At 41.2% G+C, this 288,358-nt stretch overlaps 3 protein-coding genes and 1 long non-coding RNA gene across 10 annotated transcripts; 2 read left to right on the top strand and 2 right to left on the bottom strand.

Annotated features, from left to right (window-relative positions):
• Positions 1-67,570: 67,570 nt before the first annotated feature.
• LOC148147492 (uncharacterized) lies at positions 67,571-78,523 on the top strand. Its single transcript, XM_087995037.1, has 4 exons — positions 67,571-67,703; positions 68,201-68,239; positions 77,696-77,836; positions 77,925-78,523. The coding sequence occupies exons 1-4, from the start codon at positions 67,587-67,589 to the stop codon at positions 78,054-78,056; spliced, it is 429 nt and encodes a 142-aa protein (XP_087851163.1). The 5' UTR covers positions 67,571-67,586; the 3' UTR covers positions 78,057-78,523.
• Positions 78,524-114,221: 35,698 nt separating this feature from the next.
• LOC122556499 (uncharacterized) lies at positions 114,222-139,405 on the top strand. The gene is made up of 6 exons (XR_006313548.2): positions 114,222-114,284; positions 114,531-114,608; positions 118,508-118,594; positions 119,316-119,441; positions 120,168-120,339; positions 137,740-139,405. It is a non-coding gene; the product is annotated as an uncharacterized LOC122556499 (long non-coding RNA).
• LOC122556498 (exocyst complex component 1-like) lies at positions 134,663-176,225 on the bottom strand. The gene is made up of 4 exons (XM_043703197.2): positions 176,099-176,225; positions 159,539-159,755; positions 159,218-159,348; positions 134,663-135,368 (listed from the first exon to the last, which is right to left on the bottom strand). The coding sequence occupies exons 2-4, from the start codon at positions 159,633-159,635 to the stop codon at positions 135,114-135,116; spliced, it is 483 nt and encodes a 160-aa protein (XP_043559132.1). The 5' UTR covers positions 159,636-159,755; positions 176,099-176,225; the 3' UTR covers positions 134,663-135,113.
• A 17,876-nt stretch (positions 176,226-194,101) lies between these two features.
• On the bottom strand, positions 194,102-286,133 carry LOC122556496 (prolyl 4-hydroxylase subunit alpha-2-like). Of its 7 annotated transcripts, none has more exons than XM_043703189.2 (16): positions 286,027-286,133; positions 252,549-252,649; positions 243,565-243,661; positions 242,758-242,909; positions 239,796-239,933; positions 237,827-238,066; positions 232,896-233,092; positions 231,219-231,395; positions 226,053-226,123; positions 220,910-221,009; positions 218,884-218,937; positions 212,011-212,070; positions 211,871-211,936; positions 202,533-202,601; positions 200,966-201,062; positions 194,102-196,889 (listed from the first exon to the last, which is right to left on the bottom strand). In XM_043703189.2, the coding sequence occupies exons 2-16, from the start codon at positions 252,625-252,627 to the stop codon at positions 196,819-196,821; spliced, it is 1,668 nt and encodes a 555-aa protein (XP_043559124.1). In that variant the 5' UTR covers positions 252,628-252,649; positions 286,027-286,133; the 3' UTR covers positions 194,102-196,818. The 7 variants fall into 7 exon arrangements, with proteins under 7 accessions (XP_043559124.1, XP_087851306.1, XP_043559125.1 ...); XM_087995180.1 differs by lacking the exons at positions 226,053-226,123; positions 286,027-286,133 and adding exons at positions 226,324-226,394; positions 285,732-285,887; XM_043703190.2 differs by lacking the exon at positions 286,027-286,133 and adding an exon at positions 285,732-285,887.
• Positions 286,134-288,358: the final 2,225 nt, after the last annotated feature.

The raw sequence follows: 288,358 nt of genomic DNA, 5'->3' as shown, positions 1-288,358 counted from the left end.
AAAGAGATTCCAATAATCCAAAAATGTGAATCATTCTCCCCTGCACCAGCTCCTCAGCCATGCATTCATCTGCGCTATCCTCCTATTCCCATCCTCACCAACTCGTAGCACTGGAAGTAATCCAGATATTAGTACCCTTAAGGACCTCCTTTTTAAATTCCTGCCTAACTTTCTAAATTCTCCTTCAGAATCTCATTCTTTTCCCTTCCTATATTGTGAGTTCCAATGTGTACAATGACCTCTTGCTGGTCACTTTCCCCTTTGTCAACATTCTGCACCCTCTTGATCTTGAGATATCCTTGATCCCGGCAACAGGGAGGCAACACGCCATTCTGGTTTTTTTGCTGCTGGCCACAGAAACGTCTGTCTGTGCCTCTGACTAAAGAGTCTCCTAACACAATTGATTGCTTGGAACCTGATGTACCCCTCATTACATAAGAGCCACTCTCGATACCAGAAATGTGGCTGATCATGCTGCATTCCCTGGGAGTCCATCACACCCTATATTTTCCAAAACAGCATCCTTGTTTGAAATGGGGACAACCACAGAAGACTCCTGCACTACCTGCCTGCCCCTCCTACCTTTCCTAGAGTTAACCCATCTCCCTGACAGTATCTGCGGATTTTCTCCTTTCCTATAACTGCCATCCATCACACCTCTTAGCTCTTGTAAATTCCTCATTGTCTCTAACTGCCACACCAACTGATCCATTCAATCTGATAGGATTCACAATCAAAGATATTTCCTGCAGACATAATATTCAGTAACATGGAAACTCTCCTTAAACTCCCACATCTGACAACAAGAGCTACTTTGCTCCTTCACCATCTACAGACACAGAAAATAGCACTGGCTTATTGCTCTAAAAAAACAATGCTCCAGGCTAATTCAGTACTTATGGTTTATATTTTTTAATTTAATCAGGAGACAGATCTCAATAAAACATATAAACAAGAAAGAACCCATTCTACTCACTACTGTTGACTTACAGCAAGATTATATGTAAAAACTATGTACTTATTTGTTCCTGTGCTGTGAGTTCTCCCACACAGGTTGCTCCAAGGTCAGCTGTGAATTTCGCTGTTTGTTAATTTTTCCTAGACGCACACCTATGTCCAGAGGTACATGAACTCAAACAGCAAAAGCAGTAACTGTGCAGATTCACAGCTGTGTCAATTAGCAATGTAAGTTTCTTTCTCTGTCTCCCTCACTGACCATATGGTCACTACCTTTTGTCTGTTTTCCTCCTTTTAAAAGTGCTATTGTTTTGATCTTTTTTCTCCAAAGTTCCATGGCAATGTAACAGCATATAAAACAGTAATTGCTGCTCCTGGAATTCAAAGAAATTATCTTTAGTGCCTCAAATACCTCAAAAAAGGAGCAGCTTTTGCAGCCACAATATTTTCCCTTCCTCCATCTTGGATTATGAATTTCTGAACTGCTTCTGTGTGACCATAGAACATAGAACAATACAGTGCATTACAGGACCTTTGGCCCTCGACATTGTGCTGACCTGGGAAACAGTCTAAAGCCCATTTCACCTACACTATTCCATTATCATCCATATGTTTATCCAATGACCATTTAAATGCCCTTAAATTTGGCGAAGTTACCACTGTTGCAGGCATGGCATTCCATGCCCTTCCTACTCTCTGAGTAAAGTACCTTCCTCTGACATCTGTCCTATATCTATCACCCCTCAATTTAAAGCTATGTCCCCTCATGCTAGCCATCACCATCCAAGGAAAAAGGCTTTCATTGACCATTGTTATGAAGATGTGGGTATGCCATACCTTTAGAGAGTAAAAGTTAGCAGTGACGGCACCAAGTGTTCTCAATAAGACACAATGTAACATGTGCTCCAGCTACTGGGGTAGCTGGTTGCCTAGAAATGACAAAACAGATTCAAATTCAGCCAATCAGTTAAAATTATAACCTGAAAAATACCAAATTCCAATCAAGATTCAATTGAGAATATTGACAATCTTAAAAGCCAATGACACAATCCGATACTTTGGGGTATAAGACCAGGGAAAATTGAACAGTTGGGAGGAGAACTGCCACCAGGCCAACAGCTGTAGACTACTAGCCAGAACTCTCTGAGAGGTACTTGTCTAGAGAAGGAGCTTGCACAGAGAAAAACATCAACACTGACCTGGAGAGCCAATCTATCAATGAAGATAAAGAGAAGATTGGCTGGTTTTAAAATTTGAATTTTCCTGTAAATCTTAATTGGGAGTTTTATTGGACTAGTATTATAAAAGGGAAGGTAAAGATAGGTTAGAGAAAGGAGGTGTAAATAGTTGTGAGTTAATTATTCTCTGTTATACTTTAAGAAATAAAGTTGTTAATTTTTACTTTAAATAGTTCTTGGGCTCTCCAGTTTTCACAGATCACTGCACGGGATAAATCTTTTCTGTGTTGCTGGTTTAAAGTAAGCAGGAGAGTTTACCCTGTGTTGTAACACCACCCCATCTAATCCTCTGACCATCTTGTATCCCTCTGTTAAGTCACCTCCCGACCTTCTTCTCTCTAATGAAAACAACCTCAAGTCCTTCAGCCTTCTCTCATAAGACTTTCCCTTCATACCATGCACCATCCTGGTAAATCTCCTCTACACCCGTTCGAATGCTTCCATATCCTTCCTATAATGTGCCAATCGGAACTGTGTGCAATACTCCAAGTGCGGCTGCACCAGAGTTTTGTACAGCTGCAACATGACCTCATGGCTCCGAAACTCAATCCCTCTACCAATAAAGGTTAATACACCAAATGCCTTCTTAACAATCCTATCAACTTGGGTGGCAACTTGCAGGGAACTATGCACATAGACACTCTTTGCTCATCCACACTGCCGAGCATCTTACCATTAGCCCAATACTCTATTCCTGTTAATCTTTCCAAGTGAATTACCTCACACTATTCCACATCAAACTCCATTTGCCACCTCTGAGTCCAACTCTGCAGCTTACCTATGTTCATCTGTAACCTTCCGCACTGTCCACAACTCCACCAACCTTTGTGTCATCTGCAAATTTACTCACCTATCTTTCTACACCGTCATCCAGGTCATTTATAAAAATGACAAACAACAATGGCCCCAAACATTTCCTTGCAGTACACCACTAGTAACTGAATTCCAGGTTGAATATTTCCCATCAACCACCAAGCTCTGTCTCCTTCCAGCTTGCCAATTTCTGATCCAAACCACTAAATCACCCTCAATCCCATGCGTCTGTACTTTCTGCAATGGCCTATTATGGGGAAACTTACCAAACACTTCACTGAAATCCATATAGACCACATCAACCCCTGTACTCTCATTCACCTGTTTGGTCCCCTTCTCAAAGAAGACCAACCCTATCAATTGCCTTTGAAAAATTTGTGATAATAATAGTTTGTTCAGAGTTTATCAGCATTTTTACTTTAATCCCAAATCAGACAGTAATGGTTCGGAAGGAGTTAATGTTTATGATGTATTGGCTCCACCCATTATTCTGTTTCTTGTAATCCATGTGTGGAGATGACGAGTTTGATCTAAGCTTTATCTGTACCATATCTGTACCAGGTATATCTGTATCAGCTCTGTCAGGGTCTAGTTAAGGCCCTTTCACAGCCTGCCCAGCCCTTAAGCCCCCAGCTCTGCCCTCCACCTCAGCTCCCTATCCAAAGCACAACAAGCCCACAAGAACTCCAGGCTCTGATTATGAGGCCCCGCTGTAACCTCTGACATGAGCCTTAGGCCTTATAATTATGCCTGACCAATTGTAATCATGCTTATTCCTATCCTGCAATAAGCATTTTCATTGTCTAAGAACAACACTGCTTTCAAGATAGTGTGCAATATTATTTTCAGAAAGAAAAATCATTTGTGGGGCGTGAGTATGATTGGCTGGTCCAGCATTTCCCTTCCTTAATTGCCCTTGAAAAGGTGGTGGTGAACTTCCCTTTTCAAAACTGCTGCAGTCCATTAGATGTAGCTGGAGCCACAATGGTGTTAGGACCAGAGTTCCAAGGTTTTGACCAAGGAACACTGAAGGCAGAGTGACATGTTTCCAAATCAGGAAGGTGAGTGGCTGGAGGCGAACGGTGTACAGGTGGTATCCTATGAATGAAGATTGATGTGAACAGAATGTTGTTTCAAAGCAGAAGGAGACCATTCGGCTGGCCTTGTCTGTACCAGCTTTCTGAAGGTGCAATTTACCTTGCGCTTTTCCCCCACTTGTAGCTTTGAATTCTCTTCCTTTTGAGATACCAATCCAATACCCCCTTGATTCCTTGATTCACCCTGACTCTCATACAGCTCCTAACTTCGTCCCAGATCCTAACCTTTCACTGTGGGACAGGTTTTTCCTCATGTTGTCATTTATTCTTTTGCCAATTAGCTTAATTCCTTGGATACATGTTCTCGATGCCTCAACTAATGCGAACATTCTTCTGTCAAGCATTTCATTATCATGAATACCTCTGGCATATCTCCTCACAACCTTAACTTTTTTAGGTGAGCAGTTCCAACTTTTCCAGTTTATTGAAAGAACTGAAGTACTGGGAGCATGCTCATGAACTGTTCCTGCACTCTCTCAAGTGTGTTCCATGTTTTTTAGATTAGATTACATTACAGTGTGGAAACAGGCCCTTCGGCCCAACAAGTCCACACCGACCCGCCGAAGCAAAACCCACCCATACCCCTACATTTACCCCTTACCTAACACTACGGGCAATTTAGTATAGCCAATTCACCTGGCCCTGCACATCTTTGGACTGTGGGAGGAAACCGGACTACCCGGAGGAAACCCACGCAGACACGGGGAGAACGTGCAAACTCCACACAGTCCGTCGCCTGAGGCGGGAATTGAACCCGGGTCTCTGGCGCTGTGAGGCAGCAGTGCTAACCACTGTGCCACCGTGCCGCCGCACGTGTACTAGGTTTTTTCAGGTGTGGTGCCACAAATATCCTGTTGGAGATGAACTAACATTTTCTCCAATTGTGACATAACATCATTGCCTTTACCTTCTATGTTCTGAGCAATAATGTCCCCAGCATTTGTCATGCTTTATTAACTACTCTCTCAGCCTACCGTCCACCTTGAATGATTTATGCACGTGTACTAGGTCCCTCTGTCTGTGCACCCACTTTGGAAGTGTAACCTTTACTTTATTGTGTCCCGCTGTATCCTTCCAACCAAAATAAACCACATCACGCTTCCTTTCAACTGCCCTCCTCACATTCAGAATTCTTCCAGGTTTTGTATCATCTGCAAGTTTTGACATTGTGCTTTAACATCAAAGTCGCTAATACATATTAGGAGGAACAATTGCCGCAACATTGACTTCTGGTGGCCTCCGCTACAAGGTTTCCAAGACCTCAAAACATCCATTCACCATTACCCTCTGTTTCCTGTCACTCAGGCAATTTTGCCTCCATATTGTTACTGCTCCTATTGCTCCTCAAGCTATAACTTTTCCCACAGGTCTGTAGTGTGCTACTTTATCAAAAGCTGATGGCACATTCATGTACACCACTTCAAAAGCATTCCTCTTGTCAAACTTCTCTGTTACCTCTGCAAAAAGATCCAGCAAGGTAATTACACAAAATTTGCCCAGAAGAAATCTGTGTTTGAATTACTTTATTAATTCACATTTGCCTAACTGACAATAAATTATGTTTGGAATTATTGTTTCATAGAATAGAATCCCTAAAGCATGGAAGCAGGCCATTCGACTCATCAAGTCCATGCCAACCTTCTGAAGGTCAACCCATACAGACCCTATCCCTGTAACCCCACATGTCCCATGGATAATCCACCTAGCCTGCACCTCCCTAGACACTATGGGCAATTTAACATAGGAGAAAGTGAGGACTACAGATGCTGGGGATCAGAGCTTAAAAATGTGTTGCTGGAAAAGCGCAGCAGGTCAGGCAGCATCAAAGGAGAAGGAGAATCGACGTTTCGGGCATAAGCCCTTCTTCAGGAATGAGGAGGGTGTGCCAAGCAGGCTAAGATAAAAGGTAGGGAGGAGGGACTTGGGGAGGGGCATTGGGAATGCGAAAGGTGGAAGGACGTTAAGGTGAGGGTGATAGGCCGGAGAGGGGGTGGGGGTGGAGAGGTCGGGAAAAAGATTGCAGATTAAGAAGGCAGTGCTGAGTCTGAGGGTTGGGACTGAGAAAAGGTGGGGAGAGGGGGAATGAGGAAGCTGGAGAAATCTGCATTCATCCCTTGTGGTTGGAGGGTTCCTAGGCGGAAGATGAGGCGCTCTTCCTCCAGGCGTTGTGTTGCCATGGTCTAGCGATGGAGGAGGCCAAGGACCTGCATGTCCTTGGCGGAGTGGGAGGGGGAGTTAAAGTGTTCAGCCACGGGGATGTTGGGTTGGTTTGTGCGGGTGTCCCAGAGATGTTCTCTGAAACATTCCGCAAGTAGGCGGCCTGTCTCCCCAATGTATAGGAGGCCACATCGGGTGCAGCGGATGCAGTAAATGATGTGTGTGGAGGTGGAGGTGAATTTCTGATGGATATTGAAGGATCCCTTGGGGACTTGGAGGGAAGTGAAGGGGGAGGTGTGAACGCAAGTTTTGCATTTTTTCCGGTTGCAGAGGAAGGTGCCAGGAGTGGAGGTTGGGTTGGTGAGGGGTGTGGATCTGACAAGGGAGTCATGGAGGGAGTGGTCTTTCCGGAAAGCTGATAGGGGTGGGGAGGGAAATATGTCCTTGGTGGTGGGGTCATCCACCTTACCCACACATCTGTGGACTGTGGGAGGAAACCCACACAGACATGTGGGGAATGTGCAAACGCCACACAGACAAGTCACTCGAGGTTGAAATCAAACCCGGGTCCCTGCCGCTGCGAGGCAGCAGTACGAAACACTGAGCCACTATGCCACTCTAGAGGCTTCTAGATGTTTACCCACCAGTAAGGTAAAACTGACTAGAATGTAATTTCTGGGTTTATCTTTCCATTCTCTTCTGAATTGGGGTTCAACATTTCTCATTCTCTGATCTTCTGGTATCTTCCCTGAGTCTAAGGAAGACCGCAAACTTATGGCTGGTGCTGTCACAATTTCACTCTTATTCCCCTCAGTATCTGTGATACTTCCCATCTGATCCTCATGCTTGTTGACTCTAAGTACAGACAGTGTACCCTTCCAGTGTCTGAATTACCCCCTTTTTCAGCCTGAGCTAGGCAACATCTTCATCCTTAGTGAAGAAAGGTGCAATGTATTTTTTTAATACCTCACCTGTGATCCTGGCCTCAGTATGTAAATCCCTGTTTTGGTTCCTAATTGATCCCATTCCTCCGTTTTGTTTCCCAATTTTTAACCTGTGTATCTGTCCAGTCTCATTTCATACTCTCCCTTTGCTTCTCTTTATGCAATTCCCTTTGGAATCTACAGTTAAATGTGTTTTCCATTACCTTTACAGAAAGTACATTCCAAATCTTAGTAACATTTAAGGGTTGCAAAATGTCCTCAAGTAAGGTTGGCAGTTGGGAATATCAGAAAACTGTTATCAAGAGGACACATTCATTATACCTTCTTTGTAAAGGGGACACCGGTTATTTTTAGATACATTGTTCATCCTAGGTTTATCTCATATTTGTTGAAGAGCCAATACTACCGCAAACTAGGTTTCTGTCCACGTGATTGAAATCCCGTAAGCTGAGATATGCTCTTTTCAGATGGTGCAGTTGAATTTTGTCAACAGTCTTTATGAAGTTCTCAGTTAATTCTCCTGACTTGGAAATACATCACCATTCCTCAATGTTATTGTTCAAAATCTGTCCCTAAGGACATTGTGGGTCAACCTACAACATGTGAACTGCAGTGGTTCAAGAAGGTAGCTCACCACAACTTTCTCAAGAGCAATCAGGGCTGGGCAATAAATACCGGCTAGTCAGTGACACCAACATCCCAGGAGTGAATGAAAATTCCAATGTCTTATTGTAATTAGGCAGTTCGATACAACACTAATATTAGTTTCTCAGATATCTTTGTGAAGATGATATAGGGATGTTTAGATTCTGGTGCACCCCATGACCCTATGTCCTGGGAGCAGCGATCAGAGACTCGATCATTAAAGATACAGTAGCACAATTGAATTGCAAAGTTACTCTGACCTATTTGACTGCTTGGCACGCAAACCTTTCAGGTTGTTATGTGGAACTCTCATTGAAGTCATTCTGTTCTTTGAGTTCCAGCACATACACTACAGACAACTGCCTTAAACAAATGACAAAACAATCCTGATTGATGATAATATCTTGATCAGAACTTTATCTACACGTATAAGAATTCCTCTTGCTTCTGATGTCATCATCTATTTCCTTTGATTGAAGGCAAACAAAATTCCCCACCCCCAGTATTTGAAGCAGTAATTACATAAATGACTAAACCTCTGTTGCTACTGTTACTGCTAATGTAATCTCTGATCATTTCCTTGTATTGCTCTAAATCTGTATTTCCTTCCAAGTTACATTTCACTTTGTGTTTTCCCCTGTGTTGTTCCTCAAGTCACTTATCATTGCATTCTCTCACACTCATCTAGCTAGCCTTTGGATGAACGACATCAATGTTCATCATCAAGAGTGAGTCTATGGCACCATACATGGCTAAAGTTACTGAGTCCTGTTGGTATATCTACCAGACAAGACCTCTTGTAGATGGGGAGGAATTATTTGACCTCATTGATCTGGTTACGTTAAGGACCTCTGTTCATTGGAGTTTTCTGGGCATCCTGTTGTAGGAAGGATGTTATTGACTTCAGATCCCACTAATGTCATGGCTTCAGGTTAATTATGGGCAAGGAAACCTTGTGCTGATCACCATGTACCGTCCTCCCTCAGCTGATGAATTGTAACTCCTCTATGGTGAACAACACTCGGAATATAGAATATCCTTTTATTGTCATCCATACTCCATTGTCGCGGTGCAGTGAAAAGCTTTTTCAATGTCTGTCTTCTTATGGTGACATTTGAGGTACAAATAGCTAGATACAATTCTTGGATACAGCAAAGGAATAAAAGGAGTTGCATTACTTACAGAGTTGAATAATAAGTTTAAAACAGGATATCATTAAAGAGTTGACATTACAGTAAGGTAGGAAACTTCAAATAGACATTACATTGTAGCAGCTCAGTGCAGGGACTGACTGCCTATGCCAGACCCCGGTACACCAAGCATCCCTGTTTCACTCCAAGCCTCAGTCCACTGCACACCGACACTCCACTGCTCCAAGGTAAGTTCCAGGATTGCCTCCCCCACTCCAGTCTCTGCCTGCGATTCACTGACTGCACGTTGCTCCGAGACTCCTTCCCCGCGCTGTTCCAGGGCTCGCAGTCCACGTGATGCTCTGCTCACTGCCCAGGAAGCACTGAGGGTAGCAAGGGTGCAAAATGTACTCTGACTCAGGGATTTCAATGTCCACCACAAAGAGTGGCTCAGTGGCAGCACTACTGATCGAGCTGGTTTGGTCTGAAAGTATATAGCTGCTAGACAGAGTTTGCAGCAGGTGGTGAGGGAAACATCAAGGGGGGGAAGCACACTTGACCTCATCCTTACCAACCTGCCAGCTGCACATGCCTCTGTTCACAACAATATTGGTAAGAGTGATGCTGCACCGTTCTTGAGGAGACAAAAAGTCCTGCCTTCACATTGAGAATAACTTCCAATGTGCTGTTTGGCACCATCATTGTACTAAATGGCTCAGGCTTCAAACAGATCTAGCAAATCCTGATGGGCATCCATTCAATGCTGTGGGCTGAAAGCAGCAGCAGAATTGTATTCTGGAACAATCTGTAACCTCATGGCTCAGCATATCCCCCACTTAACCATTAACATCATGCCATGGGATCAATTCTGGTTCAATGGAGAGTGCAGGAGGGCATGCCAGGAGCAGCACCAGACATACCTAACAACCTAACGGGACTACTTGCATGCCAAATGGCATAAGCAGCAAAAATGATAGACATAGTTAGATGATGCCACATTCAATGGATCAGATCTAAGTTCTGCTGTCCTGCTACATCCAATCATGAATGGTGGGAGACAATTAAACAACTCACTGGAGGAGGAGGCTCCACAAGTATCCCCACCCTCAATGATGGAAGAGCCCAACACATTAGTGTAAGTGATGAGGTTGAAGCATTCACAACAATTTTCAGTCATTAATACCAAGTGGATGATACATCTTGGCCTCTTTCAGTGGTCCCCAACATCATTGAGACCAGTCTTCAGCCATTTTGATTCACTCCATGTGATATCAAGAAACAATTAGACACTGGATACTGCAAAGACTATGGGCCTTGACAACATTTCAGCAATAGTATTGCTATGGACCAGGCCAGACCCCCTCTAAAAATTTCAAGAAGGTAGTCCAGACCCTAACTTTTCTAGTTGTTTCGAGCAGGTGTAACATGGATATTCAAGGAGTGATGCAGCTGGTCAAAACCCCTTGGTTTTAAACAAAACAGAATTTATTTACAGTGTACCAAATGAAATACAAACAAAAGAGAACAGAACACAGAATAGCTTAACCGATCTGAAAACCCAACACACTATCCCAGCTTAATGATGCTGTTCCAAATTCCTACAACAATCTCCATAAACACCTCTTGGCAAAAAAAGTAAAATCAAAAACAGGGTTTTACAGGTGAGGAAGATGTCAGAGAGATTCAGCATGGAATGGAACGCCTTCTTCCAGTGAACTGCTTTCTTTGGATTCCCAGCTAACAACTGACCAGCAGCTCTGAACAGCCAGACTGCAAAAACCAAAACAAACCCAGGGTATATCTGAGCTGGGAGAACTGGCCACTCCTCTCATTGTACAAGCGTTTCTTTTAAAAAAACTTAAAAGCTTTTTCAAGTAGCTGAATGCAGACAAAACGGAACTCCTGTTTTTACGACCCCTCTGATAAAACGCAAGGACAATATTGTCACAGTACTAAAGACTTGTTCTCCAGAACTTACTGCTGTCCTAACAAAGTCCTTCCAGTACAGTTACAACACTGGCATCTGTCCAATAACGTGGAAAATTGCCAGGTATGTCCTGTACATAAACAGCAGAATAAGTCCAACTTGACCAATTACTGCCCCATCTGTCTACTTTCAATCATAAGTAAAATGAAGGAAGGTGCCATCAGCAATGCTATCCAGCTGTGCTAATTCAGTAATCACCTGCTCTTGACCTCATTATGACCTTGGTTCAAACATGGAGAAAAGAGCTTACTTCCAGAGGTGATATCAAGGCTGCATTTGACTGACAGTGGAATCAAGGAGCTCTAGTAAAACTACAATCAATGGGTATCTGACGGCGAACTCTCCACTGGTTGGACACATACCTGGCACAAAGGAAGATGGTTGTAGTTATAGGAAGTCAGTCATCCCAGCTCCGGAACATCTCTGCTGGAGTTCCTCAAGATAGTGTCCTAGGCCCATCAATCTTCAGCTGCTTCATTAATGACATTCCCTTCATCATAAGGTCAGAAATGGGGATGTTCACCAATGATTATACAATATTCAGCACCATTTGCAACTCCTCAGTTTCTGAAGAAGTCCATGTTCAAATGCAAAAAGATCTGGACAATACCCAGCCTTGGGACAAATGGCAAGTAACATTTGTAGCAGACAAATGCCAGGCAATGACCATCTCCAATAAGGGACAATCTAACCACCACCCCTTGACATTCAATAGTGTTACGATAACTAAATCCTCTACTATCAAAATTCTTGGGATTACCATTGACCATAAGCTCAGCTGGACTTGCCATATAAAAATGGTGACTATAAGAGCAGGCTAGAGGCAAAGAATACTGTGGCGAGTAACTCACCTCCTGACTGCCGAAAGTCTATCCACCATCTACAAGACACAAGTCAGAAGAGTAATGGAATACTCCCCACTTTCCTGGATGGATACAGTTCCAATAATACCCAAGAAACTTGACCCCATCCAGGATAAAACAGCCGTTTATTGGCATCACATCCACAAGTATCCTCTCCCACCATCACCATGACGCTCAGTGGCAGCAGGGTGTACTGTGTACAAGATGCACTGCAGAAATTCACCAAAGCTCCTCAGACAGCACCTTCCAAACCCATGACCATTTCCATCTAGGACAAGGGGAACAGATACGTGGGAACATTACCACCTGCAAATTCATGTCAAAGTCACTCATTATCCTGACTTAGAAATATATTGTCATTTCTTCACTGTTGCTGGGTCAAAATTCTGGAATTCCCTCTCTAAAGGTATTGTGGGTCTACCTACAACATGTGAACTGCAGTGGTTTAAGAAAGTTGCTCAGCAGCACCTTCTAAAAGGCATCTAGGAACGGGTAATAAATGCTGGACAGACAGCGACACCCACATCCCACAACTGAATAAGAAGATTGAGCGTAATGTCTTTTCCAAGAATTGAAGTAATTGTGATTGCCTTTAATACTAAGACAAATTACAACCAAATGTGGCATCAAGAAGTCTTGGGAAAATTTGAAGCCAATGAAAAGAAGTGGGAAAACCATCCATTGCCTAATCACAAAGGAAAATGGTTGTGAGTTTTGAAGGTTAGCCATCTCAATCCTGGGATATCGTTAAGGAGTTCTTTAGAATAGTGTCCTAATCTTATCCATCTTCAGCAATGATGTTTCTTCCCTTCCGAGGTCACAAGTGGAGATATTCTCTGATAATTCACTGAATATAAAAGCACCATTGTGCTACTGAGAGTTTATAAAGCTCTGGTTAGGCCCCATTTGGAGTACTGTGTCCAGTTTTAGTCCCCACACCTCAGGAAGGACATACTGGTACTGGAGAATGTCCAGCGGAGATTCACATGGATGATCCCTGGAACGGTAGGTCTAACATACGAGGAACAGCTGAGGATCCTGGGATTATATTCATTGGGATCATACATGGCTTGGAAAGGGTGGACGCTCGGAAATTGTTTCCGTTAGGCGAGGGAGACTAGGACCCGTGGACACAGCCTTAGAATTAGAGGGGGTAAATTCAGAACAGAAATGCGGACACATTTCTTCAGCCAGAGAGTGGTGGGCCTGTGGAATTCATTGCTGCAGAATGCAGTGGACGCTAAATGTCTTCAAGGCAGAGATTGATAAATTCTTGATGTCACAAGGAATTAAGGGCTACGGGGAGAATGCGGGTAAGTGGAGTTGAAATGCCCATCAGCCATGATTGAATGGCGGAGTGGACTCGATGGGCCGAATGGCCTTACTTTCACTCCTATGTCTTATGGTCTTATGGTCTTAATTACATAAAATGCAGAAGAATTAGAAATTCCAGAGATGGAGGTGCTGTCTGTTACAATATCCAGCAAGAATTGGACTGTATTTGAGTTTGGGCAAGTAATATACATTTCACACTAGTTCAACCAAGAGAGAAGCTGTCTATTACCTCTTGACATTCACTAGCAACATCCTGAAGGTTATCATTGACCAGAAATTGAACTTGATCAGCCAGTCAGGGTTAGACAGCTTGAGCTATATGGACAGGCTGAAGAAGCTGAGGCTTTTTTTCCCTGGAGCGTCGGTGGCTGAAGGGTGACCTTATAGAGGTTTATAACAACATGAGGGGCATAGATAGGGTGAATAGCCAAAATCTTAATCCCAGGGTAGATGATTCCAAAACAAGGGGGCATAGGTTTAAGTTGAGAGTGAGAAGACTTCAAAGGGACCTGAGGGACAACGCTTTCACACAGAGGGTGGATCATGTATGAAATGTGCTGCCAGAGGAGGTTGTAGAAGCTGGTACAATTGCAGCATTTCAAAGGCATCTGGATGTGATCACTTCACATGAACAGGTCATCTGTCTCCTAGGCTCCAAGGTCTGGAATGCTGCAAACCCACAGTTTAGGAGGAATGTTGGTGTGACCAGCCTTTTCTAATTTCTGTTTGGCAAGAACATCTCTGGTCCAGATTTCTAGACTGAATAAGCTGCTGATAATGCAGTGAAATGCTATAAATTAAGTATCAACACACCTTGACAATTTTAACAGTTACAATTTACATTTCTTTCAGGTTTTGACAAGTTCTGTGCACGTTATATTAGTTATTCATGTAAAAAAATCTCCTTTGACTTAATTTTCCAAAACTGGGACTTCTAACACCCAGAACAGAGTGGGGATCAGGAGCGCATGTGAGTTGATATTTTGGGGTAACAAGTCTGAAGGCAGTAAAGCACAGTGTGTGGAGCTTATAAGAACTCCTACAGCATAAATAGACAGGACCGTCATTTATACAGGACCCCTCCTTGGTCTGGACGGTCTCCTCCTTGCCAACACCTCTTTCCCAATCTTCTCTCTGTTCTCACATAATGATCACGATAACTTTCCAGCCTCAAAATGGGGTCACAGTCAGAAAATGTTTGAGTAAGAAGTAAGAAGGATTCTGGGTAATCCAAGATGGAGGATGGGAAAAATTTCTGGTTGTAACAGGCTGCTCCTTTTTTAAGATATTTTAGGTGTTGGAGGTGATTTCCTTGAATTCCAGGAGCAGCAGTTACAGTATTATATGCTGTTGCATTGTTTTGGAACTTTGGAGAAGTTTTAAAAGGGAGAGGAAGAGACAAAAGAGCAGGTGCTGAGGTCAGTGCAGGAGAGAGGGAGAGAGAAAGAAAACCATACTGCTCCCTGACACAGAAGTGAATCTGCCTTTGCTGTTTAATTCATGTATCACTGGACACTGGAGTGCGTCTGGGAAAATTAACAAACAATAAAATTCACAACTGATCATGGAGAAACCTGTTTGGGAAAGGTCACAGCATAGAAACAGATAAGCGAATAGTTTTAAGTGTGGCCTTGGGGTCTAGCTGTAGTAGTGAACAGAGTGGAATCATTTTTGATTGTATATTTTATTGAGATTAAACTTAAAAATAAGGGCTTTTGTCCGAAACGTCGATTTCGTTGCTCTTTGGATGCTGCCTGAACTGCTGTGCTCTTCCTGCACCACTAATCCAGAATCTGGTTTCCAGCATCTGCAGTCATTGTTTTTACCTACCTTAAAAAATATAAGCCCTAAGTATTAAGTTAGCCTGGAACAGTTTTTGTAGAGGCATATGACAGGGCTATTCTCTGCGTCTGCAGATTGGAAGAAGTAAAAATGGCCTTCAGTACAGTGATATGCTCTTCTTGTCGGATATGGGAGTTTAGGGAGAGTTTACGATTACTGAGGATTATACTTGAAATAAACACCGTTGGTTGTGAATCCTATCAGATCAAATGGAACGGTTGGAGTGACAGTTAGAGGCAATGAGGAATTTACAAGATCAAGGAGGTGTGATGGATGGCAGTATTAGGAAGGGATAAAAGTCACAGATACAGTCACATAGATGGGTTAAATCCAGGAAAAGTAAGAGGTAGGCAGAGTTTTTTTGTGGCTATCCCCATTTCAAATAAGTTTGCTGTTTTGGAAAATGTAGGGGGCGATGGATTCTCGGGGGAATGTAGCGCAGGTAACCAAGCTTCTGATATTGAGACTGGCTCTGATGCAATGAGGGGTATGTTGGGTTCCAAGACATTGTGTTAGAGGACTGTCTAGTCCGAGGCACAGACAGACATTTCTGTGGCCAGCAGCAAAAAATCAGAATTGTGTGTTGCCTCTTGGTTGTCTCAGGAGGGTCAAAGATGTCTCAGAGAGGATGCAGAATGTTCTCAAGGTGGAGAGGGACCTGCTGAAGGACATTGTACACATTGGAACAAACAACATAGAAAGGGAAAAGGTTGAGATTCTGAAGGGAGATTACAGAGCGTTAGGCAGAAATTTAAAAAGGAGGTCCTCAAGAGTAGTAATATCTGGATTACTCCCCAAGCTGTGAGCTCGTGAGGGTAGGAATAGGAGAATAGAGCAGATTAATGCATGGCTGACGAGCTGGTATATGGGAGAAGGTTTCACATTTTTGGATCATTGGACTCTCTTCTGGGGTAGAAGTAACCTATACAAGAAGGATGGATTGCATCTGAATTGGAAGGGAACTAATATACTGGCAGGGAGATTTGCTAGAGCTGCTTGGGAGAATTTAAACTAGTAAGGTGGGGGGGAGGTGGGACCCAGGGAGATAATGAGGAAATAAATCATCTGAGACTGGTACAGTTGAGAAAAGGAGAGACCCAAACAGGCAGGCAGGGACAAAGCAGAGAACAAGGTAGGAGTGATAAATGAAACTGCATTTATTTCAATGCAAGAGGCCGAACAGGGAAGGCAGAAGAATTCAGGGCATGGTTAGGAACATGGGAATTGGATATCATAGCAATTACAGAAACATGGCTCAGGGATGGACAGGACTGGCAGCTCAATGTTCCAGGATACAAATACTACAGGAAGGATAGAAAGGGAGGCAAGAGAGGAGGGGGAGTGGTATTTTTGATAAGAGTAGCATTACAGCTGAACTGAGGGAGGATATTCCCGGAGATACATCCAGAGAAGTTATTTGGGTGGAACTGAGAAATAAGAAAGGGATGAAAACCTGATTGGGATTGTATTATAGACCCCCCAATAGTCAGAGGGAAATTGAGAAACAAAGTTTGAAGGAAATCTCAGTTATGGTAGGGGATTTTAACTTTCCAAACATAGACTGGAACTGCCATAGTGTCAAGGGTTTAAATGGAGAGGAATTTGTTAAGCATGTGCAAGACAATTTTCTGATTCAGTATGTGTATGTACCAACTAGAGAAGGTGCAAAACTTGACCTTGGGAAATAAGGCAGTGCAGGTGCCTGAGGTGTCAGTGGGGGTGCACTTCAGGGCCAGCGATCATAATTCCATTAGTTTTAAAATAGTGATGCAAAAAGATAGACCAGATCTAAAAATTGAAATTGTAAATTGAGGAAAGGTCGATTCCAATGGTATTAGGTAAGAACTTTCAAAAGTTGACTGGGGACGGCTAGAAAATGGGAAGCCTTCAGAAATGAGATAACAAGAGTGCAGAGACAGTATATTCCAGTTAGGGTGAAAGGAAAGGCTGGCAGGTTTAGAGAATGCTGGATGACTAAAGAAATTGAGGGCTTGGTTAAGAAACGTAGAAAGCATATGTCAGGTATAGACAGGATAGATCAAGTGAATCCTGAGAAGAGTATAAAGGAAGTAGAAGTATACTTGAGAGGGAAATCAGGAGGGCAAAAAGGGAACATGAGATAGCTTTGGCAAATAGACTTAAGGAGACTCCAAAGGGCTTTTACAAACATATTAAGGACAAAAGAGTAACTAGGGAGAGAATAGGGCCCCTCAAAGATCAGCAAAGCAACCTTTGTGTGGAGCCGCAGGAGATGGGGGAGATACTAAACAAGTATTTTGCATCAGTGTTTACTGTGGAAAAGGACATGGAACATATAGAATGTAGGGAAATAGATGGTGACATCTTGAAAAATGTCCTTATTACAGAGGAGGAAATGCTGATTGTCTTGAAATGCATAAAATCAGATAAATCCTGAGGACCTGATCAGGTGTACCCTAGAACTCTGTGGAAAGCTCGGGAAGTGATTGCTGAGCCTCTTGCAGAGATATTTGTATCATCGATAGTCACAGGTGAGGTGCCGGAAGACTGGAGGTTGGCTAACGTGGTGTCACTATTTAAGAAAGGTAGTAAAATAAACCAGGGAACTATAGATCAGTGAGCCTGACGTCAGTGGCGGGCAAGTTGTTGGAGGGAATCCTGAGGGACAAGACATACATGTATTTGGAAAGGCAAGGACTGATTAGGGATAGTCAACATGGCTTTGTGCGTGGGAAACCATATCTCACAAACTTGATTGAGTTTTTTGAAGAAGTAACAAAGGGGATTGATGAGGGTAGAACAGTAGAGGTGATCTATATGGACTTCAGTAAGGCGTTCAACAAGGTTCCCTAGGGAGATTGGTTAGCAAGGTTAGATCTCGTGGAATATAGGGAGAACTAGCCATTTGGATACAGAACTGAATCGAAGGTAGAAGACAGCGAGTGGTGGTGGAGGGTTGTTTTTCAGACTGAAGGCCTGTGACCAGTGGAGTGTCACAAGGATTGGTGCTGGGTCCACTGTTTTTTGTCATTTATATAAATGATTTGGATGTGAGCTTAAGAGTAATATTTAGTAGGTTTGCAGATGATACCACAATTGGAGGTGTAGTGGACAGTGAAGAAGGTTACCTAAGATTACAATGGGCTGATTAGATGAGCCAATGGGCTGAAGAGTGGCAGATGGAGTTTAATTTAGACAACTGGAAGGTGCTGCATTTTGGGAAAGCAAATCTTAGCAGGACACACACACTTAATGGCAAGATCCTAGGGAGTGCAGTTTCATAGCTCCTTGTAAATAGAGTTGCAGGTAGATAGGATAGTGAAGAAGGCGTTTGGTATGCTTTCCTTTATTGGTCAGAGTATTGAGTACAGGAGTTGGGAGATCATGTTGTGGCTATACAGGACATTGGTGAAGCCACTGTTGGAATATTGCATGCAATTCTGGTCTCCTTCCTATTGTAAGGATGTTGCGAAATTTGAAAGGGTTCAGAAAAGATTTACAAGGATGTTGCCAGGCTTGGAGGATTTGAGCTATAGAGAGAGGTTGAATAGATTGGGACTGTTTTCCTTGGAGCATCAGAGGCTGAGGGGTGACCTTATAGAGATTTATAAAATCATGAGGGGCATGAATAGGGTACATAGACAAGTCTTTTTCCTGGAGTGGGGGAGTACAGAACTAGAGGGCGTAGGTTTATGGTGAGAGGGGAAAGATATAAAAGAGATCTAAGGAGAAACTTTTTCACACAGAGGGTGGTACGTGTATGGAATGAGCTGCCAGAGGAAGTGGTATCTGGATGGGTATATGAATAGGAAGGGTTTAGAGGGATATGGGCTGAGTGCTGGCAGGTGGGACTAGATTGGGTTGGGATATCATGGATGAGTTGAACCAGAGGGTCTGTTTCCGTGCTGTCCATCTCTATGACTCTCAGAAGAACAAGGGCAGCAGATACTTGGAAACACCAGCACACATTTCCTGCTGAGCGGATCTATATTGATGTTTCTGTGTCCTTGCATCAAATTCCTAGAATGCCCTGTCTTACAGCAATTGGGGGTGCCTGTAAAACCACAAGGAAGGTGACAGCTCAAGTCGGCAGCTCACTCTCACCTTTTCATGGACAGTTAGGGATGGGTAATGAATATTGGCCCGGCCAGCAACACCTATATCCCATAAATTAATATTTTTAAGGCTTCTGATTTGACATTATGGAAATTACAATTAAATTCCAATCAATGTGGATGATTCAAACACTGTCACAGACTATTGACATCTTCCACAGATAAGAGCATCCTGTCTCACTGAGATGACTGATTTTTACCAAGCTATTGAAATCAACAGAATAAGAAGTACTGCCACAGAATGTATCAAAATAACAGCAGATTTAATCATGTTCATCACTTTTAGTTGTTAAAATTTCAATAGCATGTGGTGAGGAATAGATGCCCCACGAACTGTAAGTAACCACAAGTTACTGGATGATATGCATCCTTCACTCTATGTCGTGCAGATTAAGCAATTCAAATACCACATGGGTTTTGTGAAATTATTGCAGTTACTTTTCATACTGGTGTGATTTTAATCAGTAATGGTGATAAACATCATTCAACCTGCTGTCAACTTTTATACATACATTCTAGGGCATTATTCTGAGGGATTTCAATGGATTGGTAAATTCCACAATCTCACTGAGTCAGGATGTTATCTGTGGAAGATGTCAGATTTCTTACCCAATCACATGCACTGGAATTAAATGTTAATCTCTAATTGTGTCAAACCACAGGATGATTAATTCGTGGGACACTGCAATTGATAATTACTTGCCAATTAAATTGGTTGCCGAACTTTTGGACTGGTAGTAGACAGATATTTTCGAATTAATGTATCTGGAGCTATTATTACACACCTTGCAAGCAGGTGGAACTTGCACCCAGGGCTCTGGGTGCAGAGCTGACATGAAGGTTCAGCTCTGATGAAGAGTAATCTAGACTTGAAACATAAGCTTGCTCTCTCGCCATACATGCTGCCTGACCTGCTGTGATTTCCAGCACATTTTATCCACTGTACCACATATTAATGTATTGACCAGAGACAGGGAGAGTGAGATTGAGAGAGAGAGAGAGAGAGACAGACAGACAGAGACAGAGAGCAAATAGGATTTAGAACCCACACCTCCTGACTGAGAGGCAGGGACACTACCGTCATACCACAACAGCTTATATTAAAGTACAGATCAGAGGCAGAGACAGAGAGCCCAGATAGTATTTGAAACAGTATCTCCTGGCTGAGAAGTAGGGATATGATCAGTACACCTTAGGAGCACCTAGTAAGTTTCTGAAATGTTGCTCAATCTCCCTGGTTCAGAAAGGGAACAACTAAAACAATGGAGTGTCAATTCTGTTGACATTAATTTGCTATTACAAATACTTTAAATTTCAAACTTAAAGTTTTAAATGATTTCTTACTTTTCCTTTCTGCCTGCTTTCTCCTTTTCCTCTTCATCTGATCTTTTCTACCCCATTTTGAACTTTGCTTTCTCTGTCTAATTTGACCTTGTTCACTCAATTTTCGTCTCTGTCAACCCTCTTTTTAACCACTAAATCTTGTTGGTTAGGGTCATCCAAACAATTTCTGAGTGTCCCATGGCACTCACTGGATGTTGTCAGGCCATTCTTTGTGCACAGCACAATTTTTTTCCAGCAAATGTTAAGAAAGAAATTTAATGAACAGAATAAAAATGCCTTGCTCCAGCAAACCAGAACCAGAATTAAGGTATGAAAAGATAATTTTCAATTCATGCTTAATTAAGTGGATGTGATGGTTCAAACTGTTGATTGATATCTGACAAAGTCAAGCATAAATTTTAAGAACAGAGGAATGCTTAATATAACTTGAAGATTAGGAGTTATTCTCGATGAATTGTAGTGATGTACTAATTTTGTCAAATGCTGCCTTGTGATAAAATGGGGGATGAATCCTCACTGTTGCAGGAAGTCTGCTTACAATGGTCTACTTCCTTATTGTCAGCACATTAAACCATAATAGTTAATGCAAACAATAAACTTCTGCTGACAATAAACCCAACTGGTGTTTCATCAGCAACTGCACCAGAGATAGGAATCAACTTCAGGGAGATCTGAGACACTGCATTCCTATGTGTGTGGTACTTCAAAAGACAGACACTCATTATTATAGAAATCTTCTGTTGTATTTTTGATTGCACTTCAGCCCCACACTCCTGATGTTTGGGCACCTGGTGCGGAGGGGTGTAGACAGATCGGTGGATCACCCTGACGGCCTGGCCAGGGTGGCAGCAGGCTGTGGAGGGGGTCATCTCTGTCTACGGTCTGTCCCTCTTCCACAGTTACATACATGCACAAGGTGTCTTTGGAGAAGGAGCATGCAGTTTCCAATAGTCTTGATGGCTTTAGAGAAAGGTGGGCACCAGGGGAGATACAGTGCGTATTTTCCCCTCCAACTCCATTCCAATTTAACCTCTTCCCTCTCTTCCTACATCCTGCTCTCATTTAATAGTTTACATCGCTCTTAATGGGCTTGACATGTAAATTCTATTGGCTACACAGTTGTTTTACTGGTCAGTGTGACGATGCTGCTCATTTAACAAGGTTATATAATCCTTGGCTTTTTATTCAGAGGTCGTAAAAGAAGTGATTCTGAAAAGTCTGGCTTGGATGGGTTTTAGGGCTAATTTGATTATAGCTAACCCATACTACCTCAGGCAAAAGGCTTTAAAGTAAAAAAAAACACTTGTACAATGCAAGGGGTGTAGTCAGTTCTCCCATCTCAGCTTTTTTCTGGTTTGCTTTGGTTTAAGCGCAGCAGAGGTTTGAGGCCAAGAAACAGCAACATGGAAATAGATGTTCCATGCTGCCACCTCTTTCTCTGACATCTTTCCTGTAAGACCAATGTCTGAATTTACCTTTTCTGCCAATGGGTATTTATGGGGACTATTGCAAATATTGAGAACAGCATCATTAAATTGGGATAATTTGTTGGATTTTCGGATTGGTTAAGTTATTCAGTATTCTGTTCTCTTTTGTGTTTCATTTGGTAATCTTGTATATAAATGCTGCTTTGTTTAACACTAAGTGGTTTGACCAGCTCTCCTGGCCTCCTACCTTAAGAAAAATGAACCATCAATATCCAAACATGGCTTCATTTTAAAACCCCTTAATCTGAAACTGTGCAATCTCTTCAACACACATATACAGTACATTGACAATAATCATGCAAACATGTACTACTACATTTTGTTTCACTCTGTTTTACTCCTGCCACCGAACGTCTCAGTTTCGCATTCAAGTCTCGACACTGTCAGCAATCATGTTTTCTCATCCTGCCACATGCACAATTTCCAAGTTGAATGACTACAACAATAAGCACCATCTAACCAGTCTGGCACTTTTTGTGCTTAAATTTCTCCACAAACTTCAATGTGTTATGATCAGTGTATATGATTGTCTCAGATACATTACTGATAACATAAGTATTGAAATATCGTAACGCCAACATTAAGCTCAAAGTCTCCTTCTCAATTGTCGAATATTTCTGTTGATGAATGTTCATTTTCCTGGAGAAATACCTGACAGGTCTTTCAATCATCTTGTCGTCTTTTTGCAAGAGCACCGCACCAACACCCACATCACTTGCATAGATAGCTACCTTGAATGGCTTTGCATAAGTGGATGTGGTTAATACTGGGGGTATAGTTAACACAGTTTTTAGGCTGTCAAATGCATTCTGATAGTTCACTGTCCACTGAAATTTCTTGCCTGTCTTTACCAATTCAGTGAGTGGAGCAGACACACTACTAAAATCTAGTACAAATTTTTGATAAAATCCATTTGATCTCAGGAATCGTAATACTGCTCTTTTTGTCGATGGTGTGGGAAACTCCTCAATTATCTTTGTTTTTGCATTCCATGGGGCCATTTCTCCATGTCCAATAACATGGCCCAGGAAGGTGACTTGGGTTTTGATAAATTCACTTTTTATATTAGATTAGATTACATTAGATTAGATTAGATTACATTACAGTGTGGAAACAGGCCCTTCGGCCCAACAAGTCCACACCGACCTGCCGAAGCGAAACCCACCCATACCCCTACATTTACCCATTACCTAACACTACGGGCAATTTAGCATGGCCAATTCACCTGACCCTGCACATCTTTTGGACTGTGGGAGGAAACCGGAGCACCCGGAGGAAACCCACGCAGACACGGGGAGAACGTGCAAACTCCACACAGTCAGTTGCCTGAGGCGGGAATTGAACCCGGGTCTCAGGCGCTGCGAGGCAGCAGTGCTAACCACTGTGCCACCGTGCCGCCCACAACCAGGTTTATCGCCAAGCCTGCCTTAGAAGTCGATCGAACAATCTGATAAATGTTGCAAATGTTCCTTCCATGTGTGACTAAAAACCACCAGGTCACCAATATATATAACACAATTGGGTAATCCAGAAATGACATTATTAGTTAGTCTCTGAAATGTGGCTGGCACATTTTTTTGTACCAAACTGATACAGTCCATTTGGCATTATGAAAGTCGAAACTGCCTTTGCTCTTTCTGAAAAAGGTATTTGCCTGTATCCTTTGAGCAAGTCCAACTTAGAAATATAAGTTGTCTGTCTCACCTTTTCAACACAGTCTTCCAAATGCGGAATTGAATTGCATCAGTCTTTGTAACTGCATTGACTTTGCGATAGTCTACACATAACCGTTGGGTACCATCTGGCTTTGGCACCATGACTATGGGTGAGCTCCAGTCACTGTAATTCATTCAATTATGTCGTCTTGGAGCATGTGTTCAATCTCCTTTTGAAGCTGCATCAACTTTAGAGGGTTATGACTATAAGTACATTAATCGGAACAGCATCTCATATCTATATCATGGGTAATTAGGTTACTACTTCCTAGCTTATTTCCACAAATCCCCCCATATGATAGTAATAACTCTTTCAGGCCATTTCAATTTTCCTCTGGAAGGTAGCTCAATAATTTATCCCAATTTTTGACAACTTCATCATTGTCCAATTTAATTTGAGGAATGTCCAATTCAGAATCCTCTGAATGTGGTTCTTCTTTCTGTGTTGTAACCAGTAACACAGCCTCCTTTGGCTTTCCTTCCCTGTCAAAATACCTTTTGAGCATATTCACATGACACACTCAGATTTCATTCTGTCCGGAGTCCCTCTCATCTTGTTCACCTTATTTAATTTTCTTTTGACTTGATAAGGTGCACTAAACCTTGCTTTTAAAGGTTCATCTATCACTGGATATAACACTAACACCTTATCCCGGATAACAAAATTGCAAGTTTTTGATTTCTTGTCTGCTGCCTGTTTCATTGCAATACTTTTAAATGCTGTCTAGTGAACTCTCCCACTCTATTTAACCGTTCCTGAAAATTTGACACGTAGTCCAAATATGTGGTCACTGAATTCTGATGCACCAATTTCTCTTTAATCAATTTTACTGGTCCTCTCACTTCATGTCCAAAAACTAATTCAAATGGACGGAATTTGGTTGATTCATTTGGTGCATCACTGATTGCAAAAAACACAACTGGAATTCTCTTATCCCAATCATCCAGATAAGCTTGACTACAAGCCCTCAACATGGTCTTTAATGTCTGATGCCACCTTTCTAACGGTCCCTGGGATTCTGGATGGTGTGCAGTAAATTTGAATGGTTTTATTCCTAAGCTATCCATAACTCCCTTGAATAATTTTGATGTGAAGTTTGACCCTTGATCTGATTGTATCTCTGTAGGTAGTCCGTATCTAGTGAAAATTTTGAGTAATTCCTCTGCAATCCTTTTAGCTGTGATATTGCATAATGGAACGGCCTCTGGAAATCTAGTGGGCACATCCATTATTGTTAACAAATACTGATACCCACTTTTTGTTTGATGTAGGTGTCCTATGCAATCAATTAAGACTCTGATGAAAGGTTCCTCAAATGCAGGAATAGGTATGAAAGGTGCAGGTTTTATTACTGCCTGTGGCTTTCCAATTACCTGACATGTATGACATGTCTGGCAAAATACAACTACATCCTTGTGTGGTACAGGCCAGTAAAAATGTTCTTCTATTTTAGCTTGAATTTTTCTCACTCCTAAATGACCCCTGTGGGGTAATTCGTGCGCTACCTGCAATGCCTCCTTTGTATAACACACTGGCAATATGACTTGATGAACTTTTGCCCATTTCTCATCTGCCTGAATATGTGATGGTCTTGATTTTCTCATTAAGACACCATTTTTAAGATAAGAAAATTCAGGAATCCATTTGGATTTCTTTTCTACGTATGCCTTTTGATTCAATTGCTTTAAATCTTCACCTTTCTGCTGCAACTCAGTTAACTTATCTGAGCTAAAGGTGTCTGCATTGTCATCCATCTGCTTCTGGTTTGTGTCAATCATCTGATCAAACAGGTCTCTGCTAATTTCATTTCAATTTTCTTATCTGCACTCTTTAATCTCCCCTGATGACTTTGTGATCTTGTAACCACTCAATCAGGAAATATCCCAGGATATGTGTCCCTGCAAAAGTTCAGTTGGCTGAGTTTCCACTGGCATTTCAACCACAGTAGGCAGCATACCTACCTGTGAACCAGCTATATCATTTACAAGGACAAGTTGTATTCCTGGAGCTGAGAGTTTGTCCAGTACTGCTACCACTCTTCTCCACTCTTCACTGGACACTCTAACTTCACCTTACATAATTTAGTGTTTCTTATCTCACTGTCAATTCCTGTTACTAGCACCTTTTCCAGCAATAGTCCTTCAAAGGTACATATCCCCTCATCTTTCAACATCACAGATTGAGAGGATCCTGTATCTCTTATTATTGTAACCTCTTTACCTGCTGCTCCTGGCCTATGCAAGTAAACTTTACCTTTGCAGGTATATGGTTTAAGAAGATCTGACACTTCCTCCTTAACCAAGTTCCAACCAGATTGTAGGTTCTGGTGCAGCTTTTTAGCCTCCACTGTGCTTTTCATTACCACTCCAGCAGAATTCACTGGCCTTATCCTGTTTTCGTATATCTGGCTTCCCAGTGCTTCTCCTAACCCACCAACACTGTGATTTCATGTGGCCTACTTTATTGTAGGAAAAACATAGGAGCTTTTTAACTTCTTTTTCTCCTTCAAGGGTTTCCTTTTTACCCTGTGGTAAGTTATCCTTATGATCTTCACCGAGATTTACCATTCCCTTTCCATGTGAGGATTTCTCTTTTCCACAGTTTCTATCCCTCACGAATTGAAATTGATTTTGGAAGCCAAACGTTGATTTATGGACCAACTCGTAACCATCAGCCACTTCAGCTGCTAATCTTACCATTTTAACTCTCTGCTCTTCCACACGAGTTCTCATTACTTGAGAAAGTGAATCTTTGATCTTCTGTCTAAGTGCCAATTTCTGAAGTTCAAACTCCCTCTCTTCCTTTCCTCTCTCTTTTTCTCTCTTCTCTCTCTCTCATTCTCTTTTTCTTTTTGTTCTACTAAAGCGATTCTTGCTTTTTCTCTTTCCTCTACCTTTAATTGTAATTCAAACTGTTTCATTTCTGTTGCCCTTTCCTTGTCTTTTGCTTCTAACTCAAGCTGCTTCATTTTTAATTGAATTTTAACCATCTCCAAAAATTCTGATGCTGTTTTATCTCTCCTTTCCTCATGGATGGAGGCAGCTCCAGCTCCAGGTTGTCTGCAAATTCAAGCAGCTTGGCCTTAACCACCTTTTGCAAAACTCCCAAAAACACTTCTTCCAACCCCAGAAAACTCATGGTGACTGAAGGAGCACTGTTTAAACCAACTGAATTCAACACCTGGAACAAAAGACTCTAACACCAACCACTCGGTGCCTTCGAGTCCAACAATCCTAATCCCAATTTGGAACTATAGAACAAATCCCACAAAGACACCACCCCCCCCTGCCCCCCACCCCGACAATCTGTTATGGACCAGCTGCATCCCTCCTGGAATATCTGCACTACATCTGCTTAAAACAACTATCAAAGTTAGGGTCTAGGCTACTTTCTTGAAATGTTGAGAGGTTCTGGCCTGGTCCAGTGAGTTTGCTGGTTTTACTGGTATTGGTTGCTAGTTTTAAAAAAGCAAACGAAAAGTCACAGTGAGTTGGTAGTGAGAAGATGTTCAGCTCTGCGTGATAACACTCTGGGTAGAAGATAAAATAATAAAGAAAGATAGACATTTCCAGCATCTAAGGTAGTGGTGCCCCTTAACCTGAGCACTATCATCCCCACACAGGGTAAAGGGCAAGCTCACGCTACACTCAGAGTTTGGGATTTCAGTGTTAAATGTCAATTTAGAGTAGTTTCATCACAGGATTCTGTCTTTTCCCAGGCTCCCAACAAGATAAACATGCAGCAGATCTGCGTGGATCAACAAGCAAGAAGTGGTTAAATTTTCTGCGATTTGGCAGCTGTTCCTTTGACGATAAGCTGTTCACGTTTCACTTCAGTGGATGTGTTCTGAGATTTTGTTGCTTTTAAAGGGGATTGTCAAGGAAGCTGAGGTCTCTCTCTCTCTCTCTCTTAATCGCGTAGTTTCCTGCCTTTTGGCCTGACCTCTGTGGCTTTTAGCCTTAGCTACACTGCAACAGCAACAGTAGCAGCAGCAGCAGCATCTGCAGCCCCGTTAGCAGGAACATCAGCCAGTGGGAATGAACTGCTCAGTTAATTGGAAGCCGTTGGGCCATTGACACACTGAATCTGAACCTTTGGTGGCCAAAGTAGGGGCAGGAAGGTTGACCATGGACCTTCCCATCTTGAACTTTGTTCTAGTGAGTGTGGCAAGAGGTAGGGTTGGTGTTCACCATAATCCAGCCTACTGATGTACTCTCAGCTCACCATCTCTGACTGGGCCATTAAGCGACCAATAGTGGAGGGGTCCAACTTCCATCATATGCCTTAACTCCTCACAAAAAAAACCCAAAGAATTGTGGATGCTGGAAATCAGAAACAAAAGCAGACATTGTTGGGAAATCTCAGCACATCCGGCAGCATATGTGGAGAGAGTGCAGAGTTTCAGGTCCGATGACCCCTCTTCACAACTGGTTTTAAACATTGCCTCTGCTTTCTCTCCACAGATGCAGCCGGACCTGCCGAGTTTCTCCAACAATTTCGGTTTTTGTTGTCTTTTCTTCCTCTTCCCTCTCATGGTCCATCTGCTCATCCCCTCTAACCAGGAGCTGGACTTCAAAGATATCCTGATTGGCAAAGGTGAGGATGCATTTAGCTGTCTGACACCTCATGCAAGGGCGACCACTCTTTCCAATGATTGATATACCCTGTGGGAAGGTCTGAGATATTATAGATACTCATATTAGTGACAGACTCCTTCAGGTTCACCCTAGTCTTGTACAAAATGTCTGCAAATGCTGAGAGGACCTCACACAAATTCTGTTATTGCTCCAAATTGGCCACTGGTGGTACCCAAAGCCCTGCCCTCCCCCACCCCGGTTTGTATGAACAAAGCTTTAAGAGTCCTGTGCACTCTGAAGATGTCTCCCACATCTACAGCACTTGTGAAGTGTGCACCAACATTTGACAATCTGATATATGCCTCTTTCAACTGGTCGAGTGTGTCTGAGCCATGACCTCTTGTAGGGAGATTTCCCCCCCTTCTTTAGAACCAGCTCCTGAAGGATACTTGAATGGACTGAGGAGGTGATATCTTTGAGGAGAAAGTGAGGTCTGCAGATGCTGGAGATCAGAGCTGAAAATGTGTTGCTGGAAAAGCGCAGCAGGTCAGGCAGCATCCAGGGAACAGGAGAATCGACGTTTCGGGCATAAGCCCTTCTTCAGGAATGAGGAAAGTTTGTCCAGCAGGCTAAGATAAAAGGCAGGGAGGAGAGACTTGGGGGAGGGGCGTCGGAAATGTGATAGGTGGAAAGAGGTCAAGGTGAGGGTGATAGGTCAGACTGGGGTGGGGGCGGAGAGGTCAGGAAGAAGATTGCAGGTTAGGAAGGCGGTGCTGAATTCAATGGATTTGACTGAGACAAGGTGGGGGGAGGGGAAATGAGGAAACTGGTGAAATCCAAGTTCATCCCTTGTGGTTGGAGGGTTCCTAGGCGGAAGATGAGGCGCTCTTCCTCCAACCGTCGTGTTGTTGTGGTCTGCGATGGAGGAGTCCAAAGACCTGCATATCCTTGGTGGAGTGGGAGGGGGAATTGAAATGTTGAGCCACAGGGTGGTTGGGTTGGTTGGTCCGGGTGTCCCAGAGGTGTTCTCTGAAACGCTCCGCAAGTAGCCGGCCTGTCTCCCCAATATAGAGGAGGCCACATCGGATGCAGAGGATGCAATAGATGATGTGTGTGGAGGTGCAGGTGAATCTGTGGCGGATATGGAAGTTTCCTTTGGGGCCTTGGAGGGAGGTGAGGGGGGAGGTGTGGGCGTAAGTCTTGCACCTCCTGCGGTTGCAGGGGAAGGTGCCGGGAGTGGAGTTGGGTTGGTGGGGGGTGTGGATCTGACGAGGGAGGGATCTGAGGAGGTGATAGACATGCATTAGAACAACATACTGATATGTTGACCATATTTTAGTCACTGCTGGTATCATGGCTAAATGAATGTTTGATGTCTGTCATGTAACTGATGATGATTAATTCAGTCGCTGGTAACCCCCTAACTCTCTATCTGTGATGGCTGTGCACTTTCGATCACTGCTTATCCATAATGGGGGTTACTTCACAGCTGTGAGGCTGGAGATGACTGAGGAACAGGCTCCAGCTCTCTATGTTTCTTCTCCTGTGCAAAGAGACAGAAGGGGCTTAGGAGAATGAGGTGTTGAATGTTTTGAGAGCACGGAACAACAATGTTTGTGAAAACTTCCAGTGTGGGATGAGTGTGACACTGCTGCAAGCTGAGGTTGGTATCAGTGGCGGCTTGTCAGATGGCGATGTGAGCAAGTGCCTCTGTTCTTGCCTGCAAACTTTCTTGGTGTGAAGAGCGATGTTTAGGAGAATGTTAAGGAAGGCAGAATGAGGATTTTTGTATCAGATTGGGTACAATACTCAGTGACACATCAGAAAAGGGACGTGCTGCCTTTGTCCCTCCATCTCTCAAGTTGAGGTTTTGTTCCAACAGTGACTTGGACAATGTTGCTGTTGTGACATTTTAAAAATCACACAACACCAGGTTATAGTCCAACAGGTTTAATTGGAAGCACACTAGCTTTCGGAGTGACGCTCCTTCATCAGGACTATAACCTGGTGTTGTGTGATTTTTAACTTTGTACACCCCAGTCCAACACCGGCATCTCCAAATCGTGACATTTTAGGGTCACTTTAAAAAGGGGAACAGACTGCAACCACTTGTCATAATGGCCGCTCTGTCAGGAAACATTCGAGACAAAGACAACTGCCCTGGCTGAGTGAAAAAGACACTGAAAAAGGCACACCTGAAACTTCTGGGCCCCCATTGTGTTGCTGGCCTGCCCTCATTAAATTAGTCAAATCCATGACTTTATTTTGAAACAAACATCAGGAACATCACCTTTATAAAAATTAAGACTTGAGACCCAGATTGAAATGATTTGTGTGCCACTAATTTGAAACATATACAGTTTCTTAGACTTCATTTTTGTGCTGAGTATCCTGCCACATGAAATTGGACATATTTTTGTGCTGGCTAAAGATTTAATATTGGACCAACAGGGGGAGCAGAGAGCTGATTATGAGTTCACAGCATCAGAATGTACAACATGAGTGACCGTAAGGGAAAAGGTGAACAAAGGAGTTTTAATAGTGAGTCATGGCCTGTTGGGTAGTTTTGGAATTTCTCAGTGGAGGAGTGTATAAAATTACACGGAGGAATTAAAGCCGCGCTGAGTCAAGAAAACATTTTCCTTTTGCTGATGAAATCCTCTGTCTGGGAGATTAATCTTGTCAGACAAGCCGATTCAATGATGTCATAATTTGGTGGCCATCCCTAGCTCATTTCCCAGTGATAATATACGTCGGAACATGGAAAGATTTACAATGAAGAATAAATTCTTCCATAATCCTTCCAGATGTAGGGCTGCTCCCTCATTAGGAGGAGAAAGTGAGGTCTGCAGATGCTGGAGATCAAAGTTGAAACTTTATTGCTGGAACAGCACAGCAGGTCAGGCAGCATCCAGGGAACAGGAGATTCGACGTTTCGGGCACAGGCCCTTCTTCAGGAGAAGGGCCTGTGCCCGAAATGTCGAATCTCCTGTTCCCTGGATGCTGCCTGACCTGCTGTGCTGTTCCAGCAATAAAGTTTCAACTGTTCCCTCATTAGAGAGAGACAACTGATGCTGGCTTAACCTGAGGGTCACCCATACCTCAGGTAGAGAGAGAGGTTGAGAAAGAGAGTCTTTTGTGGTAACCTCAGCTGGCCCAGGAATTGAACTCACACTGTCTGTGTTACTCTGTATTGTAAACCAGCCATCCAGTCAAGTGAACTAACCAACTCCTGTAGAGTAAAGCCAATTGGTGCATCATATCCATGGAGTTTGATTAATATGTGTGACGAAGAATAGAGGCATAGTCTATTTTCTAAACTTTGAAAGGCTTCAGAAATCCAAAGCATAAAGGAACTTAGGAGTCCTATTTTAGGATTCCCCTAAGGTTAACAAGCAGATTCGGTTGGCAGAAAGACAAATGCAATGTTAGTGCTCATTTTGAGAGGGCTGGAATACAAGAGTGGAGATGTATTGCTGAAGCTGTATAAGTCTCTGATCAGACCATGTTTGGAGTACTGTGAGCAGCTTTAGGACCTGTATATAAGGAAGGATATGCTAGAGTGAAGAGGGAGTCAAGAAAATATTTACAAGCGTGATCCTGGGAAGAAAGGCCTTGTCATTTGAGGAGCAGTTGAGAACTCTGGCCGTGTATTGATGCAAGTTTAAAAGGGGATATCTCGTCTAAATCTACATAATACTGAGAAACCTTGATAGAGTGGACATGGAGAAGATGCTTCCACTAGTAGGAGAGACAAGGACCCAGAGGCACAGCTTCAGAGTGAAGGGATGAACCTTTAGAACTGATGTAACAAGGAATTTCTTCAGCCAGAGGGAGATTAATCTGTCTAATTCATTACCTCAGAAGTCTTTGAAGTCCAAGTTATTGAGTATATTTAAGACAGAGGCTCCTAATTAACAAGGAGATCAAGGATTATGAGGACAAAGCAGGAGAATGGAGTTGTGAAACATATCAGTCATGATTTAATGGTGGAGCAGACTCAGTGGGTTAAATGGCCTAATTCTGCTATGATATCTAGTAGTCTTTTGATAAGATAACAAGAAATAGGAACAGGATTGGGCATTCAACTCCTCGAGACTGCCTCCACCATTCAATAGGATCGTAGATGACTCTCCTCAATGTTCACTTTCCTGCCATATTCCATTGACCTTTGATTCCCCAGCTGAATGAGAATCTATCTACTTCAGCCTCAATTATATGCAAGCTCTCTGTGACATGGAGTTCCAAAGGCTCCCACTCCTTGGAGAGAAGAAATTCTCTCCTCATCGCAGTCTTATTTTGGTTTTCCTTTATTCTAAGACTATGCCCTCTGGTCTTAGATTCTCTGATGAAGACAAACATCCTCTCAATATTGATCCTGTCAAGCCCCTTAAGAATCCTATATGTCTCAATGAGGTTTTCTCTCATTTTTCTAATCTACAGTGTGTAGAGTCCCAATCTGTTTATTATTTGCTCGTAAAACAATAGCTCCATATCGGAATAGTGAACCTTCTATGAACTGTCTCCAATGAAATAATATCTTTCCTTAAATAAGGAAGCCAAAATTGCTCAAAGTGCTTCAGATGTGGTCTCACTAGCACCTTGTACAATTGCAGTAAGACTTCCTTACTCTTGTTCATAACCTCCTTGATGCAATTTTGATATTTATAAATTAGGTGGTTAGAATTTTTTTTTCTCAAATGAAGACAGTTTAAGGCATAATTGCAACAAATGTTGAATATTGCAGAGATAACACCATCCTGACTATCTGAGATAAGATATTTTGCAGATTATTTGTTATCATCAAGAATAGAGTCCAGCATTAGGACATAAAAATATAACTGTCCGCCTGATTTTAAATGTTTTTCAACATTTCTCAAAATGTAAAACTCAACTCTCATAACAAGAATAGACTGGTTGAAATTGAGAATGATCTCTGTATATTGTATAATCAGTGCATGTTGCAATTTTCTGGCTGTTAAGTGCCCTAATGTTTGCACAACACTATGATATAGATTAAGGTTTGATCATCTATTAATCAAATAACATGCAGACATGGCGAGAGATAGCTTTACTTTGCTGCTTGAAGATGCACTTCATTTTAATAATTAATGGTGGAAAACTGTTTGATTGCTTGTTGCATTCATTGCACAATGCTTTAATAAAGGTTCACCAAAGACTACAGATACGTTCAAACTGGCACAGTGTGTGAAAGGAACATAAATTTGGATCTTGTCAATCTTAGCAGGTGCAGTAACACAGATCACTATCATGTCCAACAGGGTGAGAGACTGCAAAATTCAAAAAGAAGCTTACAGATGCAAAACTTAATGCTTCAATTGTAACACCTTACACTATGCTTCACTTTCCCTTCCCATCTGTTGCCTGGGAGAATCACAAACCAGAAGTGGGAATAAGGGGAAAGTGGATGGTAGGCAGTTACAAAAAAGATGAATTTACACTTAATTTACATGCTTTGATTTGACCACATTCGATTTTTGCATTGTTCAAGTTGGCAGGATCATTTTAAATCTGCAGATTGCCCTTCGGTAATGCCATCAGGCCTTGATTTTGCAATTATAATTGCTGAGAGCTGAGTAATGTATTGTGTGGAAGCTCATGACACTATATAGACTGCTGAAATGTTGATAGTTGTAGCCACCATTCTCTTTAAATGTAAGAATCTACAGGACCAGCTTGGTCTAGTGAAGAGGTTGAACAGTTCATCAACTTCAACATCACCTTTCACCCTGGCCTCAAGTTCACCTTGACCATCTCAGACACCTCACTCCCCTTCCTGGTCTTCGCCATCTCCATATCCGGTGACCGGAACACAGAGAGCCACTACAAACCCATCAACTTCCAAAGCTACCTGGACTACACCTCCTCCCACCTTGGCTCCTGTAAAAACGCTATCCCTTATTCCCAATTCCCCTGCCTCCACTGCACCTGCTCACAGGAGGACCAATTCCACCGTAGACCATCCAGATGGCCTCCTTCGTCAAAGACTGCAATTTTCCTCCCACGTGGTCAACGATGCCGTCCAACACATCTTATCCACTTCCTACACCTCCGCCCTTGAACCTAACCCCTCCAACAACAACAAGGATAGAACCTCCCTGGTCCACACATTCCACTCCAGTCTCCAATACACTGCATCATACTCTGCTATTTCTGCCACCTACAAACAGACCTCACCACCAGAGATATATTTCCCTCCCCACCCCTATCTGCATTTTGGAGAGACCATTCCCTCCACAACTCTCTTGTCAGGTCCATATCCCCGAGTAACCTGCACTCCCCTCCTGGCAACTTCCCCGTTCACTGCAGGAAGTGCAAACCTTGCCCACACCTCCCCCCTCACATCGGTCCAAGGCCCCAAACAATCCTTCCACATCTGACAGAAATTTACCTGTACTTCCACACATGTCATCTACTGCTTCAGTTGCACTCAATGTGGTCTCTTCTATATTGGGGAGATAGGACACCAACCTGCAAATCATTTCAGAGTACATCTCTAGGACATCCGCACCAAGCAATCACACTGCCCTGTAGCTGAACAGTCTAACTCCCCCTCCCATTCTGTCAAGGATATGCAGGTCCTGTGCCTCCTCCATCACCAAACCCTAATCACCTGACGCCTGGAGGAACAATGTCTCATCTTCCATCTTGGGACACTTCAACCACATGGGATCAATGTGAATTTCATGAGTTTCCTCATTTCCCCTAACCCCACCTTATTCCAGTCCCAGCCTCCCAACTCAGCACTGCCTTCTTGAATGGTCCTGCCTATCCATCTTCTGTCCCGCCTATCTGCTCTACCCTCCTCTCTGACCTATCACTTTCACCCCATCTTCATCTATTTATCGCATTCCCAGTTACATTACCCCCAGCCCCAGCCCCATCCCATTTATCTCTCAGCCCGGTTGGCCCACAAGCCTCATTCATGATAAAGGGCTAATACCCGAAACGTCGACTCTCCTGCTGCTCAGATGCTCCCTGTCCGGCATCCCTGACTTTGATGTCATGGATTCATACACATTCCAGCGACATAAATATCAAACTTCAGGAATTTTCCAAGGGAACACAATGTGGTTAAACATGCTGTCATTCAGGTGAGATGTTAAACCAAGCCTTTCTGCCTCCTCAGGTGCACTTAAAAGATGCCAGGGCCACTATTTCTCAGAAGAATAGGGACAGTTCTCAACAACAGTCTTGGTTACTAAAACAGACGACTACCCCAATATTTTCAGGATGTTGCTAAGTCATTCTGACAACAATTAGGAGTTCAGTATGAAAGGTATGATCAATGATACACAGGCAGGTACACGCAAACAAAATCACCAATACGACAATATGACGATCTGGTTTACGGATGACATTTGTAATACAGATATGGTTTTTATCATCTCAGCAGAAAGAGAAACCCCTTAGAAAAGATAAAATGATCATCTTACTCACAGATTCCATGATAAAGAATTTCGAGTTATTTCCCAGTGAGTTCCAAACTTGAATATGTAAATTACGAACATGTATAAAAGGACTCAAACATGAAAACTTGGTTATGTAAAAACCGACAGACAGAGTGCAAGCAAATCTCCTCCAATACTTCAGAAAAATGCTCTCCATCTGCATCGTCTTGTTCAGCTGCTTTGCCATCCAATGTCGAGCTGGTAACTTGGTTTTGGAGACTTTAAAGGAAATTACAACTCATGAGAAGGGAATTTTAGAAGTAAGTTTTATTTTCATTGACTCTTAATCTGAAACAAAGTCTTACCAATGCAGATGACATTCTATGAAATTTGGTATTAGTTTTTCAAAGATAACACCTGAGAAAATTGATAACCTACATTCAGGAAAGGATGCTAAAGCTGGTTGTCTTTGATCTTGTGATTAGATCATGGTTGAGGAGGCTGTTTGCAACTTCTAAAATTATGAAATGCTTTGATAGGGTAGAAATGAAGAGAATTCTTTCATTCGTAGGAAAAGTCATACCCAGAAGCCATCAATTTAACATCAGTGTGTAAACTTCCAACATACTTTATTAATGTACTTATAAAATTAGACCGGTCGATGCAGGTAAAACAGATTCCCCTGTTGGAAATTTAGAATCAGCAGATACAAATTAAAATTAAATGGGGTGTCACTCTGAGATGAGAAGAATTATTTTTCTCAAGGTTGTGAATCTTTGGAATTCTCTGCTTAGACAGCTAAAAGTGCTTAATCTTTGACTATATATAAAGTAGTGATTGATAGTGCTCTGATTACCAATGGTGTAAACGCTTGTGGGGTAGTGTGGATAAAAAACCTTAAAGTGTTCAATCAGACTTATTCCTTAATTCACTCAAATGAGGTAGGCATCGCTGGCTAGGCCAGCATTTATTGCTTGACCCTAATAGCCCAGAGGACAGTTTAGAGTCAGTCATATTGCTGTGTGTCTGGAATCACATGTCGGCCAGACCAGGTAAGGATGACAGATTTCCTTCCCTAATGGACATTGGTGAACCAGATGGGTTTTTGCAATAATTAACAATGTTTCATAGGCATCATTAGACCCCTACTTCAAGCTTCCTTGTTGAATTCAAATTCCATCATCATCTATGGTAGACTTTGAACCTGGGCCTCCAGAACATGAGCTGTGTTTCTGGATTAATAGACTAGCAATAATACCACTAGGCTATAGATCATCTTAAACTGTGGAGTAGGCTTACTGAGCTGAAAGGCTTATTCCTGTTCCGATGTTTGTATTGACTATAAAGAGCTTGAATACCTTTGGCAGTTACAGTTAAAACTTTCTGGCTGTAAATCTTTTTCTTTTGAGCGAAATCAATAGGTAGCTCAGAGTGGTGAGAATATGGAATTTACTACAGTTAAGCCATTGAAGCAAATAGCGTTGATGCACTTAGAGGAAGACTACATGGCGGAGAATGAAATTCTGAATAAGAATCATAACTGAGTTCAAACAATCTTTCTCTCTCTCCAAAGACCAGCTGAGTTTCCCCAGCACTTTCCATTATTGTTTAAGAACTGATTCATATTTAAATTTTTAAAGGGTCCTTTGACATTTGAAGATTGGATGCATCTTTTTTGGAAAATTGTGTTTTTTTAAATTTAGAATAGTGCTGATTGTTTTAGATTTTTGCGAATTGTCTCACCTCCTGCAATAGAATTTGTCACAGTTGTCTAAATATGGAGAATTTTCTGAACAGGTAGTCAGCTAATGATTGGTCTGAAGTGTCCTCAATGCACTGGGAACTCTTAATAAATTAATTTAGTTTTTCAGATAAAATAAAACAGAGAACCACAGATGTTGGAAATCTGAAACAAAACCAGAGATTATGGAGAAACTCAGCAAGTCAGGCAGTATCTGGGGAGAAAGGCTCCAGTGACCCTTATTCAGAACTTCTTCAGTACAGTTCTGAAGGAGGGTCTCTGGATGTGAAATATTGAATGTTTTCAAGAAGGAGATAGATATCTTTCTTCAAACTAAAGGGATCAAATGGAATGGAGAGAAAGCAGGAACAGGGTATTGAATTGAATGATCATCTATGATCATATTGAATGATAGAGCAGGCTCAAAGGACTAAAGGGCCTACTCCAATATTTTATGATTCTATGCCAACTACGGAGTGCCCTCTTTGCTTATTGTAAATATATTTGTCTATTTTTAGGTCCTGAACACTTCTCTTGCCTCACCGGATATACATGTAAGTCTTTTTCTTAAAACATACAAAGCTAATTGTTTTTTTTTCAAAATATAAACATTGATTTTTCAAATTAGACCATACTCAGGGTTACTGATTCTGTTAAATCAAAAATAAACAAGTGGTGAATGGAATTCATTCAGCATGCTCAACTTCTAAATCTGTGCCATTTATTTGCAAAGCTTTAACTGTTGCTCAGATGTACCAGACATTTTCAAGTCATGTTGTCCTGAATTGAATCAGGAAACCTGTAGCTATTGCTAATGTTGAAAATACAAATGCTGAAACTCCTGTCTTGCATGACTCTGTTTATCTATGTAACAACTTGATGTAACATTTATGCAAAATCAACCATATTGTGTGGGATGGGAATCTCATGTAGACTGGACTGTTTATGATGGTAATCTGATTTCTTCTGGACATCAGTAATGCAGTTGGGTTTTCACTGACAATCGGACAACTCCATAATCCCTTTTGATCCCAATTTGTATGTTCACCCCTTCCTTGAATTTAACTGTGAGATTTGAATTTTTATTCAAATTATGGGTGCAGATAAACATGCTTTTCAAGCTTTATGCAAATCTGTGTATTTTGGACTCGATGTAGACTGTCCTGGATCAGTTAGGTCATAGAACCAGCATTATATTCGTTCAAGATTTTCTATCTTAACAATTTTTAGATTAGATTAGATTACTTACAGTGTGGAAACAGGCCATTTGGCCCAACAAGTCCACACCGTCCCGCCGAAGCGCAACCCACCCATACCCCTACATTTACCCCTTACCCAACACTACGGGCAATTTAGCATGGCCAATTCACCTGACCTGCACATCTTTGGACTGTGGGAGGAAACCGGAGCACCCGGAGGAAACCCACGCAGACACGGGGAGAACGTGCAAACTCCACACAGTCAGTCGCCTGAGGCGGGAATTGAACCCGGGTCTCTGGCACTGTGAGGCAGCAGTGCTAATCACTGTGCCACCGTGCCGCCCATCATTTTCTGCCTAATCAAACTATTATGACTAAAGTGAAATGTTACAAAGTTCCAGAAATCGCAACATAAACTAAAAATATTTTTGCAATAACACGATGACTAATGGAATATTGTATCTAAATCAGATTTGGAACAAGACCTATCAAACAAATTTCTTCATAAGCACACTTATTAGTTTACTGTCTAAGCAAAAGCATTTTAATAAAGATACAATAATTGGTTAACATATATGGTCACCAATATAGATGTGTAAATGCTTATCCCTCTAAACAAAAATAATTAAACATTTACAAGAAATTTAAGAGTCAAAAAAACAGTGCGCGGAAAACAAATGAAATGATTAGTACAAGTAAGGAAACCAATGAAATTCCAGTCTTCTTGAATGATAGGTACCGAAACTGAACTTTGGTAAAGCAAAAACAGAAATTTGTGGCAAAACTCAAGAGATCTGGCAACATCTTTGGGAACAAAGCAGCTTTGATGTTTCGAGTCTGGTGACTCTTCATCAGGACTGAGAGTTTCAATGAAGAGCCACCTGAGTTGAAATATTAACGCTGCGTTCTCTCCATAGATGCTGCCCAACCTGTTAAGTTTCAACAGCAAATCATATTCTTGTTTCAGATCGCCTGCATCCACAGTTCTTTGTTTTATTTAGATGAATCACTTCCTCTAACTAAAGGAACCTTCATTGATGTTATATGATAATTAAAAAATACTTTTCTCCAACTTCTCAGGATCACAAATGCATGAATAATGCAATCGATGTGTTTGCCAATGGACTGGAAAGAATAAAGCCAAATCAAACATTTTCAAAAGCTTTGGAACGCATAGTTTCAAATTTGAAAACAATGAAGGATCCAAAGGTAAGTGTCTGAAACAAAAAGCTAATTTTTAATCTTGTCATGGAAGGAAATGTTAGCTGACTCATTCTTATTATTTCATATCATTGTACTTTTAGGCAAAAGATTCAGACTGCCCTCCCAGCCATCTAAAATTTGCTCAACGGTTTGTGAAGGACCTTAAGATGTTCTTGCAGAGACTTAATCGTTCCAAACGGGTGGCAAAAAAGAATGAGAAATAAAGATTTTGAATTTTCTTTCCAAAGGAATAACACACTAGGTATCGACATCAGAATATGTTATGGGAGAAAATCGATAACTGCAGCCTTACAATGTAAAAACAAAATATGATATCAATCAGGAGTTACAATTAAGATGAGAAGTTGCTTTTTATTTCAAAACCAGTTGATGATTTGAATCATTTAACAGTTGTAACCGTTTTATACAAATATTGTTTGCAATTTAGGCTTGTTTTTACATTATGTTTAAGAATTGAGAGATATTTGTTTTACTTATATATTTAAATATTTATTGAAATATTTTATTTGAGCACATATTTATTAAATTTATAATAATAAATAACTTGACTCTGTGTATTTTGGACTCGATGTAGACTGTCCTGGATCAGTTAGGCCACAGAACCAGTATTCAAGTTTTTCTATCTTAACAATTTTCTGCCTAATCAAACTATTATGACTAAACTGAAATGTCACAAAGTTCCAGAGTTTGCAACATAAACTGAAGGCACTTTTGCAGTTAACAAGATGACCTAAATCAGATTTCAAAGAAGACATATCAAACAAATTTCTTGATAAGCACATTTATTAGTTTGCTCTCTAAGCAAAACCATTTCAATAATGATACAATAATTGTTTGACATATATAGACAGTAATATAGATGTGTAAATGCTTATCTCTCTAAACATATCCAAAACATCACTCACAACACACACACACACTCTCTCTCTCGCTCTATCTTTGTCTCACTCTCACTCTCTTCAGGAAAAAGAATTTTAAAAATAAAATCTCAGCTGGGACTGGCTTTCTGCTAAAGATGCATACTTTGAACAATTTTAAAATGACATTAGAAAGAATGTTCCAACTCAATTGCAGTAACATTCCAGTGTTTGTGATCAAGTTACTAAACAGGCATAGTGTCCTCTAAAGTCTTGCAGACACAATTTACTCAACAAATACAATGTGCGATGTTTATTAAATCATTCAAAAGAACAAATATGGTTCACCATGAATTCAACAGTGCATTTCCTTTTCAGAACTGAGAAAGACTTGCTGGGAAGCTTGTTCTTAGCAGGATTTCTACTAACTCAGTTTGTTCTTAGTGAGCCTGCTATATAAAAGTAGTTCTCCAATCAGGTCACTTTTTAAAACAGAGTGTTGTGCTGGAAAAACACAGCAGGTCAGGCAGCATCTGAGGAGCAGGAGAATCGAGGTTTTGGGCATAAGTTCTTCATCAGGAATGAGGCTTGCTGGTTGTGGCTGAGAGATAATGTGAGATGGGGTGGAGTTGGGGGGAGGCACCTGGGAAAGTGGTAGATGGATGAAGGTGAGAGAGAAGGTGATAGGTCAGAGGGGGCAGTGATGGACAGGTCGAGAAGGCGGTGCCGAGTTGAAGGCTTGGGACTGGGATAATGTCGGGGAGGGGAAATGAAAAAACTGTTGCAATGTACATTTATCCAGTGGGGTCGCAGGGTGCCAAAGCGGAATATGAGGCATTCCTTTACCAGATGTCGGGTGGTAACGGTTTGGCAGTGGATGAGGCCCAGGACTTGCATATCCTTGACGGAGTGGAAGGGGGAGTTGAAGTGTTCAGCTACCAGGCAGTGGGAATGGTGGGTGCCGGTGTCCCAGAGAAGTTCTCTGAAATGATCCGCAAGAAAGTGTCCTGTCTCCCCGTTGGTGAGGAGACACACCAGGTGCAATGGATGCAGTAGATGGCATTGGTAGAGGTACAGGCAAATTTCTGACAGATGTGGAAGGATCCCTTGGGGCCTTGTGCAGAAGGTAGGGGAGTATTGTGGGTTGAAACTTTATTGCTGGAACAGCACGGCAGGTCAGGCAGCCTCCAGGGAACAGGAGATTCGACGTTTCGGGCACAGGCCCTTCTTCAGGAATCATGATTCCTGAAGAAGGGCCTGTGCCCGAAACGTCGAATCTCCTGTTCCCTGGATGCTGCCTGACCTGCTGTGCTGTTCCAGCAATAAAGTTTCAACTTTGATCTCCAGCATCTGCAGACCTCACTTTCTCCTCGAGTATTGTGGGCACAGATATTGCACATCCTGCGGGGCAGGGGAAGTTGGCAGGAGTTGGCTGTGGGTTGGTGGGATGTGTGGACCTGATGAGAGAGTTGCAGAGGGAATGGTCTTTTTGGAACACTAATGGGGTGAGGAGGGAAATGTTTCTCTGTGGTGGGGTCCGTTTGGATGTGGTGGAAGTGGCGAAGGATGATGCATTGTATGCGGAGGTTGGAGAGGACCAGGCGCCAACTTGCAGACATCTCCTCTTACTGCCCCCTCGACCACGATCTCACCTCCCATTACCAACCCATCATCTCCCAGACCATCCACAACCTCATCATCATGGGAATCTCCCATCCACAGCCTCCAACCTCATTGTCAGTGAACCCCGCACTGCTCGAATCCACCTCCTTCCTAAGATTCACCAACCTGACAGTCCCAGTTGACCCATTGTCTCAGCCTGCACCTGTCCCACCAAACTCATCTCTTCTTACCTTGACACTGTCCTGTCCAGGAACTCCTCACCTATGTTCGCGACACCACCCATGCCCTTCAGCTCCTGCAAGATTTTTGTTTCTCTGGTCCACATCTTCACCATGGACATCCGTCCCTGTACACATGTGTCCGCCATGACGAAGGTCTCCAAGTCCTCCGTTTCTTCCTCTCACGCCGTCCCAACCAGTAACCTTCCACCAACACACTCATCCGCCTGGCTGAACTGATCGTCACCCTTAACAACTTCTCCTTCCAATACTCCCACTTCCTCCAAACCAAAGTGGTAGCCATGGGCACCTGCATGGGACCCAGCTATGGCTGTCTGTTTGTCGGATATGTAGAACAGTCCATCTTCCGCAGTTACATTGGCTCCACCCCCGACCTGTTCCTCCACTACATCTATGACTGTATCGGCGCCACCTCGTGTTCCCATGAGGGGGATGAACAGTTCATCAAGTTTACCAACACCTTCCACCCCAACTTCAAATTCATCTGGACCATCTCAGAAAACTCCCTCCCCTTCTTGGACCTCTCTATCACCGTCTCTGGCGACTGACTAACCACAAACATATATTACAAGTGCACCTACTCCCACTGCTACCTAGACCATACCTCCTCCCAACCTACCTCTTATAAAAATGCCATCTCTTATTCCCAATTCCTCCAACTCTGCCGCATGTTTCCAGGATGACCAATTCCATCAAGTACTCGTGAAGGACAGAGAAATTCTGTATAACCATGAACCTGTAAAATTATTTAAATCTCTGACCCTTTAAAACTGAAAATGCCTGCTAAGGTCAGTGAGAGTGAAAAAGAAATCTGTTCTAGCAATTGAAACTGTATGCAAATGAAGTCGACATGGAGTTTTACAGCTCAGAAAATGTCCATTCAACCCATTATACATTTACTGGACTTAGTTATGCACATTAATCTCCTCTTTATGTCAGATCACCTGTGAACAATTTCTCTTTCCTTCAGGTACAGACCAATGTATTCTACTACCAAGTTTCTTTCTTGCTTACTCTTGTGCAGACGTACTTCTGAAATATAATGTTATGAATTCATACATACTCCAGTGACAGAAACACAAAACATCAGGCATTTTCCAAGGGAACACAATGCTGTTCAACATGCTTTCTTTCAGGTGAGATGTTAAACCAAGCCTGCCTGTCTCCTCAGGTAGATGTAAAAGACCCTAGGACCACTATTTCTCAGAAGAATAGGGACAGTTCTCAACAACAGTCTTGGTTACTAAAACAGACGACTACCCCAATATTTTCAGGATGTTGCTAAGTCATTCTCACAACAATTAAGAGTTCAGTTTAAAAGGTATGACCAATGAAACACAGACAGGTACACACAAAAAAACATCACCAATACGACAATATGACGATCTGGTTTACGGATGACATTTGTAATACAGATATGGTTTTTTTCATCTCAGCGGAAAGTGAAACCCCTTAGAAAAGATAAAATGATCATCTTACTCACAGATTCCATGGCAAAGAATTTCCAGTTATTTCTCAGTGAGTTCCAAACTTGAATATGTAAATTATGAACATGTATAAAAGGACTCAAACATGAAAACTTGGTTATGTAAAGACCGACAGACAGATTGCAAGCAAATCTCCTCCAATACTTCAGAAAAATGCTCTCCATCTGCATCGTCTTGTTCAGCTGCTTTGTCATCCAATGTCGAGCTGGTAACTTGGTTTTGGAAACTTTAAAGGAAATTACAACTCATGAGAAGGAAATTTTAGAAGTAAGTTTTATTTTCATTGACTCTTAATCTGAAACAAAGTCTTTACCAATGCAGATGACATTCTATGAAATTTGGTATTAGTTTTTCAAAGATAACACCTGAGAAAATAGATTATCTACTTTCAGGAAAGGATGCTAAAGCTGGTTGTCTTTGGTCTTGTGATTAGATCATGGTTGAGGAGGCTGTTTGCAATTTCTAAAATTATGAAATGCTTTGACAAGGTAGAAATGAAGAGAATTCTTTCATTCATAGGAAAAATCATACCCAGAAGCCATCAATTTAACATCAGTGAGTAAACTTTCAATGCACTTTATTAATGTAATTAAAAGACTAGACAGGTAGATGTAGATAAAACAGATGCCCCTGTTGGAAATTTAGAATCAGCAGACATAAATTAAAAGTAAATGGGGTGGCATTCTGAGATGAGAAGAATTATTTTTTCTCAAGGTTGTGAATCTTTGGAATTCTCTGCTTAGACAGCTAAAAGTGCTTACTCTTTGACTATGTATAAAGTAGTGATTGATAGTTTTCCAATTACCAATGGTGTAAACGCTTGTGGGGTAGTGTGGATAAAAAAACCTTAAAGTGTTCAATCAGACTTATTCTTTACTTCACTCAAATGATGTGGGCATTGCTGGCTAGGCCAGCATTTATTGCTCATCCCTAATTGCCTAGAGGACGGTTTAGAGTCAGTCACATTGCTGTGCGTCTGGAATCACATGTCGGCCAGACCAGGTAAGGATGACAGATTTTTTTCCCTAAAGGAAATTGGTGAACCAGATGGGTTTTTCCAATAATCAACAATGTTTCATGGGCATCATTATACCACCCCACCAACCTCCATTTCCGCCACCTCCAAACAGGCTCCACCACCAAGGATATATTTCCCTCCCCACCCCTATCAGCGTTCCGGAAAGCCCACTTCCTCCGCGACTCCCTCATCAGATCCACACCCCCCACCAACCCAACCTCCACTCCCGGCACCTATCCCTGCAACCACAAGAAATGCAAAACTTGTGCCCACACCTCCCCCCTCACTTCCCTCCAAGGCCCCAAGGGATCCTTCCATATCTGTCAGAAATTCACCTGCACCTCCACACACATCATTTACTGCATCCGCTGCACCCGATGTGGCCTCCTATACATTGGGGAGGCAGGCCACCTACTTGCGGAACGTTTCAGAGAACACCTCTGGGACACCCGGACCAACCAACCCAACCGCCCCGTGGCTGAACACTTTTACTCCCCCTCCCACTCCGCCAAGGATGTGCAGGTCCTTGGCCTCCTCCATCGCCAGACCATGGCAACACGACGCCTGGAGGAAGAGCGCCTCATCTTCCGCCTAGGAACCCTCCAACCACAAGGGATGAATGCAGATTTCTCCAGCTTCCTCATTTCCACTCTCCCCACCTTATCTCAGTCCCAACCCTCAGACTCAGCACTGCCTCCTTGACCTGCAATCTTCTTCCCGACCTCTCCGCCCCCACCCCCTCTCCGGCCTATCACCCTCATCTTAACCTCCTTCCACCTATCGTATTCCCAACGCCCCTCCCCCAAGTCCCTCCTCCCTACCTTTTATCTTAGCCTGCTTGGCACACCCTCCTCATTCCTGAAGAAGGACGTATGCCCGAAATGTCGATTCTCCGGTTCCTTTGATGCTGCCTTACCTGCTGTTTATGATGGTAATCTGATTTCTTCTGGACATCAGTAATGCAGTTGGGTTTTCTCTGACAGTAGGATAGCTCCATGATCCCTTTTGATCCCAATATGTATGTTCACCCCATACTTGAGTTTAACTGTGAGATTTGAATTTTTATTCAAATTATGGGTGCAGATAAACATGCTTCTCAAGCTTTATGCAAATCTGTGTATTTTGGACTCGATGTAGACTGTCCTGGATCAGTTAGGTCACAGAATCAGCATTATATTCATTCAAGATTTTCTATCTTAACAATTTTCTGCCTTATCAAACTATTATGACTAAAGTGAAATGTTACAAAGTTCCAGAAATTACAACATAAACTAAAAATATTTTCGCAATTAACAAGATGACCAACGGAATATTGTATCTAAATCAGATTTGGAACAAGACCTATCAAACAAATTTCTTCATAAGCACATTTATTAGTTTACTGTCCAAGCAAAAGCATTTTAATAAAGATACGATAATTGGTTAACATATATGGTCACCAATGTAGATGTGTAAATGCTTATCCCTCTAAACAAAAATGATTAAACATTTTTAAAAATTGAAGAGGCAAATCGACAGTGTGAGGAAAACAAATAGACTGATTAGAACAAGTTAGCAAAACAATGAGATCCCTGTCTTATTGAATGATAAGTACTGAAACTGAACTTTGGTAAAGCAAAAACAGAAATTTGTGGCAAAACTCAAGAGGTCTGGCAGCATCTGTGGATAGAAAGCAGGGTGAAAGTTTTGAGTCTGGTGACTCTTCATCAGAATTAGGTCTTCCAATGAAGAGCCACCTGAGTTGAAATATTAACGCTGGGTTCTCTCCATAGATGCTGCCCAACCTGCTAAGTTTCACCAGCAAATCATATTCTTGTTTCAGATCGCCTGCATCCACAGTTCTTTGTTTTATTTAGATGAATCACTTCCTTTAACTTAAGGAACCTTCATTGATGTTACGTGATAATTAAAAAATACCTTTCTCCAACTTCTCAGGATCACAAATGCATGAATAATGCAATCGATGTGTTTGCCAATGGACTGGAAAGAATAACGCCAAATCAAACATTTTCAAAAGTTCTGGAATGCATAGATTCAAATTTGAAACACTGAAGGATCCAAAGGTAAGTGTCTGAAACAAAAAGCTAATTTTTAATCTTGTCATGGAAGGAAATGTTAGCTGACTCATTCTTATTATTTCATATCATTGTATTTTTAGGCAAAAGATTCAGACTGGCCTCCCACCCATCTAAAATTTGCTCAATGGTTTGTGAAGGACCTTAAGATGTTCTTGAAGAGACTTAATCGTTCCAAATGGGTGGCAAAAAAGAATGAGAAATAAAGATTTTGCATTTTCTTTCCAAAGGAATAACACACTAGGTATCGACATCAGAATATGTTATGTGAGAAAATCGATAACTGCAGCCTTACAATGTAAAAACAAAATACGACACCAATCAGGAGTTACAATTAAGATGAGAAGTTGCTTTCTATTTCAAAACCAGTTGATGATTTGAATAATTTAACAGTTGTAACAGTTTTATACAAATATCGTTTGCAATTTAGGCTTGTTTTTACATTATGATTAAGAATTGAGAGATATTTGTTTTATTTATATATTTAAATATTTATTGAAATATTTTATTTGAGCACATATTTATTAAATTTATAGTATTAAAAAACTTGACTCTGTGTATTTTGGACTCGATGTAGACTGCCCTGGATCAGTTAGGTCGCAGATCCAGCATTATATTCATTCAAGTTTTTCTATCTTAACAATCTTCTGCCTAATCAAACTATTATGACTAAACTGAAATGTTACAACGTTCCAGAAATTGCAACATAAACTAAAAATATTTTTGCAATTAACAAGATGATCAACGAAATATTGTATCAAAATGAGATTTCAAACAAGACCTATCAATCAAATTTCTTCATAAGCACACTTATTAGTTTACTGTCTAAGCAAAAGCATTTTAATAAAGATACAATAATTGGTTAACATATATGGTCACCAATATAGATGTGTAAATGCTTATCCCTCTAAATGTATCCGAAACATCACTCATACTACACAGACACACGCTCTCTTTCTCTCTCCCTTCAGGACAAAGAATTCTAAAAATAAATAAATCTCAGCTGGGATTGGCTTTCTACTAAAGATGCATACTTTGAACAATGGCAAAATTACAGTAGAAAGAATGTTCTAACTTGATTGCAGTAACAATCTCGTGTTTGTGATCAAGTCACTAAACAGGCATAGTGTCCTTTAAAGTCTTGCAAACACAATTTGCTCAACAAATACAATATGAGATGTTTTTTAAATCATTCAAAAGAACAAATATATTCACCATGAATTCACCAGTGCATTTTCTTTTCAGAAATGAGAAAGACTTTCTGGGCAGCTTGTTCTTAGCAGGATTTCTATTAACTCAGTTTGTTCTTAGCAAGCCTGCCATATAACAGAAGTACTTCGCCAATCAGTTTACTGTTTAAAACAGAGTGCAGTGCTGGAAAAGCATAGCAGGTCAGGCAGCATCAGAGGAGCAGGAGAATTGATGTTTCAGACATAAGCCCTTCCATCAGGAATGAGGCTTGTGGGTTGTGGCTGAGAGATAAGTGTGAGGTGGGTTGAGGTTGGGGGGAAGATAGCTGAGAAAATGAAGGTGATGGATAAGGTGATACATTTGAGGGGGCAGTGACGGATGGGTCCAGAGGGCAGTGCTGAGTTGGAGGCTTGGGACTGGGATAATGTGGGGAGAGGGGAAATGAGGAAGTTGTTGAAATCCACATTTGTCCCATGTGGTTGCAGTGTCCCAAGGCAAAATATGAGGCAATCCTCCTCCAGGCATTGGGTGATAACGGGTTGGTGGTGGAGGAGGCCCAGGACCTTCATGTCGTTGATGGAGTGGGAGGGAGAGTTGAAGTGCTCAGCCATGGGGCAGTGGGGTTGGTGGGTCAGGATGACCCAGAGATGTTCTCTGAAATGATTCGCAAGAAGACATCCTGTCTCTCTGACGTAGAGGAGACCACATCGGGTGCAACGGACACAGTAGGTGACATTGGTACAGGTACAGGTGAACTTCTGACAGATGTGGAAGGATCCCTTGGGATCTTGGATGGGGTTGAGGGGGGAGGTGTGGGCACAGGTTTTGCACTTCCTGCGGTGGCAGGGAAAGGTGCCAGGAGTAGGGAGTGGGCTGGTGGGGGGTGTGGACCTGATGAGGGAGATGCGGAGGAAATGGTCTTTTCAGAACACTGATAGAGGTAGTGAGGGAAATACATCTCTTGTGGTGAGGTCCGTTTGGAGGTGGCGGAAGTGGCAGAGGATGATGCGTTGTATGAGGAGGTTGGTGGGGTGGAAGGTGAGGACCAGGGAATTTCTGTCATATTTGCATTGGGACGGGTGGAGTTCAAGGGTGGTGGTGCGTGAAGTGGAGGAAGTGTGCTGGAGGGCATTGTCAACCACGTGGGAAGGGAAGTTGGGATCGTGGAAGAAGGGGGTCATCTGGGACTTTTGAATTGGTGATTCTGGGAACAGATGCAACAGAGGCAGAGGAATTGGGAATAAGGTATAGCGTTTTTATATGAGGTAGGGGGGAAGGAGGTGTAGTCTAGGTAACCGTGGGAGTCAGTGGGCTTGTAGTATATGTGTGTGGTTAGTTGGTTAGCAGAGACAATGATGGAGAGGACCAGGAAAGGGAGGCAGGTTTCTGAGATGGCCCGGGTGAATATGAAGTCAGGGTAGAAGGTGTTAGTAAAGTTGATGAACTGTTCAACCTCCTCTGGGAGCATGAGGTGGTGCATATACAGTCATCGATGTAGCAGAGGAACAGGCTGGGGGCTGGAGCCGATGTAACTGCGGAAGATGGACTGTTCCACATATCCGACAAACAGGCAGCCATAGCTATTTCCCATGTGGGTGCCCATGGCTACCACTTTGGTTTGGAGGAAGTGGGAGGATTGGAAGGAGAAGTTGTTGAGGGTGAGGACCAGTGCCGCCAGGTGGATGAGGGTAGTTGGTGGAAAGGTACTGGTTGGGATGGCGTGAGAGGAAGAAACGGAGGGTTTGGAGACCTTTGTCGTGGCGGATAGATGTGTACAGGGACTGAATGTCCATGGTGAAGATGAGGGGTTGGGGGCCAGGGAAATGAAAATCTTGCAGGAGGTGAAGGGCATGGGTGGTGTCACGAATATAGATGGGGACTTCCTGGATTAAGAGGGCAGGATGGTGTAGAGGGAGGAAGAGATGAGTTCGGTGGGACAGCTGCAGGCTAAGACAATGGGTTGATTGGGACTGTCAGGATTGTGAATCTTAGGAAGAAGGTGGAATCGGGCAGCGTGGGGTTCACGGACAATGACGTTGGAGGCTGTGGATAGGAGTTCCCCCAGAGGTGATGAGGTTGTGGATGGTCTGGGAGATGACAGTTTGGTGATAGGAGGTGAGGTCGTGATCGAGGGGGCAGGAAGAGGAGGTGTCTGTAAGTTGGTGTCCTCCCAACACAAGAAAAACAGAACCCCCCTGGTCCTCACCTTCCAACCCACCAACCTCCGCATGCAACGCATCATCCTCCGCCACCTCTGCCACCTCCAAACGGGCCCCACCACCAGAGATATTTTTTCCTCCCCACCCACTATCAGCGTTCCAAAAAGACCATACTCCCCACCAGCCCACACCCATCTCCTTGCACCTTTCCCTGTCACCGCAGGAAGTGCAAAACCTGTGTAACACCACTCTCCTCACATCCGTCCAAGGCCCCAAGGGATTTTTCCACATCTGTCATAAGTTCACCAGTATCTCTACCAATGTCTATTGCTGTATCTATTGCACCCGGTATGGTCTCCTCTACATCGGGTAGACAGGACGTCTTCTTGCAGATTGTTTCAGTTAACATCTCTAGGGCCACCAACCCCACCACCCCATCGCTGAACACTTCAACTCCACCTCCCACTCCGTCAAGGACATGCACCGCCAAACCGTTACTACCTGACGCCTGGAGGAGGAACGCCTCATATTCCGCTTTGGGACCCTGCAACCACAGAAGATAAATGTGGATTTCACCAGCTTCCTCATTTCCCCTCGCCCCACATTATCCCAATCCCAAGCCTCCAACTCATCACACCCCTCCGGACCTGTCCATCACTCCCCCCTCTGACCTCTCACCCTCTCCCCCACCTTCATCCACCTATTGCATTCTAAGTTACCTTCCTCCCAACCCCACCTCCCCCCTTCCATTTATGTCTCAGACCCCAGCCCACAGGCCTCATTCCTGATGAAGGGCGTATGCCCAAAATGTAGATTCTCCTGCTCCTTGGATGCTGCCTGACCTGCTGTGCTTTTCCAGCACTACATTCTTGACTCTGATCTCCAACATTTGCGGTCCTCACTTTCCATTGTTTAAAACAGCCCCAGCAGGGCCTACAGCAAAGCAAGTAATATTAAAAATTCCATCAAAAATCAGGAAGCCTCATTTTAAAAAAAATTACAAATGTTCACATTGAAACTTTAATCTCCTCTTTCAAAGAAACCACTTTGGCATTTGCACAAAGCTTGAAATCAATCCATTTTCAATAATCCTTCAAACTGTAAACCCTCCAAGCAATATCAAACATAAAGCTTATTTGTAAAAACACACCAGAAAGAAATTCATTCAATCATGCTGCAGAAAACAAACAAAAATCATTGCAGAGAAGCAGTATAAATGTGTTGCTGTACTAAAGTTCTCATGGACTGTAACAAAAGCCTTCTTTGAGATGTTGATGGATCTACAGTGTCTTGCTGAAATTTTCCAGCCTTGCAGGTTTTCTTCCTTGTCCAGAAAGTTCTGGAATTGATTATTTTTCCAATATTCCACAATTCCAAACCTAACGGCAGTACTGGAGCATGACCCCAAGTATAGCAATACATCAAGACGACGGATTCCCATTGCCAACTTACAAGACTTGCTCAGTACATGTTTAATGGCTTCTGCAAGGTTGAGACAGGTCGTAATCAAGGGGCAGCAGCTCATGTTAGGGCAAAATGAATTCAAATCACACCAGAGAGGTTGGTGGAAATTATATTCAATGAATGACATCTGGAAATGAAAGCTAGTCTTGGTAATACAACCACTGGTTAATTGAAAAAACACAATCTGCTTAATAAATGGAAAGGAAATCTTCCCTCTCTTGATTCGGCCGACTCATGACTACCAGTCCACAATAATGAGGTTGGCTTTTAACTGAAATGGATGAACAAGTCACTCAATTCAAGTGTAATTAGGAACAGGCAACAACTAAAGTTAATATATTGAAAAAGAAAATGAAAACCTACAACAAACTAATAGGTAGCTCTAAATATACCAGAGTAAAATATAGAGCTGAAAATGTGTTGCTGGAAAAGCGCAGCAGGTCAGGCAGCATCCAGGGAACAGGAGAATCGACGTTTCGGGCATAAGCCCTTCTTCAGGAATGAGGAAAGTTTGTCCAGCAGGCTAAGATAAAAGGTAGGGAGGAGGGACTTAGGGGAGGGGCGTCTGAAATGTGATAGGTGGAAAGAGGTCAAGGTGAGGGTGATAGGTCAGACTGGGGTGGGGGCGGAGAGGTCGGGAAGAAGATTGCAGGTTAGGAAGGCGGTGCTGAATTCGATGGATTTGACTGAGACAAGGTGGGGGGAGGGGAAATGAGGAAACTGGTGAAATCCGAGTTCATCCCTTGTGGTTGGAGGGTTCCTAGGCGGAAGATGAGGCGCTCTGCCTCCAACCGTCGTTTTGTTGTGGTCTGGCGATGGAGGAGTCCAAAGACCTGCATATCCTTGGTGGAGTGGGAAGAGGAATTGAAATGTTGAGCCACAGGGTGGTTGGGTTGGTTGGTCCGGGTGTCCCAGAGGTGTTCTCTGAGACGCTCCGCAAGTAGCCGGCCTGTCTCCCCAATATAGAGGAGGCCACATCGGATGCAGAGGATGCAATAGATGATGTGTGTGGAGGTGCAGGTGAATCTGTGGCGGATATGGAAGTTTCCTTTGGGGCCTTGGAGGGAGGTGAGGGGGGAGGTGTGGGCGCAAGTCTTGCACCTCCTGCGGTTGCAGGGGAAGGTGCCGGGAGTGGAGGTTGGGTTGGTGGGGGGGTGTGGATCTGACGAGGGAGTCACGGAGGGAGTGGTCTTTATGGAATGCTGATAGGGGAGGGGAGGGAAATATATCCTTGGTGGTGGGGTCCGTTTGGAGGTGGCGGAAATGACGGCGGATGATGCGCTGTACATGGAGATTGGTGGGGTGGTAGGTGAGGACCTGTCCTGGTGGCGGTTGGAAGGGCGGGGCTCAAGGGCGGAGGCGCGGGAAGTGGAATTTGGATCCAAACGGACCCCACCACCAAGGATATATTTCCCTCCCCTCCCCTATCAGCATTCCGTAAAACCACTCCCTCCGTGACTCCCTCGTCAGATCCACACCCCCCCACCAACCCAACCTCCACTCCCGGCACCTTCCCCTGCAACCGCAGGAGGTGCAAGACTTGCGCCCACACCTCCCCCCTCACCTCCCTCCAAGGCCCCAAAGGAAACTTCCATATCCGCCACAGATTCACCTGCAACTCCACACACATCATCTATTGCATCCTCTGCATCCGATGTGGCCTCCTCTATATTGGGGAGACAGGCCGGCTACTTGCGGAGCGTCTCAGAGAACACCTCTGGGACACCCGGACCAACCAACCCAACCACCCTGTGGCTCAACATTTCAATTCCTCTTCCCACTCCACCAAGGATATGCAGGTCTTTGGACTCCTCCATCGCCAGACCACAACAAAACGACGGTTGGAGGCAGAGCGCCTCATCTTCCGCCTAGGAACCCTCCAACCACAAGGGATGAACTCGGATTTCACCAGTTTCCTCATTTCCCCTCCCCCCACCTTGTCTCAGTCAAATCCATCGAATTCAGCACCGCCTTCCTAACCTGCAATCTTCTTCCCGACCTCTCCGCCCCCACCCCAGTCTGACCTATCACCCTCACCTTGACCTCTTTCCACCTATCACATTTCCGACGCCCCTCCCCCAAGTCCCTCCTCCCTACCTTTTATCTTAGCCTGCTGGACAAACTTTCCTCATTCCTGAAGAAGGGCTTATGCCCGAAACGTCGATTCTCCTGTTCCCTGGATGCTGCCTGACCTGCTGCGCTTTTCCAGCAACACATTTTCAGCTCTGATCTCCAGCATCTGCAGACCTCACTTTCTCCTCAGAGTAAAATATAGCCAAGTAGTTTTCCTTTCTTGACTGTAGTGTGCAGGCTCATACCTGAATCGTCAATTTTCCTGCTCCTCGGATGCGATCTGAGCTGCTGTGCTTTTCCATCAGCACTCTAGTCCTGACTGCAGTGTGCAGGAGCTTGTGCAAATTGAAACTTACCGACGCAAAGTCTCAATTTGGAATCACTATAGTTCCGAATGATTTTGTGAGTTGAAGAATGACTGACTTGTAATTGAAAGGGGGCAGTATCTGATTTGCTCCAGACTTCGATTATACCTTGCGGAGATGTAGGTTCAGAATAGGATTGCTGTAATGGATAATGTGCAGGGTAACTGACACCCAGGAGAAATAGCTTTTGAGGACATTCAAAAATTGAGTTGAGAAAGTGTTGCTGGAAAAGCACAGCAGGTCAGGCAGCATCTGAGGAAATGGAATATCGATGTTTCGGGCCAGAGCTCTTCATCAATTCAACAATTGAGCCTCCCTGACTGGCGTTGTTCCTGTTTGGGACAGTAAGGGTACAGATTGTAAGAAGGATAGTCAGAATATGGAGCACTGCACTTTGAACCTGGAGGTTGCCCAAAGGTGACAGGAAGAGGGAAAGTATAACATTATGGTTGTCGGTGGTTCGGTAACCAGGTGATTCGAGAACTAGGGATACAGATATCAAGAATCTCATGCAGTATGGGGGAGATGATGGCCTAATGGTATTATCACTGGACTATTAACCTCGAAATCCAGGTAATGTTCTGGGGACATGGTTTGAATTGCACTGTGGTGGAATTTGAGTTCAATAAAAAATAATCTGGAATGAAGCAGCTAATGGTGACTACGAATCCATTGTCAATTGTTGGAAAAAAACCATCTAGTTCTCCAATGTTCTTCAGAGAAGGAAATCTGCCCTCCTTACCTCGTCTGGTCTACATGTGACTCTGCCGGTGACAACCATGGCATGATTGACTGTTACCTGCCCTCTGGGCATTTAGGGATGAGCAATTAAATAGTGGCCAAGCCAGCGATGTCCTCATCCCATGAATCAATAAAAAAGTTTCCTACCTGATGCTAGATTAAGGGATGTGAACATGTCAACACCTGAACAGAAGGCGAACGGAGGGAAAGAAACTGTGCATGTACAATAAGTAGTGGGTCTAAATAAGGATTAGGAATAGGCACCAGATTGGTGGGCTGAAGGGCCTGCTTCTGTGCTGCTTTGAATTTTATTGGAGAACTGTCTTGAAAAGATATTGCAAAGTTTAGAGGAGGATGCAGCAGGAATAGTAAACAAAATTGAACATTTCCAGGGAATAGCAAATAAAAATCTCAAAAGTTACAATCGCTGGATTATTGCCACTTCCCACCCTGACCTCAAGTTCACCTCAACCATCTCAGACATCTCCTTCCCTTTCCTGGACCTCACCATCCATTTCTGGTGGCTGACACAACACAGACATCCACTACAAACCCACCATCTCCCACAGCTACATGGGCTATACCTCTACCACACCGTCTCCTGTAATAATGTTATCCCTTATTCCCAATTCCTCTGCCTCCACTGCATCTGCTCCCAGGAGGGCTAATTCCTCCATTGACCATCCCACGTGGCCTCCTTCTTCAAAGACCACAATTTTCCCTCCCACGTGGTCAATGATGTCCTCCAACACATCTCATCCACTTCCCACCCCGCCACCCTTGAACCAAACCCCTCCAATCGCAACAAGGACAGAGTCCCCCCGGCCCTCACTCCCTATCCCACCAAGCGTTAATACATCACATCATCTTTCTTCTGTCATCCAGAAACAGACATCACCGGCAAAGATATCTTTCCTCCCCACGCCTATCTGCATTTTGGAGAGACTACTCCCTCCATGACCTCCTTGTCAGGTCCACACCCGCCCCCCCCGCAGATGTTTAGAAATGGGGGTGGAGGAGGGTGACCGGATATGAAATTCCTGCTCCAATTTCCAACAAGTTCTATTTTCGCTGGTTGGGAAAACTGTTATTGCTGCAAGGTTCATAAACAAGGGAAACCTAAACTTAGGAGGGCCAATTGAAGTTTGAGCTTTACAGTAACAAGCATTGTTACCGGCAGTGTGGACATTTTGAATTTTTAAAGTAGATGTAAGCACTCGTGAAGGACAGAGGAAGTCTGTATAACTGTGAAAGTGTAAAATTCTTTAAATTCCTGACTCTTTAAAACTGAAAATGCCTGCTAAGGTCATTGAGAGTGAAAAAGAAATATGTTCTAGCAATTGGGACTGCAGGTAAAGGAAGTCTATATGGAGTTTTACAGCTCAGAAAAAGGCCATTCAACCCATCATATATATCCTGGATTTGGTTGACGCACATTAATCTCCTCCCACCTTATATCAGTTCATCTGTGAACAATTTCTCTTTCCTTCAGGTACAGACCAATGTACTCTATGACCAGATTTCTTTCTTGCTTCCTCTTGTATTTGTGTATTTCTGAAATATAATGTCATGGATTCATACACAGTCCAGTGACAATAACACAAAACTTCAGGAATTTTCCAAGGGAACACAATGCTGTTCAACATGCTTTCTTCCAAGTGAGATGTTAAACCAAGCCTTTCTGACTCCTCAGGTAGATATAAAAGACCCCAGGACCACTATTTCTCAGAAGAATGGGGACAGTTCTCAACAACAATCTGGGTTACTGAATCAGATGACTACCCCAATATTTTCAGGATGTTGCTAAGCCATTCTGACAACAAATAGGAGTTCAGTATGAAAGGTATGACCAATGATACACAGGCAGGTACACACAAAAAAAATCACCAATACGACAATATGACGATCTGGTTTACGGATGACATTTGTAATACAGATATGGTTTTTATCATCTCAGCAGAAAGAGAAACCCCTTAGAAAAGATAAAATGATCATCTTACTCACAGATTCCATGATAAAGAATTTCGAGTTATTTCCCAGTGAGTTCCAAACTTGAATATGTAAATTATGAACATGTATAAAAGGACTCAAACATGAAAACTTGGTTATGTAAAGACCGACAGACAGAGTGCAAGCAAATCTCTCCAATACTTCAGAAAAATGCTCTCCGTCTGCATCGTCTTGTTCAGCTGCTTTGCCATCCAATGTCGAGCTGGTAACTTGGTTTTGGAGACTTTAAAGGAAATTACAACTCATGAGAAGGAAATTTTAGAAGTAAGTTTTATTTTCATTGACTCTTAATCTGAAAAAAAGTCTTACCAATGCAGATGACATTCTATGAAATTTGGTATTAGTTTTTCAAAGATAACACCTGAGAAAATTGATAACCTACATTCAGGAAAGGATGCTAAAGCTGGTTGTCTTTGATCTTGTGATTAGATCATGGTTGAGGAGGCTGTTTGCAATTTCTAAAATTATGAAATGCTTTGATAGGGTAGAAATGAAGAGAATTCTTTCATTCATAGGAAATATCATACCCAGAAGCCATCAATTTAACATCAGTGAGTAAACTTCCAACCTACTTTATTAATGTACTTATAAAATTAGACCGGTCGATGCAGGTAAAACAGATTCCCCTGTTGGAAATTTAGAATCAGCAGATACAAATTAAAATTAAATGGGGTGTCACTCTGAGATGAGAAGAATTATTTTTCTCAAGGTTGTGAATCTTTGGAATTCTCTGCTTAGACAGCTAAAAGTGCTTAATCTTTGACTATATATAAAGTAGTGATTGATAGTTTTCTGATTACCAATGGTGTAAACGCTTGTGGGGTAGTGTGGATAAAAAACCTTAAAGTGTTCAATCAGACTTATTCCTTAATTCACTCAAATGAGGTAGGCATCGCTGGCTAGGCCAGCATTTATTGCTCGACTCTAATTGCCCAGAGGACAGTTTAGAGTCAGTCATATTGCTGTGTGTCTGGAATCACATGTCGGCCAGACCAGGTAAGGATGACAGATTTCCTTCCCTAAAGGACATTGGTGAACCAGATGGGTTTTTGCAATAATTAACAATGTTTCATGGGCATCATTAGACCCCTACTTCAAGCTTCCTTGTTGAATTCAAATTCCATCATCATCTATGGTAGACTTTGAACCTGGGCCTCCAGAACATGAGCTGTGTTTCTGGATTAATAGACTAGCAATAATACCACTAGGCTATAGATCATCTTAAACTGTGGAGTAGGCTTACTGAGTTGAAAGCTGAAAATGTGTTGCTGGAAAAGCGCAGCAGGTCAGGCAGCATCCAGGGAACAGGAGAATCGACGTTTCGGGCATAAGCCCTTCTTCAGGAAGCTTATGCCCGAAACGTCGATTCTCCTGTTCCCTGGATGCTGCCTGACCTGCTGCGCTTTTCCAGCAACACATTTTCAGCTCTGATCTCCAGCATCTGCAGACCTCACTTTCTCCTTACTGAGTTGAAAGGCTTATTCCTGTTCCGATGTTTGTATTGACTATAAAGAGCTTGAAGACCTTTGGCGGTTACAGTTAAAACTTTCTGGCTGTAAATCTTTTTCTTTTGAGCGAAATCAATAGGTAGCTCAGAGTGGTGAGAATATGGAATTTACTACAGTTAAGCTACTGAAGCAAATAGCATTGATGCACTTAGAGGAAGACTACATGGCGGAGAATGAAATTCTGATGAAGGGTCATAATTGAGTTGAAACATTCTTTCTCTCTCTCCATAGACCAGCTGAGTTTCCCCAGCACTTTTCATTATTGTTTAAGAACTGATTCATATTTAAATTTTTAAAGGGTCCTTTGACATTTGAAGATTGGATGAATCTTTTTTGGAAAATTGTGTTTTTTTTAATTTAGAATAGTGCTGATTGTTTTAGACTGTTGCGAATTGTCTCACCTCCTGCAATAGAATTTGTCACAGTTGTCTAAATGTGGACAATTTTCTGAACAGGTAGTCAGCTGTGGATTGGTCTGAAGTGTCCTCAATGCACTGGGAACTCTTAGTAAATTAATTTAGCTTTTCAGATAAAATAAAACAGAGAACCACAGATGTTGGAAATCTGAAACAAAACCAGAGATTATGGAGAAACTCAGTAAGTCAGGCAGTATCTGGGGAGAGAAGGCTCCAGTGACCCTTATTCAGAACTTCTTTAGTACAGTTCTGAAGGAGGGTCTCTGGATGTGAAATATTGAATGTTTTCAAGAAGGAGATAGATATCTTTCTTCAAACTAAAGGGATCAAATGGAATGGAGAGAAAGCAGGAACAGGGTATTGAATTGGATGATCATTTATGATCATATTGAATGATAGTGCAGGTTCAAAGGACTAACTGGCCTACTCCAATATTTTATGTTTCTATGCCAACTACTGAGTGCCCTCTTTACTTACTCTAAATATATTTGTCTACTTTAAGGTCCTGAAGACTTCTCTAGCCACACCTGATATACATGTGAGTCTTTTTCTTAAAACGTACAATGCTAACTTTTTTTTAGTATAAACATTGAATTTTCAAATTATATCATGTTCAGGGCTACTGATTTTGTTAAATCAAAAATAAACAACTGATGAATGTAATTCATTCAGCTTGCTCAACTTCTAAAGCTATGCCATTTATTTGGAATGCTTTATGGGTTACTTATTGCTCAGATGTGCCAGACATTTTCAAATCATGTTGTCTTGAATTGAATCAGGAAACCTGAAGCTATTGCTAATGTTGAAAATACGAATTCTGAAATTCCTGTCTTGTGTGACTCTGTTTATCTATGTAAAATTTGATGTAACAATGTGGCATTTATGTAAAATCAACCATATTGTGTGGGATGGGAATCACATGTAGACTGGACTGTTTATGATGGCAATCTGATTTCTTCTGGACATTAGTCATACAGTTGGGTTTTCACTGACAATCGAACAGCTCCATGATCCCTTTTGATCCAGGTTTATAAGTTCAGCCCATATTTGAATTTAACTGTGAGATCTGAATTGTTGTTCAAATTATGGGTGCAGATAAACAACCTTCTCAAGCTTTATGCAAGTTGGTACAAAAATAATTAAACATTTACAAGAAATTTAAGAGTCAAATCAACAGTGGGAGGAAAACAAATCCACCTATTAGAACAAGTAAGGAAACCAATGAGATTCCTGCCTTATTGAATGACAGGTACTGAAACTGAACTTTGGGAAAGCAAAAACAGAAATTTGTGGCAAAACTTAACAGGTCTGTGGGAAGAAAGCAGGGTTAATGTTTCGAGTCTGGTGACTCTTCATCAGCATTAGGTCTTCCAATGAAGAGCCACCTGAGTTGAAATATTAACGCTGGGTTCTCTCCATAGATGCTGCCCAATCTGCTCAGTTTCACCAGCAAATCATATTCTTGTTTCAGATCGCCTGCATCCACAGTTCTTTGTTTTATTTAGATGAATCACTTCCTCTAACTAAAGGAACCTTCATTGATCTTATGTGATAATTAAAAAATACCTTTCTCCAACTTCTCAGGATCACAAATGCATGAATAATGCAATCGATGTGTTTGCCAATGGACTGGAAAGAATAAAGCCAAATCAAACATTTTCAAAAGCTCTGGAACGCATAGTTTCAAATTTGAAAACAATGAAGGATCCAAAGGTAAGTGTCTGAAACAAAAAAGCTAATTTTTAATCTTGTCATGGAAGGAAATGTTAGCTGACTCATTCTTATTATTTCATATCATTGTACTTTTAGGCAAAAGATTCAGACTGCCCTCCCAGCCATCTAAAATTTGCTCAACGGTTTGTGAAGGACCTTAAGATGTTCTTGAAGAGACTTAATCGTTCCAAACGGGTGGCAAAAAAGAATGAGAAATAAAGATTTTGAATTTTCTTTCCAAAGGAATAACACACTAGGTATCGACATCAGAATATGTTATGTGAGAAAATCGATAACTGCAGCCTTACAATGTAAAAACAAAATACGATATCAATCAGGAGTTACAATTAAGATGAGAAGTTGCTCTCTATTTCAAAACCAGTTGATGATTTGAATCATTTAACAGTTGTAACAGTTTTATACAATATTGTTTGCAACGTATGCTTGGCTTTACATTATGTTTAAGAATTGAGAGATACTTGTTTTACTTATATATTTAAATATTTATTGAAATATTTTATTTGATCACATATTTATTAAATTTATAACATTAAAAATAACTTGACTCTGTATATTTTGGACTCGATGTAGACTGTCCTGGATCAGTTAGGTCACAGGACTAGTATTCAAGCTTTTCTTGCTTAAAATTTTCTGCCTAATAAAACTATTGTGGCCAAAGTGAAATGTTACAAAGTTCCAGAGTTTGCAACATAAACTAAACACATTTTTGCAGTTAACAAGATTACCAACAAAATATTGTATCTAAATCAGATTTCAAATAAGAACTATCAAACAAATTTCTTAATAAGCACACTTATTAGTTTACTGTTTAAGCAAAACCGTTTCAATAATGATACAATAGTTGGTTAATATATATAATCAGTAACATAGATGTGTAAATGCTTATCCCTCTAAACATATCCAAAACATCACTCACTCTCTCTTTCACTCACACACACTTTCTCGCACTCTCTCCCTTTCTTCAGCAAAAAGAATTTTAAAAAAAATCTCTGCTGAAGATTGGCTTTCTTCTAAGATGTGTACTTTGGACAATGGGAAAATGACATTAGAAAGAATGTTCCACTTCGTTTGCAGTAACATTCTAGTGTTTGCGATCAAGTCACTAAGGCATAATGCCCTCTAAAGTCTTGCAGACACAATTTGCTCAGGAAATACAATGTGAGATGTTTATTAAATCATTCAAAAGAACAAATATGGTTCACCATGAATTCAACAGTGCATTTTCTTTTCAGAAATGAGAAAGACTTTCTGGGCAGCTTGTTCTTAGCAGGATTTCTATGAACTCAGTTTGTTCTTAGCGAGCCTGCCATGTAAAAGAAGTATTTCTTCAATCAGGTCACTGTTTAAAACAGCCCCAGTGGGGTTTACTGCAAAGCAAGTAATATCAAGAGTCATGGAAATTGCAGGAAGCCTCTTTTTAAAGAAATTACAAATGTTCACATTGAAACTGTAATCTCCTCTTTTAAAGAAACCGCTTTGGCATTTGCACAAAGCTTGAAATCAATCCATTTTCAATAACCCTTCAAACTGTAAGCCCTCCAAGCAATACCAAACATAAAGCTTATTTGTAAAAACACACCAGAAAGAAATTCATTCAATCATGCTGCAGAAAACAAACAAAAATCATTGCAGAGAAGCAGTATAAATGTGTTGCTGTACCAAAGTTCTCATGGACTGTAACAAAAGCCTTCTTCAAGATGTTAATGGATCTACAGTGTCTTGCTAAAATTTTCCAGCCTTGCAGGTTTTCTTCCTTATCCAGAAAGTTCAGAAATTATTACTTTTCCAATATTCCACAATTCCAAACTTAACAGCAGTACTGGAACATGACCCCAATACAGCAATGCATCAAGACGATGGATTCCCATTGCCAACTTACAAGACTTGCTCAGTACATGTTTAATGGCTTCTGCAAGGTTGAGACAGGTCGTAATCAAGGGGCAGCAGCCAATGTTCTGGCAAAATGAAATCACACCAGAGCAATGAATGACCTTTGGAATTGAAAGCTAGTCTTGGTAATACAACCACTGATTGTTTTTTAAAAAACACAATCAGCTTGACTAACAGAAAGGAAATCTTCCCTCTCTTGAGTCGGCCGACTCATGATTACCAATCCACAACAATGAGATTGGCTTTTAACTGCCCTTTGAAATGGATGAGCAAGTCACTCAATTCAAGGGTAATTAGGAACAGGCAAAAACTAAAGTTAATATAAAGAAAAAGAAAATGAAAACTTACAATAAACTAACAGGTAGCTATAAATATATCAGAGTAAAATATGGCCAAGTAGTTTTCATGTCTTGATTGTAGTGTACGTGCTCCTGCCCAAAACGTCAATTTTCCTGCTCCTTGGATGCTGCCTGAGCTGCTGTTGTTTTCCAGCACCACTCTAGTCTTGACTGTAGTGTGCAGGAGTTTGTGCAAAGTGAAACCTACCTATATAAGGTGTCAATTTGGAATCACTACAGTTCCAAGTGATTTTGTGAGTTGGAGAAAGGCTGAAAGGGGGCAGTATCTGGTTTGGTTCAGACGTTGATTATACATTGTGGAGATGTAGGTTCAGAATAGGATTGTTGTAATGGATAACGTGCACAGCAAGTGGCACCCAGGTGAAATAGCGTATGAGGACTTTCAAAAATTGAGCCTCCCTGACAGGCATTGTTCCTGTTTGGGACACTAAGGGTACAGATTGTAAGAAGGATAGTCAGAATATGGAGCACTGCACATTGAACCTGGAGGTTACCCAAAGGTGGCAGGAAGAGGGAAAGTATAACATTATGGTTGTCGGTGGTTCTGTAACTAGGTGATTCGAGAACTAGGGATACAGATATCAAGAATCTCATGCAGTATGGGGGAGACGATGGCCTAATGGTATTATCACTGGACTATTAACCTCGAAATCCAGGTAATGTTCTGGGGACCTGGGTTTGAATTGCACTGTGGTGGAATTTGAGTTCAATAAAAATTAATCTGGGATGAAGAGGCTAATGGTGACTACAAATCCATTGTCAATTGTTGAAAAAAACCCATCTGGTTCTCCAATGTTCTTCAGAGAAGGAAATCTGCCATCCTTACCTTGTCTGGTCTACATGTGATTCTGCCTGTGACAACCATGGCATGATTGACTGTTACCTGCCCTCTGGGCAATTAGGAATGGCTAATAAATAGTGGCCTAACCAGTGATGTCCTCATCCCATGAATCAGTAAAAGAAATGTGGCCTACCTGACGCTAGGTTAAGGGATATGACCATGTCAACACATGAATAGGAGGCGAATGGAGGGATAGAATCCGTGCATGGACAATAAGTAGCGGCTCTAAATAAGGATTAGGAATAGGCACATGATTGGTGGGCTGAAGGGTGTCTGTGCTGCATCGAATTTTATTGTATGGTATCGTGTTGGGTGTAGAACTGTCTTGAAAAGATATTGCGAAGTGTAGAGGTGGGTGCAGCAGGAACTGTAGACAAAATTGAAGATTTCCAGGGAATAGGAGATAAAAATCTCAAAATTTTATAATCCCTGGATTAATACCAGCGCTATATGCAAGTTGGTATGAAGAAAATATAGCAGAGAGATAAAAATAGGTTGAAGGGGAAAGAAAGATTTCATTTCATGGGATGCTGACTCCGTGGAATGGGGTCTACCTGAACCAGGCCCTGGCTGAAACAGTTAATAGAGACATAAGAACTTCAAACTTACAAGTAGAGGGGAGTACGCTATTGGAATAGGTCACTTTAAGAATGGTTCAAAAGCAAACAAAGGGTAAGATTTGGAGTGATAGGTAGAAACTGAGTGGTCGGCAAAGCAGGTAAAGAAAATCTTAAATGATTGAACCAGGAGAGAGAAACAAGAAATATGAATAAATTGCATCCAGTTAGCTCAACTGGACTTCTTGGGGTAAAAAAAAACAAGGGCTAAAATTATATTTAAACATACATATATATGAATTAGAAGCAGAAGGATGCCATTAAACCCTCAACCCTAATCCTCCATTCAATAACATCATAGGCTGACCTGATCCTCAAATCACATTCCCACCACTCCTGGGAATTTTTCAACCCTTTGTTTAACAAATGCAATATGCCTCTGCCTTAAAAATATTCAAGAACTCTGCTTTCCAGGAAGAGAGTTCCAATCTTAGAACCTTTTAAGAGAAAAGATTTCATATTGTGTTTGCTTAAGTGGTTGACCCCTGATTTTTGAATAGAGACCCCTAGTTCAAGATTTTTCCATAAAAGGAAAGACTTTTTCCATTTTTTTTGTCATATTCATTCAGGAGCTTGAGAAATTGATGGTGAGCTATCTTCTGGAATTGTTGCAGTCCACGTGGTGCAGGTACCTCCAGCAATGGGTTTAGGGAGGGAGTTCTAGGATTTTGACCCAGCAATAGTGAAGGAGTGGTGATATATTTCAAAGTCAGGATGGCGAGTGGCTTGGAGAGGGACATGGAGATGGTAGTGTTCCCATTGTATCTCCTGCTGTTATCCTCTAGATGGTAGTGGTTGTGAGTTTGGAAGATGCTGTCAAAAAAGGTTTGTGAATCTTGGCAGTACATCTTGAATGCACTGATGCTATTCCACATCAGTGGTGGAAGATGTGAATGTTTGTGAATCTTGTGCCAATCAAACAGACTGCTTTATTCTGGATAGTATCAAATGTTTTGAGTGTTGTTCAAGCTACACTCAACCAGGCACATGAGAAGTATTCGATCGCACTGGTAACTTATGTTTTATAGATGGTAGATATGAATTGGGAATCGGGAGATGAGTTATTCATTGCAGGATTCCTGGCCTTTGGCCTGCTCTTATAGCCATAGCATTTATTTGACTAGTCCAGTTTTACTTCTAGGAGCAAATTATTGAAGGTGCTGGAATCTGTGCTGAAAACAACAAATGCTGGAGATCACAATGGGTCAGGCAGCATTCATAAAGAAAGGACGAGTAATGTTTTGAGTCTATTTCTGCTCAATGGTAAATTCTAGGATGTTGGTAGGGCGGGAGGTAGGGAGAGTCACTGGTAATTCCATTAAATGTGAAAGGCACATGGTTAGACTCTTTCTTATTAGATATGGTCAAAGTCTGTGTAACACAAATATTATTTGTTGCTTGTCAACCCAAGCCTAGATGTTGCCCAGGTCTTGCTGCATTTGGACAGGAGCTGCTTCAGTATCTGAGAAGTCATGAATTGTGTAATTGTTAGAATATAGAACATAGAACAATACAGCGCAGAACAGGCCCTTCAGCCCTCAATGTTGCACCGACCTGTGAACTATTCTCAGCTCGTCCCCCTACACTATCCCAAAATCATCCATGTGCTTATCTAAGGATCGTTTTGGTCTCCCTAATGTGGCTGAGTTGACTACCTTAGCAGGTAGGGCATTCCAAACTCTTACCACTCTCTGCGTAAAGAACTTGCCTCTGACAACTGTCTTAAATCTATTACCCCTCAATTTGTAGCTATGCCCTCTCGTACAAGCTGATGTCATCATCCTAGGAAAGAGTCTTTCTCTGTCTACCCTGCCTAATCCTCTGATCATCTTGTAAGTGATGATGTAGCAGCTGAAGATAGTTGGACCTTAGGCACTGCTCTTAGGAATGATGTCCTGGAGTTGACAAGGCAGACTGCAATCAGTGGGGAATTTATCTCCTGAGTCCCACTGAGTATCAGTTTGCTGGAGCACCTTGATAACTATAGATGGTAAAAATGCTGCCTTGAAGTCAAGGACAGTTAGTATCAGCTTGGCTCTGGAAATCAACTTCTTTGTCCATCTTTGGTGAGAGGCACTCATGAGATCAGGAGCTGAGTGGCCCTGATGAAATGCAAACTGTGTGTCAGATTATGCTAAGCAAGTGCCATTTGATAGCACCATTGATGTCCAGTTTTCATCATTGTACTGATGATAGAGAGTGGACTGATAAGGTGGTTAACTGCTAGGTCGGTTTTGTTCTGCTTTCTGAGTACAGGACATACCTGGGCAGTTATCCATGTTGTCAGATAGATACTAATGTTGTAGCTGTAATGGAGCAGCTTGTCTCAGGGCTAGGCAGGTTTTGGAACACAAGTCTTCATGTCTATTGTCAGGGCTGATAGTCTTTGCAGTATCCAGTGAATAACTCATTCAACAAATCAATACAGACATGATGGGCTGAATGGTCTTCCATGCTTTAACATTTTACTCTATTATGCTTGACATTTTTTTTGACAGTTGTTGGCCAATCACCTAAATTTTAACCAATGATGGTACATATGATAAATATTACACATACAAGCTAACAAATATGCTATACCAACTGAGACCTGGTGTGGCCTTTCCCCTGAGTTTCCCTGCATTTGCTGTGACAATGTGAAATAGCAGTCACAAGCTATCACTGAACTTTGTGGAAACTAGGAGCTGCAAATCCGTCCCCGTTCGGGGTGTTCTGTGGATAAAGACAGTGCAATGGCAGACTGAGTAACCAGCAGGGTGCAGCAGAGAGCTCACAGGGGAGTGCATGGTGGATATATCGAAACAGATGCCAATACCAGTGATAACCTTGGAAATGCTGCGAGAGCAGGAACTTCAGTCAACAAAATTAGGAACTACTCTGCATCAGAAAGTCCTTGGTTTCCCCAGAGTAAGCATTTTTCTTAAGAGGAAACAGAGAGCGCAAACAGGGTTACAATGTCTATGACAAATGAAAACACTTTATAACTGCAAATGCCATTCTCTGTTCCATACAATAACATCATTTTTGCCTTTAGTACATAAAAATCAGATTCAGATGTGCATATTAATTGTGACAACTGTATAAAGCAAGTGCGAATTCAGTATCTTTAATAACAAAATGATCTCTCTGTACATACTGATGTTGTTTGGTTACTGTAACTATGACAGCCATGCTTCTTCTGGGATTACAGAGATCCTACAGGACATTAGAACAAATGAAGATAGAATTTTAAAGGTAAGCTCAGTTTCTACTGTCTGTAAGTAACAACTTGCTTCTGCTTAAAATTTACCAAAGTTTATGACAGATTTATTTTCATGATTTATTTTATTGTTTTCACCCTTATTCTCCCAGTGTTGTAAAGCTGGGGGCAAGTAACTGAAGCCAGGCTGAATATGTTGTCCACAGACTTTCACATTTTTAGTCCAGTGCCAACTAGTAGAAAGTATGCGACTGCATGTCCCTCCTTCCTTGTTGTGGGGGAGTATCTGGTTTTCACTTCACATCTCTCCATAGATCTACAGTTCAGACCAGCAACTCCGCCTATGGACACCTCTTAAGCAGGAAACTTGCTTATCACAGTGACACTGCTCTTTGGAAGTCCAACCCAGCTTTTGTCTGCTCCTTCTGTTTTGTGGCGAGGTTTGAGAAGTGGCTTTAATATCTGTTGAACTTAAAAATCCATTCACTGTCTTTTGGAAGAAGTAAATGCACATAAATTTCATTTCTTTCAGGCTTTGCCCAGGAATATGGATACGCCAAAGATAAACCTGGTAAGGTATCTAATTTTGCTAGCAGAGATATTAAGTATTTACTTGTAGCAATATTGAGGAGGATTTTCCAGTAGACTTCAGAAAACCGAATTCATAATCAAATGGAGGCTCTGAGCCTGTACTTGATGGCAGTGAGATTAGCAAATGTCCTGATGGTGGCCTTGTTATTAGCCACCAGTATACTTGCCATGTTTAGTGAGCTCCTGGCTGGTATTGAGCCTGGACAGACTCACTGGAAGAGGTAGGTACTGTTGAAGCATGGAGGTCCCTTCAGAGGCATCACTGTAAATAAAAAGTTCAGAGCAGAACATCCAATAGGCCCTTAGAATGGATGGGACACCCAACTCGTGAAATTCTCTGGACTGCAGATCTTTCCAGTCTATGGCGCCCTCCTTCAGGGATGGAGTCTCCAGATACAATTGCATTTCAGCCTCCCAGAATAAGCTGGTAATCTCCACACTTGGTGAGGGGCTGCTCCATTGCTGGTAAAGGCAAGGCCTAAAACCTATTTCTATCATAATTGTCTGTCCACCCCAGCTTTTGAAAGGACAGTGATCTTCTTCCTGTGCTGCATGAGAACGTCCCCCTGTAACAGAAATGTGATGATGAATCATTCCAAAGCGGACTCCCTCCACTTCTCTCCTCCTCGATTCCCACCACTATGGGGCCAGGAAAATTTATCCCCAACGGCTTTATAACATACAAAACTTTGAAAAATCTGCATTGATTCTATTTTCTTAACTGTCCTGAGAAGGTTGTTGAGAGCTGTGCTTTTTCTTATGCCACCACAGCATGGAGCACTTGCTTTGACTGGAAAGTGGCAACCATAACAGGAGAACCAGTAACCAAAGAATGCCATTTTAAAATAAACATCAAAACACTAGAAGGGAGAGTAAGAACAATGATTTGCATTAGCAGTTAGCATGCACTGCCCAAATGGATGGTATGACCTAACCTATTAGTAACTTTCAAAATGCAATTGGATCAAAACTTTAGAAAAGAAGATTTTTCAGATGAAACTTTCCAATTGGGAAAGAGAGCGTTGAACTTTCAGAGAACTAGTGCAAATACAGCTGGCTGTCCACGTGTGCTGAACGATTCAGGGGGGTTGATGAAACAACCATGACATGCAGAATCAAGGTTATAGTCAGCCAACAATTCACGAAAGAATTAAATTTAAACTCTTTATTGAATCTGAAGACCAGTTTGAAGAGGTGATTTATTGCATGTTAGTCCAATACTGTACATGTTAGCACTCATGTCCTACAACATTAAGTTCTGACAACAGCAATTTACAATCTTTATCGACTCAAAGGTGGGTAATTGGGTTAGCAATTCATCTGCCACATCTGTCGCATCATCTGTCATTCAAACTGCTCATCTTTCCAGGTTCATTCTGGAACACACAGATAACCACGGGCTTGTGTTCTCTATGGAAAACAATCTTCTTAAAATGCTTCTGCTTTATCATGTTTCCAATCACCCCCAATAACCAGTACAAGGAGCCGTGGACTGCTTTGTTACTAAGTGATCTGATCAGCCACTTTTTTCCCTTCCATAGCCCACCAACCTAAACGTCTCTAAAGTTCCCATGTGGCTTTGCCATGAATTGACATCTTCCTCTGGGTCCTCTCTAATCTTACCTCAATCTCAGTCAGAGTTCTCCTGATCAATGTGACATAGCTCCTGCTCCTCAGTCATATTCCCATGGAATTATTCACTGCCCAAGGTTCCCTCCTGATCTGCACGTGACCCAATATAGTTAATGGTGCTATTCAGTCTGGTGGTTGCCCCTCTCTTATTTAAATTTGTTTTCATCAGCAATTGTGTCAAAAGATAAGATCATAAAGTAAGTAGGCCATTTCACCCATCAATTCTACTTTGCCATTAAATGAGATCACTGTTGACCTGACAATCCTCAATTTTGTAACATTTCCTAACACCATCCCTGACTCAGCTCAGCTGTTGCTGACACGCTCATCTATACCTTAGTCACCTCCATGTGCAACTATTCCCACAGACTCCTGGCAGGTCCCTCATGTTCCATCCTCCGTAGCCTTGAGACCAGCTCAACACTGCATTTCTTGACTTAATTTGCTCCAATTCACAAATTTACAATTAGACTTCAGATCCGTGTTTCCAAATTATGGCCTCACCCCTTCCTCTCTGTGTGAACTTCTGCATCCCCACAACCCTCCGAGGTGCATGGAACATAGAACATAGAACAGTACAACAGAGTACAGGCCCTTCAGCCCTCAATGTTGTGCAGCTCTTTTATCCTACTCTAAGATCAGACTCACATACGTACCCTTCATTGTACTAACTCCTATGAGCCTATCGAAGAATCCCTTAAATGTCCTTAATGTACCTGACTGCACTACCACTGCTGGCAATGCATTCCACGTACCGACCCCTCTCTGAGTAAAGCACCTATCTCTGACATCTCCCCAAAACCTTCCCCCAGTTATCTTAAAATTGTGCTCCCTCATGACAGACATTTCTGCCAAAGGAAAAGGTCTCTGGCTATCCACTCTATCTATACCTCTCAATGTCTTGTACACCTCTATCAAGTCACCTCACATCACCCCTGGCTCCCTCAACCTTCCTTCATAAGACATGCCCTCCAGTCCAGGCAGCATGCTAGTAAACCTCCTCTGCACCCTCTCTAAATCTTTCACATATTTTCTATAATGAGGAGACCAGAACTGAACACAATACTCCATAGACACTCCCCTTTTGAGCATCAGCAGTTTCAATTGCTCTATTAGTGAGGGCTCAGCCAAGCTGTTGGTTGCCTGAGCCCTCACCGTGTTTTTTCCTCCAAAAAGCGGCAGGGACAGGCCATTTTGTGCAATCCTTGCATGGGATTTTGTACACTACATTAGACAACGGAACGAGGACATGCCGCAACCCGAAGGACTAGCCACACTACCATACATCAAGAACATCTCTGAACTGACAGCCAGACTATTGCGACCACTAGACTTATAACAGCACACAAACCAGCAGCCACACTCAGACAACAACTCACCAGAACGAAGGACCCGATACCCAGCATGAGCAAAACTAATGTAGTGTACAAAATCCCATGCAAGGATTGCACAAAACACTATATAGGACAAACAGGAAGACAGCTAACAATCCGCATCCACAAACATCAACTAGCCACGAAACGACACGACCAGCTATCCTTAGTAGCCACACACATAGACGACAAGCAACATGAATTCGACTGGGACAACACTACCATTATAGGGCAAGCGAAACAAAGAACAGCCAGGGAATTCCTAGAAGCATGGCACTCATCCACAAACTCCATCAACAAACACATCGACCTGGACCCAATATACCGGCCACTACAGCGGACAGCTGAAACTGACAACCGGAAGCGGCAGGGACAGGCCATTATAAATGCCGGAGGAAACACCACAGAAGCGCTTCACAGGAGGCTCCCAAGCACTGAGGATGTCACCTAGACAGGGGACGAAACGTTTGCAACAAAAACTTCCAGCTCGGCGAACAGAACCACAGCAACGAGCACCCGAGCTACAAATCTTCTCACAAACTTTGAACTGAGTTTGTAAATAGCAATGGGGTAGGTTGGAGTGTGTGTGAGAGATTGTGAAAATATGTGATGGTGTTTCCCAACGTATCCACAGATGTATGAGGTTACAGGTGAAGCCTTGGAATCTGTCCACACTTGGCCTAATTAAAATGCCCAAATGGGTAATTATTGACCATTTTCCACTTTGGATGACCCTACTCCCTCGTCTCCAAAGTCAATCCCTCATGACCACTTTTTCTCCTCACAAATATCTCCACCAAGACTACTCTCCTTCTCTTCCATCCCCTCTTCACATCTTCAGACTTCATTCCTCTCCACCCTGATAAGTTCTTAGTGTGCTTTTCAACAGAAACAAATTCAAGGTGAGCAAAAAGCTTTTTCACACAGCAGGTAATTAGGGTCTGGATTGCACAGCCTGGAGGTGTGATGGTGAGATATTCAACCGGGTCATTCAAGAGGACATTAAGTGATTATTTGAACAGAAATAATGCACAGGATTACGCTGAAAAGGCAGGAGAATGTCCTTTCGTTTTGATGATTATTCAGAGTGTAGGTGCAGACATGATAGGCCAACTGGCCTGTTTCTGAATTGTAACAATTCCACCCCCACCATCCCCGCACTCCAGGACATTGGTTAATCCACTTTTGGAATATTGTGTGCCCTTTTGGTGTCCTTCCTATTGTAAAGATGTTGTGAAACTTGAAAGGGTTCAGAAAAGATTTACAAGGACGTTGCCAGGGTTGGAGGATTTGAGCTATAGGGAGAGGTTGAATAGGTTGGGGCTGTTTTTCCTGGAGCGTCAAAGGCTAAGGGGTGACCTTAGAGAGGTTTATAAAATCATGAGGGGCATGGATAGGATAAATAGACAAAGTCTCTTCCCTTGGGTGGGGGATTCTGGATTAGTGGTGCTGGAAGAGCACAGCTGTTCAAGCAGCATCCGAGGAGCAGTAAAATCGATGTTTCGGGCAAAAGCCCTCCATCAGGAATAAAGGCAGAGAGCCTGAAGGGTGGAGAGATAAGCTAGACGAGGGTGGGGGTGGGGAGAAAGTAGCATAGAGTACAAAAGGTGAGTAGGGGAGGGGATGAAGGTGATAGGTCAGGGAGGAGGGTGAAGTGGATAGGTGGAAAAGAAGATAGGCAGATAGGACAAGTCATGGGGACAGTGCTGAGCTGGAAGTTTGAAACTAGAGTGAGGTGGGGGAAGGGGAAATGAGGAAACTGTTGAAGTCCACATTGATGCCCTGGGGTTGAAGTGTTCCGAGGCGGAAGATGAGGCGTTCTTCCTCCAGGCGTCTGGTAGTGAGGGAGCGGCGGTGAAGGAGGCCCAGGACCTCCATGTCCTCGGCAGAGTGGGAGGGGGAGTTGAAATGTTGGGCCACAGGGCAGTGTGGTTGATTGGTGCGGGTGTCCCGGAGATGTTCCCTTAAAGCGCTCTGCTAGGGGGCGTCCAGTCTCCCCAATGTAGAGGAGACCGCATCGGGAGCAACGGATACAATAAATGATATTGGTGGATGTGCAGGTAAAACTTTGATGGATGTGGAAGGTTCCTTTAGGGCCTTGAATGGAGGTGAGGGAGGAGGTGTGGGCGCAGGCTTTACAATTCCTGCGGTGGCAGGGGAAGGTGCCAGGATGGGAGGGTGGGTTGTAGGGGGGGCGTGGACCTGACCAGGTAGTCACGGAGGGAACGGTCTTTGCGGAAGGCGGACAGGGGTGGGGAGGGAAATATATCCCTGGTGGTGGGGTCTTTTTTGGAGGTGGCGGAAATGTCGGCAGATGATTTGGTTTATGCGAAGGTTGGTAGGGTGGAAGGTGAGCGCCAGGGGCGTTCTGTCCTTGCTACGGTTGGAGGGGTGGGGTCTGAGGGCAGAGGTGCGGGATGTGGACGAGATGCATTGGAGGGCATCTTTAACCACGTGGGAAGGGAAATTGCAGTCTCTAAAGAAGGAGGCCATCTGATGTGTTCTGTGGTGGAACTGGTCCTCCTGGGAGCAGATACGGTGGAGGTGGAAGAATTCGGAATGCGGGATGGCATTTTTGCAAGAGGTAGGGTGGGAAGAGGTGTAATCCCACCCTACCTCTTGCAAAAATGCCATCCTGTATTCTCAATTCCTCCGCCTCCGCTATATCTGCTCCCAGGAGAACCAGTTCCACCACAGAACACACCAAATGGCCTCCTTCTTTAGAGACTGCAATTTCCCTTCCCACGTGGTTAAAGATGCCCTCTCATCCACATCCTGCACCTCCGCCCTCAGACCTCACCCCTCCAACCATAACACCCCTGGTGCTCACCTTCCACCCTACCAACCTTCGCATAAACCAAATCATCCGCCGACATTTCCGTCACCTCCAAAAAGACTCCACCACCAGGGATATATTTCCCTCCCCACCCCTTTCCGCCTTCCGCAAAGACCGTTCCCACCGTGACTACCTGGTCAGGTCCACGCCCCCCCTACAACCCACCCTCCCATCCTGGCACCTTCCCCTGCCACCACAGGAATTGTAAAACCTGCGGCCACACCTCCTCCCTCACATCCATCCAAGGCCCTAAAGGAGCCTTCCACATCCATCAAAGTTTTACCTGCACATCCACCAATATCATTTATTGTATCCGTTGCTCCCGATGTGGTCTCCTCTACATTGGGGAGACTGGACGCCTCCTAGCAGAGCACTTTAAGGGAACATCTCCGGGACACCCGCACCAATCAACCACACCGCCCTGTGGCCCAACATTTCAACTCCCCCTCCCACTCTGCCGAGGACATGGAGGTCCTGGGCCTCCTTCACCGCTGCTTCCTCACCACCAGACGCCTGGAGGAAGAACGCCTCATCTTCCGCCTCAGCACACTTCAACCCCAGGGCATCAATGTGGACTTCAACAGTTTCCTCATTTCCCCTTCCCCCACCTCACTCTAGTTCCAAACTTCCAGCTCAGCACAGTCCCCATGACTTGTCCTACCTGCCTATCTTCTTTTCCACCTATCCACTCCACCTCCTCCCTGACCTATCACCTTCATCCCCTCCCCCACTCTCCTTTTGTACTCTATGCTACTTTCTCCCCACCCCCACCCTCCTCTAGCTTATCTCTTCACCCTTCAGGCTCACTGCCTTTATTCCTTTTGCCCGAAACGTCGATTTCGAAGCTCCTTGGAAGCTGCCTGAACTGCTGTGCTCTTCCAGCACCACTAATCCAGAATCTGGTTTCCAGCATCTGCAGTCATTTTTTTTCCTTGGGTGGGGGAGTCCAGAATTAGAGGGCATATGTTTAGGGTGTGAGGGAAAAGATATAAAAGAGACCTAAGGGACAACGTTTTCAGTGGTACGTGTATAGAATGAGCTGCCAGAGGAAATGGTGGAGGCTAGTACAATTGCAACATTTAAAAGGCATCTGATGAGTATGTGAGTAGGAAGGGTTTGGAGGGATATGGGCTGGATGCTGGCAGGTGGGACTAGATTGGGTTGGGATATCTGGTCTGCATGGACTGAAGGGTTTGTTTCCGTGCTGTACATCTCTATGAGTCTATGACTCTATGACTTTGAACCTGAGAACTGCTCATAGCCCCACTCCTGTACATGGCTCCATCTTATATTGCTATGGCTGCAGAGGTATCAACCAAACAGATTAGCCAGCAAATGTCTGAGGCTAGATTGCTTCCTCAGCGAGGAGCTGAAACCTGACTCCAGCCAAACAACTTGAGATGTTAAAAAGAGTCACTGGGGCTCAGCAGAAATGCATTCCCCGCCAGCAAGTGGTGCGGTTGTAAATCCATTCATCTGGAAAATCTCACCCATTGTCTGGCTCCGTGTCAAATTTTGCTTTAATACACTCCATTAGATACTAGCTGCCATCCTGAAAAAGACTCTCTTATCCCCACTCTCTGCTTTCTGCCAGTCAGCCAATCCTCCATCCATGCTACTACCTTGCTCCTCACACCATGGGCTCTTATTTTATTCAGTAGCTTCCTGTGTGACACCTTGTCAAAGGCCTTCTGGAAATCCAAGTATATCATTTCTATTGGCTGTCCTGTGTCGAACTTGCTCATTACCTCCTCAAAGAATTCTAACAGATTTGTCAGGCATAGCGTCCCCTTGACGGAGAAGTGCTGACTCAGTGCTATTTTACCATGCACTTCCAAGTACTCCCCAGTCTCATCCTTAAACAAATGAAGTCACATGTAGGCCAGACCACGTAAGGATGATGTTAGCAAATCAGATGGATTTTTACAACAATTGACTTAGTTATATGATCAACAGTAGGCTAGCTTTTTATTGAACTTTGATTTCACTACCTTCTGTGGTCAGCTTTGAGCCCATGCTCCTTGAACATTAGGTTGGATTAATAGTCCAGGGCTGTCTCACAGACTTGTCAAGTGACAGTCTGACATAGTCATACTCATGGACAGAATCTTCCAAACTCACAGCCACTTCTATCTAGAAGGACAAATGCAGCAGATACATAGGAATACCACTACCTCCCTTCTAAGCCACTCACCATTTGGCATGCAAATATATCACTGTTTCTTCACTGCGCTGGGTCAAAATTCTGGAATTCTTCCCCAATGGCATTGTGGGTCAACCCACAGCAATTGGACTGCAGCAATTTAAGAAAGCAGCTCACCACCATCTTCTCAAGGGCAACAAGAGATGGGGCAATAAATGCTGCTCCAGCCAGTGATGCCCACATCCCATGAATGAATTAAAAAACAATTACCACAACACCACCACCTCAAGAATACCTAGTCTTTGCCAAAACATTAATGACTCATTCTCCAAAGCTGTATGTTCTAAATTTTTTTTTTTGTCCTTCTTAAAGTGATCCTTTTTGATCAAGTTCTTGGTTTCTCGCTTGCCTTTAGCCTAGTCTTCATTTACTAATAATGTCGCAATGTGATTTTCTATGTTAACCATAAATACAATGTATATACAACAATACTTTGCATTTACTTTGCACCTCCTGTGCTTTAAAGTTTCCAAAATCAGGAGGCTGTGGAGGGACTTGGACAGATTAGGATAGTGAGCAAAGAAATGGCAAATGGAACACAATGGGGGAAGTATGAGTTTATGCACTTCTGTCAGAAGAATAGTGGTGTAAACGATTTTCTAAATGGGGAAAAGATTTGGAAGCATAAAGGAACTTGGGAGTCCTAGTTCAGGATTCCCTGAAGGTTCAGTTGCCAATTTAACAAGGCAAGTGCAATGTCACCATTCAAGAGAGCCACTTTGGATTGATAATTTATCTCTTCTCAACAACTATTAATGTTCCTTTTGCCTTTTGTTCTACAACAATGACGATCTCTAATCTCCCTCACTCTTTACCCTATCCCAAACCTTCTTTCTGATCTACTCACACCTTTATTCCTCTCACCTTTTTCAATAGCACAAAACTTATAACAGCACCGCCTTCATTTCGGAAAAAGAGATTCAGAATGTTAGCTCAGTTTCTCCATCCATGGAAGCTGACAGACCTGCTGAGGTTCTCCAGTAATTTGTCTTATTTTAGATTTTTAGCATTTGCAGTATTTTGATTTTGCATTTGTCGTATATGTTGTATGAGCCACAATTGCTGTAGATACTTGAACGTATAAGTAATTCTACCTGTGAGACCCAGGGAGGAGAGGCACTGGAGACAAGTGTTTCAGCTGACTGTACTGTGGGAAGACAATTCAGAACATTGCAACAGCCACAAGAATGTTGTTTGTGAGTTTAATTCATACAATTTTGATGCTGTGATTGGTGCAGAAGGGATTATGGGAACTATTATACGAAAATGGCATTCACTTACAACCCTTGTTCCTTATAAGAGATTCTCATCAATACATGTGAAATATAAAGCAAACTTCCATATTGAAAGTACAGCATGCTAACACCATCTCTAATTTATTTTCTCCATTAGGACAATGGATGTAGAAATGAAATTATTGATAAATTCCATGAAGGGCTGAGGAAAGTCAATATGACTGCTAACAGTCAGGGTGAACTTCGAGTAATAATGGAACGTATCCTGTCAAACTTAGAAAGGGAAAAGGAGAACATGGTACGTTTCACTTATATTTGCATTTTAGAATTGCCTATAAAGTTTTGAACAAATACTCGACTAATGACATTTTTCAAATATATTTTAGTTGATAAGAGTAGATTGCCAACATCCTGAAGTGGCAAGAGTGACATCAAGAGAATTCCTGGAAAAGTTCATCAATCTCTTGCAAGGCATTAACAGAAATAGCCGCAGCAGAAGCCATATTAGTACGAAATAACGCTAGGGGTCAAACTGAAAATTATTTGCTTCAGCATGTGGTAAATAAATACATAATATATAAGTGAGTGTGTATATGTGTGTATGTGTGTATCTTTTTTTATATATATACATACACACATACATATATTTATATAGTACATTATAAATATATATGTGCTTAAAGCTATGCACATTCCAACCAATATAGTCAGTAAAGTATTTGTTTCAAATCAAGACAAAAATACACATATTTTCCAAATGATTGGCAAGATTAATTGAATGCCTTTTTATCTTCTCTTTTTAAAGAAATCTATGAATGTGATTGTATTTATTTATTTATTTTGTTTTTATTTTGTCACTGACCTTACTGTGACTCTTGTTGTAGGAAGTCACCAATGGTTTATGTTGTAAACATTAATGTGAAAAAATATTTATGCTGTGCATAGTAATAGATGTTACTATTGTTCATATTTATATCTGAATAAATTATTTTTTTGCCTAATTTCTGTTTTATGTAGCCATCACTTTATATGGGATATTGCAAAGACTTTGTTATTATGTTTATATAATTGTGTTAGAGTTCAAAAGCTGATTGTGGTATTGGTAAAATCACTAGACATGGCAGTGAAAGGATCCCAGTAACTCTAGAATTGAAATCAAGCCTCAGTAATGGTGACAGTGAAATTATTGTCAATTGTAGTAAAAAGCCATTTGGTTCACTGATGCCCAGAATAGAAGGAGATCTGCCATTCTTACCCAGTCTAGCCTAGAAGTGACTCCAGACCTGTATCAATGTGGTTAACTCTTAATTGCCCTCTGAAATTGGAATTCTCTCCCTCTTGGCGTATTGAGTCTACTTAAGCACATTGATTGGAGTCGTTCAAGACGGCAGCTCACCACTACCTTTTCAAGGCATGGACAATAAATGCTGGCCAGTCAATAATGCCCATGTCCCACAAGTGAATATGAGAAATAGGGCCTAGCAAGCATCTCAGTCCACGAGGAATTGCGGATGAGTAAGAAATGGTGGTGTGAGTAAAAGAAAAAAATGCACCTGTGGATTTCGTAGGGACTATCAGAGGTAAATTGCCAGCTTAGTCCAATGGTATTACTTTGACTCTGATGATTATGGTTTAAAAGCACAAATCAGACTCTCTGCTTGTAAATCTACTCTTATTTTTCAATGAGAAAAGTAGAAAATAAAATACCAGTTTGACTTCATTGAGTACCTTTCGTGACCCTCGGATTCCTCAAAGTTCTGCTGTGCAGCCAGTTTTTTGAAGGATAGCTGCTGCTGAAATATAGGAAATACAATTGCTTGAGGTACCATCTCTTAGTTGAGAACTTAAACGGAAAAGGTTATTCAGATTGGTGAAAACACTGCTGTGGCACTATCTAAATAAGAACATAGAAATATCTTGGACAACATCCATCCCTCTTCCACTACGTGGTTGTGGAACCTGGTTGTGTGCACATCTGCAAATGGTGAGAAAGACATGATGGATTAAACTTAACATGAAACAGGGTTAGATCAGGATGACAATATGGGATGCATGCCAAATCTGTTGCATCTGGGAGCTTGTTGAGTACAATGAAGTTCTAGACAATCTTATCTTTAGTAGGTGTTCACAGCTTGAATAAATTCAGCTCAGAGCTGAGAGCTGGAATCTAAGATGCAGCAATGGCAGCGCCTCAGACAAAGGGGGAATTACCTGGGAATTTTGACAGGTTAAGGAACTGTATGGTTCTGCTCAGTGATCGTGTGATGACAACTCAGGCACGTAAGGGAATTGCAGAGAGAGTAGTGAAGGAACTTCAGTTTTTGCCATTGTTCAACATGTATAAAATGTCTGCTACTAGTGTGGATGAGAACAAAGATTGGAAGGTCATTAAGTAAATGGGCTATGGCACTATGACAGAGGAGCTGAATCAAGTGGGTGTGTGTGAAAAGGAATGTGGTAACCATAGAGTACAGTATAAATGTGTATAATGAGGATAGATACCATTCAATTCAGCTGCAACTGTAGTGCGATATTGTGTGTTGTTTCTCCCCAGGCCAGTTTTAAAGCCATTTCCTCATGGTTTGGAGAAGAATATAGAAAAAGTGGGAAATGATCCACTTGTGGTCTATATAAGAACTAATGGCATAGATAAAACCAGGATTGAGGTTTTCCTGGTGATTTAAGAAGCTAAACTACAAACTAAAAAGGTTTCAATTTATCATCTCTGAATTATTGCCTGAGGCAAGTACAAATAGGCATTGTGACAAACAGCTTAGATGTTTAATTGTGTAGTTGGAGAGGCTGCCTTTCAACTGTTAGGGCATGCACACCAGGGCTGGAAAAGAGTTTGTTTTCATTTTGGAACGGACTATAGCTAAATTGGATTAAGGGCAGTGCCTTGGAAGTTGAATAAGGAGATTGATAACAAGGAGGAGGATGTGTTCAGGTAAAAGTAAATGTAAATGTCTGAAGAGAAAAATTAAAGTGAGTTTGGAAAAATTAAGTTGATTGAAGGAACAGAAATTTTAAGACCAGTAACAGCATTCACAACTTAGGCTATATCAGGGGTAAATAGCAAAACCTCAGAATTGAAGGCACTATTTCTGAGTACAGGAAGTGTCTGTGACCAAATAAATGAATTAATAGTACAGATAGAGATATGGGCTTGACATAGTCACCACTACAGAGGAGTATTTGCAGTTGGTCAAGATTGGAATCTAAATATTCAAGTAGACATGACTTTTAGAAAAAAATGGGTAAAAACAATGACTGCAGATGCTGGAAACCAGAGTTTAGATTAGAGTGGTGCTGGAAAAGCACAGCGGTTCAGGCAGCATCTGAGGAGCAGTAAAATCGATGTTTCGGGCAAAAGCCTTTCATCAGGAATACAGGCAGAGGGCCTGAAGGGTGGGGAGATAAATGAGAGGAGGGTGGGGGTGGGGAGAAAGTAGAATAGAGTACAATAGGTGAGTGGGGGAGGGGATGAAGGTGATAGGTCGGGGGAGGTGGAGTGGATAGGTGGAAAGGAAGATAGGCAGGTAAGACAAGTCATGGGGACAATGCTGAGCTGGAGGTTTGGAGCTGGGGTGAGGTGGGGGAAGGGGAAATGAGGAAACTGTTGAAGTCCACATTGATGCCCTGGGGTTGAAGTGTTCCGAGACGGAAGATGAGGCGTTCTTCCTCCAGGCGTCGGGTGGTGAGGGAGCGGTGGTGAAGGAGGCCCAGGACCTCCATGTCCTCGGCAGAGTGGGAGGGGGATTGAAATGTTGGGCCACAGGGCGGTGTGGTTGACTGGTGCGGGTGTCTTGGAGATGTTCCCTAAAGCGCTCTGCTAGGAGGCATCCAGTCTCCCCAATGTAGAGGAGACTGCATCGGGAGCAACGGATACAATAAATGATATTGGTGGATGTGCAGGTAAAACTTTGATGGATGTGGAAGGCTCCTTTGGGGGTTGGATGGAGGTGAGGGAGGAGGTGTGGGCGCAGGTTTTACAATTCCTGCGGTGGCAGGGGAAGGTGCCAGGATGGGAGGGTGAGTTGTAGGGGGGCGTGGACCTGACCAAGTAGTCACGAAGGGAACGGTCTTTGCGAAGGCGGAAAGGGGTGGGGAGGGAAATATATCCCTGGTGGTGGGGTCCATTTGGAGGTGGCGGAAATGTCGGCGGATGATATCCAGTCCCCCTACACCTCCATCCGCCCTGACCAGGGCCTCCAAGCCCTCCGTTTCTTCCTCTCCCAACATCCCCAACAGTACCCTTTCACCGACACTCTCATTCGTTTGGCCGAATTGGTCCTCACCCTTAACAGTTTTTCCTTCAAATCCTCCCACTTCCTCCAGACCAAAGGGGTAGCCATGGGCACCAGTGTGGGCCCCAGCTATGCCTGTCTCTTTGTTGGCTACGTAGAACAGTCCATCTTCCGTAATTACACCGGCACCACTCCCCACCTCTTCCTTCGCTACATTGATGACTGCATTGGCGCCACCTCGTGCTCCCACGAGGAGGTTGAGCAATTCATCAACTTCACCAACACATTCCGCCCTGACATTAAATTTACCTGGACCATCCCTGACACCTCCCTCCCCTTCCTGGACTTCTCCATCTCCATTAATGATGACCGACTTGACACCGACATTTTTTACAAACCCACCGACTCCCACAGCTACCTGGATTACACCTCTTCCCATCCTACCTCCTGCAAAAATGCCATCCCGTATCCCCAATTCCTCTGCCTCCACTGTATCTGCTCCCAGGAGGACCAGTTCCACCACAGAACACACCAGATGGCCTCCTTCTTTAGAGACCGCAATTTCCCTTCCCATGTGGTTAAAGATGCCCTCCAATGCATCTCGTCCACATCCCGCATCTCTGCCCTCAGACCCCACCCCTCCAACCGTAACAAGGACGGAACACCCCTGGTGCTCACCTTCCACCCTACCAACCTTCGCATAAGCCAAATCATTCGCCGACATTTCCGCCACCTCCAAACGGACCCCACCACCCCTTCCCACCTTCTGCAAAGAACGTTCCCTTCGTGACTACCTGGTCAGGTCCACGCCTCCCAACAACCCACCCTCCTGTCCTGGCACCTTACCCTGCCACTGCAGGAACTGCAAAACCTGCACCCACACCTCCTCCCTCACCTCCATTCAAGCCCCAAAGGAGCTTTCCACATCCATCAATGTTTTACCTGCACATCTACCAATATCATTTATTGTATCCATTGCTCCCGATGCGGTCTCCTCTACATTGGGGAGACTGGACTCCTCCTCCGCAGATGGCTTTAGGGAACATCTCTGGGACACCCGCACCAATCAACCACACTGCCCTGTGGCCCAACATTTCAACTCCCCCTCCCACTCAGCTGAGGACATGGAGGTCCTGGGCCTCATTCACTGCCGCTCCCTCACCACCCGACGCCTGGAGGAAGAACGCCTCATCTTCTGCCTCGGAACACTTCAACCCCAGGGCATCAATGTGGACTTCACCAGTTTCCTCATTTCCCCTTCCCCCACCTCACCTCAGGTCCAAACTTCCAGCTCAGCATTGTCCCCATGACTTGTCTTACCTGCCTATCTTCCTTTCCACCTATCCACTCCACCCTCCTCCCTGACCTATTACCTTAATCCCCTCCCCCACTCACCTATTGTACTCCATGCTACTTTCTCCCCACCCCCACCCTCCTCTCATTTATCTTTCCACACTTCAGGCACTCTGCCTGTATTCCTGACGAAGGGCTTTTGCCCGAAACGTCGATTTTACTGCTCCTCGGATGCTGCCTGAACTGCTGTGCTTTTCCAGCACCACTCTAATCTAAACTTTTGGGAAAATGACAAAGTGGAGAAGGAGATGGATAGCCCTGATAATAAAGTATGGGGCGAAGTAACAAAATTATGTTTAGCCCAGAAAATCAAGATATAATAGTAGAATAGATGGAGCTAAGGAATAATAAAGAGCAAATAAAACGTATGCCCTTTCAGATTTCTAAAATGTGTACTCAAGATAGATTATTTGAACAATATGTTGAGGCACCAGCTATGTAATGGGTTATTTCAGATGAAATATTGTATGATCAGACATAAAATAATTGATAATGATTATAAATTATAATTTAATTATAATTAATTTAATTTAATAATAATTAGAATGACAAATTAGAAATAATTAGTTATCTGTTTAGTTAAAGATCCTATTTGGAAGAGTGGTCATAATATGATAGTTGATTCCATATTATATTTGATAGTGATGTAGTTAAGTCTGAAACAAGATTCAGAAATTTAAACACTTTCAATTACAGAGGTATGAGATGTGATTTAGCTAAAGTAGATTGAGACATTAGATTTAAAAGTAGATTGGTAGATAAGGAATATATAATTTGTCAGTGAATGATTATACTTCACAATGATGAACATTCATTTAAGGGGAAAAAAAACCTCCACTGGCAACGGTGCCCAACTATGGCTAACTGGACACATTAAGATAGAATTACACAATGAGGACATGTCTACAATTTTGCAGCTAAGTAATAAGCCTGACATTTGAGCAGATAATAAAAGTTAAGAACTAAAGTAAAAAAAAGGATAAGAAAGGATCAGATAGAATAAGAAAGTAAATAGACTGTGATCGCAGACTAGTGAAACTATAACCTTTACACGTATTAAGAAATAGAGATTCACAATAATCTTGACAAATGACTTTGTGTCTGTCTGCGTGGCAGAAGAGACAAGGAGAAAAATTGAATTTTTGGAAAACAGCTTCTAAATTAATTATTGTCTATAAGCATACATATGAATCAACATATTTTGGATTTTAAGAAAACATATGATATTAGGGATCTGTGTTTTGATATCAGCTGCATAAATCTGTCTCACTGGTTTATTTAAGAAAAGCCCAAGTGTAGCATATTGAATTCTGCTGTTGATAAGAGTTGTTAGGAAGATGCAAAGGAATCTAGACCTATTAATTGAATTTGAAGGCTCAATATAAAGAATAATGTGGGGAAGTATGAAATCATTCACTTTTGTGAAAAGATTGAAAAAGCATAATAATTCTTAAAAAGTGAGAGATTCATACGTTGGTGTTGAGAGATTTGCCCACAGCTCACAGGAAGTTAACTCATGGGTTCAGCAGCAGTTCAAGTGACAACTCCTTTATTGAAAGGATTTTAAGCATGCAATGAAGGAAGTCCTTTATAATTAAATAAGGCTTTGGTGACAATACCCCAGGAGTATTATGTGCACTTACAGATCCCTTCCTAAGAGTTCAACCTGAGGGTCGTCACGCGTCAGGTGAGGTTGAGAAGGAGGAACATTCACTGTGACCTCAGCTGGAAAGGGAATTGAATCTGCATTGTCGGTATCTGTCTGCATTGCAAATCAGCCATCCAGTCAACTGCAGTTATATAGGGCGTTGGTAAGACCACACGTGGAGTATTGTGTGCAGTTTTTGCTTTCCAACAGAAGGTAAAATATGTTTTTGATAGAGAGGGTGCAACAAATGTCACTAGGCTGATACCTTTACCTGCTGCGCTTTTCCAGCAACACATTTTCAGCTCTGATCTCCAGCATCTGCAGTCCTCACTTTCTCCACCAGGAATGGAAGGTCAGTTGAAAGAGGAGAGATTGGTTAAATTGGGCCTGTATTGAGTAGAGTTTAGAAGGATGAGAGGGGATCTGATTGAGGTATATAAGATTCAAACAGAGCTGACAGATGCTGGGAGGATATTTCCCCTGTGGTTGGGGAGCCTAGAAGCAGGAGACAAAATGATATGGAGACTCATGATATGGAGTAGGGCATTTGGGACTAAGGTGAGGAAACATTTCTTCAACCAGATGGTGGTCAAACAGTGGAGTTAGTAATCACAGAAGGCTGTGGAGGCTGGGTCACTGAGCTTATTCAAGAAAGATAGACTTTTATATATTAAAATAACCAAGGGATATGGAGAAATAGCAGAAATATAGCATTGAAATACAAGAACAATCATGATCATATTGAATATTGAAGCAGGCTCAAAGGGCTGAATGGCCTACTCCTGCTCTTAGTTTCTAAGTTTCCAAATCTTAAAGTGGGTGCAATGAATATTCACTAGATGGATTCTTTTTCTATTCTGTCAGGAGAAATTGAGCAGGGGGGTGGGTGGGCGTGGGGTCTGGCATGGCTACACACCAAGTATGTCCTCAGAATGGTTCTTGAGCTCAAAATTTGTAGAAGCTTTTATGGATCTCCTTTTAGTTTTGAGTGTTTCAATTAAAAACATACTGCACAGCTTTCTGCTTTAGATGGGACAAAAGACTGGTTAGTCAGTTAATACAGAAAGTTACATAAGTAAAATGTGATAAGATTCTTAGCTAAAACTGAGATACAAAAATCTAATGTTGGTAAGCATAAAACTTGCATATAAAAATAAAAATTAGATAAGTTTCTACAACTGTTGCAGGCTGGCTTAAAATGAAAGTTCTCTTTTCAATGTGAAGGAGCTAAATTTGTGGTCAGAATCAGCAGCTGTGATGTCTCTGTTGGCAAATGTACTCACAACTGGACCGAACAGACCAGGTCCTGGGAGTGGGGTAAGACTTCCTGTGTTTCACTTTTGTGCCAATTTAGATTATGGCTTTTGGTAATCTGGTTCAGACCAGCAGTCCTGGAAAAGCCTATCTGTTCTGAAGTGACTACTTCAAGATATTACTCTCATATTCTCTTCATAAAATGTTTGCTCACACATAGACTTTTGCACAGTTCAAAGCTTAAAATGGCTGCTACCCAAAACTGTCAAATTGCGATTTGTTATTGAGTGAGTCTATGCCTGGTGCACAGGTTCATCCATTGTCATTTAGTCAAGGCAATTAAATTGTTAACTGTCGCACATCTTGGATGGTTTCCATTTCATTAAGCATTTGAGAGCTATTTACACACCCAGAGAAAACATTTTCAAGGATTTATTTTCTAACTTTAAGAATGTTTATTGAATTTCAAAAGGCCTCTTGTGGTTTATTTTTGAGGCTGACCTGCTCCCAGCAACAGCTGAACCTACAAGTAAAGTCATCTGACACTTGAAACCATTTTATAAGATTCACAATATCCACTTTATCCGGACAGCCTATCTGTTTGTTTTCCATCACTGATCTATAACTGTGGATCATAGCCTCAGAAGAGTCTGATTTTGATTGTGGGTAAATTGCTTGAGGTGATTATAAAAGATAGGATTTATGGACATTTAGAGAGGTAAAAATTGATTAGGGATAGTTAGCATGGTTTTGTGTGAGGAAAATTGTGTCTCACAAACTTGATTGAGCTTTTTGAATAAGTTACCAAAAAGATTGATGATAGCAGAGAAGTAGACATTGTTTATTTGTATTTTAGTAAAGACTTTGACAAGGTTCCGCATGATAGACTAGTTAGTAAAGTTAGGTGACATGGGATTCAGGGTGAGCTTGCCAAGTGGATACATAATTAGCTTAATGGCAGGAGACAGAGAATAATGGTGGAGGGTTGCTTTTTGGACTGCAGGGGTCAGTTCTGGGTCCTTTTTGTTTGTCATTTATACAATTGACTTGGATGAGAATATAGAAGGCATAGTTGTGGAATTCACCAAAACTGGTCGCATCGTAGACAGTGAAGAAGACTTTCTAAGATTACAAAGAGATCTTGATCAAATGGGTCATTGGGCTGAAAAATGACAGATGGAATGCAATCTGGACAAATGCGAGGCATTGCATTTTGGTGCAACAAACAAGGGTAAGGCTTATACATTACTGGTAGAGCTTTGGGTACTGTTGTAGAACAGATGAACCTAGGGGTGCAGGTACATAATTATTTGAAGTTTGCATCACATATAGACAGAATGATTAAAAAGGCACATGGCATGCTTGCTTTCATTGCTTAGTCCTTTGAGTACAGGAGTTGGGAAGTAATGTTGAAGTTGTACAGGATATTGGTGAGGTGTCTCCTGAAATGCTGTGTCTAGTTCTGGTCACCCAGTTATAGGAAGGATATTATCAAGCTGGAGAGGGTTTGGAAGAGATTTACTAGGACGTTGCTGTGTATGGAAGGATTGAGTCATAAAGAAAGGCTGGGACTTTTTCACTGGAGCGTAAGGGGTTGAAGGTGACCCGATAGAAGTTTGTAAAATAAAGAGAGGTATAGATAGAGTTAATGGTAGTTCTCTTTTTCTGAGGATGGGTGATTTCAAGGCTAGAAGCACATTTTTAAGGTGTGAGGAGAGAGATTTAAAAAAAATGAGAGGCAAAAGTTTACACAGGGGGCGATTCATGTGTGGAATGAACTTCCTGAGGAAGTGGTGAATGCAGGTACAATTACAACGTTTAAAAGACATTTGGCTAAGTGCATGAATAGGAAAGGTTTGGAGAGATATGGGCCAGTAGCAGGCAGGTGGGACTAGATTAGTTTGGGATTATGCACGACATGCACTGGTTGGACCGAAGGCTCTGTTTCTGTGCTGTCTGACTCTATGACTGTATGATTCTATGTCTAATAAGGAACTGTCCTTTTTGGACTGAGACGAGCAGAAACTCTTCACCCAGATGGTTGTGAATCATTGTGATTCTCTACATCAGAGATGAGATGCTTCAATTCAAAGAGTATAAAGACAGGATAGATAGATTTTTGGGATATAGAAATAGGATAGGAAAGGAAAATAGATGCCATGGTCTTATTGAATGGTGGAGAAGCTTCAATATGGTCTACTGGCCTACTCCTGCTTATATATCCCATCTTCTTTAGTTCTACTATGCTGCATTATAATATGATTCATGAAAAGTATTTCACTGACTTTAGGACATCTTGTGGATAGGACAGTATTTATGTGAATGTGCATTCTTCTGTTAATTGGTCTTTAGAAGACTTCAGTTCAAACTGTCTTCCTACCTTTTACGAATGACCCCTAAAATCAAATGGAAACAATGTCCTGTAAGGTAGGATCTTTATCTGTAATCTGAAGTTGACCTGTTTCTTTTCTCACTTCATAATATTTCTCACCCTCCCTCAACCTTTTCAAAGTCTCTAATCAGTCTGACACCTTTTCAAACAACCAGTTATAGATTAGCAGAAATTTCTCTCAACTAAATATTAGGACCGCCAAAGACACTATCTTTAGTCTCAGACATAAATTAAATTTCCTAGCTATCTACTCCATCATTCTACCTGCCAAATTTTGGAGGCAGAACCAAACTGTTCACAAACTATCTCTTGATCCTGGTGTGAGTTTCCTGCCAGACATTCTTGCCATCATCAAGATCACCTCCTTCTGCATCTGCAACATCTCAGCCCTATCTCAACTGATCTTCTGCTGATGCCCCTGATTCATGCCTTTGTTACCTCTGGACATTCCTATTCCAAGACTTTCCTAGCTAGCACCTATGTTCCTCCTTCCAAAAAGTTGAGCTCATCCAAAATTCTGCTTTATTTGTCGCAAGTCACACCAATTCTTGCTCAACCTTTACATCCGTGCTCTCTGGCCGACATTGTGAACAGTGAATAGTGAATAGTGTCTCCATTTTAAAATTCTCATTGTTTTTTTTACACAAGTCTTTCCATGACCTCACATCTCTCTATCTCAGAATTCTTATCAGGCTACAAACTTCTGACATATGTGTTCATCTAGTTTTAGCCTCTTGTGCATGACCGATGTAAACCACTCGATGTAAATCATGACCGATAGCATTTGTAGTTTCAGCTACCTCATCCCTAAGCTCTGGAATTGATAAAACTCCACAAGAGCTGGTATACAATCGGCAAGTCATCCTTTATTTACATGAGGAGTTTTCTTGACTCTGATCCAGCTTTCTCAGAGCCAGCTCTTGGAGTGATACTCTTGTTATATCTATCAGCTGGGGCTCCCTGATTGGAGCAGAACAACAGCCCAAATATTCCATGAGGTACGCCTGGCTGACCTCATTACAATCACTGCAGGAACTACTTTCCAAAATCTATCGACTTCTTTTTCTTTCTTTATTGTTTTTTTAAAAAATCTACCTTTCTGACCACACTATCCTGAATGTGACTAGTGTCAGTTTTGTCTGATAATGTTGGCATACTGTTTTACCATAGCAAAGACACCACATAAATGCAAGCTGTTGTTGTATGTTGTTGATTGAACGTTGCTTGTTTTTTTTTCAGAAATTCCATTTTTTTTTATACTTGGTGTATACTTACCAAACACATAATCAAACAAAGGATGAAAACTGTAGTTTTGAGGGAATGACTGCCTTTCCTAGAATTTATTTGTGAAATTTAATGCTCAATTTAAGTTTTTGAAAATATTAAAATGCTTAGCTAGTTTTATTTCTCATCCAAGTCTCATAACTAGAACTTGACTCATTTCCAAAGTTCAAGGGCTAGATTTCTTCTTGCTGAGACACTGAATTAGTTTACATTTATCAATTTTTGCATGTACCCAGACAGATTTCAGAATCTGATCAGACTATAGGTGACACATACCTCGTTGCTGAACTATCCCTTCTTTCAATTTCTACAGCTGCCTTCCATGTTAATTAGAATTACAAATGTTGGAAAATAGCAACTATTAATTACAGCAGTATAAATACTCAACTGTGAAAGAAGGAAAGAAAATGTTGCGTTTATATTGTGCCATTCATGACTTCATGACTCAGTGCTTTCAGAGATACCCTGTAAAGTACTTCTGAAGTGCAATCATCCATTGTAATGCAGGAAAATTTGTAAAACTCAGCCAAATCATGAACATCATTCAGATAGCGATCACAGATGTAAAAGCAACATATTGTGGAAATCACAAATAAAAAACAGTAAGAGCTAAGAATACTTTGCAGGTCATGCAGCTTCTGAGGAATAAATCACGGATAATCTGTCCTCGTTGTCCTGGTTGTTGGTGCAAAGTTTCTGAGGTGAAGTCAGTTTTGGCAATTGTCTTAAGTCAGTTAGTTAAGAGTCTGGGCATATGACATCAAGCTGGATAACCAAAGGTGTCACAATGGATTCTGGATGGCGTTCTAGGATTCAGAGCCTCACACATGTACTAATAAGAATAAAAGCAACTTTAGTCTGAATCGAATTCTGTCATAGCTAACTTCAAATTGTTTAGTTCTGGCTCAGGGACCATAATTGTGAATTTGCATGAGAACAGAAAGCAAACACTGCAAATCCATTTAAAGGGGACAGTGCTGGAGGAGATTATAGAAAGAGGGAAAAGGGAGGATATGGATCGGTACGCAAACAAGAATGAACATTTGAAAATTGCTGTTAATTGGAAGTAAATGTTGGACATCACCAACCCAAAGAAACCTAAACACATAAATAAAAAGTGGGCCATACCACCAGTGCTTCACCAGAGGTTCACTAATGATGTTACCTAGTATGGTGATGAAACGTCTGAGAACAAATCCTCCAGCTCAGAGAGCAAATTTACATCCAAAAAGTCATGTGGCAGCTGCATAGAACTTTCGTAAAGCCACATTTGGAGTATGGTGTAAATTTCTGATTGCTACGCAACTCAGGAGGATGTGGAGGCTTTGGAGATGGTACAGAAGAGGTTGCCTGGTTTGGAGGGTATTAGCTATGAGGAGACTGGTCAAGCTTAATTTGTTTTCATTTGAACATCGGAGACTAAGGGGGCGACCTGATAGAAGTTTATAAAATTATGAGATGCTTGGATAGAATGGATAGTCAGTGTCCTTTTCCCAGGGTAGAAATGTCAAATAATAGGGGGCATAGGTTTAAGATAAAGGCAAAATAAGTTTAAAGGAGATGTGAGAGGCAGGCTTTTTACACAAAAGGTAGTAAATGCCTGGAATGCACTGCCAAAGCTGGTAGAAATAGATAGAATAACAATGTTTAAGAGGTATCTTGAGAGATATATGACCAGGCAGAGAATAGAAGGAGTGTGTTGCTGGAAAAGCACATGAGGTCAGGCAGAATCCGAGGAGCAGGAAAATCGACGTTTCAGGCTGGGGCCCTTCATCAGGAATGAGGCTGGGAGCCTCAGGGGTTGAGAGATAAATGGGAGGGGGTGGGGCTGGGGCGAAGGTAGCTAAGAGTGCAATAGGTGGGTGGAGGTGGTGGTAAAGGTGATAGGTCGGAGAGGAGGGTGGAAAAGATAGGTGGGAAGGAGGATTGGCAGGTGGACAGGTCATGAAGATGGTGCTGAGCTGGAAGGTTGGAACTGGAGTAAGGTGGGGGGAGGGGAAATAAGGAAACTGGTGAAGTCCACATTGATGCACTGGGATTGAAGGGTCCTGAGGTGGAAGATAAGATCTTATCATTACTGTCCTCCAGTCTGAAATATCACTATTTATTACGACTCACTATTTTCTCTCCTTAAGCCAATTATTAGCTAAGCTGATACTGAATTTCATTGGTCTTCAATTTTATTAACCAGCCTTTAATACAAGGTAGCACATTGCCAACACAAACATTTTGACAACATCTTCTTGAATGGATATAGTTAGGGACTCCTTAGAAGAAAAAAAACTTCCATTTATTCTTTATTAAAAATTCACTCATGGGATGTAGGTGATGCCTGCTAGGCCAGCATTTATTGTCCTTCAGAATATGGTGATAACCTACCTTCTTGAACTACTACAGTCTATGTGTTGTAGGAAGGTGCACAATGGTGGGAGGAATGGAAATCTAGGATTTTGATACATAACAGCGAAGATACATGTATATATTTTCAAATCAGAATGGTGAGTGTCTTGAAGATGATCCTGCTGATGGTAGTGTTACCATGTATACTTGTCCACCTAGATGTTAGTGGTTGCGGCATGGAAGGTACTTTCCTAGGATCTTGGCAAATTTTTGCAGTGCATCTTGGAGATGGTATGCACTGCTGCTACTGAGCACTAGTGGTGGTGGTAGTGGATGTTTGTGGATATGGTGCAAATAAATCATGCTGCGTTAGCATGGATGGTGTCAAGCTTCTTGCGTTTTGTTGCAGCTGCACTTATGCAGGCAAGTGGTGAGTATTCCATCACACTCCTGACTTGTGCTTTGTAGATAGTAGCCATGATTTGGAGGTGGCAGAAAGTGAGGACTTCAGATGCTGGAGATCAGAGCTGAAAAATGTGTTGCTGGAAAAGCACAGCAGGTCAGGCAGCATCAAAGGAGCAGGAGAATCGACATTTCAGGCATAAGCCTTTCTTCAGGAATGAGGAGGGTGTGCCAAGCAGGCTAAGATAAAAGGTAGGGAGGAGGGACTTGGGAGAGGGGCGTTGGGAATGTGATAGGTGGAAGGAGGTTAAGGTGAGGGTGATAGGCCGGAGAGGGGGTGGGGGCGGAGATGTCGGGAAGAAGATTGCAGGTCAAAAAGGCGGTGCTGAGTCCGAGGTTTGGGACTGGGATAAGGTGGGGGGAGGGGAAATGAGAAAGCTGGAGAAATCTGCATTCATCCCTTGTGGTTGGAGAGTTCCTAGGCAGAAGATGTGGCGCTCTTCCTCTAGGCGTCGTGTTGCCATGGTCTGGTGATGGAGGAGGCCATGGACCTGCATGTCCTTGGCGGAGTGGGAGGGGTGTTAAAGTGTTCAGCCACAGGGCGGTTGGGTTGGTTTGTGCGGGTGTCCCAGAGGTGTTCTCTGAAACGTTCCACAAGTAGGCGGCCTGTCTCCCCAATATATAGGAGGCCACATCGGGTGCAGCGGATGCAGTAAATGATGTGTGTGGAGGTGCAGGTGAATTTCTGACGGATATGGAAGGATCCCTTGGGGCCTTGGAGGGAAGTGAGGGGGGAGGTGTGGGCGCAAGTTTTGCATTTCTTGCGTTTGCAGGGGAAGGTGCCGGGAGTGGAGGTTGGGTTGGTGGGGGGTGTGGACCTGACGAGGGAATCGCGGAGGAAGTGGTCTTTCCGGAACGCTGATAGGGGTGGGGGGGGAAATATATCCTTGGTGGTGGGGTCTGTTTAGAGGTGGCGGAAATGACGAAGGATGATACGATGTATTTGGAGGTTGCTGGGGTGGTAGGTGAGGACCAGTGGGGTTCTGTCCTGGTTGCGATTGGAGGGGCGGGGTTTAAGGGCGGAGGAGCGGGAAGTGGAGGAGATGTGGTGGAGAGCATCGTCAACCATGTCTGAGGGGAAATTGCGGTCTTTGAAGAAGGAGGCCATCTGGGTTGTTCGGTATTGGAATTGGTCCTCCTGGGAGCAGATGCGGCGGAGGCGAAGGAATTGGGAATATGGGATGGCGTTTTTACAGGGGGCAGGGTGGGAGGAGGTGTAATCTAGGTAGCTGTGGGAGTCAGTCAGTTTATAGTAAACGTCCGTGTTGAGTCGGTCGTCTGAGATACAAATGGAGAGGTCTAGGAAGGGGAGGGAGGAGTCTGAGACTGTCCAGGTAAATTTGAGGTCGGGGTGGAAGGTGTTAGTAAAGTGGATGAACTGTTCAACCTCCTCGTGGGAGCACGAGGCAGCGTCGATACAGTCATCGATGTAGCAGAGGAAAACGTGGGGTGCGGTGCCAGTAGCTGCATAAGATGGACTGTTCCACATATCCTATGAAGAGGCAGGCATAGCTGGGGCCCATGCGGGTGCCCATGGCTACTCCTTTGGTTTGGAGGAAGTGGGAGGATTGGAAAGAGAAGTTGTTCAGAGTAAGAACCAGTTCAGTCAGTCGAAGGAGGGTGTCAGTGAAAGGGTACTGGTTGGTTTGACAGGAAAGGAAGAAGCGGAGGGCTTTGAGGCCTTCGTGATGGGGGATGGAGGTGTATAGGGACTGGATGTACATGGTGAAGATAAGCTGTTGGGGGCCGGGGAAGCGAAAATCATGGAGGAGGTGGAGGGCATGGGTGGTGTTCCGAACGTAGGTGGGGAGTTCTTGGAGTAAGGGGGGACAGGACTGTGTCAAGGTATGCAGAGATGAGTTCGGTGTGGCAGGAGCAGGCTGAGACAATGGTTCGGTGGGGCAGGAGCAGGCTGAGACAATGATGTGGAGGTGCCAGTGTTGTACTGGGTTGGTCAAAGTCAGAAATTTCACGACACCAGGTTATAGTCCAACAGGTTTATTCGAAGTCATAAGCTTTCGGACTGCACTACTCCATCTGGTGAAGTGAAGATACCACCCGACAAAGGAGCAGCACTTCAAAATCTTGTGATTTCAAATACACCTGTTGGTGTAATCTGACTTCTGATTTTGTAGATAGTGGGCAGTCTTTGGGATGAGATATTCCTATTGTCTGTTCTGTGTCATATCTCAACATCAGAATGTCTCAAAGTGCTTACCAGCTAATGAAGCACTTTTAGAAGAGTAATCTTTGCTTGTGATGTAGCAAATAATTTAGCCAATATACTTCAAGGAAGTACTTAATCAATCATGAGACATTCTGCAATGGCTTGAGCTCTTGAAAGGCACTACAGAAATGCAACTCTTTCCTTTCTCTTTTCACTATCTTTGTTTGTGGATAGCAAAATCACCATTGGTTATGGGAATTAAAAATAGTTTGGGAGTGGGGGTTCTGCAGCAGAGCAGCCAGTCCAGAATGCCAGTTTTACAACTTGGCAGGATGGGTTTCCAAGCTTCTAAACATGATGCAATTAAAAGTAAAACAACATGGACTTTGGAATTTGTGTTTCATACAACAGTGCTATTCTTTTACTAGTTATATTATCTAGGATAGTTAACATATATGAAAAACATGACCAATGGCAATAATATTGACTGAAACCAGGTGAACTATTGAATACAAAATAGATAACACAGTGAAAAACTACACTGCAATTGAGATTCTGCACTACAGAGCAAACCACCTCCATATTATTCCCAAAGACAAATACTGTTGATGTTGAAGATGTGGAATAAAAAATAGAAAATACTCAGCTGTTGGAGAGAGGAACAGAGTTAATGTTTTACATTATGTGGTGAAAGGTCAGAGACCACCTTTGCCAAAGCTCCAAAGACTTTTTTTCTTCAGATGTTTTTCAAATTCCTCTTTGAAAAGCCTAATCTTATCTGCCTCCACCAGACTCTGTTATATCCAAGACATATCCCCTCAATCCTCAGATGGCCATGTTAAATCAGTGCCTTTGGTTTTCCGCCACTTACTGTCAATGGGAGCACTTTTCTCTAACCACTGTGTCTAGGTGCCTCATGATTTTGGACACCCCTCTAACTCTTTATTTCAATCTTCTATTCAGTCAAGAGGATAATGCCAGTTCATCCAATCTATCCATGTAACTGAGTCCTTCGTCTCTGTAATTATTCTTGTAAGTTTTTTCTTGCTCTCTAAAATGTCCACACCCTTCCTAAAATAAGAGGCCCAGAACTGGACACTATCCTCCAATTGAAGCCAAAACAGTTTTTATAATCATTCAGTGAATTGAAGGGGAGATAGACTTTTGTATCCAACAATGTAAGGGGACAAGGGATCCAATTGTAGACTACAGAGATGAGCCAGGAGGAAGCATAATAATTCTACAAGAGCATTACCAGATAACCAGAAAGTGCATGCTTGATACTTATGCTCCCAAGGTATAATGCCAGGGTAGGTAGGAAACCTGATTGACCAAAGCACTAATTCATCTGAGTTAATTTCCTTGCATATTGCTTCAATAAGATTTTGTTCCACCATACATATTGAAAATAGCAGGCTGCATATTCACTGTTGAATGATGTTTGGAAACGGATCACACATCCTGACCAAGTGTCAGTTGTCAGGCAGAAAATAAGCTTCATATGAACATTATACTTTGGAAAGTATTATTTTTCTTTCATACACAATGTGGAAGGAATTGGATCCCATTGACATTTCTACTGGCAAATCCAAACAAATAGTGCTAGTATTTATCAAATGCCTTTTTGATGTTCATTTTGTAATATATTTTACCAAAGCTTTCTTTGTGAAGAGCAGAACTTGATGCTTGCTCTTCTTGTCAATATAGAACTTGAGGATTTTGCTTTATTTTATCATATCAGCATTTATAAGCTAACAAGAAAAATAAGATACCTAGACAGGCAGTTCTTCTGTAATGTGATGGATGTGATTGTGTGCAACCTCGCATTATAAAAATCATGCTTTTGAAACCGTGCTTAAAGTATTGGTGCTGTAATCGCATTACAGCCAAACCACGTTTTAAATGTTCGTGCTGTAGAAACAGCATCCCCAATTCGTCAACTGTAAGATAGCGAATTTGCGTTGATGAAACGCTCGCTCTAACAGAACGACCTGTACTTTGAATTGGGAAATTTCCTTGAAGAGGAATGACATGCCATAGCAATGACTGTTGTCGGCCACACATTCAACAAAGCTAAAATCCTTTTTCCCAAGAATGTGATAAAACAACCATGGTAAATGAGTAACAACATATCCGGCTTCTGACTGGAGAATGTGGGCTGAACCAGTTACAAAGCCACAGTTAGAAAATTTGACGAATTCCGAACCTTATATAGCTTCAGCATTTTGAATGAGGAAACGTGCGTATTCGTTTAATAAGATAGTTGTTCTCATTTGCATAATCAGAAGTGTGGTCCTGCATTAGCACACAAGAGTTTTCCACTTCCAAATTGCTGCCAAACGTATCCACCATCCCTCCCATTCTGACCTTGCCAAATTCAAAAGTTTAATAAAAGTTGTCAACATGAGAACTATTTTCTGGCTATTTGCAGTGGGAACAAGGTGTAATAACTAACATTTATTCAGATAAAGCAATCATAAGGAAAGGCTGAGGCACTTGGGGTTGTTTTTATTGGAGAAAAGAAGGTTTAGGGGTGACCTGATAGAGGTGTACAAGATGATTAGGGGTTTAGACAGGGTCGACAGTGAGAATCTTTTTCCACGTATGGAGTCAGCTATTACAAGGGGGCATAGCTTTAAATTAAGGGGGGGTAGGTAGAGGACAGATGTTAGGGGTAAGTTCTTTACTCAGCGAGTCGTGAGTTCATGGAATGCCCTGCCAGTAGCAGTGGTGGACTCTCCCTCATTATGGGCATTTAAGCAGGCATTGGATAGGCATATGGAGGATAGTGGGCTAGTGTAGGTTAGGTGGGCTTGGATCGGCGCAACATCGAGGGCCGAAGGGCTTGTACTGCGCTGTATTCTTCTATGTTCTATGTTCTATAATCTCAGGTAGTAAAGCTCAATCTGACTTGATTCACTTGCCAGTTTTGTTCACCCTGTGAAATGTATGAGTTAGACATTAAATTTATAGCCTATCAAAAGGATTTCAAAAAGGCCTCATTAATGCCTCCTGAGAATGGTAGTTGCTGCAATAAATATCTGTCTGCTTACATTAACTAAAGCCTACTTTGTTGCTAGGTTACACATTGAAACATACTTACATTAAACTCAGAAGTTGAAGCCAGTTGCAGTCATGATGGAAATGTGACTTTCTTTAATAAACTGCCCACTCCTACGCAACAACCTTCCAGCCCACATGTTTTGATGGTGGTTAAAACTTTCCTGATGAGTCGTGTCAATGTGGGATTTCAGATGGGCCTGTGGAGAGAGGTGTTTGATGTAAACCTGAATAGAGAAGTGGATTAAACCTTCCATTCTTGGAACTGAATATGTTTCTCAATTCATAGTAAGTTCGTGATGGTTTGGAATGTTACTCCTACCCAGATTACCATCATACAGTGGTTTCCTGTCACTTTGTCAAAAGTATAGGTTTAATGACGCTGAGTTGTCTGTTTCATGATTAAATCAGGAGATGACAGCACAACTGTCAAATTATTTCCACCTCTAATTATCATTGAGAAAGTACTGGTAAATCACTTTCTGGAACCAATGTACTTCAGCAGAACCAGTCCCAAAGAGTATTGTTTCTTTCCATTCATGGTGTGGGATATGGATGTCACTAACCGGGCCAGCATTTATGGTCATCCCTAGTTGTCCTTGAGAAGATGTGGTGAGCTGCATTCTTGAACTACTTCATTAATGCACATTAGGTGGACCCACAAGACCATTTGGGAGGGAGTTTCAGCAGTACTGAAGGAATAGTGATATGTTTCCAATTCATGATGGAGTGCGGTTTAGTGAGGGCCTTGTGGGTGTTGGTGTTCTTACTTATCTGCTGCCTTTGTCCTCAGGAGCTTTGGTGCATTTCTGCAGTGTATCTTTTAGGTGGCACATCCTGTTGCTATTGAGTATCTGTGGTGCAAATTGTGGATGTCTGTGGATATGATGCCAATCAAGTGGGGCTGCTTTATCCTTGATGAAGTCAAGCTCCTTGAATATTATTGGAGCTTCACCTCATCCAGGCAAATGGAGCATATTCCATCTTGTGCCTTTTAGATGTTGGACAGGCTTTGGGGAGTTAGCAGATGAGTTACTGTGGGAAAAGATCTGCCACCCGGCCTAGCCATTGTAGGCCCACAAAGATCATAGGAAAGCAAACTTGGCCAACTATACCAGAAACACCCAGAATGACTCAGCAGTGACCAAACAGACTGAAATGTGAAACTAGACAGAACTATCGTCACTCGCAGACAAGAGAATACACTTCCCAAAACACACTAACAATACCAGGTCAACACAGCTGTCCCAAAGCCCCAAGGGCAGTCTCAAAATACAACAATATCAAAGCCATGCAAATGGCAGGTCAGACGGAGAGGCACCAAAGGATCTTGCCCTCCCAGGACAGGAACAATGGAAGCACCTTACTGTTTCAAAAAAGACATTCTTACCTACCTGCAAAGAGAGCTGGAATCTCCTGATCCCATCAAGAACTCATTGATACTGTCAGGATGTTATATTGTATCGACAATCAGGACATTCTTCCGACAACTGTTTTTCAATTATCATCATTGTAACTGGATTACTTTCCAAAGTTAAAAATCACACAACACCAGGTTATAGTCCAGGTTTAACTGGAAGCACTTGCTTTCGGAGCGCTGCTCCTTCATCAGGTGGAGCTCCAAAAGCAAGTGCTTCTAATTAAACCTGTTGGACTATAATCTGGTGTGTGATTTTTAACTTTGAATACCCCAGTCCAACACTGACATCTCCAAACCTTAATTTCCAAATACATTCTATCTTTCCCCATTTTAATTAACCTTATTGTGTAAGATTCCTATAAAACCTGGCTTCATCCTCAGCTCTAGGCTATCTGGACAGACTGTGCTGTTTCAGCTTAGTCAATTTCTCTTCCACTATAACCCTGTACTAATAAACTGTTGGTTAATTTCACTTCAAACTGCTTTGTGATCTCTAATTTAGTGGGTTAATTTCTCCGACAGGTCCTCACTGCAGGTTTCCTAGATTCTGACCTGCTCTTGTAGCCACAATATTAATATGGTCAGTCTTGTTCACTTTCTGTTCAACAGTAGGCCACACAATGTTAATAGTTAAAGATTCGGTGATGGTAATGCCACTAAATATGAATGGGTGATAGTAGATTCTCACTTTTTGGAAAAGATCATTGTCTGGCACTTGTATGACATGAAAATTACATGTCAGGTCAAACCTGGACATTCCTGAAGAAGGCCCGAAACGTCAATTCTCCTGCTCCTTGGATGCTGCCTGGCCTGCTGTGTTTTTCCAGCACCACACTTCTCAAACCTGGACATTCTCTAGTTCTTTCTGCATTTGGATTTCTTCAGCATCTGAGAAATTGTAAATGGTGCTGACATTGTCCAATTATTGGCAAACATCTCAACTTCTGATCTTATAATGGAGAGAAGGGCATTCATGAAGCAGCTGAGGATGGTTGGACCTAGGACACTCTGCTGAGGAATTACTGCAGAGGTGTCCTGCAGATGAGATGACTGACCTCCTCCAACTTCCTTGGATTCAAATTGACCTAGTTTTGTTGGAGAATCCTTGAAACCACATAAACACAAATACAGGATAGTCAGTCTCTAGAATTCGGTTCTTTTGTCCATGCTGGAATCAAGGATGTAATGAGGTCAGGAGCTGAATGGCCCTGGTGGAACCTAAACTGGGCATCATAGAACAGGTTGTTACTCAGCAAGTCCTGCTTGTAGCACTGTTGATGACACCTTCTATCACTTTACTGATACTCGAGAGTAGACTGAGAGGGTGGTAATTGGCCAAGTTGGATTTGCCCTGTTTTTATGTACAGGACATAGCTAGGCAATTTTCCACATTGTTAGGTAGATGCCAGTATTTCAGGTGTACTGGAAAAACTTGGAAGGAGTTGGACAAGTTCTGGAGTACACGTCTTCATTATTATTGCTGGAATATCATCAGGGCCACCACACAGCCATTGCAATATCTGGTGTCTCCAGCCATTTTGATATCACGTAGACTAATTGAATTTTACTGAAAACTGAAATCAGTGATGCTGGGAACCACTGAAGGAAGCCAAAATGAGTCATTCACTCTGCATTCTGGCTAAAGCTTGTTGCAAATGCTTCATCCTTGTCTTTTCCACTGACATGCTGGGCTTTCTCATCATTGAGGTACTTTTGTGAAACCTATTCCTTCAGTGTTTTTTAATTGTCCACCACTATTCATGATTGGATGTGGCAGGATTGCAGAACTTAGCTTCGGTTTATTCTAGGATTACTTAACTCTGTCTATCATTTGGTGTTTGTGCTGTTTGGCATGTGAGTAATCTGGTTTTGCTGCTGCGCCATGTTGACACCTCATTTTTAGGTACAGTGCTCCTGGCATGCCCTCCTGTATTCTTCATTGAACCAGGGTTGATCCCCTGATTTGTTGGTAATAATTGAACAGGGAAAATGCCAAGCTATAAGGTTAGGCTGGGGTACAATTCAGCTGCTATTGATGGCCCACAACACTTCATGAATGTCCAGTCTTGAGTTGTTAGGTCTGTTTGAAGTCTGTTGCATTTAGCACAGCGATGATGCCACACAGCACAATGGAGGGTATTCGCAATGTAAAGGCGGGACTTTGTCTTAACAAGAATTAGGCAGTGGTCACTCTTACCAATACTGTCATTGACAGATGCATTTGCAGTTGACAGACTGGTGAGGATGAGGTCAACTATGTTTTTCCCTCTTGTTGGTCCCTCACCAACTACTCAGACACAGTCTGAATATGTGTCTTTTAGAGTTTGATCAGATTAGTCAGTAGTCATACTGTGGACCACTCTTGGAGATGGACATTGAAGTCCCCTACCCAGACCAAAAGACTGCATCCATTTTTTAAAAAGTGAATTCATGAGCGATAGGAATTGCTGGCTGGGTCAGTATTTATAGCTGACCCCCAGTTACCTTTGAAAGGTGATGGTAAACTGCCTTACAGCATGGAAACAGACTCTTCAGTCCAACTCATTCATGCTGATTAGATATCCTAAATTAACCTAGCCCCTTTTGCCAGCATTTAGCCCATGTCCCTTTAAGCCCTTCCTATTCAAATACTCATCCAGATGCCTTTTAAATGTTGTAATTGTACCAGCCTTCATCACTTCCCCTGGCATCTGATTCCACACATGCACCACCTTATGTGTGAAAAGTTGCCCCTTAGGTCTCTTTTCAATCTTTCCACACTTATCTTAAACCTAAGCCCTCTAGTTTTGGAATCCACTACCATGGGGAAAAGACCTTAGCTATTCCCACTATTCATGCTCCTCATGATTTAAAAAACTTCTACCTCAGCCTCTGATGCTCCAGGGAAAACAGTCCCAGACTATTCAGCCTCTTCCAACCTGGGCAACATCGTCGCAAATCTTTTCTGAACCCTTTCAAGCTTCACAACATCCTTCTTACAGCAGGGAGACCAGAAATTACTGCAGTCTATTTTGTGGAGGTACACCCACAATGCTGTTAGGGAAAGAATTCCAGGATTTTGATCCAGTGACAATGAAGGAATGGCAATATATTTCCAAGTCAGAATGGTGAGCGGCTTGGAGGGGAGTTTGCAGATGATGGGGTTCCCATATATCTGCTGTCTTTGTCTCGAGATGGAAGTGGTCATGGTTTTGGTGTTGTCTAATATGCGTCTTTTACCAGAGATTCCATGTGCCATGCAATGATAGCCCTGAAGACCAACAACGACTGCCTCTATAGAAGTTGTCACAACTGCTTCATATGTTGGCACGTTAATCATCCTCAATAAAATCATGGATAGGAAACCTCTTGTTACAGTTGAAAGAATGTTCTGGTGCAAAACATTGACTAGGTTTGGTTTGTTTATCTGCTGGTAGTTTTAAACTTGCCATGGTGGAGCAATTGAACAAGACAGCATGATAGTTGATGAGATCAGCCACCAGCCAGTGCACTGAGGAGGAGATCTGGTGAGATGGGTGAACGAGGCAATTAGAATTGCTGTGCTTTGGAAAACTATCCCAGTGAGTCCTTCACAGACTGCTTTGAGAAGGTCACTGTAGATAGCTGTTGCAATAGAGTCAGCATTGGTACAACAAGTTAAATGGCCTAATTTTGTATTTGGTGATTCTATGGTCTAGATTTTACTCTCCACCTCCCTGCCAGAATGAGAAGTTTGGTGATGCATACCATATATTGAGTGGCGAGTCCACTTCTTTCCTAACTTATCCCAACAGTAGGACGGTAAAGCAGCCATGAGAGGATCGGTTCTTAGGCCTATTGAGGCCCTTAAGCCTCTAACTAATTCTTAGGGTAAGGCCTCAATCTAGCTCCATTGCAATCACTAACTGATCAATGACTAAGCAATGACTGACAGGTCAAATTGGAATGAAGTAGGTCATAGAGTCATAAATTCATGCACCACAGAAACAAGTCCTTTGGTCCAACTTGTCCATGCTGACCAGGTTTTCCGAATTAAACTAATCCCATTTGCCTGTGATTGGCCTATATCACTCTAAACCTTTCCTTTTCATGTATCTGTCCAAGTCATGAATGTTGTAACTGTACCTACAAGGACCATTTCCTCCACCAGTTCGTTTTACATACAAATCACTTCTGTGTGAAAACGTTGCCCTCTGGCCCATTTTAAATCTTTCTCCTCTTGCCTTAAAAAATACATTCCTCGTTTTGAACTGACTCCATCTAGGGAAAAGAACTTTGCTGTTCACCTTTTCTATGTCCCACATGATTTTATAAAAATCTATAATATCACCCCTCAACTTCCTACGTTCCAGTGAAACAAGTCTCAGCGTTTCTAGCTTCTCCTCATAACTCCAAACTAGGTAACAGCCTTGCAATTCTTTTCTGAACTCTCTCCAGTTTAATAATAACCTTCCTATATTAGTGTGACCAGAACGGCATGCAGTATTCTAAATGTGGCCTCACCAATGTCCTGCGCAACCGCAGTCCCACCTTCTATAGTCAATGCTCTGACTGATGAAGGCAAGCGTGCTAATTGCCTTCTTAACCATCCTGTCTACCTGTAACACAACTTTCAAAGAACTTTGTGCCTGAACCCCTAGATCTCTCATTGGTACACTACCCACTCCTGAGATTTCACTCCCTTTAACTGTGCTCCCCCCAACCCATGTTTCCAACACTCACTTGGGTCATCATTCCTTTATCAGCCTACTTACCTCACTCTGTGTGGACATGCCAGCTCACTATCCTGTCTGAGCAGCTACTCATGATGCCACCACCCTCTTTAAGTGTAGAGAACTGCAGAGCCACCTTAGTCCAGTGTGGTATTAGGAAACCACTTCCTGGTCTAACTAGAAGTATCTCTTGTACATAACAAGATATTGTTTCCTGTATATTATCTACCTGTCACAGGATTCATTAATATGATAGGCTGTGTTACCTTCAAACATTGAGGAGGACCTGATATTGGACCTCAGTACTTCGAGATTACCTATAGTGTGGAAACAGGCCCTTCGGCCCAACAAGTCCACACCGACCCTCCTAAGAGCAACCCACCCAGACCCATTCCCCTACGTTTACCCTTTACCTAACACTACGGGCAATTTAACTTGACCAATTCACCTAACCCGCACATTTTTGGACTGTGGGAGGAAACCGGAGCACACCCACGCAGACACGGGGAGAATGTGCAAACTCCACACAGTCAGTTGCCTGAGGCGGGAATTGAACCCTGCTCTCTGGCGCTGTGAGGCAGTAGTGCTAACCACTGTGCCATCGTGCTGTCCAAATCATGAATGTTGTACCTGTATCTGCAAGCTAAGTTATTCTGTTCATCATCACCATCACTTCATTGTTTGTATGACCCTCCTCAGCATTGAGATTTCAGATTGCTGTGATCCATATATATCTGAGATAAGACATCTATGTTCAAGTCTCAGCTGTTCCAAAGGTGTGCAATGACGTACCTCCAACACTGTCGACAATATTGACTGGTCCCCTTGCAGTCCTGGCAGTGCCTACAGCTGAAGTCTGGCTCTGCTTCCAGTGCTGCACCTATCGATTGGGATTACGTCTCTCTGACGGGTGGATGGTAGCCCTCAGAATGTTCAGGCTGACCACTCTCATGTGACTGTCATGCGAAATCATTCACTTAAAATAAAACTAAAAATTTGAATCACAGAACCTATTCCCTTCCCTGTAAAACTGCTTTGACCCACAAAGCATGGAAAAAGTTGACCTGCATATTTTTCTAGTTGTTAATGGCCCTTTAACAAATAAAAATAATTGTGAGCTTTTACTGTCTTAATTCTGATTTCAAAGCTAACATTGCGGGTGAAATGTTTGTCTCTGTATGTGCAATGGTTAATTATTGACTCTTGATAATTTCTCTCTGGCAGCAACCCCAGCAAATGTAGGAAATGTGCAGCAGGTCATCAGAAGGAGATGGAGAGCTTAATGCTCCAGGATGTAACCCTAAACACTGTGTTCAGGCTGGAGAAGCCCCTGGTGCAGGACAGATGGCAAAAACAAAACAAGGAAGCAGCACAAGAAGGAAAGAGTCAAGAGTTCAAATTCATATTTACTAGTTTACTGTTACAGAGAGGCCTTTCATCGGCTTAATAGATTCGAACAGACTGGAAAGAGGCTGTTGAATATTGCATGTATGGTTTTAGATCTGCATAATGGAAGCAAAATACTGCAAGGAGGAAAACAAACAGGACACGCTGGAAATACTCAGCTTTTCACAAACTAATGTGAGGAGAGAGAGTTATTGCCAGGATTTTATCCTAGAAGACAATATGGGTTAAACTCCTGTGGGGAAGTTAAATCTGATTAAAACGAAGTGGAGCATGTCAGGTCAATAACTCAGAAGCTCTTGCTGGTTATTTACAATTCATCAGGAAGAGCATTTCATGTCAACATATGATAATCTTTTATTTTGTGGAGCAATTTTTCAGCACAGTTTTAAGTCCTGAAGCTCTGCATTGAAAGCAAAGCAAGAAGGTAATGGTAATTGAAGGAGCTGATTAAAACTCACGGAAACACAATAAAGTTGCTCAGTATTCAACTGCTTTCTTATCTATTAATACAAAGAATTTGTTTGCAGCTCTTTCCCTATTTTTAATACTTTGGAGGCATTCCTGAAACACGCCAACGTGTTTAGATTGGGGAAAAAAAACTAACGAACTACTGGAAGTCAGAAACAAAAATAGAAATTGCTGGGAAAATGCAGCCAGTTTGGCAGCATTTGAGGAAAGAGAGTTAACGTTTCAGGTCCAGTGACCCTTCTTCAGAACTGATTGTGGTTAGGAAGAGGTTGGTATATTTGCTGAATATAGAGTGGGTGGAGGGGTGAAGGAGTAAACAGTAGGTAGAGATGGAACCCAGAGAGAGAGAAAAACAACTGGACAGACAAAAGAATGGGTAACGGTCAGGCTGAAAGAATCAATAGCTGCTAACAGGGAATCATTAGTGGGGGCAATGGGATTGGTGTCGTAGCAGCCCATGTGATGACAAGGCCTGGTATTGGGGCAGGGTGGGCAGGGGGGGGGGTGGAATCGAGTAAGGACATGGGAGAAAGTGCTCAGGCCCTAAAATGATTGAACTCAATACTGAGACCCAAAGGCTGAGGCATCCCCAAGTGGAAAGCGAGCTGCAGTTCTTCCAGCTTGTATTGAGTTTCCCTCGAGCACTGCAACTTCACTGGACTGGATTGCTGACAGAGGGAATGTCAAGCACTGTAGGGTGTGGTCACCTCCAGCCTTCAGCAGCTGCCCAACTGCACCGAGACAGGAGCAGAAGCTGAACGTCTGCCGAGAGGTTGGAGGTGAATGTTAAGACCTTGGATTTACACGGCTCACAATCATTTTCTTCAACCTCTGGAAGATTGTGATTAAAGATCCCCTGAACTTTGCAATGTACTGGAAGAGTACTTATAAGGATTTTGGGGCTGTCCCATCCCAATGGCCAACAAGGTCAATTTACTGTGGACTTTTATGCCAGAGGAAGCGTCTCTCCACAGATACTGCCAGACCTGCTGAGCTTTTCCAACAATTTCTGTTTTTGTTTCTGATTCACAGCACTCACAGTTCTTCCATTTTTTATGCCAGTAACTGGGGATTAGTTTAGCACCTCCCAATCCTCAGGCCAGAATAGCAGCCAAGACATTACTAGTGCCATTTTCCCAAGAGTGCATCGCTTTGTATGCTCCTCTGAAAATGATGAGAGTCAAGCAGTTTAGGCACTGAGGGTCTGCTGTGCTTCCTGTTATATGCACGTTCACTGGGTGACATTAATGCCTGCATGGAGAGAAGAGAGAAATTAGTTGTTAAAAATATATAAAGGCTTGCACAGATTAACCATGAGAAAGTAATAATGGTGATGGAACACCAGTGTAGTGTAGCACAGTGAAGCTCACTGGATTGGTTGCCCATTACTGTCTCCCCATTTCCACATGAACTGCCTTCCTCTGGCCAGTTTGAGTACTTTTTCCTCATAGAGAGTGAGCACTTTGGTGTCCACCGCTCCACCATCACCATGTCCCAACTCCTCCTCAATCATGGGGCCCTGTCAGCTCAGTTACAGGCCGGTCTTTCCTTTCATGAGACGAAGAGGAGTGATTGAATATGACCCAAGTGGATGTGAGAGCAGATGGTGTTTGTGCATGAGCTGGAGAGTTGGTAAGTGAGTCAGTGAACAAATAGGAAGTGCAGAGAGTAAACGGTTTGTAGTCTGGGAGGAGCTAACAGGACTGGACAGGGCAAACACTGGAAGGATGCTACGAGGAATGAGAAGTCCAGAACCAAGCTCTCAGTCTAAGGTTACGGGATGAGCTATTTAGGAATGTGAAAAGGAGAAATTTCTTCACTCACAGAGTGGTGAGCCTGTGGAATTCCACAGAATGTGGGTTGAATCCCGAACATTGATTGTTTTCGAGAAGCAGTTAGATATAGTTCTTTGGGCTAAAGGAAACCAAAAGCAATATGGACAAAGTGGGAACAGGGCACTGAGTTAGATGATTAGCCATGAATGGTGAAGCAGGTTTGAAGGGCCGAATGGCCTACTGCTGCTTCTATTTTTTATGTTTTTGTGAGGTGGTTGAGACCAATTGAATGGACATGGTTTACGTAGTACTGAGAATAATGATTCATATGTCTTGGTGAAATACATTAAAGGATATTATTAAATTGAAGAGATTGCACAAAACATTTAGGATGTTGCTCGGACTGGAGGGTTTGATTTATAAGAAGAGGCTGAATAGGACGAGACATTTTTCACTGGTGAGTAGGAGGTTGAGGGGTGGTCTTAAAAATGGTTTATAAAATCATGAGAGGCATAGTTAGGGTGAAAAACAAAGGTGTTTTCTCTTGGTGGGAGAATTCAAAATTAAAGGGCATGATTTTAAGGCCTCTTTAAAGAGGGGAAAGATTTAAAAGGGATCTGAGGGGCAGCTATTACACACAGGCAGTGGTTTGTTTTTGGAATGAACTGCCAGAGGAAGTAATAGATGCAGGTTGAGTCACACCATTTAAAAGATATTTGGACAGTTGCGTGAATAGGAAAGGCTTATAGGGACATAGGCCAAATGCAAGGGGCTGTTCCTGTTTTGTATGACTCTATGAAAGGACTACTTTCCTCTCAACGATCCTATCCAATATCACCTCCAGACTGCTGTCATGGAAGAAGGGAGGTAGCTTTCCTTGCCTCTGCAACATTGTCAGGGGAGAGCAGCACAGTCTGAGAGGATGCTCATAATTCAGCAGTATTCAGAGTATTTGCAGTTGGCTTTTAAATATAGCACCAGAGATACATAAGCCAGAATGTCTCACTACTGGAGAGCGCTTTCATTCTAAGGTCACACTATTCCCTAACAATTGCGGCCAATAGCTTTGTTGCAGGATTAATGAGACGAGAAGCAGGAGATTGTGTGATAAAATTTGTGCTGGCCCATAGGGGACTGAACACCATGAAATTCATGATCTGTCAGACTTTAAATGGGAAAATTCAGCCTATTCGCTCCACTTTCCATGGACACTGCCTGTCCTGACGTATTTCCAGTAGTTTTTGTTTTGGTTTCAAATTTCCAGCGTCAACATTATTTTGCTTTAGTCTCAGGTAAGAGTCCCACCACACCACAAAATGTAACTCAGCCAGCAAAAAGGCCAAATTGTACTGAAAAACGTAATGTGGTTCAGGTTGTAAGTATGCTCGGTGAGCTGGTAGATTTGTTCTCAGATGTTTCGTCACCGTGCTAGATAACATCATCAGCGAGCCTCTGGTGAAGCGCTGGTGTTTTGTCCCAATTGCGATTTATGTATCTTAGTCTCTTTTAGTGGGTGTTATCATTTCCTGTTCTTTTTCTCTGAGCTTGGTAAATGGGGTCCAAATTGATATATTTATTGATGGAATTCCGGTTTGAATGCCAGACCTGTAGGAATTCCCACGCATGTCTCTGTTTAGACTGTCCTAGGATGTTGATTCTTGAACAACAAGGCAAAAGTGAGGACTGCAGATGCTGGAAATCAGAGTCTGGATAGAGTGGTGCTGGAAAAGCACAGCAGGTCAGGCAATATCGAGGAGTAGGAAAAATTAACACTTCAGGTAAAGCCCTTCATCAAGAACAACAAGCCCAAACAAGAAGACACAATATGCCCAGAGACTCTAGCCACATTCCCCTATATCAAAGACACCTCGGAGATGACTACCAGACTACTCCGACCCTTTGACATCATGGTAGCCCACAAACCTACCAATACACTAAAACAGCTACTGATGAACCTAAAGGACCCTGTACCAACAACCAGCAAAACAAATGTCACTTATAAAATAAGCTGCAAGGGCTGCAACAAACACTACATTGGACAGACAGGCAGGAAACTAACACGAGGATACATGAACACCAACTAGCCACCAAAAGACATCACTCACTATCACTAGTATCCTTACACACAGATGAAGAAGGACACCACTTTGACTGGGACAACACATCCATCCCAGGACAGGCTAAACAGAGACATGCATGGGAATTCCTAGAGGCCTAGCATTCAAAACGCAACTCCATTGATAAACACATCAATATGGACCCCATTTACCAACTTCAGAAATGATATCACCCACCTTAAGAGACCAAGACACATAAATAGAAAGCGGGATGGAACACCAGCGCTTCACTGGAGGCTCACTGACAATGTTACCTAAAATGGTGACAAAAAATCTGAGAAAGAATCTACCAGCTAAGTGAGAAAACCTACAACCTGAACCTCAATCTGAGCAACAAATCTTCTCAAAAATCACAAATGTAATGTGGTTTCTGAGTTTTACATCCTGTTTCAAAAATAAACACATTATGGTGAGAGAGGGAGTTAAAAACTTTGCAGAAATTAAAATTTTGCCTCAGTTTATGCTTTGTATATCATTTGGGAGGTGACAGCTTAGTGGCATTATCACTGGGCTGTTAATCCCGAGGCCCAAGTAATGTTCTGGGGACCCAGGTTTGAATCCTGCCATGGCAGATGGTGGAATTTGAATTCAATAAAAATCTAGCTTCAGAGATTAATGATGAGTGTGAAGACATTGCTGATTATTAGGGGGAGAAATCACCCATCTGGTTCACTAATGCCCTTTAGGTAAGGAAACTACCATGTAACTCCAGCCCCACAGCAATATGGTTGACTCTTAACAGCTCTCTGAGACGGGCAGGAAATGCTGGCATACATAGCCTGTGGAGCCCTGATCTTGGAAATTAATTTTTAAAAAGTTTTATTTTTATCTATGTGCAAGGGATATGATATGACTAAATGCATAATTTGTTTGACACACTAACAGGAAATCATTTCATGATTACTTCAAAGTAGGAGGAATATTCCAAACCACTGCTATTTTACTTTGAATGAGGCTGATTAACATGATCTGCTTCTAAGAATGAAGCACTTACCTCACTATTTTATCCAGTTTATTACCCAAATGTAATGCCCCAGGGCTCATTTGCTCCAGATAAGGGATATTCCGAAGTGACACAACACAGGGGATAGTTTCAATCCCGCAGCAAGGAGTACGGAGGTGCATTCAGTGCTTTGTTTGCAGAAGGGGAGTTTAGTTAAAATACATCAATTTTACATCGTGATTGCTATCTGGCTTCAACTTCTGGTTAAAATTAGGAGTGTTTGGATGACTAAATCACTAAAATTGGGACTTTAATTAATGGAGCAATAATTAGTCAGTTCTTGTTGTATCAATGAACATAGGAGAAACTAATGAGGTGTTTTAAAATTGAATTTGCCTTATTATAAATTTATTGCCATTAGCAGGGGTTTCCCCTGATTCAGAACAAATGACAAGCGAGATTGAGCTATGGATATTCAAAGTTGTGATTTCCACACTTGATTAAAAAATGCTCCCTTATAACAACTGGTGTCTCAATTTCCTCTAATACATTTGGCAAATAGCTCATGTAACCTTTTAATATATTTGCTCACTGGTTATAGATGTCACTGCCTGTACCAACATTTATCATCCATCTCTGTTTTCTCCTGAAAAGTGATGGTGGGCTAAATGAATGATTTGCTGAAGGCCATGCAGTGTGCATGCAGCCATAATCCTATTAGACATTTAGGATCTTGACTCCGCAGCAGTGAAGGTAAAGTTTCAGGTCAGAATCCTGTTTAAATTGGACGGGAGCATGAATGTGTTCACATGCATCTGTTGACCTTTACCTTAACAAAGGAAGGGATTGAGAATTTGGGCGGTGCTAACAAAGGAAAATTGCTGAGCTGCTGCAACGCATCTTGTAGATCACACACTCTGTTGCTGTTGCATGTCGTGGCATTTTCAGTGAATGTTGAAGGTGATGAATGGGGTGCCAATCAGAAAAACCTGGATAGTGTCAAACTTCTTGCCTTTTGCCCGTCCTGCACGCATCCCAGGGTGCAAGTAGAAATTATTCCATCACCTTCTTGACTTAGGTCTTGTAGACAGTGAATAGCTTTTGGGAGTCATGAAGTCAGTTACTCATTGCTGAATTCCCACTCTCTCATTGGCGACAATACATACATGGCTGGTCCAGTTCAGTTCCTGGTCGATGGCCATGATGATTCTGATAGTGAAGGATTCAGCAGTGGCGATCCCATTGAATGTCAAGGGGGATGGTTTAATCTTCTCTTGTTGGAAATGGTCATTATCTGGCAACTGTAGCATGAATTCCACTTGCACTTAACAGCCCAAACCTGCATATTGTCCAGGGTTTTCTGGGCATGAACATGAGCTGCTTAGGTGTCTGAGGAGTTGCAAGTAATTATTCCCACTTCTAACCTTATGATGGAGGGACATTTGATGGAGTGGCTAAAGATGGTTGATCCTGAGTCCTGAGGAACTCCTGCAGCAATGCCCTGATTGGTCTCCAACAGCTACTACCATCCTTCTTTGTCTTAGGTGCTTTGTGTTAAAATAGCATTTTTCTAAACCTTGGAGATCATTTCCTGTTGTCTGTTTTAACTGCCCAAAAATTTCTATTCTCACTCCTTTCAGTTATGATTCTTCTTTCATACTGATGTTTTTGAGCTCTACCTGAGCAGTCTTGCATTGTTGCTGCCATCAAATTCTCCATTTTTGCATTCCTGCTGAATGTGCCAATTAGAGTCATAGAATCATAGAAATGTACAGCATGGAAACAGACCATCGATCCAACTCGTTCATACTGACCAGATATCCTAACCTAATCAAGTTCCATTTGCCAGCATTTGGCCCATATCCCTCTAAATCCTTCCTATTCATATACCCATCCAGATGCCTTTTAAATGTTGTAATTCCACCAGCCTCCACCATTTCTCTGGCAGTTCATTCCATGCATGCACCACCCTCTATGTGAAAAAGTTGCTCCTTAGTCTCCTTTTAAATTATTCCCCATTTACCCTAAACCTCCCATCCTCTAGTTCTGGACTCCCCCACCCCAGGGAAAAGACCATGTCTATTTATCCTATCCATGCCCCCCATGACTTATAAACTTGATAGTAAGATCGTGGGGATTGTTGCTGGATAAACAGACCTTAGAATGCAGATTCATAGTTCCTTGAAAGTGGAGATGCAGGTAGATAGGATAGTGAAGAAGGCATTTGGTATGCTTTCCTTTATTGGTCAGAGCAGTGATTATATGAACTGGGAGGTCATGTTGCAGCTGTACAGGATGTTGGTTAGGTCACTTTTGGAATATTGTATACAATTCCGGACTCCTTTCTATCGGAAGGATGTTGTAAAACTTTAAAGGGTTCAGAAAAGATTTACAAGGATGTTGCCAGAGTTGGAGCATTTGAGCTGTAGGGAGAGGCTAAATAGGCTGAGATCATTATCCCTGGAACATTGGAGGCAGGACTGATATCAATGCACATATTCTCAGGATTTTGTTACAAAGCTCCTGACATCTGTTCCAAAAGTATTTTTTTTCTGAAAATCTAACTCTAATTAATACTAGAAGTCAATCAATGTTTAAATTAGCACAGCCTAGCAATTCAAGGCATGCACTTAATTATGGATTTGGCAGCTAATGCAGTCCTATCTTACAGATAAAGCAACAAATGATCTCAAGAAGAAAGCTCTGAAAATTTGTTTGCAATTAGCAAGAAGGGGCTTCACAGAATTAACATACAGAGGAACCTCGATTATCCAGCATTCGATTAACCAAACTCCTTGCCCATGTCCTTCAGATAATCGAGGTTCCTCTGTATTTGGTGTTCCACAGATGATCAAGTATTAGTAAAAATTAGTAAGTATAACAAACCATAGAGATCTGTAACAAATTTGGTTTGTTCCAAAATAAAGTGAATTGATATGCTTCACTAGTTGTAAGACTGAAACAAAAATATAGGTTTTTTTCCAAGTGCTTATTCAAGATCCTTGAAGAGAGGAGCCACATGGAATGTGGAATAATTTAATAGAAAAAGAGTCAGTCTTTTTTTATTTGGGTTGCTTTATAATTAAGTATTTTTTGAAGTGAAGGAAGCAACGTTTTGAAAGTTGATCATTTAACATGGGAAAGAACCTCTCCACATAATTATTTACTGACACGTGGTAAGATACAGAACATGAAAAAAATCTTTTATTTGTTAGTTTGGTTTAAGGATTGTTTGTATGTCTTCAAAATAGTTTACTTAGAGAAGAGATTAATCTGCTAATATACCAAGTAGTTAGCAAGTAATTGCAGTTGATGGATTAATTAATTAATTAGCAGGGTAGATAGAAAGGGGCAAAGGTGGGACTGGGGTGTGGAAGAAGCTCTTAAACTGAGTAATTAATAAACTCTATCTATCCACAAAGAAAGGCGTTTTGTCTTCTGCCTCACCAGCTGGTTTGTATCCACATTGTTGATAAGAATTATACAGAAGGGAGGCAATTCTATTGCCAGCTATCAGCAGTTCTCTGTTTCTCAGTCTCTTTTGTGAGAGATATAGATGTGTCCAATGCATCCACCCCTATGTTTTCGAGCTAGAGCATTTATAGAGCCCATCCCCCTGCTCTAGTTCCTTCCTTTGTATTTTGTGCTCCTTTTTGACATGATGTGTCTAAAGATACCTGTGAATAAGAGAAGATGAGGTATTCATTGGATGGAAAAGGTGATGGTGACTACGAAATAGATACATTATGTTGTATAAGGATAAATATGTGTACCATGTATTGTGTGCATGTGGATAATGTGAATTTTGAATTCTTGCAATATAGACTCTTGTGGTAAAATCACTTGCTGATATTTCCTGTAGGCGTTGTAGAAAATCCGACTTGGAGCATTAACTATGTTTCTCTTAATACAGGTGATGCCAAATCTGCTAAGTCTCACCAGCACTTTGTGTTTTTTTTTTCAGGATTCCAGCATCCATACTATTTTGCTTCCATCTTATGCTGATATTTTCTGACAAAATCTATACCCTCCCTCAAGTTTGGTGAGCAACTGAGTAGAAAGCACATACATGAAACCACATCACCACAGTAATTTGCTGTTTTCAGAAAATAAATGGGGCAGAAATTTGTCAGAAAAATAAACTGCGAGCTAGCATTTATTAGATTTGCAAACCCTCTTTGCCTTTAGTAATCATGTAAAGAGCCATTTTAAAAGATTTTGCAACTGTTTTTCTTCCTTTTGTCTCAGGATGTTCCAAATCACAAGGTCAGAGTTGGAAAAATGCTGGTTTAGGAAAATGAGTTCTTACTTCAGGAAACAAGTGTTTGAATATCACGCAAAACGGATGCAACTGTTATAGTTTGGGTTGATAAGTGTATTGAAAAGAACAGAGAAAGTATCAACAGGATAACAGGGTTATTAAAATGTTCATTGCCCAAATTTAAATTACATTATAATGGTAAATTATGTGTTGTGGGAATGAGCAACAAACAGAATAGAAATGTTAAGAGTTTTCAAAATGGAAATTACAAAACTTTGAATGACTTTATTTCCTCATAATTTAAAAGAAAGATATCATATGTTAAATATTTGATCATTGTTTTTCCGATGAAATAGATTTTAATCAAATCTCTAAAGGATTGTATGAGAAATTGATATACCTTGAATCACATTTGATGATGCCAGTAAATTGCAACAATCAGAATAATACTGATTGCTTGTCAAGAAAATACAGCTAGTTTCCTTGAAATGACTATGCTTAAAGTGATTTGTAATTGCATAAGTTGTGTGCCAGGATAATTGTGGTTGTGGCCCATGACATGATAAATGTGATGGCTACTAAATAAACCATCTGCACTCGCAATGATCTTCATTTATATTCAAGGGTCTTTTGAGTGCACCTTACAGTTTTCCTGTTTCCCAAAGCACCAATTCTGATCAGAGTATTAGAGGAGATTGAGGATATCTCAAAGCTCCCAAAGGATCAGTGGGAATCAGTGCATGAATGTATATACTTGCTGAAAATAAGGCTTGTTGCATTGCTATGTGATGCTCCATTCAGTTAGGACATTCCATATTAATTGCATCATATAGAAACTCAAGAATTGTCCAGAAAAATGTGCTTGACCACAAGGTTCCATAAATGTCCTTGTGGGTCGACAGAGAAAAGAGATGGTGAAATTCATTGTATGGTTCTTTGAACAGACTTCAAAATGCCTCATCATCAGAGCTTTCCAGTACCATTAAGTGGTAACTCATTAGTGGTGGGAAGCAACAAACACATTCCAAATTGCAAGAGATCTCAAAGCAGAACTTTTACAAGTTTGAAAATGAAATATCTAGCTGTTGAGTTGGATCTGAGTCCATTGAAGCTAGTTTTTTGCGGATGCATTTTTTAAAAAAAAACTGTTCTCATGAGATGTAGACATTGTTCACTAGGTCAACAAATATAACCTACACCTAATTGGCTTGCTGGGCCACTCGGACAGCAGTTAAGAGTCTACCACATTGATGTGGATGTGACATCACACATAGGCCAGACTTGGTAAGGATTGCAAATTTCCATGCTTACAGGACATGAATGAATCCAATGAGATTGTACCACAATTAATAGTGGTAATTCGTCGATGATGAGCTAATTCTTAATTCCAGGTTTTTGAACTAAATTCACATTTTACCACCTGCCATGTTGGGATTTGAACCAGTATTACCAGCGCTCGGGCATGGGGTTATGGATTTCTGGTTCAGTAATATTACCATCACAACACCTCCCATTGAAACAACATCAGTTCCCAACTTCAAAAGCAGAGCTAAGATACTAGGCTAATGAAGTCTCCTTCACAATTCATTAAGATCATGATGTCTTTGTGTGTCTTATCTACTCCAGTCCGGTTTCTGGTTGATGCTGATTTAGCGGATGCCATCTAGGATGACAAATTATCTCTCTGGCTTTGTTTGATGAAAAGGAAATACTGACAAGTAGGCTTACTTCTGATTTCTATCTAATGATTCATAGAATCCTTACAGTGTGGAGACAGGCCATTTGACCCAACAAGTCTACACCAACCCTTCGAAGATATCCAACCCAGACCCTTGCCTCTACATTCCCCCTAACTGATACTCCTAACCTATATATCCCTGAACACTATGGGCAATTTAGCATGGCCAATTCACCTAACCTGCACATCTTTGGATTGTAGGAGGAAACCCTCACAGACACAGGGAGAATGAGCAAACTCCACACAGACAGTGCCCTGAGGCTGGAATCGAATCTGGATCCCTGGTGCTGTGAGACATCAGTGTTAACCACTGAGTTACCATACTGCCCTGCTGGGGCAAGGGTGGGACTGACCTATAATTTTGCCTTTCATGGTGAAGCAGTCAAAATAAAGAGCAGCCACTTGAGGGTCTAACTATCTCGAAGTGAATCAATCTGCTGTCAATGGTGCCATATGAGAGGAATAATTAATATCTGGGATCCTTTGCTCCAGTTACATTATTTATTTAAATCACTGCAGTTCAATCTGATTCTTTTTTGTTAAATTTAAAGTTAAAAACCACTAACACTTTGGCTTTTCCTGTGGTTATAGCTGCAAACATGAAAAAAAACTTGCCATGTCAAACCAATACTCTGACAGTCTGCTTCCATTAACTTTGATGTTTTGCTGCTTTGGTGGCACAGGTGATATTTCTGACCTCAATGTTCACACGGTGTTGCCCGAAACACATTTCTTCGTACTCATTAGATGTGTTGGAGTGGCAATGAGAGTTCACTAGAGTTTAAAAGAATGAGAAGCAATTTCCTTCTAAAGGTAAGATCTTCTTTAGGACTTAAAGTTGAGAGTGAGAAGCTGGAAAAGCACAGCAGGTCATGCAGCATCTGAGGAGCAAGAGAATCGGGCAAAAGCCCTTAATCAGGAATGAGGCTTGTGAGCCAAATGGATGGAGAGATAAATGGCAGGTGGGTGGGGCTGGAGTAAGGTGGCTGAGGGTGTGATAGGTAGTCAGAGCTGGGGTAATGGTGATAAGTCAGAGAGGAGAGTGAAGTGGATAGGTGGTCGGGAAGATGGACAGGTAGGACAGTTCGTGAGGGTGGTGCCGAGTTGGAAAGTTGGATATGGGATAAGGTGGAGGGAGGGGAAATGTGGAAACTGGTGAAATCCACATTGATGTTGTGTGGGTTGAAGGTTCTGAGGTGGAAGATGAGGCATTCTTCCTCCAGGGTGATGAGGGTGTGGTCATGGAGGAGGCCCAGGACCTGCATGCCCTTGGCGGAGTGGGAGGGGGAATTAAAGCGTTTGGTCACAGGGCGGGGGTTGTTTGGGGTGGGTGTCCTAGAGACTTGTTTAGAGTTTGACAGGGTAGATGAGAAGAAGTTGTATGAGTTGTCTAGAGCAAGGAATCTTGAGGCTTAGGAAAAAAGAGTCCGTATTTTAAGAATGAGAGAGGGAGAACTAAATTGCCCATAGTGTTAGGTGCATTAGTCAGAGGGAAGTGGGTCTGGATGGGTTACCCTTTGGACAGTTGGTGTGGACTGGTTGGGCTGAAGGGCCTGTTTTCATACTGTAGGGAACCTAATCTAAAAATTTATCAGGAACATCACTATAAGATGGAGCAAGGGTACACATGCACAGAAATGCAGCAGTGCAGTGCAACAATCAGTTTCATTCAATCCTGCTTGAAACTAAAAGCTGAAAATATTTAGAATGTTTATTCAGTCTTATCATACTATATTCAGTTGTTTTGTTCAAGTCATCTTCAGTATTAACTGTATTCTCAATTTGAGAACACAATTCTTTCAACTGAAGTTGCTCAAGTTTGTAAGATTTGTGCAAATAGTGAATATACTGACCTCAAAATTGCTCCTGGAGGAACATCACTTCACACTTTACCACTGATTTATTAGCATTCTGTTTTAAATCTCTTTTTTTGTCTTTGTAGCCAACTTGCTGTAGGTGGTCATCAAGTCTGCTTCCCCAGGTTCAGGAGCTGAAAACAATTAAACAAAGTGTCAGCATGACATTGCAGGTACAACTGTGCAAATGCAGATAGAAACAGCAGTGGAGAACACATAGTCTATGTTAAAGATATTTCAATACCTGTGAGGAAGTCTTGAGGTTGTGAAAGACATCAATAATATTGCAAATTCTTTATCATCTTCCTTTAGTCTCCTGATAATTGAATGAAAACAATTATTTTGTAATACAAACATAAATAATGCTGAAATGTAATAATTTTGTATTGTATTTAATTAAATTATCTGCTATGTCAAATCATGTGAATTTGAGTGAAGTGTAAAGATCCTTCTTTAAATGCATTATCACTCTAGTACTAAATGGGCGGCACGGTGGCACAGTGGTTAGCACTGCTGCCTCACAGCGCCAGAGACCCGGGTTCAATTCCCACCTCAGGCGACTGACTGTGTGGAGTTTGCACGTTCTCCCCATGTCTGCGTGGGTTTCCTCTGGGTGCTCCAGTTTCCTCCCATAGTCCAAGGATGTATAGGTCAGGTGAATTGGCCATGCTAAATTGCCCGTAGTGTTAGGTAAGGGGTATGGGTGGGTTGCGGGTCGGTGTGGACTTGTTGGGCCGAAGGGCCTGTTTCCACACTGTAATGTAATCTAATCTAATCTAAATAATACAGATTGCCTTTTTTAGAAATCCAGATGGTGACTTTTCACATGTCAGGAGACTGTGAAACCCTCTATCTTAAAGCTTTCTATTTGAGCTATTTCTGTTTTTGTTTCAGATTTCCAGCAACTCCAGTTCTTCGCTTTATTTTAGTGAATGTCACTAACTGTCCTCTGGATAATTAGGGAAGGGCAATAAATACTTGCCAAACCAATGAAGTCCACATCCTGTGAATGACTTAAAAGTAAGTTTGGAAAAGCCTGAACAAGGGCTTGACGATTTCTCTCGAAGAGAATATCAATGAAATTTCAGTTAACAGAATGGAAATATTTTCCTCAAAGCCTTTGGAGTAGTATAGTTACTGCAGTGAACTGCATAGCTGGGGGCTCCTGAGTTGAGTGTAGGTCCAACATGGAACTCAGCATTGGTGGCCTATTAGTGAGGTGGGAGCTGAAAATGTGTTGCTGGAAAAGCACAGCAGGTCAGGCAGCATCCAGGGAACAGGAGAATCGACGTTTCGGGCATAAGCCCTTCTTCAGCCCCTCCCTCCACCTTATCCCATATCCAACTTTCCAATTCGGCACCACCCTCACGAACTGTCCTACCTGTCCATCTTCCTGACCACCTATCCACTTCACTCTCCTCTCTGACTTATCACCATTACCCCAGCTCTGACTACCTATTAGTGAGGTGGGCCAAGTGATGATGGAGGGATGGCGGTGCAGGTGTTATTGGTCAGCCGTTTCTAGGTTCAGGAATCATGATGGAGGCAATGGAATGAAGTCGGACTCTCTTTCAGCTATACCTTTTTATGCTTAAACTATTCAAAATGGTGTCAGACTGTGGCAACAGTTGAAGCTTTTCACTGTATTTTACCATGTTGTTCATTGTAGAGTGCGAGTGACAATAAATCATCATTCATTCATTCATTCAGATTTTATTTTTGCTAATTATCACTTTTCTTTTCTAGGAGATACCACTTTCTTGGGTTTGTTGGAGTTGCATGCCCATTGGACACCTTCTGAGAATATGGTATTCATATGGCATTCTTGGCAGTGATTTTTGACAATATATTTAATCTTGCCAAATCATAACCGAAAGTAATCCCACTAAAGTGCAGCCTGATGAGTGGTTGCAAGACAGTGAGTTAAAAACATTTCTGATTTTCACTTGTGTTACAGGGAGAATTTTTAATAATTATTTCTTGGGAGATAGGTGTTGCTGGCAAAGATGGCATTCCTAATTACTCTAGCCTTCTTGAAGTAGTGAACGTGTTCCGACATTACTGTTAAGGTGGAGAATACCAGGCTTTTGGTTTCTAGCTCTCATTTATGTCACAACTTTAATGCAATAAAATGTTCCAAGGTTTTTCACAGGACCATTATAAATCAAAGTATGGCACAGGGTTACACAGAGCAGTAGAATTTTACAGTGGAGAAGGAAATCATTTGACCCATCTTGTCTGTCATGACTCCCCGAAGAGCTACCCAGCTAGTCCCACTCTCCAGCCCTATTGCCAGATCATCATTTTCAAATATATATCCAGGTTTCTTTTGAAGCCTCATATCTGCCTCCACTATTCACCCAGGCAGTGAATTCTAAATTCTAACAAATCTATGAATAAAGAAGTTTATCCCCATCTCACTGAAGCTGTTGTAGCACTATCAGATACACACAAACCAAAAGTTTAAATGTTACTGTGTCTGAACTGCTTCTGTAGCCTCAATCAATTGCCATCTACTGAACATACCCTCTGCCTTTTTGCTTTGTGAATAAATGCCTCCCTTATTTTTGGTGACAGCTGCTTCCCTGACACCTGTTGACTCATGGGATGACTGAACACGAAATTGGAAGCATTTGAAATTTTCTGGTTGCTGCAGATTTCTCAGTGTCAGCCTACGCATGTTAAAATCTTTATACTCCAAGCAAATATTAACTACTGTTTCTGTCACTGCTTTTAAGTGATGTGTGTTTCCACATCATTATACCCTTGTCCTTGAGGTCACATTTTCCATTGGATACTGCTAAGGTATAAAATCTGCATACAGCAAAGGGAACACTAAACCAAAATGCTTTTTAATTGCAAGAAGGTGTGCAAATCTATTATGAGTATCTGGACAGTGGCTAATATAAAGCTAATGTTTTATAGAATATTTGAAAGCAGCAAGTCACACAGAATTTGATATCCCTATATAAAAACAAATTACTGCGGATGCTGGAATTCTGAAACCAAAAGAGAAAATGCTGGAAAATCTCAGCAGGTCTGACAGTATCTGTAAAGAGAGAAAAGAGCTGATGTTACAAGTCTAACTGACCCTTTTAGCTTTGGCAAAGGGTCAGTTAGATTCGAAATGTCAGCTCTTTTCTCTCCTTACAGATGCTGCCAGGTCTGCTGAGATTTTCCCGCATTTTCTCTTTTGGTTTGATATCCCTGTACATGTTGAACATTGCCAGCTAATACACAGTATTCATCTACAAATTTAAGTTAAATAATTATGAGCAATTTAAGTTTAAATGTCAGACAAGATGATAGAGATAAGTCCAAGCAATTGACAGTAAAGTGAACAGTAAAGTAACCCTACTGCGAATCCTCTTGCAAGGATGCCTGCCTTGAAGAAGTTTTCCTCCTCTCTCTACAAGAATCTCAGGGAGTCCCTCTCCCACTGCAACTCCCAGGTCACCCATTGTACTCTATGCTACTTTCTCCCCACCCCCACCCTCCTCTAGCTTATCTCTCCACACTTCAGGCTCGCTGCCTTTATTCCTGATGAAGGGCTTTTGCCCGAAACGTCGATTTCGAAGCTCCTTGGATGCTGCCTGAACTGCTGTGCTCTTCCAGCACCACTAATCCAGAATCTGGTTTCCAGCATCTGCAGTCATTGTTTTTACCTAGCAAAGTGAACAGTCAGCTCCTGTATAAAGAATACTGCTGTGTCTGAAATCTATTAATGGTTTATTCAGAGAAAAATTGTTACCAAATAGACCTATTCAGTCTGCCAGAATTTTAATATATTTTCACATCATGTCCTCAACTGAGTTTTGACAGGTTGACCAGCTTGCGGGGAACACCTTTAAAACATGAAGATTTAACGTATTCAGTGTAATATAGGAATGCAGAAGATACAAAACAAAGATCGCTAAGGTATAAAGATTTATGGGCCAGACTGAGGCCTTCAGGCCATCATGTTTGTCCTGGCTAGAAAGGACTATCCAGTTATGTTCCATTTCCAATTTGCTGATGCATTATAGACTTATCGCACTGCAAATGCATGTATACATTCATTCTTTCTAGATGCAGTGAGGGTTTCTAAATTCTATCACTCCTTAAAGTAGTGAGTCCAACAACCACTGGGTAAAACAATTGCTCCTCCTCTCCAATCATTTTACAATTTACTTTAAATTGGCGGGTGACCACTTTGGCAAGGAAATTGCCAAAGTGGTTTATTTAGGCCAGTCTAAAACCAGTCTATTTAGGCTCTCCATATTTTTGTACACCTCAGCTATGTTTCCCTTCAGTCTCCTCCTCCAAAGGGAGCAGCTCCAGCCTATCCAATTTTTTTCTCATCTCTAAAAAACCAATTTACTCTCTCCCTTCTCTGGGCAAACTCATTCTGTGTGCAGTGTGGTGACCGGAACTCCACACGATATTCTAGCTGCAGCCTAACCAGTCTTTGATACATCTTGACATTTCTATGTTTATATTCTATGCCTCAATTAATTAAGTATTCAGCATGTTTTCTTAACCACCCTGGCCCTGATATCTCAGAGATCTGTGGGTAAGCATTGAAGCACGCTATACTTCTCAGAACCCAAACTATTGTGTATGGCTTTGCCTTCGTTGTAGTCATCAAATGTATTAAGCCATAGTTTTCTGGATTGAATTGTATTCAATCTTTCACCTTTCTGCTCACCTTGCAGCTTCCTTCTTCATTATCCAGCAGGTAGTCAGCTCTTACATCATCTGCAAACTTCTTAATCATACTCCCCATGTTAAATCATTGTCTAACGCCTTGATGCCTTCCAAAAGAAGCTAAGGAACTTGAGACTGAGCCTTGTGATCTTCCACTGAAAACAGACTCTTTAGCCAATGGGGTAGATCTTAATGTAATTATGTAAAACAGATAATAATAAGTTAGCAGGCCCTCTTTCCAACGCTCTCTTATTGAAGCATAGAATCTCAACATAGGAACAGGGCATTCAGCCCATCAAGTCCACACCAACCCTCCGAAGAGCAGCCCACCCAGACCCACTCCCAATACCCTATCTCTGAAACCCCGCATTTCCCATGGCTAATCCATCTAACCTGCACATCCCTGGACACTATGGAAAATTTGGCATGACCAGTTCATCTAACCTGCACATCTTTGGACCGTGGGAGGAAACCAGAGCACCCAGAGAAATTTCACGTAAATGTGGGGAGAACTTCCAAACCCCACGCAGTTGCTTTCTGAATAATCTATAGGCACCAATGGACATTAAAATGGGTAGAGATATAAGACAGCCTTTGCTTTCACCTCTTTTCACTAATACACAAAGGCATACACAAGCTGCACAATCTTCAGCTTTTTAAACATTCCTGATGAAGGGCCTTTGCCTGAAACTTCAATTTTCCTGACCCTCGGATGCTGCCTGATCTGCTGTGCTTTTCCAGCACCACTCTAATTTTGACTCTAAACTCCAGCATCTGCAGTAGCCACTTTCGCCTAGCATTTTAAACTTTGCCCATTCTCAATGGATAGTGTTTTCACTGCACAGGGTACCACTGACATAAGTATCACAATGTGCAGAGGGTGTTTGATCATCTTTGGTCAAACCTATCCCTGAACATTGCCACTGCTTTCAACAATGTGTTTATCCAGCTCTTTTTTGAATGTAATAATGTGCGTTCACTGTTTTTGCTCAGAGGTCCTTCTGTTCATTCACTTCTCTAGCATATTAGCAGTTTTTGCTTGTTATGTTCTCACACCTTCCCATTCTTTGCTCATCATTTGGATAAAATAATTTAATTCCACTTGCATTTCCAAAACTGAAATAATTTTCCTTTAACAAATATGAAAATGTTTGAGAGAGCTAAGCCCAAGCATTGTCCTTTCTGAATGTTCTTCAACACTGAAATCTTATTACACAGCTTAGAGCAGGCAGGACCTGAACCTGGGTCTCCTGCCTCAGAGGTAGGGGTACTACCACTGTGCCACAAGCAATCAATCTGGGCATGGTAATGATAGGTTATCATTGTTTCTATGTGATAAGAATATAATCTAACAATTGAGTGTTTTGATTGCAATCCCATATTGACAGGATGTTGTCATTAATTGGTCAGAAAATTAAATCAAATTATTTTCATTGCTTTCAAAGAACTTTTATTGTTTGGGTGAGAAAAGTTCTCATGATCATATCAGTTGTATTGCATTCATCCACATTAAAATGCAAACCATCTTGACCTTCCTTTTGTATGAATCCATGAACATTGTCAAACTCCATTATTAAAAATCACACAATACCAGGTTATAATCCAACAGGTTTATTTGGAAGTACCAGATTTCGGAGTGATTAGCTTTCATCAGGTAGCTGTGGAGCAGGATCATAAGACACAGAATTTAAAGCAAAAGATTACAGTGTCACTGTGTTTCTGTGTCTTATGATCTTGCTCCACAGCTACCTGATGAAGGAACAGTGCTCTGAAAACTAGTACTTCCAAATAAACCTGTTGGACTATTGCTTGGTATTGTATGATTTTTAACTTTGTCACCCCAGTCCAACACCGGTATCTCCAAATCATAACCTCCATGAAAGCAGTAGCTTACATTTTGGGGACTGCTCAGTCCTTTGAGTACAGGAGTTAGGAAGGTATGTTGAGGTTGTACAGGGCATTAGTGAGGCCTCTTCTGGAAAACTGTGTCAGGTCCGGTCACACAGTTATAGGAAGAATAATATTAAGCTGAAGAGAATTACCAGGATGTTGCTGGGCATGAATGATTTGAGTTATAAAGAAAGGCTGGATAGGCTGGGACTTTCTTCACTGGAGTATAAGAGGTTGAGAGGTTACCCAACAGAATAATGAGAGGTATAGAAATGGTTTATGGTAGTTGTCTTTTCCCAAAGATGGGGAATTTAAAGACTAAGGGGCTTGTTTTTAAGGTGAGAGGAGAGAGATTTAAAAAGACATGAGGAACAAACTTTTTACACAAAGGGTGGTTCAGGTGTGGAATGAACTTCCTGAGGAAGTAGTGGATATGGGTACAACTACAACATTCAAAAGACATTTGGGTGACTACATGAATAGAAAAGGTTTGGAGGGATATGGGTCAGCAGCAGGCAGGTGGGACTAGTTTAGTTTAGCATTATGTTTGGCACAGATTGGTTGGACTGAAGGACCTGGTTCTGTGCTAGGAGCAAGTGAGGACTGCAGATGTTGGAGATCAGAGCTGAAAAATGTGTTGCTGGAAAAGCGCAGCAGGTCAGGCAGCATCCAAGGAGCAGGAGAATCGACATTTCGGGCATAAGCCCTTCCTGAAGAAGGGCTTATGCCCGAAATGTCGATTATCCTGCTCCTTGGATGATGCCTGACCTGCTGCGCTTTTCCAGCAACACATTTTTCAGCTCTGGTTCTGTGCTGTCTGACTCCATTTCTTTATCAGTCTGTCTATCCATAACTTGCAGGGTTCACAAATTAGTTTGAAAAAACACATGTTGCATGATAGTTAGCCACTAGATGTCAGATTTGTTACAAGAAAATGGCTGTCAAATTCCGTTCAGATATTACATAGCTATCACATATTTTGTGCTCAAATTTTACAGTCCGTTGGGAATGAACTATGCTTGTCCACAGTTTTCCAATGAGGTTTTGTACTAGAACTTATTTGTGGCAAAATTTCATTTCAGTATCCTCTACAGGGGCCTGAGAAGGTGTGAATAGAGCAAGTTAATACCTATGCCCAAGACCAAAAATGTTGAAGAGTTCTAACTAAGCAGCACAGAGTCTGAATATCTTCTCATTGAGTTCCATTAAATTAGATATGAAAAAGTACCATAAACTAACTTGGTGACTTTTTAACCTGTGGGAAGCAAGTGTTCAAATTTTTCTTTACATTAAGGTTGTTTTTTTTATCCCTTTTGGATTATGTTTAACATAATTATGTTTAACAGTCAGTATTTTATCAGTGGAGAAAAATCATTAAAAAGTAAGAACAGGCATTTTTTATTGATGGAAGAATTCAAGTTCAGAAGCAGGAATGTTTTGCTGCAATTTTACAAAGCCTTGGTGAGACCACACCTGGAGTATTGTGTGCAGTTTTGGTCTCCTTATTCTGAGAAAAAGTGTGCAGAGAAGTGGCTTTGGAGGGAGTGCAGCAAAGGTTTACCAGACTGATTTCTGGGCTGGTGGGAATGGGGTATGAGGACAGGTTGAAAAGGTTGGGATTACATTCACGCGAGTTCAAAGGAATGAGGAGGGAATCTCACAGAAACAGTAAAATTCTATCAACACAGAGTAGATACAGCAAAGATGCTTCCAACGGTGAGGGAGTGCAGAACCAGGATCACAGGCTAAGGGTATGAGGTATGCCTTTTAGGACTGAGATAAGAGAAATTTCTTTATCCCAGTGAAGCTTGTTGATTCACCATCATACAACGCAGTCAGGGCCAAAACATTATATGATTTCAAGAAGAATGGCTAAATGGATCAAAGGATATGGGGGAAATGCAGGAACAGGCCATTGAGTTTGATGATCAGCCATGGTCATAATGAATGGTGAAGCTGGCTCAAAGGGTTGAATGGCCTACTCCTGCTCCTATTTTCTATGCTTCTCTGGATGTGAGGCCCACACTTTTCCTTTATAAAACTTTTGCTTTGACATCCAGGACATAACATCATGATTTATGGCGTCCCATCCATAACCTTCAACATTTACTCCCTTCACCACTAATGCATGGTGACAGTAATGTGTACCATCTACAAAATTCACTGCAATATCTTACCCCAGATTCCTTTGATAATACCTTCCCAATCCACAATCTCTACCCTTTGGATAAATACTTGAAGGGAAAATATTATTGAGCTCTGGGAAAGGTGAAGTGGAACTTGGACAGCTCTACCAAAAACTAGCATTGATATGATGGGCCTAATGGCCTTTTTCTATACTGCATCATTCTATGATTCTATAATAAGAAGAAATAATACCGGCAACATTCAGCAGTACAGCAAAAGTCACCAGCAACAACTGATAGCAACTAGTCACCAATGTGTAAACGTTTGCACCTCAAATGCATCCTGTTAGCTTTATTTGTCTGACCATCATCCATGAAACACTTTGACATAATCAGACATGATGCAAAAAGGACTGAATAACTCAGAAATATGTTCAACATTCAAAATTTTGGTGACTTTGTTCCCAATTTCTTGAAATCAAGTTCCTAATGTTCGTCTATGCTTATCAGCTCCACAGTGCCACAGGTATTTATCTTTACAATTATTTCTTAATAATTCAATGTATTATATCAATTATTATTTTAAAAATTAAAAAGTTATTGACTGAATATATTCTTCACTGATTCATAGAATTATTGAATGGTCTAACATAGAGCAAGACCAAATTTTCTGGCTCTTTCAAAAAACGATATAGTTAGTCGTACTCTGTCTGGTCTTTTCAATTCTTTGCTTCACCCCCAGCATGGTGGCTCAGTGGTTAGCACTGCTGCCTCACAGTGCCAGGGATCTGGGTTTGATTCCAGCTTCAGCTTGCACATTCTCCCTGTGTCTGTGTGGGTTTCCTCCCACAGTCCAAAATTGTGCATGGTTGGGTGAATTGGTGATGTTAAATTGCGCATAGAGTTAGTCAAGGGTAAATGTAGGAGAATGAGTCTTGATGGGTTACTCTTTGGAGGGTCAATGTGGACTTGTTAGGCCAAATGGCCTGTTTCCATACTGTAGTGGATCTAATCTATTTATTCAATTCTCTTTTCAAGACTAATAATGAACATGTAGCCACCACACTTTACAAGATTACTAGCGAACACATATCCATCACTCTATTAGGCAGCGCATTCCAATGCTCAACCACTGATTGATTTGAAAAATTATTTTCCTCATATCACTTCAGGTTGTTTAGTCAAATGTTTTAAACCTCTTCCTTCTGCTTATTAATCCTACAAATTAATAGCTGCAGATGCTGCCAAATGTGTTAAGTCAGAGAGTCATAGAGTCATTGAGATGCACAGCATGGAAACAGACCCTTCGGTCCAACCTGCCCATGCCGACCAGATATCCCAACCCAATCTAGTCCCACCTGCCAGCACCCAGCCCATATCCCTACAAACCCTTCCTATTCATAAACCCATCCAAATACCTCTTAAATGTTGCAATTTCTTTCCAATAGTTGTTTTCCAACAACTGCAGTTATAGAGTCATAGAGTCATAGAGATGTATAGCATGGAAACAGACCCTTCGGTCCAACCCGTCCATGCCGACCAGATATCCCAACCCAATCTAGTCCCACCTGCCAGCACCCGGCCCATATCCCTCCAAACCCTTCCTATTCATATACCCATCCAAATGCCTCTTAAATGTTGCAATTGTACCAGCCTCCGCCACATCCTCTGGCAGCTCATTCCATACATGTATCACCCTCTGCGTGAAAACGTTGCCCCTTAGGTCTCTTTTATATCTTTCCCCTCTCACCCTAAACCTATGCCCTCTAGTTCTGGACTCCCCGACCCCAGGGAAAAGACTTTTTCTATTTATCCTATCCATGCCCCTTATAATTTTGTAAACCTTTACAGGGTCGCCTCTCAGCCTCCGACGCTCCAGAGGAAACAGCCTCTCCCTGTAGCTCAGATCCTCCAACACTGGCAACATCCTTGTAAATCATTTCTGAACCCTTTCAAGCTTCACAACATCTTTCCAATAGGAAGGAGACCAGAATTGCACGCAATATTCCAACAGTAACCTAATCAATGTCCTGTACAGCCACAACATGACCTCCCAATTCCTGTACTCAATACTCTGACCAATAAAGGAAAGCATACCAAACACCTTCTTCACTATCCTATCTAGCTGCAACTCCACTTTCAAGGAGCTATGAACCTGCACTCCAAGGTCTCTTTGTTCAGCAACACTCCCTAGGACCTTACCATTAAATGTATAAGTCCTACTAAGATTTGCTTTCCCAAAATGCAGCACCTTGCGTTTATCTGAATTAAACACCATCTGCCACTTCTCAGCCCATTGGCTCATCTGGTCCAGATCCTGTTGTAATCTGAAGTAACCCTCTTCACTGTCCACTATACCTCCAATTTTGGTGTCATCTGCAAACTTACTAACTGTACCTCTTAAGCTTGCATCCAAATCATTTATGTAAATGACAAAACGTAGAGGACCCAGCACTGATCATTGTGGCACTCCACTGGTCACAGGCCTCCAGTCTGAAAAACAACCCCCCACCACCACCCTCTGTCTTCTACCTTTGAGCCAGTTCTGTATCCAAGTGGCTAGTTCTCCCTGTATTCCATGAGAGCTAACCTTGCTAATCAGTCTCCCATGGGGAACCTTGTCGAATGCCTTACTAAAGTCCATATAGATCACATCTACTGTTCTGCCCTCATCAATCTTCTTTGTTACTTCTTCAAAAAACTCAATCAAGTTTGTGAGACATGATTTCCCACGCACAAAGCCATGCTGACGATCCTGAATCAGTCCTTGCCTTTCCAAATACACGTAGATCCTGTCCCGCAGGTTTCCCTCCAACAACTTGCCCACCACCGAGGTCAGGCTCACTGGTCTATAGTTCCCTGGCTTGTCCTTACCGTCCTTCTTAAACAGTGGCACCACGTTTACTTGCCTCCAGTCTTCCGGCACCTCACCTGTGACTATCGATGATACAAATATCTCAGCAAGAGGCCCAGCAATCACTTCTCTAGCTTCCCACAGAGTTCTCGTGTACACCTGATCATGTCCTGGGGATTTATCCATCTTTAATCGTTTCAAGGTTCCCAGCATTTCCTCCTCTATAATCTGGACATTTTGCAAGATGTCACCATCTATTTCCCTCCAGTCTATATCTTCCATATCCTTTTCCACAGTAAATACTGATGCAAAATATTCATTTAGTATCTCCCCTATTTTCTGTGGCTCCACACAAAGGCTGCCTTGCTGATCTTTGAGGGCTGAAAATGTGTTGCTGGAAAAGCACAACAGGTCAGGCAGCATCTATTCTCTCCCTAGTTACCCTTTTGTCCTTAATATATTTGTAAAAACCCTTTGAATTCTCCTTAATTCTATTTGCTAACGCTATCACATGTCCCCATTTTGCCCTCCTGATTTCCCTCTTAAGTATATTCCTACTTTCTTTATACTCTTCTAAGGATTCATTCGATCTATCCTGTCTATACCTGACATATGCTTCCTTCTTTTTCTTAACCAAACCCTCAATTTCTTTATTCATCCAGCATTCCCTATACCTACCAGCCTTCCCTTTCACCCTGACAGGAATATACTTTCTCTGGATTCTTGTTATCTCATTTCTGAAGGCTTCCCATTTTCGAGCTCTTGTTTGTTTTTCATATTTTCTCAGGCTTTGTAGGTTGAGAAACCAAAAGGGACTCAGAAGCTTATTGCTATATTATTAAGTTCCTCTATCAATTTAAGAAAATAATGTTTGTTAAAGACGTTATTTCCTATTTGCATCCAAATTTACTTGTCATTAAGTTTTATTCATACCTTTTAACATTTTTGGCTGCTGTGTTCTGAAGTGTCAAGTTAATGAAATGTGCTATTGGTTTCAAGACTAGTCATTGAGTCTCATGAAGAAAGTTTCACTTACCCCAGTTTGGTGTTGAATATTTCCTGTAATTATTAAACACAAAGTGACTTAAGAAATTATTAGCCTGGCTGTTATTATGATGAAATTTGGAGAGGCGTCTAGGTTGAATATACCAAGAACTTATAAATTTCTTACCCCGTCAATTTTGATCTGGTAATTTTAAATGGCTGACTGAATGCAGTCAATAAACAAAGAATATGAGGAAGTTCAGAGAAAAAAGTTTCATGGTCACATACTGATAATACCATCCTATAATTTCAAGATTAAAAATGATTGAGTCTCATAAATACTATTAAATCATTTTCACTGATACTTGTCAAAAAACGTGTTTTCAGATGATACATATGTTCCTTTTTTTAACTTGTCTTGTCATCTCAGACTTGTAAATGTATAACGCATTTGTTGTTTAACAAATGTTACCAATTTCGGGAGATCTCCTATCACCTATATGAAATATTCATTAACTACATCTGACATTATTATGCTTAGTTTTGTGCTAATTCTAAATATATTTGCATGATGCATTGACTCATACCATGTACTAGTCTGAGGAGATTCAAAACGATTAGTAAGAACTGAAGTTGCGCTCAGAGCTAACTTCTTTCCCTGCCATATCCATGACAGAATCAATAAATGTTTCTTCTCAAAAAATAACATTTTGTGATGCAGCACATTTGAAACAAAATGTATGATAAGTGCAGGCTATGTATCTCTACTTCAGAAAGTCAGGTGTGAAGGATAAAACTGGAGCCAATCTTTGTACACTTATATTTATTTCAGTTATACATTACAAGCAAACATCTCCTAGCAGAACAACCACAGTTTTGGTCTGCATGTGTTTATAAGGGCCCAATTATTTCCCACCATTTGCATATATTTATGTACAAGTATTCATAATTAACATGATTGGGAAGAGTAATTACCTTTGAACATATTGTTCCTAAAGCTCCCATCACTGGGATTTTTTTTTGTTGACATGTACGTTAAGAATTTAAGGCAACAGGAAATAAGAATATGAATGGGCCATATGACCCATTAAGTCTTGTTTATCATACAATATAGTTCATGGCTGAATTCCAACATCAATTCACTTTTGCACCATATTCAGATATCTCTTGATAACCTTTATGCCACTAAATCCAGAGATCTCAAATTTAACTGTATGCATCTGGGCATAGAATTTCATTATTGTATCATTGAAAAACATTACTCCTCATCACATATCTAAATAGACTAAAATTCTCTCCTGCTTTTGAAACTATGCCTCACATTTCTATACTCTGCAGCCAGGAGAAACAACCTCTCAACATCCACCCTGTCAAGCCTACTAATCATTGTATACATTTTCATGGGATCATCTTTCATTCTTCTAAATTCCAGGCTTTATAGACCCAATCTAATTGATATCCCCTAAGAGAACAACCACTTCACCCTATTACTCAATCTAACAAATCTTTATCATATCTCTTCTAAAGCAATTAGAGATATCCTTAAACAAAGATATCAAAAATGTATGCAGCACTTCTGCTCTGATCTCACCAAAGCTCGATAGAGGTTTTGCAATATATCTTAGTTTTATGCTGAAGCACACCCCTTTAATAAAGGTCATAAGATATCACATGTCTTTTAAATTGATAACTGTACCATATGTTAACTTGCTGACATTTATGTCCAAGGATCAAAAACAAATCAATATAAAAAGTAACACTTACAAATGTCTCACCTTTTTAAAAGCTTATGCGTTTTCATGCTTACTATCAAGGTGGATATTTCATGTTCCTGTACATTATACACCATTCCCCTAGCCTTGGTCCTTTTGCAGATTCTCTGTTCCTTGGCCCAGATTACTTTCTCACCAAATTTTGTATTATCAGAAAACTTGGGAATATTGCACATGCTTTCCCCTAAATAAATCATTGATATCGATTATAAATAGTAATGCCCAATCATCGATCCTCCTGATATACACCTGCCACTCCAAAAAATAACCCAATTATCCTTCTGTCTGTTTGTTGCCCATTAAACAATCATGAAGCAATATTTATTCATTTCCCAATTACACTGGCATTAATTCCTTCTAATATCCTTTTATGTGTTGCCTTTTTGATTGCTTTCTGAAAATTTAAATATACAGCAGCCTCCCTTGCTCACTATTTTTCACTCTGCTAGTTATGCCATTGAAGATTTCTAATATATTTGTCAAACAAAATTTCCATTTCATAAAACTATGAGAATACATTGGGAATGATCTTAACAAGGTTACTATGGGATTTTCACCCCTCAGTGAAAGGAACTCTCACCCTCAAGAACTACCAGGCAATCTGCTTTGCTAGTAGCTCAGTATGCCCAGCAGTGTCATAGCTAAACAGTGCCCACTGTTGGGACTATCTGCACCCCTGGGAACGTCCACAGTGTCCAGGCTCAAGTTTCTGGTTGGGAGAGATTGTGGATCCTAGTGGAGGGGGTAGGCTTGGTGGGGGAAGAGGAGTGCGGGATGGATTGTATGGTGGAGGCCAAGACATTTTGGAGGCTGAAGATGAGGCACGAAATGGGGATGGGAGATTCCCCCAACAGAGCAATGGAACACTCCAGAGGAGGTACCCTCCCTTCCTTCGCAGCTTTGAGCCTTGTGTTTTGAAGTAGTGTGCTGACCTCCTGTGTTCCAATGACCCCAGCCGTCAGGGATGTGGAAGCAGGCTCCTAAACTGGCTATTAATTATCCACTTAAGGACTTCAATGGATGAAAGAGCGAGCGGATTAGTTGATGTCCTACCTGCCCACATGTCCTATTTGGTGTGGCTCTTCTTGCAAACGTGCCAGGTAGAAAGCCAAGCAATGCCCCTGGACTCCTCTCTCCCCCTAACTCAAACAACTGTCACAGCCTCTTCTCTGCTAAAACATGAACAGATTGCTACCTTGGCCAAACAGCAAGTGATACTGGGTACATTGGCCAAGTAAAATGCTGAATTCACAAAACTTACATACCAGACACAGTGCAAACACAACAATCAGGCTGTAATGACAACAGCATAATGTAAAAGGCAACAGTTATCCTGGACAGACATAGCCCCAACAACGTATCCAGGAGATAGTGAGGACTGCAGATGCTGGAGAGTCAGAGTTGATAAAATGTGGTGATAAAAAGGCACAGCAGGTCAGGCAGCATCTGTGGAGCAAAAGAGTTGACATTTCGGGCATAACTCTTCTTCAGTCCTGTAACGTCAACTCTCTTGCTTCTCAGATGCTGCCTGACCTGCTGTGTCTTTTCCAGCACCACTCTTTATCACCCTGAACAACTTATCCACCAAATAAAGGAGGGTCCTAACAGAATAGCACTGAGTCCTGCTACAGAAGGAAACAAACAGTAGCAAACCATCCAAATGATTGATACTGTTTCAACTATTAAGTGCATCTCCCTGAATGGCCAGAACTATAGAGTTCCAGAAAACCATTGAAAAAGTATAAGTATAGGGTTGGCCCGTGGACTGCTCTCTTAAGTCTTCTGGAGGTCTTCCAAGGAGACCACCATGGCAAGAGGCAAAGACCAAGTGACCATCCAGAGAGAGAGAGATAGAGAGAAGCTTCACAGTACTAGAGACAGAGCCAGAGAGAGAGAGCAACTGCATAAATGTACAAGAGACTTGTGAAGTATTGTTAGCTTAGCATGCCAAATTGTATTGCTTTATAGTAAAATCTATCGTTACTTATTTCCTAATAAAGTCGGGAGTGTTTTGCACTGGTACTGGCTTGTGTTCATAGTGATCTGATTATTTCAGTATTGTGGGACATCTGGGCAAATTTGTTCGTAACATTCTAGCTGTAGCTGTTTTAAAGAGAAGCTAGAAAACACAATATATTTCCATCTTCAGTAATGTGTATGGTATAACTTCAGTATGGAAGTGTATATTTTGATAAGTTGCACTGTGTAGAAAATAAGTTCTTAAATTTTGCTTCAAATGAATTCTGTGGCCTGCTGGCATATGGCTTTGACAAGCATGACTTATTTGAAATAATATTTAAGCAACCAAGTGAAACAATGTTGGGTGTTGAACCAGGTCATAGTTTTAAGACACTCATAATTATAATGTAATTAGAGCCAATTATAAAGAGCCCAAAAGACAGAAACAGTTGAAGGCTTGCAAACAAAGCTGTATCACCATCATCGTATCTTCAGGGACTCCAAAGAAACTCATTTCCTGGATGAAATCACTGTCGAAATTCAGGAATTGTATGTCTTTTTGCAGGTAGACTTTGTTCATCTTCCTTAAACTTCGTACAAAAGCATACTTGGCTGCTGTGCTACTGGCCTCCCAGCTACAGACAGTCTGAAAGTGCAGGTCAAGATAAGGATTATCCTACAGAAGAGAAAGCCAACAATATGCTTGTTAAACATAAATGTTCAATATTTCGTTTTCCCATTCTTTGTCCAGATGATAATGACACTTAAATGGCAATTAATGTGAGATAAACTAATCACGACATGTAAACATAAGTCAAAAAGCATGAGTGTAAGTGAATCCCCCCTCAATCCTCAAATCAGATTTAAAAGTCACCTCTAATTTCCATTTTGGGTGGCATTCAATTCTGAATGACATCTCCAGCTTTGCTCCCATTTCTCCTGTTTACAGCTACACACAGGCTCTCACTACGTGGCAGCAAACCAGATTAAGAGAACCACACCAGGGGTTATCCACGGTGAAGAAGGTTAAACTGTTTGTCAGACTCATTGATGTTTCTCATTCCAGATTAAGATGTCAAAAGGAAAACAAAAGAGAAGTTATAACATAAGTAGTTACATATTGCTTCTGATGAGACCCCCACTTGTCATGGTGTAGCATTTGTTGGACGTTTCACTATAAATTGGATCAATGGGAGTCATTTTAATATTGGCAACCTTGAATGTGTTGGATATCATTCTTCAATACTAATCAATAATGGCGAGTGAATTTGATGTTCAATACCTCCCCCCTTTTACTCCACTGCCCAAAATTAAAATTGCTCAAAATTTATCAACTGTAACAGAAAATAATTTTCATTCTGTGTTGGAATTTCAGACAGCCCCATTGACGGATGTAATGTCCTGCTTAGTGCACCTTGGATAGATCATGCTAGGCACTTCTAACTATGGATTATACTTACTTCCTCTCCCCTAGCTCACAGTGAACTGTGACTTAAGCCACCAATTTATCAAGATTATTTTTATCTGGAACCCCACCTTCTTGGTTGATCCAGTGTCCTCAACCACTGAGGAAAAGAGCAGCAATATCATGAGAATAATGTCACTCCAAATTCTTACCAAGCAGCGGCACAGTGGCTCAGTGGTCAGCACTGCTGCCTGGGTTTGATTCCAGCCTCGGGTGATTGCCTAGATGGTGTTTGCCTGTTCTCCCGTGTCTGCATGGGTTCCCTCTGGATGCTCAAGTTTACTCCCACAGTCCAAACATGTGCAAATTGGGTGGATTAGCCATACTAAATTGCCCATAATGTCCAATGATGTGCAAACTAAGTGGATTAGCCACGGGAAGTGCAGGGTTATAGGAAAGGGAGTGGGATGCTCTTCAGAGGATCAGTGTAGACTTGATGGGCCAAGTGGCCTTCTTCCACAAAGTAGGGATTCTATAAGTAACATTTGTCTGAACAGAAACATATGTCATTATTTACTTCCCCATCACTGGATCAATATAGCTTGTACTCCCCATATAACATCATTATGAGTGCACCATAAGCACAAAGACTTCAGCGATTAAAAATAATGAACATTAAATGGGGTCTTACAAGAATCACCCACTTCTCAAAAGATCGTAGGTGCCTCTTTAGTGTGTAAAGGATCAATGAATGGCAGCGCTTACTATTTCAGTATTAAAGTGGTATTCAGTATGTAGTATTAAAAATTAATTCAGTATTATAATAAGTCATATTTTTCTCTTCAAATAATAATTTGGGGAACAGAAGGAGCGACAGTTGTCACTGTGGTAGAAAAAGCCAGTGGACTAGGTTTTCATAAGTAAAACGTGACTGATGTTGGAATCATAAAATAAGGAAATAAAATTCTGGTGCAAACAATAATAGGTGCAAACAATGTCTGTGGAGATAGCAATAAAGTTAGAGTTTTAGTTCTTTAGCCTTTCATCAGCTCTGCCTGTGTTCATGGTTCATCATGCTTGGAATACACCTACTGCCCAAAAACAAAATAACAGCGTAAAGATCACATCTTTTAATTTCCTTTATTTGTTAATTACTTCTTTAAACCAAGGAGACTTTGCAAGAGAACGCTGCAGTTTTAAAAGTCATGGTTACTGGAGCACGTTGCCAGTTGTATAAAATGTTGCACTTTTCCTGAAACACTGAGAAGAAGTAAGCACCACAGAGCTGATAGTTTCAGCTCTGAGCACCAGTCCACTGTTAACAATGTTTTGATTGGCTCCTGGCAAAGTGAACAAGGCTTGCTTGGGGCTGAGAACTACTGACTCTGTAAAGATAATACTTTATAAAATGTCCCCCTGTAATTAACAGTAAAATACTGCACAGTATTTGAATGAAACACTGAAAATGCAAGAGAAATTTAACAGGTTGGACTGCATCTCGAGTGAAGAAGAGCCTTGGGATTCAACATTAACTCTGTTCCTCTCTCTTTGCAGTTACTGGCAGATCTGATGACATTTTGCAGCATTTTCTGTTTTTATTTCAATTTTTTTTCTGTGTGTTCTCTTTCCTGTGGAATCAAAGCATCTCCAGTAACAGCTCCTTAACACTCCTGTCTCAGAAATCCCCTGTTAAAGATGAAATAGGTTGCCTTCAAAGAAAGAGAAAGGTCAAATTCTCAACCAGCAAATGAAAGACAGAATCAATGTGTGAACAATATCATCTCATCAGCAAAGAACTGGAAAGGAATTGAAACGAAGAGAAAGAAAACATATCATTGAATTCTGTGGTCCAAACCAGTGTTATTGAATTGTATCCTTTTTCTTCCCTTTTCATCCTTAGTATCCATGTGTTATCTTTGTGTGTCTGTCCATATGTGAAAAGGGAGGTGTTTTAAAATGATACAGTACAAGTTCTAGAGTTATAAATTAGCAATTCACACTTCCTAATTGCCATTGGTTAAAGATAATTTATGCACTATAAAGTTACTTCCTTGTTAATTGCAGAAATGTTTACTTTTCACCCGAGTTTGTCAGGCAAAGTGGATGGTTTGGCAAAATATTTTTATATTTGTGATGACTCTGGTAATAGTAGGACATCATGTCTAGCAGGTTACCCCCTGTGAGGTGTAGCAACAGATTCGGCTATTAGGATTATTTATGAGAAACCTGTGCAGCTTTTCACAACTTCATAAAGCAATCTAAATTAAGAAGATAATTTTCAGAATAGAAAGCAAATTCTAGCCAAAGTACAATGGTGACAGTGAATTCTGGAAGTACAGCTCAGGAACACTACAACTCAGAAACAGGGAGGAGGATGGGTTGGTGCAGAAAGAAACTCCCACTTTTGCTGTGTAGCAAGCTCCAGTTTCATGCGTGACTGGGATTTCATTCATGGAAGCAGGTTGCATGTACAGGAATATGCACCACAAATCAGCATCCAGGATTATAAGGTGATTGGTTATTTCCTGTTGATGCTGTTTCTGGAAGTGCTTGGAATTGTCCAATTTCAAGATGACTCATGGGGCAAGTGCTCTGTTGCCTCTTACCCTGTCTTCCCCATTCACTACCCAAAGAATTTCTTCTGGAATTTCAAGCCAATATTTTTTCATCAACCAATAAAAGTGAATTTCTGCTCCTTAATCTCATTATCTTTTATTGTGGGATCTTGTTGTGCAAAAACCAAATTCCATGTTTCTCTACACTATAAAAGTTTCAACACTTGAAAATGTTATGAAATACTTTGGAACATCCCAAATGGTGCCAAATAAAGATAAGCTCTTTGTCCTCAAAAGGACTATAAAAATGCACACACTGGAAACAGTTGAGACAAAAAGACAAGGTTTCAACCCAGTCGAGCTTACTCAGCACAAAAATCAACTCTGAACCACTCCAAAGTAGTCAGTTGAAATGACTGGTAGCTGGAGATCATTCTCTCTTCAGTCAAAACCGAATTCTGGTCTGTCCAAAATTCGTTGGCCTGATTTGGATGATTGGAATTCCACAACATTCCAATAATCTGCTTGTTTTTGCAAAGGGTAAAAAGCCAAAATTGCAAAGCCCAATTATTTTTGAAATGCTTGTCTCAGCTTGCAATGTGTCATCAGTTTTAATGATGCACCAGATTAATGCATTTCTGATAAGTGGAATGGATAAGCATGCAGACTCATGATACAGTATCATTAATGTCACTGTAGTATCTGCCTATCACATCTCCTGTGGTGAAGATTTGATGGTGTGGAAGTTTTCTTAGAAACAGATTTGTCAGCAGTTCAAAAAGAGGGCAGTTAATGGGCAGGATAAATAATAAAAAATAAAACTGCAGAAACCGTAAGTCAGAAATTGAATAAAAAACAGAAAATACTAGAAGCATTCTGCATACCAGTGAACATTTGAACTAGGCATATCAAGCCAAGCAAACATGAGGATGTTTTTAATTTAAAATAACCTTAAAACCTCTATGACCTCTTCTGTTGATTTTTAAAATGGCTACCACAAGTCAGCTGAGGTTTAGCATTTGTGAATTAGTGAAGCTTCTAGAAGCTTCTAAAAGTAAAATACACAGGACGTGCCCAGGCGTCATTCTGGTGGAATGTCACACATGCTACTGTGTTAAACAGATGCTTTATATTTAATAAATTCTTGGAGGAATTAAGTCATTGAGGAAAATGAATTTATTTCATGTTTTGTGGAAATACCTGATGTAGTTTCTTTAAAATAGACCATTGGAAGTTCACTGTGGAAATGGGGAGGCTGCCAAAAATCACACGATTGGTGATAACTGCCTTGTTTTCTCAGAACCCGGGCTCAGCTGTTTTGAATGGTGACTGAATGCAGAGTCCTTTGATATTTGGACTTTTGATCTCTCACTACTCAAAAATAAAACCTCACTTCTTACGTTCAGGGTGAAAACTATATGTTATTCACAAAGAATGATTGAAGGAACGTCTCATTTCCTGAGCAAACTCTGTCTGAAAGACCCCACAGGCAACTTGGCTTACTTACTGACTTGCACACAAGCTACAACATCAGATTACTCAGGCGCATTCTATGCTTTATTGTTTGGCCTCAAGAATAACCTTTTTTTTAAAAAAAAATCATTATAGGGTGTGGGTATTGTTGACTGGGCCAGCATTTATTGCCCAGAAGTAGTTACCCTTGAGATGTTGGTGGTGAGCTGCCTTCTTGAACCACTGCAGTCATGTACTGTAGGTAACCCACAAGGCCTTTATGGAGGGAATTCTAAGAGTTTGACCAGTTACACTGAAGGATATATTCACAAGTAAGGATGGTCAGTGGCTGGATAGGGAACTTGCAGATGGGGTGTTCCTTTGTATCTGCTGTCCCTGTCCTTCAAGATTGAAGTGGGTATAGATTTGAAATGTATAACTGTAGATATTTCATTAACAACAATGCCAGTGCTGCTCAGAGAACCCAGTGACGCTGGGTTTCCATATAAAGAGCTGGATGCTGATTTTATGTGGTGGTACAAATTGAATGGAAACAAGACAACAATAGAAATGGAAATGGGAAGAGATGTGAAACAGGCTAATAACTTGCTATCACTGGTTTTGAACTACTTCACCAATTTGGGACCTGCTCCAAAGGTTTCCATTTGAAAGAAATTCTTGAGGTTGGCTTTACTCAGCTTGACAGGACAGAACAATTTACCCAGTCAACAAATTTTTACTGAACTTTTTTGCTTCTTTGTTAAATTGTTGCACAGCTTTTATCCTCAAAGAAGTAAAGTTGACCGGAAAAGCACTTAGCTGAGCTTTAGCTTTTGGTAAAGCTACACATTCTATTCAAAAATTATGCATTGGCAAGAACACAATCATTAAGAATCTACAAACCTTCTTACAGCTGATGACTCTTTGGAATTGCTTCCTCCCTCTAACTGCTACTTAATTGCATCTTTCTACTATGCCATTGATATTTTCTTGCATAAATGGGTTTAGACAGACATCAATAATAAAGTCTAGGGCAGTATCGAACTTTCCAACTAACTTGGAGCAGACATTGTGACTGTGGTCATGTTTTATTACAACTATAAATCATTTTTATAAAACCATTTTGAATAGATTAAAACATAGAGTTGCAGTTATTCACTTACAGTGATAATGCAATTAGGTACAACATTAAATGAACTCGCTGTCTTCATTTAGGTTGCCATTAATACGAACGACAAGAGAGGAAGGGCAAGTTTTCTCTGACTTTATTTTGTATATGTTCTTTTTGCAAACAGATCATCATCTAAAGCTATCAAAATATCTTTCTATCCCTTCGTCTCTTAGACTTTTGTCTAGCTTTCCCTTGAATGTAACTATGCTGCTTGACTGGTAATGTCAAATTCCTAATTCTAACTATCCTCTGGTTAAAAAAGAAGTTTCTCTTGTTGAATTTATTAGAGACTTTCAGAATTCTGATCTAACCCATGAGTGAATATCTTCTTCAAGTACTGCCTGTAAAACATTTTCATAATCACGAGTATCTCTAATCAGATAGGTCTTCAGAGACTGCCAAAAGAGATTAGGTGGAAAAATAAATTTTTGTAAAATGCATTTAAAAATGTAATGTGGGTGTAAAATAGTGGCTCACCACCACCTTCCCCAGAGAGGTGAGGACTGGCCAATATGTGATGGTCAGGCCAACAACATTATTGTCATGTCAAGTATTTCTTTTTGTAAATTAGTGATGCTGGCTAAGGAATAAAACTTGGCCCAGTCACAGGGGATAACTACAGTTATTCCACAAAATTAATGCCCAGGGATGTTTGAACTCCAGCTCTGAGGGCAGATGGGGTGTCCTTTTAATGACCAAATGAGAAACATAGCTCTTCTATTAGTGCATCACATGCTCAGTACTGCACTGGAATAGCTGCTCCAGAATGTTTCTCTGTGAGGGTGGAAAAGATATGCTCATATGTTCATAGAAAAATAACAAAAACTCAGCCTGCCCAAACACAGTGAATTGATTGGACTCAGGTCAGTGCTCACTGTAGTGATTGTAATGAGGTCAGCCAGGTGGACATTGTAGAATATAGGTTCCCTGATTGGATCTGTTAATTTGGTCCAATTAGAGTGCCCTGGCTGACAGATATTAACAGGAGTGCCAAAGGTTCTAAATAAAAACCAAATGAACTGAGGATGCTGTAAGTCAGAAACAAAAACAGAAATTGCTGGAAAAGCTCAGCAGCATCTGTGGAGAGAAATCAGAGTTAACATTTCAGGTCCAGTGACCCTTCCTCAGAACTGTTTGTTAACGTTAACTCTGATTTCTGTCCACAGATGCTGCTGAGCTTTTCCAGCAATTTCTGTTTTTGTGTCAGAAGTACTGTTCACTCTGTGAACTGGCTCTTTGGAAACTGGACCAGTGACATGTACTATGCATGTGAAAACAAACAGTGACTTGGTGAATTGAATTTAATTGAACTGAATTTATTGTCATGTGTACTGAGGCACAGTGAAAAGCTTTGTCTTGCAAGCAATACAGGCAGATCACAGAGTTAATTAACATAGAAAAGTAAATAATAGGTAAACAGCAGCAAAAACAAAAACACCGGTAGAGGCGAATGTGAAGAGTTTGTGAGTCCATTCAGTATTCTAACAAGAGTAGGGTAGAAATTGTTTCAAAACAGGCTGGAGCATGTGCTCAGGCTTCTGCACCTTCTCCCCGATGGTAGAGGTTGTAGAAAAGCATTGCCAGGCTGGGATGGATCTTTGAGAATGCTGGCAGCCTTTCCTTGACAGTGGGCCTGGTAGATGGATTTAATAGATGGGAGGTTGGCCTTTTTGATTGCCCGGGCCGAGTTCACACTCTTTGTAACCGTCTCTGATCTTGAATGGTAGTTGCCATACCAAGCAGTAACACATCCAAACAGAATGCGCCTCGATGGCATCATGCCAAATTTTCTCAGCTGCCTGAAGAAAAAGAGACATTGTTGGGCCTTTGTAACCAGTGCGTCCACATGAAGAGTCCAAGAAAGCTTGTTGTTGATGACCACTCCCAAGAGCTTGACACTCTCTACTTGTTCCACCAATGTTCGGGTTAATTTGTAGGGGGGCATGAGTAACATCCTGCCAAACGTCAATAATGAATTCCTTGGTTTTGCTGCCATTCACATGCGAGGTTGTTCTCAGTACACCATTCTTCCAGGTCTTCCACCTCTGTAGTCTGTTTCATCGCCATTTGTGATTGGACCAACTATGGTGGTGTCATCAGCGAACTTGTAAATGGCATTAGTCTGGTATTTGGTGATGCAGCCATGGGTATACAGTGAGTACAGTAGGGGACTGAGTACGCATCTCCTGTGTTGAGTGTTAGTGAGGATGAAATATTGTCCCCAATTTTCACTGATTGTGGCCTTGGGTCAGGAAACTGAGGATCCAGTTGCAGAGAGTGGGGCTTAGTCCGAGATCACTAAGTTTAGTTATCAGTCTCGAGGGGATAATAGTGTTGAAGGCTGAACTGTAGTCAATTAGTAGGATTCGTACGTAGCTGCTCTTGGTGTCAAGATGTTCTAGGGAAGAGTGAAGGGCAAGTGATATGGCATCTGAGATGGATCTGTTGGTCCAATAGGCAAATTGGAGTGGGTCAAGAGTAGTGGGGAGGCTGGAGCTGGTGACGGGATACTGGTCTCTTTGAAATTACTCCATTCACTTTTCTGGGAATCAGTTTCCATTATCCACTCAACTTTAATTCTTGATATTTGCATGAATGCCAAATTAGAACACTGAGCCAAAAGCCAAATGGTAAGTTTCAGAAGAAAACCTGACAGATTAAAAGCAACTCTAAATTTAGGTCTACTGACCTAAGAGCTAATGAGCTGACTGAAAATGCTTAGGGGCATTGGTAGTCATCGAACATAGAACATTTCAGTGCAGTACAGGCCCGTAGGCCCTCAATGTTGCACTGATCTGTGAAACCAATCTAGAGCCCATCAAACCTACACAATTCCATTTACATCCACATGTCTATCCAATGACCATTTAAATACCCTTAAAGTTGGCGGGTCTACTACTGTTGCAGTCAGTGCGTTTCACACCCTACAACTCTCTGAGTAAACTTCTAGTCCTAGATTTTGGGTGATATCCTTCAAATCATTAGAGTTCCACATAGAATCCCCCAAATCAATCAGTTCCAGGGTGAGGAGAGATGAAAGGCCTCAAATTGTTAATTCACCCTTCCACTCAGTTGGTTGCAACAAGGTTAACTTAAAAAGGATTGCTTCCATTGTGGAAACCTTTCTCCCAGGTCCAAGGTAACTTCTAGTTAAGAGGAGTCGATTTGACTGGGTTTTCTTAAATTATCAGTGTGTTTATTAATTAGTAAACACTAGTAAAATTAGAAATGCAATACACACATGCAGAAATGAAAATATGTATATAAATACGATGGCATTCTGAATTATCATCATAACAGCATGGGCTGTATCCATTAGAATGCAGGTACACGGAACATCTATCACCTGAAGTAGGCAAAAGTGTATTGTGAGAGAAATTCAAAAGTTGGATCTTCCATCTCACCTTCGGACTTTGACTTCTACTGCCAAGAATATTGACTTGGGACTTCATGAAGTCTCCTGTCTCCAAGTTAAGACATGTCAAGAGAAATTCTTATTTATTACCAAGACTGGTTCGACAAGGTTTTTTTGAGATAAGCAAATTCTTCTGTTGGGAGTTCACTAACTGGCTTTATTGTTAATGAAGAGTTGTTCTGCTTTGAAGAGACAATGGGAGTGGAATTGGAAAAGTTTATAACTTTTTAAAAAATCTACTGTGATCCTCATACTTAGTCCAAAACTATAGCAAATAGATTTCATTCTGAGATCCACTTTACATCTAAAAGTAATGCTGACAATAGTTAAAAACTAGAAAAGTGAATGTCCAAAGTGAGATTTTAGTCCATTAGGACATATAGGACATTAAATGATTAGGCTTTTTTTCCACTGGAATTTAGAAAGTTAAAAGCTGTTTGACGGAAGTTTTATAAAAATTAAGTGTTTAAGTAGGAGGAAATGATTTCTACTGCCTGAGATATCAAGAAACAGGAAGTGTGTCAAAAACATCAGAGCTAGACCTTCCAGGAGTGAAATTTATAGCAGAATCTTTTCTACAGACTAACTATCAGGGCAACTAATAGCAAGAGGAAAACCCCCACCAGCCACAGGTGTGGGCAAGTTTTGGTTATGCAATTATATTCTTCCCACCTTATTACATATGAATGCACGGTAAAATGTGAAATTTTATGGGCAAAAGTTTTAAAAGCCCATCAGGACTATCCAGGCTCCTATATTTAGGTGCAGTATTTAACAAGCACCTGCACAGATCCTACCTATGGAGACATCAGAGACAAGGTAAATACTGGTACCAAGATCTAGTGAGGCCATTCTAGATTAATTCCTGAAGGCCTCCATGGGAAAAGAGTATTTCCTTTCCTGAGGGAAGATGACCTGGACAGAAATGGCTGCAGATGGTTGAAGGGAACCTGGCTCGGAGCAGCAGGAGGATGAATAATTTGTTGTGCTCCACCAGGTAATGTATCGCTTTCTACACAATGCTTCACATCCCTATGAACCTGAGTTAATATTTTAAGTTGCCACTGCAGAGAACTTTCATACTCAAGATTAGTGCCAGACATCTCCATCAGATATATCAATATCTGTCATTTCACTGTACCAACCAATATAGCACAACTGGCACTACAGTGGTGCTGCCTCTCACAAATCTACTAGGGTCACACTTAAAACATTAAAGGAACTTCAACACTCAGCAGCTCATTTACCATCAGGACACTCACATTTCATCATAACATGGAGAATGTACATAGGAACATAGGAACAGGAGTAGGCCATTCAACCTCTTGAGTGGTTCCATCACTCAATGAGTTCATGGATGATCTCTGGCCTGATTCCATATACCTGCCTTTAGCCCATATCCATCAATTTGCTCAACAAAAATTTATCTATCTCAGATTTAAAATTAACAACTGATGCAGCATTCTTCCCATTGGTGGAACAGATTTCCAAACATCTATGTAGAAATGCTTCCTAACATCCCTCTTGAACAGTCTGTCTTTAATTCTCAGACTATCCCTCCAAGTCGCAGAATCCCCACTTAGTAGAAATTGCTCATCTTTATCCACCCTAGCTTTTTTTGTTAATATCTTGAAGACTTCAATCAGATCACCCCTTAACCTTTTAAACTTTGGAAAAAGCAGGCTTAATTTGTGTAATCAGTCCTTAACCCCTAAAGTCCAGGTATCATTCTTGTAAATATATGTTACATTTACTCTAAGGCCAATATATCCTTCCTACTCTGTGGTGCACAGATCTTCTCAGTAGTCCAAATGAGGTCCAACCAGGGTTTTGTATACCCAAAGCATAATTTCAGTATCCTTGTTCTCCAGTCCTCTAATTACAAAGTCCAGCAATCCATTTGCTTTTTTGATTATTTTTCACACCTGTTTGTGACATTTTAAAAATCTATGCATCTGAATCTCCAAATCTTTTTTGACATCCATTGTATTTAACTTCATAATATTTACAAAGTACCCTGATCTATCCTTTTTTTTATCCAAATGGATCAGCTTACGCTTGGTTACATTGAATTCCACCTGCCAAAGTTTTGCCCATTCTTTAGTCTATCAATACTCCTTTGTTAGCATCTGCACTGTCTCCAATGCCATCTAATATTATGTTTTTAGCAAATTTAGATATATGATTTTTGCTGCCATTATGCAAGTCATTAACAAGCAATGTGAATAATTGAGGCCTTAGTACAGATTCTTGTGGGGCATCACTGGTCACCTCTGCCAATTTGTGTGCCTAGTAATTATCCCTAAATTCTTTTGCCTGCAACTTACTAACCAATTTCATAGCCAGACCAATAATTTGCCCTTGATTTTGTGGGCTTCTGTATTAGTTAACAGTCTCTTATGGAGGACTTTATCAAATGTCTCTAGAAGTCTATATAAACTAGCATCCATTGACATTCCCCGGTCCACTACCTTAGATATTTATTCAAAAAAAAACAATCAGGTTTGTCAGGAATGACCGACTTGTCATGAATCCATGCTGGCAGTACCTGATTACCTGAAAATTATCAAGGTGTTCAGTCACCTCATACTAGATTATAGACTCCAACAATTTCCCCACACTGATGTTCGGCTAACTGATTTGTAATTCCTTGATTTTCCTCTTTCAACCTTCTTAAAAAGTGGAGCGACATGTACAATTTTCCAATCCTGAGGGATGGCTTCTGTATCTCGGGACTTCTGAAAGATAATACTTAGGGCATCTACAATGTGCTCCCCTACTTTCTTTAACACCCCTCAGATATAAGTTGTCAGGCCCCAGACATCTGTTGCTCTTCAATTCTATTCATTTCATCATTACAGATGTTTTAGTTACATTTAGATTAGATTAGATTACTTGCAGTGTGGAAACAGGCCCTTCGGCCCAACAAGTCCACACTGCCCCGCCGAAGCGCAACCCACATATACCCCTACATCTACCCCTTACCTAACACTACGGGCAATTTAGCATGGCCAATTCACCTGACCTGCACATCTTTGGACTGTGGGAGGAAACCGGAGCACCCGGAGGAAACCCACGCAGACACAGGGAGAATGTGCAAACTCCACACAGTCAGTCGCCTGAGGCGGGAATTGAACCCGGGTCTCTGGCGCTGTGAGGCAGCAGTGCTAACCACAGTGCCACCGTGCCGCCCATTATTCAATCCCTGCTTCTGGCTCACTATTAATTTCCTTAGGACTTCTGGAAAGCTATTCTCCTTTTTGATTGTAAACACTGCAGGAAAGTAATTATTCAATATGTCCCCATAGTCATTGACAATGTCCCCACTTTCACCCTTTAATAGGCCAACATTGCTCCTGACCACCACTTTCCCTTTATGTAACTATCAACATATCGTCTTGTTGATTTTGATGTCCTTGGCATGTTTCCTTTCGTAATCTCTTCTATTAGCTTTGTGACCTTTTGCTTATTTTTGCACATTTCCTATTTAGTAGGATCTGTACTGTTTCTTGCTTTGTCGTATCCCTTTCTTTTAGTAGTCTATAGCTTTGTTTTTCTGTGAAATGGAACTGTTCCCTCTCAGGTGGTTAAACTCAGGTTTTGTATTGTATTAAATGTTTATTTAAAAATCCTCCACTGTTCTTCAGTTGTTTAACCCATTAGCAGATTTTCTCACTTTACTGTGGACAGTCTCAACTCGTTAAAGTCAGCCTTACCTGAATGTAAATTAGATTCATGTTTTTCGCTTACAAATATCACATTGAGCTTGATCATGTTATGATCAGTATTTGATAAATATTCATACAAAATAAGTTACCACACATAAAACCATAAGAAATATGAACAAGAGTAGGCCATTTGGCCCCTCAAGCCTGTTCCACCATTCAATATGTTCTTGGCTAATCTGACGGTCCTCACATCACTTTCCTGCCCTTTCCCAATAAACTATGATTCCCTGACTGATCAAGAATCTGGGAAAAAATGAGAATGGCAGATGCTGGAGTTCAAAGTCAAAAGGTTCAGGAGAATCGACGTTTTGAGCATAAGCACTTTATCAGGAATGAAAAGCTTATGCTTGAAACATTGACTCTCCTGCTCCTCAGTTGCTGCCTGACTGGCTGTGCTTTTCCAGCACCACACCTTTTGACTCTGATCAAGAAACTGTCCATCTCGGCCTTAAATACAAACAAAGACTCTGCCCACAATTCTCTCAGACAAGTTAAGCTTGCGGATGTCACCAAAATTGGAGGTGTAGTGGACAGTAAAGATGGTTATCTCAGATTACAATGGGATCTTGATCAGATGGGCCAATGGGTTGAGAAGTGGCAGATGAAGTTTAATTTAGATAAATGTGAGGTGCTGCATTTTGGGAAAGCAAAGCTTGGCAGGACTTATACACTTAATGGTAAGGTCCTGGGCAGTGTTGCTGAACAAAGAGACCTTGGAATGTAGGTTCATGGCTCCTCGAAAGTAGAGTCGCAGGTAGATAGGATAGTGAAGAAGGCGTTTGGTATGCTTTCCTTTATTGGTCAGAGTATTGAGTACAGGAATTGGGAGGTCATGTTGCTGCTGTACAGGACATGGGTTAGGTCACTGTTGGAATATTGTGTGCAAATCTGATCTCCTTCCTATCTGAAGGATGTTGTGAAACTTGAAAGGGTTCAGAAAGGATTTACAAGGATGTTACCAGGGTTGGAGGATTTGAGCAATAGGGAGAGGTTGAATAGGCTGGCAATGTTTTCCCTGGAGCGTCGGAAGCTGAGGGGTGACCTCATAGAGGTTTACAAAATCATGAGGGGCATGGATAGGATAAATAGACAAAGTCTTTTCCCTGGGGTGGGGGATTCTAGAGGCTGTAGGTTTAGGGTGAGAGAGGAAAGATATAAAAGACACCTAAGGGGCAATTTTTTCACGCAGAGGGTGGCACGTGTATAGAATAAGCTGCCAGAGGAAGTTGTGGAGACTAGTACAATTGCAACATTTAAAAGGCATCTGAATGGGTATATGAATAGGAAGAGTTTGGAGGGATAGAGACTGGATGCTTACAGATGGGACTAGATTGGATTGGGATATTTGGTCGGCATGGACAAGTTAGACCAAAGGGCTGTTTCCGTGCTCTACATCCCTATGACTCTAAGAAGTTCCACAGATTTACATTCATCTGAGATGAAAAAGAGTTCTCCTTATCGCAATAATAAATTTTCTTGCCCTTATCCTGAGAAAATGCCCTCTGGTCAAGACTTCTCCAAGAGCTTTTCACCAAAGGTTTTCATGGGACAAGAACACAACCACAAAAGATGACATTTTTATTGAGCCTCTTTTTGTTGAGCCTCACTTGTTTACCCTGGTCAGGTTTGCTGCTTCACTTGGGTAGCTTAGTTGGCCTGATTAGGCTTCACCCCTTACACTGTAAACATTTAACAACAAGAAGTAAAACTGCATACAATTGAGACTTCTTATTTTTCATGAAGGAGCCAAGTAGCTGGAGAAGCTCGTACTCATCGGAGCTTGCAGGAAGCAGTCTAGCCCACCGGTGACATGTCTCACCTATAAATCAGATTTGTGAATACTGGCGTTTTCTCTTTTGGCTAAGAAAGTCGTATCTGTGAATGTAATTCCAGTCGTCCAGCATGTTAATGAATGTTCAAGTCTTGTTTAAGACTAATATTTTACATGTAACTAAAGCAACGATGTGAGTATGAAAGCTGAGCTAGCTGAAGTGGACTGGCATACTTGGCTAGGGAATGGACTAATAGAGGCACAGCGGCAAACACTGAAGGGAATAGTTCAGAGCATCCAGAATAAGTATTCTCCAACAGTACCGTGCCTGTGATGCTTCAACCAGATCTGAAGTGCATTAGTATTGCCGTATTGACTTGCTGTTTTGCACAGGCACACAGACAGAGTGTTTGTTATTCTATGTGGTGGTGGGGGTGTCAGGGTTATTTGACATCTTGGTGTATGGCACACCAAAACTTAACACTAACAGCATGTGATGACTGCATGCATATTTATTGAATCAGATGGTCATGTCAGAAAGTGGAAAATGGGAGGGGGCTAGTCCTCAGTCCAGTCTGACAAGAGGTCCTGGTACTGTCTATCATGGGGTTCAATCTGAACTCTGTGGCTTTACCACTCTCAGTTGTCTACTTGATAACATAAAGCACCTCCCTATGCTGTTGAGGCCGCTCTGACGAGAAGATGTAATTGGGGCTGTGTAAAGTCTTATCATAACACATCCTCCTGGCATAAGCCAAGTGCTATCACTAAGCACAAAGTTGTACAGGCTTCTTGTTTGTCCTGCAAAATCAATTAAATGACTCCTAACAAGAAGTTCCTGGAAATAAGGATCAGTGATTATTTCCTTTCTTGAAAAAGAATCCACCCTGTTCTCAAGAACCTGAGGAATCAGGAAAGTGGAGGCCAATCAAAGCCAACACTGAAATCCTCTCATCCTAAACAGATTGAAAATGTTTCAGACACCAGAATAAATATTTAGCTTTAAAATCTTAGCTTCCCATTCAGGCCCACCCTGTCCCTGTAACCCTGCATCTCCCATGGCTAATCCATTTAGCCTACATATCCTTGAACACTGTGGGCAATTTAGCATGGTCAATTCACCTAACATGCCACCTTTGAACTGTGGGAGGAAACAGGAGCACCCAAAGGAAACCTACACAGGAACAGGGAGATCATGCAAACTCCATGCAAACTGTTGCCTGACATTGGAATCAAATTTGGTTCCTGGGCACTGTGAGGCAGCAGTTCTAACCACTGAACCACCATGACGCCCATTATCTTGCTAAATTTATCCCAATACATCATGTCCTAATTATCTCCAGTCAGAGCTGTGAAATCTTTAAATAAGTTTTCTGCCTTGCTTGCAAGCAATGATTTTTCTTACCCCTGAGTAATTGCTTATCAAAATATTTCCCAGAAACAAACTGAAAGCATACAGATGTTACTGGATTTATCTAAACCTTAATGACGAAATGTGCAGCTTGCGGAAGTTTTTTTGAGCAAATTGGATTCTATTGCCAATAAGAGCGCAGTTTGTTTAAAACTTGGATGTGTTCCATCACTTTTCATTAAATTTGCAACCCCAGTTGAAGTTTTCAGGCTGCAATTTTGGCTGTAAAAGATTTGATGCTGTGTCAGTTCAAGTTTCTACTGGCTCACAAATTACAGATACAGCAAAGCATTGGATTGAATTAATTACCAGAAAGTCATCACACTGACCTTGCATAGGAGCACCTGGATCAATCTGTAGAGATTTTAGATCATTGGTTGTTTGTGATCTTAAGTCTACATGGTCATTCACCAAAAACAGAGTTTGGTAGTTATGATGCCCAACATGAATTAGGTCTATGGTCAAATAATGATTATGTCACTGCATTAGTGATCCAGACTGCTGGATGATTTATCTGTGGCCAATCCTGACATCTAGTTAATTAGATAAAACATGGAATAAAGTACTAGCATCAATCACAGTCACATTGAAACAGAGCATTAAAGGTAGCAGGATGAGTGAAGAGAGTAGTTAATAAAGCGGACAGTGTCCTTGGCATTATTAATAGGGGAATAGAGTGCAAGACCAAGGAGGTAATGATGAACCAGCATAAAACACTTGTTACACCTCAGCTGGAGCATGTGTACAGTCGTGGGTACCATAATAAAGGAGAGATGTGAATGCAATGGGGAGAGTGCAGAAGCAAATAACCTGAGTAGTTTCAGGAATGAAAAACTTCAGCTGTGAGGATAAATAGAAAGCCTTGATGCTCTCTTTGGAGAAGAGAAAGCTGTGAGGAGATTTGATAAAGGCTATCAGAATCATAAGTTGGCTGTGGTTAGAGAAAAAATGTTCCCATTTGTAAAAGGAACAAGAATGAGAGGGCATAGCTTTAAAGTGACGTGCAAAAGAAGTAAGAGTAATTCGGGTATAGAATGCACTGCCTAGAAGGGTGCTGGAGATGGGTTTAATTGAGGTACTCTAGAGAGCATTGGATGATTATTTTGATAGAAATATTCAACAAGGGTATGGAGAATAAGCAGGAAATTGGCACTAGGTGATGATGCTCGTTTAAAGAGCTAGTGCAGGCACAACAATTGCCTCCATCTGCATCATAACAATTTTGTGATTGTGTGAAATTGCTTGGTTGTGCTAATTAGATTGATTCACTAACATGGAAAAATAAATCTATTGCCCTTACTTGGTCTCATCTATATGTGACTCCAGGCCCAGAACAATATAGTTGATGCTGAGCTTCCCAATAAAGGTCTGCTCTGCTTCTCAGTGAACATGACAATGACTCACAAGCATCACATTGAAATAACAAGGGACGGGCAACAAAAGCCTTACTTTCAAGTATACTCACATTCTGGAATGAATAAACACAAATAACTATCCTGCATCTCCGACTTTCCTCCTTGTTGGAAGTTACCTACTTCCAGTGGCCAATAATTGGAATGAATCATTGGTCAGAAATCAATTTACTCAATGTCTGTAACAGTGAATTGGAAAATTTGATGTGTGCAAGACATAAATAGTAGGATAACAAATGTTTGAATGTATGAATCAAGGTAAGAAGGGATAGCATTTTAAACCCTTAGAAGAGAGGTTATTTCAAAAAGGTCAAATATAGCACAAGCCAGTAATCTTCTCATTTGAGGAGTGATAATGATTGCATTAAGGTTTAAAGCATTTGTCCTCAACAACTTCCTGATGTTTCCCATGTTAAGTAGTTGGCTACATTTTATTCAGTCAATATCCGCTGCATTCAGAACGATAGAACTATCCTTTTCAAGTGTAAAATAGCGACACTCAAAGCCGTTGTCATTCAAATGTCTTTCTGACGTGCACACTTTAAATACTGCAGTTGAAAAATCCAAAAGATGTGCACTATTTGAATTTCCTAACAGACTAATAACAAGACTTGGCATAGAACATAGAACATTGCAGCACAGTACAGACCATTCAGCCCTCGATGTTGCACCGAACTGTGAAACTAATCTAAAGCCCATCTAACCTACACTATTCCATTATCATCCATATGTTTATTCAATGACCATTTAAATGCCCTTAATTTTGGTGAGTCCACTGCTGTTGCAGGCAGGGCATTCCATGCCCTTACTACTCTCTGAGTAAAGAAACTATCTCTGACATCTGTCCTATATTTATCACCCGTCAATTTAAATCTATGTTCCCTCGTGCTAACCATCACCAGCTGAGGAAAAAGGCTCTCACTGTCCATCCTACCTAATCCTCTGATCATCTTGTATGCCTCTATTGTCACCTCTAAACTTCTTCTCTCTAACAAAAACAGCCTCAGGTGCCTCACCTTTCCTCACAAGACCTTCCCTCCATACCAGGCAACAACCTGGTAAATCTCCTCTGAACCCTTTCCAATGCTTCCACATCCTTTCTATAATGCAGCGACCAGAACTGTGCACAATACTTCAAGTAAGGTCACAGCAGAGTTTTGTACAGCTGCAATATGACCTCATGGCTCCGAAACTCAATCCCTCTACCAATAAAAGCCAATACACCATATGCTTTCTTAACAACCCTATCAACCTGGGTGGCAACTTTCACGGATCAATGCACATGGACTCCGAGATCTCTCTGTTCATCTATACTACCAAGAATCTTACCATTAGCCCAGTATACTGTGTTCCTGTTACTCCTTCCAAAGTGAATCACCCCACACTTTTCTGCATTAGGCTCCATTTGCCACCTGTCAGCCCAGCTCTGCAGCTTATCTATGTTTTTCTGTAACTTGCAATATCCTTTCGCACTGTCCAGAACTCCACCGACTTTAGTGGCATCCACAAATTTACTAACCCATCCTTCTATGTCTTAATCCAGGTCATTTATAAAAATGACCAACAGCAGTGACCCCAAAACAGATCCTTACAGTACACCACTAATAACTGTATCCAGTACGAACATTTCCCATCAACCACCACTGTTTTCTTACAGCTAGTTAATTTCTGATTCAAATTGCTAAATCACCCTCAATCTCATGCCTCTGTATTTTCTGCACTAGCCTTCTGGGGAAACCTTATTTTAGCTTTACTAAAATCCATATACACCCCACACCATGTCTCTACTCCCCTTTTTGAAGAAGGGAACAACATTTGCTATCCTTCAGTCTTCTGGCACTATTCATGTAGACAATGACAACATAAAGGTCAAAGCCAATGGATGTGCAATCTCCTCCCTAGTTTTCCAGGGAATCCTAGGATAAATCCCATTCAGCCCAAGGGTCTTATCTATTTTCACATTTGCCAGAATTGCTAACACCTCCTCCTTATGAGCCTCAATCCTGTCTAGTCTAATAGCCTGTATCTCAGTATTCTCTTTGACAACATTGTCTTTTTCCTTCCCCATCCATACTGACAAAAAATATGCATTTAGTACCTTTCCTGTCTCTTCAGACTCCACGCACAACTTCCCACTACTGTTGTTGACTGGCCTTAATCTTACCCTAGTCATTCTTTTATTCCTGACATACCCATAGAAACCTTTAGGGTTTTCCTTGATCCTACCTGCCAAAGACTTCTCACGCCCCCTCCTGGCTCTTCTTAGCTCTCCCTTTAGGTCCTTCCTGGCTCAATTGTAATGCTCAAGCACCCTAAGTGAACCTTCACATCTCATCTTTACATAAGCCTCCTTCTTCCTCTTGACAAGAGATTCAACTTCTTTAGAAAACCACGGTTCCCTTGCTCAACCACCTAGTCCCTGCCTGGCAGGTACATACTTATCAAGGACACGTAGTAGCTATTCTTTGAACAAACTCCGCATTTCAATTGTGCCCATCCCCTGCAGTTTCCTTCCCAATCCTATGCATCCTAAATCTTGCCTAATTGCATTATAATTGCTTTTTCTCCAGCGGTATATACCTCTTGTCCTTGTCTTGTCCTGCGATATATACCTAACCCTTTCCATTGCTAAAGTAAATGTATTTTGGTTACTGTCACCAAAATGCTCACCTACATCTAATTCAAACACCTGGCCTGGTTCGTTACCCAGTACCAAATTTAATGTGGCCTCTCATCTTGCTGACCTATCTACATACTGTGTCAGGAAACCCTCCTGCTCACATTGGACAAAAACTGACCCATCTAAAGTACTCGAACTATAGTGTTTCCAGTCAAAATTTGGAAAGTAAAAGTCCTCCATAATAACTACCCTGTTACTCTTGCTCCTATCCAGAATCATTTTTGTAATTCTTTCCTCTACATCTCTGGAACCATTTGGAAGCCTATAGAAAACTCCAAACAGGGTGACCTCTCCTTTCCTGTTTATAACCTCAGCCCATAGTACCTCAGTAGACGAGTCCTTGAACATCCTTTCTGCCACTGTAATACTGTCCTTGACTAACAATGCCCACACCTCCCCTTCTTTTACCTCCTTCCCTGATCTTACTGAAACATCTAAACCTAGAACCTGCAACAACCATTCCTGTCCCTGCCCTATCCATTTCTCTGAAATGGCTACATCGAAGTCCCAGGTACCAACCCATGGTGCAAGTTCACCCATCATACTCCGGATGCTCCTGGTGTTGAAATAGACACACTTCAAACCACCTTCCTGCCTGCCAGTACAGTCCTGTGACCTTGAAACATTGTTCATGACCTCACAATTCTCAACTTCTTGTACACTGGAGCTACAATTCAGGTTCCCATCCCCCTGCTGAATTAGTTTAAACCTTCCCGAAGAGCATTATCAAACCCCCCCCCCCAGGATATTGATACCCCTCTGGTTCAGGTGTACATCATCTCGTTTGTAGAGGTCCCACCTATCCCCCATAATGAGCCCCAATTATCCAGGTACTTGAATCCCGCTCTCATGCACCATCTCTGTAGCCATGTGTTCAACTGCTCCTTCTCCCAATTCCTCACTTTGCGAGCACGTGGCACAAGTAACAAACCAGAGAAACAACTCTGTTTGTTCTAGCTCCAAGCTTCCACTCTAGCTCTCTGAATTTCTGACTTTTCCTACTTTTGTCATTGGTATTTATGTGGACCACAACCTGGAGCTACTCCCCTCCCCCTTAAGGATCCCCAAAACATGATCCGCTGAAAATAGATACACTTTGTTGAATAGATACGTTTTTGTCTCATCCTCATCAAGCCATTTGGAAGGAAATCAGTGAAATGGGAACAACATTTTATTTGTTGAAGGGAGAAATTGCTTTTTTCTTATTCACTCAGATGAAGTAATCACTGGCTAGGCCAGCATTTATTGCTTATCCCATTATTTCCCAGAAAGCAGTTACGAGTCAACTACATTGTAGTCCACGTTGGACTCACATGTATGTCAGACGAGGTAAGATTGGCAGTTTCCCTCCAAAAAAGACATTAGTGAACAAGATTGGCTTTCCCCAACAATGGCAATGGATTCATGGTCATCAGTTGATTCATAATTCCAGACTTTTTAATTGAAATCAACTTCTACCACTTACTGTGGCCAGATTTGAACTCAGCTCCCCAGAACATTACCTCAACAAGTCTCTGGATTAACAGTCTAGCAACAATAGGATGATGACATCAGCGAGTACGAGGGGACATAACTACAAATTGAGGGGTGATAGATTTAAGACAAATATCAGAGGCAGGTTCTTTACGCAGAGAGTGATATGGGCGTGGAATGCCCTACCTGCTAATGTAGTCAACTCAGCCACATTAGGGAGATTTAAACAATCTTTAGATAAGCACATGGATGATTTTGGGATAGTGTAGGGGGACGAGCTGAGAATACTTCACAGGTCAGCCCAACATCGAGGGGCGAAGGAAGGGCTTGTTCTGCGCTATATTGTTCTATGTTCTAATACCACTAGGGTGTCATCACCTCTTATGTTGATTGGGTGGTAAATGGACTCTTTTCACTGTTGCGCCATGGAGAATGCACCAGTTGGATAAAAATGACCGACAGTTGGCTATGAAACTTTCAGTTAAAACTAGGCAGGTTAACTCTGATTGTGAAGTCATTGTTGTGAAGAATGAATCAGAAAATGGCTGCTTCTGTTTTTGTAAAGGTGAAACAGATGCAATATCTGCACATGTTCTATCTGCTTGTCAAGAACCAGGACTTATATATCAATATATAAAGCCTCAAGTGCATGCACATGCACCTCCATGCAAATCTGAGTGGCAATGTTAAGCTGGTTGTCAGTGTAACTCAAAGCCTACTTGACAACAATCAGTACTCCCCTGTCATACAGTGTAAAATGTTGTTTCGATTCACATTGATATTCTTCAGAATGTCCTGATACGAGCAAAATGAAAAGCTTTGACAATACGTGTATTTTTTCAAGCAATACTTAATTCTGCACTACCAAACAAATATTAATGACAATGTCATACCAGACTGGATACCCAGAATAACATTAGAAGTTCAGAGGCTAAAAACAATCGAATGTTTTTTCTTGATTAAAGTATGTCCCCGGGCAATTGCCAATCACCGGATAGGAAGTAGCTTCTAACTAGTATTAAATATTAAAATGTCAGATTATGATATTATCATTTTAGACAGTGCACCTAGAGAGCCTTGGATGATTATTTCGATACGAATGGTGTGCAAGGATACGCGGAAGTTGAAACATTTCACTTAACTTATTTCATTTCAAAGCAGAGTTTAATTAATAAGTCAAAATGAACAAATAACAGTAGTGCTTTCATGTACTAGTATTTCAGTTTTAGAATGATTTTAGATGTATTTTCAGTTGCTAAAATTTGAATGAACAATTTATATATATTTTAAAATTGTTTGAGTAGTCTTTGATGGCGATTACGTCTTTATAAGATAAAACGAATCATATTGCAAACCATCATTACAAACTTCTCATTAGAACAAACCTTTACTCTGGTATTAGTTGCAATTCGAAAAAAAGCTCAAATATTTAATAACATGATCCTTTGCTATGAATTACTTTACTTTTTTGCACAAGTCCATTGTACTGATATTTAACTGAATGTTTGAACTGACAGGCTATTGTTAGCTATGTTTTATTAACTAATTGCCCATGCCTACTATTTCTATGAAACTCCTCAACAGCTTAATGCAAAACTTTGTAAATAAAATATGCAACTTTTGCACCAGAGAATAATGCTGACAAAAATAAGTGGAAAAGAATGGACCAGCAATCCGTTCTTTTCCACTCATTTTTGTCAGCAGTATGATATATGTTTCGCTGAGTGTTCAATTCCTTATCATAGAAAATGAAGTGTTTAAATCTTCATTCAATGCTAGCCTGCTTTAAATTTTCTTCCCTGTCAGAAAGCCAATCATTGCATATGAGATCCACTTAGCATCATTGCAAACAGTCGAACGATATTCTGAAAGCAAGCAAATTCATCAAAGCATTTTTTTTTAAGTTGGATGCATTCTTAACAATGTACACGTCGTCAATTTACTATAATGCATGCATATCTTCATTGCTAATATGTTGGAATAACTTTTCTACCAGGTACAGGTTATCCCTCTTAGTAACAAGGTAAGAAAAATGATAATTAAATTCCTTACTGCAGTCGCATCTCTTCCATCCACCACTGTTAAATCTTCTAGGAACCAGACCGCCTGAGTCATGTATTTCTCTTTAAGTCCATTAGGTAAAATTTTCAAAAAGGTGATCTGAACCTCTTCATCCCTGGTAACTAATTTAAGAACAGAAAGATGCATTGCAGGAAAGGTTAAATTATCACAACCCCTCAAAAATTATGTTTTGAGATAGCTATAATTTAGTGCACAGATAAAACAGTTTACTGTTTTAAAGAAAAAGGAAGTTTCCCCATCTCATTGACTACCTGTGAGGCACAAGCAGTAATCCTCATTTCCTTCAGATACCTGTATTTGCAGGACGTGCATCAGCTTTTCTCCTTTCGGAGTGAAAACATTCTCCTGTAGCATCGCCTTCCGTAAGTTTGCCATGCCCGACACTCATGGAATGAGTTGGCACTCTCCTCTTGCCTCAGTTCAAAAGATTTATTTGGCTTTTATTCCCTTTCAAAGAGTTTACAATCACTTCAGGCTGATCGGCAGCCGTACAGAAAACTGCGCTAGCCTGAGAGAACGAAGGCAAGGAAACAACATGTATTAAACGTTAAAGTGATTGGACCTATTGACAATCCATTAAATTCTCAACAGTGAAGTAGAGTCTGTGACTTGCTTTGGTCAGGAGGGCAGTGAGTAACCTAAGATCACACATCAGTTGTCAAAACCAGGATGAGACCTGTGTGAGTAGAGATAGAAACTGAAAGTGGGCTGATGGATGGCGAATTACTTTAACCTGATTCTTGATATGGCCAGTACACTCCGGGGACCGTATCCAGCCCAAATCAATCAAAACATTTTTTTTAAGCCAGAGCACTTAATGCAGGCCCATGGTGTCAATGGTGGAGGAGCAATTAGTTTGAAATAAACTAAATTTCCTGGAACGTAAACAGATGGCCAACTGCAGTCTAGACTTTTAACTCTGGCCTCAGAGGACTGCAACAGTTAGAAGTATGGGCTGTTAACGTGACAGAAAGGCGCTTTTACATTCAAAGTTAGGTTACTATAGCAACCCTCTTACCCACTACCAGGCCATTAGTGCTAGATCATAGCTGTGCCATTAAAGTCTGATAAACCAGTTATATCTGACAACTTAAAGGTTTGCTGAAAACTGAGTGCGTTTTTTTTCTGTCACCACTAATAGGCTCATGGCATTGATCCACTGTTATACCATGACTCATACAATCCATTGCCTTCTTTTTTAAAATAAACATTTACAGCTATTCCATCACAAATGAGAAATATTGTTATATTCCTTGATAATATAGCATGGCCTTCTTTCCACCATTGCTCTACACTGAAGAGATGTATGGACAATAATGCAGGTAAAAGGATAGGAAATTGGTCATAAATTTGGCTCTAAACCTTTCAAGCATTGCATCTTCATCAGAAGTGTATATGGTTAGTCCCCGTATTGCCATGGAATGAACTGGCTACCTGTCCTAATGGAGCACATAACATGCTTGATCATTATCCCAGAATCATACAAATGATGCCGAATGAGGCCATTCAGCCCATCGTGTCTACACTGACTCCAAACAAGCATCATCACTTTGTCCCATTCTCTTGCTTTGTTCCCATTCCTTTGCTTGTTGTTCTTATTTAAATAATGATGCAATGCCCTCTTGTGATTAATGCTCGGTTTGTAATTCTGTATTTTCAATGTAGTATCAACAATGGAAGCTCAAAGGAGTTCAATTGCCTTTGATAGATTATAGTCTACTCAGAGAGTCATGTTGCTGTGGCAACACATATATTAGAGTCTGGAGCTATGGATACTGATGGTAGAGACTCCAATGGTTGACCAGGAATCTTACAGAGGTTTATAAAATCATGAGGAGCATGAATAGGGTGAATAGCCAATAACTTTTTCCTGGGACAGGGGAGTCCAAAGCTAGAGTGCATAGGTTCAAGGTGAGAGGTTAAAGATTTAAAAGGGACCTGAGTGGCAACTTCTTCACACAGAGGGTGGTGTGTGTATAGAATGAGCTGCCAGAGGAAGTGGTGGAGGCTGGTACAATTGCAACATTTAAAAGGCAACTAGATGGGTATATGAATAGGGAGGGTTTAGCGGGATATGGACCAAATGTTAGCAAATGGGACTGGATTAATTTAGGATATCTGGTCGCAGTGTGGATGATTTGGATCAAAGGGGCTGTTTCCATGCTGTACATCTCTATGACTCTATTACTCTCCCACTCTTGCTGTTTACCAATGGTATTTGTTGGAAAGATTTGCCTGTTGGTGCTCATCTGTCATTTTTTGTATTCATTCATGGAATGTGGATGTTTCTGACTAGGTCAGCATTTACTGCCTGTCCTAATGGAGCAGATAACAATTCAGAGTCAACCAAATTACTGTAGGTCTGGATCATTCATGGGTCAGACCAGGTAAAGACAGCAGCTTCCTTCTTTAAAGGACATTAGTGAGCCATGTAGGTGTTTCCCCAACAATTGGCAATGGATTCATAGCTATCATTAGACTGTTATTTCCAGACTTTTATTGAATTCAAATTGCACCATTTGCCATGGTGAAATTCAAGTCCAGACCCCCAGAACATGACCTGGGTCTATGGATTATTAGTCTACTGATAGTACTGACTGACTACCTTGCCATCAAATCCTGGGATTGGTGCGAGTAGAGGAAAGGGCACTGTCTACTGAACGACAAGACTTCCCTATTAACTGGAATGTTGATGATTGAATAAGGAGATGAATGTGGGGATTTTCTGGCATTTCCTTTCTTATGCCATCAATTCACATATCTTTCCTCCATTATTCTTCAATTTGCAGCATATAATCCCATTCCTTTTCTGCAACATCAGCCACTTCATCTGATCACCTTCAATGACGGTAACACATCTACTATACATTTTTATTGACTAAGAGTCAATGTAACCTTTTTGGCTTTTGCTCTGTCTCACAAGCATGATGGACAGAATAAACAGGTGACACTTACATAGGCATGAAGAATGAGACTTCTGTGACTAAATGTTCTTATTTTACACTGCTTAGTTTAAAATAAGATAACTCCCCTGAATCCACCCTAACTTATTAGATGTTTAAGATAGGCAAATAACTGAGATAAGTGGAAGTTTATGATCTCTCCTAAACAATTTAAGGAATAAAATTTGGACATTTTGGCTGTTTAAGCTTTCTGCAAACTTCAACAAAATTATGACCAAAATTTAACCTCAGCTCTGCTCCCTACACTATTCCCAGACCTTTAATTCTTATTAAAGCTATTGAGTGAAATTACCAGAACATCAAATTAAAATTATAAAATTATAATAAAAATAATAGTTGATCATTTGGTTGCTTGAAACGGTATTTAAGTGATGTTTTTTACAAATTTTCTACTTCAAAGGGTGATCCATTTATTTTCTTTTATCGGTTAGAATGTTGTGAAGATTTTTGCAAATAATCAACTTCTACCCTGAAAAAGCTAGATAGTGGTTTCAGATCAAACGTGGTCCCCAATGAGTTGGAACATATTTAAAATTTGGCCTTCTATTCAAGTGGCATTGGATTGGTCCTATCCATGCGGATTGCTGGATCATTAGTCCAGAGACTAGACAATGTTCTGGGGACTTGAGTTCAAATCCCACATTGGCAGATGGTGGAATTTGAGTTTGATAAAAATCTTGAAGTAAGAGTCTAATGATGATCATGAATCCATTGTCGATTGTTTGAAAAACTTCACAGATGTCCTTTAGGAAAGGAAACTGCCATCCTTACCTGGTCTGGCTTACATGTGACTCCAGACCCACAGTAATATGGTTGCCATGATATGGAGATGCCGGTGTTGGACAGGGGTGTACAAAGTTAAAGATCACATAACACCAGGTTATAGTCCAACAGGTTTAATTGGAAGCAGTAGCTTTTGGAGCATTGCTCCTTCATCAGGTGGTTGAATATGGTTGACTCTTAACTGCCCTCATGGAGAATTGTGATGTGGAATTGCTGGTGTTAGCCTGGGGTGGACAAAGTCAGAAGTCACACTTCACCTGACAAAGGAGCAGTGCTCTGATAACTTGTGATTTTAAATAAACCTGTTAGACTATAACCTGGTTGTGACTGGTCTTGTGATTTCTGACACTGGGCAATAATTGCTGGCCCAGCCAATGATGCTCTCATCCCATGAATGAATAAAAACAAATATTCCTGTGTGGTTGCAACAATGGGTATCAGCCAGATCCAATAGAATCATACTGGCTGGTCAGACTCAACCGAGAGATAAAGTTACACTGAACTCAATTACCTTTCAAGATAAGGGGGGATTCACATCAAAAGTCCTTTCAGTGATTAAAAAAGCTTGAATAGATTTCATGATTGGATAATTTGAACATGAAGCACAATATTGATGGATGGAATTTACCCTCCCTGCTGTGGTGAGCGTAAAGGTGAAAAAGGTGACAAGATATGATGAGAGTGAAAAAAATCAGATACTCGACAATACAGCAAGTTTTCCTGAATTTCCCCTTAAACATTAAATGATAACTTCAGAATCTCATCCTTGAGTGCTGTCTACCTTATTTCCATCCACTTGCATTTCATAATACCCCCAATTCACCACATTTATACCCTATTTCTTGTCCATAAAAAGTACTTCAGCCTCTCTGGTAATGAGATTCCCTAGTGATTGCATCCAACAACTTGGACACAAAATGAAAGAGATGAAAAGTGGAAAATTGTTTGAGAAAATTTATCTCAGCCTCTGGAGGACAGACACCAAGGAACTCACTTGCTATCAGACTTTGACTGCAAAAGGGAAAATTCAATCCAATGTCATTAATTGAAGAAAGACTTGAACTTACCTAATGAAACAATCATTAAATCCTTTCCGCAAATGGAGTAAAGCTAGCATCTCGTCACTGTCGTGATGTTTAGAGATCACAAATTATATATAACATGATCCAACCAATGGCAACCAACCATATAATCTGATTTAATGATGTTGGTGGGAGGATAGTATAAAGGAAATTGCAAAACGTCTGTTCTTCAAATCATATCCTAGTATCTTTGAGAGCAGGGACTGGGTTTAATGTCCATTTTAAAAAGTGCAGACATTTTACTGATGGATTGATAGTGCAAGTTAGATTAGGAATAGGTTTGTGAACCTTCAACGTTCTGACTCAGAAAGCACTGAGCAAATGACCCAATGCTATCTAATTTCACACTTCATGTTTCTTTCAGATGTGAGATATGCATAGAGCCTCAGAATTACATGGGTCTTACCTGAAAACATGGTCATCTTTGCTAAAGGGGTAAATGATGAAGAAATATCACTGATTTCTTTCCCTTGCAATCGGCAAGACAAAAAAACTCGCTGACTCCAAAAGTTCCTCTGTGCCTAATCTAACCTCTAGGAATGATGAGCCTAGCTCAAACCTTTGGAATTCCTTCCCCACATCTCCCTGTCTCACTCATTCTCTTTCATTGTTATACTTCATAAAACCTTAGTCTTTCACCAACATTATGGTCTGTTATTCTAATATTTCCTGAAGGGGATCATTGCCAAATTTTGTTCTTTTTATTATTCACTCATGGGATGTGGGCATCTCTAGCTAGGCCCATACTGCTCAGGGGGGTCTTAAACGTCAAATGCATTCCCAGGTAAGGTTGGCAATTTCCTTTCATACAGGTTATTACTGAAAAAAAATGGGTTTGTCCAACAATCACCAATGGACAATGGCCTCATGGTCATTATTAGACCCTTTTTCAAAAATTTGGTTTATTATTGTCACACATATCTAAGTACAGTGAAAAGTATTTTTTTGCATGTAGTACAGACAGATCATAACATACAAAGATTGCCGAGTGATCGAACAGAGCAAGGAATACAAAGTCACGATTGCAAAGAAGGTGCCCAGAAAGTAAGATCAGCATTAGATTTGAAATTTGAGAGGTCTATTTATATGTTTAATAACAGTGAGAAAGAAGCTGTTCTTGAACCTGTTGATACAAAAGTTCATCACAAGATTTTGCATCTTCAGCCTGATGGAAGAGGTTGGAAGAGATTATAAATAGGGTGGGACGGGTCTTTGATGATGTTGACTGATTTTCCGTGGCAGTGTGAAGTGTAGATGGAGTCAATGGATGTAAAGTTGGCTTGTGTGATGATCTGGGCTATGTTGACAACTCTCTGTAGGTTCTTATGGCCCTGGGTAGAGTAGTTGTCATATCAAGCCGTGATGCATGCAGATAGAAGGCTTTTGATTGTGCATCTATAAAAGTTGGTGCGGGTCCTTATGGTCATGCTGAATTTTCTTGGCCTCTTGAGGAAGAAGAGGCGTTGTTGTGCCTCCTTGACTGTTGCATCAACGCGGGTGGTCCAGGACAGATTGTTAGGAGAAAGTGAGGACTGCAGATGCTGGAGATCAGAGCTGAAAAATGTGTTGCTGGAAAAGCGCAGCGGGTCAGGCAGCATCCAAGGAGCAGGAGAATCAATTCTCCTGCTCCTTGGATGCTGCCTGACCTGCTGCGCTTTTCCAGCAACACATTTTTCAGGACAGATTGTTGGTTATTGTCACTCCAAGGAACTTGATGCGCTCAAACATCTCCATTTCAGTTCCATTGATGTAGATAGGGGTGTGTAGTCCTCCTTGCTTTCTGAAGTTGATGATCAACTCTAGTTTTGCTGACATTGAGGGAGAGATTGTTATCTTTGCAACATGTCAGCAAGCTCTTTCCTGTATTTTGGCATCATTGTTTGATATCCAGCCTACGACGGTGGTGTTGTCAGTGAACTTGTAGATGGAGTTCGGATGGAGTTAGATTGGCCACACAGTCATGAGTGTACAGGGAATACAGACCCTTAATTCCAGATTTTTTTTATTGAATTCACACCATCTGCATGAAGGGATTTGAATCAATGTCCCCATATCATTAGTTGAGTTTCTGGATTAATAGTCTCGTGATAATACCGCTAGGCCATTGCCTCCCCCTATTTATAAAGCATATAGTATTCTAGCATAGAGTAGAAGAGCAGGGAGGTTATGATGAACTTCTGTAAAATACTAACTAGACCTCAGCTGGAGATAGGAAGAATGTGAAAGTATTGTGAGAGAGTATAGAAGAGGTTTATGAGGATGGTTCCAAGGATGAGACACATCAATTATGAGCAGTCAAAGATGAAAAGACTAAGAGAAGATTGGGGATAGAAGACTTTAAGTTGTGTGGTGGATCAGCAAAGAATGGCTATGAAAAGACTTCTCCAACTTGTAAGCAGATCAAGAACCAAAGAACACAGTTTTAATTTGTTTTGTAAAAAAAACAAATCAGGGTGAGAAAAAAACTTTTTTGCACACTGAATAGTTAGGGTGTGGGACACCTTACCTGGAAATGTGGCATAGGCAAGTTCAATTGAGACATTCAAAAGGGCATTGGCTGACTACACAAAAACAATGTACAGGGTGATAGGCAAAGGGCAGGGGACTGGCATCAAGTTAAAAAGATGAAAGTGCCAGTGCAGATATGATTGGCTGAATGGCCTCCTTCTGCATTCTAAGAGTTTCGTGATAAACCCGTGGCACTTTCATTTCAATTTTGCTGTGAATCAGTACAAAAATAATCTGATTTATTGTTCTGTTGCTCTTACTTTTTTTTATTGTGATTGGGTTTTTAATCTCAGAGGGCCAGGCTCAGTGATGTGTTCCCACTTCTGTAATCACTATAGCTGCATGCTATTTTCCATTCCTGATGCAAATTCAGTACATTAAAGTTAATAGATGAAGGAGCATTTTTTTTAAAGGGAAAATAGATGTTCCATTTTGTATAGAGTGCTGAACTGAAAATGTTGCCAGCAACCCAGAAAGCACTTACCAGGTCTCTTTCATTAGATTCCACATTAATAATTGTGGTTTCACATACCACTGACAAATAGATCTATTCTGTTGGCCCACTAATCTCCAATAAATCCTAAAATCTTCAACTTTTGTTGGATATTGTTCTCTAAATTAATTTTGAATCTGATATCACTGGTAAATCTGGCATTTACTGCTTATTCTTGGTGACACCAAGGTGGAGGGGAGGTCATGTTGAACATCTGGCATGCCTGACAAGCTTGCTTAAGTTACTTAATGAATTAATGGGGATGTTTGGTGAGGCTAATGTGGCTGGAGTGTTTCATGTAGATTATTAAATGGCATTTAATAGCTTACCTCACAATAAACTTGTTGGCCAAATTGAAGCTCATGAGGTTAAAGTGGCAGTGGCTTCGTGGATGTAAAATTGGCTAAGGAACAAGAATAAAGGTAAAATTTCTGGCTAGAGGAAGGTCTGTAGTGGGGCTCATATTAGAACTATTACTCCTTTTGAAATATAATAATGCTCTGCAAATAGGTATATTGTGCAAAGTGTTGGAATTTGCTTATAACAGCAAACACAGAAAAGTAGTAAACTGTGAGCAGTCGACCCTTTTCACCAAGATCCCAGCTACTCTATTGCACTGATTTCCCCTGCCACCAACTCTCAGTTACATCAACTATGTGGACACAAATTTTTCATGCCTTACCAAGTCTTGACAGCAGGGCAAACCATGAGTCATCCTGGTCAAGCATTATCTGGGCCAATATACACAGTTACATATGACCTTCTTTATCAAAACCTTCTCTCACTCCCTGGTCAGAACACATAATGCATGATTTCAGCATATTTATGTCATGGTTAGTACTTAAACCTCACAATTATACAATTTTATTGAGCATAGGGCTCAGTCCAGCCCTTGCTGGTTGTTCCTCACATAGCTAGCTTAATGACACCATCTTACTTTGCTTTCCATTTGCTTTAATATATTTATTTCAACAACCATTGTCTCCAATAACAATTGTCTCCTGGGACCAGCTAACCCAGTTGACTGGACAGCCAGTCTGTGATGCAGAATGATGCCAACAGCACAGATTCAATTCCTGTACCAGTTCAGGCTACCATGAAGGTCCCTCCTTCTCAGTCTTACTGCATGGTGACCCTCAGGTTAAGCTCACCACCAATTGTCTCTCTCTCTCTCTCTCTCTTACAAGAGTGCAGTCCTCTGGGGTTATGATGACTTTAATTGTTTACAATACATGAACTCTCTTTAATATGGACTTTGACAGGCAGCTTTATGTTTGGACTGTCACACAGACTTGATGGAACTAATCTGTTACCATCAATCATAATCCAGGGAGATAGTGAGGAAAGAGATCAATCTGAGATGGGTACAGCTGAGAACAGAAGTGAGTCAAACAGTCAGGGCAGGCAGGGACAAGGTAGGACTAGTAAATTAAACTGCATTTATTTCAATGCAAGGGGCCTAACAGGGAAGGCAGATGAATTCAGGGCATGGTTAGGAACATGGGACTGGGATCTCATAGCAATTATGGAAGGAGAAAGTGAGGTCTGCAGATGCTGGAGATCAGAGCTGGAAATGTGTTGCTGGAAAAGCGCAGCAGGTCAGGCAGCATCCAGGGAACAGGAGAATCGACGTTTCCCCCTCCCACTCCACCAAGGATATGCAGGTCTTTGGACTCCTCCATCGTCAGACCACAACAAAACGACGGTTGGAGGAAGAACGCCTCATCTTCCGGCTAGGAACCCTCCAACCACAAGGGATGAACTCGGATTTCACCAGTTTCCTCATTTCTCCTCCCACCACCCTGTCTCAGTCAAATCCATCAAATTCAGCACCGCCTTCCTAACCTGAGATCTTCTTCCCGACCTCTCCGCCCCCACCCCAGTCTGACCTATCACCCTCACCTTGACCTCTTTCCACCTATCACATTTCCGACGCCCCTCTCCCAAGTCCCTCCTCCCTACCTTTTATCTTAGCCTGCTGGACAAACTTTCCCCATTCCTGAAGAAGGGCTTATGCCCGAAACGTCGATTCTCCTGTTCCCTGGATGCTGCCTGACCTGCTGCGCTTTTCCAGCAACACATTTCTAGCAATTATGGAAACATGGCTCAGGGATGGACAGGACTGGCAGCTGAATGTTCCAGGATACAAATGCTACAGGAAGGATAGAAAGGGAGGCAAAAGAGGAGGGGGAGTGGCATTTTTGATAAGGGATAGCATTACAGCTGGGCTGAGGGAGGATATTCCTGGAAATACATCCAGGGAAGTTATTTGGGTGGAACTGAGAAATAAGAAAGGGATGATCACCTTATTGGGATTGTATTATAGACCCCCCAATAGTCAGAGGGAAATTGAGAAACAAACTTGTAAGGAGATCTCAGATATCTGTAAGAATAATATGGTAGTTATGGTCGGGGATTTTAACTTTCCAAGCATCGACTGGGACTGTCATAGTGTTAAAGGTTTAGATGGAGAGGAATTTCTTAAGTGTGTACAAGACAATTTTCTGATTCAGTATGTGGATGTACCTACTAGAGAAGGTGCAAAACTTGACCTACTGTTGGGAAATAAGGCAGGGCAGGTGACTGAAGTGTCAGTGGGGGAGCACTTTGGGGCCAGCTACCATAATTCTACTCGTTTTAAAATAGTGATGGAAAAGGATAGACCAGATCTAAGAGTTGAAGTTCTAACTTGGAGAAAGGCCAATTTTGACGGTATTAAGCAAGAACTTTCAAAAGCTGATTGGAGGCAGATGTTCGCAGGTAAAGGGACGGCTGGAAAATGGGAAGCCTTCAGAAATGAGATAACAAGAATCCAGAGAAAGTATGTTCCTGTCAGGGTGAAAGGGAAGGCTGGTTGGTATAGGGAATGCTGGATGACTAAAGAAATTGAGGGTTTGGTTAAGAAAAAGAAGGAAGCATATGTCAGATATAGACGGGATAGATCGAGTGAATCGTTAGAAGAGTATAAAGTAAGTAGGAATATACTTAAGAGGGAAATCAGGAGGGCAAAATGGGGACATGAGATAGAATTAAGGAGAATCCAAAGGTTATTTACAAATACATTAAGGACAAAAGGATGACTAGGGAGAGAATAGGGCCCCTCAAAGATCAGCAAGGCGGCCTTTGTATGTAGCCACAGAAAATGGGGGAGATACTAAATGAATATTTTGCATCAGTATTTACTGTGGAAAAGGATATGGAAGATATAGACTGTAGGGAAATAGATGGTGACATCTTGCAAAATGTCCAGATTACAGAGGAGGAAGTGCTGGATGACTTGAAACAGTTAAAGGTGGATAAATCCCCAGGACCTAATCAGGTGTACCCGAGAACTCTGTGGGAAGCTAGAGAAGTGATTGCTGGGCCTCTTGCTGAGATATTTGTATCATCGATAGTCACAGGTGAGGTGCCGGAAGACTGGCAGTTGGCAAATGTGGTGCCACTGTTTAAAAAGGGCGGTAAAGACAAGCCAGGGAACTATAGACCGGTAAGCTTGACCTCGGTGATGGGCAAGGTGTTGGAGGGATTCCTGAGGGACAGGATGTACATGTATTTGGAAAGGCAAGGACTGATTCGGGATAGTCAACATGGCTTTGTGCGTGGGAAATCATGCCTCACAAACTCAATTGAGTTTTTTGAAGAAGTAACAAAGAAGATTGAGGAGGGCAGAGCAGTAGATGTGATCTATATGGACTTTAGTAAGGCGTTCGACAAGGTTCCCCATGGGAGACTGATTAGCAAGGTTAGATCTCATGGAATACAGGAAAAACTAGCCATTTGGATACAGAACTGGCTCAAAGATAGAAGACAGAGGGTGGTGGTGGAGGGTTGTTTTTCAGACTGGAGGCCTGTGACCAGTGGAGTGCCACAAGGATCGGTGCTGGGCCCTCTACTTTTTGTCATTTACATAAATGAATTGGGTGCGAGCATAAGAGGTACAGTTAGTAAGTTTGCAGATGACACCAAAATTGGAGGTGTCGTGGACAGCGAAGAGGGTTACCTCAGATTACAACAGGATCTGGACCAGATGGGCCAATGGGCTGAGAAGTGGCAGATGGAGTTTAATTCAGATAAATGCGAGGTGCTGCATTTTGGGAAAGCAAATCTTAGCAGGATTTATACACTTAATGGTAAGGTCCTATGGAGTGTTGCTGAACAAAGAAACCTTGGAGTGCAGGTTCATAGCTCCTTGAAAGTGGAGTCGCAGGTAGATAGGATAGTGAAGAAGGTGTTTGGTATGCTTTCCTTTATTGGTCAGAGTATTGAGTACAGGAGTTGGCAGGTCATGTTGCGGCTGTACAGGACATTGGTTAGGCCACTGTTGGAATATTGCATGCAGTTCTGGTCTCCTTCCTATCGGAAAGATGTTGTGAAACTTGAAAGGGTTCAGAAAAGATTTACAAGGATGTTGCCAGGGTTGAGGATCTGAGGTACCGGGAGAAGCTGAACAGGCTGGGGCTGTTTTTCCTGGAGCGTCGGAAGCTGAGGGGTGACCTTATAGAGGTTTACAAAATTATGAGGGGCATGGATAGGATAAATAGACAAAGTCGGGGAGTCCAGAACTAGAGGGCTAGAGGGGAAAGGTATAAAAGAGACCTAAGAGGCAACTTTTTCACGCAGAGGGTGGTACGTGTATGGAATGAGCTGCCAGAGGATGTGGTGGAGGCTGGTACAATTGCAACATTTAAAAGGCATTTGGATGGGTACATGAATAGGAAGGGTTTGGAGGGATATGGGCCGGGCGTTGGCAGGTAGGACTAGTTTGGGTTGGGATATCTGGTCGGCATGGACGGGTTGGGCCAAAGGATGTGTTTCCAAGCTGTACATCTCTATGACTCTATGCTAACCCCATTTCCCTGCACTTGGCCCGTATCCTTCTAATCCTTTCTTATCCATGTATTTATCCAAATGCCTTTTAAATGTGATCAAAGCACCCACCTTTACCACTTCTACTGGCAGCTCATTCCATATGCATACTACCCTCTATGTAAAAATGTTGCCCCTCAGATTTCCCTTTATTCTTTCCCCTCTAACCTTCATCCGATGCCCTCTAGTCCTCGATGCCCCAACCCTGGGAAAATGACTGAGAGTTCCAATTGCTCTGGCAGCTACAATGTTTTGCTGGAGAGTTCCCAGTTGTCTATCCTCCTTTGTGTGAAACAGTGCTCTCTCATTTCATCCCTGAAAAGCTTAGCTCTAGTTTGAAGATCTAATTTGGTTGTTCCACCAGAAAAATAGTCTCTTAATATCTACTCTAAGAAAACATTTTACTGTCTCAAATTTGATAGATCTCCTAGATATAAAGGAAAGCTTATGTACCCCACACAGTTGCTGCTGCCCTCAAGTGAAATTTAGAAGCAGATTTATTGATAAGCATAGTTTGATTCAATTCAATGGCAAAGCGCCCGGAATTCTATATCATTCAAGTGTTTTTCTCCTTTGTTGCCAACCCCTAATTATCTTTGAACAGAATGGCTTACTCGGCCAATTCAGGAGGTAATTAAGAGACACCACATTGTTATGGATTTCGATTCGCATGGAGGCCAAACTCAGCAAGGGGACCAGATTTCTTTCCTAAAGTGAACCAGCTGGGTTTTTAACCACAGATTACATTAGTTGCCATGTTCATCATTATAATACCAACAATGTATCCCAGATTTATTTACAGAATTGAAATTCTACTACATGTCAGAGCATTAGCATAAGACTACCAAATTAACATTATGTCACGAGCTCTTCATCAACTATTTCAAACTCGAATGTAGATACTGCAATATGAATGGCCTGATCAATTTTATATTTGTTTCTGAGATGTATATGTTACCATATACACGTATACACATGTCATTCTGTGTTTGTAAAGAGGTCTGTCTTCATACTGGTGATCAGGAACCTTTATTAACTTTATTCACTCTGTACATAAATAGGTAGGAAACAACATTGCAGCTTGATCCTAATTCTAAATTTGACTCAACATCAGCAGGGATCACTAATGATGTAAACTATTCAATAGAACTTAACCATTACCCTACAAGACCTTTGTCTTTTCCCTTTATATCATTATCATTAGACCATTAATATTTCCCTTATTCCCACTGCCCACGCCACGCCAACAAATCAATTTTGAAGATTGGGATGCTGGTAATTTTTTGTTCTACTCTGTAATCTAGAATTTTGACTGAAAACAAAAATGCTGGAGATCACAGTGGGTCAGGCAGCATCCATTGAGAGAAAGCAAGCTAACATTTCAGAGCTCAGATGAAGAGTCATCTAAACTCAGAACGTTAGCTTGCTCTCTGTCCATGGATGCTGCCTGATCTGCTGTGATCCCCAGCATTTTTTGGTTTCACTAAAGATCCCAGCATCTGTAGTAATTTGCTCCTACTAAGCAGAATTATGAGCTGTCTGAGCATCAAAGGAGTCATGACTGCTGGCACTTGAGGAAGAAAAGACAAAAGGAGGAAAGGAAATTGACTGTAGTTTGACGTCGTTTCATATCCTGAGAGAACCATCAACACGGACAGTGGAAAATGGGACATCTGTCTCATATAAATGACCATGGAGGCCGAACTGGACTCCACCTCTGAGAATAAGGAAGGATGATGGCTTGAAAATGGGGGCACTCCACTAGGTCAGTCCATGGGAATCTAGAGTGGATACATTGTTTTTTTTGTAGCGTATTAGCTTGTCCACATTTAGAAGCTTGAGAGTGGTGTAGATTGATGGATGATCTCTCTGGATCACTCGAGGTTTCTTCTTGCCTATTTAGTGGCAAGGTGGTTGGGCATGCAATGTCCGGAGTGAACATGAACAAAGCTGCATCTTTAGGAAGGAATGACTGATCAATAGATGGTGTGAGGACACTGAATTTGAAGTTGCTTCTTGAGAAACCATGAAGCTCCCGGACTGTAGAGCACAGGACATGAGATTATGGAAGATCGCTTCCTATGGGACACAATCTTCAAAATGTAAAGGGGTATGAAGATCTTCAGAGGGAGGATGATGAAAGTAGGGTACTCATCGCAGGATGTAGATTGAGAAGTGTATAACAGCATCAAGATGGGGCACCTCTGCAAGTTCTTGAGGAATTAGTTTACTTGAATTCACGGGAGTTTGAGGTCAATTAGAAGGGAAGACTTTGAGCAGTGATCAACACATTCCAAAGACTCAACATGACAGCAGCTCAGCACAAAGGGGACTGAGAGCAGAACGATCTAATGACATGCCTAAAGATGAAAAAGGTTTCAAACTAAAAAAAAGGTTGCATTTGTTGAAGAGCTATCACGGCAGTACACTGATTTTCAGTTTGACTGATGGAATAAAGGAACTCAATAATGTTTCCCTCGGAGAAGTGCTCGAGTATCGTGACTCATAGGTATAGCAGGACACTCAGAGGGTTCCATTCAAGACTCAGCCCCTTGTGGACAGGACTAGTGGAAAGGGCATTAACTATGAGGACCAGGAATTGGATTCAATGTCAGCTGCAGGGAGGATATGGAGAAGAGGTGTAACTTGTGATGAAAGAAGTGGCTTGTCCAACTGTCATATAACATTGGAATGTTCTGCAGGGTTATAAGATAAAGGTACAGCTATACCAGCACAGTTAGTGAAGAACTAGTATTGGTTCAAAGAGATTGCATGAATATCGGCTGTGACAGCTGGCAGACTTTGAGTTACATTTGAAGATCCAGGACCTCTCTGGTTAGATTGAGGACTTTCTCCTCCATCAAACCAACAGCAATGAAGACATTTTCTTTCCTGTGGGTGTCAGCCCCCTACTGTACTCCCTGTACATCCATGACTGCCCCCTTCTGTACTTCCTGTACATCCATGATCACCACCTACTGTACTCCCTGTACATCCATGACTGCCCCCTACTGTGCTCCCTGTACATCCATGATCACCACCTACTGTACTCCCTGTACATCCATGACTGCCCCCTACTGTGCTCCCTGTACATCCTTGACTGTGTAACCAAATTCCAAATGAATACCATCAACAAGTTTGCTGATGACACCAGAGTTAGATGGATATTTAACAATGTAGAGTCAAAACACTGAAGGGAAATAGAGATGATCTGGTGCAATGATAACAACCTCTCTCTCAATGTCGGCAAAATTAAAGTACTAATCATTGACTTCATAAAGAAAGGAGGGGAACACACCCCCATCAACAGAACTGAGGTTGAGAGGGTGGACAGTGTCAAGTTCTTCGGAGTGTTGATAACTGACAACCTGCCCTGGACCTTCCACATAGACATGACTGTCAAGAAGGCACAGTGCCTCTCCTTCCTCAGGAAGCTCAGGAAATTTGGCCTGTCTGCAAGGACCCTCACCAGCTTCTCCAGATACACCCCTTGAAAGCACTGCTGTCTGGGTGCATAATGTCCTGGTATGGTAACTGCTCTGTCCAGGACCATAAGAAATTGCACAAGGTGGTGTGCACAGCCCCGAACATCATGGAAGCCAATCTTCCATTGATGGACTCCATGTACATGGTTCGTTGCTGCAAAAAGGCTGCCAACATCATCAAACCCCAGTAATGATCTCCTACAGCCTCCTCCATCAGGCAGAAGTTACCGAAGGTTTAGGAACAGCTTCTTCCCAGTTGTTATTACACAGATAAAAGGACTCTCTAGTCTCAAATAATGCTGATTTTGCTAACACTTATCTCGCCTAATGCACTCTCTGCCGTGTAACCTGCATTACTCTGTCTAAGTCTTTTTGATCTGTACATCCTTGCTTACTATGATCTGCTTGTAATGCTTGTGAACAAAGCTTTTCACTGTACCTCAGTACACGTGTCAATAAATCAACTAATCAATCAAAGAACATGTATAGGACTAACTCTGTGTTGGTTGCCTTCATGCCAAACAAGATTTCATAAAGTGCCACATAAGGAGATACAGGTGGCTAGATGTTTATCAAAGATTTAGGTCTTAAAGGCAGACAAAGAGACAGAGAAATTTAGGAAGGAATTCCAGTATTTAAAGTTTATTATAAATAGTTTTAAATTCTCTTACCCGGCTCATACCTCACCACAAATGCAAAACCAGTAGCAAATCATTCCCATTAAATTTTAGTTTGGCTTCATGAGATGATTTAATTATCCTCCTGTATATCAATGGGTCATCTTCACATGGATTTCAGTGCTGCTGTCTGCTGTCAGGGCAACTCATGTGACCTTGCCAATTTTATCCAATACTGAAGAATATTTTTTTAAAAATCACTTTTATTCAAAATCTCTTTGAAATTAACATTAATGCAAATGCATTGAGTGCCAACATGAAAAATACACAACAGAACTGTTTAGGATACCATTAAAAACATATTTAATACCTCAAAACCTAATTATCATTCATTATCAGATTAACAATTAGCATCTAGTGTAAACGTGGATGCGCTAGAAGGTCATTATGTAGTCAAGGTGAGACAAGATTTACATACACTTTTGATGTTTATTGTGACTTAATCAATTAACTCCAATCCACAAAATGTATTTCTTGAACTGGAAACTCCTTCAGTGGAGAGTATGCTAAGTGGGAGTGGAATTGAAAGAAAGTTTATCTGATTGACAAGACTTTTTTTTTCCTTTTTCAGCCACTGTCTGAATCACAGATGTTCTTGTCCCTTCCGCATGAATATATACCATGTGATGTTTATAGATTGTCTGATTTGCTGCTCCAACATTTCTAATTTATAAACCAGCAATAGAGTCCAGAGATAATTGTCAAGGCTCATTTAATCCCACAAACTAGTCAAAATGTTTTTGTTGGATTTTTAACTGCTCACTTTCTTTTACTGTTTGAGCTCAATTTAATGAATGGAACAGCAAACCTATTAAAATAATAGGCATAGAGCCATACAAGATGGAAACAGGATCTTTGGCCCACCATGTCCATGTTAATCAACAAACCCCAAACTATACTAATCCCATTTACCTGCACTTCGTCCACAGCCTACTGTACCCTGGCATTTTAAGTACTTTCCAGATGAATCTTAACTCTTGTGAGAATACCCGCCTCCAGCAACCTCTCAGGCAACAGATTCCATATTTCTACCACTCTCTGGTAAATTTTTTCTCAGATCTCTTCTCAACCACTTGCCCTTCACTTTCAACTTACACCTCCTGACCTTTGAGACATCTGCTGTGGGGACAATATTCTCACATTGTATATGCCTCTCATAATTTTATACCACAATCAGATCTCCCCACACCCTCCTGTACTCTATATAAAACAAACTCAGCTTATCCATTCTCTCTTCACAACTGAAACTTTTCATCCCAAGCAGCATCTTCTACTGAATCTTCTCTGCATCCTCTCCAGTGCAACCATGCCCTTACCATAGTGTGGTGACCAGAATTACACATAGTATTCCACCTGTGGCCTAACCAATATTTTACAAGGTTGCAACAAGATCACATTGTTCCTGTACTCTACACTGTGACTAATGAAAGCAAGCATTCCATATGCCTTCTTCACTATCCTGTCTACTTCTTTTGACGCTTTCAGAGATCTATGGACTTGTACGCCAAAGTTCCTTCATCCCTTGGCACCTCTCAGGGACCATTGTGCATATTGTTTTCTTATTAGATCTCCCAGAATGCATCACCTCACACTTATCAGGATTAAATTCCATCTGACTTTGCTGTGCCCAATTTATTAGCTGATCAATATCAGACTGTAGCCTGAGACCATCCTTGTCATTTTCAACAAAGCCACCAAATTTTGTGTGATCTGCAAATTTACTAATTATACATTCTATATGGGCAGCATGATAGCTCAATGCTTAGCACTGCTGCTTCACAGTGCCAGAGACACAGGTTTGATTCCAGCCTTGGACAACTGTCTGTGTGGAGTTTGCACATTCTCCCCGTTTCTGTGTGAGGTTTTTTTCCGGGTGCTCTGGTTTCCTCCCACTCTCCAAAGATGTGTAGGTTAGGTGGATTGGCTATGGGAAATTGCCGATAGTGCTCAGGGATGTGTCGGTTGGGTGCATTAGTGAGGGGTGATAATAGGGTATGGTAATGGGTCTGGGTGGGTTACTCTTTGGAGAATCAGTGTGGACTTGTTGGGCCTGTTTCCACACTGTAGAGATTCTATGATATTCACATCAAGTTGTTAATGTACATTAAAAAACAACAAAGGTCCCAGCTGTAGTGATTATAACGAGGTCATAATCCCCTGATTAGCGCTGTTAAGCTGGTCCAAACAGAGACCCTGACTGACAGATATAAACAGGAGTATCAGACATCCTGACAACCTGGGAGTTGATTCTGACGCGGCTGTAACAGAGTCAAGAATTTTCTATGTATAAATAAAGGGTGATTTGGTAATGGGATTCTGGCCTCTGTGGAGTTATTTCACTCGCACAGATCCCTGTGGTACACCGATGGTCACAGGCTTTCAATCACACACAAAAAAAAACACTCCACCATCATCCTTTGCCTCTTATTTGTAAATGAATTTTGGGTCCAGTTTTCCAATTTGCCCTGGATCTCATGGGCTCTTACCTTTTGGACCAGCCTTCTATGCTGTCAAAGACTTTACTGAAGTCCATGTAAACCGTATCAACTGCACGACCTTTGTCAAGATACTGAGTCATCTTTACACAAAACTCAATTAAATCGAAATGTTTGATATAAACACATTAACTAAAAATACATCAGGGAGGAACTTTTACTTTCCACTTATGATTCAAAACCACACAATTTTTTAACAAAATTGTTCAACAGCTGTGAACATTTCTCATAAGGCCAGCATTTAGGGTAGTGAGCTTAGAAATTGTATTGAGGTATAATATTGCCAAGCAGTTAAGGCATTACCATCTAAACTATTTGTCTTGTTATTTTAAACTGTTTAATTTCCTTATAAGCATTGTAAGTTACAATGGCTAGAGATGGAGGAGGGGACAACTGCTTCATGCTAGGAACAGGTTATCTCTATGTCAGAAGTAACTCAAATCAAATCATGCTGGAAGCAATTTGAGAAGTTAAGCCTATATTTAGTGACATGAGTTGACATTATTTTCCATAAATAAGGAGCAAAAATTAAACTACCACTGCCCACAGGTCAATTATGTTCATTCATTTGTGTCTGCCATAGTCTCAGTGGGCAATTTATTTTGAAGAGTCAAATTGGACTGAAAATGCTAACTGTGGTCCTCTCCTCACAGATGTTGTCACACTTACTGAGTTTCTCCAGCACTTTTTCTCCAGTTTTTCTCAAACCTCCCTCAGTCTACTCAATATCATTCATCCATATAATTGTCCTGCTTCCTCTTTGGTTCTTACCTTCAAATTCTCCTTCAAACATTGCCAGGACAGAGCTATTAGTTCTTTATTTGCAATTTCTCTACTCAACTATCTTTTTATCACTGATTCAACCTAGTAAACCTTGTGATACCTGAAAACTACACTTGATTTAACTTATTCATTTGACTTTCTGTCCATTCGGTTTATTTAGAGCATCCTTTGGCATATATTCAGGCATTTTATATAAAATGCACCAAGAGTTGGTCTGAAATGTTGCCGTTATCCAAGAAATACTTTTCAAAAATACAGTCATTCACTGACAAGCACATAACACGTGGCATACAATGTGATTGTGACTTAGCTGCATTATGACTTATTTCACTCACCTTGGCTTTATATCTTTTAGCAACAGATCTTTATGTTCAGTTGAATGATTCAGTTAGCATCCATAGATTTGTGTTTGGAACACGATTTCATATTTCTACTATTACAGGAAGAACTATGTATTAATACTTATAATAACTATCATATGGATATTCCATTCTTTTGAATATGTTTTTGTTCAGACTGATATTTAGCAGAAAAAAAATTCTTGAATGCAGCAGACCTGAGATCCACTTACTGATCAGAGACTGATCAGCTCCTGACCTGCAAATACTTCATTCAAAAACCTGAGCAGTGTAGTGAGATACACAAGTAAAAAGTGAGAATTAAGCAGCTCAGGCTGTGTTAAGTATTTGTGATATAGTGACTCAATGAGAAAATGTTAATGCTCTATTTTTATTGCTGTAGTTTATGAGATGATTTCAAAAGTTGAACATGCTCTGGCCTAGTAACATATATTGAATGTTTATTTAGTATAACAGGATATGGGAATCTGAGTTTAAGAATTTTAAAATGCTCGCTTATTAACATGTGTTGTTACAATGTTATAATTATGTAGCTAGTTAGATGAGCAAGCTAACCTACGCCATACTGCTGTAAATTACTTCAGAAGGAGTCAAAGGGATATTATATCCAGTGTGGAGAATGGAAAGGTGCATTTTACATTCCTGCATTCCTTGTTTGCTCCCATTTTTAGAATTTGTTGACATCAACTTATTAAGCATCAGTGCAGTTTCCACTGACATTAGCACTGAAAACATCTGGATTGGACATTACAATTTCCTCCTGATCAGGGCTGAGCAACCGGTATGAAACACTTTCTGAAATAATTGAATGAGCCATTCAGTTGGTTCAAACCAGGACAACTATGGCTGTGCAGTAATTGGTGAGCTTGCCATGACAACCTCATCCTTAGAATGAATTTTTAAAGAAATAGGCTCTAAGGACAGGATACTGGGAGAAAATGGGATAGAAAGAAAACCACATTCAATATGACATTCATTAGCATTAAGGAGTACTGATCTTCCATCATTTAAAATCAATTGCCGTAATCATCATTGTCAATCTAGCCAAGGCCCACAATTTATAATTAATATTCAGAAAATCTTCTAGGAGAAAGTGAGGACTGCAGATGCTGGAGATCAGAGCTGAAAATGTGTTGCTGGAAAAGCGCAGCAGGTCAGGCAGCATCCAAGGAGCAGGAGAATCAACGTTTCTGAAGAAGGGCTCATGCCCGAAACGTCGATTCTCCTGCTCATTGGATGCTGCCTGACCTGCTGCGCTTTTCCAATTAATATTCAGAGGCAAGGAACCCGCTGAAGCGCAACCCATCCAGACCCATTCCCCTACATTTACCCCTTCACCTAACACTATGGGCAATTTAGCATGGCCAATTCACCTAACCTGAACATTTTTGGACTGTAGGAGAAAACCACAGCGGCACGGTGGCACAGTGGTTAGCACTGCTGCCTCACTGGCCATGCTAAATTGCCCGTAGTGTTAGGTAAGGGGTAAATGCAGGGATATGGGTGGGTTGCGCTTCGGCGGGGCGGTGTGGTCTTGTTGGGCCGAAGGGCCTGTTTCCACACTGTAAGTAATCTAATCACAGCACCTGGAGGAAACCCACGCAGACACAGGGAGAATGTGCAAACTCCACACAGACCGTTGCCTGAGATGGGAATTGAACCCGGGCCTCTGACGCTGTGAGGCAGCAATGCTAACCACTGTGCCTCCGTGCCGCCCTTAACTCTTACCAGGCGTTAATATGCAACAAACAGGAAGCCTAAGGCTGGATACAGTTCTTGACTTTGCACTGTATTCAACCAACCCAAATTATTAGATGTGGGCATAAAACCTTGTGGTTATAGAGTCATTGACAAGAGGGTGTAACTATGAATGAGGACAGAAGTGAAAAAACCTTAACTCTGGCAATTGCCCAAGAGATTTGAAGCCCTTCCAGTTTGTTTCATGAGAATAAGAGCTACTGGAAAGATGACCCTGGCAGTGTAGAACAGGAAGCCATTCAAGAAGAGGGAGCAAAATGAATGTAGTGGTTGTAGGATAAGTTAAAAATCACACTACACCAGGTTATAGTGCAACAGGTTTATTTGGAGGCACTAGCTTTTGACGTGCTGCTTCTTTATCAGGCAGTTGTGTCGTATGATTCTGCTCCACAACCACAAGCACTATAACCTGGTGTACTGTGATTTTTAACTTTGTCCACTCCAGTCCAACACCGGCACCTCCAAATCATGGATGTAGGAGACAGGGTAGCTTGTGGGATTGACACTGTTCTCTGCAGCATATGTCCAGAAGATTGTGTCTGGTGTCAGTGTTCAGAATATCTATGCTGGAGAAGAACTTGGAGTGGGAGGAAGAGAATGAGTGGTCATGGTACTAATGCCATAGGCAGAAATAGGAAAGAGACTCTACATAGAGAGCTTGAGAATCTCAGCAGTATATTATAAATCTGTACCCCAAATGTACTAATCTCTGGATTACTGCTTAAGACATCTGCAAGTTAGTATTGAGCGAATAAAATTGGAAAAATGAATGCTTGGTCCAAAAACTGGTATGTTAATTAGGGCTTTAAACAAACCAAAGGGTTGAGAAATCAAGGTTTGGGAGAGATACAAAATCCAGGGTTAGAGTTGAGCCAGGTGAGAATGTCACAATTTTGGAAACTAAGGTCAGAGAATGGCAGGAAAGGACAGAGTGGGAAAAATTCCTTAGAATTGGCCAAAAGTCAAAGCTAGGTGTTGCAGAAATAACAAAAATATAAAACTCAAGGCTTTGTATCTAAAAGCAGTAGCCTTTATAGCAGAGCAAACAAATTGAATTAAATAAATATGATCTGATTGTTGTTACAGGGTCATAGCTGCAAGATGTCAAGAACTGGGTTCTGAATATTAAAGGATAATTCAAGACAATTAGGAAGTTAGGTGAAGGTGGCGGAGTAGTGCTACTAATCAAGAATGACATCAGTGTAATAGAGATGTCCTTAGTTCAGGAGATAGGATGTGGAATTAGTTTGGGTGGAGTAGGGGAACAGTAAGGACATGTTGTCACTAGTGGGTGTGATCTACAAGTCTCTTAACAGTGCCCACAATATTTCAGTGAATAACTACCATATTAGTTAATTTGTCAAAGAACAGCCTGACATTGTCATAGACATGGAATCATATCTTACACACAATGTCCTTGACACCATCATCACCATCACCATCACCATCCCTGGATATGTTCTGTCCCACCAGCAGAATGGAGACACTGTGGTACACAGTCCAGTGGAAGTTGCACTCAGAGTCCTCAACATAAAGTCTAATGACTTCATGTTAAACATGGACAAGGAAACCTCATGGGAAGCATTTCTTGTCCATGCCTATTTGCCTTTGAGAAGGTGATGGTGAACTTGTTTCTTAAACTGCTGCTGTCCGTGTGCTGTGCGTAACCTACAATGGGAGGGAATTCCAGGATTTGGATCCAGTTAAAGTTAAGGAACATTGACATATTTCCAAATCAATACAGTGAGTGGCTTGGAGGGGAACTTGCAAGTGGTGGTGTTCTAATGTATCTGTTGAGGAGAAAGTGAGGTCTGCAGATGCTGGAGATCAGAGCTGGAAATGTGTTGCTGGAAAAGCGCAGCAGGTCAGGCAGCATCCAGGGAACAGGAGAATCGACGTTTCGGGCATAAGCCCTTCTTCAGGTATCTGTTGCCCTTGTCCTTCCAGATGGAGATGATTGGAAGGTGCTGTTTAAGAACCTTCAGTGTATTTAAAGAATTATTAAAGCAAGGCTAAAAATAAGTATGCATATTCAGATTTTAAGTGACAGCTATGAGCTCTCCCTCAGTTACTGTTTGGCAGTATAGCAAAGGATGTGTGTAAGATTATTTTCCAGTTGGTTATTTTAAAATATTTGGTTGAGAATGTCTCCACTTGAGAAAGAATGAAACAAACAGAAATGCATTGTTAAAAGCCGCAAATCAAGTGCATGTTTGGAGTCATACTTAACAAATTTCTTTGTTTTTATGTCTCACAAGTACTTTTCAGCCTGTCCTGAAAGGTGGTCGGTTTAAAGAAACCAACACAGATCACTGTCGCCACACTTGGCTCCAGGAATGGTGTGACAGACTGAGAACAAAACTGAATGCCTGTTAATGGATATGATAGACTGAAGAAATCACTATAAGGCCTACCTTAATGGACAATAATACAGTGCATTCTGTAAACCGCAGAGGTGACTAGGGCACTCTTTATTTTACAATTTCAAAGTTAGCAGATAAGCACACTTACAGTGATGCATTGCATTCTGATAACATTCAGTTATCAGGCTGCAAGCTGCACCCGATACTGTATATTTCACTTATAAATTGCATTTATATGGCCTGTTTAATGTTGCAAAAGTCTCAAAGCATCTCACAGGAGCATCATTAAATATAGTATGGCACTGAAGCAGATGAAAGGTAGCTGGATAGCTGGACAGCTAGTTTGCAATACAACATGATTACCAACCGTGTGGGTTCGATTCCTACACTGGCTGAGGTTATGGCGTAAGACTCTCCCCTCACTCGAGGCATGATGATCCTCAAGTTAATGCGAGAGCAGCCTTATGGTCTGATTGGACTATGGTGACCTTTTCCTTTATAAGGTGGTATCAGGACAGGTGACCAAAAACATTGTAAAAGAGTCAGGCTTAAAGAAGCATCTTAAAGGAGAAGAGAGGTAGAGAGGTAAAAATGTGGAAAAGTTTCGGGAAGAAATCTTAAGGATTTATGGATGAGACAGCTGATTGATATGCAGCTGCCAATGGTGAAGTAACTCAATTAGGCATGTGCAGGATCGAGGGATTGCAGGAATGTGTAAACAAGGAGAAGCTAGGCATTTCCAAACTGGGAGCCGAAGACATTGAGAAACAAATTTGTAAGGGCATCTCAGTTATCTGTAAGAATGATAGGGTGGTTATGGTAGGGGATTTTAACTTTCGAAACTTACACTGGGACTGCCATAGTATTAAGGGTTTAGATGAAGAGGAATTTGTTAAGTGTGTACAAGAAAATTTTCTGATTCAATGTGTGGATGTACCTAATAGAGAAGGTGCAAAACTTGACCTACTCTTGGGAAATAAGGTGACTGAGGTGTCAGTGGGGGAGCACTTTGGTGCCAGCGATCATAATTTTATTAGTTTTGAAATAGTGATGGAAAAGGATAGATCAGATCTAAAAGTTGAAGTTCTAAATTGGAGTAAGGCCAATTTTGACAGTACGAGGTAAGAACTTTCAAAAGCTGATTGGGTTGGAAAATGTGAAGCCTTCAGAAATGAAATAATGAGAATCCAGAGCAAGTTTATTCCTGTTAGGGTGAAAAGAAAGGCTGGTAGGTATACGGAATGCTGGATGACGAAAGAAATTGAGGGTTTGGTTAAGAAAAGAAGGAAGCATATGTCAGATATTGACAAGATCAAGTGAATCCTTAGAAGAGTAGAAAGGCAGTAGGAGTATACTTAGAGAAATTAGGAGGGCTAAAAGGGAACATGAGATAGTTTTGGCAAATAGAGTTCAGGAGACTCCAAAGGGTTTTTACAAATACATTAAGGACAAAAGGGTAACTAGGGAGAGAATAGGGCCTCTCAAAGATCAGCAAGGTGGCCTTTATGTGGAGCCGCAGAAAATGGGGCAGATACTAAATGAGTATTTTGCGTCAGTGTTTACTGTGGAAAAGGACATGGAAGATATAGAATGTAAGGAAATAGATGGTGACATCTTGAAAAATATCCATATTACAGAGGAGGAAGTGCTGGATGTCTTGAAAGGTATAAAAGTGGATAAATTCCCAGGACCTGATCAGATGTACACTAGAACACTGTGGGAAGCGAGGGAGGTAATTGCTGGACCTCTTACTGAGATATTTGTATCATCAATAGTCACAGGTGAGGTGCCAGAAGACTGGCAATCATGTCTCACAAACTTGATTGAGTTTTTTGAAGAAGTAACAAAAAGGATTGATGAGGGCAGAGTGGTAGATGGGATCTATATGGAATTCAGTATGGCATTCGACAAGGTTCCCCATGGGAGACTGGTTAGCAAGGTTAAATCTCATGGAATACAGGAAGAACTCACCATTTGGATACAGTACTGACTCAAAGGTAGAAGGCAGAGGGTGGTGGTGGAGGGTTGTTTTTCAGATTAGAGGCCTGTGACCAGTGGAGTGCCACAAGGATTGGTGCTGGGTCCACTACTTTTTAGCATTTATATAAATTATTTGGATGTGAGCATAAGAGGTATAGTTAGTAAGTTTGTTGATGACACTAAAATTGGAGGTGTAGTGGACAGCGAAGAAGATTACCTCAGATTACAACAGGATCTTGATCAGATGGGCCAATGGGCTGAGAAGTGGCAGTTGGAGTTTAATTTAGACAAATATGAGATACTGCATTTTGGGAAAGCAAATCTTAGCACGACTTAATGGTAAGGTCCTAGGGAGTGTTGCTGAACAAAGAGACATTGGAGTGCAGGTTCATAGCTCCTTGAAAGTAGAGTCGCAGGTAGATAGGATAGTGAAGAAGGCGTTTGGTATGCTTTCCTTTATTAGTCAGAGTATTGAGTACAGGAGTTGGGAGATCATGTTGCAGCTGTACTGAATATTGGTTAGGCCACTATTGGAATATTGGGTGCAATTCTGGTCCCCTTCCTATCGGAAAGATGTTGTGAAACTTGAAAAGGTTCAGAAAAGATTTACAAGGATGTTGCCAAGGTTGGAGGAGAGGTTGAGTTGTTTTCCCTGGAGCGTCGGAGGCTGAGGAGTGACGTTATAGAGGTTTATAAAATCATGAAGGGCATGGATAGGATAAATAGACAAAGTGTTTTCTCTGGGGTGGGTGAGTCCAGAACTAGAGGGCATAGGTGTAGGGTGAGAGAGGAAAGATATAAAAGAGACCTAAGGGGCAACTTTTTCATGCAGAGGGTGGTACATGTATGGAATGAGCTGCCACATGAAGTGGTGAAAGCTGGTACAAGTGCAACATTTAAAAGGAATCAAGATGGGTATATGAATAGGAAGGGTTTGGAGGGATATGGGCAAGTTGCTGGCAGGTGGGACTAAATTGGGTTGGGATATCTGGTCGGCATGGACGAGTTGGACCGAAAGGTCTGTTTCCATGCTGTACATCTCTATGACTCTATGACATTATGACAAAGGAAACCAATGATCCAGAAGCTCACTATTGGGTTAAGACTAACCCTTTCAATCAAGATGTTGCTGATCCCTAGGCTTCTGTGTTACACATCAGAATTCAACATGACATATACCTTGAAGGGTAAGACCCACAACAAGGGAGCTGTGCTTGAAGGTTACAATCACAGAAAATAATTTTGTCTACACTGTAAATGCTCTTTTAAGGATAATAAAATGAGTAGATTTCCTTTTAGAAACAGTTCATTTGTTTTATTTTTTATTCATTCATGGGATGCGGGCGATGTATGTTGGAGCAAAATTTCTTGCCTGTTCCTAATTCCCCTTGCAACGATGGTGGCGAGCTGCCTTCTTAAAATACTGCAGTCTATCTGATGCAGATACACCCATGGTGCCCAGAGGTATGGAATATGGAGTTGACCTGTGACCATTATGGAATGGGAATGTAGTTCCAAATCAGAATGGTACGTGGCTTGAGGGGAGCTTATTCCTGATGGTGTTCATTTGTAATATCATGCAGTTCTGATGAGGGATAATATATCTGAAACATTTACTGATATGTGGTATGTTTTCAGAAACTTTCTATTTAGTTTTCCTCTAAAGGTTTAATGACTTGTGGTCTAAAATCCAAAATTAACAAAAATAGCTGCCCTGTCCATTAACCTGCCTAACTCAGTCAAGATTAGAGTGGTGCTGAAAAAGCACAGCAGGTCAGGCAGTATCCAAGGAGCAGGAAAATCGACGTTTCGGGCAAAAGTCCTTCATCAGCTTTTGCCCGAAACGTCGATTTTTCTGTTGCTCAGATGCTGCCTGACCTGCTGTGCTTTTCCAGCACCACTCTAATCTTGACTCTAACTTTCAGCATCTACAGTACCCACTTCTGCCTGCCGAACTCAGACTCAGTCTTGGATTATGGCTTGGAAATCAGAAGATTGTCATTTCAAATCCCTGCTGATTTGTACATGCTCTGGACTGATACTAATCACAAGGAGACACTTCAGTGAAGGACAGAGGAAGTGTTACAATGTCAGTGTTGCTATAATTCCGATGAGGTATTAAAGTATCACTTCTGTGTGCCTCCTATAACCTCCTCAAGGACTGAGTACAGCATGATATCCATGTCAGATGCCAAGTTAACTGGCCTTTAGTTTCCTTATTTCTGCCTTCCTCCCCTTCTTGAAGAGAGGGTTTATATTTGATACTTCCCAGTCAATTGGAGCATTAGCAGAATTTAGCAAGTTTTGAAAAATTAACACCAATGCATCTACCACCTCACTAGCCATATCTTTCAATGGTTCTGTGCATGGGAAATCATGCCTGACAAACTTGATTGAGGTTTTTTGAGAATTTAACCAAACAGTTAAGGGGGCAGTGCAGTACATGTTGTCCACATGGACTTCAGTAAAGCCTTTGACAAAGTTCTGCATGGTAGACTGATTACTAAACTTAGATCACATTGGATTTCTGGAGAACTTACCAATTGGTTATAAAATTGGCTTAATGACAGGAGACAGAGGGTGATGGTGGAGGCTTGTTTTCCAGACTGGAGGCCTGTGAATAGCAGTGTTCTCCAGGAATCACTCCACTAGTGTTTGTCATTAATGTAAATGATTAGATGACAGTTTAGGAGGTATGGTTAGTAAGGTCGTGAATGACAACAAAATTGGTGGTATAGTTGGCAATGAAGAACATTATCTGAGATTACGAAGGGATCTTGATCACTTGGGCCAATGGGCTGAGGATTGACAAATAGAGTTGAATTTGGATAAATGTATTTTGGTAAAATGAACATGGACAGGACTTGTACAGTTAGTGCGTAGTATTGTCAGAGAGACCTCGGCATTCAGGTATATCATTCTTTGAAAGTTACATCACATGTAGATAGGCTGGTTAAGAAGACATTTAGCATGCTTTGCTTCATTGCTCAGATCACTGAGTATAGGAATTTGGATGTCATGTTGAGGTTGTACAGAACATTGATGAGGCCACTTTTGGAGTACTGTGTGCAATTCTGGTCATCCTGTTATAGGAAGGATATTATTTAATTGGAGAGGGTTCAGAAAAGATTTACCAGGATGTTGCTATGACTGGAGGGCTTGAGTTACAAGAAGAGGCTAGATAAGCTGGGACTTTTTCACTGGAGTGCAGGAGGTTGAAGGGTGACCTTGAGTGGGATATAAAATCATGAGGGGCACAGATAAGGTGAATAGAAAAGGTCATTTCCCTCGAGTAGGAGAGTTCAAGTATAGAGGGCTTACTTTACAGTTGAGCGGAGAAAGAATTAAAAGGGACCTGAGAGGCAACTCTTTCAAACAGAGTGGGGTTTGTATGTGACAGAATGCCAGAAGAATGCTGGTGCAGTTGCAATATTTAAAAGACATTTCGCCAGGTACATGAATAGGGAAGAATTAGAGACATATGAGCCAAACACCGCTTGTTTGGCATGGATGAGTTGGATTGAAAGATCTGTTTTCATGCTGTATGGCACTATGATTCTATAAGCTGTTAAAATGAAGTCCATCAGGACTTGGGGACTTATCTGTACACAACTAATGAAGTCTTTTGAAGGATTAAAAACTGCTGGGGATAAAGGCAAACCTTTTAGAATTTTGTCCTTAGATTTCCAGATGATATTCAACAAAGTGCCACAGAAAAGGTTATTGTGCAACACATTAGCTCATAATGTAGAGGAAAACATATTAACATGGTTAGAAGATTGGCTGGCTGGCAGTAAACAGAGTGTACAGAGTATACATGGATCATTACCTGATTGGCTGGATATGTTGAGTGGAGTCTTCAAGATCTGTGCTGGGACCTCAGCTTTTTAGGAGGGGATGTAAGGTGTAGTAGTTAAATGTACAGATGACATGGGTGGGCTGCTGCAGGGTTCAGTGCTGGGATCCCAGCTGTTCACAGTATACATTAACAATTTTGATGCAGAAATTGAATGCAATATCTCCAAATCTGCAGATCGCGCTAAGCTAGGTTGCAGTGTGTTCTTTGGAAGGTTGCTAAGAGGCTGCAGGGTGACTTGGTAAGGCTGGTTGAGTGGTCAAATACTTGGTAACTGCAATATAATGTGGATAAATGTGAGTTTATCCACTTTGGTGGCTAAAACAAGAAGGCAGATTATTATCTGAATGCTGGCAGCTTAGGAAAAAGTGAGGCGCAATGAAACCCAGATGTCTTGGTGGAACAGTCGCTGAAGGTTGACATGCAGATGTAACAAGCAGTGAGGAAAGCTAATGGCATGCAGATCTTCATAGCAAGAGGATTTGAGCATCGGAGTAAGGATGTCTTGTTGCAGTTATACAGGGCTTTGGTGGGATCACACCTTGAGTATTATGTGCAGTTTTGGTCTCCTAGTCTGAGAAAGGACACTCTTGCTATTAAGGAAGTCCAGCAAGGGTTCACCAGACAAACTCTGGGATGGCAGAATTGACATATAAGGAAAGACTAGATTGATTGCACTTGTGTTTGCTGGAATTTAGGAAAATGAGGGGGCAATCTCATAGAAACATATAAAATCCTGATGGGACTGGACAGGCTAGATATGGGAAGAATGTGGCCAATTTGGGGAAGTCCAGAACTAAGGGTCACAGACTAAGAATAAAGGGTAAGCAATTCAGGACTGAGATGAGGAAGAATTTCTTCACTCAGAGAGTTGCAAACCTGTGGAATTCTCTCCCACAGGAAGCTGTTGGGGCCAGTTCATTCGATATATTTAAGAGGGAGCTGGACATGGCCCTTGTGGCTAAAGGGATCAAGGGGTATGGGGAGAGTGCGGGAATGGGATGCTAAGATTGCATGATCAGCCATAACCATATTGAATGGTGCTGCAAGCTTGAAGGGCCGAATGGCCTACTCACGCATCTATTTTCCATGTTTCCATGACACCAAGATAGATAGCAAAGTATACTGTGAAGCGAATATAAAGACGATGCAGACAGGTAAAGCTAAAATGAGTGAGTGGCCAAACATCTGCCAGGTAGAGTATAACGTGAGAAAATCTAATGTCGTTCATTTTGGCAGGAAGAATACAGAAATAAAGTATTACTAAAATGGTGAATGATTGCAGAATTCTAAGGTGCAGAGAGATCTAGGTAATTTAATGCATGAGTCACAGATGGTTACTATGTAGATCTAGTGCTCAATAAAGAAGACTAATGGAATTCTCTTTTATTTCAAGAAAAACTGAACACAAAGTTAAGGATGTTATGCTACACTTAAGTGGGAATTACTCATATCATATCTTGAGATTAATAGGTCATTTTATCACCTCAACCGTATATTCATTACTTTTTGGTCGTAGCTGCTTTGTTCTGGCCTAGTATTCTTAAAAATGTTTTAGGAGGGAGGCAAGATGGTGCAGCAAACCTGTGAACTGGCTGGTGGTGGAAAATTCTGCTTATTCACCTCTGGTCCTTCCTTTTTCGGGCATCAAAGTTCAACCTCCTGCCTCCTCCCTTGTGCTGTATGATACTGAGGCCTTGTCTGATCTCAATTGGATGGAAATGATCACAGGGGAAAGTGAGGGCTGCAGATGCTGGAGATCAGAGCTGAAAATGTGTTGCTGGAAAACGCAGCAGGTCAGGCAGCATCCAAGGAACAGGAGAATCGACGTTTCGGGCATAAGCCCTTCTTCAGGAAATGATCACAACCTATTATATGCAGAAGACCATGGGCTCCTCAGGGTCCCAGTGAATAATCAATCCTCAAATAACATTACTAAAAATAGAATTCTTTTTATCTCGTTGCGGTTTGTGGCGACTGTGTACAAACTGGCTGTTGTGTTTGCCTCAAGCAGCTTTTCATTGGCTGTTTGTTGCTACATCCGGAGGTTGTGAAATGTGCAAAGCAGGAATTTCAGAGATTTACAGCTTTGTGAATGAAGAAATGTATGCATATTGACTCAGTGTCTATGGCTGACCCCTTTTCCTGACCTGTAGTTCTAGGCTGTCAGGGAAAACTGCTTCCTGGGAATCATCCATCATTACAACCTGTCATTCTGTGGCGGAACACTCTTCACTGTTCGAACATGTCCAAACGGTAAACTCTTTTGAGTTGGCCACTCCTGGTAAACATCAAGGGGCTTAGCTGGAACATATAATTCTCTGCCAGACATCATTTGTTTCCATAGCAACTCCTTTCTTTAAAAGTTCTGGATAGCAAATTAAAGTTCACATCTTGATGTTGACTGCTTCCTGAAACTGTTGTTGGAGTGCGGGAAGGGGCGTGGAGATGGTCCATCTGAATACTTGTAAAACTTCACTTACAACATACACTGTGGTTATGTTCCAACGCTCCACTTTGAATTTATTTCTCACATGTAAGGATTACATATTTCACTTAAACCGTGCTTAGTTGACATGCTCCTGTTGGACCCAACAATATACCTGCTTTTGATTTTGGTGATAAGTTCAATTTATTGAAATAACACTGGAACTGCAAGGTCTAACTGGACAGCAGTTTGTAAAGAGAACTGGACAAGTACACTTATCCCACTGAGGATTTATTGATTTACTTTCAAAACCGCAGCACAGCTCATATACTTGGCTCCTTGTCAGGATAAAGCAATACATTGGTCACATCTGTTCCCAAAGCATATGCTGCCAAGAATTTAAGGTTAGACTGGAGCCTGGGGGCTTGAGGAAGGGGAGAGAGAGCTGCTCTGTTAGCTCGCAGTTCACGTACACAACTGGTCAGGCTGCACTTATATTGTGCTGTATTCTTGTACTCTATTGTCTGTACTATGAAAACAAGCTACAAACCATAGAGAAACAGCAGAAAGAATTTGAATGAATGGTGTATGAACTAAAATTACAGATTTAAGGAAAGATTGAAATGCTTGTGTTTTTTTTACTTTAAAAAGGTTGAGCAGTGATTTGGTGAAGAGTTCCTTAAAACGATGGATCTGGTGAAAAAAAGAGAATATTAACACTATTGGGAGAATCCAAACCTAGGGCCATTTAGATAAGATAGTGACAAATACATTCAATGGGGTAGCAAGTAGAAATATCTTTCTTCAGGGAGTGGTTAGAAAGCAGAATTTGTGGGAACTATGGCAAATCATCTGGGTGCTTTCCAAAGGAAACCAGAACATGCACAGAGAAAATTAATTCGGAATGCAGAAAGCTGCTCAAACTGAAATTAATAAATCGATTAGGAGTAGACTCAGGAAGAGTATAAACACCAGCAAAATGATTGTTGGGCCAAATGGCCTATATCTGCTGAATATTCAATCTAATTCCACATGATTAGGGAACAGCCAATGAAGAACATATTACAGTCTTTGCTCCCTACTTTTTGATTAAGGTGCAATGTGGACTTGGGATAAATGTTATTTTTGTCCAACATTCTGGACCTCAGTCACATCCTGACACCATTAGTGTTGTAAATGAATATCCAGCATTATGCCTAACGTCTACAGGCAATCTCTGTGTGTCCTCCAGATCTCCAGCTCCATCAGTAAATTGCACATGTACCTTGCCTTTCAGACAGTCAATGTGCCTTGTGCACACAAAGTTGTAATCCTGTCTGCCAGTTAGTTTGCTGTGTGCCTGGAAGTTGCGCATACAGAAATCAGCTAGCTTGAAGCAACGTCTGCTTCATAACTTTGAATGTATTTTACTGTCTTATATCATCAAACCCACTGGGTTAATCAATTTCTGCCAAGCAATTGATCATTAGATCATTAACATGATGATTGCCAGCTTGCAGCCTAATTCAGAAACTACTTAAACAAAATGGAAGTAGTGAAATCCAATGTCTACCACCAGGACTATCATCATGGTTGATCACATTCATTGGGGTTTAGATGAATGAGAGGCAATCTCATTGAAACATATTAAGACGCTTGACAGGGTAAATGCTAAGAGGATGTTTTCCCTCATGAAAAATCCTTGTGTATATTTAAGGCTAAGATAGATAAAGTTTTGATCCATAGGGGAAATCAAAGTTTATGGGTAAGGGGAGGTAAGTAGATGTGAGGATTGTTGGATCAGCCATGATCCTGTTGAATAGCAGAGCAGGCTCAACAGACCAAAGGGTCTGCTCCTATTGCTATTTCTTATTGTCTTATGATCTTAATTGGCTCTATGAAGCATAACATTAAGGAGAGAACATTTGCTCATATAATCAGCTAACTGGGTTGAAGGAAATTTAAAATGCAACAAAAAACGTCCAGAGACAAGTCACCCATTCATCTGATTTTCTTGTTTTATTCATTCATCCTAACAAAGTTAACAGTTGGACCACAACTTCCTCCAGTAATTTTGAGCTATTTGTGCTCCATACAAAAAAAAACCAAACCAAATTTAATAACGTTAAGATTTTTCCTTAAAAAGTTAACAAAACCACTCTGTATTTAAAGAAACTCTATGCAACAAAAACAAAAAATAAAAAGACAAATTAAATCAAACATCAGCAATATTCTACAATTGCAACGACCCAATCAAACTTAGCAGGAAGAGGAGAACTTTCCCATCCCTGATCTTTGGAGTGAAATTGGTAAAAGCAGCATAGAGAGAATTACACAGGCAATCTTGTGTTTCTATGGGTTCCCAACAGTCTATGTGATTGACAGGACAGGTGAGGGAAAATATTTAGAGCAATTCAAGCTGTTTTCAGGGTTTCACAGGAGTCAAAGTGAAGCATACAGCTTTTGAAAGATAGAAATTACAGGCTACATTCAACCTTCCAGTTTCCGCAGATTTAAGTTCATTTACACAAGGGTGACAGATTCTGTTTCAAGATCCAATGTCACAAAGGTGACTAAGTATCTTGGCTTTCATATAAGTTATACAAAACTGCAGGGAGATAACTGACCTGTTAAAACTTTAAAAAGTTTTAAGTCTTAAATTGTGTCCTGGCAAAGCCCTTCTTTACTAAAAAAATCACCAGATTCTCATTTAGAATCCGCAAAGGCAAGATCTATTTTGTTTTCCCTTTCGGGCACAGAATAATCTATGTGGAATGCATAGCATCACATCAAGCAGCCTCAACACCACCTTCTTTAGGGATCACAGTCAATGTTGACCTTTGTCAGCAAGACTCACAACCCATGAAGAAAGAGAATGAAATAGCCCATTCTGCTCTGCTCTCCACATGAGGCTCCACCACACACCTTCATCTTACACTTCAGTGTATTACGCTACCTCCTTTTCCCTCATGTACTTATCTAATTTATTTACCTGAACCATTCCTTGTGGTTAGGAGTTTCACACTCCAATCATTCTGAGTAAAGGAATCAGAAAACCAGGAAATATGTTCTAATGCAGTGACTCAAATCAACTTATCATCAGGGTCTCACTCAATTCCCTACTTTTCAATTATACTTATTTTAATCAATCTGTTACGACATATCTCTAGTACAGGTTAGACTTGAACCCAGCCCTTCTAGTGCATGGGTAGGGGCATTAGACCACTATTTTCAAATTTATCCCTGAGGAAATGAACAACATTACTTTATTTGAGTAGCTTCTGTATTTGAGATATTTTTAATCAGCTTGTTCAAACATGTTATGATGTTGGGATTTGAACCTGGGTCTTCTGGGCTACTTTCTGTATTTGGATGGCTGGGTCCCTTTGTTCATCTCCCTCATTTGGTCTCTGTTTTCCCAAAGAATATGAAAGCTCACTATCAAAATACAAGACCTTCGATTTATCTGTATTGACAGTAATGAATAGGCCGTGACAGGTGTTCTGTCGCTGGGGTTGAAGGTTGTGGGGGACTTTCAGGAGTCCGGGGAGGGGAGGGGAGAGCTATGTTATGATTCCAACTTGGATGGGTTAAGGGAAAAAAAGGAACATTACAGATATGGACTTTGTATGAAGTTGTATAATTTTCTCAGCATGAATCTTTGATGAAAATCAATATTTTTGAGAAGGCTCAAGTTGGAATGATTGATGTTTTTCCACAAAATTGTTCAGGTTCATGTGCACATTGTGGTCCATCTTTCTTACTTCCATTCTCCGGATGTGAGAAATACTGACAAAGCTCCATCTGATGCTTATCCCTCTCAGTTTGCCTTAGAAAATGGTGAATGGTCTTCCTCTTAGGATGCTACATATTAATCCAGGAACCAGCTCTCATTCACAGTGCAACAGATTGGGAAAGAATCAAGATGATCACTAAAAATGATCTTTTTGAAATTTAGGAGAGATTTGCATTATTTAGCGCTTAAAAGACATCCCAACTGCTGTAATTTTGCAAAAGGTGATCAGATACTGAAAAAAAAGAAATGAAAGTCCATTGAAGAATTTCACAAAACAAAAATTAATTGACAAAATGATGATAGGAGAATCTCCTCCGTAAATAGGTAGCTTGAATTAGAATGGCCAAACAATTTTCACGTCAATACTTTTCTTAAGTGGAATGCTTCAAGAAGGTTTTAAACCTCTTAAAAGGCAGAGATTGCTGAAGAGAAAGCTGCCTTTGATGTGTGAGAACAGGAGAAGCATGGAGCTGTATCCAAGTGGAGGAACCTTGAGTCCAAACTGCACATTTTCTTCTGCTACAATTCGTAAGGTAGGAGGATAGAAGGATGAATGAATGCTCTGATATTTTTTATCCACTTCTTTTCCGAGAGAGGAAAGGTTGCTGTCTTCTCCCAGACAGCAAAGAATACTTGTTGCCACTTAGGTTGAACAATGTTCCTGTAGGGAGTGGCTGACAAATTGAAGATACCACAAAATGTATTTCGCCCCTCATTGAGAAACATTGGGTCTTTATTTTGGGGTGGAGAGGGGTGGAGAAAAGAAATCATTTGGAATGAAAATAACGTGATCTGATCAAAGTGGAATGCACAAGCTGATTGGCACTTGAAGGGGAAGAAATCAAATCCTGACTGCTTGTTTGTCCTGATAAAATAAGAGAAGGATGTGAACAGGGATAATGCCAAGGCTCATAAATTCAATCCACTTCTGTCAATCCACATGGTCTCCTGAACTCTTGTCCCCTCTCATGGATCCATTTATTGGAAACTATGAATGAAATAATTAACAATCAAGAAATAATTAGCAATTAACAAGAGATTAAAGCTCTTCAACACATCATAATCTAGTATAAGGATAGCAAATTATTCAGATGAGTTGTAAATACAAAAACATACAAATTTGGAGCCGAAGTAGGCTGATCTGTTAGTATAGGCAAAAGTGAGGACTGCAGATGCTGGAGATTAGAGTTGAGAGTGTGGTGCTGGAAAAGCACAGCACGTCAGGCAGCATCCCAGGAGTAGAAGAATCAATGTTTCGGGCAAAAGGAATGAAGGGCTTTTGCCCAATACATGATTCTCCTGCTCCACGGATGCTGCCTGACCTGCTGTGCTTGATCTGGTAGTATTCCAACTTCCATATTCCCAATCATCTTTGATAACCTGAGAGATAGTGAGGACTGCAGATGGTGGAGACAGAGCTGATAAAGTGTGGTGCTGGAAAAGGCACAGCAGATCAGGCAGCATCTGAGGAGCAAGAGAATCGACGTTTTGGGCATAACCCTTCATCAGGATAACCTGAGATTCATGTAAGGCAAAGGTATCGATCTACAATACCCTTAAATATATTTACTGAGTTGAACAAACCTCAGAATAAAATGCTCCACATCTATGTCCTAGAAGAGCAATCCCTAACTTTAAAAAAGGATGTCCTAAGTATAAGTAATAGAGATGTACAGTACAAAAACAGATCCTTCAGTCTAACTCATCTGCGCCAACCAGATATCCTAAACTGATCTAGTCCCATTTACCAGCATTTATTCCTATTCATGTGCCCATCCAGATACCTTTTAAATATTGTAATTGTACCAGCCTCCACCACCTCCTTATATGCACTATCCTCTGCGTGAAAAGGTTGCCCCTAAGGGTTGTTTTAAATCTTTCCCCTTTCACCCTAAACCTATGCCCTCTAGTTTTGGACTCCTCTATCCTGGGAAATAGTCCATGGCTATTCACCCTATCAATGTCCCTCATGATTTATTAACCTCTATAAGGTCTCCCCACAGCCTGTGATGCTCTGGGGAAAATAGCCCCAGCATGTTTAGCCTCTCCTGATAGCTCAAACCCTCCAACCCTGGCAACAACTTTGTAAATTCTCTCTGAACCCTTTCAAGTTTAACAGCATCTTTCCAACAGCAGGGTGACCAGAATTCAATGCAATATTCTTAAAGTGGCCTAACCAATCCTGTACAGACACAATATGAAGTCCCAACTGCTATATTCAATGTACTGAACAACAAAGGCAAGCGTGCCAAATGCCTTCTTCAACAGCCCATCTACCTGTGACCTCACTTTCACAGAACTATGCAACTGCACTCCTCAGTCTTTGTTCGGTAACACTCCCCAGGGCCCTACCATTAACTTTATAAGTCCTGCCCTGGTTTGCCTTACCAAAATGCAACACCTCACGTTTATCTAAATTAAATTCCATCTGCCACTCCTTGGCCCATTGGCTTAACTGAACAAGGTACCGTTGTCTTCTAAGGTAACCTCCTTCATTGTCCACTACACCACCAATGTTGGTGTTATCTGCAAACCTACTAACCACGCCTTCTATGTTCACATCCAAATCATTTCTATAAATGACATAAAGCAGGGGATCAAGTATCAATTCTTGTGGCACTGACTGATCACAGGCTTCCAGTCTGAAAAATAATCCTGTATCACCATCTTCAAGTCAGTTTGTATCCAATTGGCTAGCTTCCCCTGAATCCCACGTGATCCAACCTTAATAACCGGTCTACCATGCAGAACTTTGTTGAATGCCTTGTCCACACAGACAATGTCTACCACCCTGCCTTCATAATTCTGGACTGATCCACAAGAGAAATTAACTTTCCACATTCAGTTTGTCAAAATTACTTAGGATTGTGTGCACTTTTAATCAAATCACCCCTCACTCTTCTAAACTCCAAGTATCAAGCTAGTGATCTTCATCTGTATTGTGGAGGTGCTGATGTTGGACTGGGGTTTACAAAGTTAAAAAGCACACAATGTCAGGTTATAGTCCAGCAGGTTTACTTGGAAGCACTAGCTTTCGGAGCTTACTCCACAACCACCTGATGAAGGAACAGTACTCCAAAAGCTAATGCTTCCAATTAAACCTGTTGGACTATAATCTGGTTACATTTTTGTTTACATTACATTACATTACAGTGTGGAAACAGGCCCTTCGGCCTAACAAGTCCACACCGACCCGCCGAAGCGCAACCCACCCATACCCCTACATTTACCCCTTACCTAACACTACGGGCAATTTAGCATGGCCAATTCACCTGACCTGCACATCTTTGGACTGTGGGAGGAAACCGGAGCACCCGGAGGAAACCCACGCAGACACGGGGAGAACGTGCAAACTCCACACAGTCAGTCGCCTGAGGCGGGAATTGAACCCGGGTCTCAGGTGCTGTGATGCAGCAGTGCTAACCACCGTGCCGCTTGATGTTGTGCAATTTTTAACTTTATTTGTATTACATTTCCACTTTTCCTTAAATAGGAGGCCAAAGCTGCATAATTGATTTCCAACAGAAAAAAAGAAACACAGTAATAATAACTCTCATATTTTCCTTCTTCCATGCTGTACTTCATGACTGAGGCAATTTTTACTTTTGAGGAGGTATGTTCAGATACAAATTATGGCGATGACAAATGAAAGAGAAAGGCTGTTCCCTGGAATAGAAAGTGAGCTTGCGCAAACCAGGATTGTTGGTTTTTTTGGTTCCTCATCAATTTGTGAAAGTCAATGGCTTGCTTTTACAATCCAACCTTAACACAGATGGTAATTCATCTATTGTGTATCTTATTTCATACCAGGAGATAATGAGATTGATTTTGGAGGCACCCCAATTATCACTGCGTACTCTGTTCACCCAATGAAGCCATATAACTAATTAAGTGTCTCATCGCAAAGATAATTCTAGTTACTCAAGGGATCCTTAAAAAATGAGTGTACATGGATGTGACAGTCACGTATTTATATTACTAGATTAATAATCTACACAACGTGACTTCAAATCTCACCCTGTAAATTTTTCAATCATATATACATTTATATCTAATAAGTGGAATGATAAGCTCATATCAACAAAAATTGTCATGAAGCTATTGGATTAGTGCAAAAACCCATCTGGTTTATTGGTGCTCTTTAGGGAAGGATACTTGCCAGGCTCACCTTGTCTGGTCAATGAACTGCCTCTGAAATGACCTAGCAAGACACTCAAACCATTGGGACAGGCAAATGAATGCTCACAATTTCAGAACAAGTTATTCATTTAGTCTTTGTTGGGAACACTCCGGCTTTACATTTGTCAGGGTATGGTGAAAATAAAGAGTCTGACAGTGATTACGGTTAGGGTTTGAGAAGTAACATGGCTTCATAACAGCGCTATGGATTAACCCACAGCAAGGGCAACAGCAGTTCAAGAAGGGAGCTCACCACCAGCTTGTGAAGGTCAATTAGGGATGGCCACTAAATGTTAGCCTGCCAGGGACACTTTATGACTCAATATATGAACAGAGTACCAGCCACCAAAGTACAACTGAAGCTGAAACAGATGGTTATGTTAGTCCTAATAAAAAACAGGCTCACAAACTGGCACAAAAGTATTAATTTTGTTCAGAGAGGTCACATGAGCAATTGGTGTGAGAAATGAAAAAGAACAATATGTAGATGTTGTCAGAAACGCTTTCTTAATGCTGGAGCTGAGGTTCATTGGTGTTGAGAAGAAAGCAGTTTATTGAAAGTTTCTCCAGCACTTTGTTTTTATTTCAGATCTCCATCATCTGCTGTACTTTGCATTTGGCCTTTCCTGTATCAAACTCCCTAGGAGTGCTGGACATTGCCACTGCATTCCAAACACAGGAAAAGAAATGATTCTATTCGCGAATAGAATGTCTCATCACAAAAGCTTAATGGAAAGAAGATTTTTTCTACAAAATGATGTGCATATTTTGACAGAGTCTGACATATAGATTGATATACATTTCTTTATTCATTCACTTTACACACAAACCACAAGAAATAAACAGCCTTGTGGCTATTAACAGTAGACATTATGAAGCACTTACCCCATTTACTTCCTACTAATACTGGACAGGCTGCATGCCGTGTTCTATAATCACCTTCTCCACTTCTAAAGAGGTTATACCAAAATACTGCTGTGCCCTGAAAATAACAAACCAAAATTTAGATTGTATCCTTAAAATTAGAATATCATAGACAGGTAAAATGCTTTTTAACAGTTAAGGTGAAACTGTTCCACATATTTGCTTTTTAAGAATTAAAATAACAATTGAACAATTGAAAGTTCCCTTTCTACTAACGGAATGGAACAATCCTTTCATGGTGAAGTCTGCTGTGCTGGAATCGTTGCTTGTCATTGCTAGGAACTATATTCAAATCTATTCCAGGCAATTTGGGAGGTAAAGAAATGTCTCCATAATGAATAAACTTCAGTAGCATCAGTTTAACAACATGTGTTGGGATCTGTAGTCAAAGGTAGTCCAGACAATCACAGAATCCTTATAGTGTGGAAACAGGTCGTTTGGTCCATCAAGTCCATACCAACCTTTTTGAAGAGCTTCCCACCCAGACCTTCAGCCCCAATCCTATCCCACTAACCCTGCATTTCCCATGGCCATTTCACCCAGCCTGCACATTTCTGGACACTACCAGCAATTTAGCGAGGCCAATCTATCTAATCTGCATATCTTTGGATTGTGGGAGTAAACCAGAGCAGACATGGAAACAATGTGCAACCTTCACACAGACAGTTGTCTGAGGGTATAATTGAACCTGGATCTCCAATGCTATGGCAGCAGTGCTAACCACTGAGCCATCTTTCTGCCCCTTGGGGATGGAAAGAGCAATTTGTATGCAACGAGCAAAGACAGCATCACCTACTAAAAGCTATATTTTCCATCTCTGAGCTACTTTTAAACGAAGTCACAAGAACAAGAGTCGGACATCCATCCCAGCTGTGCAACAAGATCATGGTTGATCTGCGCCTTCTTTCCATTTATCCTCTTTTGTCTCTTATCAAAGAAAACTTTGATATTTCACTCATCTCAGAATTCACATTCTTTTTTTCAGGGTGCAACTGGAATACGTGTAACTGACAAATTTTTAAATGGTGACAATCAAATTCCATAAACTGAAGCAATTCATTGGCTTCTCTTCCAAAAAATCCAAGTGGGAAATAAAAAAAACGTTGGTTTGTTCATCACTTTCTAGAGTTAATCTTCAAGCATCAAATACATAACTTAAAGGATTTGAAGTTCCTTCTGTTTGTTTTCTCCTAGATTTTTCCTAGATCTCTACTTGTATTTGGCAGTGAGTGGATCTGAAATAATATGAACCAATCAGATCATGGCGACTCAAATCTTAACATAAATGCTGAGACGAAGGGTGAGAGTTATCAGAAGATGGACATTTTGAAGAATTAACTTAGTTGATAGGCTTTACCAGGCTTGGGCCCAGTGCAGCTAAGGGATTAAAAAAATCAGATGTTATTAAAGAAAAAAAGCAGATTTCTCTGAGATTTAACAGAACACCACATATCTATTCATTTCAAACTTAATCATATGCAGAAAACAAACAATTAATTAGCAATGTAAAATTGGTATAAACGGTTACCTTTTTGGGGTATATGGCAGCACCAAAGTCAGGAAATACTGTGGCTCCTCCTGCTGGAACATCACTCATCTGGTATACAGAATTGCAAACAGATTTGTAAATACTGTGCCAAATGACTGTATGGAGAAGTTGCTTTCATGTTAAATGAATACAGCTGAAGCTATGGCAGTCTTGATTTGAAACAATCACTTATGTTAAATGCATGCAGCTGATGCAACATAACCCGACTGTTCAAGAGACTCTAGCTGCAAACAGGAAACGTCACCATAAGCAACATGTATAAAACAGCAGATGATAGCACTGCTAATGCTAATGACAGAGAATACAGTTTAAACTCTTGCTGCTTTATCTCATACCTTAATAAAAGTCCTTAGCTTTTGTTTGACTGTCTGATGGAGTCACATGGCTGACCTACCTTCTTTCTCTTTCAGGTATGGACTGAGCTGCAGTGCCTTTTCTGTTTAACCTTCTATCTGCTTTTAAATGTCGATGAAGATTCTATTGATTCCCCCCAAGCCCTTTCTCTCACAATAGATCCATGCACAAAGAACTCAATTTTCTTGGCTTCACCTGGTGCGTCTCAAGGTGAGCAGGCACAGCATTACAAGGTTCTGCCATGATCCTCTTGGATACTAGGCAAACAAGCGATTATTGCCCAACGATGACTCTATCACACCATCTTAGCTCACTTAGTGTGGGAAGTGTGTGGTTTTCACTCTGCACAACTACAAAGCAGTATAGTTAGTTTTGGGGGGGGCTTGGTGAGAGACGGATAAAAGTTCCATCAGTCACAACTATGCATTAATGGTTTCAGGCCTGGCACTATTCCAAATTATACTTTTATTTTCATTGGGGATTTTTCTAGTCCTCTCTTAACATTGTGTTCTCGCTGGAAATGATTCCAAAGGCAATGGAGGCTACCTTTCACATTTTACTGTTCATGTGGAAGTCTGTGACCAAAGTAAGCAATAGCTAAAGCCATAATGTCAGGAAATAAGTACGTGTGCATACTAACAGGGCTTGCTGGATCGTACTCCAACATGCATAGCCAAATTAACTTTTCCCTCCCTGAGACTATGAATTTTATCTTTAAAATAATAACTTTTTAATTACACACTTATGGAGTTGGAACAAAAACACTAGCTCACTGAGTTATAAGATCTCACTTATTGAAATTTTCAAACTAACACCAAAAATACTTGTCAGTGAATAGCACAATGATCTTTGGCATGCATTCAGACAGAATGAACAAACATCTTGACAAGCTAGACCCTCCCAAGGAAGAATGGTCAGCCTTTGGCCAGTGTTAGGTCGGCAAATTTCAATGGGCACTACAGCCAAACAGAGAAACCTGCTTGCTATTATTCATGTCCGCTTCCAGAGAAGTAACATATGCCACAACTTCCAGCTATATGTACCTTTCCATTCCCCAATCCAAGGCCACCTCTGCAAAAGAAAGTCCTGATCCTATCATCCTTCGGTAAGCAACGCTGATAAAGTCTGCTGATATTTTCTATAATCTGCACTACATAGATCTGAAAAGCTGTGTACTTTTAGCTGTAACATAGCTTGATTGAATTCAATTTAAAAAAACCTTTCAAAAATGTATTCAATATCTGTTTAGCAAACTGCACTGATATTTTTAGACATATTGAGATCAGACATTGCGTAGATGACAAAAATGTTTTTAAATAAAGCATGAAACAATGAAATGAAACCTTTAACAGCTAATATAGCAAATTCTTGCATTAAGCAGGCAACAGGACAGGCAGTGAACATTGACAGCATGACAAAGCTCTCGACATTACGTACAGAAGCATTACATTTAACACGAAGCATTACATAAGATATAACTCTAAGTGCTGAAACAACATTGCAGTAAACACCCCTTTCCGTACCACGAGTAAAAATAAGTCAATTTATTTGAAGTGTCAGACAAGCCACCATAAGGATAACTATCATCATTGACTTGGCAATGAAAGACTATCAGATGCACAGTGCATGATTTCAATGCCCTCAAATAAAGGCCCCACTTCAAATGTAAATGACAAATACCAAGCACTTTACAATAATTGTTGCTAGGAACAATTTTCTGAAAGTTTTTACATTTCACAGAACCTCAAGAATAAATCTGCGGCATTCTAGACAGAATATATAAAAGCTACAATGTGAAAACAGGTGATTCAGCACAACCAGTTCATGTCAGCATTTACTCCTGACACAAGCACAAAATCTTTTAATTAAAAATGAATGGTACACCTTATCAACAGTGGAAACCCCTATAAAAGCACATGAAGAAAGACAACATTGAAATCTGTTGTGTTACTTGTTTAAACCTTCATCAGAACAGACATGGCCAAACTGATGACACTGCTGAGGACAAACTAGGCCATATTCAAGAGAACCCAGAGTGTTGGGGAGGCAAGTAACAGATCAAAAGTTATAATATTTGATTCAGGGTTCAACCAGCAAATGAGACAAAATATCAAAAACAGCCCTCCGTGTCCTTATACCCATAAATCTCAAACAAGACAAGCCAATGCGTGAGAAATCATGACTCCAATAAAATGATAAAAATCACACACCACCAGGTTATAGTCCAACAGGTTTAATTGGAAGCACACTAGCTTTCGGAGCGACGCTCTTTCATCAGGTGAAGGAGCATCGCTCCGAAAGCTAGTGTGCTTCCAATTAAACCTGTTGGATTATAACCTGGTGTTGTGTGATTTTTAACTTTGTACACCCAAGTCCAACACCGGCATCTCTGAATCACCAATAAAATGAAGTTACTTAGACATTGAAGGCCAAGTTTTGGGACTTGCATGGGCTACTTTATAAGTCCCCATTGTTGCAGTGTATAGCATAATTTATTTTTGGTACCATGCCAATATACATCTGTTGTACTTTGTGAAGCACATTGGGATTTCTTCTGATATTAGAGATGCTACATATGTGCAAGTGGTTATTATACAATGGCAAGCCACATGGTATGAACTACTCATGGCCTTACAACAGAAGGGAAACTGTACAATTTGATGGATACTATGGACCTGATTTTAACTCCTGAAGCTTTGAATGAGTTAAAAGCAAGCCCTATTTCTCTTTGTAAAAATGGATGTCAACTCTCTACTTTGATCTGTGGTCCTCCTCAAAACTCCTCTTGCTTTACTTCCAAGTCATTCCTTCAAAGGTGATTCTTTGAGATGACCAGACAGGTGCTACCCAGTACATTAACAATTCATTCCCTTTCTGAAGCTGGCTTCCCTACTGCATTTCCTGACCCATGTCCATTTAACAATTGCTATTTGTCTTTTTATTTCAATTTCTATTGCTGCATTATCAGTTCAGCACAAAGATAATAAGATAGAAAATGACATTAAAAAAGGATTCAATATGTTGGCTATGGTACTGATGCAAGAACATGCAATGAGGAATAAATGATTGAATTAGAGTCAGCTTGTATTCCAGATTGCAAATTACATTGTGAGATGTTATCTTGCACAGTTTTATAAACTCCAGCGAATATCATGCAAAATAGAACTTAAAAGTTAAAAACCTTCAATGAGGGAACATAAAGTACAAGTGCCTGCTCACTATAGCTGATATGGTAATTTCTTGATCAATAGCTTTGCCCCACTTGCTTCAATAGGTCTGCATTTTTGCCAACTCCATTTTGATTTTCTGCAACCTCCTCTTCCCTTGCTTTAGTGACTTGTTCACAATCACATTAATTCGCTATCATAATTAGACAATGGGGATGATAAGCTTTACAGCATAATTGTGTTTCCTAAATGACAACTTCCCCAGCCAACTATCCCAAACTCCAGTCACCAATGCCAATGGGATTAAACATTTTTTTTAAGTGGCTTAAGTTCATCAAATCTTTAAGTTTCCTTGTTATGCTATGCCACAGTGAACAGTTATACTTACTTGGCAGTTAGGTTCTCCTCTTTGATTAATGTTCAATTTGCTGGGATATGTGCTGGACTTGGAAGGAATGGACAATGAGCTAAACCATGTAATCCTTATAAAGTCTTCCTGCATTGAATGCATTGCGAAGGAACGGAGGAAATTTGCCTCAATAAAAAAGTGCCAGGAGTGGGGCAGGAGGAGAATAACAGAATTGTAGAGTTAGCCCTGAAGGAGGTCTCTCAGCCCATCGAGTCTGCGCCTGAAGAGCAATCCAGTTAATCTCACTCCCGTGCTCTTTTCCCACATCACTGCAATTATTTCTTCAATTTTTTTGTTCCTAATATCCTTTGGTAGCTTCCCGTTGAATCCTCTTCCAGCATCCTATTGAACAGTGTGTTCCAAATTCTAACCAATCATTGCATGAAATAAGCTTTTACAGGTCGCCTTTAACTGTGACCCTCAAATCTTGAGCCATTAGCAATAATTTACTTTATTTATCTGTCTAAATACCTCCCTCGGGTCACGTCTTCCTCGGTTTCAAGGAGATAAACCCAAACTTCTTCAAGTCTCCCCAGTAACTCGATTCACTCATCTGTAGAACCTTCCCGTTAATCAATCTTGTACATTTTTAACAGCAAATTCATCACCTCAAAGGTCCTAATAATAGTTCAATGCCTCACCCGAAATGACTTGAATCAGCAGCTCAGTAGGATGAGAGGAAAATGTGTCTTCCTCACAGCCAGAAAGCTGTTAAGAATCGATTACCAGGGGCCATCTGCCACCACAGTCTGCTCATTTCAGTTGGGAGAATGTTCATTCTTGGGAAAAGACAGTACCTTCTGAGTACTTCTCCTTGAGTTTCACTTTCGAAGGTCGGGCTGCAGAGTTGAAGTCAATTCTCAAAAGAGATAACAAAGGAAACTACTTTTAATAATGGCCATACTGAAAGCAGGAAATGAGGCAACAGACTGCATCAGGATTGCCAACTAGTCGCATTAACCATTGGCATAATGTAGTCCTGTTCCATGCTTCAGGGCATTTTTTTTTGGTGTGGGCAAAATTAAGCTGCAAGAGATTGCAATTGGTAACATTAAAGAAATGCGGACAAAGGGTAGCATGATGATGTGAACTCATACAGCAATCTGATTCTAATCAGCATCCCAGCACAGGTTTAACAAGTGGTGGAGGCAGTGAGTGTCATTGCGATAATTCTGCAGAATATGAACCCAAACAAGGGCTTTTTCAAGTGATTACATTCAATTTCTGAGAAACGTAAACACGAAGCGGCGGCTTTGCTCTAACTTTGCAACTGCAAATCAATGTAAAATTTATCCTGGCAAGCTTCATCCTTTTACTTGCCAATTTATTCGTTGTCTTTTGCATAATAGTGCTCATTAAGGAGAAAACATTGACGGAGTTAAGGAAAACTAGATAAAATCATGAAGGAGGAAGTAATAGGAGGATGTGCTAGCAAGGTTTCATGAATTACAGTGTCAAGGTGCTCATGTAGAGTTTCAGTACTGTTGAATGAACTGCTTCAGTGCTGTAAATATTATTTAATAATTGTATTTTATGTGACTACTTTACTCTCACCTCTTTCTCCTACAAAAAAAGAGTTCCCAGTACAAAGGGTAAATGGGTAGTTATTTCTTTCATTGAGAAAACAAAGACAGGATACCACAGGGACTGAAAGAGAAGTACTTCACAAAGTAGGTAACAAGATAAGTTAAGGTGATACACGGGGACCTGACTCAACATCTTGACATTGATATTCTGATTATGGATTTCAAATCCCTTCATGGCTTTGACTCGCGCCTTCCCTGCAATCTCTTAGCATCCCAGGATCTTCTGAGGTTTATACATTCATCCAATTCTAATCTTTTGTGTTCCCCCGGCTTCCACTGGCCCATCATTGGCAGAGGTGTCTTCAGCTGCCCAGCTCATGGGCCCTAGAATTAAAGCGTAGCCAATCCCTGCCTAAATGTCTTCATCACTGTTTCGTCCTTTATGACAATTTTTAAAACCTGCCTCTCTGATCAAGCCTTTGTTCATGGATGTCCTGTTATATGGCTTGGCATTAAATTTTGTTTGATGGAGGACCTGTGAAATCTATTGTACACTCCTGTGCATTGCTGTGCTTCACTATGTTAAAGGTGCTACTTAAATGCCAGCTGTTGTTGTTGCTCATACAATATACACCAGTGAACATTCTTTCCATTGAAGTCAATAGGAGGCCGACCATCAATTTTTCACCCCACTCCAAGGCACTCACCACATTCCTCCACTATGCAATTTTCAATGATATTCAAAGTTACCCCACCTCCAAACTTTTAAATTGCTGAAGACTGCCAGAGGAAGATAAGACCCAGGGTGGTTTGGAGTTCCATAACTTCGAGCTTCTGTGAAAAAATGAGTCAAATGAAACTAATTGCAGGATAGTGTAGGTATTGAAATATCATCAGCTAATGGGTGCTTAAAGAATAGGCAAGCACTGAGGAGCATCAATATTAAAGAGAAAAAAACAAGTTTCAACGGTGAAAGACTGAATTGTAGAAGTGAGGGGAAGATTCCCCCATTAGATACTGAAGAATCACTTCACTTTCACCGTAACCTCTTCAAGCAAAGAACGGGTAGCCATGACTAGACCTCTTCACTAGTGAGGCTTAAGGTCAGTAGTGAAAAATTTGCCTCTGCTGCCAGCTCACAGACTGTGCAGTCAGATTGTACAAAAGAAACTGGGTAGCGTCACTAAATAAACATGACTACGCCATTTGGCGTAGGCTTTCTTAGTAATGTATAAATAACTTGCGTGTGTAGCTCTAAGAAAAGTCTGTGCTTGCCAGCATCCAATTTCCAGTGCTGGTCTCTGGAGTAGTTTTTTCTGGTTCATGTAAGAGGATTAAATTTTTATTTTTAACTGTTAGAGCGTTTTGAATTCTACCTGCTGCAAATTAATTTCAGAACACTGGTAGATGGTTGGCATCAAATGTGTGCATAAAGTGAGACATGTGTAGTCTATAATCAAAAGTATGTTGCATCTCAAAGATAGGATAACTGCACCCAGCCTGACCATGTAGATCTAAGCGCAGTGATTGTATTGTCATAATTTTTAAAAAATTGGTGCTTCTGTAGTTCAGTATATGGGAGATCCATTCTTACACCAGAACAGGCCCACAATTCTGCTGTTGAGAAAGAGACATCTTATTTACACACAGTAAAAGAGGAGGGTTAATCCTCAAAGATAGCTTGCCTGTGATCTGCACATCAAATACAAAGTACGAAAAGCCCTCCAGCTTCTGGGGTAATGTCCTCTTTCAGAACAGAGGCGTAGTTTGAAGTGACACTGAGACTTGCACCGCAAATCTTGCCTTCCACTTTTCCAACTTTGAAAATTCTGGCTCAGCCTTTAATTATTAGCCTTGCAACATCAGTGTTTCCTTGATAGACAGAAGTAGTGCAGTGCAGCAACAACTTGGTAACTCAATAAATTAGTTACAGCACTCAGCAGTATTAACAAACTAGCTGAAGGCAAAGGATGTGGAATGCTGTATCAACTGATGAGGGTTCCCTGTGCGTTAGGATATTTGTTGGATACATTGCTGCTTCAACCAATCTAAATAGTGAACATGATTTAAGCAGACAGGAGTGAGTCTGAGCAAACATTAGCACTCTGATGAAGAGTTACTGAAAAATGAAATGTTAACTCTAGCTTTCTCCCCAAAGACGCTGCTAGATCTGCTGAGTTTCTTCAGCACATTTTGATATTTTTTTTGTCTCAAGCATTGGTTTAGATGTGTGTATTTTTTTTATATGCCCAACTAAACAGTCAATAGTTTAATCATCAGCAAGACACTTTAAAACATTCATACAGATTATTTTTTCCTTTTATAAGTACAAACCTACAGAGGATAGGGAGCCAGGAAAGATTCAAAGTTTATTTATTAAATTATTAACATCCTTTTTCACTGATAATGGATGCTTCGAAGATTGCATACAGGAGGTAAACCACTCACATCATTCATTATTTATTCATACCAGTATATCCAGGTTTTGATGCCAACAGCCACAATCAGTTATTTGATTAATGTTATAACTGCACTGAAACCCCTTTAGGATTCAGACCATAAAGAAAGGTTCCTTTCTGACAGCTTGTGGTAATGTTTAATGAAGCTAGATAGAGAGCTGGGGTAAAAAGGTAAGTCCACAAATGGAAAACAGTAACCCAAGCGCTGTTTTTCCTGTCCATCCCTCCTCCAGTTATTCCAGTGTGCATTACCGGTTCCTGCTAAATTAATTGGAGCGCCATCAGAAGCGGAGGATCATGTTTACACTGCCTCCACTGGCAGCAGATGGAACCCATGAAGACTTTGGGTCTATCGGAGATATAACATTTAAATCAATATGCTGTCTTTATTTGGAAGTGGTGAACTTGTCCCTGCTTTTATGAAAACACCACCAAGCAAGTAGCTGATTTAATTTGAAATGGTTATTGGAAAAAGAGTAGGAGATGAAACTCAGCAGATTTTGTCTTCTGCAGGCTGGCATGGGGCTGATGGCTTCCTTCTGTACAGGTGTATACCATATCCTCCAATACCTCATCATCACACTCACATTTTGATGCTGTTCCATACCAGCTCAGAGATTATTTAGATCGATGATGTTTGAACAATTTCATGCTTGCCTGTTGGAAAATCTTCTCGGTGCTCTGCAGTTGTCTTTTCCCTTTGTTTCTTCCTCTGACTCTCATATCTTCCTTCATCTTTGAAGCTAGCTCTAACAATCTCTTGTAAAGCAACTTTATCACCTTTCCCTGTGCCATCAAAAGTTTACTAGATATCTCTCCCTTTAATCATGTCTCTGACCTCAGGCCCCATAAACCTTCAATGTAAGAATACCCCTCCTATTTTGTAAATTATTCTAAAAAGAGAGGAATTGTAAAAATATAAATTGTTCAAACTGATATGTCATACTTCTGGCTTTGAATAGAGGAATGCAGTAGCCCGACATATACATAATAAATATTAACCCAGAAATTTTTGTATCTCATAACATTTCCATAATATTGAGAGGTCTGTATTAGATTGTATTGGGCATAGTATTTAAGATTAACATAGAGTGAAGAGAATCACTTGGTCATACATGCAGTGCGATCAATTTTCTGTCCTCATGAATTAATGGAATGGATATTGAGCAGGCTCTTGTACAGACAGGCCCACTCTCCCTCCTGGCTGTGCATCTAAATGATCCAATATGTCCATGTGCAATAACAGGATCATTTTCCCTCATCTTCACCTCCTCCCATGTTGAAGAGCACAACAAGCCACAGAGATATACTGGGCACCCCTGAGTGATGGGACTAGCTTACTTGCTGATTTATTTGGTTACTCAGTGTCTGTCCTACCCAATCGATCATCACACATACTTACGTAGTTTAAAACAGTGGCAAGACGATTCCCAGTGCCTAATTCTTTGAAAGCATCCTGTTCCTCTTTCTATAAAATGAAATGAGAATGAATACACGCACAGCAAAAGCACGGAGCATGGACGACCACACATGGGTACTTACATAATTTAGAAACGTAGCTAGTCTATTCCCCTGCGTCGCAAGGTTGCTGTCGAAAGGGCGCTGCAACAGATTTCATTTTTAGAGAAAAAAGACAAGTTTATCCTAGATTTCTTTCTATTGAGCTTCTAAACCCTAAATGGCCGCTTTCACCATACAAATCTCAGTAAAAAGTTACAGAGTTCATGAACTTGGAACTGGCCTTTATTTGTGGAAATGTACCTGTGATGCTGCCATTGACTGAATGCAGACAGGTACTGATGTACTTGAACTTGTGGACAGAGAGGGTTCAGTCTGGGATTGTTGAAAGAAACACCAGATCAAAAACAAGGGAAAAATTTACTGTTACCACAAATGGAGACTTGAATACATTCAATCTGAAATTTTTGCAAATAAAGCTGCTCTCAAGAGAGACATTTTAGTCCATCTTTCATGTGGATTTGTGCTGGTGAATCTGTTGATCAATGGATTAAGCAATTACACAGCAAACATTCGCAGAACTGAACAAGTTCCAAAGAAGAGCTTTTGGACTCAAAATATTGATTATGTTTCCACCTCCACAGATGCTGCCAGACTTACTGAGTTTCTCCAGAACATTTTGTTTTTATTTCAGATTTCCAGCATCTGCAATACAATTTTTAATTAGGGTGTGGAGTTCTCATCATAATTCCCAGGCACTATGTGGACACGGATGAAATGGAATAACATTCATAAATAGGAATAATTCATTTCATAGATCCCTGGACATGTCTCAAAATTTAAGCAATCCTTCACGGACAGAACTTCCTAAAATTTGCTACAGACTGGGACAGATACAAAACCACAGCTTTTGTGATTTACAACATCGTTTTATAAGTTAAATATAAACTGAGCTTATACGGCACCCAAATAACTATTTAAGCAGCTATTGCAAAAGTTAAAGAAAAACACTTCAGAAAATTCATTTGAAAGTTGAGTGATTGGGAGATGATACATATTTTAATGACCTGCTCACAAAACTGGAAAGGTCAACAGAAGATTGAATTCTCAAAAGATGTATGGAATGAGCTGCCAGAAGAGGCAATTGGATGGGTATATGAATAGGAAGGGTTTGGAGGGATATGGGCCGGGTGCTGGCAGATGGGACTAGATTGGGTTGGGATATCTGGTCGGCATGGACGGGTTGGACGGAAGGGTCTGTTTCCATGCTGTACATCTCTATGACTCTATTTTGGAGAAGCACTCAGATTGCTTTGCCAGCACAACTGAGCAATATAAATATCCTTAATCCCTAAAAATGAAGAAAGTTTGGATTGGCAGCAAAGCAGTTCATTAAGAGTGATGAAGAAGGTGGTTTGTAAGGGTACAGAATGATTCCAATTCAGGTCCAATCAAGTGATTCTCAATTAATTCAGGGAACAGGCTGATAGGTAGCAAAAATGTACATTACAAATTATTTGGAGGCGCCAGCACTTTTAGATCTTTGGGCTCTCACTGAATCTATCAGAAAGTGGCTTCAATCAGGTAGAATCACATGCTGAAGTAACAGGTATACTTAAAGACAGAGACTACCAAATGTTACAAAGATATCTCTGTTTTAACAGGGATAATGATGAGGTGAGGAGTGGTGTCATGTCAAATCAGTGCACTACATTCAACTATCTTAATGGCTAACATTTTAAGTTCTACATTTAGTCCAAAAGAAGACCTGGATAGTACCTGATTAACTTGACAAGGCTTACTATTATCCAATCAGTACTTGATTCACTAAATACTGTTAAGACTTGAAGATGCCATGCAAAAACGCCACTTGCGTCTCATGGTGAGGAGATGGTTTTATTGAATTGAATTATCTTTATTGTCACTCAAATAAGTAAAGTGAAACATTTACAAGTAATTAAATGATCAGTGCATTTTTTGTCTATCACTTTTATTACTGCAGCTGCAAGGAATTAAGTAATTAGAAATAAACTTGAAAGGTTTTGGTCTTTAGGAATCACTAGCAGCAGTTAAAGAAACAAAGAGGCAAAATCCTAAACAAATTGATGGCCCCTTTTGTGTTTTAAGGATATTGTGGTTTACTCTCTTTAATTGCTTACAGAATGCAAAAATTCCCTGTCCAGCTGTTGATCTCAGTGGATGGAGCTTGTGTTAAACAGATATACATCTGCTCCTTTTTATTTCTTCTGCTACTGCAATCATTCCAAATGAAGAGATTCCAACGTACAATGCTGAAGTGATGAAATCATCTTTTTTTTAAAACGGTTGAGCAGCAATTGTTGGAACTGGCTACCAAATGATGGTGAAATCCATTGAAATTGAACTAGGTGTCATTGCTTATTGAATCAACTAATGCCCTTTCTCCTGTCCCTATTTGTACAGAACTGATCGATACTGAGTGGCTTCTGCCTCATATACAGTCCTCCTGCAGACCCAGTAATTTCACCCTCTTACTCAACTCCTCACCCATTTCTCAGAGAACAATGGTCTAGTGGAACAGGTTATAAGTTCATGTGAGTGAATACAGATTTTACTGAATATTTGGGCAAGAGGTGGTTCTGGGTCAAGCTGAGATAAGAGATAACCTCACAAAGAAGGTGAGTACTGAAGAGCATTGTCACGGATCAAAGCATTCTTCTAGAATTGTAGAAGCACAGAAAGAAACCACTCAGCCCTCAAGACCATGCCAGCTCTGCAAGAATAATTTAGCAAGTGCCACTCCCCAAAACCTTTTTCCATATCTCCAGGATGATAGGAATAGCAGTAGGCCATCAGCCATCAGGTCTGCTCACCATTTAATATGACCATGGCTGGAGAAACACTCCAATGCCCTTTACCCAATACTCTCCTATGCCATTGGCTATGTTTAAAATATAGATTGATAGATTTTTGATTACCAATGATTTTGAATGCTCAAAAACTGAGATTCCACAGACCTCTGAGCGAGAGAATTCTAAGGATCCACAACTTGGAGTAAAATAACTTTTCATCTCTGTCCTAAGTAGCATCCTATTATTTTTAAATTTTGTCCCATGGTTCCAGACTCCTCAACCAGAGGAAACATCTTACCTGCAACTACCATATCTATCACTTTAAATATTTGATAGGGCTCAATAAGATCACTTCTTGCTCTTCAACACTCAAGAGGAGATAGAATTAAGGTTACCCAATCTCATAGAGACTGTGGCTATTCTTTTTTTTATTTCTGTGGATGTTTGATTGCAAGGTGAAATGGGCAAAGGACTTTTTTAAAAAAGGATTGATGAAGGATAGCTGCACCTTTAGAAAGGAGGTAACCTGACCCTCATTGTAAGTACCATTTACACAGCTGCTTGTTCAAGCAGTAGTGGAAGCCTAGTGTGCAGAAGAGATCAAGCTAGGGGGTGAGTACAAATGGAGCCTTGACTGGCAACAAACAGCTGATTGGTTCTGTGCACTGGTGGCCAATTATTAATTACAAGATCCCTCAGCTTATCAACAATTATGTGATTGGTTCCCAGATAGCTGAAGAACTTGGGGACGGGCAGTACAAAATCTTCAGAACACTGGAGCAGAATGAGCTGTTTTCATTCTGTAGTAAAGGCATGTCAAGCCTGAAGAAAGCTAATTTCTTTTCCCCCCTTAGTGCTTGCTGCTCACTATGGTTCTTAAACAGTAAATCAGATTTTCTAAGTGTGAACCGGTCACCCTGTACTTTCTACAAGCAAATGAAAGTAACTGGAGAAAGAAGATCAAGGAATAGCACATTCTGACAAGTCAGCAAACCCTGTGAAACTGCCTTTCCACTCACTCACTCTCTGCCCATAATACCTATTTTGTTCCTGTCTGTGTCTGTCCATACATGTGAATAGAAGGGGAGTCCATATAACGGGGTCAGAACTTCACCCAGTAAAGTTATGTGTCAATGGTTCGTAATTATTTATCTCTCATTGGAATCTATCTATTTGCAGTATATCATAAATCTAGTTAAGTACAGAAACCTGGTCTGTGCTTTATATCAAACTGGGTCTAAATGACAGATAAGTTGGAGAATTATGTGTACTTTTAAAAACTTTTAAGTTTAGTGATGATTTCAGAATAGCAGGGCTAAATTTCCAGCATGCTACCCCAGTGATAGCCATAAGAAGATCCTGTCATCCCAGCAACAAGTCTGGTGAACCTACACAATTAGAATAAATTGGGTAAATTAGGGCAAGTTTCTTACATCAGTTGGGGAATCTAGAACTGGGGACCGTAGTTTAAAAATACAACCATATTTTCAGAAATGAAATTATGAAATATTCCCAACCTTCCCTCCATGATAAGGTCAGAAAGTAGGATGTTTGCAGCACCATTGCAAACTTCTCAGATACTAAAACAATCCATGCTCAAATGCAGCAAGACCTAGACAAAATCCAGGCTTAGGCTTACAATGGCAAGTAACATTTGGACCATTCAAAAGACAGGCTCCTACATATTGTTTACAGCTCCACCTTCAACACCATAATTTCGAAACACAATCATCTCTAAACTCCAAGACCTAGGTCTCGGCTCTCCCCTCTGCAACTGGATCCTTGACTTCCTGACCCATAGATCGTGATCACTAAGAATAGCTGCCAACATCTCCACCACAATTCTTAACATCATTGCCACACAAGGCTGTGTACTTAGCCCCCTACTAAATTTTTTATATTCTCACAACTATGAGGCCAAATTCCATCCAACTTCATTACCTAGTTTGCTGACCACATCACCATTGTACATTGATTCTCAAAAAACATGAGACAGAATACAGGAGAGAAATTGAGCAATTTGCAGAAGGGTATAATGACAACAATCTCTCCATCAATGTCAAGAAAATGAAGGAGCTGGTCATTAACTTCAGGAAGCAGAATGGAGAGCATTCCCCTGTCTTTATCAAAGGTGCTGAGGTGGAGATTGTCAAGATGATCACCAACAATCTGTTCTGGTCCACACATGTTGATGCAATGGTCAAAAAAGTGCATCAAATCTCTACTTCCTCAGGAGGCTCCAGAAATTCAGTATATCTTATCAATTTTTATAGATGCACCATAGAAAACATTCTATGAAGATGCATAACAGCATGGTATGACAATTGTTCTTCCCAAGACTGCAAGACAGTAGTCATGAACACAGCCCAGTCCATCATGTGAACCAGGAGAAAGTGAGGACTGCAGATGCTGGAGATGAGAGCTGAAAATGTGTTGCTGGAAAAGCGCAGCAGGTCAGGCAGCATCCAAGGAGCAGGAGAATCGACGTTTCGGGCATGAGCCCTTCTTCAGGAATCAGCATTCCTGAAGAAGGGCTCATGCCCAAAACGTCGATTCTCCTGCTCCTTGGATGCTGCCTGACCGGCTGCGCTTTTCCAGCAACACATTTTCAGCATCATGTGAACCAGCCTTCCATCCATTCACTCAATCTATACTTACTGCTGCCTCAGGAAAGCAACCAACATAATCAAAGACCCCTCCCACTTCGGTTATATTCTCTTTCACCCTCTTCTGTCAGGCACGTATAAACAGATTCAAGAACAGCTTCTTCCCCCTGCTATCAGACTTTTGAATGGATTTCTCAAATGTTATTCTGACCTCTCCCTCTCTGCACCTTCTCTGTGACTGTATTCTGCACTCTGTTCTGCTACCCTTATGATCTATCTGTGTAACATGTAAAATAACACTTTCCACTCTATCTTAGTACATGCGACAACAATCAATCAAACTCAAATTCCATCATCCGGAAAGACAAGGCCAGCAGATACATGGAAACACCAGCGTCTGCATGTTCCCCTCCAAGCCACTCATCATCCTGATTTGGAAATACAACATGTTCCTTGCTGCTGGATCAAAGTCTTGTAACTCTTTCCCTAGTGGCATTGGGGATCCACACCAAATGAACTGCAGCAGATCAAGATAGCACCTTACTGCCATCTTAAAGGTAGCCAATGATGGACAATAAGTGCTGGCCTAGACAGCGATGCCTATATCTCCTGAATGAATAAAAACATTAAGATCAACACTTGAAAGATGGGAGTCGTTCTGTAATTAATGATCAATCGTTAGTTAGAAAATTGAATTGAAAGGTTTGCTTTGGTAGCTGCTGTTAGGTATTAAGAGATATGGAAGAAAGCTGAGTACACAAGATTAGGTCAATTATGATCTCAGCTGATCCAAGAACAGGACCAAGGGACTAAATGGCCTTTTTTTTAATTTTGCAGTGTCAGGAATACTTTGAATGTCTATTAACAAATAGGGTTACCAACTCTGACAGGTAACACAGGATATGCCATTTAACCTGTTAGCTTCAACCTCCCCACCGGGTTAAACATCATCTTCCTTTCACCTTGAATATTTTTTCATTACTAATAAATAAATGTTCAACAAAACAGAATAAAACAGACATTATTTTTAATGGCACTTTGGGGTTTCCCTCCTCCAGGAAGTGTATAGAGGCTGCAGGGCAAGCCTGCAGTGTGGGCAACTCTAAGCTGAGCAAACAAGACAAGAACTATAAGGGCTTTTGGTCATGATGCCAGCAATATATGTGAGGTTAGTACAAACACATGGATGTTGTATGAATATGTCCAGAGCATGGAATAACTGGCATTAGAAAATCCCATTGGATTTCATCATTTCACTAAAAGTTTCAACCAGTTTCAACCAGTTTCAACAATTGCATTTCATGGTTTACACAAAAAGGCAATGTTTTAGTCCCTTACTTTTATCCATTGTTCAGATTTTATTAAGATTTGCAAACTGAGTGATAAATTTTGGGCAGTGATAAGAGCTAAATCAATGGCCTGAAATTCCAAAGTCTGGAAAACTGCCCTCCAGAATGAGAATCAGATTGAAGAAAATAAAGTTGCAAGTCAAATGCTGGACAGGTTTCATTGTCACTTACTCTAGAGAAATCGAAATGTGGCTCGTACTGTCCTCCAACTCCATAATTTGCTACCTGCAACAAGGAAACAGACTGATGAGAGGCAGCCGTTCATAGGGGCTTCAGCTAGCAGCTTACAGAGGAACACGTTACAGCTGTGGTCTAAATTTCACACCACAAAGCAGAATTCTTTCTGACCGCAAAACAGCAACAAGCTTTTCGAACTTGTGGTCAGTTTCACTTGTAGCAGTTACACGTGCTTTACCTCACCACTCATTCAACTCTTTGATGATCAATAAAACATTTTCAGGAGGTGGTCTATGGGATTTTCCACATTGTTTTGGCTTGATTGCATTGAATATTGGAAACATGAAATGAAAGAGGCTAGAATTGAGAAGTCTAAGCAGATTGTGGCGACTGAGGAGATTGCGGCGATGAAGCAAGGCCTTAATATTGATTTATAGGTAGTCAGTGGAAGTCAGCATTCACATTGCTGATAAAGTAGTACTACTTTCTATGAGTTAGAATGGAAGTAATGTAGTATTGGATGATCTCAAGTTTCTGGGGGGGTAGAATGTGGGAGCCACTCTGGGACATTGGAAGAGTCAATTCTTCAAGTAACAGAAACCTGACTCACATTTAACAAAGGTGAGCTCTTTCAGAGAGCCAGTACAGATACAACACACTGAATAGCTTCTTTCAGAGTGATACTATTTTATGGGGGAACCATCTTGGTTCAGGATTCCACAGTAGAAACATTAACCAAAGGCTTGTAAAGATACCACTGAGTTTCAACATCTTTAACTCTTTCACACATTCAGAAGATTGTAATCATTTAAACTATCTGATACATGTAGCATATTTTCTTTTGACTGTGGAAATGACTATAACGTACGCTCAAGGTTTAGGTGGTGATTTGGTTTCATTCTCGATGTTAGCAACTGTGAAGGCTTCTTTCCTCTCTGCAGTAATTGGTTAGGCTTCCCTAATGCTCACTGCCTGCTGTTCACTGTGTGTGGATTCCAGGCAAAAAGAGAATCATATTTGGCTAGGATACTCTTTCTGAATCACGATCACATTGATACAGGAGAGGAGGATGACTCCATTGGCTTGTTATACCTGTGCCTATCCTCTGAAAGCTACTGTTAATTAGTACCATTTCCTCATTCTTCCCCTGTAGTCTGAGAAGTGTTTCTGCCTCCAAGAACTGATCCAGATCCTTTTAAAAAAAAGCTATGGCGAATTCATGGACTGTGATTGTTCAAAAGGCCGCTCACCACCACCTTCTCCAAAACAATTAGGTGTAGGTAATAAATACTGACCCAGCCAGTGATGTCCACATCCTACACATGAATAAAAAAGGTGTTTGGCCAGATGACTGAGCAAAATCCTGTTCTAGAATGTAGGTTTCAAGGAGTGCCTTAAGTAGAGAGGACAGGGACTAAGACAGAAACTGAAAGAAGAGACTGAGAGTGAGAAAGAGGAAGAGAAGCAGAGAGGTTAATGGCAGGAGGTTCAAAGATTTGGTTCCAAGCAGTTGATGGCACAAGGGTCAACACTGGAGCAATTACATACTAGGGATGTGAACGAGGCTAGAATTGGCACAGTGGAGAAATCTCCGGGATTGTGGGGACTGAGGAGATTGCGGAGATAAAGCAAGGCCTTAATATTGATTAATAAGTAGTCAGTGGAAGTCAGCATCCACATTGCTGATAAAGTAATAGTGCTTTCTATGAGTTGGAATGTGGGTAGAATGTGGGAGCCACTGTGGGACATTGGAAGAGTCAATTCTTCAAGTAATAGAAATAGGGTGAAGGTTAGAGAAGCAGATGAACTGAGGTGGGGGAAGAATCAGGCAATGTTTTGGAGGTAGTAATAAAAAGCCTTAATGATAGTGTGTGGAATCAGGAATACTCCTACTATGCTAGGCCCTCTCTATCATTAAAGATTGGTAGACATGTTAATGAGTCCAAACTGTATGTTAGACTAAGACTTGTAAATCCTTAGTCATATTATAATGCAGATTCAGGAGATGTAAACTAAATACCTGAAGTAACTCCGCAGTGTCTACTTCCAGGCCTGTGACGTCCTCTATTCGTTGATTGACTTTATTCACAACGGGATCTTCATCATCATCCAACCACGCGCTGGACAAAACAAAACAACACTCAAATGGGAGGTGTATCCAAACTTGGACAATGTAATTAGACAAAACTAGACAGTCTGAAGGTCCAATATGTATATTAAACAGACATGCTGATGTAGCAACAGTGCAGAACTGGTATTTTGTTGATCTCAGGAATCCAGACTCCAAAGTTGGACCAGATAGATTGATGATTTATTTTTAAAAATTAAAATCGCTGCCACCTCCTAAAGGTGAGATGTCATCTGGTGTAGTGATTTGCATCAGAAACAATCATAAGGATTTTTTATTGATGATGTTGCCTTTTAACAGAACAAAATGTAAAAGAACCTACAATAGGAAGAGACTGATATAGTGGTAAATTGGATTAGAGTTTCACACAGATAGTGACACACTGAACCACAGTGACACAGTGACTAGCAACATATCGCACCCATCTTTAATTTGAAACCAGCAATTTATATGGTCCGACATTTGCTCTTTTAATTTCAGCAAGTTCCACCATGGATAGATTTGTAAGGCAGATCAGTAAAGAGGAGGCAAGTTGATAAAGAGTTTTGAATTAAATTAAGAACCCACTGTTTCAGTAGCATGCCCAATAAAAGTTCAAAAGCAAACTGCCAATTACTGTGTGATCTATCAATACATCTGCTGCTTAATGACAATTATACCATGTGACTGGAAGTGTTGCATCAAACATATTGAATCAGCAGTCCATTTTACATCCCTCACCTTGACTCTGTAAAGTAAAACAGGTTGCTGGTTCATTTCTGTGCAGCATGCCCCTTGCCCTACACCAATCCAAATATCTCCCGAGCAGTGTGATGTAATGAAAAAGGTTGTGGACAGATGCTTTATCAGACAACAGAAGCATACACCTGCCAGTTTACTGGCAAAGCTGAGAGAATAAGAGGTGGACTTTGCCATCCTTGTACATGAATGAATGAAAGTATGACAAGCAGGCATAGCAAGCAATTAGGAAACCCAATGATATGTTAGCCTTTATTAGAAAGGAACACAGCTATATATAAAAAAAGTCTTACTGCAATTGTATAGGGCATTTGTGAGGGCTTCTGTGGTACAGTGGCAGTGTCCCCATAACTGAGATAGGAAGCTGAGGTTCAAGTGTCACCTACTCGAGAGATGTATCATAACATCTCTGACCAGATTACAAAATATCTGCAGAGCCTTAATAAGGCCAAACCTTCTGCCATTTTGGTCTCATTTACCTAGAATATTTACACTTGACTGAGAGAGAATACAATAGGTTAATGAAATGGTCTCTTATTTAATAGGGTGCTTTGTGAAGAGAGATAGAGTGGAATAGACTAATAGTAGAACTTATACGACAGATGATCTCACAGAAGCAAACAAAAAAACCTCTGAAGATACTTCACAGGATAGAGGGCGACAAAATGGCTGGGATTTTGTTGGGCCAATGGAACTCTTGTCCACCAGTCAGAAACCACCGGAGAACTCTTTGTCAGTTCTGTGACCAATTTAAGGACTGGCAAGGTTGGTGCCATCAACTGGTCATGAATGGGTTCAGGACACAGCCAGGCATTGCTATCAAGGGGAGGTGATATGGTTGACTCTTGACTGCCCTCTGGGCAATTAGGGATGGGCAATAAATGCTGGCTTAGACAGAGGTTTGCCCACAATCCGTGAGTGAGAAATAAAATGGAGAGACTTCCATCATAGGACTGCAAGCATTTGCACAGAAATGATTTCTTTCCTGAAGGAACCAAGTTAGTGAATACATTTGTATTCAGCAGAGCTTGGCAGATGAGGTCTATCCTAGATTTTTTGTTAGATTAGATTACTTACAGAGTGGAAACAGGCCCTTCAGCCCAACAAGTTCAAACTGAAGAGCAACCCACCCAGACCCATTCCCCTACATTTTACCCCTTCACCTAACACTACGGGCAATTTAGCATGGCCAATTCACCTAAGCTGCACATTTTTGGACTGTGGGAAGAAACCGGAATACGCGGAGGAAACGCACGCAGACACGGGGAGAATGTGCAAACTCCACACAGACAGTTGCCTGAGGGGGGAATTGAACCCGAGTCTCTGGCCCTGTGAGGCAGCAGTGCTAACCACTGTGCCACCATGCCACCCAGGTACATTGCTCATATCTCTAAAGGGTTTTTGAATGGGCGTGTCTCCCAGTTTTAGCGAACATGATTGCATCTGTAAACACAATTACAGAAACCTATGGTATTAATCAGTATTTATAGATCATAGAGTCCCTACAGTGTGGAAACAGGTCATTTGATCTAACAGGTCCACACTGAGCAGCAAGCATCCCTCCCAGACCCATCCCCCGACCCCTTTACTTCACATGTTTAACCCATCTAGCCAGTATGTCCCTGAACAGTATGGGCAATTTAGCATTGCCAATCTGCCTAAGTTGCACATCTTTGGACTGTGGGAGAAAATCAGAGCACCTGTCAGAAACTCTCGCAGACATGGGAGAACATGCAAACTCCACACAGACAGTTGCCGAAGGCTGGAATCAAACCCGGATCCTTGGTACTGTGAGGCAGCAGTGTTAACCACTGAGCCAGTGTGCCACATGCAAAATGTATTCCTACCCATTCTCATCAGGAAACTTAACACTACTGGAAAGTTCTGAAAACTTAGTCACAAACTTTAACCCACTATCAGGAAACAGAAAGTTGCTACTTGCACAGTTAAAACGCCCTGCCTGGCTTCCTGAGAGCCCCAACAGGCCCAGAAAATTCCAGCCATGGTTTCCTTGAAAGAAAATCTTAAATTCCATTCCAGTTGCACACAATTCCAGAACACAACCTGTGGATGCTCACTAACTGGACAACTTCAGAGAATAGATCCAGAGTGATAGCGTGACTGAAAGCCAATGTTGACAGAATCTGACCTCGCACAAGACGTGGCCCCAGTGAGCAGGAGGACATTCTCCAGAATCAAGAAGATGTGGGAAAACTGGACTCCTATTCACCAGCATCAAAGATCCACGAACTAATCAAGTATTTAACAGCAGAAAGCCACCATACTTCTGTCCCAGAAGCAGAGAGCTGACTAGCTTCATATTGCCATCTGCTGTTGATCTTGATCATGCTCAGCTTGTGCCTAGCAACAACTTCCCTCGAAGTAAATCATAAAGGTTACTTCTCAGAATGTTCCAAGGTATCACAAGATCTACTTGGAACTCGATCTAAAAGCTTTTGAATTTTGCTGCTGAATACATCATGTGTCACTGCAGGGAAAAATGGCACCATACAACACAGTATAGAGCTTGTTTCAGTAATGGCAACTATTTCTGTCATTCATTGATGCAAAAATCCACCCAGTTCATCAACGCTGTTAAGAAAAAATACACCGGCTAGATCAGGTAGGATCATAGACATGTGGTAGCAGACTCTTATCAATGTGTTTATTCTCAACTACTCTCAGAAATCACCTATCAGAACCCTCAATTTATGGACAAATAGGGACAGGCAACAAATACTGCCCTTGATAGTGGTACCCAGATCCATAAAAGAATAAAGAAAAATAATACTCATTTAAAATCATCCCAGTACCTTAAAAATTTGGAGCTGTCTCAGTCTGTTTTCCCTTTCAAAGCTGATATGTTACCTTTAATTACCACTTCTGAATTCACCTCATCTTCTGCTTCTGTTTCTCTCAGCCTTGAATTGCCACATAATATACCTTGACATCTTCTCCAGAAAATCTCCCTGTTTCCCTCTTTTTTTTGCTTTTACTGCATTTCTATCCCTGGTTGGGGGCAAAAAAAAAAAAATCACCAAATCTAGGCTCCAAGCTACTCTGTAATCTGCCCAGCACTGTGACTGGAACAGTTCCCATTCTTAGAATCATGCTGTTATAACACTACCAGGTGATGTTGGAACAGGTGAAACTCACACAAGGAAAACTGATATGTTTGAATGAATAAGACATTTAAGTACTAACGCAGACTTAATGCAATGTAGACATAATTAACAATGTTAAAATATAACAGTTTTCATGAATAAAATAAGAACAATCACATCAAAACTCTCCAACTATGCAAAATCCCAAAGAAATCAAGTTGATAGAATCTATACAATTTGGAAGTGGGCCATTCAGCCCATCAAATCTACACCAACCCTCCAAACAGCATTCCACCTTGACCCACCGCCTACTTTATCCTTGTAACCCTGCATTTACTATGGCTCATCCATCCTGTCTGCACATCTCTGGACACTATGGGTAAGTTAGCATGGTCAATCCACATAACCTGTACATCTTTGGACTGTGGGAGGAAATTGGAACAGCCAAAGGAAGCCCTCGCAGACGTAGGAAGAATGTGCAAGCACCATACAGACTGTGCCCGAGGGTGGAATCAAACCTGGGTCCCTGGCGGTGTGAGGCAGCAGTGCTAACCAGTGAGCCACCATGCTGTCCCATCATATTAAATATCATGTTAATTGACAACCTTTAGAAAACAGATAAGTCGCAAAGAATGGGTTAGAAATATTTTGTTAAAACTAGGAGGTTGAATGGCAGAATTTATTGTCATATTCCTTTCAAAGTTGGCTCCTAAAATAATATTAAAAAGGAACTTACATCTTTGCAGAATAAAGAGGAATATTAAAATGCAGTGGGGATATAGCAGGAGACCCGTATGGAGAAAAATCACTACTGCAAATCACTGCGCTGTATGCACCACAGAATCGGACTATTCTATAGCACAAAGGATCAATAACATGAATAGATATATTGAATTGTGATCTCAACACCAAATTTTATAAAATTGAAGTGCATGAGAGTGTGAAGCCCATTATATTAACCTTGGGAAAGGAAATAATTGGCTGAATGCTACTGAAACAGTGACAGGTTGAGACAGATGCTTGTTATTTGCAAGAAAGCTTTTGCACTAAGATTATGATTTCCAAGTTGACATCCTCACATGCAGTTCCACCAATGCTACAAGTCATTTCTCTCTTTTATCCTCTGTGATGACTTTGAGAATAGAACAGGCCGTGGTGCCCAGGGAACCCATGGCTTTCTGTTCAAACCTTACCTTTTTGACACTCTGTAATTGGCTACAGTTAGAACACCCGTTTTAGGGTCACGCACTGTTGCTCGAGCCAGCTGTGTTGAAAGAAAGAACGTGATAAATCACAGGACAAGCACAAACAAAGGCAACACACAAAGCCTCCAGGTTTTAGTTTTGATTGGCCATCTCTTTTGGTGGAAGGCAGTTAACATGGAGGGGGAGGGGTGCTTATGATGTTAAAACAAAAGCCAATCAAAAACCCTGTTTGCTTTGCTTGCCATGGTATTCATCTTACCTCTTACTGATTCTATAGCTCGCTGTCTCTAGGACTCCAGTGACTGAGTTTCTAACTGTGGCTCTGGCCAACTGTGAGATTGAAAAATCAGAAGATAAGTTGGCTCTTAGCACAAGAAAAGTAGACTGACAAGTGAATAACTTTGGATTATTTTAAGATGAATTTCTAGTCTAACCACCATTTGACCAGTCCGTTCTTCAATTGACTTCAATTACAAGACTGACAAACTTATGCTGAGAGATTCCAATGATCCGTTTACAGAGAGCAAGTCACACCCCATCAGTTGGCAGCAATTTCTTCTGTGGATCACACCATTTACTAAAGTTGCTGGCCATAATATTGTTTGCCAGCAAGGTAGGGAACACAGGGATCCAAGTCAATTGGCACCACTGTCAATAACAGCAGCTGTGGATAATAAACACTGAACATTGTGAGAGAAAGCAGCAAATGAATATTTAGCCTTCTGCATGTTTCCAGGCACTTTGCAGCACCCACCAGCCAACCATTTATTCATCACATCGCATTCATACAGTAAAGGGGTGGCATGGTGGCTCTGTGGTTAGCACTGCTGCTTCACAGCACCAGGCACCCAGGTTTGATTCCCAACTTGGGCGACTACCTGTGTGGAGTTTGCACATTCTCCCAGTGTCTGCGTGGGTTTCCTCTCACAATCCAAAAGATGTGCAGATTGGCCATGCTAAATTGCCCATGGTGTTAGTGCATTCTTCAGGGGTAAATATTGGGTAGGGGAATGGGTTTGGTTGGGTTACTCTTCGGAAGACTGGTGTGGACTTGTTGGCCAGAATGGCCTGATTCCATAATGTAGGGAATCTAATCTAAACAAAATTACCAAAGTGGTTAAATTGTTAAAACTCAACCAGTTCTCTGAAATCAATGTTTATAGGAGAGACAGCAAGCTTATATTTCAAGGGTAGATCTACCGTTAAACTCAGCTGTTTTTTTTCTCTGACTTGGGTATTTCCCAATGTTCTGTGTTTTTGGTTTTCTGTTTCACCAGCAGTTTTATTTAACTGCTTTTTGATTTACCAATGTTGTTCAGGGAAAGAAACACACCACCCTATCTTACTCAACATCATATATATAATCAGTAATACAATACTTAATTGACTCATAATATCACTGACTTGGCTGAATAGGCTATTCACTTGTAAACAGTCCCTATGATTTTCAATGAAAAGGCAAGAAAGCAAAAAAAAATCTGAGCAATAATTTGAAGCTTTCTTATTTGGTCAAATTCCTGAAAATATATGCCTATGGTGCTCCCAGAGGTACCTTAAACACAAGGGCAAAAAAAGACTATATCACAAACATATGAAAAGAACCAAGAAGGGTGATAATTACAACTTTCCTGTGTCAGCCATGATAGAGATAGTAAGAAGATTACAGTCTTCAAAATCAAGTGACACCACCATATATTGAATGACATGAAGTGCATGTATAGAAACAGGCCATTCAGTCTAACTAGCCCAAACCAATACTCATGGTCCACACAAACCTCCTTCCGCTTTCTTTAGCTAACTCCACAGAACAGAATTTTCACTATGGACACAATTAGGTGGAACAGAATTAAATTACACTCAAAGTTCCACTTGTTTTGAGAAGTGGTTTCTTTCTATAGCTTTCGCTCAGTCATCTGATTATCATTGAAAGCAAAATCTCCCTTTAACCAGCGCAAATCAGGGGCTGTTTTGAGAACACATATTTTATCTAAGGCATGCTGTGCTAAAATATTCATCAATGTACATGTTTGGATAGCACAAACAGAAAATTAGTTGATCTCCCATTTCTCAGTCAGTGCCAATCCACCACCTGCAAATAATTTAAGTTATTGAAAATGGCTTCTAAAGAAAATACGGAAGCATATACTGGTTATCTTGGGGTATAGTCTTCAAATTCTTAATGGCTAATACTGGAAAGCTTTTAAAACTTGCTTGGTCTTGTGGCAGAAAGGAACAGCTTAAAGCTCTGCAGCCTTCTTAAATGTGGACAATTAATGGAAAGCCCTGTTGGTAAACACTTCAGCCCAGGGGTGTGGACACTTTTGTAGGTGTCTCTATCTTTTCCTGCTCCCAACATGTTTTTTTTTTAACAAGTGCACAAGCATGTTACATTTAATATAATTTTGGCTGAAAAAAACTCTGTTTATGGCTTTACAGAACAAAATCACACATACATGGCACCTTCAGCCCAACTCGTTGTGTTGGTGTTAATGTTCCACATAAACTTCCAGCACCAGCAGCACATCCTTCTATTTCTTTAAATCTAAATGCCCCTTTAAATGCATCTATGCTCAACTACTCAAGTATTATCAACGCCATTCTTTTTCCAGTCTTTGGGCAAAGACACTCAATTCCCTGTTGTGGGAATCAGCAAGGGGAAGGAGCACTCACTGACAGCTACCCCCTGCCCCAGCTTCCCCTCACAAAAGACCACTTCCTGCTATCCTTCACCTGTACCCAGGATTCCCCTCCATCTGTGTCCTTGGGTGGTGTTTTGTCAACAGTGACCTCCACCTGCCTGCTCCTCCAATCCCATTAGTGCTGCACTAAAAACAAAGAGCTAACAGCTTTGATGGGCTAGGAGCCCTCACAGGCAATGGCTCTGTCCCCAGGGCTATTTGATCCCAGGAGAAAGCCCAATTGAGTGCCCAAGTGGCACTTTGGGCTTTCCTAAGAGAGGTGACAGTGTCTTGCTGGCCAAGAACCCAGCTAACCCATCAGCTTGACAAGATTGCAGCCATACTCTGAAAGATGAAATGTTGAGAAACAAGAGATTCTGTGCATTGAGGTGGTGAAACACACAAAGCAAAATGCTGGGTAGATTCTGTCTGATAATGGGAAATATAACTGTATTGCTAAGAAGATATAAGGCATTGTATCTTGCAAAACTTGCTGTCATTCTCCAGGTCCTTTCATCATGATTCCCATCGTGATACCACATGGATATCAGAAGGCACTGAAACCAGTATTGCTGAGTGACAAAAAGCTGCAATGTGTGAAGGACTTAAATTGGAGCCTTCACATTTTCAGTTATCAGGTGAGCTGTCTCGCGGTGAATAACACATGTGGTTAACAGTTCAATGTGGTTAATACTGTTATAGTCACTGGGAGGAGCCAACCTCCTCTATTTGCTCAGTGGTTAAATGAACCACTGTAGAAGAGTCTCAGTTATGCTGAATTGAAGGATCCCAGGATTGTGCAGCTTTACCCGACCTCAGATAGTTAGAAAGTTTCAGAGTCCCGAGACTATTGAGGGGATTGAGGGAAATGGTTGAAGAAATAATAGCCACATTGGTGGTCCCTCTTAGCAGTGTGGATTGTGAGTTGGAGAAATCACCCCTTTGTGTAAAGAGGGGTGTTACCAATGTCGTGTGATTTGAGAAAGCTCACAGGAAGTAAATGTGAGACACAAAAGGAAGCGATGTTGCAAGGTTTCTCCCTGCCACCCTGCCTGTTCATCCTTTGCAAATTAAAAAGTCCAATTCTCTTTTGAATACTTCAATTGAGCCTGTCTCCACCACACTCTCAGGCAGCATTCTAGATTGTAGACACTTGAGTAAAATGGAATTATAGCGTGGGAGATTCTTTAGCTATATCAATGTAAATTGTTTTTGGTATAAATGTGCACCAGTCTAATTCGGTCAAATATTCTGTCCTCAACTTTTGTTCTTGCTTATTATTGCTTATAGTCAAACAGCAAAACCAGAATTCATTTAGGAAGCAGAGTGTGGGGGCTGGTTAGAGAACAGGAGTTTCTCTGTTTCAGTAGAGCACCCCTCCAGGCTGCCCACTTATGGCATTTATTGTAGTCTTTTGCTGAGATTATCAACGTGCATCAATGGCTACTGTTACATAAAGAAAACTTGCTGCAGAAAAGCAGTAAATGTGATGCTCTTCAAGCAGAGAGTTGATTGGATTTGGAATGTACTGCCTGAGGGCATGGTGGATACAGGTTCAACTTGATCATTCAAGAGGGCGTTAGACTTCTACCTGCAAAGAAAAAGACTGCATGGTTACAGGCAGGGAAATGGCACTAAGCGAATTGCATATTTGAGAGCCAATGCAGAGAAAATGGGCTAAACGTTCTCTTTCTGCATGGTGATCATTCTATAATTGTATTTCCTCAACAATGCATATGGATACATAAATACAATGCACCTAAAGGGACAGCTACTTATATCAAGCTCTGTAATTTTTAAGGCCTGCCTTCCCCTCCAGCCAAGTATTTATGAAGGAAGGATCAACGTTGAGTTAACCCATTAAAGACCAAACTGAATCTGCAGTATGAATGTTAGAGTCACACAATGGGTTGATTGACAGATAATGGAAATTGGAAGAAGGCCAGGCAACGTGCTGAAGTTTGTAATTATGATTTCATTTAATTTATTTTATATTTTCACCCCTGTCCTTGTATTGAACTGAACTGGAATATTTTACACAGAGCACTGAAGCAATTGAGTTTGTACACAAGCAATTCTCATCTGTGCCAGTTCTGTGTGTACCCCAGCATTCGAATGTTAATGTGACTGGCTCAATGTAATATTTTCCAGTCGATTGATTATTCATGCATGTAAAAGAATGCATAAGTGATGAAAGCATTATGCACAGAAAGCTCCAAGAGAGCAGTAATGTCACAAGTAAAATATGCAGGCAAGAAATCAGATGTGAGATACCACGGCCAGTCAGCTTGCTAGGGTCCTTCATAAGTTCAGGCAAAACACTGATATCTCTTCAGCCTATTTTATTAGTGGATTAACAACTTAGACCCAAAGGTCAAGCAGTCAAACAGCTGTCGCAGATGATAAATCACAAGAGAATTATATGAAGCAATGTTGTAGTGCACTGTAATAAAATTAAATACGGTTCTTTACTCACCCTGGGCTTGGCTAGCTCTTTAATTTTTTCAATTTCTGCATCAGACAGCATCTCATGGTAACGGACAATGTGCGGACTGTCCCACTCATCCTCTTCTTTGATTGGGGCGATAATTAAGCGTGGGTGGTTGTTGTTATTATGATAGCGGCAAAACAGCCTGCCTCGCCTGCGATTTGTCTAAAGGAAAGTGTAATGTTAGTGAATGAAATATGTTTAAAGCTTTCCTAGTCTTGCAGATGGATAAGGATAAATCAAGTTCTATCCTGGCAAATTTGACAACATGAGCTGGTTTCATAGAATTGTGGATTCATACAGTACTGTTCAGCCAACTAGGTTCAATGTCTGCCAGCTCATTAAATTGAAATAGTTTACCATGGGAACACAATCCAGGCCTTTAATATTCTATACCTCTGACAAGTCATTGCAAGGGAGAAGCACCAGTTTTTTGAACCTGTCCAGGCAACTAAAGCTGGTAACTCTGGGCATCATTCCTGTGACCCTCTCCAACAAGCCTTTCTATCACCCAACCCGAAGAGAGAAAGACTGGTACACTGTTCCAAATGCTGTCCACACAAAGTCTTAGAGAAGAACAAAATTATGCATATTGCATCACACTGAATAGCTCGGTTAATAAAAGTAATATCCTACTTGTCACTTCTCAGCATGAGCCTCTAAAAGCTGAGGACCAATAATATCACAACCTTTTCCAGTTTAACTCCATACAAAATGCAACCGTGCTCAGCAATGGTCATTCTTAAATGCGTAATTTGATATTTGTCAAACTTTAGCACCATAACCACAGTATAGTCCATTCCCCAGTAAATCTAAATTCTCCTCCCCAGTCCTAAAGGCTGCCCATATTTTTGTACCGTTCATAAACAACATTGCTCCAACATACATTTCACACATTTATCAAGAAGGCACAAAGGGATAATGTTAGCACTGCCTTTTTGGAATACCACTGGAATGTAGCTTTCAAAAAGCTCTACAACCGTCAACAATACCACTCTGCCCAAAGAAACGTATCTAGTTTTTAATCCAAAGTAGCAACTTTGCTCCAAAAGCCACAAAGTTTTGCTTTGCTGGATTGTTGATTTCAAGGCATTTTATCAAAAGCCCTTCTGAACTTCCAAGCAGAAAATTTCCCCTGGGGCACCCTCATCCTCCAACCTGCTAACGTTACCAAAACATTCTAACAAATTAGTAAGGCATGGCCTTCAGTTTCAGAAGCTGCGCTAATCGTCCCTAATGACCTCTGCTTCATCTCAGTGATAATGAAGAGTATTTTACCCATTACCGACATCAGATATTAGGCTTATAGTTCCCCAGATCTACTGATTACTCTTTTTGAAAATCAGCATTAGATTAGCATCCCCCCATGCAAAAAAAATCAGACCAGACTGTAGTGAGCTGTTATGGACAAGGGATTTAGAAACCAGATATCTCATCTCTTTCAGAACCTCATCAGACGAATGATGACTACCAGTGAATTAGAGGGATATGGACCAAATGCTGGCAAATGGACTAGATTAATTTAGAATATCTGGTTGGCATGGATGAGTTGACCGAAGGTTCTCTTTCCGTGCTATTACACCTCTATGGGTCTCTGACTAGCATTCCAAACATCCCCCTTTTTTATGCACTTCACAGTTTGAATTCCTCCTGCCATGTTCTTACCATTTTAATTCCTTCCCCTCTGCACAAAGATTCATAAGAATCAATCTCAGATAGATAGGTTTCTGGACGCCTGTAGACTTCCTCCTTTGACTGGGATTGATAAACATCTTCATTTGTTCTTTGATCACTTTGTCCTTCTTCATGCAGAATGTTCTTAAAGTAATGGAGGTTACTTTGGGCTCTTAAGTGTGTTGGATCTAAAATGGAACAAAGTAAGATCTCTTTAAATTAATGAATGGGAAACACTTTAACTGCATGATGCAAGTGATTTTTCAAAAATAGCAAATGCTGTTGTGGTCACATCCCACGGAACTATTGTGTGCAGTGCTCACTACCTATAGTAATCATTCTACAACAGCCTTTAAAAGTTATATAAATGACCAATAAACTTGACCGATGATGTAAGTTATGAGGAAAAGCTAACAAAATGTTTCTTTGCAGAAAGAAGAGCACCTTTTGAATCCACATTTTGGTCGGGTTGTGTTCAGTCCCATTCTCAACTCCTCAAATATTGAAGCAATTCATACAGCAAGACCTGGCGAACATCCAAGCTTGGGCTGATAAGTGGCAAATAATATTAGCTGCACATAAGCAGCAATCAATAACCAGCTACAATAAGGGAGAGTCGAACCATCTCCCCCTTGACATTCACCAGCAGGTTCTTCAGGGCTGTTTTGGCATTGGGAGGACCATTTGTGCTCCTGAAAGTTCCAGAGAAGCCTGGCCTCCTTCAATAGAACATGTCCAGTGCCAATTGCATTTAAGGGAGCCTAATTTCAACCAAGCACTCCTGAAGCATTCTCTGGGCACGTTATTGGCATGTGCAAGGTGCCTAATGTGGTTCAAGAACGGTCCCTGGACTTTAGATTCTACAAACTTGTGGGTGTCTACTACATGTGCTACTCCTGGACATCAGACTCCCTTCCACTTTCTATTTGTAAAATAGTAGAGCTTTTTCAGCAACTTTCTAGCCCAATATGTTGAAAATAATGAAGTAAATCTCAGGGGTGGCCTTTACAAAGGAAATGGCAGTCTTGGCAAGCATAATATTCCCAGAATTCTCAGCACAGGTCTAGCACAATAACCTTGGTAGCATAGAACATTTATTGAATAGATTATAAGAAAATACTCAAACAGTTTAGCAGTCATTAAAAGGAGAAGAAGAAAGTCAGGAGTATGATGAATGAAGTTATTTCACTGTTAACGCTTAGATCCATTAAACATGTTAGATATTATCCCCTTCACAGCTGCTGGGCGGCAATTAAAACATGATTGTCTCCAAAGCACAGTGAATTTAATAGAAAAAATTCTTAGCTGAGACCTAGTGTAGTTTGTATATTTAAATAAAATATACTGGACTATTTCCAAACTGGATATGATACCTTCACAATGTTCACCGTTAAAATGTTAAACTTATACAACCTCAGAAACACAGATCCACAACAGATATGTGGCCACAATGATTTAATAGTGAAGGATAAAGCAATTCATATTGCCTTGACTCAGGCATGCCTCTCAAACCTTTATCAGAAAATTCCTGCGGTGCAGCAAAGCTATGGCTAAATCTTAAAAACACAACACAGGAAGGAAGGGGATTTGTTAAGTACTGATATTTATCATTAAGATAGGTAAGAATAAAAAAGTCCTTCATTTGTTTTACTCCATCCTTTACAGTCACTGAGTTGGTAAGAACTCGAAATGCAATTTCAGGGAAGTGGTCAATCTCGCTTTCAAGAAATTCCCAATATTGCCTGAAACTTGTTCTTTGAAAATCTAAATCTATTCCCTTGGAGTTGTAATCCGGTTGCCTTAGGAGATCTGATTGTGTTGTTTCAGGTTTACATAGTCAGCAGTGGTGTGCAGCTGCTGGGCATGTGTATTCAGAGTTTCATTTGGAGCTGCCTATAAATAAAAACATTAAAAATTGTGCAGACATGGAAAGGTTGTTGCTGACCCATTTTTAGCTTGTGGCACTCGGTATTTGATCCCTTGTCTGTAATGCAAAACCAGGTGCATACCTCATTATTTTAGGTCATTCCTCCACCTGTGAAAACATGACACCAGGGGTTTATTTGAAATCACAAGCTTATGGAGTGCTGCTCCTTCATCAGCTGAAGTCACTTCACTTGACAAAGGAGCAGTACTTTGAAAGCTTGTGATTTCTAATAAAGGTGTAGGACTATAAATTTGCTGTCGTGTGACTTCTGATTTTGTTCAACCCAGTCCAACACTGGCACCTCCTCATCACGTGAAAATATGAGCAGTAATGAACCCCTCAAACACACCCCACCATTCATTTAGACTAGGCCCCATCTATACCTCAATTAGTTCCATATCTCTTGAGAGTCATCATCCAATGAAGATCTATCCACTGCAGACTTGAAAGCTTAAATTATTCATACACTTACGGGCCTCAGAATTCCAAACTTCTATTGTTCTTTGTGAACTGCCACAATCATTGGAGAACGGAGATGTCATTTTTGGTTCAGTTTGCATGCTAATACTCTCCATGTAAAGGACGGAGGCCCGATTTCAGAGGGCTGAACACAAAGCCTAGGGAGATGTTCACCCACCAAAGATGAGCTAAGGAGTTGTTATGTGTATCTTCTATGATATTTATTTTGAAGATAATAATTGGGGAATAAACAAACAGATCATTATCAAATGGGACCTTCATATGTGCAATATATCTATCACATTTCCTACATTACAAAGAGCGTGTTCGCTTCAGACAGAAGAAAATTGCACTTTTCAAACTGAGTAAAGGGATATGGAGACAACCAATCCATGTTGTATCCCCATGGCAACACCTCAAACTGAATCGACTAGCCTGGCTTGAATGTAATTAGTTATCTAATACAGTTAACAATTCCTGCTGTATTTCCATGCCAACCATGGTCTAACTAACCTGCGCCCTCTTCCCTTGTTGTAAAAGCTGTTGCTTCCTTTCTGAATGTTATTCCTTTTGTGTTTCATTCTAGATAAGTGCAAGATAAAAGCATTCAACTTCATGCCCCTTTTTTAGCATCATTTACATTATCTACTGCCACGGAATTATGAGTGAACACATTTGAAAACACTCCATTGGCTGCAAAATACATTAGGATGTTGCGAGATTATAAAAAAAATGAAATAAATGCAATTTTCTTTCCTTATGTTTCTCTCTGAGCTATCTATTTTCCAGTTGGAAGTTTACTTAAATCTCAGATTTATAATGTCTACAGCTGCTCCAGGATGTTTTTCAGGATGTCCAGCCACTATATCCCCACCAGAAATGAAAATGTCCAGAAATCTATGCCCATTGTTGGAAAAATAGGGGTTGATTTGTGAAAAAAAACTGGATGAGTCGAGTTGCCCTAATAATCTTTTGCAAGTTTTAAAAAATATATACAGCTGTTCTGGAATTATTTGTCTCCTTTCCAATTACAACGTAATTCTCCTATTTTCTACCTGGTCTGGCCTACATGTCACTCTGACCCACAGTCATATGGCTGACTTGTAAATACACTCTGAAAAGGCCAAGCACATCATTCAAATCAATATAGTTGGGGATGGGCAACCAATACTGGTCTTGTCAAGCGATGCCAACAATTCACGAAAGGATAAATTTAGAAAAAGCTGGCATTTATTGCTCACTGTGCTGAGAAGGTGGTAATAAGTCAGATTTTCAACGGAATGGTTTCTGATGGGACTGAATAGCTGGCTTGATTCATCAAAAGTTAAGCCTCCAGTCCATACGGCTCTTGTAGTGCAGCGACAGTATCCTACCTCTGAGCCAGGAGGCCTGGTTTCCTGTTCCAGTTGTACAAGAAGTGTGTAATAACAATGGGAGGCAATAGCCTACTGATTTTATCACTAGACTATTAATCCAGGGACAAGGGTGTGGTGCTGGAAAAGCACAGCAAGTCAGGCAGCATCCGAGGAGCAGGAGATTGACGTTTCGGGCAAAGGCCCTTCATCAGGAATGAGGCTTGCGACCCCAGGGGGCGGAGAGATAAGTGGGAGTGGGGTGGGGTGGGGCTGGGGGCGACGGTAGCTGAGAGTGCGATAGGTAGATAAAGTGGGGGTAATGTGATAGGTTGGAAAGGTGGGTGGAGTGGACAGATGAGAAGGAAGATGGACAGGAATTAATCTGATTAATCTATTAATCTAGGGAGCCAGGTAATGCTAATAGCAGATAGTGGAATTTGAATTCAATAAAAATCAAGAATCAAGAGTCCAATTATAATGAAACCATTGCTGATTACTGGGGAGAAAACGCATCTGGTTCACTAAAGTCTTTTAGGAAAGGAATCTGCAGTATTTTCTTAGCCTGGCTTATATATGACAAGTGGCTGACTCTTAAGTGCCCTCTGGGCAATTAGAGTGGGGCAATAAATGCTGGCCTAGTCAGCAACACCCATATCCTATGATGTATTTAAAAAACACAAGAAATCTATGCACAAGTTGAGTAAAGATACTTTGGAGTTCAGATCATTAGCGTATGGGACGAGAGTCAAACAGAGGTCATACTATGCAAAGATGACAGGTTTCATTCCCTTGAAATCCATTAATATTGGACATTACATTGATTCAATAGCTGACACCAGCTATTTGTTCATACTAAAAATATAAAATGCTGGAGATACTCAGCAGGCCAGGCAGCATCTGTAGAGAGAGAAAAATATCAGTCAACATTTACAGAACCTTTCATCAGAATTGGGAAATATCAGAAATGTGACAAATTTTCAGTCACAGAATGGAGGGAGGATGGGTTAGAAAAAAAACGAAAGGGAACATTTGTGAATGCACAGAGAACAGGAGAGATTGGTTTTCCAGATCTTAAACTCAATCCTGATCTTCCAGTTACCAAGGTGAGGGTTGAACTCATGCTTTTAGTATTCTCAGTACAACATGCCCTTGTTACTGTGTTAGTTATTGTGTATTCTTACCAACTGCAATTAGGCGGTTTGTCAGATCAATAGCACGCCGGATATCACCAATCTGGTACACGGAGTAGCTGAGATAATCCAGAGCTTCGGCCTGGGTTATGACACTGGGCTCCCCTTCCTCCAGCTGTTTAAGGGTTTGCTGCATCCACAGTACAGTGTGGTAGTAATCAGCATCATTGTATGCTATCTTCCCCAGCTCAAAGCAATCCTCAACCGTCAGAGAGACAATATGCTGTGCACCTGCAGGAAAATATTGGTAACTGTGCAACCTATCAATAACAAACTGCATATATACTGCGTCTTTGAAAGTAATAAAACATCGCAAGGTGCATCGCAGGAGTTCTACCAAACCAGATTTCATAATGAGCCAAGTGTGAAGGCATTAAACCAGATGGTTAGCAGATTGGACAGAGGGATAGATCTTAAAGAATATCAGGAAAAAGGGAAGAGTGTGATTTCGGTCACGAATTTCAGAACTCATGGCCTACCCAGTACAAGGCACAGCCACCTATGTTGGAGTAATTAAAAATGTGAAGGTAGGAAATGAGGAAATTGAGGAATGCAGATGTTTTAGGGAGTTGTGGGGCTGGAAGTAGTTACAGATACAGATAGAGCAGATTAATAAAACACTGCAATCCTAAGAAACTGCCATTTCTGACTAATCATCAAAGATCATGAGAAATGAAAGAAAAGGTTAAAATATTTTGGTAAGTGTTAAGAGAATGCATTGTCTGAAATATTAATGCAGAATTTAATTGGTGGACAGACCTCTGTACAGTTAACTTTTTGGAAAGACCACTTTCAAAGCAAAGGAGACGTGCTGCAGTAGGGAGAAACATAACATTTGCAAAGTGCATAAGCTGCTCAACTAGAGTCACTGAGTTTACAATATTTTTATGTCATATGAATACATGTGGGTATAATAAAGCTATTGGATTTCAACACAGACAGGCCTAACAAACAAATTGCCTGCAGCAACAGCATTTCTCCCTTCTCTCTTTTCTCTGAAACCCATCTTATCAAAGATTGACAGTTTTAAACCCACTGGAAAATGCTACCAGTACAGGGTTCTAAGGAGAGAATTTGAAATCTATGACCACTATCTCCAGAAAAAAGTGATAGCAGTCAGGCATATCTGTGTAAGACCTCTGACTGGGTCTTCCATGTAATGTATGACTCCTTCTTCTGTCCTTGACTGTACGGTGAATGTAGGGTGGCCTGTTGGTTGGCACTTCCTATTATGATTGCACCATGGTGCAAGAGGCACGGTTTGATAGTGATCCTAACGATGAGTTCCCAATGTCCGTGGGAATATTCAACCTCAGCGTCCACTTAAGGGGTAGTGTGCACTAAATTTATTTTTCCTCCTTCTCTTAATATGCCCCATATTTTGCTACAATTTTCTTTCCAAATGTTTTTCACCGGAATGTTGGAGGTTTAGGATGATCTTTTGGAGGTTTATAAAATCATGAAGGCATAGATAAGGTGAATCCCCTTTTCCCTAAGGTTGGGGATTTCAAGACTAGGGGCACATTTTTAAGGTGAGTGGAGAAAGATTTTAAAAAGACATGGGGGCAATTTTTTTACACTGAGAGTGGTTCATGTGTGGAATGAATTTGCAGAGAAAGTGGTGGATACGGGTACAATGTTTTGAAAGGCATTTAGATAAATACATAAATAAGGAATGTTTGGAGGGATGTTGCCCAAGCACAGGGCAGGTGAGACTTGCTTAGTTTGGCATTAGGCTGGCATTGATTGGTTGAACCAAAGGGTCTGTTTCCATTTTGTATGACTTTGCTGCTGAGATAGGGAACTCCTTATCCTCTGGTTATTATGCCAATGCACTGCAGTTCCAGGTTACCTAAGGTTGCCACTTCCTTAGCAATTTACTGATGCAAATTTCAAAATCAGGTCAAAAGCCACTGCGAAGCCACAACTCAAAACAAATTGCCCTGTTTGTTGCATGTACCTGGTAGCTTGCCCTTGGAAATACTTTCAGAATCCAGTCTGTAGGTGTCCTGCAAACGTAAAAGGGCCTTCCCAGCTCCACTCTCATCTTCATCAGTGGGAAAGTTCTCCCTTTGGATTGAGAGATTAGCGATGAATGCTGTTCAGCAATGGAAAAGAAACAGTGTTAAGAGAAAATCCAAAACTTAATATCAAATGTTGAGCAGCACACTTCACAAATGTTTCCTTTAACATAATGCTGCTCATTTGCTTGCAAAACAGAAAGTACAGCTGTCCAGCTGTTACAAAGCAATGTGAACCATTTGATAAATCATATAAACCACGGCACCCAAGATTCAATCAGCAGTTAAATTGACTGACTACAGCTGGTACTATTTCCAATTGCAGTTTCCCTGGGCCAGAATATAAAAGGAGAAAATAAATCAAAAATTCAACTCGGCTTCTTGCTTCTCACTGGTGAACAGGGCTTCAATGGATACTGGAATTCTCTAACACTGCGACAGTAAATGCCAGCAGAACGAGGGAAATACTTAAGAGTCAACCACAAGGACTGTAGGTTGTGGGTGTGGTCTATTTAAAAGGCCTGCCCAGCTACTGGGGTCTTTATCCCAATTAAAATAAAACTAGATTAGGCTCTCCAGCCCTCACACAATTCACATGCCCATCTATGCCTTCCCCAAGCCATCCCCCATCCCTTTTGGTAATACCCCCACCCCAGTTAAAATATTCAAACAATCCTAAAGCAGACTGTGCCTCTCCATACAACCTTTATGTCCACTTCATGCCTGGTTATGCTATATTAAAGCCCATTCACCCACCCCAACATATCTTTATAGAAGCAATGAACCTTGACGTGACAGTTGTGCATGTATGGACAAAAATATTTGAAAAGAATTATAATCATGCATTCATAGCTTTTTTGCCATGGTAAAAAAAATCCCCTTCATGCAGCCCAATAAACGTGTCAATCATCCAGTCTTTAAGCTTTAATTGCTGAAGCTATGGGAACTTGAAATCTCTTAACCTTGTTTCATAATGCATCATGAAATTTATTGCAGAAATCAGTGAGCCAAAAGCTGTCAATCAAGCAGAGGTTTAGGTGTTTCAAGACACTAATGGATGGCTTGGTTCTCAGCCCAGAGAGTTTCTGCAGTGGGGCTGGGCAGGCTGAGAGAACTATTGAGACTCAAAACAGCCAGCACCTGTAAAAGGCCAAAGGGATGATCTGAAAACCCAGGAAGGGATTAGAAATCCAGGAAACAATAATTATTATGGGACTGCTGAGTCAGTGAAAATCCAAGTTGTTATTTCTATTCATGTCTCCTTCCTTCTCTCTATCACTGTTTCCTCCTTATTCTTCACCTCTAATTGAAACTCTAATATTATTTGATTGTCTCTTCCTCTGTAAAGCACTTTGGGATATTTTCTGATTAGATTAGATTCCCTACTGTGTGGAAACAGGCCTTTCAGCTCAACCAGTCCACACCGACCCTCCGAACAGTAACCCACCCAGACCCATTTCCCCCTGACTAATGCATCTAACACTATAGGCAATTTAGCATGGCCAATTCACCTGACCTGCACATCTTTGGATTGTGGGAGGAAACCAGAATATTCGGAGGAAACCCACGCAGACACGGGGAGAATGTGCAAACTCCACACAGACAGTCGTCCGAGGCTGGAATTGAGCCTGGAACCCTGGTGTTGTGAGGCAGCAGAGCTAACCATTGAGACACTGTATTAAAGCTGCTGCTAAATGCACATTGTTGTTTTAAATTGACTATCTCAATCCTGCGGACAATTGAGACGTTCAGTGAATACAAAATAGACACTTTCAGCAGCAATTTTAACTGCAGGTGTCAGTACACCAGGAAGTAAGAGGATACTATTCAGACCATGGCAGTAGGGGAGGTAGTAGTGTAGTGGCAATGTCACTGGACCAGGAAGCTTAGAACTGCCGGCTGTTGTTCTGGGGACATGGGCTTGTGTCCTACCATGGCAGGTATGAATTAAAAAAAATTGAAATAAGAAGCTAGCCTAGTGGAGACTATGTAAATGGCCATCTGGTTTAATAAAGAAGGAAAATCACCATTCTTACCTGATCTGGCTGACATGTGATCCACAGCACAGCAATGTGGTTGACTATTAACCTGGGTCACCCATAACATGCAAATAAACCATGGAAAATGAGGCGAGGGAAATTTTCCCAATCAGGCCTCTATTAAACAATTTAAATTGAACCCAAATCTAAATGGGAGTAATGAGGAAATTGGTTTCAGGGACCAAACTGTAATGATTCTTTGATTCTATTCCATGTTTCTATGATACAACAGTCAGTCAGTCAAGTAGGGAGGGATCTTAGAGGGTTCATGGTCAGGAAGGGTGTTGGAAACCAGGAGTAGGAAAGATTCAAACCTTTCTCCTATTCATGCCTGAAAATGCTCAAATTGGCCAACAAAAATATTCCAAACTCAACTTAAAGCCATTCTACATGGACCTCTCTTATCCATTATCCTATCGTCAAGTTTTACTCAAACCTCTGATACTAGAATAAAAATTCCTTCAGTGGCCAAATGATGAAATTGGACCCTAATGCTTATATAATGTATGGCAATATTGAAATAGGCCAGTGACTCCCTACTACATGTTTGACATGATTGTAGGGGATCAAGGTTTATCCTGATTTGAAGGTGCCGGTGTTGGACTGGGGTGTATAAAGTTAAAAATCACACAACACCAGGTTATAGTCCAACAGGTATATTTGGAAGCTCTAGCTTTCAGAGCACTGCTTTATCCTGGTGCTAAACATTACATTGACTACAAAGGAATTCTTAATTCTACATTCTGATTAGAAACTATAGCTATTACTCATCACATAGTTGTGCATATTTCTGAAATGGTGCACCTGCTGCATTCTCTTCAATCAAGTGAAATTCTCAACCGATAGCAATTCGATTACTTACCATCAGAAGTTTGCTGTAGAACTAAGCTTTCTAGTTTTAGCCATTCCGTGTTCAATCGCTTCATGAGTTTGTATGCATTCACTGGATGACCCAGATATCCTTCTGGGTCAGAGGTTGATGTGTGTGTCAGTTGATCCAGCTTTTCAGCCCAACTGTTTACACAACAGAAGGTATGATTAAGGATTGGAAATTGTAATTCCACTGAAAGACTACTTTCTCTTTTTTTTTACAACCTATTATAGACTGGACAGTGTCCTAGAATGGCCATTGATTGTTGCAGCTTTGACAGATGAGGTGGTGTTTAAAGCCTCCTGAAAAAAAATTGCATTGTAGTACAGATTGCACAATTTGTAAGTGGTCTTGAACAGTGAGACAGCTGTAAGGCAGGAATAGGCTTACTTCCATAGACTACTGTGTACTGGACAGGATGATGGAAATTAGTAATGAAGAGTAAAGGAATTTAATTTTATGTATTTCGATGTTAGTGTCTAATACACTGAGCTGACTGACATGCATTCAGATGCAGATGGGAAAACTCCCTTTTCTCTGCTTGAAGTTTCAACTTCAAGTAACTTACCTCAAGTGGTCTCTTAAATATGAATTTTATGAACTTTAAAAAGTAGGCATTATAAGGTCATGCCTATACATAACAGTGAACATGGGTCCTATCATCAACACACACTGAGGGATCAACCTCATAAAATTAAGTGTGAAGGAGGTACACTTTCATCACGTTATAATGAAGAAATGATCAGGTTATAATGATCATTTTACTAAAAGAGGATTTATAGACATTGTAAAAGGTACCTTTTAATTTTTGTTAATTTACTCTCTTCTGCTTTTATATATTCTTTCAGAGATTTCACCAAGTCTTTTTCCACATAAATTAAATCTGTCATCTGACCTGAAAGGAGAGAAAATATTTTGAAGAGGGTTAATTGAAGAATGTTTATCATTATAAGGTAATGTTTTATATTATAAAATGTTATCGGGCTCCAAGCAACTGGTTGAATTTTACAAGACTGAGAAGCAGCCTTCTTTTTAAAAGTGAATCAAAACAGCAACTAATAACATGGCCAAACATTTGCATTACTGTACCTTAACAATCCCTAAGCCATTAAAATGGAATTAGCTGGTCCCAAAAACCTCAAAGATAATGTTCATGGAGGAGGAATATGAAACAATTAACAAAATATCCAGATAATCACCCATGTCTTCAACTAAGTGAGAAGCAAGCTATTGAGCAAAATCGTTATGAACTATGGGATTGCAGTTGAGAAACAGAAATTGTTCAGCCATATACTAATCATACTAAAGCAGAGACCTGGAATCAACTTGCTATGAACATATTCAAACCATTCAGCCAATGGCAGTAGGGAGTGGCAAAGTTGCTGGCCCAGGAAGACAGAACCCCAGGCTAATGTTCTGGGGACGTGGGCTTGTATCCCACCATGGCAGATTTGAAGTATTTTTTAAAAATTGAAATAAAAAGCTAGGAGACCATGTAAAAGGCCAACTTGTGAGTTAGTGAGAGGGATTGTGGGATAAGCCAACTAACTCCTTCTATGTTGAAGAAACAGATTTCTTGAGGCATGAAAATTGTCGAATCAAGGAACACAATAAACAGGTCGGACCCAGACTGTCACACACTCTCTCTCTCTGACTCTGTCTCCTTTCTCACCTGGCTGAAAGTTTGAGCCTTGCTGTTGTTTCATCATCCATGTGCTGCAATGTTTTAATTATTAACCTGGCAGCTATTTCTTCCAGAAAAGATAAACGGTCTCAATACAGAAGTGAGAGATCACCATGCCCAGTGTGAAATCAGTCTTGTTATCAATTTACCAGATCTGTACACCATTACATTTTACTGGGCTTCTCTTACATTGCAGCTTGATTTTATGTGAGTGTGAACTGTTGCATTGACGTGTGATGGTGATCTGAAAAGTTTATTGGTATTCTTACCTAGATAAGTACAACAAATATTTTATTTTTCTTTAAACAGAAGGAAACCTGACTGCCGTGTCTTTTAGTCACAGGACTTAGTTAATAGTCTCCGAATTCACAAATCCATCAGTTAAAAAAAAATCTGTTGTGCAGAAAAAGGGGAGCCATTTTACCCCTCCTTACCTGGTACCTAGAATCAGTGTTTTAATCTTTAAAGGTCTTGGGTGCACATTATAAAATAATATTAACAATGTAATTGGGGGAAGCCATGACTTTCTTACATCTACAAAATAACAGAAGTACCGAGCTCAGATATGGCTCATGCCATGGGGACCCACACGCAGCCCTCTCAGAGGTGTCCGATAGGTGGCCACTCCCTTCACCTCCAACCTGCAAACCCCCCTCACCATTAGAAATTTAAGCCAAGGAAGGCCAATTTGCCCCTGGCAAGAAGATCCTCAGCATATCTGACCCATCCATATCTAAATATCGTCTGGGATCAAAGTGCTGGGATCAATATGTTCCATTGCTGAGCAGATTCTCTCCACTCAGCTACAAACTATGGAGCACAGTAAGACATGATGGGAGGGAGAGCAAGAAGAAAACCTATTCAGGGTACTTTGCTGGCATGGGTAACGGAGCCTGCTGCATCATCTGGGAGCAAGAGGAACACAGCATATACAGAGCTATGAGTGTTGCTGACTTCATTGACCCCAACCCCTCTTCTTTTGCGGCCTCTGTGTCCACATGTGTAAGTATCAAGGAGTGACTGTGTCAGGAATGTGCAATACACACAGTTGCGGGAAGTGCAATGTGTTAGGATGTGCAGTGAAAAAGGAGTCCATAGGTCTGGTGTGTGTGTGTATGTAAAATGTCCTTTCCCCTTAAAGGGCCTCACATTGGCAGCTCCTATATGCCACCCCTTACAGGTTGAGACACTTACTCCATCCAGTCAAAGTGTGGTCACAGCATTTTTTTTCTCTTCTCCAATGCACACTTTCAATTTCTAACACCGCAGAAGGGCACATTGACTTCTCACCAGCCAGTGGTTTCCAGCCTCTGCCTCACCATGTCAGCAAGCCCCCAGACTTCCTGCAAACACCATCGGCTCCATACTTTCTTAAAATCCCACCAACTCATCCTCAAATGCCTACACCTGCCCACTTTTCCTCTACAGCCCCTGGTATATGAGATGACTGTGCCAGATGTGGTCCTACACTCCTGACCATGGATGTACTCTCTTCCCATATGACCCCCTTCACCCATGCTTTACTACATCTTTCCATGCAAATACTATTGCCTCCATTCACAATTCTCATTTTCGTTACCCTCAGACTGCAGCACCCAGTCCTGAAGACCAATGTACAGAGTCTCATTCTCATGTCCTGCCCTTACATCCTGCCCCCTACACTTTGCCCTTAGTTTCTACAAACAGAGCTGATGGCTAACCATGGCCTACCCCCTTGAGTGAGCTGACAGGACAGTCTCATCAGATTTTGACATGATGGCTGCACTGTTCCCTGGCTACATCAGTCCTACTCCACTTCCCTTCCCCCCAACTCTGTACTTACCATCTGAGTGACCCACTCCCTAGAGACAAGAACCTCGCAATGCAATCATCCTGACTGGATGTCTGACTGTAGCCAAACCTCTGAACTGGTACTGGAGACTGCCTTGACTAACTCTGATAAGTGCCTCCATGAACATCAATGAAGATATGCCCCTAAGCCTTGGAGATATGACTGCTTGCTTGCTGTACGTGCAGTGGCTGGCCCATGTGGTGTAGGATTAATATTGACATAAAAATGTGTTATATAGCAAGTTATCCACCCCTTGACGGGGGACTGCTGACCATCAACATAAGATGCCCAGCTGTGTGTAACTACACTAATTGGCACAGCAAAGCAATGCATGAATGCTGTGACCATGCAGGTAACCACTCAGCGGGCAAGCAAACAGCCTTGAGATACAGTGTGATCTAATCCCCGAGCTGGATTCTTGTCCCTACATGCAAAATGTCCCCTCTGTAGCCTTTCAATGGTAGATGCTGGTGCATTCTGCAAATCAAGTTTGTGCTTCTAGAATGCCCTGCCAGTCTATTGGAGGGGTACCATGATGGTTGTGATGAGTTGGCACTTACAAGATGTCGATATGTATGGGCAAGAGTTGGTTGGTGCCCATCGATCACGCACTGTGCTGCAGTTTGTTCTAATACAACACAATGGTTGTTCAGTGCACACAGGGAGCTGAATCTGCCAAATACCTGCATTGGTTTCCCTGCCAGATTTTCTTTGACCTCGAGCCAGGTTAGTAAGTTTGGTAAGATAGAAAACTGAGTATTAATGAGGTGAACTGGTCTATAAAGAAGAAGAATTTAAAAAAGCATTTTACCTAAATGGAGGAAGATTGCAGATCCCTCTGAGATACAGAAGGGCCTGGATATCCTCATGTATAAATCACGTAACATCAGTATGCAGGCACAAGTAATGAGGAAAGCTAACTAAATGTTATTATTGATTGTACAGGAATTGAATACAAAATTAGGGAAGCTGTTTCTCAGTTACCCAGGGCACTGCTGAGATCACATCTGGAGTATTGTAGGCAGTATTTATTCTGAACCTTATGCAAGGAATTGTGTAATGTGTTGGAGGTGTTCAGTAAAGATTTACTAGCCTAATTACTTGAATGGAGGGGTTGAGCAGTTATCGGGACAGGTTGGACAGACTTGTATCTGCTGGAGTATAGAAAAATTAGAGGCAACCTGAATTAATGCAGGAGATCCTGTGGGTTTTGACATCGTAGATGAGGAGAGGATGTGTTTTTCTCTTGGAGAGAATTTCAAACAGAGATTAGGTGCATTTCTTTTCTCAAAGGGTCTTTGGAGCTTTCTCCCAAAATAACAGTGGAATCAGAGTCAAAGAATCATAGAGTCATATAGCACGGAAATAGGACAGTTAGTCTGATTTATCCATGCCAATCAGTAATCCCAATATGACTGAGTGCCACTTGCCAGCATTCGGCCCATATCCCTTTCTCTACATGAACCCATCCAGATGCCTTTTAGATATTGTAGTTGTACCAGCCTCCACCACTTCCTCTGACAGCTTATTCCATATACACACCACACTCTGCGTGAAAAAATTACCTGGATTGCAGAAGGTTAGCTGAGTTTCCGAATTAATAAGAGGAAGTGAGGACTGCAGATGCTGGAGATCAGAGTAAAAAAGTGTGGTGCTGGAAAAACACAGCAGGTCAGGCAGCATCTGAGGAGCAGGAGAGTCGAATTAATAGTCTAACAATAACACCACTAGGCGTTGCCTGCGTATGGACACAAGAAGTTAGTCTTGTGTAGGTATCCTGGACCTTGCTTCGAAAAAGATCCCCAAAAGGCAAACTTGATGTACCATCTCCCTATCTTTACACTGCTTACTTCTCCCATGGCAAAGTAAGTGCTAGTACCTTTCTGCAACCACAGCACTCTCATTGAAACCCATTCCTCTGTGGACCATCGGGGAAGCTTCCTCATTGAATGCAAACAGCTTGCAACATGCAATGTGAACCCAAAATTGTGGCCATTTTGAAAGGTGATTTCGTTCTTTTCTAACGGGTTTCCACACTCGACATTTCCGTATGACCCAACACGAAACCTCACATTAATCAGTGAGCATTCTCAAATCAGCAATGACCTCATTAAATGGTAGAGTGGACTAAATGGGCTGAATGGCCTGCTCTGCCATCCAGTTTATCAGGAGGTATTCTTCTTTTAGAAATAAATCTTGATGAATTTAAGGAGGGATAAATTGGTAAGTGAAGGACTTATGCCCGAAATGTCGATTCTCCTGTTCCTCGGATGCAGCCTGACCTGCTGTGCTTTTCCAGCATCACACTCTCAACTTTGATCTCCAGGATTAGCAGTCCTCAATTTCGCCTAATAAATTGGTAAAGTTTGATTAATTGAGAATAAGTCACAAACATGTCCTGTTAGTCACAGTATCAAACTGTCACTTCTATGTGACATAATTTATTGAAATCACTTTTTGAAATACACAGAGCTATTTGATCATCATATTGATATATCTTTGTTAACGTTTTAGTGGATTAAAAGATATGCACGCAAAAGCTTTCAGAATCTACCATTGCCCTTGCACCCAAAAATTTCACCTTATTTATCACTGGCTCTTCAAAGACTGGCAAACGACTGTAATTAGGAACAACTCTCAGTGGTGAGTATTTCATCGTGGGAGTGTGGGAAGTTCTGTGTGTGGAAGTTAGAGGGAGGGATTGGGACAGGGATGCTGATGCCATTGCAATGCCTTTGAAACTGCACAAATGAATACAGAAACTTACTCCACAGAGGCCAGGATCTTGTCACGAAGTTATCCTTTATTTACACATGGAAAGTCCCGGGCACTGATCCAGCTCCCTTAGAGCCAGCTCTCAGAGTGTCAGAATGTCTGACACTCTTCTTTTTGTCTGTCAGCAAGGGCTCCCTGATTGGACCAGATTAACAGCCCCAAACAGGGAACTCATATTCTATGACAGCCACCTGGCTGACCTTGTTACACTTACCTTGTGATGAAGGTCTTTATGCTTTAACATTCCATACCCACTTGCAAAGTTTTAATAAGTTCAGGCAAACTGAACGTAAAAGAAAAATCACTAGAACAATAAAACAGAAACCTTTGTCTTGCAGAGACAACCGTGATTCATTCCTGGAGAGGCTACTTTCCTTGTCACAAAAGAGTCTGTTCATCTGGAAAGAACCCTTCAGTGGGGGTGGCTTTGACAATGGTGCAAGATATTCTTACGTTATGGAGTCCTTTCAATATTAGTCATATGTTTTGATACAAGGCTCTCCAAACTGGTGGAAAGCAGCAGGATTCAGACTCCTCTTAAATGCGAAACACATGAGATTTTAAAAAAAAACTCTGTTAAAAGTAATGAAAGGCTGCCAGCCAGCCACGTTCCAGGGATTGTTTCTTCAATCATGGTTTGGAGTGACTTGTATTCTCTAAACTGTGCTGAGCTTTGAAACTGCACCATAAAAATTCAAGAGAGAGAAACTTCAACATACCTGCAGTAGAGTAACTGGTCAAGCATTGCCAGCTCATCCGCAACTTTCCTCTGCAGCTTTCATTTACTCGAACCTTAATTAAATAAGTCTGGAATAAAGTCTAGTCTCAGCCATAAAACTACAAGGTTGTTATTGCAAAGGCCAACTGGTTCTCTAATGTTGTTCAGGAAATAAAGTGAGTGACTTTTATCCACTCAACATTTGTTGAGACATATGTCATGATTGCCTCCAAAATAACTGAGCAGGTGACTCCGTCATTTTAAAATTGCTACAATGACCATAGAATCAAACAGTCATAGAGATATGCAGAACAGAAATAGACCCTTCGGTCTGACTCTTCCATGCCGACTAGATATCCTAAATTAATCTCGTCCCATTTGCCAGCATTTTGCCCATATCCCTGTAAACCCTTCTTATCTATATACCCATCCAGATACCTTTTAAATGTTGTAATTGTACCAATCCCCACCACTTACTCTGGCATATATGCACCACCCTCTGCATGAAAAAGTTGCCCCTTAGGTCCCTTTTAAATCTTTCTCCTCAGACCTTAAATCTATACCCTCTCGTTTTTAGATCCACCTACCATGGAGAAAAGCCCTTGGTTATTCACCCTAAGTTTCTCATGATTTTATAGACTTCTATTAGGTCAGGCCCTAGCGTCCTGCGCTCCAGTGAAAAAGGTCCCAGCCTACTGAGCCTACTTGTACAAATCAAACACTCCATTCCCGACAACATCCTGGTAAACCTTTCCTGAATGCTCTCCATAGTGTGGGACACTCTCTGCAGCATGGCGTGGGCTGGTGTAGCCCAGAGTGGGACACCCTCTGTAGCATGGTGTGGGCTGTTGTAGCCTGGAGTGGGTCACCCTCTGCAGCATGGCATGGGCTGGTGTAGCTCAGAGTGAGTTACTCTCGGCAGCATGGTGTAGTCCAGAGTGGGTCACTCTCTGCAGCATTGTCTGGGCTGGTGTAGTCCAGAGTGGGTCAGTCCGTGCAGCATGGCGTGGGCTGGTGTAGCCCAGAGTGGGTCACTCCCTGCAGCATGATGTGGGCTGGTGTAGCCCAGAGTGGGTCACTCTCTGCAGCATTGCCTGGGCTGGTGTAATCCAGAGTGGGTCACTCTTTGTAGCATGGCAGAGGCTGGTGTAGCCTGGAGTGGCTCACTCTCTGTAGCATGACGTGTGTTGGGAAGCCTGGAGCAGGATTCTGGTGGTGGTATGATGTAATAGCGGAGAAGGAAAACTTGGAATCTCTTTAAATCTTTTAAAATTTTATTCTGTGAATGGTGCTTATGTACAAGCAACGTTACACACTTTTCATTGTATTTTGTATTGAATGCACGTGACAATAAAAGGATACTCAATTTAACAATACCCTTCCCATAGCAGGGCGACCAGAACTGCACATAGTACTTCAGAAGAGGCGTCACCAACATACTGTAAACTATTGTGTGTAACGTAGCAGCACTGAAAGGATAAAAAATAAAATTCACTTCTGTTGGTACTCTTTCCTGAAGCAGAAAAAAAATTGCTGCTCAAAGAATGAAAATATATGATGACAACCTCAGCACTATGAACAAAAGGATTCTTCCTCAAACTCTGGACGCAATTTCAAAAAAGGTGTCTTGTACTTTCACATTTTATGCTCTTGTTCCTTTGACTTTCTTGGCAAACGGTTCTAGTGTTCACTCCAGAATGGCTGTTTTTAACATTAATTGAAGTGAATGGTGCGTCTTGGACAGGAATGATAGACGAGTAGGTGAGGAGAAGGAATTCTCAAGAATCTAAATGGAAATTTAAGGAAGATTAAGATATCTGGGCAAGGTAAGTAATCTTATATTGAAATGTTATTTTGAAGCTTGCTAGAGTAATCATTCCCCTCAGCACAGTCAGAGTATATCATATTACTCATGACATAGCACTTTGCAGACCTGAACATTAACAGCAGAATAGAGAAAAACAGAGGCAGAGGGAAGACGAGAAAAATTAGAGCCTGTTACACCTGTTTTTGAGACATTAGATGGCTGTAACAATTACTGATTTTACATGAACATAACCTATATAACAAAGGTGCCTATCTTTATATATAAGGGGGCAGTATTAACTCAGATATTTAAGCATTCCTATGAACATGGGAAATAAACATAGGGAGGCCTACTTCCTGCTAAAGGACCCCACGTTTAAAGTGGCCAAAAACAATGGAGAGCTTTTTTCAGGCTTTAAAGTTGCCTGACCAGCTAGAGGTTGAAGACAAGGCAAATGCATATTTTTCACTGAACAGAACATGGAATCATGAGGAGCTGGAGTGTTTGGCTTGGTTCCATAGCACTGCTGTAGGTCACTCACAATGTAGGCTTAATCTCTGTCCTATACATCTCTTCTCATCCTCCCAAGATCTAGATACCATCCACTGACTCAGCCGATCTTGCTCTGGGTCCAATGCCTGAGCATCATTGGGATGTAGTGGGGCATGTTCATGGCCCAATTTTCAGAAACGGTCTCAGGGACATCAGACAGGAATTCCAAAACCCCAAACACCTTTCTTCAAATCTGTCGGGATGAAGGCAAAATGGAGAAATCTACAACCTTAAGGAATATAAAATGAATTTTAGTTATGACTGCAAGGGGTCCAGCATATCAATATCTTTCTGCTAATGCTTAACATCAGCAGCAGCTCTGATGTGAGCTAACAAGAAAGACTGCAGACATGACCGATAACATCAATGGATTGCAGTATGTCAACAAAAACATAAACATTCCAATAAGTCTTACCTATTGATGTGAAGAATTCAGCCTGTGTTTGCCAGACATAGCACCAGAATGCCAACAGATATAGAGCCAAACGTTTCATCTTCAAAAAGCGCAGAACAGATCTAAACAATTAAAACATGGCATCATTTGAAAACCAATATCCAATTCAATAAATATCAAGGTATCTCCATGTAGATTACAGTCACATCTTTGCAGAACAAATTATGAGATAAGCCTGCTGTTCAGACATTAAAATGATTTGCTTTCAATGGAACAGCATTAGCTCCAGGTCCAAAACTTCTTTTAAAATTTTGGTCCTGAGATAGTTATATTCTTTGCTTAAGAAATATCTGGCTGTTCTAATGAATCAACAATGCCTTGATAAATATTGGTTCCTCGGCTAATATAAATACAATAAATTACCGGTTTATTTATCAAATTGCTATTTACCTGATTTTGCTTTGTGCAAATTTGATGTTGCATTTCCTATATTAAAACAGTAAGTAAACATTTGCAAGTATTTTATTAGTTACAAATCAATTTAGGATGTCCTGTGGTCATAGAATATACTGTATAAAGTAAAAGATTGTTTCCTTCTCATCTGTACTTGGAAAGAAAATGGTTGATAGCTCTCATAACTTCTCATGCACCCATTCCTTCTGTTAAAACCAAGAGTTTTAGTTTCAGCTCTGAGCTGGCTTTTTCACAGCTGTATCACACTCATTCCCAACTGAATGTGAACTTTGTCCAGCATCTGTTTTGAAACCTGTACACACTCGCTGCTGATAAACAAGCATCAGTATGACCATGGGTGCTAAATGTCTCAGGTACTCAGTCATAGTAAGCAGAAGGCGATGTATTACTTGTGGAATTACTTCAGGATTGGCAAATCTTACATGAGGCATTCACTTTTCTCTCTGTGTCACCCCACTTTCCTGTCACACCCGATCACACTTCATGTTTAAGATGAATAGCTTTAAGATGAATGAGTACATGGCTGTGTAACATCACCTTGTTATGGGTTCCCAAAGCAGAAGAAAAAAGTTTCTAGCTATCTACCTGTCAAGTCCTACAGCCATCTTAAGCATCTCGAAATGCACTATGTGAGTAATACCATGGGAGATTTGCTGGGTGCCTCGGGCTGTTGACTAAAGTTCGCCATTAAGCAATTCAGAAAACTCACTGCTTTCTTTTTATATAAACAGAAATGTCTTTTGATAGAGGCCACAGTGACAGTGAAATGGGAGAGTATGATGTCAAATTTGTGAATCCTTTAATCTTAAAATTAACCTTGAAGGCAGACGGCTGGTCAATATAGAATCACAGAATCATTATGGCGTGGAAGGAGGCCATTCAGTCCATCGTGCCTGCAGCAGCTGTGTTGGCTCATGCCAATCTCCTGCTTTTTCCCTATATGCCTCTGTGCTATTATTTTCCAATTAATCTGCCCACGATGTCTTGAATACCTCAAGTGAACCTGCCTCCACCACATTTACAGGTAATGCATCCCATACCTGTGTATTAATGATTTGGAGATGCCGGTGCAGAAGATCCACAAGAAGATCACACATATCGACATCAAGTATTGCTCACTTTGTGAAAAGGATTTTTCTCATGTCACCCTTACTTCTTTTGCACGTCATTTAAATCTATGTCCTCTCATTCTTGCTTCTTTTACAAGTAGAAAGAGCTTCATCCCATCTATCCTCTGTCCAATCTGCTCAAACATCAATTAGATCTCTGCTCAGCCTTCCCCTCTTCAGGGAGAACAGACCCAACTTCATCGATCCTCCCTCATGGCTGACTGTCCTCTTACCAGGAACCATGCTAGTAAACTGAAGGAAGGGGAGTAGGCTAATCTTGAGTACGTTCCATCATTCAAATAGTTACTGGCTGATCGAGATCTGAACTCACCATTTATTTGCTTTGGCTTCATGCTCTGTAACAGCTCATACATAATGAAAACAAATTAACCTCAGTTTTGAAATCTTTCTTATCAATGGGTCTTGACAGATTTTTGAGAGAAGGGAGCTGCATATTTAGACCCTACTTTGGATGAAGAATTGTTTTCTGGTACTTCTCTGCATGGCTGTGTGACATCACCTTGTTATGGGTTCCCCTAGCAGAGGAAAATGTCTATCTACCTGTCAAGTCCTACATCTTAAACATCTCGCACCACGTTTTCTCATGACAGTGAAAAATTAACACTAACTCTCTTCATATTTTTTACCTTCCTTTGTTGTTGGTATCACTGACTCTCAGATCACGTCTAGTACAGAAAGAGGCTACGCATTCCATGCTTGCCTCTCCTTCAGGGCAGGTCAGCTTGTCGCCCTCTTCAGCCATTACCACACAGCTCTACAGATTTTGTCTAACATAAATATCCAATTCTCTCTCAGAAACTGTCATTGCATGTGCCTCCAGCACCCTGCCAGCCTGTGCATTGCAGAACCTAACCACACCTTCAAATAGTTCCAATAATTGATTAAACATAATGTCTCTTTCAAAAACCATGCTGATTTTTCCTGTTTATCGTAAGCTTTTCTAAGGGCCCAGCTACAATGTCCTTTGAAGGCTAATTTTAAAATCCTCTCCATGGCAGATGTCATAGAGTCATAGAGTCGTAGAGATGTACAGCATGGAAACAGACCCTTCGGTCCAATCCGTCCATGCCAACCAGATATCCCAACCCAATCTAGTCCCACCTGCCAGCGCCCAGCCCATATCCCTTCAAACCCTTCCTATTCATATACCCATTCAAATGCCTCTTAAATGTTGCAATTGTTCCAGCCTCCAGCAGCTCATTCCATACACGTACCACCTTCTGCGTGAAAAAGTTGCCCCTTTGGTCTCTTTTATATCTTTCCCCTCTCACCCTAAACCTATGCCCTCGGGTTCTGGACTCCCCAACCCCAGGGAAAAGATTTTGTCTATTTATCCTATCCATGCCCCTCATAATTTTGCAAACCTCTATAAGGTCACCCCTCAGCCTCCGACGCTCCAGGGAAAATAACCCCACCCTCTCCCTGTATCTCAGATACTCCAACCCTGGCAACATCCTTGTAAATCTTTTCTGAACCCTTTCAAGTTTCACAACATCTTTCCGATAGGAAGGAGACCAGAATTACATGCAATATTCCAACAGTGGCCTAACCAATGTCCTGCACAGCCGTAACATGACCTCCCAACTCCTGTACTCAATACTCTGACCAATAAAGGAAAGCATAAAAAAATGCCTTCTTCACTATCCTATCTACCTGCCACTCCACTTTCAAGGAGCTATGAACCTGCACTCCAAGGTCTCTTTGTTCAACAACACTTCCTAGGATCTTACCAATAAGTGTATAAGTCCTGCTAAGATTTGCTTTCCCAAAATGCAGCACCTCGCATTTATCTGAATTAAACTCCATCTGCCACTTCTCAGCCCATTGGCCCATCTGGTCCAGATCCTGTTGTAACCTGAGGTAACCCTCTTCGCTGTCCACGACACCTCTAATTTTGGTGTCATCTGCAAACTTACTAACTGCACCTCTTATGCTCGCATCCAAATCAATTATGTAAATGACAAAAAGTAGAGGGCCCAGCACCGATCCTTGTGGCACTCCACTGGTCACAGGCCTCCAGTCTGAAAAACAACCCTCCACCACCACCCTCTGTCTTCTACCTTTGAGCCAGTTCTGTACCAAATGGCTAGTTCTCCCTGTATTCTATGAGGTCTAACCTTGCTAATCAGTCTCCCATGGGAAACCTTGTCGAACGCCTTACTAAAGTCCATATAGATCACATCTACTACTCTGCCCTCATCAATCTTCTTTGTTACTTCTTCAAAAAGCTCAATCAAGTTTGTGAGACATGATTTCCCACGCACAAAGCCATGTTGACTATCCCGAATCAGTCCTTGCCTTTCCAAATACATGTACATCCATCAAGTTAAGTAGCTAATAGTTTCCTATTTTCTGTCTCCCTTGCTTCTTGAATAGAGGAATTATATTTAGTCTTTCCAGATTAATGGAACTTCTCCAGAATCTAGTAAATTTTCGAAAATTAACACCAATGCATCAACTGTTTCATTCACTACCTCTTTTCAGACTCTGGCATCTATGATGCTGGAACCTCCAAAGGATGCTGAGATGGCTCACCCACTCCACACTTCTGGCTGAAGGTGGTTGCAAATGCTTCAACCTTATGGTTTTGTCTTTAATTTTTGCAATCTTTACACTGAAGATTTTAAAAATAACAATCTCATTAAAGAGATACAGTTCTCTTCTCTTGGCCTTAGCGCCCTGTTCACTTCAGTGCATCAATATTACCTTGTGCTTTCAGTGACCTAATAGGCAAAAAAATGTTTGAGCTGAAAGATGTAAGGGCAAACCTAAATAGCTAAAGACACCATTCGATATCATGCCATTGCAAAATCTAACTGGTTATCATAAATGTCATCTTCTCATCTCAGAATTACAAGTTGAAACTAATCATCTCTAAGAATGAGCTGGGTTATTCAGTAAATAAACTCACCAACTGCAGCTTACACCAATACGATAAATAATTATCAGAGCAATCTTTGACAGGAAAGGTGGATTATATATCACTTGGACTCTAACGAAAGTGACATATTTGTAACATTTGGCAGTAATAGATGGGGAGGAAACCCTAATGTTTGCAGACAGCTTCAATAGGGCTGACATTGAAAGAACAATGATTAATAAAAGGTGCAGCAGATGGTAACTTCTTCTCAGATGCTAAATCAGGTTCTTATGGTACAATGGGAGTGTCCCTGTCCTCATGTCAGGAGGTCTGCGTAGAAATCCTACCTGCCACAGAGGTTATAGATGAATCCCTACAGTGTGGAAACAGACCCTTCAGCCTAAAGAGTTCACACCAACCCTCCGAAGAGTATCCCACCCAAACCCATTCCCCTACATTTACCTCTAATGCACCTAACCTACACATCCCTGAACACTATAGGCAATTTAGCATGGCAAATTCACCTGAGCTGCACATCTGAAGATTGTGGAAGGAAACCGGAGCACCCGGAGAAAACCCACGCAGACACAGGGAGAATGTGCTAACTCCACACAATCGCCCGAGGCTGGAATCGAACCCGGGCCCCTTGTGCTGTGAGGCACCAGTGCTAATCACTAAGCCACTGTGCCACCCTATGTGTCATAATATGCAGGTTGATTAAACAAACCCTGGAATGGAAATATTACAGATTTTGTGTTCCATGCGGCCTGCATCATCAAATTTAATTACAAAAATCAATCATTTCCATTCAGTCCACAAGGTCAATTCAGCCATTTTAAAATTTAACAAATGGCTTCCTGCAGCCTTTTCACATTGTGCAACTCTTCTTTATTAACTGTATATTGATTTTGATATTAAAAGCCTGTCAAGAACCAGCCAGTTGTTTAGTAATGTACCCTGATTAAGTTATAATTAATGAATTGATGCAATATGTTATTATTGAAAGGACTGAGTTAATACTTTATAAAGCTTATGCTTCTAAAAACTGCAGAGCAATAAAATTGTTACTCTTCAATGTTGATAAGTTCCAGAATATTGCATTCTGCCAAAATATGATTCATTTTTTAGTCTCATAAAGATTAACGAGTAAAGAAAGCTAAAGTCTCATACTGACTAAATATTTGAAAGATTATTTCACTAATTAGCAAACAAACAGTAGGTGATTGAACATTGAACTTTAACTAATGCATTAAAAAAAAAATCATTAGTTATATTAGAAAGACTGAGGGGCAACATGGTGGCTCAATGGTAAGTACTGCTGCTTCAGTGCCAGGAATCCAGCTTTGATTCCACCTCAGCAACTGTCTGTGTGGAGTTTGTACATTTTTCCTGTGTCTGGCATGGGTTTCTTCCAGGTGCTTTGCTTTCCTCCCAAAATTTAAACATGTGCAGGTTAGGTGGTGTGGCCATGCTAAATTGCCCATAGTATCCAGCGATATGCAGGTTAACTGGATTAACAATGGATGCAGATTTATGGAGATAGGGTGGGATGCTCTTCAGAGGATCGGTGTGGACTCAATGGGCCGAATGGCCTGTTTCCACACTGTAGGGATTCTATGACTTATTTTTAAAGTTTAAAGCCGTATTTGCTGCATGAAGTATGCACAATTAGAATAAATTAATGAGTGAGAGACGTCTTCAAACTCCAAATAGCCTTAAAAAGTTTAATATGACCTTACGAAGGGTCAAAGTGTGAAGATTCTGTATGAACAGTCGGCTGTATAGAGTCAGATAAGTGTTAGAGGAAAATAATTCTATTTAATGTTTGCTTAAGACTAGGATCTGATTAAATTAGTCCCTCATTAGACATTGACCAATTGTCATGTTACAACAGGTTCAACTCTGACATAAAGTAACATTCATTTTGGGGATAAAAGTAGAACTCGTTGCGAGCCACATACTGAAGTTCTCCAAGAGCAGAATTCCTACAGAGAAGTTGTTTGAGATAGAGTAGAAGGTTCCTGAGACAACATTCCTCTGGAACAACCAGTAAAGGAACAGAAGGGTTTCGGTTTTGCTGATAAATCATCCGCAAGAAGTTGTGAACATGTTTGTCAAGTTGACATAGTATACCTTTTGCTTTCATTAAAGAACTGTGGAAATACACCATTCAAGACTCCTGCCTTTTATACCATTTGACTAAGTCTTGTATGAACCAAAATAGTTAGCAGTAATTTGCATAAGTTATAGAGATTTGACGTAACTGAAATAAGTTAAATAAATTTAATTGGATTATAGCATTAAAAAAAATTCCAATTCTCACATGTTCTGGATTCATAATCTTATACGGAGATTCTCCTGAAGAGTTGTCACCAGTGTGAGAAGTATGAAGAGTGGTCTGTGAGCATGTTCGTGTTCAATATTTGAAGCATTAACAGGAAGGGACTTAAACGGAATAGGCACTGGCAATCACTCATGTGCAATAGAATAATTAGATCCATCAAAAACAGCAGAGTGATGCAGGTCTGGTAACTAATCCTGATGATGTCTTCACAACAAATTATCCACCATAAACTCAACTACCTCAATCTTCTGTTTCCAATCAACACTCAATTCTCTAACATTCACTCAATATAATGCTCTTTCTCCCACATAGTATTATATAAAATTGAATGATCCAACATTATGAAATTTGATTACAAAGATATTTCCAAGTCAAATTTAAAATACCACACAGTTACATTTCCCACCCCGAGAATGTGAATAACTCAGCACATCAATAAATGTAATGTATTGCACAATAGTTCCAAAAAAATACAATTCATTCCTGGCGCAAGTTGCCAGAAACTTGTGCCACCTTTGGAGATTTTAATTCTTTCAAGTCCCTCATTTGATTGGACAAGAAAGGAAGTACTCTCAGCAACTAAGCCTGGGAAAGTTCCAACTTAGAAAATTATTGGTCTCCAACAAGACTGATGGTACCCAGGAAGAAATATGTTCTGTTTTTGGACAACTCTAGTTTCTAGACAGCCACGTTTACACTGCTGTTACTGTCCAACTTCTTAAATAGTCTGGAAGATGCTTGCTTTGACAGCACATATGACGTGGTTGACCAATTCCCCTCACGATGAAGCTGTTAGTTTCTGAGAGTTATAATTCACCAGCTTTCCTGGCAAAAGTCTCTACCCCAAGTGCTATTTCGAGAGCTCTAGCATATACAAGTCTGGCTTCATCAACAGCTCCCTCTGTGTTTGCGTTTCCTTCCAACCACAAAGCACTCCTATTGCATCATCTAGGTGCCCACCAAAGTCACATGTTTGGAATCATTTCCTCAGTTTCCACAAACTGCAAAACATTTACATTATGCCTTTGCCTCTTCTCATTAAATACAAACTTTTCACAATAATGAGTGGTTTGGGTCCAGATATTCTTGGACACCCAGGATGAGGAGAAACATTTGCCTGTACCTGTGTTTTTGTTTTTGCTGCTGTTACATACTACTTGCTTATCTACGCTACTTTACTCTCTGATCTGCCTGTATTGCTCGCAAAACAAAGCTTTTCACTATTCCTCGATACACGTGACAATAAATTCAATTCAATTCAAAATAACAAGTCTTTCTAAGTTCTTACTCTAGCTCCATTTCATTCAGTACTACTCAATGTTCCCAAGGAATGCCAGCATGACAAAAGTAATTTTAAAGACAATGTAGATTACAGTGAAAGTATCAGAGATGTCTCATTGTTAATCTTTAGAACAATACAGTGTCAATTATGAAGCAAAAACAGAACTCAGTAGATCTGGCAACATTTGTGGGAAGAAAGCAAAGCCAACATTTCAAATCCAGTGACTCTTCATCAGAATTGCCAGCAATTTCAGGTTTGGTTTCAGATTTCCAACATCTGCAGCTGTTTGTTTCATTGCGCTGTCAATTATTCTTGTTGTCACTGTTGTGTCCAAATAAACACTCAGATCAATGACAATGACCATGGCTCTTTGTTTGCAGACCCACTACAATGAAGTGATGCAAGAGGAATTGAGATAAAACACCAAAAGTAATTGAACTGAGCACTAAGAAAATGTTATAAAAGGCCGGACAAAAATCAAAAACCGTCAATCAGGCTCACCAAGCTTTAGATTGAATTATGGCTGAGGAAGGAGAGGAATTCAACGGTTTTCAATATGATCTGGAATGGGAACCATAGATTCATTGTGTTAACTGGGTATTAAATTTGTTTAGTTGTATGCAGGCAGTGAGCATTAACTGGGAATTCACTTGTGCCCTATATATCCATAGAGGGGTGGTGGAAGTTGATTCAATAATAACTTTCAAAAGAGAGTTAAATTAACACTAGAAAAGATGAAAATGTAGGGCTACAGGCTAGAATCTGTCCAATGTGGAAGCAGGCCATTCAGCCCATCGAGTCCACACTGACCCTCTGAAGAGGATCCCACCCAATCCACCCCCTTACCCCATCCCTGTAACCCTGCATTCCCCATGGCTAACCCTGCACATCTCCTGATACTATGGGCAATTTAGCACAGCCAGTCCACCTAACTTATGTTAATGAGGGGGGAAGAAAGGTGAGTGAAGCACTTTGGATTTATTTGTCAAAGAGCCAACATGGGTATGATGGGCTGAATAGCCTTCTACTGTGCAAGGTTTGTGAAGGTTTATAGCTCAGGTTGAGATTTAGGGTGTAGGTTTGCTCGCTGAGCTGTAGGTTTGATATCCAGACGTTTCATTACCTGGCTAGGTAACATCAGCAGTGGCGACCTCCAAGTGAAGTGAAGCTGTTGTCTCCTGCTTTCTATTTATATCTTTCTCCTGGATGGGGTTCCTGGGGTTTGTGGTGATGTCATTTCCTGTTCGGTTTCTGAGGGGTTGATAGATAGCATCTAGATCTATGTGTTTGTTTATGGTGTTGTGGTTAGAGTGCCAGGCGTCTAGGAATTCTCTGGCATGTCTTTGCTTAGTCTGTCCCAGGATAGATGTGTTGTCCCAGTCGAATTGGTGTTTTTTTTCATCCATATGTAGGGCTACGAGGGAGAAAGGGTCGTGTCTTTTTGTGGCTAGCTGGTGTTCGTGTATCCTGGTGGCTAACTTTCTTCCTGTTTGTCCTACGTAGTGTTTGTGGCAGTCCTTGCATGGAATTTTGTAGATGTCATTGGTTTTGTCCATGGGTTGTACTGGGTCTTTTAGATTTGTTAGTTTTTGTTTGAGAGTATTGGTGGGTTTGTGTGCTACTAGGATTCCAAGGGGTCTTAGTAGTCTGGCTGTCATTTCTGAAACTTCTTTGATGTATGGTAAGGTGGTTAGGGTTTATGGCTGTGTTTGGTCTGCTTGTCGTGGTTTGTTCTTGAGGAATCTGTGCACTGTATTTTTTGAGTATCCTAGTAGCACTCAAACCCACCAACACTCTCAAACAAAAACTAACAAACCTAAAAGACCCAGTACCCATGGACAAAACCAACGTCATATACAAAATTCCATGCAAAGACTGCCACAAACACTACGTAGGACAAACAGGAAGAAAGTTAGCCACCAGGATATACGAACATCAGCTAGCCACAAAAAGACAAGACCCTCTCTCCCTCGTAGCCCCACACACGGATGAAAAAAAAACACCATTTCGACTGGGACAACACATCTATCCTGGGACAGGCTAAGCAAAGACATGCCAGAGAATTCCTAGAGGCCTGGCACTCCAACCACAACGCCATAAGCAAACACATAGATCTAGATGCCATCTATCAACCCCTCAGAAAACGAACAGGAAATGACATCACCACAAACCCCAGGAACCCCATCCAAGAGAAAGATATAAATAGAAAGCAGGAGACAACAGCTTCGCTTTACTTGGAGGTCGCCAGTGATGATGTTACCTAGCCAGGTAATGAAAAGTCTGGATATCAAACCTACAGCTCAGCGAGCAAACCTATACCCTAAGCCTTCTACTGTGCTGTTGGATTTTCAAATACTTGGGGCAACTCCAAAGGACTTTAAAAATACTAAGCAATGCCTCATTCCAGGATTGCTACACCTTTCTCAGCAACAGTAACTTTCACTGGCATGGGGTAAAGGTACGGATAATAAGCCCACACTCTGTAATCTTGGTCTGGCCAGCTCCAGTGTCACAGTAGACATCTCACTGACCCATCCCCCTGCCCCAAATCAATTTTCATACAGCTAGACCAGCTGCTTTAAAACATATGGTTTGTGGTCTTTCAAAGGATTTATGGACTATAGTCTGGATTTGGAAATCTTTTGGAAGATATGTTAAACACATCTTATCCAAGTCCCATCTATGCTTTGTCTTTCAACTGCATGTCCATTCACCCAAATGTGCTACAAAACTAATCAGCCATTTTGTCATGAGCAAGCCTTGAAGTGCTCATGACAAAAAAAATCATTCCATAATCTGATCTAAAATCACCTGTCTCTCTTAAATTCCAAAAGTGTCAGTGCTATTGTAGCATGGATAATGAAATTTTGCTCCACTTCACACCACTTAATTCTGATCAAATAAACAAATTAAGTAAAAGAAAATGTTCAAGAAAAGATTTGAAAGATATGAACTATCGAGCAAAGCAAACTCTCTCCCTTTCTCTTTCTAAACACACCCTGTTGAGCTAATCCATGAAGAAGCTTTGGATCTCAGTCAAACATTCATAATAAGAACGCCCAGCAGAAATATGGAAGTCTGCCCATCTGTTTCCGTTAATACAGTTCACAGATGGTCTCATTATGATGCTGGGCTGAGACCAGCAGACTCTGATCATTGAACATAGTCAAGGTTGAGTTAGATGTGATTATTGATTGACATAGGTCATGGGGGACAGGCAGCAGATCAATTGCGAATTTATTAAATAGTGCAGCATGGTCAATGGGCATAATCCTGACCCTAATACTTAGAATGTTATGAACCAGCAAGCCAAATCAGGAAATTTCTGCATTTTTATTCCCTTGCTTTGTACTGCACAAAGTTGACCCTATTTTTGGATTAATAAGTGCCTCTAAAATTCATACCATTTCAAGTTTATCTAAAAGGCAGACTAGTGACTGGGCTGCAGAGCTAAATTTATACCAGAAGCCTATAATTATACACAACACAGAATTATAGACAGTTGCACTTCCAAGCATATGGTAAGCTTCTTTCATGATTTTCTTTATATATAAGCAAAAATAATTGCTTGTTAATACACAGCTAACACAATGCATCTATCTTCCCAAAGAACATACATTTAAAACATCAATAAATAAATGGGCAATTTATTAACAGCCGAAAAAACTGGTTACCAAACTGTAACTTGGGCTATGTGCAGTCAATGTTTATTCTGGGACTTACAAAGTGTAGGAATATTATACAAGGTCATGTTTCACATGATACTTCCAGCCATTAAGACATAAGTAATGAAAATATAAGAAATGGGAGCAGCATTAGGTCTTACAGCCTAAGAATGTGTTGCACCATTCAAGACTGATTGTCTATTTCAATTCTACATTGCCGTGATATACTCATATCCATTGAGTCCCTTTGATTCCAAGAATTTTTGTTGGAAAGTTACATAATCTCTAAGGTAGAGACAATACAGGTAAAACTGATAGGAGTCAGTCATGGTTCCATTAATAGCACTTTCGCCTCTGAGCCATAAAGTGCATGGTTCATAATTCACTCCAAGGTCTCAGCACATATTAACAATGAATCACAGCTGACACTCCAATGCAGTGCTCAGACACCAACCTTTCTGTCTTTTAAAACCTTCTCACGTTGTTCAGGGCACAAATCAATTTTTTCTCTCACTTCGGAGGTTGGTTGGCAAATTTCAGAAAGATAAGTTTGAAAGACAAAATTCCAAAGCAATAAACTGATCATTTCAACAATTAAGTAATAAAAATGGCCACTAAAAAGTGCCAACCAGCAAGGATAACTCATAAAGCTATTTTCTCACCTTTCAATTCAGGAGCAGAGCTTGAGAGAGAAAAAAGACTATGCCCACACTCCTCATCATCAGGGACAAGATTGGGACTACAGCTGAGGTAAGATATTAGGTTTACCTAACACAAGCTGTGGTTCATCTCTGGTCCAGCACACTCAAAGTTGACCTTAGAGGAATTCACATGAAATTGGGCCCAGCCTGTTTCTCCTTCTCTCCCAACCTGCCTTATGGATAGGTTATGGGTAGATTATGCAGAGTACGGATGAGGAGGAGAAGACGGAGGGGACAGATGGCTAAGTACCTTGTTTAGACCCACTAATCCACCCCCCCCCCCACCAGTTAATCACTCACTCACCCATCAACGCCACAGTCATTCAACTTACCCATCTCCCATTGCTCACTCATCAAACCCTAACTGATCACTCGCTCACATCCATGATTCCCTGTTCATTCACTCACCCGTCTCCTGTGACTCACTCAGCCACCTTCCACATCCCCCCTGGCAATCAATCATGTGTTGAGTTGGTTGCTCCTCCAGTCACAGAATGTTTCTCTCCTGCACTTGCTGATGATAGGCTGATTGGAAATGGTATTGAAATGACTGTTGAATGGAGAACAGCTCCTTGTAAAAGCTTCCATCGCACTTCCCTCTACATTTTAAAACATGGCTTGATGAGCCACATAGGACTACTGGGTGAGCCACACTGTAGCCTGTGGGTTGAATGTCACATGAGCCTGGTTTAGACGAATCCATGGCACGATTCTGAAGAGGAGCAGTGAAATTATTCCCAGGTGCCCCAATCTCCTATGGCAGCACATTCTATGCACCTCTATCTTAAAATAAAAATTCCTCGTACATTTTCTTTAAACATTTCCCCTCTCATCTTAAACCTGTGCCACCTAGTTTTTGACTTTCCACCATTGGAAAAAGACTCTGACTATCCCCCCCCATCCATGCCTCTCATAATTTTATATACTTCCATCAGTTCGCCTATCAGCCTCTGATACTCTAGCAAAAACAATCCAAGATTTGGAGATGTCGGTGTTGGACTGGGATGTACAAAGTTAAAAATCACACAACACCAGGTTATAGTCCAACAGGTTTAATTGGAAGCACACTAGCTTTCGGAGCGCCACTCCTTAACCTGGACAAAAACAATCCAAGTTTGCTCAAGCTCTCCTTATAACTAATACACTCTAATCTTGGTAAACATCCTGGTAAAACTGTGCATCTTCTCCAAAAGCCTTCATTTCCTTGGATACCTTCCTGTACTGTGGCAGTTGCAATGAGATAACCCCTCATGCTTCGAAACTCCAGTGATATCATCCCTAGTGAACCTTCTCTGAACTGCCTCGAATGAAGTGATATATTTCCTTAAATAAGGGGACTAAAACTGCTCACAGTACTCCAGACATGGTCTCACCAGCACCTTGTACAGCTGCAGTAAGATCTCCTTGCTCTTGTACTCCAATTCCCTTGAATTACGGCTAACATTCGAGAAAGATTTTTGCCTACCTGACAGGTACACAAGTGCGGGCACATCGATTAGGGGTGGGAGGTGGGTCACTTGATCTGCAATAATTTGACTGCGGGACTGGGCCTGGAATGCACTGGATAGAGGAATGTGACCTCTGAGAGGCAAGTCTCTCACATAGCTTTATCATCTTTCCCTAGCTGATGAAGGAGCAGTGCTCTGATATCTAATATTTCCAAATATACCTGTTGGACTATAACCTGGTTTTGTGTAATTCTTTCCCAAAGACCAGAGCAGCTCAATATCTTCCCACCAACCCCAAACAATAGCTAGCTTTCACATCTCAAGGAGGGGCAGCAGAGCCAGCCTGTACATTTGGGTCTTATGATTCTTCACTATGAAGTTCGGTTGAGGTTCAACCCATGATTGAATTCCAGCATTCAGGGCAAGAGAGAATCCTTTTGTTGTTCTACTTCCTTTTCTTAATTTACTGTTATTTCAGGGTTCCTATAATTTGGCAACAAGCGCAAAATTAATAACATTTCAGAGGAGTTCCAAGTTATCCAGAAGTTGTGCAAATACTTTTGTGAGCTCGAGTTCACAAATATTTAAACCGAAATTGACTTTATAATTGTAACTCAAGCGATTTCACAGAATCTCCAGTACGTAGCCCCAATATATCACCAAGGCGCTGCAACAATTATTTACAATAGGCTGCAGGCTTGCACTATTACCAAAATACTGTAGGCAGGATTTCATATACTTGCTGCATCCATAAATGTCATATTTCAGAGTTGGTAATTAAAACCTGATCTGATCAAGTGAGGTGATGGCTTAGTGATATTAGAGATTAGAATAGATTCCCTACAGTGTGGAAACAGGCTCTTCAGCCCAATCAGTCCACATCAACCCTCTGAAGAGTAACACACCCAGACCCGTTTTCCCCCTGACTAATGCACCTAACATTATGAGCAATTTAGCATGGCCAATTCACCAAATCTGCACATCTTTGGACTGTGGGAGGAAACCCACTCAGACAGGGGGAAGAATATACAAACTCCACACAGACAGTCGCTCGAGGCTAGAATCAAACCTGGGACCCTGGTGCCGTGAGGCAGCAGTGCTAACCACTGAGTCACTATGCCACCTCAATATTATCAATGGACTATTAATCCAAAGTCAGTTAACATTCTGGGGACCTGGGTTTGAACCCTGCGATGACAAATGGTGGAACTTGAATTCAATTTAAAATAAATATCTGGAATTAAGACAATGAAACTTGTCAATTGTCCAAAAAAGCACATCCAGCTCACTAATTTCCTTTGGGGAAGGAAATCTGCCATCCATATGGCCTAGATGTGACTCCACACCACATAGCAATGTAGTTGACTTTAAAATGCCCTCTGCAATGGCCTAGCAAGCAACTCTGTTGTACCAATTACTATTAAATTAAGGGCAACTAAAGATGGGAAAGAAATGCTGGCCAGCCAGTGGTGCCCACATCCCATGAATACATTTTAAAAAGCTATGTTAGATACAGGAACTGTTGCTGTTAAGTTCAACGTCAGCACTGGTTTACAAGTGATTTTTAACCAGTTAGTGGAGTTTCAGTGACAGGCACTACTCAGCATTTAGCTGAAATCCTGGAACTCAACATAAGCCAACAATCTTTTAACTTTGAGGCAGGAGTGCTGCCAATGTGTGATACTGCACCTCATATGAAGATGCATATTGCTCCATTCTCTCCTGTCCATCCACTTTTGGGTGGATCTGTACATTCGAGAATCACACTTGCTAATTTTTACACACAGTCACACATTTTTAACACTGAGTCGAGAGTGTGAGGCTGGAAAAGCACAGCAGGTCAGGCAGCATCCGAGGAGCAAGAGAATAGACGGTTCAGGCATAAGCCCTTCATCATGAAGTTTTAACACTGGATTGGTTGATCAGACAGGCAAGAAACTGAATTTGGTCTTGCATGCCTACCTTGTTGCCTGTGCATGTTGGAACAGGTGTAGTGGAATATTCCCCATAAGCCCTGCTCCCCAGGCATCATGCGATCTTAATAGAAGTTCTGCTGACTAGGAGATAAGTCAGGTTGAGCACGACACATGTGATGTTGGAATAAATCTGCCAACATCTCCATGGAGGGGTGCAAGATATGGATCTTGGCTGACTAGAAACGTTTGTGTTTTGGAGACTGAACTTAGCTTGATTACTGCCTGCAAAGTTGGTGCATGTGTTTAAGTTCCAACATTCTCATACAGGAGTGCAATGGGTGAGGTGTACATCAGCAACTCACCATTAGGTCATACTTCTGGCATAATATAACATCCTGAGACTCTGCTCTAGAGTGTTATTAAACAAAGTTGCGTCAGCTACAACTTATTAAGTTACACTTTGGAAATCAATTCCCTCCCTATTCAATGCAAAGCATACTTTTTAAGAGAAATAGTCTCAGAAGCAGAGGGCCATTATAAAATTATGCTAGCTTGTTTCTTACGAACAGTTTAACTTTAGATTCTTGAACTGGTTCGTGTGTGGTGCAAAGTCATGACCTAAGTAGAGCAGAACCCTGGCCTGTTGGAACAAGTTTAGCTTTAACAGAGCCGAGAACATTCCAGTTCAGTCTAAGGTTACTGCTGGAAATGCTGCACACTGATTTAGCTTGATGTAATGGTGAGGTTATTCCAAGTGCTCCAATTCACCAGGGATCAGCAAAGATTTACAGGGAACTACTTGTTTTGAATAGATCTTGCACCTACGTACTTGGAATAGAAACTAGAGGCCACTCACAGCCCAACAAATCTCTAACTGTGATTTTAGCAAATCAGCTATTCCCACGGGTTCATCTTAGCATAAATTCACAGCCCACCAATTCAAATCTGGCACTAAAGAGAGGGATTTTTTTTGAAAGACAGTGGAAGTTAAAGCATGGTGTTGCTTTATGGTGCAGTTACAAGAATGTTCTTTACAATAAGTCACTGCCCAGGGCCAAATCACTTTGTGGCCCTTGTTTGCAAATTCATGAGTCTTCCTGATCACTGTCTGTTCCAAGGCCAGTGATGTTACCCATTTCACTGCAGCCACAGCCCACAAAACCTGCATGCCTGTCATAGCAGCAAGTACTCCATGTTAAGCCTTGCAAATTAATTCATGTTGAATGGCGTTAAGTGCTGTCTGGGTTTAATTATGTTCCACACATTAGAATATTACAAGCTCAAGCAGGCCGCGTTTCATCTTGTTCTGAGATGAAGGAGAATGGAGCTTTTTACATTATGGGTCACCGAGTCATCACATAGCAATGCAATGAGACAGACATGTCAATGAAACAGTGAATCATCCAATTGCTCAAGCATTTGTTTCAAACCACTGAACAGCATTTTTCTTGAATTAAAATGCAATTGTGCAATAAAACCTGACTCTTTTTCTCTTCAGATTTTATTTTTTCCTTTTTCAAGTTGCCTCCTTCTGTCCATAGCTAAGACACAGATTCTAATTGGCTGGATGAAGAAGTCTAATTATTCCACTGTCATCTGTCTAGACATTAATAACGAGTTATTGAAGGGCACATTAGCTACAGAGGAAAGCAACATTGAGATTTGAGGCTATCTGGCCCTCTACCAGCACAGCAAGCTTTTGCTGACTTCATCCAAGGGTTTCACAACTAGAACGCAATGAATAAATCTGGAGATTTTAAAGAGCTCAGAAAAGTCAACTTTACTTCTAAACCATTGGAAGAATTTACAAAAGACAAATTGATAAGTTTAGGTAAATTGGCAGAAAGTTGGCAAAAGGGTATAATATGGGAAAACATGAAGTTGTTAATTTTGGAAGGCTGAATAAAAGAACAGGATATTATTCAAATTGATAAAAACTGTGAAAAACTGCAACAAGAAGAGACTTGGGGGAATTTGTGCATGAAACATAGAAAGGTAGCACATAAGTTGCGTGCAATTCTGGTCTCCTTCCTATCGGAAAGATATTGTGAAACTTGAAAGGGTTCAGAAAAGATTTACAAGGATGTTGCCAGGGTTGGAGGATTTGAGCTATAGGGAGAAGCTGAACAGGCTGGGGTTGTTTTCCATGGAGCGTCGGAGGCTGAGGGGTGACCTTATAGAGGTTTACAAAATTATGAGGGGCATGAATAGGGTAAATCGGCAAAGTCCTTTCCCTGGGGTCGGGGAGTCCAGAACTAGAGGGCATAGGTTTAGGGCGAGAGGGGAAAGATATAAAAGAGACCTAAGGGGCAACTTTTTCACGCAGAAGGTGGTACGTGTATGGAATGAGCTGCCAGAGGAAGTGGTGGAGACTGGTACAACTGCAACATTTAAGAGGCATTTGGATGGTTATATGAATAGGAAGGGGTTGGAGGGATATGGGCAGGTGTTGACAGGTGGGACTAGATTGGGTTGGGATATCTGGTTGGCATGAACGGGTTGGACCGAAGGGTCTGTTTCCATGCTGTACATCTCTATGACTCTAAGTGCAGCAGGTAAGCAAGAAAGCTAGGATAGTTTTAGGAGTATTTACCACAAGGTGGAAATGTCAAATATTAGGAGGCATGGGTTTAAAGTGATGGTGAAAGGTTTAAAGGAGATGTGTGAAACAGTTTTTTAAACACAAAGGACGGTAGATACCTGGATGTGCTGCCAGGGGAGGTGGTAGAAGCAGGTACAACAGCTATGTATAACAGGCGTTTAGACAGACACATGAACAGACAGAGAATAGAGGGATACAGACCATATGCAGGCAAATAGTATTAGTTTAGAATGGCATCATGGTTGATGCTGGCATGATGGGCTGAAGGGCCTGTTCCTGTGCTGTACCATTCTATGTTCGTTGAAACATACAGGATTCTGAAGGGGCTTGACACAGTAAATGCTGAAAGGACTCTCCCTTTATGGGAGAGTCTTCAATGAGGAGCCGTAGTCACAGAATTAAGAGGAACCAATTTAAGGCTAAGATGAGGAAGAACTTTTTCTCTCAGAGAATTGAGAGTCTTTGGAACTTTTTGCCATAAAGCAGTGGGTAGAGTCCTTTTGCATACTTAAGGCTGAGATAGATCAATTCTTGATCAGTAAAGGAATCAAGGGTTATGGGGAAAAGGCAGGAAAGTGGATGCGTGGAATGTCAGATCAGCCATATCCTGTTGAATTGTGGAGTAGGCATGAGGGCTGAACAGGGAGACAGTGAGGTCTGCAGATGCTGGAGATCAAAGTTGAGAGTGCGTTGCTGAAAAAGCACAACAGGTCAGGCAGCATCCGACGAGCAGGAAAATCGCGTTTCGGGCCAGAGCTCTTCATCAGGAATGAGGGCTGAACAGCCTACTCCTGCAGTTATTTATTTTGGTCTTACAGCACCACGGAACACATCTGTGTTCTGCCAAGACTTATGAGTGTGGTTACTTTCCTGCTCCTGTTCAAACTTGTGCCATGGATTCTTCTGAACCTGGCTTACGCAGCTCTTACGTGGCTAATCGAGCTGTGGTTCAAAATGCAGAGGGATGCAACTGGAGGGTTTTACAATGAATTGTTTCTCCAATCAACAATCGTTTCTAGACCATTTCTAAAGAAGCCTATCAACAGCAAATGAAGGAGAGAAGTGAGGAGTGTCAGCTCAGGTATAATCCAACTGAATGGCACAGTAGGCCAAACAGTCTACTCTTGTTCCAATTATTTTTTTATGGTCTTATGGTCATGTCTTTACATAAAGTGATTGCAGTCCAAGTGGGCTGAGGTTCTTCAGTGATTGTTAACTGACCCCTTAAGGGCTGAACTGGCAATGGAATTTCCAAGGTGGAACATGGGCAGATAATTGGGCACATTGGAACCAGGGAGATTCCCACACCTCTTTCCCACCATATTACTTGCCCTGTCTCAGAAGGGGAAATTTTCGGCCTATTAATATATTGTCAGACTGATATTTATATAAGCTTGTAAGCAGTTTATTTCTCCCAAAGAATAGAAAGCCTTGCCATGATTATCATATGGCTCATTGGTTTAGTACATAGTTCACACTGGGTGAATGGGCATGGTTGTAATCAAAGCGACTTGGGAGATAGGAGAAGGCACAGATGCATGGAGCTTGCAAGATATAAGATGGCACAGATCATGCCATAATTCTCAAATAGGATTCCTGAATCCATGTTAAAGGACACACCTTTTCTGAAAGGCAGTAAGTCATGAGCTTCAGGGAACAACTTTGGGACATATGCAAGAAACAATCCGACCATCCTATGGTCGACTGCTTCAACACCCCCTCCCACTCCCCAAGGACATGCAAACCCTGGGCCTCCTCCCCTGCCAAATCGAAGCCACCTACCAAGTGGAGGAAGAACGCCTCATCTTCTGCCTTCGGGCCCCTCAACCACACAACATGAACATCGATTTCATTAGTTTCCAAATCTCCCCTCCCCCCATCTCATCCCAGTTCCAACCCTCCAACTTGGCACCGCCCTCTTGACCTGTCCTACCTCTTCATCTGCATTCACCTATCTGCTCCACCCTTCTCATCGATCTATCACAATCACACCCCACCTGCATCCACCTATCACCTTCCTAGCTACCTTTCCCCCAGCCCCACCTCAACCCCCATTTACCTCTCACTCTCCTTCCCCCTCCACACTCCTGATGTAGGCTTATGCCCGAAATGTTGACTCTCCTGCTCCTTGTGTGCTGCCTGACCTGCTGTGCTTTTCCAGTGCCACCCTTTTCAACTCTGACTCTCCAACACCTGCAGTCCTCACTTTCTCCGCGAGCTTGAGAAGCTGACTAGACTTTTCACAAATGCTGAGAGTGCACAACATGTTAACTCCACAAAAATTGTTGACACAGGATAACCCTGAACTGGATGCTACGTGCCACTTTTAAATGTGTGCTGATTCAGCCCAACTCCATAAAAATCAGTGTCCATAATATTGTCTAGGCATTGAATTCAACCCACTTGAGCCACATCAGATACTGGCCTTAAGACTTTTCAATCTAAACCTTGATCCAAAAATATTTCTTCATTCCATAAAATAGATAGAAATAAATTGCAAGTCATAATATGGGCCAAAATCCAGGAATTCCCTCCTTCAGGGCATTAAGGGTCTACCTACAGCACACAACACTGCAACAGTTCAAGAAGACAGCTCACCCCTTTCTCAAGGACAACTATGGACAGTCAATAAATGTTGACCCAGCCAGTGGTCCCATGTTCTGTAAGTGCATAAAAAAATGTGCAATTTATGTCTCTTAAGGTCGTAAAATTGGAATGTTTTTAACTATCCAAAGTTTATATTCCCATTCATTAAGAACTTACAGTTGAGATTTTTTTCTGTAAATAGCAAAACAATGCTTTTTACTTCATTCAACATTTTGATCAGAAGACCCAAATCCTTGGTTGGCCGTGGTTGAATAAACAAACCTTGTTGAATGGACAGCTTAAACCTCCCTTATTATGCGAATGGCTAAAGTCAATCTTAACTTATGCAACCGATACTACAGGCAGGGTTTGTCATAATACTTTCCCGTTCGACTTAGCTCTCAAAGTGAAGGAGTGACACCGAAATAACAGCAGACTCCTTATTTACCATGCCATCAAAGAGTAACTACAACATCTGAGGAACTTAATAGTTAATCCACAGAAAACAGCAAAGGGCTGCATGGTGGCTCAGTGGTTAGCACTGCTGCCTCACAGCACCAGGGACCCAGGTTCGATTGCAACCCTGGGCACCTGTCTGTGTGGAGTTTGCACATCCTCCCAGTGTCTGCGTGGATTTCCTCTGGGTATTTGGTTTCCTCCCACAGTCCAAAGATGTGCAGGTCAGGTGAATTGGCCATTCTAAATTGCCCATAGTGTTAGTTGCATTAGTCAGAGGGTAATGGATCTGGGTGGGTTACTCTTCAGAGGTTCAGTGTGGACCTGTTGGGCCAAAGGGCCTGTTTCCACATTGTAGGGAATCTAATCTAATCTAAAGTGGTATCAAGCCCAAAGCATTCACTCCACCATTACTTTGTAAGGGAGTAGATCATTGTACAGTATCTGACTTTCATGCAGAATCATACCTCAAAACATGGAATAAAGTTCCTTTAAATAGTATCTCCTACACTCAGTAAACAGTCCTTTCAGGCTTAAAACTAGTAATTTGTTTTCCCAACCATGCTGGTTCATTTTGCTTGGCTTACTTTGCAAAGTCTTTGCAAAATGAAGACTTGTACAATTTACTCTATCTGGTTCAGACAAGCTACCACATTCTTTAGCTTCAGAAATATCCAGCATTCCAAACCTAATAGACCAGAGATTAACAAAGTACACAGTCACACCCACTGCAGCAGCATTTACTATGGTCATCTATGTGTGAATAGATCAAAGTGCACTGCTTGCTCAGTTCACTAAGCCTTGAATGAATATACTGAGATTGTGCCATTAGCTACATCCAATAATATAATTACTACTGTTAGAGACACGGATACGTGCTGAATGAGGAATCTGCAAGTTCCTTCTATTGTGGATACGATTTTCACAAATCTCTCACAGACAGCACACCACTTTGTTAATATATTTTTAACCCTATATCTTATTGCATTGGCCATCAATCACCAGCAGCTAGTGTTTGGAATAATTTGATGCCAACAATTGTTTTTCTTCCAGTAATTTTAATCAACCTGTTCAGACATGTTATAACACACATCCAGGGCAGATGGGAGGTAAACCAGGTCCTCCTAACCCAGAGTGAGGGACAGTATCACTGCACCACAAAAGCCCACCCTATTTAATCCTCCTTCTTATGGTGAGTTTAAGGACTTCGAAGAGGATAGTCCCCAAGAGTCTTAACAAGAAGAGGCATTTGTCTTAACTAACAGGGTACAGTTTATTGAATGTTTGAATAAATACAATTAACATTTATTAGTTAGACACAATTATGACCATCAGGAGTGAGACATGGGAAATCTGTCCATATTGGAACCACATGCAAGATCAACTGCTCTATCATCAGTTTAAGTGGAGGTAATGCGACTTCAACATTAACTCTTTCAGAGCCATCACCTTATACAACATATCTTAGCTGTGTGGTTTTATTTTCAGTGTAAAACATGTCTATTCCAGTAAAGGAATTGTTGCACTTCAGCAGGGAGTCACGCTTATTACTTTTGGATCAAAACATTCAAAAATTGATCTAATCTCTGTGAACCAACAGTTTGTTGTAATTTGCACCTTTAAACAGAAAACAAAATTTCAGGATGCTTCACAGAAGCATAGTCAACATGAAATTGCTACTAAGTCAACATGTATAACTTCAATCAAATTATTGAAGATTGGCATCTGAAAACTTCAAGCTCTCTCAACTTGCTACCCCAGCATATAAATCATGACAGTATTCTAACCCCAGGATAACAGAGTTTTCTCAAACAGACGCTGCAAAACCACAGTGAATAGAGAGCTATAAACCTCTTAGAATGAATTTGTTCTTCCTCCCTGTTGTCCATGATCCATAAAATGGCAAACAACAATCAGATCCAACCTTGAACAAATGGATTCATCATGGGGGTAATGTTATACACCTTAGTCACTGCTGAATCTCATTCCCATTGGTTTCCAATTGAGAAGTTTTCTCGAAGTTCACCTTTTACAATGCAACCCCTCAACTTTTCTTTAATTGTGACAATGGATTCTATATGAACTTAATTCTTTCATGGAATGTGGGCATCACTGGGAAGGCCAGCATTTGTTGCCCATCCCCAGCTGCCCTTGAATTGAGTGGCTTGACATGGCATTTCAGAAAGCAGCTGAGAGGCAGCACCTTGCTGTGTGATGGAGTCACATATAATCAGACCAAGCAAGGATAACAAATTTTCTTCCCCTAAAGTACATTAATGAACCTGATGGGCTTTTCCAACAATTGATGATAGTTATTACACTCACCATTTTAGACACACTTTCAATTCCAAGTTTTATTGATTGAATTTAAAATTCTACCAGTTGCTGTGGTGGGGCTTGAACATGTGCAGTCAAAGATACAGTCATCCAGTGACTGGTCCATTACTATCAATGTCACTATTTTTCTCCAATTTTAAAAAAAACAAGCACTAGGTTTGACCTTGACCTTCTGAGCAGCAGTATAACTTTGACAGAAACCTTGGTTCAAAATCAGTGAAATTTGGAATTCCCAGCGTTGAATCAAAATAACTATTCTGAGCACGGTGTTTCCACTAAAGAAATTTCTGGCAGAAAGTTGCGAAGCTGAAGTTTGCATGTAAACAGACTTAGTCCAATTATTCCACATGAGAGATTGCCAGGAGCTGCTAGTTTCTATAGGGCATGAATATATGAATGCCAGAAAGAGTTCAAAACAAGTATCTTTGCCTTGAGGGTCGATAGAATGTGGAACTTAATTTGACTTATTCCATGCATTGTGGGCATCACTGGTAAGGCCAGTAATTTTTGCCCATCTCTAATTGCCCCTGGCCATTTCAGAGGTCATTTCAGTTAAAAGTCATAGAGTAATACAGCACGGAAACAGACCCTTCAGTCCAACTCATCCATGCCGACCAGATAATCTACAATGATTTAGTCCCATTTGCCAGCATTTGGCCCATATCCCTGTAAACCTTTCCTATTCATGTACCCATCCAGATGCCTTTCAAATGTTGTAATAGTACCAGTCTACACTACCTCCTCTAGCAGCTCGCTCCATATAGGCACCATTATCTGCATGAAAACCTTGCCCCTCAGGTCCCTCTAAAATCTTTCCTCTCTCATCTGAAACCTATGCCCTCTAGTTTTAGTCTCTCCTACCCTGAAAAAGACCTTGGCTATTAAACCTATCCATGTCCCTCATGATTTTATAAACCACTATAAGGTCACCTCTCAGCCTCCGTCACTCCAGGGCAAAAAGCCCCAGCCTATTCAGCCTCTCCCTATAGCTCAAACCTTCCAATCCCAGCAACATTTTTTCTGAACTCTCTCAAGTTTAACAACATCTTTCCTAGAACAGGGAGACCAGAATTGAACACTGTATTCTAAAATAATCTCACCAGTTTATTTGCTATAACTTGGAGTAGTTGAAGCTTTAAAGGGAAGCTAGATACATAAATGAGGGAGAAAAGAACACAAGGCTATGCTGATGGAGTAAGGGGAGGTAGCTTCTTGGAGGCTCACATGCAAAATTAGTCATGACAAAAACCTGTTGGGTCAAATGTCTTTATGTTGTAAGTACTGTGCATTAAGTAGTTTTCTACAGGTTAGATTCAGTATTGCATCAATTGAATTTGATAGAGGCAGGTTAACTTGGAAACGTAAGCAAATATTTTTCAACAAAGATAGCTCAGTGGTTAGCACGGCTGCCTCACAGCATCAGGATCCCAGGTTCAATTCCAGCCTTGGGTGACAGTCTGTGTGGAGTTTGCACGTTCTTCCTGTGTCTGCGTGGGTTTCCTCTGGGTGCTCCGGTTTCCTCTCACAATCCAAAAATGTGCAGGTCAGGTGAATTGGCCATGCTAAATTACCATAGTGTTAGGTGCATTAGTCAGAGAGAAATGGGTTTGGTGGGTTACTCTTCGGAGGGTCAGTGTGGATTGGTTGGGCCAAAGGGCCTGTTTCCACACTGTAGGGAATCTAATCTAATCTAATCTAAAAAACTGGTTGTTCCTTCAAGATTTGATGTTCCACTCCTCAGTCCATTTAATGCCTGCAATGCTTCAGCATTATGGCTCAATAACATCTATAATCAATGGTAGTTTGGTAGTATAGAACTTGAGGATTTCTGAAAAAGGACATGTTTTATCAAAACCTTTCCTCTTGCAATTATCAGGACATTTGCAAGAACACCAATGCAAAGCAACATTTTATACCATATGCTAATTGATTTGCTAGTGAACTCTGATTGGTAGAGGTTTTTCAATGGAGAATGCATGAGACATATAATAATTAACATTTAGCTCCCAAGATTTGATTAGTTTAAACCAGGCTGATTGACTGAGGTTGGTTCATATCTCAGGGCAATACCATGACCACAGAATGGTTCTCATCTATTCTAATAAGCTGAAATAGATTTAATGTGTGTACATAAAAACACAAGATATAGGAGCAGAAAGCTTGTTTGGTGCAGTAGTAGTATCCCTATCTCTGAGTTAGGAGGGCTGGATTCAAGCCCCACCTGTTCTATAGGTATGTAATGTCATCACCGAGCAGGTTGATTAGAACATACAGAAGATATAGGAGCAGAATTCGGCCATTTGGCGCAATGATTTCAATTCACCATTCGATCATAGCTAATATTTTTCTCAACTTCATTCTCCAGCCTTCTCCCTGTAACCTTCATCCCCATATTAATAAATAACCTACTTCTATCTTAAACACATTCAATAACTTGGACTCTACAGGCTTCTGTGGCAATGAGTTCCATTGATTCATCATCCTCAAGCTGAAGAAATTCCTCCTCAGCTCTGTTCTAAAGTGTCATCCCTTCACCCTTAGAGTTCACATGTTCTTTCTGTGTGTAAAGAGCTTGGCCCAATGTTTTACTATATGTAGCTTCAAGTATGTGCAAGAATGCCACACTGTGAACCCGACTGACAATGTTAAATTGGTTATCAGTCTAATTCTTAGCACAGTCCAGATTATTTAGCACATACTGTCTAATCACACAGCTTTATCTAGTGTGGACTCTGCTTTCAGTTTTGCAATCACAAGTTGGTTGGGTACAGTCAATACCTTGCCTGTTGTGAACAGCTGAAGGAACATGGTGTTTATTTTAAAGACAGATACAACTGGACAAATTCAGCAGTTCTGGCAGTAACTGCAAAGAGAGAAATCAAGGCTGCAGTAAAACATTGCTATGTTTATTTTCTAGATCCCTTGTAATAAACACCAATATTTCATTTGCCTTTCTAGTCACCTATTGTACCTGTATGCTGCTTTTTCATGATTCACGGACCATGACGCCCAGATCCCTCTGTACCAGAGTTCTGCAAGTTCAACTTAAATAATGCACTATTTACATTCTTACAGCTAAAGTTGCGAAAATTGACATTTTTCCACATTATATTCCATCTTCCAAATTTTTGTGCACTTACTTCCTTTATCCATATTGTATGTAGACTCCTTGACTCTTGCTGTCAATTTTCTTAGCGACTTACCTTGACCTCACCAGCAAATTTAGCAACTGGACATTTGATCCCTTCATCCAAGTTAATGACATAGATTATAAATAGTTGAGGCCCCAGCACTGATTACTGAGGCACTCCGATAGTTATAGCTTGCTAACCCAATAAAAATAATTTATCTCGATGCTCTGCTTCTTGTTAATTAATCAATCCATCACCAAGCTGACAGGTTACCCCTCACACCATGAAATCTTAGTTTGTTTAGTTACCTTTGATGTGCCAACTTATCAAAAGCCTTTTGAAAATTCAAGTACACTACACCTATAGGCTCCTCTTTATCCACCTTGCATGTAATTTCTTCAGAACATGCTAATTAGTTAAACATGGGTTCCCTTTCAGTAAACTATGTTGAGACTGTCTCATCTCATTATGATTTGCTAAGTATCTTGGTATAACAGCCTTAATAATGGATTTCAGCAATTTCACCATGAAAGATGCTAGACAATGGTTTTCTTCTCTCAGTCTCCCTCCCTTCTTGAATATATGTTGTTACATTTTCCAAGTTTTAAAAGTTTGTTAATAGGATGTGGGCCTTACTGGCCAACAGTTATTGCCTGTTCATAACTGCCCAAGGGCAATTGCCCAATGTGTCAACCATATTGCTGCATTGTTACTTGTAAGCCACACTGAGTAAAGATGGCAAATTTCTCTCCCTAAAGTAGATTAGTGAACCAGGTGGGGTTTTATTTCAATTCACAATACTAACTAGGGGTAGCCTTTTATTCCACAAGATTCTTGAATTCGATACTCACCACCTGCCGTGTTGGGATTTCAACCCATGTCCCCAGAACATTAACTGGGGGTTCTGGATTACCGCTCCAGTGACATTACTGTAGGTACCGCCTATTCTAATTGCTGGGACCCTTGCAGCATTCAAGGAATTTTGTAAAATTATAAACAATGCCTTTGTTGTCTCTGCAATCATTTCTTTCAAGACTCTAGGATACAAACCATCAGGTCATGAGGACTTGTTAGCCATTAGATCTAAGAGTTTACCCAGGTGGGCGTGATTACTTTAATTCCTTCCGTCCCATTCATTTCTTGATTTTCCAATCTCTAGGAAATTTTAGTGCGACTACAAAAACTATCTGTCAGTTAGGAATACTGAAATCTTTGTCTGAAATTTGCTCAAGAGCAGCTTGTAATCTGTTCAGTCTTTGCTTGTTATCAAAATGCCATTCCATTACCACACCTCCTCACCTGGCACATTTACCACCATTCTACAACAAACAGCGTCAGGATTGCCACACTTCAATTCTCTCCATAAACAGGGATTTCTTTTCAAGCACCTCAAAGCATTATATCACTTTTCTTATAGCCTACTTCACTGCAGCATACATCCACAGTGCATTTTGTTCTCCTTAAATGGAGGTGTTGTTCTGCAAAAATGTTTCAGGAATCATCTTGTTTTCAAAAACATATACATTACTTTGGTAGAAGCTGCATCCAAACAGCTGAATGTGAAATGTGATGTAACCTTGGCACGGTCTGATGGTACCGCTGAGAGTAAAGAAACAGTATGCAGTTTTTTTTTTGTCTGATGAAGTCAATTCTTGTGCTGGTTGCAAGCCAAGAAGGCTAATCTGATACAACTAACTTCACTCATGCACACTGCCAAGACAAAGAAGCAAAAACATGGTTTTGGGAAAGCGAAAGAAAATAGGAGACAAGAAAGCCCGAGGAGAGAGTCTGTTTCTGGCCAAAAACCCCTGTGTTCAAGTTACATGTCAGGGCCTGATGGCCATAGATTGTGCATTCATAAGATGGCCAAACAGGGAGCTTTCACACTGTAAATACTTCCTGGACAGCAGGTTGATTATGATTAGATTACCTACAGTATGGAAATAGGCCCTTCAGCCCAACCAGTTCACACTGATCCTCCGAACAGTAAGCCACCCAGACCCACTTCCCTTTGACTAATGCTCCTAACACTATGGGCAATTTAGCATGACGAATTCACCTGACCTGCACATCTTTGGACTGTGGGAGGAAACCAGAGCACCCGGAGGAAACCCACACAGACACAGGGAAAATGTGCAAACTCCAAGTGTTAAACATTGGAGGGTCTCTTGGTCAACCATCCTGCTAAACGCCTGAAACTTTGCCCCAAACAATAGGCTAGAGTCCATGGTCACAATGATGTCTTAATACAAGGTAGATGGATAGAGAAAGCTTGGGTAGCAATAACGACAATACTGCAGGAACCTTTAAGAGACCCTGCATGCAAATGGAGTGTCAACTGGCAACACATAGCTGCTCGGTCAATGAACTAGTGATCAGTTATTGATGACAAAGGCCTTCTGCCTACCAACAACTATATGATTAGTTCTCAGGTAGCTGAACAGCTTGGGGTTATAAAAGAGACCCTGCTTCCAATGCTTGCTAAGGGCAATAACTCAGCTTCTTGCTCTCTTAGGTGTTACCTGTGACTCATGGGTAGCTGTCCCATATCTCTCAGACAAGCTACTGAATGCCAGACCCCTTGTAATCACTACATCATTTTAATTTTTCCATACTTTTGTTGAGGACTGAAATAGGAGAAAAAAACTGTTACATAACTCAAGGACTGCTGATGCATGGCTGAAGTTTAACTAAAGCAAGAAACCTGACAATTATTGGAGGCAGCGTTTACATAGCTGCTCATTCAAGCAGTGGTTGAAGGGTTCTCTGACAGTGAACTGGGGCCAAGGTATGCATGCAAATGGAGTGTCAACTGGCAACATATAGCTGCTCGGTCAATGAACTAGTGATCAGTTATTAATGACAAAGGCCTTCTGCCTACCAACAACTATATGATTAGTTCTTAGGTAGCTGAACAGCTTGGGGTTATCAACAAGATTGTGATAAGCCTTTAAATTGCCACCAACTCAAGAGCTCTCCTTGTTCTCTGCAATAAAAGAACACAATGAGCCTGAGGAAAAACAGTTGATTTTTCCTTCAGCTGTTGCTGTAATCTGTGACTTTTAATAAATAAGTCAAAGGCTTTTTATAAGTGTGAACCAGCTGCCTTGTGCCTCTTACAAAACAGGGAAAACATTTGGTGAAGGAAGACAGAGAAGCAGCATTCTAATCGGTGCAAAAACCAGCAATTATTGATCTGGCCGACATGTGACTCCAGACCCACAGCAATGTGGTTGACTCCTAACTGCCCTCTGGGCAATAAATGCTGACCTAGCCTGTGCCACCTCATCCCATAGATGATTTTTTTTAAAGTGGCGAGGTGTTATTGGTGTGACTTCTTTGATACACGTATGTGTCACTGATACCCATTCCAAGCCTCACTGCAGTATAGATGTGTGATTAGATTCTGTGAACAGAGACTATGTGCATGTGCGGGTGTGTGAGGGGTAGTTAGAACAGGATCAGAGTTTTATTTAATACTGCTACTTGCTAACAGCTCATAATTGTTTGCCTGCAGCTGGAGTCTATTTACTTGTAATACATAGTAATTCTTGTTAAGTACAGAGATCTGGTCCATGCCTTCTGCGAACCTCTGTCTGAAAAATCAGGTAAATTGGAGAATTCAGTGTTTTTAAAAAGTGATTTTAACTTTTGCAATGAGTTTAGAAAAAGCGGGGCTTAATTTCAAGCATGATACCCAAGTGAGGTGTAACATCCTCTATTAGTTGAGTAGCTAATCTAAACTGACACTCACAAAGTAATACTGAGGGTGCAGCACATTATAGAAGTGCTGTCTTTCAGCTGAAATGTTAAAGGGAAGTTCTATTTGCCATCTCAGATGGATGTGAAAGACCTCATGGCACAATGTGAAGGGCACTGTGGTTCACCCTGGATTCATGGCCAAAGAACTAGTCTTCAACTGTTTGATGATTAAAATATTGCTGTTCATGGGACTTCCTAACTTTAGGTAATTCTTGCTTTAATACATTTTAAAAGCTGCTTAATTTAGCCATCCCAAGGTTGGGAAAGATGCTATACAAAGCCAAACTTCCTTTCACAGAATAGTCACAACATAGAGGCCAATCAGCTTATCATTTCTGCACCATACAACAGCTCTCTAAAGGAACAATTCATCAAGTGAAATTCTCCTCACAACGCCCCGTAATCCTGCATAATTTTCTTTCCCTGATATTTCAATTCCCTCTTGAATGCCTCAACTCAATGGGCCTTCACCATAGTCTCAGGCAATGCATTCAAGGCCATTCACTGAAGGTCACCATTGTTTCATGTGCCTTAGACTTTAAACCTGTGCCCTCTTGTTCTTAATCATTCCACTTGCTGGAACAGCATTTTCCCTTGCTACCCTGTCCAGACCCCTCCTGATTTTGTGTACTTCTATCTCAACGCCCTGTAAGGAGAACAGTCCTAGCTTCTCCAATCCAGCAATGTAACTGAAGTTCCTCATCTCTGGAACCATTACTGTGAACCTTTTCTGAGCTCTTGATAATGCCTTGACATCATTCCTAAAGTATGGCACCCAGAACTGGACTGCATTTTAATGATGCAACAACATACCAGTTGATGCTAAACCAGAGTTCATACAGGTTTTACATAACTTCCTTGGTCTGCACATTCTGTCTCTATCTATAAAGTCCAAGATGCCTTAAGCTTAGTTAACTGTGTTCCCAACCTTACCGCCACATTCAATTCACTTATTCATTTGCATCCTCTGCTCCTGCGTTCCCTTTAGAACTGCACCCTTCGTTTTATATTGTGTTTCCATATTCTTCTGACCAAAATAAACCACTCCACACTTCCTTCTCATTTCTTCCTTTAATCACAGTTTCTCTGGCAACAACAAAAGCCCTCAAATTAAAATCCTCCCTGATTTGGGGGAAGGTTAAATATGTGATAGATGATCACAGCATATCCCAGAATCAGGAGGTGAAACAACTCAGAAGAGAAAGAGACTGTCAGGTCATTGAGCATGGCATTGAGATATTTGGGAGAAAACTACCTAAAGCAATTTTCAGTCAGATTTATCTATCCTTAGCTACTTAAAGAAGAACACCATCAATGTATGGTTCAGATTAAGGGGCTAACCCAGCAGCTAACACAATCCAACCCTTTTAAGAGGATCTTGAGTGGGTGGTGATATTTTTGATCAAGGGGATTTCCAGAGTCCCCTTCCTTCACACTGACTAACCCAGCTGAAAGAAACTGTCTGGAGAAGTACACTTTGACTTCCATTTGATACAAGCACTTAGAATCATAGAGCCGTACAGCACAGAAACAGACCCTTTGGTCCAACTTGTCCATCACGGTCAGATATCCTAAATTAATCTAGTCCCATTTACCAGCACTTGGCCCTTATCCCTCTAAACCCATCCTAGTCATATACCCATTCAGATGCCTGTTAATTGTTGTAATTGTACCAGACTCCACCACTTCCTCTGGCAGCTCATTCCATACACACACCACCCTTTGCGTGAAAAAGTTGCCCTTAGGTCCTTTTTTAAAATCCTTCCACTCTCACATTAAACCTTCTGCACTCTCGCACCCCAGGGAAAAGACCTTGTCTATTTACCCTGTCCATGCCACTCATGATTCTACAAACCTCTATAAGGTCACTCCTCGGCCTCCGATGTTGTAACATTGCTGAAATAAGCTAAAATAAAATGGACGGGTGGACAGCAACTTCTAAGGAGAATGGAGGGATGCGGAGAAAGGGCAGGCGTGTCTGTATACATTGTCCTTCAGGAGAGAGCACAGACTCGACAGACCGAATGGACTCTCTCTGATCTGCACGGCTTTACTTTTCTGATTCACTGCATGCGATAGGAGAAAGCAAGCAGCACTCATGTGTTAGTTAAGAGTTGTGTTCACTCACAGCCGAAAGCAGTTTGAACGGTTTTGGAGCGAGACCAAATCTGTCCCTGTGTCCACCCTATTATGTAATGAAAGTAAAGTTGTGTTGCAGCGCGAAAGACAATCACAAAAGTACTAACGAGGTCGAAAACACGACCTGGTTGTTACACGAAACAGCTGTGCTGTTTACAAAAAAGTCGAGTTGAATGACCTAATGTTTTTTTATATAACACTTCTGACTGCACTCAGTGGGAAGAACGATTAAAACTTGTCTTTCCAGCGCCAGGGATGTTTACAAACTTATGATTGTAACTAAACATGGCAGAGATGGTGTGGGATAAACAGGCATTCCCGGAATCCTCTCAATAAAACAGGGTTTATACAACAGTGGCGGACACTCTTACCTTAAGTTCAAATAACTTTGTCAAGAGGGTTTGTAGAAGAACGGGGCTGGGGTTTCTAATAGTTGCAGATCTCCTGAAATCACGCTAAACATAACACAGGGGCCAGAGAACGACAGAGACAGAGAGAAAGGAGATGGCAGAGCTCTTAGGTAGATCCATTCAGCGCGATCGCTGTCTCTGCCTGATTTCTGATTGCTGCACAGATATCAGGCTGAATCCTCAATCACTCGCTCTCTCTCTCTCCCTCTCCAGTTACAAGACATCTCATTCACCGTCAACCCAGGGGATTTCTTACCTCCAACAGGGTGATGTATTCAGCGCGTAGGTTCACACGAATTCCTTGTTCCCCTCTCTCTCGCGCTCGCTCTCCCTTTGCTATCCTGCTGCTGATTTCCAGATCTGAAATCTCTCTCTCTACTGCCACGTAGTGATCGAACCCCGAATGCCTTACCTCTCCGACAAACACCGCCTCTCAATTCAGGGGAAACAAAGAGAGCAATCCACTCTCCAGCTAGACTGAAACAACCACGGGGGTTCTACTCTTTAGGACTGATTTGAACTTTTTGTTGCATTTGCAAAATGGCTAAAGGAACAACTCTCTTGCAGACAGATTGAATTCTGTAACACAGTTGGAATTAATGGTAGCCATGATGTGGAGGTACCAGGGTTGGACTGGGGTGGAGAAAGTCAGAAATCACGCAGGTTTAGAGTCCACTGGGCGGCATAGTGGCACAGTGGTTAGCACTGCTGCCTCACAGCACCAGAGATCCGGGTTCAATTCCCACCTCAGGCAACTGACTGTGTGGAGTTTGCACATTTCTCCCTGTGTCTGCATGGATTTCCTCCGGGTGCTCTGGTTTCCTCCCACAGTCACAAAGATGTGCAGGTCAGGTGAATTGGCCATGCTAAATTGCCCATAATGTTAGGTGAAGAGGGAAATGGGTCTGGGTGGGTTGCACTTAGGCCGGTCGGTGTGGACTTGTTGCTCCGAAGGGCCTGTTTCCACACTGTAAGTAATCTAATAAAAAGGTTTATTTGAAATTACAAGCTTTCAGCACGTAGCCCCGTTGTCAGGTGAACGGTTCGGGTTAGGGTGACACTTCACCTGAGGAAAGGTCTACGGTCTGAAAGCTTGTAATATCAAATAAACCTGTTGGACCCTAATCTGGTGTCCTGTGATTTCTGACTCTGTTGGAATTAAATACTGTATATGGGGAATAGATATGGGCTACGTGCTGGCAAATGGGACTAGATTAGGTTAGGGTATCTGGCCGGCATGGACCAGTTGGACCGAAGGGTTTGTTTCCGTCCTGGACATCACTATGACTCTAAGTCTCCATGCTGTTTGTTTCCATTAAACTTGCCTTAAGCTTATTAGAAGTCATGAAGAAAACTCAGAGGTTTGCTTTTGTGCTGAAAGCACTTTTGCACAGATCCATGTTTCATAATCTGTTTTTCTACTATCATTTAAGGACAGAAATCAGACTGAGAATTTGGGTCATTTGTTTTGGTGAATTACGGTACTAGAGAGCTGTTGCATGTGTGATGCTGAATCGTGCTTGAGTGCACGCTCACACTGCTGGTTCGCGGTAGCAGAGAAAGCATGAGGCTGACATCCCTCCTTAATCTCTCTTCGAGCTTTAATAACGTGGAACGTGCAGTCCCTGCCCTTTACTTACAGCTGCTTTGAGACTGGAGGGGTGAGAAATAGGCTATGCTTCCTTGCAATGGAAACCCAGTCAGGTTTTTAGCAGCCTGAGAACACGAGTATGTGACAAGAGTGGGCCACTCAGTCCATCCAGCCTGTTCTGTCATTCAATAACAAAAACAGACATTGCTGGAAAAGCTCAGCTGGTCTGGCAGCATCTAGGGAAAGAAATCAGAGTTAACATTTCAGGTCCAGTCACCCTTCTCAGAACAAAGGGTAACAGTCCTAGCATCTCCAATCCAGCAATCTAAGTGAAGTTCCTCATTTTGGAAATATTATTATGAATCCTTTCTGGGCTCATGCTAATTCCTTGACAACCTTCTTAAAGTGTGGCACCCAAAATTTGACTGCATTTTAATACTCCCAACAACATTCCAGCTGAGGCCAAACAGAGTTAATGTTTTCGGTCGAGTGACCCTTCCTGAGAACCCCTCAGAACAGTCCTGAGGAAGGGTTACCAGACCCAAAACGTTAACACTGTTTTCTCTTCATGGATGCTGCCAGACTTGATGAGCTTTTCCAGCAATTTCTGTTTTTGCTTCTGGTTTACAGCATTTGCAGTTCTTTCGGGTTTTTAATCTGCCATTCAGTAAGGTAATGGCTGATCTGATTGTAATCTCAACTCGACATTCCTGATTATCCCTGACAATCTTTCATCCCCTTGGTAATCACGAGTCTATCTACAACAAAACAAACAACTGCAGGTGCTGGAGGTCTGAAAAACAAATATTGCTGGAGGAACTCAGCAGGTCAGGCAGCATCTATGGGAAGAAAGCAGAGTTAATGTATCAAGTCCAGCGATTCTTCATCAAAATGTTAATTCTACTTTCATCTTAGAGATGCTGTCATATCTGCTGAGTTTCACCTGCAATTTCTGTTTAAGAATCAATCTGCTGCTATCTTTAAAAAAATTAAAGAT

The sequence above is a fragment of the Chiloscyllium plagiosum genome, unplaced genomic scaffold, assembly GCF_037043375.1.
Source record: "Chiloscyllium plagiosum isolate Xiang-an unplaced genomic scaffold, Cpla_swu_hap1 HiC_scaffold_16, whole genome shotgun sequence".
Classification (NCBI taxonomy): Eukaryota; Metazoa; Chordata; class Chondrichthyes; order Orectolobiformes; family Hemiscylliidae; genus Chiloscyllium; species Chiloscyllium plagiosum.
Note: the sequence above shows the minus strand (reverse complement) of the source record. Positions and strands in the feature narration are given on the sequence as shown.

Excerpts from the sequence above, each read along its gene's own strand:
- LOC148147492 (XM_087995037.1), top strand. The coding sequence starts at position 67,587 with ATGATCTCTCTGTACATACTGATGTTGTTTGGTTACTGTAACTATGAC. Across the intron at positions 67,704-68,200 it reads ATGAAGATAGAATTTTAAAG|GCTTTGCCCAGGAATATGGA; the intron begins GTAAGCTCAGTT and ends CATTTCTTTCAG. Across the intron at positions 68,240-77,695 it reads ATACGCCAAAGATAAACCTG|GACAATGGATGTAGAAATGA; the intron begins GTAAGGTATCTA and ends TTTCTCCATTAG.
- LOC122556498 (XM_043703197.2), bottom strand. The coding sequence starts at position 159,635 with ATGAGTGTCGGGCATGGCAAACTTACGGAAGGCGATGCTACAGGAGAA. Across the intron at positions 159,349-159,538 it reads TGCACGTCCTGCAAATACAG|TTACCAGGGATGAAGAGGTT; the intron begins GTATCTGAAGGA and ends TTCTTAAATTAG. Across the intron at positions 135,369-159,217 it reads ATGGAAGAGATGCGACTGCA|GATAATCCTTATCTTGACCT; the intron begins GTAAGGAATTTA and ends TCTCTTCTGTAG.
- LOC122556496 (XM_043703189.2), bottom strand. The coding sequence starts at position 252,627 with ATGAAACGTTTGGCTCTATATCTGTTGGCATTCTGGTGCTATGTCTGG. Across the intron at positions 221,010-226,052 it reads AATTACAGAGTGTCAAAAAG|CGCGTGGTTGGATGATGATG; the intron begins GTAAGGTTTGAA and ends TGTTTTGTCCAG. Across the intron at positions 201,063-202,532 it reads CTGCCATATACCCCAAAAAG|GGCACAGCAGTATTTTGGTA; the intron begins GTAACCGTTTAT and ends TGTTATTTTCAG.